Source organism: Mangifera indica, chromosome 15 (genome assembly GCF_011075055.1).
Source record: "Mangifera indica cultivar Alphonso chromosome 15, CATAS_Mindica_2.1, whole genome shotgun sequence".
Lineage (NCBI taxonomy): Eukaryota > Viridiplantae > Streptophyta > Magnoliopsida > Sapindales > Anacardiaceae > Mangifera > Mangifera indica.
In genome coordinates, this window is record NC_058151.1 from 11,924,185 (window position 1) to 12,207,929 (window position 283,745).

The 283,745-nt window shown below is 32.3% G+C and overlaps 31 protein-coding genes, 5 long non-coding RNA genes and 2 pseudogenes across 65 annotated transcripts; 16 read left to right on the top strand and 22 right to left on the bottom strand.

The window, feature by feature from the left end:
- The first annotated feature begins 311 nt into the window (after positions 1-311).
- Positions 312-3,559, top strand: LOC123197632 (transcription factor DICHOTOMA-like). 2 transcript variants are annotated; one of them, XM_044611964.1, is made up of 3 exons: positions 312-2,398; positions 2,498-2,556; positions 3,432-3,559. In XM_044611964.1, exons 1-2 carry the CDS (start codon positions 1,402-1,404, stop codon positions 2,551-2,553), a joined length of 1,053 nt encoding a protein of 350 aa, XP_044467899.1. In that variant the 5' UTR covers positions 312-1,401; the 3' UTR covers positions 2,554-2,556; positions 3,432-3,559. The 2 variants fall into 2 exon arrangements, with proteins under 2 accessions (XP_044467899.1, XP_044467898.1); XM_044611963.1 differs by lacking the exon at positions 3,432-3,559 and having other exon boundaries at positions 314-2,398; positions 2,498-2,770.
- Positions 3,560-18,347: 14,788 nt separating this feature from the next.
- On the top strand, positions 18,348-21,655 carry LOC123197969 (cyclin-B1-2-like). The gene is made up of 4 exons (XM_044612513.1): positions 18,348-18,595; positions 18,917-19,017; positions 19,854-19,951; positions 21,375-21,655. The coding sequence occupies exons 1-4, from the start codon at positions 18,470-18,472 to the stop codon at positions 21,473-21,475; spliced, it is 426 nt and encodes a 141-aa protein (XP_044468448.1). The 5' UTR covers positions 18,348-18,469; the 3' UTR covers positions 21,476-21,655.
- A 328-nt stretch (positions 21,656-21,983) lies between these two features.
- Positions 21,984-24,426, bottom strand: LOC123197968 (transmembrane ascorbate ferrireductase 2-like). Its single transcript, XM_044612512.1, has 4 exons — positions 24,106-24,426; positions 23,955-24,003; positions 22,563-22,762; positions 21,984-22,445 (listed from the first exon to the last, which is right to left on the bottom strand). Exons 1-4 carry the CDS (start codon positions 24,247-24,249, stop codon positions 22,143-22,145), a joined length of 696 nt encoding a protein of 231 aa, XP_044468447.1. The 5' UTR covers positions 24,250-24,426; the 3' UTR covers positions 21,984-22,142.
- Positions 24,427-25,643: 1,217 nt separating this feature from the next.
- LOC123197959 (protein decapping 5-like) lies at positions 25,644-32,504 on the bottom strand. Its single transcript, XM_044612499.1, has 8 exons — positions 32,202-32,504; positions 30,318-30,418; positions 29,230-29,301; positions 28,079-28,990; positions 27,031-27,099; positions 26,417-26,587; positions 26,189-26,299; positions 25,644-25,951 (listed from the first exon to the last, which is right to left on the bottom strand). Exons 1-8 carry the CDS (start codon positions 32,359-32,361, stop codon positions 25,802-25,804), a joined length of 1,746 nt encoding a protein of 581 aa, XP_044468434.1. The 5' UTR covers positions 32,362-32,504; the 3' UTR covers positions 25,644-25,801.
- Positions 32,505-39,852: 7,348 nt separating this feature from the next.
- On the bottom strand, positions 39,853-52,477 carry LOC123197460 (histone acetyltransferase HAC12-like). The gene is made up of 14 exons (XM_044611772.1): positions 52,319-52,477; positions 49,239-49,433; positions 47,710-49,126; positions 47,123-47,422; positions 46,763-47,041; positions 46,058-46,186; positions 45,528-45,728; positions 45,284-45,426; positions 44,797-45,100; positions 41,833-41,972; positions 41,169-41,247; positions 40,674-41,060; positions 40,335-40,570; positions 39,853-40,254 (listed from the first exon to the last, which is right to left on the bottom strand). Exons 3-14 carry the CDS (start codon positions 48,328-48,330, stop codon positions 40,209-40,211), a joined length of 2,865 nt encoding a protein of 954 aa, XP_044467707.1. The 5' UTR covers positions 48,331-49,126; positions 49,239-49,433; positions 52,319-52,477; the 3' UTR covers positions 39,853-40,208.
- Positions 52,478-53,306: 829 nt separating this feature from the next.
- LOC123198117 lies at positions 53,307-59,907 on the bottom strand. Of its 3 annotated transcripts, none has more exons than XM_044612728.1 (9): positions 59,817-59,907; positions 58,635-59,062; positions 58,358-58,439; positions 58,132-58,207; positions 57,288-57,368; positions 56,438-56,574; positions 55,947-56,199; positions 55,065-55,128; positions 53,307-54,116 (listed from the first exon to the last, which is right to left on the bottom strand). In XM_044612728.1, exons 2-9 carry the CDS (start codon positions 59,002-59,004, stop codon positions 53,488-53,490), a joined length of 1,692 nt encoding a protein of 563 aa, XP_044468663.1. In that variant the 5' UTR covers positions 59,005-59,062; positions 59,817-59,907; the 3' UTR covers positions 53,307-53,487. The 3 variants fall into 3 exon arrangements, with proteins under 3 accessions (XP_044468663.1, XP_044468662.1, XP_044468664.1); XM_044612727.1 differs by having other exon boundaries at positions 59,751-59,874; XM_044612729.1 differs by lacking the exon at positions 59,817-59,907 and having other exon boundaries at positions 58,642-58,803.
- Positions 59,908-60,310: 403 nt separating this feature from the next.
- On the bottom strand, positions 60,311-61,394 carry LOC123197502 (protein GAMETE EXPRESSED 3-like). Its single transcript, XM_044611824.1, has 3 exons — positions 61,301-61,394; positions 61,081-61,223; positions 60,311-60,999 (listed from the first exon to the last, which is right to left on the bottom strand). Exons 1-3 carry the CDS (start codon positions 61,392-61,394, stop codon positions 60,433-60,435), a joined length of 804 nt encoding a protein of 267 aa, XP_044467759.1. The 3' UTR covers positions 60,311-60,432.
- Positions 61,395-61,412: 18 nt separating this feature from the next.
- On the bottom strand, positions 61,413-63,518 carry LOC123197503 (protein GAMETE EXPRESSED 3-like). The gene is made up of 6 exons (XM_044611825.1): positions 63,336-63,518; positions 62,757-63,080; positions 62,351-62,597; positions 61,849-62,196; positions 61,616-61,707; positions 61,413-61,472 (listed from the first exon to the last, which is right to left on the bottom strand). The coding sequence occupies exons 1-6, from the start codon at positions 63,516-63,518 to the stop codon at positions 61,413-61,415; spliced, it is 1,254 nt and encodes a 417-aa protein (XP_044467760.1).
- A 2,447-nt stretch (positions 63,519-65,965) lies between these two features.
- Positions 65,966-75,050, bottom strand: LOC123198034 (isoprenylcysteine alpha-carbonyl methylesterase ICME-like). 9 transcript variants are annotated; one of them, XM_044612600.1, is made up of 16 exons: positions 74,879-75,050; positions 73,906-73,975; positions 73,642-73,805; positions 73,435-73,519; positions 70,921-71,136; positions 70,429-70,625; positions 70,186-70,257; positions 69,727-69,796; positions 69,205-69,285; positions 68,379-68,453; positions 68,006-68,107; positions 67,782-67,919; positions 67,280-67,345; positions 67,026-67,169; positions 66,760-66,850; positions 65,966-66,467 (listed from the first exon to the last, which is right to left on the bottom strand). In XM_044612600.1, the coding sequence occupies exons 5-16, from the start codon at positions 70,977-70,979 to the stop codon at positions 66,306-66,308; spliced, it is 1,257 nt and encodes a 418-aa protein (XP_044468535.1). In that variant the 5' UTR covers positions 70,980-71,136; positions 73,435-73,519; positions 73,642-73,805; positions 73,906-73,975; positions 74,879-75,050; the 3' UTR covers positions 65,966-66,305. The 9 variants fall into 9 exon arrangements, with proteins under 9 accessions (XP_044468535.1, XP_044468539.1, XP_044468537.1 ...); XM_044612604.1 differs by lacking the exon at positions 73,906-73,975 and having other exon boundaries at positions 73,642-73,759; XM_044612602.1 differs by lacking the exon at positions 73,906-73,975 and having other exon boundaries at positions 73,632-73,759.
- A 2,535-nt stretch (positions 75,051-77,585) lies between these two features.
- On the bottom strand, positions 77,586-79,258 carry LOC123198184 (cinnamoyl-CoA reductase-like SNL6). Its single transcript, XM_044612836.1, has 5 exons — positions 78,940-79,258; positions 78,526-78,698; positions 78,230-78,415; positions 77,988-78,141; positions 77,586-77,912 (listed from the first exon to the last, which is right to left on the bottom strand). Exons 1-5 carry the CDS (start codon positions 79,175-79,177, stop codon positions 77,620-77,622), a joined length of 1,044 nt encoding a protein of 347 aa, XP_044468771.1. The 5' UTR covers positions 79,178-79,258; the 3' UTR covers positions 77,586-77,619.
- Positions 79,259-79,593: 335 nt separating this feature from the next.
- Positions 79,594-85,321, bottom strand: LOC123198183 (proline-rich receptor-like protein kinase PERK8). 3 transcript variants are annotated; one of them, XM_044612834.1, is made up of 10 exons: positions 85,257-85,321; positions 85,000-85,065; positions 83,657-84,886; positions 82,566-82,976; positions 82,142-82,228; positions 81,694-81,764; positions 81,339-81,421; positions 80,855-81,002; positions 80,277-80,438; positions 79,594-80,188 (listed from the first exon to the last, which is right to left on the bottom strand). In XM_044612834.1, exons 3-10 carry the CDS (start codon positions 84,639-84,641, stop codon positions 79,958-79,960), a joined length of 2,178 nt encoding a protein of 725 aa, XP_044468769.1. In that variant the 5' UTR covers positions 84,642-84,886; positions 85,000-85,065; positions 85,257-85,321; the 3' UTR covers positions 79,594-79,957. The 3 variants fall into 3 exon arrangements, with proteins under 3 accessions (XP_044468769.1, XP_044468770.1, XP_044468768.1); XM_044612835.1 differs by having other exon boundaries at positions 85,235-85,260; XM_044612833.1 differs by lacking the exon at positions 85,257-85,321 and having other exon boundaries at positions 85,000-85,180.
- A 4,033-nt stretch (positions 85,322-89,354) lies between these two features.
- LOC123197653 lies at positions 89,355-91,213 on the top strand. Its single transcript, XR_006497896.1, has 2 exons — positions 89,355-89,467; positions 90,692-91,213. It is a non-coding gene; the product is annotated as an uncharacterized LOC123197653 (long non-coding RNA).
- A 1,145-nt stretch (positions 91,214-92,358) lies between these two features.
- On the bottom strand, positions 92,359-93,785 carry LOC123197504 (annotated as a pseudogene).
- Positions 93,786-94,009: 224 nt separating this feature from the next.
- LOC123198177 (probable endo-1,3(4)-beta-glucanase ARB_01444) lies at positions 94,010-96,699 on the bottom strand. Its single transcript, XM_044612824.1, has one exon. The coding sequence runs from the start codon at positions 96,387-96,389 to the stop codon at positions 94,155-94,157; it is 2,235 nt and encodes a 744-aa protein (XP_044468759.1). The 5' UTR covers positions 96,390-96,699; the 3' UTR covers positions 94,010-94,154.
- A 1,757-nt stretch (positions 96,700-98,456) lies between these two features.
- On the top strand, positions 98,457-104,376 carry LOC123197274. Of its 4 annotated transcripts, none has more exons than XR_006497861.1 (5): positions 98,458-98,806; positions 99,423-99,571; positions 99,858-100,046; positions 100,138-100,218; positions 101,110-101,564. It is a non-coding gene; the product is annotated as an uncharacterized LOC123197274 (long non-coding RNA). The 4 variants fall into 4 exon arrangements; XR_006497859.1 differs by having other exon boundaries at positions 98,461-98,806; positions 99,858-99,968; positions 100,119-100,218; positions 101,110-101,562; XR_006497860.1 differs by adding an exon at positions 104,241-104,376 and having other exon boundaries at positions 98,463-98,806; positions 99,858-100,218; positions 101,110-101,340.
- LOC123197273 (protein trichome birefringence-like 19) lies at positions 103,058-104,853 on the bottom strand. The gene is made up of 2 exons (XM_044611493.1): positions 104,194-104,853; positions 103,058-103,940 (listed from the first exon to the last, which is right to left on the bottom strand). The coding sequence occupies exons 1-2, from the start codon at positions 104,653-104,655 to the stop codon at positions 103,155-103,157; spliced, it is 1,248 nt and encodes a 415-aa protein (XP_044467428.1). The 5' UTR covers positions 104,656-104,853; the 3' UTR covers positions 103,058-103,154.
- A 1,231-nt stretch (positions 104,854-106,084) lies between these two features.
- On the bottom strand, positions 106,085-107,741 carry LOC123197561 (protein trichome birefringence-like 19). The gene is made up of 2 exons (XM_044611878.1): positions 107,064-107,741; positions 106,085-106,965 (listed from the first exon to the last, which is right to left on the bottom strand). Exons 1-2 carry the CDS (start codon positions 107,517-107,519, stop codon positions 106,201-106,203), a joined length of 1,221 nt encoding a protein of 406 aa, XP_044467813.1. The 5' UTR covers positions 107,520-107,741; the 3' UTR covers positions 106,085-106,200.
- Positions 107,742-108,501: 760 nt separating this feature from the next.
- LOC123197634 (protein trichome birefringence-like 19) lies at positions 108,502-114,121 on the bottom strand. The gene is made up of 2 exons (XM_044611966.1): positions 113,528-114,121; positions 108,502-109,470 (listed from the first exon to the last, which is right to left on the bottom strand). Exons 1-2 carry the CDS (start codon positions 114,044-114,046, stop codon positions 108,643-108,645), a joined length of 1,347 nt encoding a protein of 448 aa, XP_044467901.1. The 5' UTR covers positions 114,047-114,121; the 3' UTR covers positions 108,502-108,642.
- A 7,009-nt stretch (positions 114,122-121,130) lies between these two features.
- Positions 121,131-125,971, bottom strand: LOC123197693 (BRCT domain-containing protein At4g02110-like). Of its 3 annotated transcripts, none has more exons than XM_044612030.1 (9): positions 125,890-125,971; positions 125,650-125,789; positions 125,420-125,553; positions 124,874-125,042; positions 124,301-124,435; positions 122,984-123,544; positions 122,368-122,547; positions 121,706-121,901; positions 121,131-121,535 (listed from the first exon to the last, which is right to left on the bottom strand). In XM_044612030.1, exons 1-8 carry the CDS (start codon positions 125,936-125,938, stop codon positions 121,722-121,724), a joined length of 1,548 nt encoding a protein of 515 aa, XP_044467965.1. In that variant the 5' UTR covers positions 125,939-125,971; the 3' UTR covers positions 121,131-121,535; positions 121,706-121,721. The 3 variants fall into 3 exon arrangements, with proteins under 3 accessions (XP_044467965.1, XP_044467964.1, XP_044467963.1); XM_044612029.1 differs by having other exon boundaries at positions 121,706-121,898; positions 124,289-124,435; XM_044612028.1 differs by having other exon boundaries at positions 124,289-124,435.
- Positions 125,972-127,882: 1,911 nt separating this feature from the next.
- On the bottom strand, positions 127,883-137,522 carry LOC123197385 (protein FLX-like 2). 2 transcript variants are annotated; one of them, XM_044611656.1, is made up of 6 exons: positions 137,401-137,522; positions 136,070-136,645; positions 135,512-135,657; positions 135,332-135,429; positions 128,382-128,904; positions 127,883-128,338 (listed from the first exon to the last, which is right to left on the bottom strand). In XM_044611656.1, exons 2-6 carry the CDS (start codon positions 136,627-136,629, stop codon positions 128,310-128,312), a joined length of 1,356 nt encoding a protein of 451 aa, XP_044467591.1. In that variant the 5' UTR covers positions 136,630-136,645; positions 137,401-137,522; the 3' UTR covers positions 127,883-128,309. The 2 variants fall into 2 exon arrangements, with proteins under 2 accessions (XP_044467591.1, XP_044467590.1); XM_044611655.1 differs by having other exon boundaries at positions 127,883-128,904.
- A 1,302-nt stretch (positions 137,523-138,824) lies between these two features.
- Positions 138,825-140,877, bottom strand: LOC123197706. Its single transcript, XM_044612042.1, has 2 exons — positions 140,329-140,877; positions 138,825-140,249 (listed from the first exon to the last, which is right to left on the bottom strand). Exons 1-2 carry the CDS (start codon positions 140,643-140,645, stop codon positions 139,397-139,399), a joined length of 1,170 nt encoding a protein of 389 aa, XP_044467977.1. The 5' UTR covers positions 140,646-140,877; the 3' UTR covers positions 138,825-139,396.
- Positions 140,878-141,705: 828 nt separating this feature from the next.
- On the bottom strand, positions 141,706-146,186 carry LOC123198250 (probable 2,3-bisphosphoglycerate-independent phosphoglycerate mutase). 4 transcript variants are annotated; one of them, XM_044612923.1, is made up of 7 exons: positions 145,735-145,949; positions 145,055-145,151; positions 144,536-144,949; positions 144,019-144,164; positions 143,426-143,702; positions 142,990-143,262; positions 141,706-142,441 (listed from the first exon to the last, which is right to left on the bottom strand). In XM_044612923.1, exons 3-7 carry the CDS (start codon positions 144,842-144,844, stop codon positions 141,959-141,961), a joined length of 1,488 nt encoding a protein of 495 aa, XP_044468858.1. In that variant the 5' UTR covers positions 144,845-144,949; positions 145,055-145,151; positions 145,735-145,949; the 3' UTR covers positions 141,706-141,958. The 4 variants fall into 4 exon arrangements, with proteins under 4 accessions (XP_044468858.1, XP_044468856.1, XP_044468859.1 ...); XM_044612921.1 differs by lacking the exons at positions 145,055-145,151; positions 145,735-145,949 and adding an exon at positions 146,107-146,186 and having other exon boundaries at positions 144,536-144,875; XM_044612924.1 differs by lacking the exon at positions 145,055-145,151 and having other exon boundaries at positions 144,536-144,875.
- Positions 146,185-147,986, top strand: LOC123197505. Its single transcript, XM_044611826.1, has 3 exons — positions 146,185-146,766; positions 146,868-146,956; positions 147,551-147,986. Exons 1-3 carry the CDS (start codon positions 146,677-146,679, stop codon positions 147,984-147,986), a joined length of 615 nt encoding a protein of 204 aa, XP_044467761.1. The 5' UTR covers positions 146,185-146,676.
- A 2,907-nt stretch (positions 147,987-150,893) lies between these two features.
- LOC123197472 (proline dehydrogenase 2, mitochondrial-like) lies at positions 150,894-153,190 on the top strand. The gene is made up of 3 exons (XM_044611793.1): positions 150,894-151,541; positions 152,018-152,904; positions 153,022-153,190. Exons 1-3 carry the CDS (start codon positions 151,005-151,007, stop codon positions 153,059-153,061), a joined length of 1,464 nt encoding a protein of 487 aa, XP_044467728.1. The 5' UTR covers positions 150,894-151,004; the 3' UTR covers positions 153,062-153,190.
- A 5,702-nt stretch (positions 153,191-158,892) lies between these two features.
- On the bottom strand, positions 158,893-160,386 carry LOC123198287. The gene is made up of 3 exons (XR_006497995.1): positions 159,867-160,386; positions 159,519-159,572; positions 158,893-159,152 (listed from the first exon to the last, which is right to left on the bottom strand). It is a non-coding gene; the product is annotated as an uncharacterized LOC123198287 (long non-coding RNA).
- Positions 160,387-162,216: 1,830 nt separating this feature from the next.
- Positions 162,217-168,035, bottom strand: LOC123198159 (probable inactive ATP-dependent zinc metalloprotease FTSHI 3, chloroplastic). The gene is made up of 5 exons (XM_044612792.1): positions 167,977-168,035; positions 166,721-167,829; positions 163,704-164,027; positions 163,103-163,403; positions 162,217-162,949 (listed from the first exon to the last, which is right to left on the bottom strand). Exons 2-5 carry the CDS (start codon positions 167,822-167,824, stop codon positions 162,750-162,752), a joined length of 1,929 nt encoding a protein of 642 aa, XP_044468727.1. The 5' UTR covers positions 167,825-167,829; positions 167,977-168,035; the 3' UTR covers positions 162,217-162,749.
- Positions 168,036-170,695: 2,660 nt separating this feature from the next.
- LOC123197345 (EVI5-like protein) lies at positions 170,696-175,557 on the top strand. Of its 2 annotated transcripts, none has more exons than XM_044611595.1 (9): positions 170,696-171,013; positions 171,814-172,062; positions 172,198-172,393; positions 173,025-173,195; positions 173,282-173,398; positions 173,682-173,879; positions 174,006-174,065; positions 174,144-174,242; positions 175,166-175,557. In XM_044611595.1, the coding sequence occupies exons 2-9, from the start codon at positions 171,920-171,922 to the stop codon at positions 175,241-175,243; spliced, it is 1,062 nt and encodes a 353-aa protein (XP_044467530.1). In that variant the 5' UTR covers positions 170,696-171,013; positions 171,814-171,919; the 3' UTR covers positions 175,244-175,557. The 2 variants fall into 2 exon arrangements, with proteins under 2 accessions (XP_044467530.1, XP_044467531.1); XM_044611596.1 differs by having other exon boundaries at positions 170,900-171,013; positions 171,823-172,062.
- Positions 175,558-178,614: 3,057 nt separating this feature from the next.
- On the top strand, positions 178,615-181,300 carry LOC123197967 (S-adenosylmethionine decarboxylase proenzyme-like). The gene is made up of 3 exons (XM_044612511.1): positions 178,615-178,796; positions 179,544-179,700; positions 179,792-181,300. The coding sequence occupies exon 3, from the start codon at positions 179,990-179,992 to the stop codon at positions 181,079-181,081; it is 1,092 nt and encodes a 363-aa protein (XP_044468446.1). The 5' UTR covers positions 178,615-178,796; positions 179,544-179,700; positions 179,792-179,989; the 3' UTR covers positions 181,082-181,300.
- Positions 181,301-182,704: 1,404 nt separating this feature from the next.
- On the bottom strand, positions 182,705-187,254 carry LOC123197348 (eukaryotic translation initiation factor 5B-like). 2 transcript variants are annotated; one of them, XM_044611599.1, is made up of 7 exons: positions 187,035-187,254; positions 185,999-186,103; positions 185,767-185,901; positions 185,221-185,370; positions 184,517-184,614; positions 183,711-183,921; positions 182,705-183,093 (listed from the first exon to the last, which is right to left on the bottom strand). In XM_044611599.1, the coding sequence occupies exons 1-7, from the start codon at positions 187,105-187,107 to the stop codon at positions 183,008-183,010; spliced, it is 858 nt and encodes a 285-aa protein (XP_044467534.1). In that variant the 5' UTR covers positions 187,108-187,254; the 3' UTR covers positions 182,705-183,007. The 2 variants fall into 2 exon arrangements, with proteins under 2 accessions (XP_044467534.1, XP_044467535.1); XM_044611600.1 differs by having other exon boundaries at positions 185,221-185,367; positions 187,035-187,251.
- A 142-nt stretch (positions 187,255-187,396) lies between these two features.
- LOC123197577 (pentatricopeptide repeat-containing protein At5g38730-like) lies at positions 187,397-190,321 on the top strand. Its single transcript, XM_044611896.1, has one exon. The coding sequence runs from the start codon at positions 187,506-187,508 to the stop codon at positions 189,285-189,287; it is 1,782 nt and encodes a 593-aa protein (XP_044467831.1). The 5' UTR covers positions 187,397-187,505; the 3' UTR covers positions 189,288-190,321.
- A 465-nt stretch (positions 190,322-190,786) lies between these two features.
- Positions 190,787-191,492, top strand: LOC123197578 (stress-induced protein KIN2-like). The gene is made up of 2 exons (XM_044611897.1): positions 190,787-191,116; positions 191,196-191,492. The coding sequence occupies exons 1-2, from the start codon at positions 190,988-190,990 to the stop codon at positions 191,268-191,270; spliced, it is 204 nt and encodes a 67-aa protein (XP_044467832.1). The 5' UTR covers positions 190,787-190,987; the 3' UTR covers positions 191,271-191,492.
- Positions 191,493-192,338: 846 nt separating this feature from the next.
- Positions 192,339-194,634, top strand: LOC123197575 (annotated as a pseudogene).
- A 10,760-nt stretch (positions 194,635-205,394) lies between these two features.
- Positions 205,395-208,743, top strand: LOC123197151 (protein NSP-INTERACTING KINASE 1-like). The gene is made up of 11 exons (XM_044611310.1): positions 205,395-205,774; positions 205,874-206,006; positions 206,104-206,175; positions 206,272-206,415; positions 206,524-206,595; positions 206,679-206,738; positions 206,821-206,918; positions 207,034-207,183; positions 207,284-207,625; positions 207,716-208,095; positions 208,169-208,743. Exons 1-11 carry the CDS (start codon positions 205,672-205,674, stop codon positions 208,487-208,489), a joined length of 1,875 nt encoding a protein of 624 aa, XP_044467245.1. The 5' UTR covers positions 205,395-205,671; the 3' UTR covers positions 208,490-208,743.
- Positions 208,744-209,223: 480 nt separating this feature from the next.
- On the bottom strand, positions 209,224-212,116 carry LOC123197152 (F-box/FBD/LRR-repeat protein At1g13570-like). Of its 6 annotated transcripts, none has more exons than XR_006497819.1 (5): positions 212,034-212,116; positions 210,607-211,479; positions 210,279-210,437; positions 209,765-210,181; positions 209,224-209,646 (listed from the first exon to the last, which is right to left on the bottom strand). XR_006497819.1 is itself a non-coding variant. In XM_044611311.1 (3 exons), exons 1-3 carry the CDS (start codon positions 210,859-210,861, stop codon positions 209,951-209,953), a joined length of 645 nt encoding a protein of 214 aa, XP_044467246.1. In that variant the 5' UTR covers positions 210,862-211,991; the 3' UTR covers positions 209,764-209,950. The 6 variants fall into 6 exon arrangements, 1 of the variants encoding a protein (XP_044467246.1); XR_006497820.1 differs by having other exon boundaries at positions 212,021-212,114; XR_006497822.1 differs by lacking the exon at positions 212,034-212,116 and having other exon boundaries at positions 210,279-210,460; positions 210,607-210,719; positions 210,802-211,988.
- A 31,094-nt stretch (positions 212,117-243,210) lies between these two features.
- Positions 243,211-244,162, top strand: LOC123197179. Its single transcript, XR_006497840.1, has 2 exons — positions 243,211-243,331; positions 243,426-244,162. It is a non-coding gene; the product is annotated as an uncharacterized LOC123197179 (long non-coding RNA).
- Positions 244,163-260,075: 15,913 nt separating this feature from the next.
- On the top strand, positions 260,076-262,606 carry LOC123198188. The gene is made up of 2 exons (XR_006497983.1): positions 260,076-260,290; positions 261,451-262,606. It is a non-coding gene; the product is annotated as an uncharacterized LOC123198188 (long non-coding RNA).
- A 4,803-nt stretch (positions 262,607-267,409) lies between these two features.
- Positions 267,410-269,309, top strand: LOC123197669 (zinc finger protein CONSTANS-LIKE 2-like). Its single transcript, XM_044612012.1, has 2 exons — positions 267,410-268,270; positions 268,720-269,309. The coding sequence occupies exons 1-2, from the start codon at positions 267,521-267,523 to the stop codon at positions 269,077-269,079; spliced, it is 1,110 nt and encodes a 369-aa protein (XP_044467947.1). The 5' UTR covers positions 267,410-267,520; the 3' UTR covers positions 269,080-269,309.
- Positions 269,310-282,405: 13,096 nt separating this feature from the next.
- Positions 282,406-282,983, top strand: LOC123198320 (protein GLUTAMINE DUMPER 2-like). Its single transcript, XM_044613005.1, has one exon. It carries the CDS (start codon positions 282,432-282,434, stop codon positions 282,801-282,803), a length of 372 nt encoding a protein of 123 aa, XP_044468940.1. The 5' UTR covers positions 282,406-282,431; the 3' UTR covers positions 282,804-282,983.
- Positions 282,984-283,745: the final 762 nt, after the last annotated feature.

A 283,745-nucleotide genomic window follows, 5' to 3' on the forward strand; every position in this document is an offset into this window, starting at 1 on the left:
CGTAGCCCCAGTAAGACATGGTCAAGAAGGAATAATCAATGTGAAATTTGAAGGAAACCAAATAAAAACCTTTATGGTTTTAATTACTAGATGCGACTGGTGGGATGACCCGTGATTGCAGAGACAATAAGAGCTAAAATACTCCATTTTTAACACAAGTGAAATGCGAATATCTCACAGTTAAACACAATGTAACTTTAACTTTAATTAGTTGCCAACGAACATTTGCTCCTATGTTGTTGATACGCCGTTTAGATTTTGGTTGGTTAAATTTGTGTAAAGAGGGGAGAAATATCTTGTACCTTTCTGTTTCATTACATACTGAAAGGGACATTTAGAGACTGGGTTAGTTATTGTGAGCAGTCCTTGCATTAGGAAAACTAACTAATCCAAGCAGATTTCTAAATGGCCGCACAGCTCGGGCACAGAGATAAATAAAAGTTAGGGTTTCTTCGTTTTTTTGAAGGGCTTATGTGGGAAAATATCATAATTACTTTCCGCGGTTTGAAGAGAGAGATCATGCTCTTCGTTTTGAATTTGGGTTTGGGAAGGGAAAAAAGACAAGTAAAAGGGCACAAACACAGAGAGACTCTTCTTCTTTTGGGGTAAGCAGGCAAAAGTACAAGCTATCCCCCATCATTCATTTGTGTGGGTTTGAAGAGGTAAGTTTTTCAAGGATCCTCAGGGAGAAAATTTTTCCAAACTGAATCAATTAGAGAGATGAGAATAATGTTTTTTCTGTTTGGTTGGTTTGAAGGGCCACTGTCCTACTGCCCTCTAAACGCAGAAAAGAGAAGAAACCGTACAACTTGCTTTACTCAGATTGAGCCTGCTCATCATGCCATGGAAGAAAGCTATGGTTATATACTTGTTTCATATCAGTTGAAAGCTGAGAAATCTGGTTTTATATAGCCCACTCTTTCAATGGAAGCCTAAAACCCTACCTCAATCTAGCTAGACACTTGATTTCTTATCTAAATTGAGGAGTATATTGAAAAGATTGTCCATCAGTCCCTACCACTGTTGTTGTGCTTCCACGTTTAGTGGCATAGAGCCTGGGCTTTAACCACTCATTTAATCATTTTTGTATGTATTCATTTATATTTTATATACATCACCCACTTCTTTCTTTTCAGCTCTCTGTATCTTAATTTTGCCCTAAAATGGATGTAAAATGATACAAAACTATTTTGTCCCCAGCAAATGCCATCTAGCCACTGGCTTTAATATAAAAAATTTCTGTCTATCTAGCTATTCCTTCTCTCTCTCTCTGTCTAGATCCGTTGCTTCATTTAAGGCTTCCCTGAATCTTAGTATTGATACCTGATTTTGCTGATGGAGTTTTCTTCTTAAGGTTAGAGAAGCTAGCTAGGGCTTGTACTGTCTGTTTTCTCGGTAAAAATGTTCTCTTCCGATGCCAGCATCAACCATTTTACAAGCTTTTCTTCCTCTTACCACCATTTTCCTTCTTTATTTGCTGGCTATGACACCAACAACTACTGTTTGCTCAACTACCAACATGATCCACTCAGTGGTGCACTGTGCCCCTCAAATCCCCGGACGACTGAATCTTTCACTAACATGCCCTTTTCAGCCGATGCAACCATGGGAAGGCAAGATACTGATTGCCTGACCGAAGAATGTTTTGATCATTCAGATTTTATGGGAACCTGCAAGAGACCGGCTGCAAGGAAAGATCGGCACAGTAAGATTTACACAGCTCAAGGTTATAGAGATCGAAGAGTGAGACTCTCCATTGAGATTGCCCGCGAGTTCTTTGATCTTCAAGACATGCTAGGGTTTGACAAAGCGAGCAAAACGCTAGAGTGGCTGCTAATGAAATCAAGAAATGCCATCCAAGAATTAGAAATGATGAAGAAAAACAACAATGAAGATATGGAGAGGACCGTTTCGAAAAGTAAGACTCCTGTGGGTGTTTCTGAAGAGAACCAGACTGAAATGGCAACTCAGAAAGATGCATTTCATCAACTTATTCCAAAGGAAAGCAGGGACAAGAAGAGGGCAAGGGCGAGGCAAAGGACTAAAGAAAAGATGTGCACTACAAAGATCAACGAGGGGAAAGAAGGGTCCAACACAAGCTCCCAAATCTTAATCCAATCAAGGTCCTTCACCCAATTCAAAGCTTGTGAATCAAACATGGAGTCCTCCGAGGATGCACCAGAAAATCTTGCGACGGTTTTGGAGGACTCCATTGCACTGAAAACGAATATGAATTTATCTTCAATTATTGCTTCTCAACAAAGCCCTGGAATGTCAAAAGAATCTGCAAATTGCAGTACAAACAACTATAATCACAATCTAACTCAAAATTTGGATATCAGTAGTGCAATCCCCCACTCTACCTTTTGTGCTATCACCAACATGAATCTGTCTGCAGGTATATATGTTGATAGAATGAATGTTTATAAATCCTTCTCAAATTTCCGGATCAGATAATAACCCCTAGATATATATTCATTTCTATCTCAATTTTCAGGACTCTATCTTTATGGCAAAAACTGGGAGGCATACAGCAGAGAGAGTCAACACTGACCGGTACGCATGAACTTTTAAAGATGTAAGCTGCAGATTTTCCTGTTAGTTTGTCTAAATGTGCTATAGGGAAATCAGGGTATCCATGGATGCTAGCTGAAGTTTATCTTTTCATTTCTCTGAATTTGTTTTGTGTTGGAACAAGAATTCAGTACTTTCTCTATGTTTTCTAATATTAGTTTTTGTTTTGTCTTTCTTTGACAAATTGTTGGTATTATTGTTGATGGCAAGCAAATAGTTACTCAAGGTTTGCATTAAACAACATTAGACTAAAAGAAGATTTACTGACTATAAAAATCCTCATGTTTAAATTCAGAGCAAACTAGAGAATTTTCATGGAGCTTTACATCACCTCAACATATTATTTGTTAAAAAATGTGTGAAAAGGAAAATTTTTGACACTTCATTTGATAAGGACACTTTCAAAAACCCATACATATGTTTTCAAAAATTCATGAATGTGAAGTTAAGAATGAAACCTATAGTTAGGCCTCATTCTTAATACTCATTGATTTCAAGGATGTTTTATTTTCAAATTCTTGGATTCCATGCATGTTTTTTTTTCAAGAACAATATCAGATGCATCTAGTTTTGAGTATCCAAATGATTTTTTTTTATGTGATTGAATATTACTTTATCTTTATTTTAAAAATCACTCAATCATATAATAACATATCATTTGAGTTTCTAATTAGATATTCAAAACTAGATATACGTAATTTTATTGTTTTTTTAAACGTGATACTAGAGATTTAAGGATTTTTATGAATATGATCATATATAAACATATGTGTGGTTCCAGATTATCCTCTTTGCTATGTCTTTTTCATGACCATGATTTATTTCTTTCATTTACCTTAAACTTTGGGTCTCTGCAGTTTGTGGATATTCAGATGGTTGAGCTTGCTCATTGCAGTTTAGCTTATTCATCATCACCAGCAGAAAGTTATCCTGTACTAGTACAAATCTTTGACTATTGAATTCATTAGAAAATGAGATAAATATAATAAATTTAAAGTTTGAGGAATTTCACAATAAATCTTCTCTAGAAACCAGAGATCATATATAGTATTATATAGGAAGCACAAGCTAGTATTGCAATTCATTAAGTATGCATTTGCATAAACTTTGAATCCAAAATACAAACTTCATATATTTTGCTATCTTTATGAACTATTTCATTAGATTTTGGACGAAAGAAAAGAATGCAACTTATTATGCTATTTTTATCAGCATGGAGATAAACAAACAAAATTTATACATAAATATAAATGAGCCCCAAATAAACAGAAAAAGAAACCCACCTTTTTGAAATAAAAGAACAATTGTTGTAGCTCTCCATTTTTGTCGTACATGCAAGGACCTATATGCATTGAAATTTACATCTCCCAATTCTGATGGATGCTTATTAAACTGTTATTATGATAGCAATACAATTAAATAAAATATTACTAATAGATTAAAACATAAAAAATAAAATAACCTATCGTCAGGAACCTTACAAAGAAAGGTAACATTAGGGTAAAATACATAAATACAGAGTTTATATAAGTTTAAACCTCTAACAAAAGAAATAAGACCTATAACCCATAAAGTTATGTTAAAAACATAAAGGTGTTTATAGTCTTTGGATAGTTAGGGTTAGTGGAAGTCTTGCATTATTTTTTGTTGATATTTATTTATTGATTATGATTATATTGACATACTTATTTGTATATGGATATATGTGCATGTATATGATTATGGTATAACATGTATCTCAAGATAAGGTTTCTCTTGAGTATGATAATTATATATGTATGTTTCGTGAGTCTCAAGTAAGGTTAAAATATACAGGTTTTGTTGGAAGCAAATGAATTTCTCTTGTTTTTTTTGAAACATAAAAAATTAAAGAGCAATCATAAAGAAGACTGACAGAGACATAACACTTCTTATGATCGTCTTGTTGGGTGTTATTTCTATCATATTTTTTTATTTGATCTGTGTTGATTTAATTATTAGTAATTATAATCGTGAACGATCTTATGTCGATAGAAAACATAAGTAATGTTTTGGTTCGTTATTAGTGATTATATTAACTAGATTGATTATTAAAGTATAATTTATCTTTGAACTATTTTGTTTTCGAAAATAGTGACCACTTAAAGTTGAAATGTTGATTACTCGAGAGTCTGAAAATTGTTTTTTTCTTTCTCCTAAAATAAAAATAATTAATGTTGTCTAAGTGGAAAAATGTTAGAAATTTCATAATGTGAGTTAATAGTGATTATATTTTTGGTTTGATAAAACTAGCTGATTGAGTAATCCAGTGTCAATTTATAGATAGACTAAAATGATTAATAAAGATAAACTTAATACACTTAAAAATTATGATCAGGTGGACAACATTAGTGTAGGCTTTGAGGTTTATTTGACCTTGATTAGATCAATTAACTTACTATATATTGGCTAGGTCTCTACTCCAAAATCTAATACAATATAGTTGCAGTATTGCTTATTCCATTGAAAGCTTTTTAGAGTGAAAGATCAGTTATGTTGAGAGGTAACCTCGACAATTTTACAGATTCAAATTGCATAACGGTTCAAGTATTCCTATAACCTTAAAGTATCTAATTCAGAATTCTGTAACTTGTGCTTAGATTCAGTGGAGTTATGATTTATTTATTTTATACAATTTATACAAAATAAATCTTACTTATTAAACTTCATTCCAATGCAAATATCCCTAGCTTGTATCGGACAAAAAGTTTGGAAACAATAACATAATTCAACCAAGACCATAACATAATTCAATTTCGGATTCGACGGGTGATGGGGAAGCAATACTGAAATCTTTGGTTCAGTGGAAACCTTAAGTTTCGATAATTGAGTATTAAGAACCTTCAGTTTAAACAACCCAGTTCATCACATAGATAATCCAAATCAAACTTTTAGATCTAAAACATCTGCTCTTTTGAAAACTGAGATGATTTCTATTGTCAGAGGTTCAGATTTCTAACTCAAAAGATTACCATGTTATGAATGATAATCTTCTTTGCATATAAAAATTAGAACCCATTAATAATTTAATATGGGTGGCTAAGCAGAAAAGCGAAAAAATGGAAAAAAAAAATATCTATCACATGGCATTTTTAGAATGTTCCCGCATTAAAACTCCCATCATATTGACACATTTCATCTTGTTTATTGTTGGAGACCTGTAGTGCATCCATGAGGGCATAACTGCCCCTGGAACTGATCTAACCTATCCCAATGCGATGCCAACTAGAATCGTATAAGAATGGTGTGGTTCCCACCAAAATTATATCAAGACAATGTATTTTCAATTGGAATGGCACCCTAATGGTGTGATTTTAGTTGGAATCGCACCCTCCCGATGTCATTCTAACAAGAATGATACTAAGATGATATGATTCTAATTGGAATTGCTCACTCACATGTTGTTGTTATGATTTTGACCAAATTGTACCATCTTAAGTGTAATCTAACCAAAATCACACTTAACAATACTATATTAGTCATTTAGAATAGTGTTGGTTGGTGTTTTTATTTTTTTTTAATTGAAGATAGTAGGGATGACAATGGGGATGGGGGGGGGAGGGGGGGGGGGGGGGGGATCTCAATCCCCATCCGTGTCCTCGTAAGAGATATTAATCCTCGTCCCCATTACGGGGATGAAAATGATTCGCCGTTCTCTTCCTGTGAAAAAAATATCCTTTCTCCATCCCTTCCCTGTCCTCATCCTCATCCCTGTCCCTGTGGGAAAAATCTCCTCCCTATACTCGCAAGGAAAAATTTCTTTCTTATACCCTCAAAACATAATATAAATATATTAAATATAAAAATTAAGTAAAATTAAAATTAACCCACTATTTCAAATCTCATAAATGTAATATATTAACCACTTTAATATACAAAACAAAAACTTAAATAAATTTAAAAAACATAAATAATATAAAATTATAAAGATATATTTGTATTTTAAGTGAATATATTAATATAAAGAGACGGGAAGAAGGGCAGGGCGAGGAAGGGGGAGGGGACACATATATCCCTGTCCCCAACCGTCTCCTATTGCGGGAGTTTTTTTCATCCATTTCCTTGTTTCTAATTAGAATTGCTCACTCGCATTTGGAATTAAAAAACATCCACTTTTGGAATCGCACCATCACACCCTGCCGATGTCATTCCAACAAGAATGATACTAAGATGATATGATTCTAATTAGAATTGCTCACTCGCATATTGTTGTTGTGATTTTGACCAAATTGCACCATCTTAAATCTAATCTAGCAAAGATCACACTTAACAATACTATATCGGTCATCTAGAATAGTGTTGGTTGGTGTTTTTATTTTTTTCAATTGAAGATAGTAGGGATGACAATGGGGAGGGGCAGGGAGGGGATCTCAATCCCCGTCCCCTTAGGAGATATTAATCCTCGTCCCTGACTCGTCCCCATTACGAGAATGAAAATAATTCTTCGTTCCCTTCCTGTAAAGAAAAATCTCTTCCCTGTCCTCGTCCTTATCTCCGTCCCCCTGGGAAAAATTCTCCTCCCCATACCCTCAAGGAAAATTTTTTTTCTTATACCCTCTAAACACAATATAAATATATTAAATAATAAAATTAAGAAAAATTAAAATCAACCCACTATTTTAAATATCATAAATATAATATATTAATCACGTTAATATGCGCAACAAAAACTTAAATAAATTTGAAAAACATAAATAATATAAAATTATAAAAATATATTAGTATTTTTAGTAAATATATTAATATAAAGGGGTGGAAATGTGGGCGAGGCGGGGAGGGACACATATATCCTTGTCCCCAACCTGTCTCCGATTACAAGAGTTTTTTTCATCCTCTTTCCTATTTGTATCGGAGAATCTCCTTCTCGTTAGGATTGAACAAGTTCGAGGCCCTTAAGGTTAGACTGAAATTGCCATCTTTAGAAGCTAGGAGTCTAAGTGATGAATATTCAAGTTTGGTAAAGGAAAGTATTTGCTTGCATTTGATTGGTGTAAGTGATATCAATCTTATAATATATATTTTGTAGAATGACATAAACGACGGGAAAATGTCATCTAGACTCTTAAAGGGTCGAAAAGTGTCAACCAAGAAAACTTCAGGTGGGAGATAATCATTCTACCAGCGTTTGAACCTTCATCAAATAATAATGTATGAATTATACTACACTATATGGAAGTGAAGATATGTGAATCTAATAAAATAGATCACACGTTATATTATAAGAGAATCATTAATTTATCTTTCTTCTCTTTCATGATCTTCAAATTATTTTTATTGGTATCTTTTTCAATGTTTTGTGTCGAAAGAAATAATATATTAATACGAGTTTTAACTTGAATAAACAATCTTATTCTCTGCTCAAATTAGGGAAATAAAGGAGGGAGAGAAATGAATATCATTCTCGTTTCATCTTGTTATGTGAAAGTGGACATAAGAAGTATATGGATGAGAGTACCTTAGACTCATTCAAGTTATTTGGAGAAGAATTTCAAGAGAGACCCATGTACTATAATTGAAGTTATATTATATGTACATACTTTTAATTATATAATTTGGTATACAAATAATATAATTAAAAATTATTTTATCTTTAATTTAAAATTATTCAAAATTCTAAAAATATAATACATGGATTTATGTTTTCAGGAGGCTCATTCTAAGGCTCACTTGACTTTACTAACTACCAAAGTATTGTGGGTTGTGAGAATCTATTTCAGCAATATTTTTAAAATCGGATCAATGATTGAATCGATTATCTTATTAGTTTGTGGTTCAATCGGTTCAACCAAACAACCAACCAGTTTAACCTATTATCAAATTATTATATATATCTTGAATAATATCAAATATTTACTATATTTTTTAAACATAAAACATATAAAATATAATTTCAAATATGTTAATTAATCAATTAACACTATATTACATAGATAAAGAAAAATACCAATTATAAATTGTTAGTCTTAAATAGTTTTTTTTTGATTTAATAGATTTATTAGATTTAATTGAATTTTAAATAAATCAATATATATATATATATATATATATATATATATATATATATTAGATTATAAAATTAGTCTAAATTATAAATTAGATCATAATTTAACTTAAAACACTACATTTTAAGGGGGTAGGAAAAGGTACCTTTTGAAATTCGAATTCAAACACAATAACAATTTAAAACGTAATTTAATTTGTGGAGAAGAAAAAATAAACTACTGCTGATAGGACTCGTCCGTACAACTCCACCTCCATACTCAACCCACAAACAAAACTATCAGCATCGGTATCAGTACCAGTATCAGAGTGGCCATAATTTCTGATACCAGAATTTCTCTGAACAACGACAAATACTTTCAAAGCTAACAAAATCTCTCTCTCCTATGTCATATGTTAAAGATTTCATGTTACATGCATACATGGCAACAACATAATATCATCAATAATAAGAATTTATGGCTTTCCTGAAAGTCAAGATGGTAAAGTACCTGAGAAGAGAGCGAAAGGGAGCAAGAAAATGCAGACTTTTTTCCTACAAACCAAAGAGATTCGAGGCAATAAACCCAGTTAGATGCTACTGTATAAGAAAATACAAACAAAAATCCTTCAGTTTACAGAAGAAACTGACATTTGTTACCAGTGAAAATGGTATTGATGATTAGCATGAACCCAAGCAAGACTATTTGATGTTTAACAGCAGCCAAGCTTTCATGGGAGACCACAGGCCAAAGCAAAGCCATGCATAGCAGATACTAAAATGAAGTGAATACTTTGCAATGGAACTGATGGAGGTAAAGATTTGAATAAGCTATTGAGCTTGTCTTTTGTTTTTTGCCCGGGCGTCTTCGTTCTTCTTGAAGTAGAAGTGGCAGCAGTGGTTGCAGGATGAGTCAAAGTGGTAGCTAAGTGTCTAAGTCTGCACTTTGCAGTACAAGTTGTGCACAGGAACCACCCCTATAAAATCCTTTTTAAGTAATCATAATCTAATATAAAATTCCTTGTCAAATCTGTTCACAAAATATCTCCAATATCAGTACGGCATTAATTCCACTACCAGAATTTCACTATACAAATTACTTTCTTTAATGATAATTTATGGCTTTTTTTAACGTTATAAGATGGTAAAATTACAGGCGTACCTGAGAAAGATCATCTCAATTATATCCTCAGTCCTCACTTCAGCCTCAGGATTAAGGGTGTCCGTACTCTGGTTTGAAAGTTCTTTTTTAAAATAAAAATAAAAAAAAATTAAAAAATTTTTAAATGAAACTAAATTAAAAAAATATAATTTTCTCTAATTTAGATTATCATTTGAATCTATTAAAATTATTCATTTTAAAATATATATTATTTAATAAAATTAATTAAATTATACTTTTCTTAAATATAATATAAACATATAAAATAAATATGAAATATATAGATAATATACATATAAAGAAAATGACAAAACAAACATAAAAAAAAAAGTTTTACATTTGATTACTTATTCAAAAAATCTGTCAAGTATAGTTTTATAGATATATTTTAAAAAAATATAATTTACGGTTCATTTCAGTTTGAAAATCGCTTAAACTGTAACTTAAATTGAAAACTATTTTTCAAAAATTTATCAATTAAAATCAAATTATTTTATAAACCAAATAATAATTTTTTAGTTTAGTATAATTTTATAATTTAAACCAAACTAAGCATAACCTTACTTAGAATTAGACAGAATGCCTACAACCTTTTCTATAGAAACTAAAATGTTCAAGTGTGAACACACAACTAGGATTCAAGGCAATAAACCCAGTCAGAGGTGATGAAAATAAAATAAACAAAAACCTATAAGTTCACAGAAGAAACGAATATTATTAATTAAACGATGGTTATTATTGACGATGAACATGAACCGAAGTAAGAACATTGATGTTTAACCTCGTTTTTTACAACAACAGTAGCAACTGAGCTTTATCGGGGCAATATGCGAAAGCAAATTAAGCTATGGTTGAGATAGCTAGTATATAGACTGGCCATGCATAGTGATATGCAAGTGAAACTCACCTCAATAATTTTATTTTGGGTAGCACTTAGAGATGATAATTTTGATCTAAATTTAGAGCTCTCAATCTTTTGCAACACTAATGGGGAGGGGATTCCCCGATATAAATGAGAAATATGATTAAAAAAATCTCTGTAATTAGGGACAGACATACATGTGTCTATTTTCTGTCCCATCTCACCCTTATCCTCATCTACTTCTCCTTTCTCATTCCTCATCCTCTTATATTAATATTTTTACTTAAAATACTAACATATCTTTATAGTTTTAAATTATTTATGTTTTTCAAATTTATTTATGTTTTTCAAATTTATTTATGTTTTTACTATACATATTAAAGTGGTTAATAAATGATATTTTTTACTTTTGAAATAGTAAATTTGTCATAATTTTACTAAATTTTGTTATTTAATATATTTATATTGTATTTAAAGGTTACGAGAAAGAGATGGAGAGAAGATTTTTCTTTACAATAAAAGAATGAAAAATTCTTGTCATCCTTGTAATAAAAACAGGGGACGGGGAAAGGGATATCAATCCCCTCCCCGCCCCTCTTCGTTGTCATCCCTACTAGCACTAACTAGTTGTTGGGTGGCAAATATTTGGAGTGCATCCAACATCCATGCAACTTGGTGCTTTAGCCAAAATAGATAGATAATTCTTATTGAGAGTGTGTAGATAACTTGCACCACCTAGACATAACTAGTTGTACTATATGAATAGGTTGATTCTCACTCTAATGTAACCAAAATGACATATCTTTTCAACTAAGAAGAGATATGTATCATTCTTATTCACCATCAAAGCAGATATGCAAATTGTTGAGATAGGCAATCATGTGTAATTTAATTCAAAGTAATTATACTATTTTAATAATATATTAAATGCAAATTTACTAATCCAACTGGATAACTTGTATTACATTAAATGTAAAACAATGACATTCGGCCCAATTATTGATCTTGGTTATACATATATCTCCTTAATCACACAAATATTAAAACCAAAGAAAACCTTTAGACACCACGTGCCCTGGGTGACTATTCCATCCGAATGGACAAACTGAGAGAGAGACAAAGGTAGGAGATCCTCTCTGCCACACTTTTCTATTATTTTCCAAACAAGAAAAATATTCATCGAATTCTCTTCATAAAATTTCCAAAAGTCTCGAAAACTCATTTTAAGTAAATTCTTCTTAATCGTTTTATTGAACACATTGTAAAAAAGAATGATAACGTTACAACAGAGATAGGTTTTGCAAAAATCAACCGAACAAACTCTGAAAACTCTATCTTCCCTTATTGTTCAATTACTGCATCTTTGACATTCTTCGTGACAGTTTGATTGTAGTTTTCACGAAACATCTTGTATTGACACATATTGACACAATTTCCCACAACAGATAGCCCATACGAAACTGAAATTAAGACTTTGCTATATATAAAACTGATAGTGGCAACGATAACAAGCCTTCCCACAACAGATAGTCTTTAATTTTCACCCTGCAGGCTTCTTCTTCTTCTTGAAGCAGAAGTAGGAATAGAGGCAGCAGGATTAGTTAATAGAGTAGATGTACTAAGTGTCTGTCAAACTCTCCATATATCGTAAAACCCTTGTGGAGTTTCGATTATCTAATATAAAATCAAAAGGTTTTGCAGAAAATGTACGGTAAATCTAATATAATATTCCATCAAAATCTTCTTCAATCCCAGAAACAAACGGATCAAATTTTTCTGTTGCTTTTGCGTGGTTCAAGTAACAAGTTTACTTGTGAAAATAGTTCTGCTGTATGGTAGCTAGCTAGTCTGTCTGCTCTAATTAACTGCAAATATAAACGCAGGCGATTTGCTTGCTCAAGGGCCTGCACAGGGTAGATACGAACGACTCCGAACTTTTTTTTGTTTTTTTCGAATTTAGTTAATATAAAAAATAATTTAATTTAAATTTATTTAAATATATTAAACCAATATTAGATATAATTAGAGTTTAATATAAATAAATTTTTTTTTTTTTGAATTTAGTTCAAATTTGTTATTTAAATTCACAATTCATTTACAAAATAATATCATTTTATAATTATTTAATATAATTCAAATCGAATTATAAGCTAAATTCAAATTAAATTAAATCATCTATCCTAATCGAACTGAGCTCTCTCTAGCTCATGTTCGGTTCAGTTTTAAAACGAGCTAAATTTTTTAATTTGATCTTGATTCAAATTCAAAGTAAATAAATTTTAATCGAATCGAATTAAAAGAGATTAAATTCTTTGAAATTTTGTTGCATTTAAGAACTCCTAAAGAAAATTTGACCAAATAATCAAGAATGATTCATAGTGAAATTAAGGTGAAATAAAACAGTAACGTCTGGGTTCCAAGGTGAAGATCTGGATTTGAATCTCTGTTATATTTGTAAAATTTTAGCTTATTTAATATAGTAATTATAAGTTCAAAGCACTATACTTTAAATTTACTTGTCTAGCATCTCTAGTTATTAAAAAAAAAAAAACACCAACAACATCACGAAGCCATTGAAATGGAAGAAGTGGCTTGTAAAAAAAAGATTGATTGACATTTCCCCACCCAAGTATTTGAGTTAAAACACTATATCACTCACTAAATCTTACCTTTCACCCAAAATTTAATTTCATCGACAAGAAATGACATATCAACACAATAAAAAAAACTTAAATTATCGTATTACTCTTACATTAAACCTTTCTTACCTTCTTTGTAAAACATTTTTCTTTTCCGGCAATGAATTTGATTAAAATTGGTATGTAAACAGAATATGTGAGCATGATTCATGTACCACTAATTCGAATTTGAATTGAAAAAAATCCAATTTCATACAATTAATAGATTACACATAGTGAAAGCAAATAAACATTAGAAAAATAAAAGGAACAAAAAATTTGTACATAGTTTGGCTACAAATATTGTCTAAATCCGTGGGACTTAGTTTGGACATTTTAGATTCACTAAACTAAAATAAACGTTAAGTATAAATGTAAAATTAGCTCGAACAACCAAAATAACACAAATTGTCTCTTTTTGTAATAAAATCATATTGAGTTGTGTTACATGTATAATTTTATGTATAAATAATGATATATCATTATGTGATGGAATATTTTTAAATTAAATATAAAACAATATTCAATTATATGATGGTATGTCGTTATTTGTGCATACTATTTGTGCATATAATCTTATTTGATTATGTTAGTAGACATATGAAAAAATTGATAAATAGGATTAAAGATAATATCTAATATAAGATATGGTCAATATTCAGTAAATTAAAATAATATTATATCAAGATAATATCATATCAAAATAATATTACAAGAATAAAGTTGAGTTATTATTACAAATAGTGAGTATTTGGTACGTGCTGTCGTTGACACCCAAATTAAATCTTAAATTCCTGTAACAAAAATGTAATAAAATAAAGTAGGGATCGTTTCCTCGAAGAGCTTTGATTAGTATGTTGTCACAAATAAATCGAAACAAGGAAATAAAGAAGATTTTGAATTGAATGCAAATTCTAATTAAAAATAATAAATAAAAATTCAGCGAGATAATTTAAAACAATTAATCAATTAAACAAACCTTGTTCTACGGTCACATCCACCATTGGAACTACGATTGATCATCGAAACCAAAAATATCAAATTAATTATTCGAATAATCGTTATGGTATTAAATTTACCTATCCTTCCTTACGATTAGTTAACCAAAAATATGTATTTCAATTAACCCTTATTGATTAATAATTCAGATACGACCTCGAATTTAATTAAACAATAGCATTACGAATTAGAAAGACCAATGAAGTAAGACAACACAAACGTACAACGTTGCATTTAATCTAGTTGATTATTTTCCTAGGATTTACAGTTTCTAACGCAGTAAACAATAAACGTAGTTGCCATTTCAATTAGATGGATTGAACAATTACGGATTCAGCACCTAAACTAGCAGTAGATTATATTAATTGATAAAATAATTGTGCACCTTATAAATCAACCAACACAATCATAAAAAATAATTCAAAAAGATAATCAATACTCGAATAATTAAAAAGATATATTAAAGATCAAAAAAATAAATCTCACAATTATTGTAGTTCCATGGTTTCAGATCCCTTCAATCAAGAGAAAATATTCAGCCACTGTAAACCATATTTTGCTCTCTAATCTTCCAATTACAATTGATGAATCTCAGCAAAATAAAAATAAAAGTATATATATTTTCTCCCTATTAAAAATCTGGAAAGAAAAGTCAATCCTCATCTCCTAATTCAACCAATCAAAAGTAATACATATCTTCCAAAAAAAAAAAAGAAAAAGATATATATTATAATGTATATCCTTCCTCCAAAAATATTTTTTTTTATCTATCTCAATTAATCCTCTTTTCCAGCTAGTAATTATCTATTTTCTAAGAAGCAAATCTTGGTATTTTGTGGACCTTTGCAGCTGATTTGGACATCCATATTTAATTTTCGAATTCTGCTTTCGTCATTTCACATGCCCACGCCTAGTCAACATCACGGAATTTGCAGATTAACAGGTCTGCTCCAATTTTTCATCTTTTTAGCCCAACTTACTCTAAAAATGTTCAAAGCTTTCTAAATACAAAAAAATAAGTAATTTCATTAGATTGAATTAAATTTCCACACAACATAAGGAAATTAGAAATTAAAATAATAACAATTAATGACGTTATCAGTATTCATTAATTAACTAGTGACTCTCCTCTTAGGTTGCTTTTTCCTTGGAGGGTAGTCATCTTTTGGAAGGGGTTATAAGGTGACTATCTCTAGAACTTGAACTAGTTAAAGGGCCAAATATCTACCTTGAGGAAGGAGTTGGTGGAGATGGTTGAGAGATTTGAGGCATTTATAGGGTGTCTCAAGCCATGGGAGACGTCATTGATGGAAGACATGACCTTTCGTCATGAAAGCTTATAGAGGTGGAAAAGGAGCTAGATAACCTTTTGAACTTGGATGCACGAGTTGCATAGATTCCTTTGGTCAAAGAAGGAGAGCACTGGAGAACTTAAAGAGTGGATTGGTCGCTCGGAGGATGATTTCCTAAAATTTCTCTAATTGGACTCTAACATGAGGAGGAGGGTGGTGTTCGCTGATGTTAAGGTTGAGGACTAGACTAAGGATGTTGTTATTGAGGTCTTTCATGCTATTTGACTTTGGTTCCCAAATTATAACTCTTTCCTAGGGAGGAGTTATGAGGAGAAAGTAAGGGAATAGAGACAATTTAGGGTCGCAAATGAGGCTAGGCGCACTTAACAAGCCTAGATAGACAAACAACTAAGATTTAGGCCTGTGCTAGCTATCTCGAGGTATAAATAGTGTGAGACTAATCACATTCAAGGGGAAGTGGAACGATAATTAAGATGGATATGTGGTTTGAAACATACAAAATTATAATGATGTCAACTTGTATATCTCATTCTAAAGGATTTGATAAATCTCTACGTGGCAACATCTTTTTCAAAGCAAAAAGCTTCTAAAGTGCTGGAAGTCATTTTTGTATTTCAAGAACTAAGGGAAATTGTTATACAATATCCTCTAACCCATTAGATTTTTATTCAAGACTTATTTATGCATAGTTCAAGTTGTCAAAAAAGTGACCAAACACTAGTTAGTAACTAGGCAACATCTTACATGTTTCCTATTTGATATTCAACACGAAAACAAGAAAACCTTCTCAACTCGAGATAATTTATAGATGTCTTCTAAAACAAAATCTTTCCAAGCTCTTCTATAAATATTCACTTATTCTACATTCATAACAACGGAAAATATCACTACCTTCCTAATCTAGACATTTTCGATCCTATAAATATTCATATTTAATTTAATTGAAATAGAAACACATTAATTAGAATCTTACTAGGATTAGGAATCCTAATTCTCCTAATAATTTCTCCTCACTAATCCTACAAATATAAAGTATTATCTAAGAAGAAAGAGAGGGACAAAAACTAAGTTACCTTATAAATACTCTTATTATCTTTACAACACATATAAGTTAAGAACCATACTTTGAACATAGACATTTTGGTCATCGAGGCTAACCACATTTAAAAAAACTCGTCATCGTACTTCTTTTTCTTAATTTTATTTGTTTCATATAACATAATAGACACATTAAAATCTCTTTATATTTCAATCATTGCTATTTTAGTTTATCTTATACAATATTTAAAATTGCATATATCAATTGATAATGAAAAATCGTATCAACAAAATAGAATCCAAGGCAAATTAGACAAGATTTATGTGTTTTCACTAGTTTCGGTAGTATGCATAGTTCTTCCTTCTATGTGTACATTATGCATATCGATGAATTTGAGAGGGTGGGTCTTATTAAAATTTTACCGTGGTTGGGGCCAAATGATAATTACCAATGGATTTACACTCAAGTAAATACAATTAACTCTCAATCAAGGTGAAATTTCAATAAAATCCACAACCCATAAAAAATTGATGTTACTCCCTCACATGTTACTCATTTGGGCATAAACATAGTGAAAAAATATATTTAGCCCTTTATTTTCACACATATTAAGGAGAACTACTCATATTATCCAAAAAAAAAAAAAAAAAAGAAAAAAGTAGAAAATGCATTAAAACTTTGCTAAAAAAAATTATGGTAGTTGAATTGCGTATTATATCATATATCGAAAACCTAATTTTTCATATCATGTATCAAGTATCGTATTGTATAATACAATTTTTAAAAAGTAAAATAATAAAATTATAAAAATTATAAATGACACATCATTATTTTAAAAAATATCACAAACATCTTTGAAAATTTAAAATTTCTCTTATACATCTCTACTACATTATCATTTTATTTAAAAAAGTGTATCAATCCTTATCAGTAAAAAGTATCATAGCATAAGATATATATCATATTATATGTTACAATATGTTTACTATATCGTATTAATTTGTATTTCAAACATGTTGTAGTAATTAGCCTATACAATAAAAGGGCAAATTATTCGTGTTTTAAATACATCATTCCGAATTTTTGAACTCAAAACGTATTAAACATATGTTTTATCTATTTTCCATATTAAACATGTATTTTTGTCTTTTTTAATGTTTTTTTTCTTTTAAAAATTTTAAAGTACAAAAGATCTATTACATTTTTAATCAATTACTATATTGTCATAACTATATAAAATGAAAAACTCAATTTTTTATCATCCAAATCTCTAACATTTTCTAATATTTTTTTTTTGTAATAATTGAATCGTTATTATATATTATATTATATTAGTTTTAATAGTTAATTAAATATTTTATATTTAAATTATTAACTAGAATATTTATGAAAAATATTAAAATTATTATTATTATTATTATAATTTTAAAAACATATTATTGATAATGTACTTTATTAAACCCACATATATTCCATGCGTATTTATATTTTATAATTTTTTATAAAAATATTTTTTATTATACATCATATTATATCTATATATTTTTTGAATCTTTATTTTTTTTTTGTCAGATCTTATTTACTAACCACGGTAATTAGTTTCATAAATGTAATGATAATCATAAAGACACTAATGATGATACAAATTTTGGGGGAGTCTTACGACGTCGTTTCATTTTTAATTGTTGGACACGACGGCGTCTTAATCAAGGCCTTCTACACTCGATGATCAATATTTGATGACCAGTCTCCCTGCATAACTTGCTCACAAAGTTTCTGCAAAATCGCTCTCAACACTTACAAGAGCCACAGAGAACCCCAAGAGAAGAACAGAAAAGACCGAAATGGAAGCTCCAAAGAACATCCCACACGAAATCGGAGGAATCCAAAACAACGCGCTTCGATTCGGTCTCCATGGCGTCAAAAGTGACATCGTTGGATCTCACCCCCTCGAAATCTCCTATCAATCCGTAAATTTCCTTCTTTCTTATGTCTGTCTCTTTACTGATTTCATTTCTGAGTAAGTGTGAGAAAAGCTTTACAAAATATTATATTGTTCTTTACCTTTCCTCTAAGACATTAATTTAATCACTTAAAGTTGAAGTTTTGATTTTGGAGCTTCATTTTAACCAGTAAGTTTTTTTTTTTTTTTTTTAAGTGGAAATAATGAGAATTTGCATATGATTATATATTGCATGCTATGAAATAATTTATTAACCGAAATTTGAGAGAAGATTCTTAGGGTTTCTTTCTAAATTAATAGATTATCATTTATTTGTGGTGGTTTTCAGGCAAGGAAGACGCAAGAGGACATGAAGAGAAAAATCCTTGCGAACACATATGGGACGGCGTTCCCATTGAAGATGGATCTTGATAGGCAAATTCTTTCTCGGTATGAGTTTCTAGTGATTGAACTTATGCTTTGTTGATTGATGGCTGTATGCTTTGTTGTTCATGCATCAGCATGATTGTCTATACCATAGTTACCGTTTCCTTGAATAATTATAAGTGAGATGGCTATTATGATTGCAATCAGAACATGTTGTTCCTTTAAGTAAAGTAAAACTACTTGTATGTTAAGCAGTTGTCCCACAACTTGTAACTCCCACTTTTAAGTCTGTCAGTAATTCCCTACAATATCTTGTTTGCTTGACTGAGAATAGTTTGCAGCATAGATGTTCAGAGAGAATAAACTGCCTTTTTGGTTGGATCATGTAGTGGATCATCACCTGATTTATGCTATAAATGTTTGTTGTATGAGGGTTTTTTTTTTTTTTTTTTGTGAGTTCTTTTTGCTGATTTTTTAGTAATGTGAAGTGCAATGAGTTGGGGATTAAGTTTATAGATGTTAAGTTTTCTTGATATATAAAAATTACTGGTTGTGTGCCAAAGAAAGCAATATTTTTTTGTTTAAACTTTGCAGCTGTAGCAATGTGTGTATGGTATGGGCAGAATATAAAGTTTTGTCTTTGAAAAGAAAATAAAAGTGTTCTGTGTTGCAACTTTGTTCTGTAATGCTGTGAAGTGTGATTGCTCTAGCCAATATATAAAGTCTTTTGCAGGTTTTTCTTTAGAAATAATATTGGGTAGCAAATTGTGTTACAAATGATTAGTTTTACATTTTTGCATGTAATAGTGATTTTATATGATAGAAGTTAATACTTTTTGTATGTTTTATGAATATACTGAGGCAGTCATGTAATATGTGCTTTTTTTGAAAACGTGCAGATTTCAGAGGCCTCCAGGGCCAATTCCATCTTCAATGCTAGGTCTGGAGGCTTTGACAGGAAGCTTGGATGATTTTGGTTTTGAGGACTATCTGAATGGTAACTTTTCTACTTGTTGTCTTTTATAGTTTATTAGTCCCTTGTATTTTCTGAAAACACTCTCTCCCTCCACTGTTTGTTGCATATTAAGAATGGTCTTGGTTATCATGAAATTGTGCCACTGGAACTGAAGGCTTTATAAAAAGAATTTCTTACTTTAAGTCACCAAGTGTTTGTGACCTGCATTCCTCTGCCAAATTTGATGATAATATCCTTGATAAAAATAAATCTTGTCATGAGCCAAATTTGTTTTTCAATCTGTTGGATTGTTTTTCACCTCCATAGTCAGGAAAGACTTGATCTGGAGTTTTCTAGTTGCCTATCAACTCAGCCACCTCATGAATCACCAAATTAGAGATTGAGTTGTTACTCTTGCGTCTGTCCAACCTGTTCCATGAGAAGGACGTGGGAAGTTTGTTTCATTTCTGGTTGGTGCTTGAATTTCTGTCAATCATTCATTTCCTTTTTTTTTTTTTTTTATGTTTTAAGTCTTTAAACAAAGGCTATTGCCTTAAATTTAACTTTCTCTCTATTGAAAATATCAGATTTTCCATCACGTCATCACAACAATTAAAATCCTCATTGGGTTGTTCCTTTTGCTTTTCATTCCTTTTTAAGATCAATTTCAATTTTAATATTCAAAACTTTTATTTTACCTTTTTGCTAGACCATTATCATCCTTGCTACATGTTAGAGTAATTTGAACTTGTTTTGCACTTGCATCCAAACTAGCTTTCCTTTTTTCAATATACTGATAGCAGCTCCAAATTGGAAAGTCTTAGGCAGCTGCACCTATAATTGGACAATATACTTGCTAAGTAGGAATTTGAGAATTTACTATGTAGAAGAAGTGACTTAGGGTTGTGGGTTTGATTTTGTTGGTGAAACTCAAAATTTTAATAATGTATCATTTTGGTTGGCAATGAGATAAACAGTTGTCATAAACGGTTCTTATGAGATAGTACTGTGAATATTAACTTGAGATCAAGAAAATTAAAAGAATAAAAAGTGTGCAGTGCAAGAAAGCATACATACTTTGAATGGTAAAAAACAAACAACTCAAACGACAGTATTCCATTAATCAAACATCTGTCTTGTATATGTAGAGTTTTTTTATTTTTCGTTGGCTTGATATTTATGTGAATGATAAGGCAATGTAAACCTGCTTTTAGATTTATGAAGTTTTATTGTCGTAACTTGTCACTGATGTTTGATCCTTCTAACTTCTAATCAAACCTGTGCTTACCAATGAAGAAATCAGAAAATCCTGATATTTGGAAAGGGTCACACACTCACACACTTCAATAGCACAGACTATGAAGTTTATTTATAATATTTCCTAGGTAGTTGATTTGTCTAATCCATCGGTAATTAAATTAGATTTTCGTATTTAGGTATGTGCTTATATAAAACTTGTTTGCAGACCCCCGAGAATCAGAAAGTTTCCGGCCACTGGACATGCATCATGGTATGGAAGTGCATCTAGGACTATCCAAGGGACCAGTTGCCCCAAGCTTCATATGATGTGGCAGATATCTGCTCTTGAAGAATCTCAGAATGTGCTTGTACTAGTTGTTACCTTATTCTCAAAAAAACAAAAGGCTTTGACATTTTATTGGAGCCCTGACTTTATGCCATCTACTACTTGCATCTGAAACTTTTATCCTCTTGCTACTTGAATTTATTCTTTTCTTACCTTTCTCATTTCAGCCTTCTCATATTTCATAATAGTAAAACTGTTTGAACTAAAAATGGGTATTAATTTGTATATTAATGATGATGTATCATTATATAATTAAATGTTATTATGACTTTACACCTTCCATCCTAAATTTCTGAGTGATGGTGTCCATTAAAGCAAAGAATGAGGCCACAGAGCAGCCAAACGAAAAGATTAAATGAATCAGTCAAGTATGCTCATTAAACGTATTTGGTAATCCAACTTTATTATTCACCAAGGCAACAATAGGTTAAAAGATTTCTATTTTATGCGATGCGAGAAAATTCATGATAAATGACAAGGCTTTCCATATTCAATAAAGGATTTTAAGTTTAATTTCTTCTATTAATCAATCAATAAAACTATGTATACCCATTTTTGATACACATTAACTGAAAGTTTAGTTTTCCATATCCATCTTCAGACAATAAAACCCTGTAACTTTGTACAAATAAACCATAACTGCTGAGCCTACTCTGATGATCTGAGAATTTCTGTTTTGCTACTTGCAGGAGCAACAAGTGCCAGAATAACAAATCCACCCAGAACAGCGATACAAATACCCAGAGAGTTTACCAGCAATGCCTCAGTGGAATAACGTGCGATCACATGGTTGGTCTGAAGGAATGTTGCTTTCTCTAAGATGCCAGTAGTGGCAGTAACCACAGCGAGGGCGTATATGTAAATGCCAAAGAATACATGCCATGGCAGCAGAGTAGCTCTGCTATTTTTTGAGCCACCTGGGTACCAAAAGGTTACAAATCCAGCAGCCCACTGTTCATAACAATTCCAAATGACAAGTTATATAGATATAAATGTAAGTGAAATGGTAACTACTCAGAGGATAATGGTATGAAAATTATGAAGAGGAAGCAGAAGAATGAGGAAGACCTGGATGCCAAATAAGAAAAGGCAAGCGAGGCCCAACCATGAATGCAGGCTGTAGAAATTGTCAATGCCCTTATCGTTGTGGAATTTCAGAGCTGCCCAAACACCAATCAGGCTCAAAAGAAAGGCAAGAAGTTGTAGGGCCAGATGAACTAATTTTTTTAAGCTTTTTGTCCCTGGAACTGTCTTGTAAGCTAGAATGGCTGCATCAATCAACATCAAACTTTAAAACCAAGATTTCTTGTACACCAGCATGTTAGACAACAGGATTTCATCCAATCACAAAGACAAAATCCAAAAACATGTCACTCTACACTGCTCATTTTCAGAGGTCTAGGCTAGAGGACAGGACCAGGAGAGTATTGAATAATTATTAAGTTCATCCTATAAAATGCTTCCTGAAGATGCAACAGGAAAAAAATATCCAACTGCTCTCATGGAGAATGCCTATGGCAGAAAAGCATGTAACAGATGACTTGATAAGAGAATCATACAACTCCATAACAAGCCTTCAATGGACAATAAATCTCCATTTCAAGTAGACCCAGATCACATACACAGATCCAGTAATACTGCATCAACTGCTATGATGCTTGAGACAATGCAACAATCTTACTATTTCAAACGTCAAATTAGTAAGAATGAAGCCTGCGTTTCTCCATACACCAGTATCACAATAACATGATACAAATTTGTTATATGATATGACAATATCCAGAAACATATAACTAAAAGAGGTAAAAAGGCCAGACTTATGTAACATATTGAGAGATATCTACAAAGAGCTGGTTTCTCCCCTGTTTTAAGAACATTTTCCACCTGCTGAAATACGCTAAATTAAAAAAAAAAAAAAAGAGAACAACTGATTCCCTAGCATTGATGTAAAGTCCCCCCAAAGAACAATGAGCTAAATTACTTATACAAAGCTAAGAAATTTTCACCTTAGAGATTGCTAAAGATTGGCCTGGGAATGTTTTAGTGCAAAAGCACATCAGAATAAAACCAATTTCTCATAGGAACATAAAACTAAAAAGCAAAAATTAATTTCACCTCTCAAAAGCACTTTAAAATAAGCATAACAGCGCTTCTCATATTAGTACATTAAATGTATCTAAAAAGGAGATTTTAGATCACAAAACAAACATGGAAGAAGTTCAACTGCATTTATAACTCAAAAACCGCTTTCTATAAATGCATAATACATCATTCTTCAGAAAGCAATATATAGATGAATGCGCTTTTATCTCCAAAGAGCTTCTGCCCATTAGAAACCAAGACTACAAAGTCAACAGAGCAGCGTGTATTTGGTTATTTAACATTCAGCCACAAAACAAAACACGAATCCAAGCCACCAAACACAGCCTCAAAATCAAAGCACAAGAATAGAGTATTTACCTTCGCCATTCAAGAGTACAAGACTGATGACCATGAGAACAGGATGAACCTGCAATGCACCACGAAGCAACAAACACGAAATTCACAAATTACAAAATTCAAAAAAAAAAAAAAAAAAAGGAGGAGAGCCAAAACAATACCAACTACTTACATTGAATATGAGATCTTTGTTTTCGGAAACGAGAGCTAACCCTCCTCGGTAATGAACAGTCCAGGAGAGAACGAGAGTTGCAACGACGAACCCGATTGCTCTGATGACAAGGAAGATCGGAAACCTAACCACAGGTATCGCCATTTTGAAAAGGGCAGAGAAACGAAGAAGAGGATGCTTGTTTTTGCGAACAGGACAAGGGTTTTTATCAGTGATTAATGAAAGATAGAGTGAGAATCTGAGTACGAAAAATATGTGCAGTGAAGAAAAGAAAAGAAGTTTCAACTTTTCAAGTCTTCAATTAGAATAATTCTGTGGGCACGAATTGTTCATGTTAGATCGATTATTTTGACTTCTTTTAATCGACTGTAATTTTTTATCTTCTTGTTAAATTACCTTATTTTTGTAAGGCCAAATGGCTGCGTCCCACACAGGCTCGACACAAACCGAATTGTTTATTTGTTAATTATTAAAAATCTAAATTTTTATTTATGAATAATTAAATTAATAAAAATAATTAATTTTAGATGTAATATCGTCATTTAATTAGTAATATATTAAAAATAATAAAATATTATTTTTTCCTTATTTAAGATTAAAAAATTAATAATTTTCTCTTATAATGAAATCTTGAAATGTTATATTTTATCTCTAGAGTTTCCTTTTTTTTCTCTCCCCTTCTCCGGTGCTATCATCGGCCAGAAACTCTCTCCCTCCCCTTTTCATTCCCTTTCTTCAGCTTCTCTCATCCTTTTCTTCCCCTTTCTGGTGCTAGAAAGGGGAAGAGACACAGCCTTGCTTCATCTCGAATGAGACTACCTAGATGAAGATGCGGCTTCACCTCTTCCCTTTTTTAACACTGGAAAGGGGAAGAAAAGGAAGAGAAAAGCTAAAAAAAAAGGAAGAAAAGGGTAGAGAGAAAGTTTATGATTGGTGACGATGTTGGAGAAGAGGAAAGAAAAAGTAGAAAACCTTAGGAGAAAAATGTAATATTTTTAAATTTAATTTTAAGAAAAAACTATTAATTTTCTAAACCTAAGAGAGAAATAACTAACGTTTGATTATTTTTAATATATTACTAATTAAATAACAATTTTATTTTTAAAGTTAACTATTTTTGTTAATTTCAACAATTCATAAATCAGAGTTTAAGTTTTCAATAATTAACAGATGAGCCATTGAGTTTGCATCAACCTTTCGGTTGAAAATAGTCATTTGGCCTTTTTGTAATAAAAGTCTGATTTTTTCAGTCTTCCATTTTCGGAGGCAGATGCAGAGTAACATTGAAGGGTTGTGGAAAGTTTTGTTATTTGGAATACCATTATTCTACAATGTTCAATTCGATACGTCTTCTCAGGTAACAAGAACTGGAAAAAAATAATCATAAAGGAAGCCCATTTAAAACTGAAAAACCTTGACAAAATCTGATGGTCTCAAATAATCCAGACATACATTTCATATTTGCTCAATTCAACCAATAGACAAAATATCATGTTCATATATCCCTTGGTCTTGGGTCCTTTTTTTTTTTTTTTTTGGGTTTATGTTGAGCTCAGTCACAAAACTAGGAAACCACAACAGGAAAAATACAAACATAGCAGCCCCATTACCACTATTATCTCATATCTTGGTAGGCAAACTTAAAGCATCTCAAATTAAACCCTATTATTGGAATGGAAATGCTGAGAACTAACAACTAGGGGGTGCGGTTTGACATGCCATATCCCCGACCTCGGGCAGCATAGCCGTAGCCCCTTCCATGATAGGAACCGCGTGATCGCCCACCACCTCGATAAGGTCCACGACCACCTCGCCCACCATAATACCTATGAAAATCCCCAAATGTCTAGCAAAAAGAAACAGATTTTTTGAAGTGTGTATTAGAAATTCAGTGATTCAAATAATATGCAAACTGACAAACAAACAGAAAACTGCAAGAAAATATATCTTTTTAATTTGTTCATCATTGACTTTAGGGAATTTTAGTTCATAAAATCACGGAACAAAACTTTGCTAATAATACAGTTATTCTCTGAGATTGCACAAGTCCAGTAACATGGATACGGGAAATAGAAGACAATACCTCAGTATCTCTTCTAACTTGTTCAGAGAACCTAGTCCTCCCATTACGCGACCCAGCATCAAGAGCATCACATGATAAGGAATCAAAAAAGTCATCCTTAACATAAACAGGCTGCATAACAGAACAAATAGGAGTGAAAAACAGCCATCAATCAGACAACAAACTACTCTTTTTTGTTTGAAAAATTTATGTGTTTGTGAAAGAGAGAGAAATATGAAGAGCAATTACCTTGTTCTCATATTTTAAAGATCCGATATTGTCTTCATCTGGTAAATCATCCTCATCTTCTTGAGCTTTGTTATTTTTACCAAGATGGCCCCATACTTCATCTTTGTTGAATTTCTCATTCATTGCAGTAAAATCAAAATCCTCAGCGAATCTGGTTGCAGAGCGTGAGATCTGTAATACCAAATGTTCACAAGGTCAAATGCCAAATTCAATGTAGCCCATGAGATATTGAGATGCATAAATAATGCAAAATCACGATGCGGATTAACTGACAATAATAAAGATCCAATAAAACAAAACAAAACTAATTTGTTAGAGAAAGAAGGATTGGATTATGAGAAAGAGAAAATCCCTTATTAAATTCTATATTGATAAATTTGATTTTAAGTAGTAGCTCTAAGAAAAAGATAAAACCGCTAATAACATAACAATAGTAGAACGTTACAGACTACATATCAGATGTTAGTACAACTACAAGGTACTTTTGCAAACTTCCTATATAATGCATGTCTTTCATTATGGGAAGACCAATCAGCTCACGTAAGATACAGAATATTAAAATGGCTAATGCAAGCATCATTGACTAAATACACCAACAAAAAAGCAACAGATACCTCATTTCCTCTTCCTCTTCCGCGTCCTCCCCTATGACTATTTTGATGATACATAGGTGCTCCGCGCAGCTAATTTAAAAAATGAAGGCACAAATAAGAGAAACTAAGTCAGTGTGCAAGTCATTTTAACTCCACTATCAGTCTAGCCAAATTAAAGTGCACAACCAGAGTGCGAAGAAGAAAAAGGAAACAAGTAATGTTCAATCTTGTAACTTTGTCAGAAAGTGAAACTTCCAAATATGAGTAATGATTTGTAAAATGAAACATGTAACAAAATTAGGTCAATCACAACAATTTTACATTGTATAACAGACTCCCAAAATTCAATGAGACAATTTTTTTAACAATTCTATAATAATTTAGTGCATCAAACAAGGGAGTACACAACACACAAGTTTACCCATGTACAACATTCATATGTACAATTATAGGCAATAAATTATGGCTTGCGATATAACTCCCGTCTCTCCATGAATACAGGGAATTTGCTATCTTCATATAATTTTTTATTGGTGTTGCCTGATTAATACATGATAGCCAATAAATGCAAGACATAATCAATGATGATTACCAATATGGAACAGGTGTACACCTTACCATATACTTGGGACTTGAAATACTTGATTAAATAAAGCAATAGTTTCATGAGTGGATACAATAGAGAAGTTTGTTTTCAGATATTTTGACGCGGTAATGTGATCTTTGCAGATTGTTTATAATATATTATTCCAACTTCTATCCTCACATCTCAAAACCAGCAGTCGAAAATTCTCAAAGCAGAAGTAGCAATTTCCAAAAACAAATCAGACACCAGTGATTTCATGTAAAGAAAAAACAACTAAATAATTTCATCAATATATACCCAGCTCACTCTCCTCCGTAGACTATGCAACTGAGTGGAAGAGAAAACAGTGAAAAAAGTGTTGAAACAATAATGGCCCATTCAATAAAATTTTTTTGTTTTTGTTTTCATAAATGAATTCATAAGGGTGATTCCATATTATTAGGGGAAAAAAAAAAGAAAAAAAGCGAGATACTACTGGAATACCTTATGATCAGATGGTGAAGGCAAAGGCAATATAGGTTCCTGAGATTCTGATGCTGATGCTACTGCTGCTGGCGGTGTTTCTGTTGATGATAGATTCACTACCTCAACATCCTTCTGAGCTGTTTGGGAAGACTGGGATGACGATACTGTGGGTAGTCCAGGCTGCAAAAGCTGGTCAGGGGTTACCAAAGAAGGCTTTATCCCATCATGCAAAACAGAACTTGATGTCCCCACAACCGAAGAGGCAGATTCAGACATGCTTTGAAATGGCATAACAGGAATAGGGAACAGTGTAGGTTCGGAAACTGGTGGTGGTGCAATTGTCTTGTTATCTAAGCCAGCAGTTAATGGAGGTACCAAAGGCAAGCTATTACTTAGAGCTGCAGTAGGAAGAATCTGAGTAGAAGCCTTCTCAGGAATCAGATTCATTGATGAGTCAGAAACTGTAACAGAAGATTGTGCAGGAAGCATTGGAGAGAGCAAATTCAAGGTGCCTGTGCTAAAAGGTGGCAGCAAAGGAGGGCGTTGCTCTGACAACTGAGAGGCTGATAAGTTGGAAGCCACTGTAGGGAGCGATGCATTCATGGGGTATTGCATAGATTGCTGCATTGAAGGCATCATTGACAATCCCGGAGGTGGTTGAAGCAAAGGTTGTTGCTGTGCCTGAAGCGCATTTGAGGACCCATAGAATCCTTGCCAATACATTGGCATGGCGAGTCCACCACCATTAGTTGTCGGCAGAGATGATGAACCCCATGCCCCTAAACTCCCACCTGGTTGATACAAGGAAGGACTTCCTTGAAATGTTGGTCTGGTAAGTCCTAGCTGTGAAGTTTGGGAAGTCGGATCAGGTACAGATCCACTACCAGAAGGCACGCTTGTAGATGTAATTGCTGCTTGAGGATAGTGAGACTGCACAAGGAATTGAAATAAATATTAGTGAATCTGGCGCAACTCTTTAGTGAGATACACTTCAGCAAGAGAGATGATCAAATCCCAGCTGAACCAAACCCAGAAAAAAGCTGATCAGGTACAATCTTCAAATCATTAAACAGCTAAAGATAAAGTTCAAGAGATATCCGAATTCAAATTGGTTGGATACCCAGCACATTTAATAGTTCATTCACACAAGATTCATTGACTCCCTTTACCTGTATAATAGCTGGATCATTGTGTATATATGTTGTTGTCTGAACAGGTGGGGAAGATTTGACCTGCAAATCCTGCAACCAGATGCACATAGAAAACCTTTTTTTAAGGAATATGACAATTGTAATTAGCTTAAATAACAAATCCAATGAGAGGCAAAACAAATTAGAATTTTAATTCCTAAAGTGTAAACACAAACAGACTTTCAAGTGGCAGATGAAATATTCAATTTATAATGCCTTAAGAGTATTAGTTGAGTGTGATTCTGCCACCACTATCTTAGCTTTATAGAAACAGTAGTATTACTAATATTCTAAGCATAACCATCAAACAGTCATCTTACTCATGAGTCTTCACACAAACAGTCCTAATAAAAAAAACTGATCGTTATTGAGACATTTAAGAAGATATCACCATAAATCCTGATAAAACGGGGTCATGCTTGAATGCAGCAATCTGAACCAAACATACATTTTGGCTTAACACATTTGCCAGAGTAAAGCCAAAATATAATGAATCAGCATTCGAGCAGATGGCATTTCAAATACTAATGACTACCAGGATTATGTTCTAGCCAAGAAATCCCTTCTTGACCATGATACAATATGTGCCAAACAGTTTATATATCCATTAAGTCAATAGCTAGCATGTGACACAACAAATATTGAAACTCATACAAGAATGTCTACAAGTACATGTTTAGAACAGAGATGTAACAGGATGAGGTTCTGATATAAGCTAAAACTTACAAAAAGAAGCCTTCTAATAAGGAAGCAAAAGGGTAGATGCAAACTATACATAACTATGTTTTTGAGTTGCTAGCCTTATGGTCTTGGGGCCCAAGGCCGACAACGGAGTGCACAATTAAAAGCACCACAAATGATGATAACAGAATTATGTCTATGTTCAAAAAATGAGACAACACTCAATAACAACCAATACAGTTTATCCACTATAAGACCTAAAAGTCACACTTTAAGTTGATAGTAATAATTACTGGAATTAAATCAATGCTACTAAATTATAACAAGATAGCATTTGGATACCCAATTGCAAAGCATGCAAACCTCATAATGAATGTTTGCTATACCTTGATGTCACTTCCTCGGAAGAGTATGTACTCATAAATTTTATCGCTTGGTGGAACATGGGGGCCATCCTTTCTTCGCCCTTCTGTTCCAAATGATCTCACTGCAAAGTCAAAAACATAATTAGAACCAACAAACATCATCTACATCTTTATAAACAAATGGGAAAAAAAATCCACTGAATGAGGAAGAAAATTCTTCATTTCTCAAAAACAATCAGTTCATCGCCACATGCAACAGACACCTTATGCAGGAAACATTCACTACATTCTAGCTAAGGTACCTTATGATAGATGTTTACTTTTTCAGGTTAAGCATAATGGGAGTAGTATGCTGGCATCAGATATAAGAGAGTTGGCCTCCCTATAACAGCATATTGTGGTCTGAACAGAAAATTTTCCATTACTCATGAAACTAAGAAAAGATGGATGGGAAAATAGCCCTTCAAGTAAGACAAATGAAGCTAAATTCCCCAAGAAACAAGAAAGAGAAAGAAAGATGCTATCGGCAGCTTTTTCATAGAAAATTTTTACCTCTCCATGGGTGAAGGCTCCAGTTTCAGACACAAATTTATGAAGTGGATTGTGGAGATCTCTAGGTTATCAAATTAAAAGAAAAATGCAGTGAAATCTATGGAAAGATAAAGTCATGGACCCACGACAATAAAGAAGCCTGTTTGATCCAGATACCAGTTACATGGCAGTTGTTTGTTTCATTATTTACTAAGTCTATCCACTATAAGCCAACTTCTCATGCCCTCAGCTCGTGGGAGGGTTAACAGTAACCTTTCATTTTCAAGATAGTGGTCAACCAACAGTAACCTTCAGACTTGCAAATGGATCCACCAGAACAAATTTTTGGGTTTGGCAGCACTCAAAATACTTTTTCTTGCACTTGTGTTAGAATCACTCTTCTATTTTAACACATTTATTATAATCCATCAACATCATTCCACAATCACCAAACCAACCTATCATCGCAAAATGTCACACAAATTAGGAACAATATACAGCTCATTCTCCAAGAAGCGGACAGATGCTTTCCTTTAATGATACCACTTACCTCATCAGTGAAGATCGTCATTAGCTCATGTTTCTATGAATATATGAACGTGACATTCTGTGATTTCCTAGCATTTGAAGCTTTTAACTGCCCCAATAAATATCACACAACCTTGGGAACAATATACAGCTCATTCTCCAAGAATGCAGAAAGATGCTTTCCTTTACTGATATCAGTTACGTTCGTCCGTAAAGATTGGCGTAAGCTCATATTTCTATGAAGATAACATACACAACTACTCATATTATATGATCGTGTCACTCTGTGATTTCCTATCATTTGAAGCTTTTAACTGCCCCAATAAAGTCACAGCAAAATTGGCAATCTCGACAGCCTTAGTTTCCTCACCTTTCAAACAACGAAGTTTCATCTTCCAAATAACTAACATGACAATTTTCTCATCTACCGCTAATGTTTCTGTAGTACAAATTAATTTACAATTATCATCTTTTGATTATAAAATTCACAGGTCATACTATTTATCAATGCAATATATCATAGTTAATCTTCAACTCACCCATGGAGCTTGAATATTCCCCAAAATTTTTCATTATACACACAAATATTCGTCAAACTGACATCAAAGCTTTCATTTTCATCGAACAACAAGAGAATGCGTAAACACCGCACATTCGTCATACACAAATACACATCCCAAAATTCAAAAATCATAAAATCTGCATCAAAATAACACTAAAGCAAAAACCCACACATAATTTTCCAAGAATCGAAATTTCCAGCGTACCCATAAGTCAAAATCACATAACAAGCCAAAAGAACACCCTAAAATAGACATACGAAATTCAAAAAGAAAAACCCGTCACCGTTTCTCAAACCGATGCTCGATTCTTCAGTGTTGATGTTGAAAAGAACACCCTCGTAACGAATCTCGGACTTAGAAGTCAAGCTGATCAAGCTACCGATGTAGGAATCGGCAGAGCCAGTGGACGAAGATCTCGTTGCTTCAGTGGCAGCGGCTGCCATTTGACGATGTGGGTTATGTGTAATCTCTGCTAAAAGTGGGAGTAGAATGACAACGGAGGCCGATGTATGCAAGAAAGATGTGACTATTTAGGTGGGTTTTTACAAGGGTAGCGAGATTAACTGAACCACCCCTTTCTTTTTAATTTATACAAAAATGTGACGTGGAAGAAGATGTTGGGAAAATATTATATTTAAATTAAATAAGATTTTATATTTTATATGTTTTAAACCATTTTGAATTTGATTTTTGAAAAATATTATTTAAATTTAAATAATTTAGTGGGTATATGAATAATTGATAAAACAATTTGTATAACTTTATATATAAATAATTATTTGTTATTAGGTAATTAGATGTTGTTTTATTTATAACTCAAAATCATTTAATTATTTGACAATATATTATTATTTGTGTATAAAATTATACATATTATTTATAAATAATGGATACGTTTAAAAACTTTTTTTGATTTTATATATATATAGAGAGAGGGAGAGAGCATTTTAACACATATTTTAAATAGATAAATTTTAAGTCACATAATAATTAAGAAAATTATCAATTATTTTTTTAGCATTTTTTAATGGTATATAATTTTTTCAATATTTAACAAGTATGAAAGATGTTCAAACTCAAATATTTTATTTGAGAATTTTAATATTCTATCAGTTTTATTAATTTTTAATTTATTTTTTTAGTATTTTAACATGTATTTTTATTAGATAAAATAATTCTATGTATATACACTCATTTAAACAACTTGAATATAAAAAATTATAACATAAATTATTCATTTTTTAATTTATTAGCCAAAGAATTATAGTTCATTGATTTATAGTCTCTTTCACCTCATGTTCAAACTACAAAGGAAAAGTAACTTTTTGTCAGAATTGAGTTTATTTCGTCCAACAGTAAAATTATGTATACATATTTATGGTATATAATTTGGATACATAAATAATGTATCATCATGTGAGTGAATGATTTTGAATTAAAGATAAAATAACACATAATCACATAATAATATATTATCTGTGTATCAAAAATATACATATAGTATTTGTAACATCTCTCCCTGGAGATACTGCCCTTTGAATGAGAAATGTTACAAATTAATATCTGAAGTATCTATTTTTAAAAAAATTTAAAATGAACTCATCATTAAAAACGTTCAGAAATTATTCTAAGAAAATTGAAAATCTGAAAGCGAACAAAAAATGTATAGATCACATATGAAAACTCATATGAAAACATCTGAGATTATGGAGTAACCATGTACATACCCCTACATACAATTGTATAACTATCTAAATAAGGTCAAAAGTCAACAATATTATATGCATGTAACAAAAACCATAGATAACCTGCCCCAGTTCGGATCTATCCTAGTTGACCTGACCTTGTCTCGTAGCTATTCCGATCACCTGTACCTGCAATCATGAAAGGAAAGGAAGTGAGGGATGAGAACACCCAAAAAATGGAAAGAAATAAGTAAATTATCTCCCTTTGAGGGAATAATCTAGCTCATCATTTACTATTTGGGTCACATTTTGTTCCATTTGGTGTCTATCTGATACTTTTTGAAAGCTGACTATAGAGATTTGACACTTTTCTAAGCTCGAGCTCTCTTTCTTTTCTCTCACTACACCAATCATGAATATGAGTTATACTCTACTAAGAGCATAATCTACTGCGAGCAGACCCTACTATTGGTCTATGTCTTACTACAAACGTGTCCATCTGTAAACATACCATGCTACGGGCGGTGTAGTGTAAAGTGTCCTATCATAGTTTGTAGCATGCATGCATTATCTCTTACTAATCTTGCTTCCATCTAAACCTGAAACTGGTGCCCAAGCCATTTCTTTCTTTTTAGGCATGAAGGATACTACTGCATATCCATAACCTACTAGACCATTCTCTCGGGACGACCCCTAACTCCTAAGCCCCAAATTTCCTTTTTCTTCTTTTCTTTCTTTTCCTTCATTTTTTTTCTCTCCTTTCTTTCCTTTCCTTTCTTTCTTTTCTTTTTTCCTTCCTTTACTTCCATTCCAAAACTGTAATTACTGTTTATTTGATAGGACAATCTTTTTGTTTAAATAATTTAATAGTCCAAACAGTCTTCAATTCATACAAACTATATATCATTAAAAAGAAGATTCAAAGAGCTTTCTAACGAGCTATAAAAACACTCATGATTCATCTGATAACATAGTCAAAATATGGGACAAAATTAATGGCAAAAACCTATAATTACTATTTATTTGATAAAGCAGTCTTTTTTTTCAAATAATTTTACAGTCCAAACGGTTTCTAATTCATACAAACTATAAATTATTGAAAAAATGATTCAAAGAAATTTTTAACAAACTATAATAGCACTCATAATTCATCAGATATGACAGTCAAAATGTAGGATGAAATTAATGGCAAAAATGTAAATATTTTTCAACTATTTACCATGAATAAAATCACACACATAGTAAAATATAAAATATACTAAGAATGGTTTCACTTACCTTGCTTCAAGCCAACACTTGTCAAACTGGCTCCCTCCTCTTTGTCTTACTTCTTTGCTCACTAAAACCACCTTAAATCAACATTAAAACACACTAACATATTCATATAACATACATTCAATATATATAAACATAGGTAAAGGAAAAAAAATGAGATCTTTTAGTTACCAAAGCCTCCAAAGTGCTTCCTCTTCTTTTCTTTCCTTACTTTTTTCTTTCAAAACCCTTCAAATCATCCAATTTCTTTCCAAAAACAAAGAAAAAGCATGAAGAAAGCTGATTTTTTCTGGAAGAGATGAGATAAGATGATGGAAAAAGGCATAAAGTTCTCCTTTTTTTGCCTTTTCTCTCTGTATGTATGTATGTATGTATGTATGTATGTATGTATGTATTTAAAACTGATAATGTCTCAAAGTATAGCCAAAAGACATAAATGCCCCTGAAACATACCTGAGGATATTATAATATTGCTCCAATCAACCTTTTAAAATTTAAGTATTTTTTGTCCTTTTTTTTGTGTGCTAATCTTTAATCCATGACTTAGTGATGTGTTATAGGTTGAATGAAGATGAATACAATGTGAAAAATGGGTGTTAAATCCCAACCAAGCTTGAGCTTTTTGGTGGAGACTCATAGATTCAACTACATTTCAAGTTTTATCTAGATATATAGTAGAAGAGAAAGAAGAAAGTTGACTAATAGAGGGTGTTGGTCAAATCCATAAATTTCGACTAACTTGATTAGATAAAGTTTCCACATAAATTGTTAAGGCTAGATTAGATAAACTCCTGTTAGATATATTTGGCATAATTTGTTTGATTAGGATGTTTATTGTCACAACTTATTTTTGCAATGTTGTGACAAGAGTAATAAATATGATATATGCATCGGTTTGTGTGGTTTCTCAAGGTATTAAAGTGGAGTGTGACAATTGAGATGTGGAAGGTGTTTCTTTTTGCCACATATACTTTATGAGATTCTTTAGAAAAAATGTGCTCGATGAAAGAGAAGTCTAATCAAGAGGAGTTATTCATAATTGATAGTAACAAAAATATTAGGTAATTAATAGACAAACTCCAGGCCGATGACAAATTATATTAGAGAAAGAAAGAATACGTTAGCACTATAATGTTCCCTTTTAAACGATTTAGATTGCCAAAGAAATCTTTTGTGTAATTGTGATAATATATTGCTTGTCATAAAGCGAAAGTAGCTATAAGAGTGTTACAAGTTACAAAATGATAATAAATTTATGTATAACAACAATTGGATAGTATTTCTAAATTTTGCCCTCAAATTATACGTCATTAATACCCCTATTCATATTTGTATTTCTAAATTTTGTATTATTTTCGTTAAAATTAATATAAATTAGGGTATAAAATCATTTAATAAACTTTTTGGGATAAAGTGTTATTTAATTTGAATGATGTTTTTCTTTTTACTAATTTTATAAAAAATTTAATAGAATTTGTTAATAAATTTAACAAATGGGTGGGAAATTAGCTTTTTCAAACTTAAAAGATGAAAATTTGTTATTCCATTAACTCTTGAGTGGGGAATAGTGATTTTGGCCAAAATGAAATTATATTAATTTAAAAGGTTATTATTGGCAAAAGAAAATTATTATTAATTACTTCGTACTTGTATATAGATTAAAAATAATATTATATGTATATGCTTTGAATACATAAAATAGATATATAGATAATATATTATCATATGATTAGATATTATTTTATCGTAATTATAAGCTAGGTCAAGATCATGCCCATCTAACTTTACTAAAATTTACAAGTGGCAAATTGTTTGCCCCCTCTATTAAAAGTATTGAATTTTTTTTTATTAAAGAGTTTAAATTTAAAAAAAATCTTGAAAAGATAAACTTTCAGATTTTTCTGTTGAAGGAACTATATTTTGATTATTTCTTATTGAATACATCAACTAATCATCTTCCTTTCAAAACAAAATAATTTTAATTCTGTTTATTTGATACGTTTAATAAAAATTACTGATTAGTTTCATATAAAAATATAAAAGTTTAATTCATTTAATAGAAAGATGTGATAATTTAGTCATTTTCATATTTTTATGTTATTATCCCATTATCGAAACAAGTATTATTGGATCAACTAATGATGCATCGAACTTATCTATCAATTTTTTTTTTTTGTTATATGCATTATATTATGTGGCCCATTGGTTGGATGATTCCTCCTTATCATTTTAGCACAAAGTTTTCCCTTCCTTGTTTTAAACATGTTTTAATACCTTGCTTTGATTTATAGCTTATTTTAACCATGCATGCAATAAGAAATGTGTTAAAACAAAAATACATTCATAACCAAATGTATTTAGCATCAACATGCATTCTAATAGATACATTTAGAAAACTTTTGTGATTTCATATTCATATATATATATATATATATATATATATATGAATATCATGATATTTACATGTTTGTATTATGTTGAAATGATTAAAACAATTGAAAAATGTTAAAGAAAGCTAACCAGAGATTCACCCAATTCCCATAGGCCAAAAGACTTATTACCATCTAAGGTTTAATCTATTTCTAAACTCTCACATGCAAAGTTTCAAAAACTTAAATACTCATCTATAAATTGTTAAAATTAATAAAATCTATTAGGTTTAGAGGTAAAATTATCATTTAACCAGTAATATTGAAAAAAAAATAAAACTCATTTCATTTTTTCTTTTAAACTTTAAAAACTAACAATTTTTTTTTTTAAGATTAAACTTTGAAAAATTACATTTCTCCTGCCCCTTAGGGTTTCAATTTTCCAGGGATAATTTTTCAGCGAGCAACCGACTTCTCCAATGCTCTCTATCCCTCTTGACAATGTCCCTCTCTCTTTGGCAACTTCAAAGTCATCTCGATATGATTTGTCTGAATGAACACGATTTGTCTTCATCCAGATGAAGACTCATCTTCTCTAGCGAAAACGAGTTCGAAAGAAGGGAGGAAAAGGGTCAGAGGTATTGGTTGTTAGAGAGGGAGATATTTTATCAAAAAATTGAAACTAGGGGGAAAATGCAACTTTTCAAAACTTAACCTGAGAAAATTGTTAGTTTTTTAAACTAAGAGAGGAAAATAATATAAATTTTTATATTTTTTAGTATTACTAGTTAAATGATAATTTTATCTGGAACTATCGGATTTTGTTAATTTTAACAATCTATAGATAAGTATTTGAGTTTTTGAAATTTTGAGAGTAGGAGTTTGGGAATAGACTAAATTTTAAGTCGGAATAAGTCTTTTGGTCAATTCCCATATGTAAAATAATAAATCTAGGGCATACATATTTTTGGTATACAATTTAGATATATAGATGATATGTTATCATGCGATTAGATAATTTTAAATTAAAGATAAAATAACACCTAATCACAATACACATAATTTATGTATTTAAATTACATATAAAAAAATATATGCATGGTTGATTCGCTAAACAATTATAGTTAGTTGAATCTTACCCTGTTTCACCTCATCTTCAAACCATAAATGAGAAGCAACTTTATGTTAGAATTCAGCTTATTTTGTCGAAATCAATATATCATTTCTAACCACATTATCGTCCCTTGGGATTTAAGGTGTGTACTCCTAAATATTACCAATCAACCTTTTAAAAATCTGGGTATATTTTCCAATTTTTTTGTGGTAATGTTTAATTCATGACTTAAATTTTGTGCTATTGGGTGAATTGGGATGAGATAGAGTGTGAAATATGGGTATTAATACCCAACCAAGCTTGAGTTTTCTAGCTGAGACCCATGGATTCAACTGGATTTCCGGTTCCATCTATAAATACAGTAGAAGAGAAAGAGAAAGGTTTTCCAATTTTTTTGGGCTAATGTTTAATTCATGACTTAAATGTTGTGCTATTGGGTGAATCGGGATGAGATAGAATGTGAAATATGGGTATTAATGCCCAACCAAGCTTGAGTTTCCTAGTTGAGACCCATGGATTCAACTGGATTTCCAGTTCCACCTATAAATACAGTAGAAGAGAAAGAGAAAGGTTTTCCAATAAGAGGTGTTAGCTGAATTGTTTCCATGTAGGTTGTTTAGGCCGGATTCGATCAACTCTTGTTAGATAAAATTGGTCTAATTTGTTTGAACGGGGTGTCGAGTGTGAAGTCAATGTGGTGTGTACAATAGGTTGTGTGGTTTCTCGAGACATTAAAGTGGAGTGTGACAATTGAGTCGCAGGGGTGCTTCATCTCGTTGCATTGGCAATACTTCATGAGATTCTTTAGAAAGAAGATGTTCCATGAGAGAATGTAAGATCTAGCCAAAAGGAGTTCTTCATAATTGACGGTGCAGAATATATTAGGTCATTAATAGACAAACTCTAGGCTGATGACAAATTATATGAGCACAAAAAGATCGCATTAGCATTACAACGTACCCTTCTAAACAATTCTAACTGCCAACAAAGTCTCTAGTGTACTTACTATAATATATCATGTCACAAAATGAAAGTAGCGAGCAATACCATGCATACCTATTTGGGTATACAAATATGTACATACTTATATATGTTATCGTATGATTAAGTATTATTTTATCATTAATTTAAAATCACCTAATTATGTGATAACACATATAAATGTGTATACATTTATATACCCAAAGTGAATACACATAGTTTTATTATATAATAAAATAATAAAACTATGCGTAAACATTTTTTATACACAATTTAAACACGCAGATAATATATTATCATGTGATTAGATAATTTTAAAATCAAAATAAAGTATAATGCATTATCTATGCACACATAACATTACTCCTAATAAAAAAGTGAAGAATATATGACCTTCAATAGTCTAACCGTATTTTACTATTTTTATTTTCATTGTCTTTTATCTAAGACAACTAAAATATAAATGATTTCATGATTAGAATTATTTTTAAACTAAATCAACTCATCCTATACAGCAAAAATTCTCCATAAACTTGCAAGGAATATTCTGTGTTTACAATCTATAAAGTTGTCATAATTAACAGAGCAAGCAACAATGGAGATTGACAGGCTGACTCTTTCAAATAAGCAAGCTTCAGGCCATCTTATCACTAACTCTGCTAACTAAATTATCTATACCAGTTTAGAATCAGAGCTCCTTCCCATATTTAATTATGGAATATGTTATATACTCGGCTGCTGCTGCTACCACAACTACTGCTGTTGACTTTCCATACATTTGGAATTGTCAAATTGTTCTCAGCAATCTAATACCTGATTTCCGTTTGAGTAGCTCTGAAACTTCAGCTCCTCATGTCATTAAGCATCTAACATTTTTGTCGAGCAAGTTGCTTGGCATACTCCTTCAGATCCCTGAAAAATTTAATATGATTAAACAACATTAAGTTGATGTTTTCACAGTTATTGAACTTATATATTAGATTTTTACGCACTTGCAACGTGGAACACTGCAATTAGCTTCTTTACAGTTGATTGAATGCAACTTCATTGCCAACCAAGCCTTTTTACAAAACTGGCAACCTCCTGTAGCTCGAACTGTACACTTAGATGCGTGAATGAATAACAGTTTTATTTTGAGGCAGTTTGGGAAAGAGCAAGGCTGGCTTTTGGTTGCGTTACACTCAGATGCATGCTGGAGAACTTCCAATTGTTGTGTTAACTGTATTATCTGCAGAGATTAATGGACTTATAAGAGAAATGATATGGACACATTAAGAGAAGTTTATATTGAATTATGAGTTAAAAGATGCAAAATAAGGGTTTCTTCAAACCGGCTCTTTTCTTTGCGAAGTCTCTTCACTCTCGGTCCCATAATCAACTGCAGAACACTGGGTCAATTTATGAATATGCAAAGAAGCACCCTTTTCCTGATAGCATGCACCACAAACTTCCAACTGTGGGCAGCTTGCACATATCCAGCAGTTGTCCATAGCAGTATCCTTGTGGCAAAAGCTGCAGAAGCCATCACGAACTGGCCTATTTGGATTGTGGAGATGATATAAGAGCATCATTGAAGAATGCTTTGCACGGCGAAGTGTGTCAAACTGATAATAGTTTCTTTGACAGAAGCTCAAGAAATCACTTCTAATTTCAAATAAGCTATTATCTAGAACAATATCTCTGTCACTGGTATCAGGAGGCACATCATCTACCATAACCTGAAAAGAGAAAGGTCATAAAAATGGGAAGGACTTTATGGGAATCTATGTTAGAAATGCCAATTCACAATTATAAAGAGCATAACAAGATTTGGTACTTGAATTCACCTTAGAAAGTAAATGTCTTTCCCTGCTATTTAAAATGTGAACATCTTTCCCATACAGTTTTCGCTCAACATCATGGCATCTGCAATATAGACGAAAATAACATAAAAATGAATACTCACAGAACAACTCATATCCAGCCTTCTGCCAAAAGTCAAAAGCACAGCAGCACTATTCCACAAGTATATCATATAATGATATAAGAAAAAAAGTTCTACAGAAAAATGACAGAATATACCCTCGAGCTCTGTAACTTGTAATTACTTGTACCTATGTTTTATTTTTTCAAGTCAGAGCAAATAATATATGTCAAGTCATTATGTGAATAGTGATAGCATTGTTTGCAAATCTGTGTAAATCATGAGTCCCAAAAATGACTTCATGCTTTGTGTTGGACCTCCTCATCTTCTTATAAAAAAACTACCATTTGCATTTGATATGCATCACACTATCTAAACATTCTTAACATCTTGGAAAGACACTAGAATTTGAAAGAAATGTAATTAATTTAGGACATATGGTGGACTTTGTGTTCACTTTAGGGCGTCACAAGAACATAATAAAAGAGCAACATCTAGGTATTGTATGAAATAAGGTCAATAAAGAGATCAAATCTTGTGCAGACTGGTGAAAGTAATGAAAATCAATTTACAAAAAGAATCATTACCTTTCACATAAGTGAAAACTTTTACACTGATTGCAAGACCATCGGCATCCATGTAATATCACTTCATGACAGTGTGTACAAACATACCGCAAGTGGACAATGATGAAGTCCTCCTTCACTGGTAAGATGGCTTGCCCCAACTATCAAGAGAGAGCAACAACAAGAAAAGAACAAATATTTCAAAAAGATTACATAACATTACTTTTAAAGATTATTAGGTAGTGCTGACAAAAATATATAGATTTTATAAATTTATGGGATGCAATGTGCCGCAACAAACACATAAAAGGTATGTATTTCCACAAATATCTAAGCAATATTATTTATTTATTTGTCCTTCCCGTACAATAAACATTTAATGAAGAACGAATCTGTATATATAACATCCACCAACATCTTGTCAATTCTGTGTCAATCTAATTGGGAATCTGATGGGAACCTCTAAAACAGAACAAATACTTCAATATAAAACAATGCCAACAATAAGAACTGTCAACTCCCCTTTATATACTGCTCATACATACCATACATATTTCATAACTTCTCAATCCAATTTCATACATACCACACTCTTCAATCCCATTTATTTCACCTAAATATTAGTCCTATATAAATATTATCTTAATCTTCAAATTCAAATCTTAATTATTATCTTATCATTTAACATTATAATCGATATAAATTGATATCAATAAATTATTATTATTCTTATTATTAATCTTAGCACTATCAATATTAAACATTCTACTTTCCAAGGATTATTATAGTAAAAGCTTAAAAAGACAAATATATGTAAATAAACTAAGGTTTGCTAGCTGTTCTTCTTCCTCCCCTCTTTAAACTTCACAATGAGATAAAAAATAACTATTATACACAATGCCCTAGATACAAATTTAGTTGTTGGCCTGTATTTCATCATTCCAGAAAGATTGATGGGAACATTAGTGTTGGATTCAATACCAGTAGTTTTATTTAAATTCTTTGATACTTGCGGTTGATTTAACACCAAGTTGACACCAACTTGTTTATAGCTTTGGATGAACAAGCTCATCCTCTTCCTCCGAGGGAGAGGGAGAAAGAGTACCAAGCTCCTGCTCTTCTCTTTTAGCAGGAGTGGAGTGAGACCAACCTCTAGCTTTCCTCCCTTGGAAGGGGAGGGAGAGAGCTTGGCACAGAGCATGAGAAGGCAAACAATGCTAACAATAAGAGGTGTCAACTCCTTCCAAGGCTGCCCTAAAATCATTGATAATATTTTTCACCTCTTTTACATTCCTAGCTTCCTTTTATATACTATTCATACTAAAGGTGTCAATGGGTCGGGCCGGCTCCGGCTCGACCCATCAGACTAATGGGTCGGGCCCGAAGCCCAAACAAAAATGGGCTTTTAGGCCGGGCCGACCCATATAATAATGGGCTTTAATCGAGTTGGGTCAGATTTTAAATGGGACGGCCAGACATATTTAATCAATATTTTAAAAAATAATTTAAAATTTTTAAACACAAATTATTTTTCAATTATTAAAACCGAAAACAATACCTCGGATATTTTGTTTATAATCTTTCACTTATGGCAAAAGAATACCGTGGTTACATGATGAAAAATATTATAAATTGATAACATAATATAAATTAATTAATTTACATACTGTATAAATTACAAAACATAAATACATATATACTATGATAATATTCAAATGGATTGAATTCATTTGATACTTGATCCTTTTGTAATAATAAAATTAAAATAAAAAAAATTATAAACACAAAGAATTATTATTTGAAAGAGAGTTTATGAGAGAAAATGAGATTGAAAAAATAATGAAATAATTGAGATTGAGAGATCTGTAAATGAAAGTGAAAATGAAAAAAAATTGAATGGGTTTATATAGAGAAAAAATAAATTAATTAAAAAATTTTAAAAAAAATAATTATGGAGGCTAAGGCTTCTGCCACAAGGCAGAAGGAAGCACAGAAAGCAGAAGTAAGAAAAAAAATTTATTTTTATTTTTAAACAGTATCGGCCGAGCTTGGTCAACCCATGTGCTTAATATTAAAGCCCAAGACCCGCCTAATAGGATCATGGCCTAGCTCGACACACTACAGTACCTAGCCGGGCTTCTCATACCATGCTTTTTTTTTCGTGCTTCATGCTGGGCCTCCATTCGACCCGACCCAATTGACGTGTCTAGTTTATACCTACCACACATGTTTCATAACTTACCAATCCAATTTTGTACATACCATATATGTTTCACAACTCCTCACTCCCATTTATTTCACCTATATATTATTATCCTAATTAAATATGCTAATTATACATTATCCTAATTAAATAATATTATAATCTTTGAATTCAAATCTTAATTATAATCTTATCGTTTAATATCATAATCAATCTTCTCCTAATTATTATTATTATTATTATGACACATATAAGTGTGTATACATTTGTGTACTCAAAGTAGGTACGCATAATATTGCTCTAAAAACTTATTATGCATGATCTCTTAGCTAACAACAGATATGCATTGTTAATAATTATAGAAAGGCTTTGTTATAAAAAACCAACATACTGCAAACATCTTGACTGTTTTGTTATAAATAATCAACATATGGCATATGTCATTTTCATTCACAACACAGGAATATAGACATATCCCTGCCTTACCAATGTTCTGTAGAACTACTGTATTAACATCATACACATTTCTCTAGTTCTGCTTCTTTGATTCTAGTTGGACAAGACAGAAGTTCATTCCACCTAGGTGACAAGCTACTCCTTGATCTCATATAGAATTTAATTTGTAGGCTTAATGGATTCCTATCGGCTTTCAAGCTACTATCTTCCACCTCATTTGAGGCAAAAAAGCACACAGCTCAACAATTCAAAGTGTATATGATATGTTATTAATGTAATTGTACAAAGAACTTGCAAGAAAAGGTTTAAGCTGAGAGGAGACATACCTTTTGCATCAACAAAATATCTTTAGTGGCACCATTAGAAGGATTTGTATGTCCCATAGCTTTTAAAGTTCTCTTTGCCATTGGTTTCTTCACCTTAATATGAGGATCACCTCTACTTCCTATTTCGAAGCTCTTGATCACACCTTCAGCAGCCCCAGACCAATAGTCACCATCAAAATATGGCAAATGGGCTGCAGTCACTTTTGAGTTATATCTTCCAGTGGGAATGAAAAAATAATCATATAGATTAGTGGAATTGACCACAATTTTTTCTTCAGATGCTTTTCTCATCATTGACTTATACCTACATGTGGATAAGTCATTTATCAAAACATATGCAAAATTGCAGAGAAAATCATTTGCCATTAGAATGGGGCACATTGGCGTCCAATGTGGACAGAAAAGGTAATTGCGTGTGAAGCACCAGTGCAGCTAAACATCATGGTATGGAAAAATAAAATCATTAGAAAGAGAGAGAGAGGCCAACCATTGCCGCAGTTTATCTGACTTGGGAGATTTCTGAGTCTCTGGATGGCAGTATAAAATATAATCTTCTCCCTTAACAGGAGGGCAGGCCCATATGTAGCCCGCTGCAAAGCCTCGTTTTTTACAGTATTCAAGATATCCTATCTGATGATGGAAACATAAAAGAAGTGTAAGCAGAGAATTCTTTTAATTAAACTAGATAAATCGATATTTCAAGAAATCAAACAAGAAATAAAATAATATACCAATATTTCATGGTAAACAAAGGTACGAAGAGATTCTCCAGTTGATGTTTGTATCTCAGGTCTGAAGTACTTGACTGAATCAAGATATGAGATATAAACACAGCGTTGGTTTGGGTGGCCACATTCAGAGCCATACTCCTGGACATACATGCCAAAAAGGCAAATATCTACTCCCTCAATCGTCTGGAACAACAGAATCACCTGAAATGGAAGGACATAGCTCATTTTCTCAATCAACTATTACAGCAAACAAGAGGGGCATTTAACATAAATAACACAAAGTAAACTTCTACAGGTGTCTGGGCATCATGACTACCCTCCCTTGAGGTTTTGTTCCATTCAATGCACGAAACAAAGCCTGGAGGGAGAAGTCCATTTCAAAAAACTTGAGAAATTCAGTGCTATCTCATTGCTTCGTTGTGAGTCATAAAACTTCAAGGAAAAAAAAGGCAAATATAACAATGGAAAGTGACAATGACAGAAGCAAAAACATTCACATATAAAGGACTTAAACTGAAAATCCATCTCACCTTTGACCTGTATGGGAATTCAGTAGGATAATTCTCATCCTGAAAGATTTCTAAAAATTTCTGCTTCACTTTTAACTGCTTATCAACAGATAATACCACTCTCACAGTAAGATCTTCTGCTCTTGGAACCTAGTAACCAAACAGCATTATATATTATCAATCAGGCAGCTATACTGAAACCATTGAGACTACAAAGAGAGAATATATAACACGATAAACATAAATGAGAAACAACAAAGGGTAATTGCTGGGGTATTATTTGATTACTGGAAGAAATAAAGAACATTTCCAAGTAAATTAAACACATTATACTATGAAACTGAGCTATATCACCTCAAATTGCACAGAAATTTGATGATTGAGACAGAAGATACAGGTCCACTTTTTTTTTTAACTACAACTACTACTTAAATCACAAATAAATTTTACCCTTTTTCAGGGCTAAATGAATGGAATAGTGTAGCTGCTATTCCACTTGTAATCTTTTTCCTTCCATAATTTTCTTGTTTCCTATTAATTAAAAGAATGTACCTTTAGACACGGATCAGTTGTCATTCATCAATGACAATCAAGTCACTTTTTTTTTTTTTAATTTTAATTTTGTAATTCACGATGGATATATGAACGGAAAAATGTTGCCCATATTAATAATTACTACAACCAAGGCAAAAGATTTTTTACCCTCAAGCACAGTTGGCAACTTACCTCGTCAAGGTTCTTTCCAGTTAACTTTGCTTTCTTTTCTCTTTCCTGCTGGAGACACTTAAAGAGTCTCTGCTCTATGTGGTCACTGAGCATGGTACAAGGTAGATCTTTCGCACTAAAAAAGGTGCTCTTTGGCAAGGGTAAACAGTGATTAATTTCTATTTTTTCTAGGAAGCATTTTGGACAATTGTACTCAGCTTCTCCTTTCATATCTCTTTTGTTATTATACAGAGCACATATCTGGTGTTGCCAGCCTTGACAATTATCACACTGAACCCACTGCAGGAACACAAAAGGCACAGGGACTGAGTCAACCATAATTTCTTACCTGGCAAAATGAATGCATAAGACTTAGCTTACCGATTCTTCAGTTTCTTCATAATTCTGCTTTCTAACCATCTTTGTCTTGGCAACAGCAGTCCCATACAATGTGATACTCCCACCACGACACTCTCTATAGCATGCAGTGCAGAAACAATGCCGCATGCCATTTTCTTCCGATGTACTGTAGTAGATCACATTATGTTTAATACGAGCACTACAATATGAACAATAAATAGGTGTTGGAGCAAGAAAAAGCTTTTCTATTCCACACAGCTGGCAAGAGCTCTCATTGTCAAGGTGTATTATTTCGTTCTCCTTTCCCTCCTTTAATGTAGTCTATATGAAAAAAAACAGATGCAGAAACATATTAATGTTTGTTCAGTATTCATAAACAACTTTTGTTATGATAAAACATATTTGCCGCAACTAAATTTTAAGAAAAATCACAAAGGATAAACTCACTAAGGAATTAGTAAACATTACCAAAAACTAATCCAGTGACCCAGCACAACAGAAATCAACAAAATGCTAAGGCCAAATTCTAGTGCATGTACACATTCAGACAGAACTACAAAACAGTAATTTCAATTCATGATGACAGTAAATCAAGATGATGTAAAAACCTGATTATTCCACTGCCTAAGACTTGATATGTGCCCCCTTATCTGTTCTGCAGTGAAAAATTCAATTAAAGAAACACCCTTTATCCTGGGATTCTGTGACTTTAGCTGAATTCCAATATTATTTTTTGGTGCAACAAGTTCATCTTCAATCTTTGCCTTGTTCTGATCAAGAGACCAGATTGGTACATCCCCTTTACAATGAGAATTAAGCTCTTCTCTGAGAACAGGCTCAGTGCTGATGCTTACCCCGCTAGAATCAGTCTGTGTAATTTCATTAACAAGGTCCATCTGCTTCACTTTACTACCAACACTATGCTCCTGGGGAGTCAAAACACTCTGGGCATTCAACCTGCACCAATTGCCAGCAACATCTTTCCCATTCTCTCCATCAATAATAGAATCTTGTACAGTGTTCATCAACAGTTCCCTGTCCACCTCCCTGACCTCAGAATTAATAGATATAGGAGAATCAGGCCATTGCTGCAAGGGTGGAAGTGCTCCAGAATAAAAAGGTTGAACCTTCATTGGATCCCAAAAAGAAGAAAATTTGATTTCATGGGAACTGGGGCAAAATTTTTTTTCTGCTTTCAGACGCTTTGATGAAGGTTCTATGCAGTCCATTCTGAAGTTAGGCTCACCAAATCTCTATCATTGAAATTCCATTTTGTTTTATTAAATTCGTGGTAAAGTTTACCAGTACCACATAGATGTCGAACAGGTCCACAAACATGACACTCAACTGAGTGACAGTTATCAAAGTGAGATAGGAGTAGGTAGAAACGTTCACATCTACACATGTGAGCATTACATATTTTTGAATGCAGATAATTCACAAAAGAAACTTGACAATCCCCTATGGGCACCATGGAACTCTTGTAATTGATATATGCGCATAAAATCTTATGCTGAACAGAAAAACACAACAGATTACTTGATGGAGCATGTCCGTTGGAACTAGAAAAAGGCCCAGAATCCTCTGAAGCAGCACAAAATAAGTGTGATTTTCCTGATGGGGGAATAATCTTCCTACATTGAATCCCTGCTGCTGTTGAATTACAACATTCAACTTCTTCACTGATGTAACATTGTTCATTGGCCTCATCAGGCTTATCAGACTGCACATATGGTTGGTGATATTCCATGTCCAGGCTGGGTAGATTATTTGGGACTTTAGGAATCATCTCTAGAAGATGTGGGATCTGCAAAGTTGAATCCTGTACTTGTTCACCATCTAAAGATCCAACAAGAGAAAATCCATCTATACTAGAGCATTTGGTGACAGTTGAAGCAGAAGCCTGTTGAGGAGAATGAACCATCTCACCAATCTGCTTCATGTCCATGGGAGAACTAATGTTCTTCCCACGGACATCAGTGAATAAACTGGAAGCACCAGTTTCATATCCATTAAAAGCTTGTCCTACAGAAAAAGATTGACACTGGAATTATTAAACAAAGTAAAACCTTGTGAAACAAAAATACAAAAGATCGACTAGTTGAACCATATTGCATATGGAAACTAAATGGCTCACCTTTCAAGTGACTCAAAGGGTGGTTTGGTCTATCTAAGCTGCAATCATGTTTCAAACCAAAGGTTGACATTGTCAAGCGAAGGGGTACTGGTAAGAAAGTAGGATGGTTGGCAACTTGTTGAATGGGGTTTATATCATCCATGTTACTTTGCTTTTTACATGATAGTTCAGTGTTTCCTGGTTCATACATTCCTCCTGAGAAGAAATTAATAAAATAGAAGTTAACAGGGTTGTTGTTGTGAAGTCTCAAATATACAAGTAAAACTCAATGGTTCAGCAAGGATTTGAATGTTGATCTCATAATTCATTTTTTATTCTTTTTATCGCCCCCATCTAGCCTCCTAAAAGGGGGAGAAAAACTAAAAGCAAGACAGTGATGTTTCTCACATGATACATCCAAATGTTACAACCTTCCAGGCTCAACTGAATTCATGTTTTAATTCTAAGATGCATGAATTTAACAGTACATCCACCCGATTTTTGCAGCATAACAAAAAATTAGCTTTACTTAACAAGGTAAACCAAAAAAAAAAAAAACAAAAAGAAATATATAAATAAAAAAACTCAAACTAAAATTTCATCACAATAAATAAGACCTCCAAGGCAACTTCTCTAAATAGTTGGTTTTCCATGAATGTAACAATACCAGATTATTGCAGTTCACTCCCATGATCCATTATGAAAAAATGAAAATGACACAAAAAAAAAAGCAGAAGCATTTAACCCGATCAAGAACTTAAAATATTGTGTTCAGGATTTCAGTACTCTATCTCATAATTTTTCTTCATTGGATACGCTTTTGAATTTATTTTTTTCAATGAAACCATGGTGGGACAAGTAGATCATGCTTTTGAAACTTTGGATGAAATAAAAACTTCTGAAACACTGCAGTAAATCTAAAATTTGAAGCTTACAACTGTTTCTAATTAAATCATGAATATAGCTGATTCTAGGATCACTTCTGCAAATAAAAACCCATGGGATTTTGGGTAACAGTACACTTACAAATTTGAGATCTCAATTGTGTTTCCATGATATTGAAATGTGCCATTAATTATAATCACATGTGTTGGTGTTATGTTAGGAATCACATCTAAGCTTTTTACGTATAACATTTCTCAAGCATCTTCAAATTTTAGATACTTTGCTGAACTTTAACTTACTGATAAAAGTCCCTATAGTTAAAAAATTTATCAAGAAGTCCCCAATGTTAGGAACTAATAATTAAATATGTCATCTAATAAATGCAAAAACTGTAGTATTTCTTAATGTTCTTAGTCCATACCAAAGCTCATATTATGTAATGAAATTCACAACAGTGACAACAGTGAGAACTTTCTTCTCAGACTCAGCTGAAACATTACTCGCCCTCTAATACAATCTTGCATCATAAAATAAACTTCTTTTTATTTTTTTGTCCTCATGCCATTTAATAGTCAATATCTTAATGATATGAGGTAAATTTCAAGTTATGCATCAGTGAGATAACAGATTGAAGAGGTATTATCATTGGACTTCTATTTTTTATTCAAATATTTCATCGGAGTTACAAATCATTTAGAAACATTTAACAGTTAAATGTAAACATACTATTTGGAAAGACATAAATATCCATACATAGTGTTGACTTAGATAAAAATATTTGTCAAAAAAAAAAATTCAAGGAGTTAGCCCTAGCCGGTTTAGTGTTCAATTTTTTTCCATTGGCTAAAGGACTTATTCTCCCCCAAAGTTTATTGTATTCCCAAATTGATACATGTTAACTATTGAAACTCTAAATACTCACCCTTGATAGTTAAAATTAATAAAATCAATTAAATTTCAGGGGTAAAATCGTCATTTAACTAATAATATATTAAAAATAATAAAACATTATTTATTTCTCCCTAATAATGAGTAATATATTGAGTGACATTTCAAAATTTAATCATGAGAGAAATTTGTTAATTTTTTAAACCTTGAAGGGAAATAAATAATATTTTATTATTTTTAATATATTACTAATTAAAAAACAAAAACAATGTCTTCGTCTCTAGTGACAAGGACATTCTTCATCTGGATTTTGGCACCAGAAAATGGGAGAAAGAGAAACTAACTAGTAACAACGCCAACAAAGGAAAAGAGAAAGAGAAAAAACCCTAAAGAAGAATATGTAACATTTTAAATTAAATTATAAAGGTAATTGTTAGTTTTTTAAATTAAAGAAAAAATAAATAGTATTAACGAGTTTTGTTAATTTCAACTATCTACAAGCGGGCATTTAGGTTTTTAATAGTAAACATGTACTAATTTGACAATGTAATAAATTTTGGGTGGGAATAAGTCCTTTGGCCTTTTCCATTTAATTTTTCAAACAAAATTTTTCAAAAGAAAAAGTGTATTTATACAAAATTACTTAAATGTCTTTTTAAGACTAAATTATCCCTTGTATGAAGAATTAGTAACTTATTTCCTTCTTCAATGAATTTAAAATTTTTATAGCAAGTGGTAATTTAATTTTGTCTTAGTACCAAGCTCCATTCATGATGATTTTCTAAAATAATGGGACTTCCAAGTATGAGTGTTCAAAATTATCCAATAACCAAACCAAAACAGCATCCGAATCATAAACCGATTTGAAAAATAAGGTAACTGTGAAACCGGTTTGATAATCGGGCCGATTACTTGAACCGGTTCTGATAACTTAAAAAGCAGAAACCTCACCAAAATAAAACTAGGTTCTTCTCCTATTATTTAAGGTTTTTTACTACAGTAAAACGTCACCGTTTTCCTCAAAGCAAAAACCCTAGATCATTAAATAAAAAGGCGCAGCTTAAGAAAAGCCTAAACCCAACCATCAATGAAACAAAACCAGAGAACAAATTAATTATTTAAACGCTGATTGCAGAAACCTAGCAGATTCTTGACGCAAATATCTCACCCCTACTGCTAAAATTACGTAAACACAAAACTCCGCTAAAACAAGACATCCGTAGTGAAAATTGAACAGTATGAAGCGAATAGAGTAAAACAGTAAAGTTAAAAAGAAAAGAAAAAGCATAAAAAATCGAAAACCTAAACGGGAAGAAAAAGAGAGAGACCTGTGTTGCTTGTTGAATAAGTTACAGCAATTGTGGCTTTTTTTCTCTCTCTTTTTCCTCGGTTGTCGCGATCAATGGTGGTGGGCCAGATCGCTTCCTTACTTTTTAAATTTCAAAGAAAGGTTAAAAGGTCTTATGGAAAGGAGAATAAAAATTCCAGTTTCTGTACTCGTGAGATAACCCATCCTTATACTGATAGGATATGTATTTAACAGCTCTTTTTAACTGAAATTACTGTTTTACCCTTGATGTCGGTGCAATCGTATTTAAGTCAAATTAATCAACTTAGGGATGTCGTGTCGTAATTGAATGGATTACAACGAATTAATTCCCTTTAGTCCTTAAATTTTGGCCCAAGACAGGTTAGATCTAATAGAATCTGAAAATTAAAATCCTTCTCCAACTGTCAAATAGATTTAATTTATGATTCTATTCAACAAGATTTCGATTAATTTAGACAGGTTTAAATAGTGAATAGAACCGGATTCAAACCACGTTTATTTGAATTTAAACTCAATTCAAATAAATCTAAAACAAACTCAGATCAAGTAAACTTAAACCTAAAAATTCAATTATTTCGAACTCTAACTCTAACTTTAAAAGTGTTTAATCCATCAAACTTGTGAATTTGAAAATTTTAATATAAAACAACATTATTTTAGTACCCGATCAAGTTTAAAACTCAAACTCAAACTCGACTATTTTGAAACGAGTTAAACTAAGTTTGAACACCTTTTAACCAACTTTGGTTCCATGTAATAACACTCTAGCTTGGTTCGATGTAGATCAAACCGAACTCGAGCTTAAACTAACTCAAATCCAACCCTAATAATGGGTATAAAAATAATGTATCATTATATGATTAAATATTATTTTATCTCTTATTTAAAATCACCGAATCACGTCATCTATATATCCAATTATATTTTTAAAAGTGTGTGAATACAGTCTTATTGAAACAGTAGAAAACCAGTAGGGAACAAGCAGATTGAAGAAAATATTGAATATATAGAGAAATTATGCAGACGGTTCTGAAAACTAGATCTCCAACACCAAAATGAGAGTTGTTCTCTTCTATGTTTTAAATCTAATCTCATGTATAGATCTATCAGGAAAAGCATCTTTTTACAAGTTACTGCTACAATTATGTCCAATAATCATCTACTCTATCATCTACTTCGATGGTGATACCTGTCATAATCATCACGGCGATACCTGTCATAATCAACGATGCTACGAGAAGAATGACCCAGGTCGTAGTCATCGCGGTATCTATCAAGATCATTTTCATATCTACCTAAACGGTGTTCTCTTGGTGACTTTCGTCTGTAAGAACTATCAGTCATGTAATCATCGTATACCAATGGACTCCTCATACCTCTCTCAGAATGGGTCCTCCCCAGGGTGGGGCTTCTACTGTGAGAGTGATACCCAAAATCATGACCACCATAACGCGGAGGGTAACTTGACACTGGATCACAGCCAGGAGGGCCATCATCTCTGTAATCTCTTGACCACCTTTGATCATAATGATGTCCTCTGCTAAATGATTCTGTATGATGGCCCACTCTGTGGTGAGTTCGTTCTCTAGGTGGATCAGAATTTGAAGGAGCAGCTGCCCAGAGTCTTTCATCTGCATTTTCTGGGATTGGAGCATTTATTCCAGGAAATTTGACAGTCATTTTCTTTTGTGGTTCAAGAGTGTCTGCTTCGAGAATTTCACCATCTTCTTGCTCTTCCTTTATTTCCTCATCGGCAAAAATAGTAATTCCGGATGGCTGATCCTCCTCATCCGGGTCTAAAGACATCGAGAATGGTGTTATGAGCACAAATGAATTTACTAAAATATGGAACAAAAAAGATGCTACTATGGAGACAACAAAAATATGGTAGATAGCGATGGTGTGGATAATTCAACTTATTTAGATGAGTACCCGTCCCTAAAAGCAGCTAGAAGTTAGCAAACAATTTTAGTTCAGGTCTCTAATGCTCCCCCCACTCAATTATTTCCTATTGGTGTGTAGAAATTTTACACAACAGAATAAGAAATGCATAATGCACTAAAAAAGGAAAAAAACCTCACATTACCATATGAAATGACCCTAAACATCTTTAAAAGATTGGGAAGATATCCCAAACATCATGAGCATTAACCCGGATGATCTATACAAAATTAACTCTGACATTCTATCCACCACTAAACATTAACCATCGTTTATTCTTTTTCAAATAAACAAGGTGCAGTGGTAATTAAAGGCCTAGATTTCCCTAATAGATTGCAGTTACATTGCCTCCCTATAAAGCACAATTGACTTCAAGCCTTCTCTAGCTCTTAATGAGTGCTGCTTGTGATGGACCACTATCCCAAGGAAGCTCACATGACATCTATTTATCTTATTTGAGCTCCCTTCAACATGGAATGTCGAAAGTGTTGAAATCTGACAAATCCAAGGTTCATTACAGAGATCCCATTCAGATTAATATTTGCTTGGGGGAGGCATTAAAATTGCCAAAATATTCCCCAGCTCCTAGTTGCCAGACCCTGTAATGCGTCTGAACAAAAGAAGTAACAAAGCTATAGACCAAGCCAATCTCTCAGTGGCCTAAAGAGTAAACTATCAAACTGCATCATTGTATAGAGAATAAGAACAAGAACAACCATACAAGCATTTCACAATCTAAATAAGAAAAGATGTAATCAAAAGATTGAGAACAATATATAAGTGAGCATAGTTAATATACTCACCCAAATATCCTGGGGGGTACCCCAGTTCTCTCATTCTATTAAGCCAGGGGGGTGGATCAAGTTCCTGTGTAACAAATAAAACAATTTTAACACTTTTAACATTTATAAATACATGAGATAAAGCTTAATTCCCACAAGGGTGGTCTCAGTTTTGACAAGCAAAAAATTGGCGAGGGATGTCTACCACTACTTTGTAAATAAAATGAACAGAACTGACTTGATGAACTCAAACATAAAATAAATATACCAAGAGAAATTGAACAGTAAAACAAAATTCTGAGAAGGTTTATGCAATTTCAAACTGATAGATCGTATTATTTGTGGTTGAACAATATACAACCAACTGTAAGCAACAGCCTAGAGAAGAATAATATAAGCACATTATGTGAAATGTACCATATATCATCTCACACTTAAAAACACATCTAACATGATTAAAAATCATAAACAGCCAGTATGGAAGACCATGGTACCCTTAATCATAGTTTAAGTTCAATAAAGAACATCTATCAAAACACAGATCCTTACCATAGGTCAATTACAGCATTTCTACAAGTGTCAACAGTAGCTCAACTTAAAATATGAAACATCCTGGAGAATTACTACCCCTTCAGGTGATCATATACTTGGAAGTGCAATTAATAAAAGTGATAGTTAAAATATTAAAACCACTAATAAATTAGGATCAAATTTAACAATCATTTCAGTTGCTAAGGTGCCTTAAAACAGTTAGGAGATATTATGAAAGAAATTATGTTCTAAACACATGTACAAAGAGGCATTCAAACAAGCATGCATGTCAAGATTAATAAATAATACAGAAGCCACAAACTTGTGTCATGAAGAGTCAGAATAGCGGAAAGGAAAAAGCAACCAAATTACCCCAAGACCTAAAAGTCGCCGTGTTTCCACATCAAGGGCACCAGGCCTCAAGCCATCGTATTTTCCACCAGAAGATTTCTGATAATATCGAGTAGGATTGCGAGAAGCAGAGTTCTGATTACGTCTAGACTTCTGCTGTTGTCGAGCATTATTGACAGCAGCATTGTCACGAGGTTTTGGGCATTCCTTTAAAGAATGACTATAAGAACCACAGTTGAAACAACGGCTAGCATCATCTATTATCTTCAAGCCTCTGCAAGATAGATGAATATATTAGCACAATGTATGAGATTTCAACAAACATTAAAATACATAAAAGTGAAAACTATATAATGTCCACCTAGAAAAATTAGATGTGATAAGATTGCACATTTCAATTTATGCCAGTAAACCATTTGAACATTTCTATGCATTTACAAATTACATGATATAATTCCTACTCAGAAATCATAAAAAGCTCTATGAAAGGTACAAATATAGTGAACATTTACCCCTCCACATTATTTGAATCATCCTCTAAAGTCAAACCCAATGCATATCCACGATCATACAGCGGAGCATTGTTGCTAACCAAAGGAATGAATCCGTCATTCTGCTGATTCCTTGTTTCGTTGTCTATCCAAAAAGACTACACATAAAAGAACAGTTGAAAGAAACAAATATACGTAAAACATGAAACTACAGAACTCAGAAACATCTTAGCTGCTTTTGAAAGAAATTATGAATTTGAGAGAGCAGTTATGTCAAACATGCAAAAAAATGTTAATGTATCCTTGTCAGAACATTCTTACAACGTCAAGTATAAATGATGATATAGACAGTGCAGATATTTCATCTTCTCTGAGAAAGTTCTAACAATTCTATACCGTTGATTACATTTCCAAAGCACTTTATATTTTTGTAAGTTCTATTGAGATATTGAATAAGAAGAGCAAAGCTGCACTTTTGGTAGAAGAACTGGATCAGGGAAAACAAAGAATTTTAAAAAGTTCACATGTTAAGTCAAAATCATATTTCTTCATGCTTGGGTATGCTTTATGGAACCCCTCACCAATTATCAAGCACGCAATTATTGTTTAAGATAAACAAGTTTATTGAGTAATCTTGAAATTGAGGAATTCTTTTGATAATAAAAATCAATTCAGTCTAATCATGGTCCACAAAATGAAAAGGTTAACCCAACAGTAAAAAGTGATCTGCACTAAAATGTTCAATAGGGTTACAACAGAATAAAAATAGCCTTAATAATTTTTTTTTTTTACCAGGACAGGAACAATCTAAGCTTAATGATTGGCCAGTAAACTAAATAAGCTAAGGACATAGACACAAATGGAAACTCACCACTGCAGATCCCTCCTTTTTGCCAACATGAATAGCAGGAAAATATGTTGCATCACCAGATTCTAAACTTCCACTTGAATCCTATAAGAATTGGAAAAATTACACAGAGGTCAAGACTTAGGAAACAGCACAGAAAAATGAATTTGCTGGCACAACTACGAGTCCCACAAATGGGAAACAATAATTGCCACTAACGGTTTGCATTATGTAACATCTTCCTCCCAAATGGGAAACATGATTAAGAGAGCCAACAGATACTACAGATCATCTCAGCACAGGGAGCTTCATAAGACCCCTTGTCAATCTGCCACAAATGAATAAAAACCTGAGGCAAGCTCAACATTTTGCCTCTTTCTTTCTTTCTTCATTTTTTTTTTTTTTTTTTTTGGCATCTATGATGCATTGGACTAAGTTCCCATTTCTGCCTTTTGGGCACTTCATTCATATGACTTCTTTTGTCAACTACGACTACACTGCTCAGATTCATCAAGTAGATTAGGCAAAGTGTCTAAGATTTTTGAAGTCTTTAGGGTTTCCTTAAAACTTCAAAAGCTATAGACCATTCAGTATTTTTATGATGCACACATTATTTAGTCAAACCAGTATGTTATACAATATAGTTCATTAGATTGTCTGAGAAAAGAAATTGCCTGTTTTGTGATAGAATGCATGCTAATTAATCCAAGCCACTTTAGTTTACTAGTGAGAAAATAATAAGTAAAAAATAAAAGTTCACTTATCTCATCTTAGATAAGAGAGCATTTAACGTGCGAAGAAGCAGAATGCCAAACATGGAAAAACCAATAAAAAATAAAGGACTGCCATTTTTATCATACATACTTACATTTAATGATGAACCATGCTGGCCTTGCCATTCTGACCACTGCTGTAATAATTCCTCAAGTTTCTGCTTACCAGCTCTGCAAAATGGCCAAAGCTTACCAAGTATTAAACTAATTAGAATTATCTCCAAAATATATATATATATTAGCCAAGAAAATTGAAAAAAAATCAACTTTTCCTCATTATTCTTTTTTTTTTAAGTAACAATGACTATCCCCAACTCCAACCTTGTCAAGGAATTATAAGATACATGCACTGAAGGTTGATCTTCCTCAAATGTCATCCGGGCTCTTTTAACACCGGACATAGCTGCCATGTTATATTATGGAAATCATAAAATCAGGAGCTCACCATAAATTGCAAATAAAAAGTTGCATAAAGGAATTCACTTATTAAGATACTGTGTGGGAGCCAATTCCTTACATTAGTTAATGGTTAGTCTATGCAAAATCAGAGAAACACAAAAGAAAAAGAAGTTAGGATTTCAATGTAAAAGTAGGATACAACTAACATCCATCACATATTTGCGAATGGGATTTTCGTTAGGAGAATTGAGGAGGCCATTTTGAACATGCACCGTAGAGCCTGATTCAACAATTTTTTCAGCCAACTCGACAGCAGCAGTCAGCTCAACATTTACTTGCAAAATAGATGAATCATCAAGGAAATCCTTGTCTTGTTCTCTATACTCTATAAACTGACCCTCTTCAGTTCCAGCATTGCATTCATTTAGCTGCATGCTCTCAACCCTTGGTTCATCTTCTTTATCATCTGAATTATTAGGTTCAGAATCAACTTCAACAATATCATCATCAAAATCACGAATTTTATTATTCTCCTCTCCAGAAACTTTAAGCGTATCCCCTCTTTCCATACTTATACCAAAAACGTAATAAATTTACAAGCTCCAGTAATCAAACACCCAGATTATCCTGCAAAGGAAAAAGATTTTTGAACTTGCAAAACAACAAAACCTAGCATCTTAGATAACAATACCATATTTAGGAAAAGATACTGAACCATGATATGCAAATGAAATCTATCCAGAACAGAAAATCAAAACAAACAAATACTCAATGACTATTAAAATGGTATCAGGCTTATGGCTGCTAAGCTACTCATACTTTCATCTACTAAATTGTCACATTTCTCTACACTCCAAAAATTACCAATACAACTAACATTTTTATATAAATGAAAGAAAAAAAGTTATACGAGATAAAGGTTATATATCATTCCCACCTAGGACTTCTCCAAGGCTACTCTAAACGAAAGCAAAACCATCCATCACAGTATACACCACATTACTGATTTCAAACCAGAGTCACCAATACTACAATTAAATTGCAATTTCAAGCAGAGTTGCTTTAAAGGTTTTGGCTTTAACCTACAATACTATAATTCAAATTCCTCTCTTCTCATTCAAGATTTCCATGGTGATTAGGGTTTCATTTAAGGCATGTGAAGCTACGCAGATCACCGAAAGAAAAAAAATTTGAAGAAAAGCAAAAAGAAGAAAGGAATCTGGTATTAGCTTGAGTAGCGAGAAATGAACCGTCACACTAAATTAAGCTACAATTTTGCATCCATAACAAATAAAAGAAAAGATAAAATGGTTACTCATTGTTTTTCTCGAATTTCGCCGCAGCCAAACAGACAAGAGAAAGTTGAAATTAGGGTTTTTACCTTCTTTGAAAAACCATGTATGGCTCAAAGTAGTGTCTGAATCAACGATTATAGATCTTTGTCTCTCTCTCTCTCTCTCTTTCCATTCCCCTTTACCACTTATGATATTGGCCAGGGAAATATCGGCTGTGTCGCGGAACAGGGTGGACTTCAGTTGTCGTATTTTGACTTCTCTATACGATATGTCGTATACTTATGAACTATAAGACGACATGTCATAAAGTAGTTTAAATTTAAACGACATGTCGTTTAATTCCTTCCTTCAATAATTATTGCCAGGCACAGTCGCTAATGATTTTTGTAAAGATTCTGTTAGGATCCAAGAGCAGGTATGGAATTTGGATCTCATAGGAAAATATGGTATCTTGAGATTTATATGATTTTAAGTTTTCTAATCTTAATAACTTACTTTTTAAGATGTAATTTTTCTGATGTTTATATCAAATTCCAAACTATTGTATAAGTGAAATTGTTTTTTGTAATCACTATAATGGTGTCTATCAATACCAACATACATAAGCTCTCACAAATTATTCTTCTCCTTCTTCAACTTGGGTTATCAGTTTTGATGCTGATGATTAACATTACATGGTGTAATCAAATTTTTGTGTAGATTCTACTTTGTTGAAGACAAGGCTTTTCTCCTCTTTAAGACACTTGACATGGACATGGACTCCACCACCTCCCCCTCTTGCTCCACGAATAATGGACTAATGAATCGCCTGGAGCTTGAAGCTGGCTCTGATGGACTCATCCTGTGATGCATAAAGACCCCATCATCACTTGAACTCTCTGCTTCAATGGGAGCTTTTGCTTTAGCGTTTGTGTTAGCTGCAACCTGATTGTTATCTTCTTCAGAATCCCAACTGTTTTCTATTTCTGTGCTGCCTGAAGATGTGTCACTCAGAGTGTGAAAGATGGTAACACTCTCCTTCTTTGCCCCTTGAAATGAATAGCTTCTGGTTTTAGCATCATATACTGGCAGGAGAGACTTTGAATATGAACCTGCAGTATCCCTGCCTAAACTATAAGTTGTTGAGAGCTTTCTCTCAACGCCTTTCCTTTCTTGCACCAAACTGCTGAGCTTTTCAATCACTTCACCGGTTACTGCTTCCTCTGCAGCCTTCTGCTCAAGCTCGGTGATTGTTCTATCGAATGCTTTCTTCTTGAGTTGGAGCGAACGCTGAAAGGCCGAAAGAGTGAACAAAAAATTGCCAATGGAAGTGAATTGCTAGAATGAAAAGGAGGAAATTCCAGAGCTTACTCTCTTATCCAGAAAATTTCCAAAGTTTTGGCCTTGCAGCTTCTTTTTCCTCCAAAATGTGCAACAGAACCTCACTAGTACAGCTAAAACTAACAAGACCACTGACTCAAAAAACAGGAACAGCACAACTGCCCTTTCATTACCTGCAGGAAGTGTTTTCTTTCATAATTGTTTTCCCATATGTACTTTAAACTTTCTTGCTTAAATACCGCCTACTTACCTATGTAGATACCAGGCCTCTTAGGCCTTGTTTGAGAACAACTAGCTGCAACCTTCTGACCTGTAACAGATGAAGAATCAAACATAATGCACATTATCAAGTGAAGAAATTTTTATTTTGTCATTACATCAATGATTACCAATCGTTCGGCATTGCAGTGTGTTGCCTGTCTCTGCATTATTCAGAAGAACCCAGATGTAAGCTCAGCAATACGACAACATAAAATCAACAATTCCTTATTCTTCTAATAGTATGGCCAGATAATTTTCATTGCAAGTTAATATATGATTTTCAACATTTATGAATGTAGAAAACCTCACTTGCAGCAGTGACAAAAGCAAGAACAAGACTCTCATCCGGATCAAAACGCTGCAGGTCACTCTTGGATAACAAGGATGAGAATTCGCCTGCAATCATCAAACGCTGAGAGAATTTAGACTTAGGGTCTGTAAAGCAAAAACTACTAGTATGATGATAACATAGAAGGCAAATGAAATCAACCATATAAAACCAAACTTTGAACATCAAAAATCAAAAGCTGCAATTACCCGGATAGATTTCAGACCAGTAAACAGACCCCGTTGCTGGAGCCATCAAGGAGAAGACTACACTTTCAGGTTTCATAGTGGAGACATATGTATATTCACCATTTGTGTGGATAAATTTTCCACTCATCTTTGTCTGGGATATATATACGGCATATCCTGAACAATCAAGAAGTGGGCTAACCTGGATCACTGAATCCATTGTATCTGATTTTGAAAATTTGTGAAGACTTCCGGTTGGAGAAAATGAGTACAGGAAGCCATCCAATGAACCAACAGATATCCATCCTGTTACATCGATGAGTTTAAGGTCGAGTTGATGGTGAATAAGTTCACTATGTTCATTGAATACTGATGCATGTACATTGAGGAACCATTTATTGCCATTATGATGAAGAGTTAGAATAATAAAAGGAATCAATCAAGGTGGTGGAAAGCTTATTTAGTCATAAAAGGATGCATTAAGAGGAGACTGAGTTGAGGACATCATGGAACACAAATTTACCATTAGAGTCAACAACTGGTGCATATTCTGCAGAACTAATGGGGCCAATACTTCTCTGCCACAAAACATTTCCTGAAGAAGCATCAAGCGCAAATACTAAAGCCTTAACAGGTATAGTTACATACAAGCAACCGTTGTTTCCTGAGGTGATTGTTAACATTTTGCCGAAGGAACTAAAATCCTGGACCCAATTGTAATGAGGACTACGAAATGAAATTGAATAAAGTTCACCTTGAGTGTTTGATATCTGCAAATGCACAGAATCTATACATGCCATCAGCAAAGAATCAATGTCGAATACGCTCCTTATGTGCGAAGTAAATCATGATAAATTCTAACACATCTTATATTTAGAGGAAATTGCAAAAAAAATGGAAGATTAGGGATGAAATGGCCTTACATATACATTAGCTTCACATTCATCAATCACAGGATGTGAAGAAAAATAACAATCTGCAACACTTTTTCTACAACCTTGATGATAGTCTGACTGAAACTGCTTTGGCCCAGCACTCCAAAGTACTTCTCCACTAGTCATGAATGCATAAAGTCCCCTATTTTTAACATTGATAAAAACAGTTGAACCAAATGTGCTCACAGCAAGCCCACTAATTTCACCTGCTACCTCTTCTCCTGGTCCTCCACCAAAAAAAACTTGTGGCGCAGATTCAGAATTTCCCATTTTCATAAAATTAACCTTAATCACCCTGTCTTCTGCAACCAAATATATCTGCCAACAACTTCTGTAATCAATAATCATATAAGATTTCTAAAAAATTTTACATAAAGAAGTCTAGGAAATCATAAGGACCATAGATAGTAGACTAGATTTTGTGTGCCAAATGTCTCCAGTTTGAAAAAGCTCTTTCAAGATGCAATAAACAAGACAATCCTGTAGCTTCGTGGTGCTAACACAAAACACAGCAAGAAGCATTACAGTTGTAAGCAGGTTTGCCATTTGCCTGATTATAAATGAATTAATTACCTTTCCTTTTCCGCCATGAACTGGAGCCATACCAATGTTGCATTTAAAATCTAAATCCAAGGACCAAGCAACGGAGCCATTACTTTCAAATGCAAACAAAGTCTTCTCTGAACAAGCATAAATCTTCCCATCTTCTCCAATCAGAGGTTTTGAGAGCCTAAAAGCACTTCTTCCAGAAGCCATTTTAGCTGAAACCCAAAAACATTTTACTAAAGTCAGAACTATCTTCCGGATGCTAAGATGTTCATAAGTTCTCAACAATCAAGGGAAAATAACACTGAAACTTTCTAGGGAACCAAACAGAGCCATCAACAAAACAAAAAAAGAGAACCCTTTACATCAAACTTTAAAGGATTCAATTTTTGGTCAGATAAAAATAAAAGAAACCTGGAAACAAGCGTGGATAAGTGATTTTCTTCCATGGTTGATTCGGCTGAGAAAACACGGAAACTGTTGCAAGGATCAGAAGCAGGGGGAGAATAGATTGGATCTTCGGCATTGCAGAGGTTTTTACTCAGACTGAACTTCTAAAATCAGAGAAAGAGGAGGCTTTTGGTTCGTTCATGGCAGTTATCTTTGAAAGAGTAACCGTTGCTTTCAACTGCTGGGATTTGGAGGGAACATAGAAGATTAAAATAGGCACGCAATTTTAGCAATTACATAGGTATTATTATTTTTTTTCTTTTTTTCTTTTTCTTTTTATTTAAATTCTTCTCTTTTTGTTAAATAAAACAAAGATTATGGAATACTTGTCACCTCAATTAATATGATAGAGATAGATTCGAATCGAATTAATATAATTTAAAATGAATTCCAGTTAAAGTTTTGGTTTGAGTTTAGTTCGAATTCTCTTTCGATGATATTGATTATTTTATCATTTATCAATAATACTATTTATCTCGTTAATGATTCTATTTATTCTATCATATTACTATTTATTTGTTGACGACCTTCCAACAATGTATTTGACCAATTCTTTATTTATTTATTTATTTGTTTGTTTGTTTTTGAGAAACTTCTTTTATCTTGCAATTGAAATTGGAATTGAGTTCTAATTTGGGCTTAGAAATGTATATGGTCTCATTTGAGATATTTTTCAAACCAAGCTAAAAAAAATTATTTAAAAATTTTCAATCTAAACAAAATTAAAAAAATATGATTTACTCTAGTTTGAATAATGATTTCAACTATAATTATAAATATCATACGATATATGATACGTATCTTAAAATACGATATGATAAAGGTGAAAAATCATATATATCATAAGGTATATCGAATTAATAGATACAAATAATATGTTATATGAAAAATTAGGTCTTTTGATATGCGATTTGACTATCACGGTTTGAATGGTTTAGTTTGATTTGAACAATAACCCAAACTAAAAAAAACGGTTTAAAAAATTTTCAATCCAAACCGAATCATTTTACAAACCAAATTTTAATTTTTAAACAATTCAGTTTTTATTTTATAGTTTAAATCGAATTATGCGTACCCTTATTTGGCCTCGATAGTAGGATTAAATTCAAGTAAAACGATGAAGTTATTGACAAACTGAAATGGTATTAGACAATTAAAAATAATGTATGAGCAGCTAATGAGCAAGCATTAAAGATAGGTAGGGGAAGGAGAGATGGGAGGAAAATTGAGTCTTGTTTGGGCCACCTTCGGTTAATTGAGGAAGAAAGTCTAGCCACTTGAAAGCTAAAGAAATTAGGGAGAGTTTTGGCCTCTCGAATAGCCAAAATAATCCATTTGAGAATATATATAAAATATGATGAAGAGTTACTTCATTTTAGGCTTATAACAAATTGATTTCAAAGTAACTACAATTTCTAAGGATAAGAAGATCAATTTAGTGATAAATACGATTGAAGAATAGATATTTGTTCGACAATTTATGAAAAAAGAGGAATTTTTAACTTTTTCCACCGTGAGAATAAGGTGATTTTAAAAAAGACGAATAATGTTAGAACTAATATTTTATTAAATATGTATGTACATTCATGACATAGGATTAGACTATTATGAAAAATGTATGAGAAGTTATAAAGTGGGATAGCATAGTTATGAAATGAGCAAACATAAAAGAAATTTTGGGAAGGAGAGAGGGGGAGAACAATTAGGGTTTATCTAGACAACATTTGGTTAAACAGGAAAGAGAATCTAACACATCAAAAGTTTGACAAATTAAAAAAAAATTTGGTTTCTCCATAGCCAAAATAGAAAACATTAACCTCTCAAATAGTTGAAATTATTCATTTGTGTATATATAAAATACAATAAACACTACTTCATTTTTTGTTCTTAATAGTCGAGGGAAAAAAATAGAACTAAAAAAAGATATATCTCTGGTTAGGATCGACACAATTAATGTATAATTTTTCTCATTTTTACTAAAATGGCTTTTTCGATGGACAAGATAATGTTAGGACTAGTGTATAAGATCTAGGACGACACAAGTAGCATAAGCATAGAGCAACACTTTGAGAGCACAAATGTTACAAACAGACAAAGAAAGAGAGGACCACATTGAAGGGAAGATGAAAGTGGCAAGAATTGGTATAGTCAGAAAAATGAGCAAAATAAGAGTTAGACTAGGTTGGGTAAGATTAGAGATGGGAAAGAATTCATAAATGCAATAACTTTCATTTCCTGAAAATAAGTTAAGTAAGCCTGTAACAACATATGAAGAAATGGTTCATCCATAACATAAGGTTGAAGATGAAGTTTCCTCTAATTAAGAAGCCTATCTTGGCTTGTGGGTAGACCTAATAAAGTACAACTTTTCTTTTTCTCACCATGGTTTAAAGCACTTGGTAAGCTTGTATCTCTCAAAATGGTACCACCAAATGGAGTAAATTAATCAGCTAAGTAGTCGAAAATTGATGACTAAATGATAAAGGTGCTGGACAAGGGTGTAATACAACTGCCTGGCATGAGAGCTCTTGGAAACACTCCATGGCCCTAAAAGGGGCTGATATGGCCGGCCATTCTTAACAAAATTTCAGGGACAAGACGTTTTCTTGGTGGTGCCATAGCATCATTGGCAAGAGCTTCCTTATCATCAGCATGTATCACAGAAACAATATGGTCGAATAGATCATCCTTACCGCCTCTAAGAGGATCCTGCATTGCATCACCGAAAAAGTCAGGCAAACATGTTTCTCAACACCAGAAGGCAGGCAGTATCATAAAATATAGTGCATCATTGGGAACATAAGTACTTTGATGGTGGAACTCGGAAACCAGTTCTTAAAACCAGCCTTTGAGTTCCTTTCTGATTCATAGATTAGCAAATTTTGAGATAGGAAATCCCCAAAACCACAAGACAGCAATGACAAGTCACAAAATGCATTTTGACGGGAATAATAGTTAGGTAACTGATATGTATGAAATTCAACATCAAAACTGTACTCACTTGCAGAAACAAATCTGTATGAGTTTTCCCTTCGTATAAAATTAGCTCAGCTTTGGCACCCACCGCGCGAAGAGCATCCACAAAAGTTTTGCTGTGCACAATTCGGATGCGAGGAGCAAGATGGATTAGATTGTGTTCTAATTTCCTTTTTTTTCTGGTCTTCGAAAATTCATACATAAAAGTTTCTTTATGCACACTTTCCATATTGTTGATACATTCATTCTAAAAATTACATCCCATATGAATTTAAGGAAGACCATACTAACCTGGCATCTGATGGTATAGAGTAATCCGAGGTTCCATGAAAAAGTATAATAGGAGGCAAGAAAGAAACAGCATCTCTAATGCACGGATCCTTTATTCTAACTTCAGGCGAAAATTGTTCAAAGGATTCTTCTCCTTCCATGATGCTGTAATTACATATGAATATAAACCTTATATGAGGCAACAAATATGAAAGGGGAAAATATTGCAACAATATACTGTTCCATAATCCACAAAAATATCATTCATAGGATACCTTAAAAAGATGGAACGATAGAGGCCGCGATTGTGGAAGTGATCCACTAAATTAAATAAATTGTACCTGTTTGCAGAATTTGAAAGGGAAATATATAAGGTTCAACACAACAATCAACACATATAGAAGCAAATTACAGCTACTACTTGGTTGCACATTCGAAACACCATCAAGCCTAAAAACATGTTTCTCATTTTTTCACATTTAAAAAAAATTTCTCGTGTAAGAAGTGAATCTCCCTTTCAGGTGACACCATTGATGAAATTCGTCTGTCGGCCTTCAACTAACATTTGAAAGATTACTTTTCCAACTTGAGCCTAACACTGTCATTGTAAGTAATAGCAGCTAACTAGATGGGTCTCAACTAGGAAGTATTTTGTTAAACATTATTAACAATTATCATAGGATTTTTGATATCACAGAAGAAAAAAAATGATTTCCTTAAGTTCAGCAATCCTTAAGATTCACAGAATCACAACAAGGTAAAAGGTAAAAAGGTCACCCTCCAGATAAACCAAAATAAGCTTTTAACTGGGAAACACTCCATGAGGTGCTCTCTCCCCTAGATTCTTTGATTGTTTGTTCCAAAACAGCACAAGAAGATATATGTGCACCAGCTGATTGCCCCATTAGATAAATCCTACTCAAAAATATGCATGAAGAAATTAGTGCCATAATTTGAAGATCAGACTCTGAATGCTGGAAAAAGGGATGTCAGCATTTAACCTCTTAGGATCACCTCCATAATCAGCAATGTTGTTGCAGACAAATGAGATCCCCTCAGAAACATCGTTCACCATGTCACTAATAGTTCCCTGGGGAAAATTTCTGCAAGCACATATCGACTGAAGTAATTATTTGGATTGTAGAACGCCAGAATCTCTTGTAAATAATTATCCTATAAAATTTCAGTATGTTTATTAAGAAGAGTAACTGTTAAGACTGAACCAAGAATTTAAAGAGCTTCGGAAATTAATATTATTATCTGCACAAACATTATCAAATCCAATCACTTTCTTGAAATGTTTCCGTCATCTTTTTCGAAAATAAACATATCTGGATAATGTACTCCGAGTACAGCTTGAACTTAATGAACTACCTGTAATCAATGCATGCAACTATGATATTTCTTTCAGCCAACTGCCTTCCCAGTAGCGAACCCCAAGCTTTGTAGCTAAACCAGCAAGAAATTAGAAAATTTAATGTCAAAGGACTACATACATAGCTAGCTATATACAATGAAAATGGAACCAACATTAGTACATTGCCACTAAAAGCTTCGAATCAGCTAAAGACAAAAGGCTAAAATAGCAGACTAATTATAATGTAAACAAATAAATGTGGCTTTTAAGCATCTCAAAAATGCACAGATGCACATAAAAGAGAAAATATGTCCAATTCTTGTCAGAAAATAAAGGAGGAATAACTCAATTGCACCTCTTCTGAGTTCTGAGAATGTCATAAATGTCTTGGTTCAGACATTAATAGTAAATTCACCATCAAAGGACTCAAATTAATTAAAACTTGTTATCTGTCCTGTCATTGAACAAATGTCCACAGGCCGTCCTCATCCATAAGTTGCAATTGGTACCATGAAACAGATCCTATTGAAATGTAACTTTTGCAGTTATTTTAAGGAACAAAAATCATAGAAGTAATTCAAAAGGTTACAGTAGTCATAGTGCATCATGTCCTCGCTACCATCATTGCGATGCATTGACTTTGACATATTGTGTCTACCGAATTCAGAATGTAAGCCCGGCGAGCAATTTTCAAATCAGAACATAGGAATGGCTGAGTTTGTAGCATTTAAGTGCTGGCCCTTGGCAGGGTACATGATCCACTTAAATATGTGAATTAATGTTTGATACATCAATTTGATGAAGAACAATTGAGTAAAAGAGAAGCTAGTCCAAATTTCTCACCCAATGATCCATGCTCCTCCAGTTACAAACACCACAACTGGTACTTGTTCAGCGTTATTTGTTGGTAAAAATAGGTCCAATCTAGTATTTACTGGCAGAAGTAGCATTAGTAGGCGAGATATTGGCAAGTGTAATTTCATACATTATACGCAAAAAATAAAATTATGTGTATTCATTTTAAGTACATAAATATATACATATTTATATGTGTCATCATATGATTGAGTGATTTTGAATTGATGATAAAGTAACACTTAATCATATGATGATATATATAAGTGTGTACATAATTATGTATCCAAAATGGATACACAAGATATTGCTCATAAGCAAAATATATGCGTTATCTATTAATAAAACTATATGTACTTACTTTGTGTACATAAATAGGTACATACTTGATATGTAAACAATTAAGTGATTTTGAATTAAGGATAAAGTAATACTCAATTACATGATGATATATTATATATGTATTTATTTGTATACTAAAAAGTGGATACGCATAATATTATTTGTTACCTATTTCTTGGTTGATCTCCATAAACAATACTCCGCCGGACTTGACTTGAAAAGAAATAATAATATCCCACTGCAGAAGATTAAAGGCAGATGCTTCATAATTAATGTGAACTGATCTAATGGAATCCTAAAAGATAATTATTCCATCCCACATGTCAAATGACAAAAAGCTTGCTTAGATGCATATTTTTCTTAAAGGTTTAAGATTTCCACACAATCGTGCCAAAAGCAGAATAAATTCTAAAGACAGATACTCAGAAGAGGCCTTTCGGCAAGAAAGAAACTAATGTCAAAAGGCATCAAGAAAGCAAATGAGTAAAGTATAGGTGTAGGGAAAAGTCGATGTGAGCATAATTTCAAAATGTGCATGTCACTTATGGCTGGTAAAACAACAAAAGCTACAGATAAAGAAACGGTGTACCATACAATCAACAAGAAGTAGGCTCAAAGAAATCATACCTTGGAGAAAACCGGGCAAAAGTAGCATAGCATAACAAGCAAGGGCAAACAATCTATTCATCCACCGGTAACCTATCCTGAATCAAAATAAATAATTAAAGAGAAATTATGTGGCAAACAGAATTTCTACATCAACCCATCACAAGCAAAATGACATTAAAATTGAATGACTAGGAATAAACATCAACTTGATAGCCCATTTCATTAAGCATCAGTAAGTGACAACAATTACGAAAGAACTACCCGAGATATCGGAGAAGAGTGAAGCTAAGGCTAGTGATAAGATAAGTCTCAGAAGCAGCGTGGCCAATATCGCGGGTGAAAGAATTCTGGCGACTTGGCGGCTGTTTTCCGGCCTGTCGACGGCGCCTCTGGTGGTTGGTACTACCACCAACCCCACTGCTCGTACCATCCCAAATTCTTGAAAGCATGGTTTTACTCTGCATACCATTTATCCCATTCATTATATACATTCACTTTCAAGGAGAAACAAAGAGATTGGATTGGGAGATTGTTTTTGTATTAGTGGTTGGCTCTGATAAGACACATATCATGCGTATGTATATGTAAACAATGCATGTGCAGTGATACTTTAAATGAATAAATAATATGAAAATGCCTGATTTTGGTCTTCTTCAGAAAACCAAGGTGGAGAAATGGAGGATTGTGTTGTCAATTGCAGTAATAATATTTTTACACGACACAACAGAAACTAAACCCACAAGTGGCAGTTACCCAGTTGACAAACGTGCGGCTAAACAGAGATAGGGGACCCACCGTTCGATTGGGTTCATGCTTTGCTTGTATTACTCCTCCTCTGCTTCGCCAGATTCTTCTTCTCCGTGAATCATGACCTCATGTCACCGCTGATTGATAGGATGGCTTCAACTTCAACATTTTGAAAAGTCACCAAAGTCTTGAACTAGAGTCGTGGAAGCAAATCCATGAAGCCTGTAGATTGTAACAGTAGTTGTGTTGGAGACGTAATCAAATGTGAGTTAATATCATTTTGATGTAGTCGTTGTAAAGTTGGATGCATTAAAGTATATAAAACGTAGGTTTGAATTAAATATTCAAGATTAGATGGCGACTATGCCACCCAAATTCTGCTCGGAAGGTGTACATTTCTTTTAATTCTTTTCGAGAGGTGATTTGTATGGTCGAACCGAAAACTTTGTTTTCATGGTCAAATTTGCACGCATTCACTTGGTTTTTCCACAGCCGCCTGCATCAGCAGCATGCATTATGGTTTGGGTTGGTCATCTATCCCTTGTATTGCATCACTTAAAATGCCTCAATTCTGTTGGTGGGTTTGGTTTGGCGTTAAGCTAAATCAGTACAAATAGATCATGTTCAGTCCACATAATGCATTGGAATCATGGCTTTATTATCTAGATTTGTATCTGACAGTTGTTAAGTCATGATGATGTAGTCAAACCAATCCGATTGTCACGTCTATCCATATTCTAGCCTGTGTAGAAAGTTCTCTGCCCAAATTCATGAAATTGTGCTCACAAGTGAAGGGGAACACAGTAACCAAAGCTTTACACAAGCAGGAGATGCAGGAATATCTAATTCTGTTTGGGATATCAATATCATTGTTAAACTATGACCATAAAATAGTTGGGAAAGACATTTTCCAGGATTGAACCATATCAAAGGAAGAAAAGTTGCATCATTAGTTGAAGGATCCATCTAGACTCCGGATGGCAGATTCATGACATATGAAAATTCCAATATTGGGTTTTCTTCCAAAGAAAAAAACTAGGCAAATCCCATGTAAAATCTTCAACCTACTCAAATTCCAGGGAAATTCTATCTGAACAACCACTATTGAATACAGGAATTGGACTGCTCAAAAATGGTGCATAATGGTCTAGAAGTGGATTAACAGTCCTCCCGATCTTGGCCCACACACTTTGATGATAGACGACAGTCACAGGGGCATGATACATGAGCTTTAACAGCTGCGAGAAATTTTTAAAAGATAGAAAACAAGGTTAGATCAAATTATACTGTGATAGCCAAAATGGATACGGCTTTTTCAGCTCCAACCACAAATGTCTTCTGGCGAATTTAACCAAGGACTCATCCACATAACATAATTGGGTATAGGTCCAACACAAAAATTGAATAAAATGGACTTAAACGCTATGCCTAACCTGCCAAAACATAAAAGTTGGTATTATATTGCACTGCCACCTGGACAAATAATTATTAAGTATTAGAATATGTTGATTCTGCAAAGTCATGGACAAAGGGGCCATGGAGGTGGTGACATAAAGAGAAAAGATTTGAGTAAGTTTCAACAGCAAAGAGACGATTAGAAGAAAGCCAAGACCAATCTCAGCATTTGTGGAAAGAATGCTCAGGGTAGTTGAAATCAACTCTACCCATACACAAGCATCTTTGAAGTACTTACTGTCCATCAAAAGAAGAAACTACTAGAAAAAGTTCATGCACAGATACAACAAAATCAGATCATATAGTTTTAATTATTGCATCAAAAAAGGGAAGCTAGACACAAACGTGAAATGCTGTCTGCTTCATCTAGAAGGCCACCATGATGTATCAGGTTAATTTTTATAGAGATTCCCAAAATCAAGGTGAAGGATGTGTCCAGACGATTCAATTTGAAAAGTATATTAACAAATCATTTGAAACAGTTTCAGTTATTAAACCCTACTATCATAGAATGTTAAATAATTTTGAAAAATGAAGATTCATTAAAGCTACCATCTTCTACTGATTAGAAATTATTACATGCATGTTCATGTATGCATACTGAAGACTACATAATTTCAAGACAAGCACAATGAGCAACACGCATCTATGCAGATATTACCAAGAAACTAGACTACAAAAGTCCGTGCATAGATGCACTTATAAACAATTTGATGCTGAAGATATCGCCAAAAAAATTAGGAAACATCTGTGGATATTCAATACATTAGACAAGGTAGATATCTCTAATTTTCATAACAGTCAGAAATGTAGGATGGAAGACTCTACTTACTGTATATTTCAACTATTTGTTGTATAAAGGAAAAAAAAACAATAAAAAGTGGAATTTTAAATTCTACCTTAAAATTACCAAGTAATACAATAGTATACTTAAGTGAAGATTAAGAAGTTCTAAAACCATAACAGGTGGAAGATATACATAATAGCTAGAAAAAGGTATGCTGATGATAATTTAAACTTATGAACAGCTAATCTGTTGCAGAGGAGAATTCACATTAATTTCACCTGTACAAGGAGGAAAGACTTAAATTACATCTTAAGAACTCAGCCAAATATTCAACAGCATGGCATAATCTGGGAATCAAAGCAACTGCAGAAAAGGAGAACATCAATAATTCATCATATTAGGAAAATGACAACACCTATTACAGATTCAAGAGCGATCAAAGATTTAATGCAGTGAAAAAATTTTAGAGGCCAACCAGTGCTCACTGTTTAAGGCAAAGATGTTAAGTGACAAAAGGCAGTAAATGAAGTAAAGAAAATCTTTGGTCGCAATTCCTGATTGAAAGCACATTTGAAAAGCTTGCAAGTTCCATGCCCTGGTTCTCTGCAAACACTATAAGACTCCTCAATGTAAAGAAAGAACAGTGTACCTTAAAGTGAAGAATTAAAAAGTCAGATGGAGATAAGAATGTTATGCCATAAAGTGAATTCAATGACTATCGAGAGGAACAAGCAGTGCCCATAAATAACCGTCTATATGCTCTATTTGAGAGATGCCTTGGAAAAGAAGAAATATTGCAACCAATGTGAACACAAAAACCTGGAAGAAGAAAAGCATAGAATGAAGCTCAGCAAAACATACAATTAATGGCAAGTAAAATCATGAAGCAAAGGCCCTTTTAGACTGACATTGCATGAATGACTTTTCAAGGCATAACAATACTTCATTATTTGGCAGAGTCTGCAGTACTAACTCCATAACTCAATGAGTTACATATTCCTAATTCAACAACAACCTCCCTTTTTAAACATTCAACACTCATCATTCTGAATGCACATTGTTTCTATTCCAAAGAATGCTTAAAGAAAAACTAATTTATATTGCACAAGCTTTTATCCTAAACATCTACACCAAATGTTGCATTGTGCTTAAACTGCAAAACATTAATTTGAAGATTACTTTTGTTTTACAGGATCTAAATTGCTGGACTAAAAGCTTTGATCCAAGGGAATACATTATTAAAACAAAGATCGGAAGCATAATCATTTTATCCATGTGTTATTCTTTCTATTGATCACAGTAGTCTCTGAATTCGTAATACAAAACTTAAAAAAATATAGAAGCCAAAAGCTCATGAAAACTAACATACCTATACAAAAATTTAAACAAATGCAAGAACATATAAAAAAGAGATTGCATTTGCGAGAACAATGCCAATAAACTCACTAAATTTCCAAATTTTCTAAACAAAACCAAACATGTGTTCCGCAACTTCCATTGAAAATCACAAGTATAGAAATTAATTAGTAGGTAAGCTCAACTAAACTACATTTATAAACTTACTTCGCAGTACAAAGAGCCATAAAAATAATCAAACATAGATCATCAAAAGAAACTAATCACAAAGTTGACCAGGCGCGAGTCCCACAAAAACACAACTGATAAAAAAACCCCATATGCCAAAAAGGAAAAAAATCGAGACGAAAATTAACAAGTTCCAACCTTAAACTCCATGTAAGGAGGCATGAAGGCCTATCTGGGGTCGTTCTCGCAATCGTAATAAGCAATCTTCTCGCTCTTCCCACGTCCCTTTCTCCTTTAGAAACAACTCTGGATGACGACTTCCATCTGCAAACTGTCCACCGATTGGTTCATTTTATTTTTTTCCTATTTTACAATATATTTAAGGGCAAAGGAGTACCTTTCACTTAAATTTTAATACAAAAACAAAGACACATACTTAAGTTTTTAAAAAATTAAATATCTATTTATGAATTAATTAATATTAAAATTTTATATTAGAAGTAAACATAAAATCATCATTTTATTACTAAATTCTAAAATTTTAAAAATTTATTTTATTTTATTTTTAGTTTAAAAGACTAACAATTTCCTCTCAAAACTAAGTTTTAAAAAAATTATTTTTCCTCACGTTCTAAGGTTTCATACTTTTTTAAATTTTTTTCAATTGCAACCACCCTCACAAACTTTTTCAAACTTTGTGTCACCCCCCCCCCCCCCCCCCCCCCCCCAATTTCAATTTGTATCACCTTCGGTGATTTTACTTGCAATGTTTACGATGGGATGGTCACTGGACGACAAAGTGTTGTCCATATGTGTCAATAAAAGGACAATATCGAAACACTAGAGCATCAACGAAAGAATGATGTCAACCCTTTCGTCGTCCAATTATCATCCAAAAGCATCAAGAAATGACAAGTCGATGCTTCTGGATGACGTTTTGTTGTTCAATCGTCGTCTTGCTATCATATCGCCACTGTTGATCCACCATAGATGATATAAATTGAAATGAATGGTGAAACAAAGTCTTAAAAAGTTTGTAGGGGTAATTATAAAGAAAAAATTTGAAAAATATGAAATCCTAAAGTTGAGGGAAAAGTTATTTTTTTTTAAACTTAATCGTAAGAGAAATTATTAGCTTTTTAAACTAAAAGAAAAAAAATGATATAAATTTTAAGATTTAGTAGTAAAATAATAATTTTACTCTTATTTCTTAAAAAAAATTAATAATAGTTAATTTATAAATAAATATTTAAATTTTTAAAATTTAATAAATGTGTTTTTGTCTTAATAATAAAACTTACGTGGAAAATAATCCTTTGGGCTATATTTAATCTTAAATTAGGTTGGTAAGCATTAGGAAAGATTTATATGTTCAAAATTATCTGTTAAATGGTTATATTTTAATATATTTTTAATTTTAATTTTATAACTATAAATTAAATTTGTTTTATATTTTGAATTAGGTGCATTGAGTGCAAAATTTAGTGGAGGAATTTGATACCCCCATTGGGTAAGTTAGATTATAAAAACTCTTCGCTAATCAAATTTATAGAAACAACATTTATAAAAATAAATAATAATTAGTAGATAAATATTACACCAATTCGTAAGTTGAAAAACTACCTCCCCACTTGAAGGAGAAGCCTTTGACAAGACATAATCTCATTTTTAGATTACAAAAAATAACAGTTTACATTTATCATGGCTTAAATAATTTATTAGACTTTAAATAATCGTTTTTTATTATCGAAAAAATCACTCTTCTCAATCTTAATAATCATAATTAAAGTATAATTATTCTCCTATTATATCAAGAACATGACAACGTCTATCAAACGACCAACCTTTGCATCGCCTAAGACAACTGTACTAGTGCCCATAACTTTCGTTTCCATAAATCTCGAACAAAAGAAAGGACATGAGAACATAGATACGTATACACACAAAGACATATGTGAACATCCAATTATTGTTTTAACATTACAATCTCTTTTTATTAGCTAGTCATAGTATTCAAGTAAATTTCAAGAAGTTCGTAGATTCAAAAAGTATGACACATAAGGTATTACTACAACCCTAAACATATTTAATTTAATATTCCATAATATGTGTGATAATCTTTTAGATTTATTTTAATAAAAAAAAATTTAATCTAGATATGACAAAACGGTTGAGCTAGTGCATAATTTGCCCCAAACTCTCCTAGTCTATAGGGATATAACTCGCCAATGTAACGAGAAGTACTAGGCCAATGGCCTTTTGGGTCATGCCCAAACATAAAAATCGGATTCACAATATGATGTAATACGAAATTATTAACATTTTTTTTTAAAATAAAAATTAATAATATATTTATAGAAACGGAAAAGACAATATGTTAAAAATCCAACAAATATTAGAAAAAAAAGTATAAATTATACTTTTAGGAAAGCCAAAAGGCATTAATTTAATGCCTTTTGGGTTCTTATGAGATAATATCAATTAATTATTAAATCTTTTGGGCTTTAAAAAACAATTAAATATAAAAAAATAAAAACACATGGGCGGCCCGTTGATGGCTCCAAAGGCATGGCTGCCATGCCGTGAGCCACCTCTATTCTAAAAAAGGTCTTCGATTATCTTATCCAATAGCTACCGTTGAAAGAAACTTTTTGAAAGTGAAGATGCCACTTGAAGGAATTTCTCCATATTTCATAATCATATTCCTATCCTATGTGACTTTTATAGTAGAAATCATCTTTATATGAATGAATGGCTAAGCAACATTACTTCAAAGATAAGCTTTCCAGATCTTTGGACTGCTCTTGCTATCCTTTGCTTTTGAAATATGAGCTTTGGTTGTTCTTGGACCTTTCCTAGTCCTTTGTTTTTGTGTTAATATTTACTTTAATTAGTGAAAAAAAAGAAAAAAAACATTACTTCAAATTACAATTGGGATTTCATTGTTTACAGGATAAGCGTTGAGAGGTTTGATGTAACAATTTGGCTAGTCTTGAATTGCTAAGCTTATTGCTGTCTACTTCATCTGTGTGTGCTTCTGATAGCAAACCAGGCATGTTTAACTCACTTTCAAGTTTAACGGCTTCCTCCAAGCTCTGTATAATTCTCTCGAAGCAATGATATCGTCCACAAGCTCCAAAATCCATGGCTTCATACAAATGGACATGTGCCTCTGCTACCTTCTTCACATCTGAAGTTGCTAGCAACCCCTTTTGCAACATCAACTGCCCACCTGCATTTGCCTTTATAATTAACACATGAAGTTTAGAATATGTTATTATCAGTTGAAATGTCTCAATTTTTGTACCTTTAAGATAGGGAAGAGAGGTTTCTTTGTGAGCATTTGGGAATGATGGAGCCATGAGAAGTCCAGGGCACACAGTGACAAGCTTCACTTTCATTTCTCTTGACTTGCTCCAAGAAACCTTTTCTGCTTGTGTCTTTCCCAATGCAAGCCAAAGCTGTGAACATAACATATATATGAATGCAAAATTCTGAATATAATCCTTAGTAAATGTTTCGATATACTGCCCTGGACATATCTAGTACCTTGTTTTCTCTGCAGAAGTCCTCATTGCTCCAGCAACTCTCGTCGACAATGGCGTCTACTTTATCGATATTCCAGATGGAGGCAAGAAGAGAAGAAGTGAATATGCATCTCTTCACATAAGCTGTCTTGCCACAAGCTTCAATGACATTCCTTGCTCCTTCAGTTTCAAGAAATGCCATCTGTTCCTGCAAATGATTAAGCGCAGCGCAGGATCGGAGGCCAGTCAGTGTTAAATGGCTTTAGAGACTTTGGAATGTTGAACTAGATCGACAGGAAAATTGCATAGTAAACTTACTGAATAGCCAGAGACACCATGTGGGTCAATAAAGGAGGAGGTGTGAAAAACAGCATGGCAGCCTTTAAAAGCTTCACAAAGACCGACTAAATTTCCCATCTTTGCTACCACAACACTCTCCAGTTGGTTCATCTCTTCTTCTCTGAAAAGCCTCTTCACGTCCTCAAAATCCACTGCTCAATATCAAAAATCAAATGAAAAAACTGATCTATAAGTAAAAAGGATGCAGATTTTTTACCACTGCAACCATCATTGGCATCAGCAAAATGGCCTTATGATAGACGAATTAAGCATCAATCTCCAGTTAGAGGAATTCCCAAATAAAATATTATAAAAACAAGTCAAAACTCATTTACTTCCTCAAGCAAGTTTCCTGGTTATGATAGACGCCTCAGAGAAAAACTTGTACTCTACCTGGGTTTTGAATGATGACTCTAACAAGATAAGAATGAGCCAATAGTTCCTTCACAATACAAGACCCCAAGTAAGAATTCCCACCTGTCACACAAACCATAAGTTTTCCCTCTCTTCCTTTCAAACCTGCATGACTAGTAAAACCTTTCACATTTTTACAACTTTTCTGGCCTTCACTCAAAGCTGCAAAATGCAACTCTAGGAGTTCGGACCCAGCCACTACTGGTTCCATCACCATCTCTCTCAGTCTCCTCACTCTTCCAGAGCGTTCATGGGCTAATATTAATAGAGAGTGTGATATAGAACAGCAGAATTTTGGTAGTTGAAGAACATTAGATGGAATGGAATTTAATGCACGAGTGTGGTAAGTATAATGTCCCTAGCAGTCCAACTGTCCCATCGCAATCATCAAGTTTCTGTCATCTTTCTATCATAAGTTAAAACGTCAAAGATGGCCCCATTACATCCTGCTTAAAACAGATATTCTTCTCATCATGAGATCTTTATCCAAATGGGTTGCCCATGACGTTTTCAAGAATTGGTCAATCAACTGTGGCTCCAAATTTTAGAATCATTTGATGTGCCTTGAGCTGAGAATTTATTGAAGATCAATCATCCCTAAAGCTGGATACGTGAGTGAAAGACTTGAGAAAATTTAAAAGAATAAAAACATATATATTATACTAATAACCGTATTAACAAATACAGATATGAATGGAAACTGCACTATAACAAAGAATACAAAATCAGGCACATTCCTGCAACTCGATCGAATTAGGTCAGAACAAAAATTAGAAGAAAAATGCATAAATGAGATTGTACAAGAAACGAGCAGGGGGCCCTAGTGTCAAGATCTCAGTCTACCTGGGGCTCAAATCTCATTCTAAAATTGAGGAATATCAGAACCCTATTCCTGGAACAAGGTGTTTCTGATTTCCAATCATGTGTTGGGAATTTGTAACAGGGAGTCAAAGGGAAGCATTAAAGTTGCTTCTGTTGCTATATATTCTCGATGCATTTAAGGTATAAAGGTACTCTGGTTCCCGTAGTCTCGAGATTCTCGACTTCTCCAGCTACTCTGTGATTGGTTGTAAAAGTCTGAACTGTAGTCTTGACTACCAAATGCCAACATTTGAAACATTCTGATTTGTGCAGAATGTTGTGCTGAATTATAAATTTCACTTTGGCCCGGTTTCATTCCATTACTGAGATCGGATGACTCGTCTAATGAGTCTAAAGCCCTCACAACCTGAGGCGGTGAAGAAAGGAAATCTGTAAGATTATGCCTGATGTAGTTAAGAAAAGAGAACTTTCTGTTACTCATTAAACTTGAATACCTGACTCATTTTTGGTCTTTTTCCAGCTGAATGACGAACACAAGCAGCAGCTGCCTCAATCATCCGAAACATTTCACTAGCAACATAGTTCTTTTCCAGCCTCAGATCCACCAATTCTTCAAAATTCTCATGTTCAAGTGCTTCAGCAAGCAATGGTCGAGCCTGAAGCACACATGAATTATGTTAAACAGTAGAGTACAGAAACTTGCCAGACAATCTCTCCTACTCTTCTTCTGTCAACAAGTACTAAAGTTAGACTGGGTTGGGCTTGAGAAGTATCCAAAGTCTCTTTTTTTTTTTTTTTCGGTTACATTAAATCTAAAATATGAAAAAATATTACTTAAATGTTTACTTATAACAATAAATAAACAATGATTACATACAAGGAAATTTCTTCAATATATTTGTTTCAATCTTTCACTTAATTTGCGCCATTATTTAGTGATTATATTGAAGTTCTCTACACTAGTTAATTTAAATTATTGTGTTACAAAACAAAGAAAATAAGATATTATTTCTGTATATCTTCTTCTGTCTTTTTGGGTAGCATTCACAGGTTTGAGGGTCATATTACTTACCCATTCAACCAGGCTCTCATCACCTAATGGCTGAGAGGCATCAACAGGCTTGCGACCTGTAATTAGCTCCAAAAGCATAACCCCAAATGAATAAACATCAGACTTTTCAGTCAGCTTTCCACTTGTTGCATATTCAGGAGCCATGTATCTGGAAAACACAACTCCAATATCAGAAAAATTAAGATACAGTATATAAGCACAGTATATATAAGGATGTATGATACACACAACCTTTTTAACATTTCATGTGTCACTCTAAGCCTAATTGATGTGAAAAGCCTTTAGGCACACTGTTATAAACATTTATAACATAGACCGCTAAATATCGATTTTTATTAATTTACCCATCTAATACCACCAATCAGAATCTGATTATGCTCACATGATATGCGGATAAAAACAGAATCAAATATCTACATAACCATGAACATTGGCTAATGCTTTAAGAGGCACCAAGAATCATCCATCATATCAAATTACCCACCCAAAGGTTCCCATCACACGTGTAGATACATGTGTATTTGAATCCAGTTCCAATGCTATCTTTGCAAGCCCAAAATCTGCGACCTGTGACGGAAAAGAGAATGTTTAGAAACATGAATTGTTAACTACAAAGTTACATTGGTGAAGTTATAAATCTGCTGCAGTAGCCAAGTGCATTTAACAGGACACGCTAGTTTTCTTATTTTTCTAATACTGCCAAAATAAATTTTATCTAACAAAATACAGTTGACACTCCATCAACTCTGCAAGGCACGGTATAACTAATAATTAGGAGCAATAAACTAAATCCAGTTCAAAGCAGATTGTTTATCTTCAAGAGCAAATTAGGTTCATACCTTAGCTTCAAAATTGTTATTGAGAAGAATATTTGAGGACTTAATATCTCTGTGAATAATGCGAGGATGACCTGGTAAACCAAAAGGGAAATGTCTTAGAAAGCAACATTGGAAAAGCAGATGAGAGTAAGCCCAGAAGAAAACAAGAAAAACACACAAGGTTATGACCTCAACCTCAAGTATACATAATTCCTTAATGAGATTAGGACAGTACATATAATGATCCTTGATAAAGTCTTCTGTTTCATAAACATTTTTCATAATGTTAGCAATAGAACAAGGTTTCCATACTAATCTCATTCTTATTCCTATAATTTATGATGGTTTTGTTGCTAATACTGATCCTGGTAGCAGTGTCTCTGATTTACAAGTAAAAGTCCATAAGAAAAATCATAAATTTTATTTAAAAGCAAAATATATCCAGAAGAATGAGTAACTGGAAAATTACAGTCTTCATGTAGATAAGCTATCCCATGAGCTGAACCGGCAGCAACCTTGACTCTGGTTGCCCAATCCATCACTGGTATGCCTTCAGCTGCAAAATTCCATAGCAAAACAGAAAAAGGTTGACAGATTATTTTCATATGGGTGCTATTTTTGGCAAAAATAAAATAAAATAAAATTGTGCATGGATTCTTAGGTTTGTGTATGAAAAAGTATATTGCCATATGAAAATGCAAAAAGAATGAACTAAGCTAGGATGAACCATTTTTTCCGGTACAACATTAATGAATGAAGTGGTTTTGGGTGATACAGATATCTCTTGTGGAACCTTCTTTGACCCTGAACTTTATTTGCAAGTTCTACACATAAATTTGCGTTCTCATAGAGGAAAACATACTCAAAAAATTAAAATCAGAAGAATGCCTTACCATGGAGATGGTAGTAAAGAGTGTTGTTCGGGACATACTCATAGACAAGCAACCGTTGATGCTCAGATATACAGTAACCCACTAGTGAAACCAAATGACGATGATGTACTCGGCTAATGATCTCAACTTCTGCTTTGAATTCACGCTCTCCCTGACCACCACCTATCTTCAACTGTTTCACAGCTACTTCTCTTCCATCAGTCAGGACACCTTTGTATACACAACCAAATCCACCTTCACCCAAAACATTATGTGCTGCAAACCCATTTGTGGCCTGAGCTAATTCTTCATAAGTGAACCCAGACTTTGAATTGTTTACTCCACTCGACTCTGGTGGTGAATATATGAAACCACTTTGGGAACCAATTCCTCCAAGGGGAGTTGGAGAATATGGCCTCAGAAATGCTGCATCTGTAAAGTGCATGCAACTTAAATAATTAACTTCAATGATCTCATTTCACTATATTAAATTAAAGCCAGCTCAGTAACAACTTACAAAAAATGGATCCTATCATCCAAATAACAGTAGCGATTAAGCATGTCATTCCACGAAAAGACACGATCAGATATTGAATCCAAAACCAGAAACTGTATATGACTTGCCATTAAATGGACTTCAGCCTATTTATAACATTACAAAATTTAATTGCATATATCATACATAATGCATCCATTAAACATCTACAAATTACCCTCAAAAACCCATGTTCAAACACAATTTCCAGAATGATTAACAACAATGATTGCCTCATTTGACAAGTCATAAACTTTCTATAGGCAGTGACAATTAGCAAATATATTTTACAACTTTTTCAAATCCAAGTCCGGTAAAAGGAAACGTTAACACAATCCAATAGTAAACAAACTTTGATTTCTTGCTTTCAACCATAGTCATTGCACTTCAGTATTGAGATCAAAATTCTGTACCAAGTAAGTACAATTTCATACAATTAAAGACAGAATAATAAATTATAGAGTTTCTAGTGATATAGTAATAGGTATCAAAATAAAATTGCTTCAAGTTGTAAATTTAGAGTACACACAACCCCAAGGCTGTAATGAAAATGTTTGAGCAATGATCAAAACAAAACCTGAATTCTGTGAGGATGCAAAAGGAGAAGGCATATTGTAACCAATGTGTGATCCAGTTGTCTTTCTCTTCTGTTTCCGTGAAAACCACACAGCCATGACAAGAAGACTTAGTAACAAAAGCCCCACTGTGATGCCTATTGCTACAGCACCTGCAGGGCCTAAAGCCCCTGCATTGCTGGATGAAGTATTCGCTGCAGCACCAGTACGATTAGTTGATTCTGCTGTTGGTTTCTCCGTTGGTATGGCTGGTAAAGGTGAAGTACTAGGAGTTCCAGTTGTAGATGAATTACTCGGAGGAGCAGGAGGTGAAACTGCAGGCGGAGAAGAGGATGAGGGAACTGAAGGAGCTGGTGGCGACAATGTGGATGGAGGGGGTGATCTTGTAACTGGTGGAGGAGCAGATCCAGATGCAGGTGGTGGAGTTGAAACTGCAGGAGGTGAAGGAGCACTTTTAGGTGGGTTTGACACAGGTGGAGGTGGAGAATTGGAGGAAGGTGGTGATGGGTTATTAGCTGGAGGAGGCGGAGATGGTGCAATAGTCTGAGGAGGTGTAGGGGTTGGAGGTGCAGCGGCTGGAGGTGATGGGCTGGCTTGCGGAGGAGGAGCAGAAACAACCACCGGTGCTGGAGGGGGTGGACTTTTGGGGGGAGGGGAAGCAACAGCAGGAGGCGATGGTGGGGGTGTTGTTGGTGGCGAGGGAGGTGGAGCAATTGGTGGTGATGGCGGTGGTGATGGTGGTGGTGAAGTAGAAGGAGGAGGAGTTGTTGACGGTGGTGGCGATGCAGGTGGCGATGGGGGAGGGGCAGCAGGGACAGCTGGAGGAGGGGATTGAGGGGGTGGTGCTGAAGGGGTAGAAGGAGTCGCAGGCGTTGAAGGCGGTGGGGAGTCAGTGGTCTGGTTAGTTTTTGATGTTGTAGGTGGTGGTGAAGTGGTTGTTGGTGAATCGGGTGATGCTGCTGTCGAAGATGGCGAAACTGAACTCATTTTTTTCTGTGACTTAATATTTCAAAGAAAATGTACAGTGTAGCTACACATCCATATCTACTCAAGAAAATACCCAATCTTATCTCAAAATTCGACAACTATTCATAAACCTACAGCAAAATTCACCAGAAATGCCAAAATTCTCCAAGAATCTACAATCAAGAACCCTAAAAACACTGCTTCAAAATGTCACTCCAAGCTAATCGACCAACTCCTGAACACTGACTATCAACCTTCAAAGAAACCTACTCCAAAAAAGAAGAAGCAGAACCCAGTTCAAAAAACCCTTTTATGAACAAAAATCCAAATAAAAAAAATACAAATTCACAGCAACAAACAGATCAAAAAGAGTCCTAACCTGGTCTTCAACAGCCACCAAGACAAAAACTTGACGCCAAAGGGAAAATGCAGCACAACCCAGAAGCTGAAAACCAAAGCAAAGGTTAGCAATGCGGTCGTCTTACAGGTTGGAAAAATTATTTGAATTGGGGGAATGCAAGTTTTAGTTGTTTTTTTTTTATTTTAAATTATTTGGTAATGGGGAGATTGAAAAGGCAATTTTTTTCGTGGAAAAAGGAGAACAAGGGGGATACAGTGAAGCCATAAAATATGCACCGAAACGTGGGGGCGACTTGGGTTGAGTCTACTCATCACATGTACAGCAAATCATTCGCACCATGTTCAGACAGGACAATCACCAGTTAACTACCAAACCACCATCTCCAACTAAGTTGTCTCGTTCTTCTTTTTACAATAAAATTATTATTATATCAGAATTATTTTATTTTTAATTTTTAATTATTTAATTATATAATAATATATTATTATTTATATATATAAATTATATATAATATTATTTTTATATATAAAATTATTTATTTTTAATAAAAACAGAATTTTATTAAAAATAATATTATATATAATATTTTAAATATATAATTAAATATATAAATAATTTTGAATCATTAATAGATTATTATTTTATATTTAATTTAAAATTATTTAATTATATAATTATTTTTATAATATTTTATTAATATATATTTTATGATTAAATCATAAATAACTTATTAGAAATAGGGCTAGATCCGAGCCGAGCCAAGCTCAGCTCGAGCCAGAAATGAGCTTGGCTTAGTCGAGCTCGAGCTGGTTCGAATTGGCTAGATAGAATTTTTTTTAAAATTTTTTATACAAAACGGCGTCATTTTGATTAATATATATTAAAAACAACGTTATTTTGATAAGGAAAAACAAGCTGAGCCGAACGTGAGCCCGAAATGAGCCGAGCCGAGCTGAGTTCAAATCGAGCTCGAGTTGAACTCGAGCCGCTTATATATGAACCGAGTCGAGCTCGAGCTGGCTGCGAGCTCGGCTCGAATCCAGCCCTAATTAGAAAGATAATTAAGTTTCAAAGAGTTAATTAATTTTGGAAAAAATATTTTTTTAATTACCAAAAATTAGAAATGAAGGATTTTTATTCTTTCTAAAGATGATTAGGGAGTTGGAGTTATAGATGAGGTTTACATTAAATTGAAAAAAAAAACTATTAATTGGTCTTTGTGGTTAATAAAATTAGGATTATATTTTAATCAAATTTATTCGAGTTTAAAGTCAGTTTGAACAAATTTGAGTCAAAAAATTCAATAATTTTGAATTCAAACTTTAGAGTGTTTGGCTCATCAAGCTTGTGAGTTTAAAATTTTGATACAAAATGATATTGTTTTGATCAATATGTATTAAAATGACGTCGATTTAGTAACGACTTAAGCTAAAAGCTAGATTCGAGTTCAATTTCATACAAATCGAATCAAGTTAAGCTAAGGCAAGCTTGAGTTTGATTCGATTCAAATCTAACCTTAAATAAAACAATTTACACTAGTTTTAAATAATAGTATTACGTGTATGATTTTACACACAAACATTAATATGTCATCGTGTGATTAAATAGTTTTAAATTACAGATAAAATAATATTCAATCACATGTGAGACATCATTAATTGTACACATAATTTTATGGGGGTTTAAATATTTTATTTGATATTCAAATTATCTGTTGTTATGTGATTTGATATTACTTTATCTTTATTTAAAATTATTTAATAATATAACATCACATAATTTATATACCTAAGTAATTATTCAAAATTGAGTGTCTGTGATTTTTTTTGTAATGAGAAATCTCATTTTAATCGAATCATCACTTTTAAGATCAAACCAACTACACCGAATATAATAAACTCTTAGTCTAATGATAGACTGTATAACCACTAAACTAAGTCAAAAGTTTGATATTAAGATATCGTCAAAAGAGATTTAAACTCATACTATTTTATACATAAAATCTTATATTTTATCACTTAAACTAAACACCCCTCCCCCCAACAAAGGAGAGTGTCTATGACATTGCTCTTGATTGGATTTAGTAATGTGTAATCATATAAAACGATGAGTCAAAGGTAAATGCAAAAACATGGGAGTGCAAATACAGGCGCATTCCAAGCATAAATTTGTAATAGTTGGCATTGGCAATGGCAATGCCAATATCTTATTGTATTAACAAGTCAATTGTAATTATTTTTGTTTTATAATATCAACACCGCGTATGGGGTTCATATTCCGATTTAGTCAGCGCTGAATAGTAAATTTCAGCCAAAAGACTTATTCCCATGCCAATGTTTAAAAGTCTTGGAAGACAGTTTTAAAAGCTTAAAGTATTTATTTATTATCTAATTTATATTAGAATTAAAGATAAAAATATTATTTTATGAATTTAGGAATTTTATATCTTTTTATTTATAATTGTCTTCTAAGACTTTTAAAAACTATAATTTTACCCCCAATTGATCAAGTTAGTTTACAGATCGTCGAAAAGTTGTCCTCTATCTTTGTCTTCAGCCTCCTCATTTGCTTAAGACCAAGCTTACAATGTCACGACTTGTTATCTCTTCTCTCAAGTTCCTCATCAATGACATTTGTGTTTGAAAGCTTTGTTACCAGAAGCTTCAATTGTCATCTTCATCATTCTAGAAGCTTCAATCATTCCAAACCAGGACTCCATCGCTCAATCATTCAAGAACCAAAACGTCGTCGATGAGAAGATGAAACTTCATCTTCTATTTTGTCTTTTGTCTCTATTAGTTGATTTTTCGAGAGATAGAATGTCGCTTAGCACTGGGAGAGAGAGAGTCAGTTGAAGAAGGCAACCGAAGACAAATTTCGGTGGTGGGAAAACTAGTGACCAAAGAAAAATAAACCCTATAAGAAAAAATATAATTTTAGAAACTTAGGTTAAAAGAAAATTATGAGTTTTTAAAACTAAGGTGAAGAAATGAGATTTTATATATATATATATATATACATATATATTAATTGTTTGGTTAAATGACAATTATACTTTTAAATTTAATGAATTTTATTAACTTTAACAGTTAACGGATGCATATTTAAGTTTTTTAAACTTCACGTATAAAAGTTTGAAAATACACTAATATTGGGTGAGAATAAGTTTTTGGGACAATATAGAAATACCAATACTATATATTATACAATACGCCAAATAAAATTGTGGATCTAGGTTACATTAAATTCCAACCCACTAAAATTTCTTTGGTGAATGGTCTGTGGGAAACTTTCTTTGTGGTTGGTTGAGCTAATGTTTTTCTTGCTATGCCACAAGTGGCACGACTTGTCCTTTAACAGGTCTTAACGTAACATGGTTCATAGGTATGATGGGTTACATTAAATTTGGTGTAACATGACCATGGCCATGTCTAGTGATGGGAATGATAATGTCAAAATGTTCTTTTGTATGTAATAAGAAACTGTATTTAGATTCTGAGTAACATTTTTGTCCCTAAAGCATGTTCTAATCTCAGATATTGATAATGGATTCCAAAAAAGAGCGAGAGAGCAGACCAACATGATCAGACAAGACAAGTTCATCTGAAAATTGGCCGACTGGTTTTTGAAGTAAAATTGTCCCATAAGGGATAAGGCAGAAGCTTCATTCCAAGAACGTACAGTTTGGTTCCCCACCCACACCACCCCGGATTTCCAGTATTGGCGTCACGGATGTTCAAAACTGTAGTTGTAGTATGAAATTACGGTTTTAAAAATTGAATCAAATTAGTTGATTCGATTAGTTGAATCGTCAATTACTAATCAAACTAATTGAATTATATATAAAATCAGGTTTTATTCGATCAATATAAAAAATTAATTTTTTTTTTTTAAATTCATTATGAAAACTTGAATCAAAACTTTATTTATTATATTTGAATATATTTACTATCAAATTAAACTTATTTTAATATTAAATAAGTTAAATTATATATTTAATTATAAATTATATAAAAAATTTAATATTATTTTTAATAATTAACCAATTTGACTATCAATTGAATCAAGACACTCTTTTTATTGAATTGATATCTGATCTAATTTTAAAAATATTTATTCAAAGAAAATCCTGAGTCAAACCAAAATCAATTAAAAGAATAATTAACTTTAAATCAAATTGATAATACCAATTAACAAATTCTCTTTTTTTTCATTCAATAATTTTTAAAAAATAAGTTCAATTTTTTTAAGTTTTTATGAACACCCAAGTAGCTTTTCTAAATAATCTATTAAAAATATAAACATATAATTTTATTATAATTATATGTGTTTATATAAATAATATTATATATATATTTTCCTATTTATATTTATAATTTTGAGCCCCCAAATTTATATAATTTTCGGTCACTACTCTGTACCCACTGTCTCCGACTCTCTCGACCTTGAGGCCTCAAATTCACGCTATTTCGCTCCTGTCGTGCAGGTACGCGCCACCGCAACAAAATCCCACCTCAGGGAACCGTAATTTACGCTTATTTTATATAAAATAGAACTGCTGGTTTCTTCTGTTATATTTCGTGTGAGCCCTTGCTTGATTTCAGAGAAAATGGTAGAGAATAAAGTGGAGATAATTTACAGTTGAATCATCTGGTCTCAAGAGCTAACGAACTTAATTAAACATTGGACGAATTTGCTGAAAAGGGTTTTCACTTTTTTTTCTTGGAAAAGAGATTGTTTTGCCATTGTACCGGGAAACAAACAAGGGGTTGTACAATGTAGTATCAGGGTTAGTAATTGCTATGTATATATGGTGCGAATTATGGCAGTTCATGTACAGATAAATAAGTTCTTAGTCTACGGACCTCCTTGGAGAGTTGATGCATCGATTGCCTAGCTTGCTTTGCTCAATAGAAACTTTAGTGTGGTGCTGAACCTCTTTGAAAAAAAAGTGTTACTAGGTGATGTAAAAATAGAGCTCTGTGCATTGTTCTCTAGCCTTGAAATAATTTAGAAATGATCAAGCAGCTTTAAATTTTGGGTGGAAACGCATTCCTTTGCGGTGATGAGAGTATGAAAATAGTCTTTTGGGATACGTAGAAGTTCTCTTAGCTGATGAATTCACTGAGTTTGAAACCTTCACTTTATTTTATCCTGGTTGAAGCGGTTTTGAACCCTTAGCTCTACTGGAAGCTGTAGGTTTTTTGCATTCAACTTTTCTTTCTTTTTTCTTGAAAATAAATAAATCTACTCATCCAACTTATATGTAGCACTACATGCATGATATACGGCTAATGAGTGAATCAAAAAGCTGTAGAAAGTGCTAGTTATTAGAACTCTGCTTAGAATATTGGCACTGAATTTAGCATTGGGACATTTGAGTTGAGCGCCTATGATTTTTACTAGGTTGATTAGTCTAATTGGGTATTGTTACACAAATTTGTTTATATATGTATACAGAGAGGGTTGAGATCATGGATTCTTTTAGTATGGCATATAAAGGGACTTCAGATGTAATTATAACTATTTGATCTTAACTTCTTCTGCCTCGTTGGCCTCTATTTGATGGAAGTGGATAATGTACTGAGTTCTGTTTCCTTTGATGTTGAGCTACTTGATGCAATCTTTATTGCCATTGCTCCATTGAATTTCCAAGTTTTGTAGTATAAAACATGATATAATATGTTTGTGCATTGGTTTATTATTTTAGATGTACAAACTTCCATTTTTGTGAGCTTGCTTGGTAAAGTTCTTTACCTGTCCCCCTCTTGTGTGTTGTTGTGAAGACGTCACAATCAACCAAAATGTGCCGGTATCAGGTTTGGGACGACAACATACCTGGAAGTGAAATCTACGAGCAAAGCCTTGAAGAACATAGAAATGAGGCTACTGATTTTCTTCACCAGCTGGAGGAGTGCATGAATGAGTTGAGAGAAATGATAGATAGCATTAAAGAAATCAATAAACGTTTAAAAAGGATAAACTATTTTTTATGTGCATTCTTGTTTGTCTTATGTATTTTAGAGGGGCTAAAATATTTTCTCTATGTACGTTTAACATGAAGAAGTGCTGAAGATCGAGTTGAAAGAAATTGCGTGATGTCTGCTTGTACAGGTTTACTTACATTGAGTGGACTAAACACCTTATTACTGAATGTTGTTTTTGTGTTTGGATTTTGCTTTTCTTTCTGACTTTCATAGTTATATCAAATTTGTAATAGTTGTTTGGTTTTGTTTGCATACTTAAATGGTGTATCTTATCATGGTTTCATTCTCCACTGGCATCTCACTCCATTCTTGAAACTTGACAATGTTAATGTCTTTAATGATAGGTGAAGTCCCCCTGCTTGAATGAAAAGACAAAATAAAACATGAAGCCCTACATGTGTGTTATTTTTTAAACAATAGCAAGAGTTGTGGGGGCCAAATATGACAGTTTATAATGTGTAGTACCCTTGGCAAATCTCATATGAACAAAGTATAAGAGAGATGTAATATATTTGTGTATATGTCTTAACCCTTAATTACACATTCTAAATCTGTGAGGATCCAATCCGAAAGTAGACAATATCACTATTAGGTGGGTTGTCAGAAAAATGAGACAAATCTCTACAAGGACATTTGTTACGCTTTAGCAGGGGCATAGACTCATTCATATGGCTAGATAGGAGATGTTGAGCCGGTATAAATTGTGCTTGTTGATGTAGCACCTCTAGGAAATTCAAATTTAGTATTGTCTGATTTTCCAGGTGTTTACTCTCATGAATTAGCATGGAAATTCAACCTTATCATTGATTAAAGTGGCTCTCGAGTGAAGGAATAAGCCACTTTCTTGCGTCTTTGATGAATTTGGTGGCACTAGGAGTCAGTTCTGATCTTCTGTAGCACACTGTTTGATTTGAAGCTACAGATGCATCTTGATTTAACAATAGAGAAATGAATTTTTTTTCAAGTGAATGTCTTAAAATCTATCTGTCAGACAGGATAAAAGATTGATTGCCTCCAATACTGAAGATAATCTGACAGGAGAAAATTATTATCGAATTAAGCAAATGAAAAAAATAAACAACGCCCCCTAACCAATCACTGTAACTTATCAATAATATTCTCAAGCTTTGGAGTCATATGTGGCTCTGTACTAGAAAAGTCACAACAATCCTCAGTGATTGGCAATAGGGGGAGCAGGTGAATGCCAAGCCTACACTCTCCCAAGCGGGAGGACCAAAGCAGAGGCCACTAGCTCTTTTGTTTGCCGACCGAAAACCTAATTCTCCACATACACGGTATCTTGCTTTCTTACATTACACCATGTTGGTCCATCGATTTTCCTTCCTTCTGTTGCACTTCGCGTAAATGGCATCAAGCCGTCCGCAAGGACTCACTTGATCCTCTTCCCTAGAGATCCCATATGAGGGAACTCTAAGAGAGTTGTCGACCTATACTTCCCAAGCTGGATCAATCTTCGCAGGTAGTGCAATTGCGTGACAAAGTATCCCAAACGGTAATGGTGATCATTGTACACTCCAAATCCAAAATCTGCTACAGAATGTTTTAAGCCTTGTTTCTTCACAATTCTACCCCATTTCCATCATACAGAACCATTTTCCATGAAAGTCCCATCAAACCAGGGCTCAGTAGTATCTTTCAAACACTTCCTTATCATGGTATCACATCAAGAAAGCCCACCTCTTAGCTATCAAAGCCATCTTGCTGCTCTAGCAATCGGTTTCCCATAAAAATATGAACATCTTGGGGTTATAGTACTTGAATTCAAGGCATCAACATCCTTCCAAAGAGCTGAAACTATATCAGCTTATGATTCTTCTCTGATTCCATTGATTGAATGCCAGATTACTGAAACCGGATTCAGTTACCATATCCAAGAATCACCAACAGTACATAGAAGATCACCGTCTATACTTTTATACTTAAATCCTTTAAACAGTAACATCACAATAATCCCTGGATAAAACTTTAAGATGCAAAGGATGCACTAACACAAGTAAAATACCAACCTGTCTTTTCAAATTTATACTCTAAACAAAATGGCCTGGTGAAGACACAGTCACCTTACAGCGGATAACAAAAACTTAACTGATCAAGAATTGATTGATGTTAAGAAACAGAAACCAGCAACACTGCAATCCTAATAATGCCCCTAGCCCACGGGAAATGATTGAAGAAATACCATTTTGACTGCAATTGGTCAGGGAAGACGAATTCAAAACCCCAGTTTGGTTATTCTTAAGTTTAATGGTGTACTTAATGAGTGCATTATTGGCATCAAGTGAGAGAATAAAATGAACTGCTGATATCAAAATGGGAAGGTTAATTGTCACAGAACAAGCCATAAAGGGCTTCCTCTAACCAGAAAGAACCGAAGATGAGAAGAGAGGATATCAAGAGTGACACTGAGAAAGAGGAAATTATGTGATTTTCTTTCAAATTACCGTTGGCTTTTTTTGACTCTAAGATGATCAAATCAGCTTTGAAAACTTTGTATACGAAAGAAGAGTTGTAGAACCGAGATGGGTAAGAGACAGAAAGTGAAGAGAGAGATAATTTAATGAGATATGGGTGGACATATTCGTCCTGATCACCAGCTTTCAGAGTGAAGTTCTGGAAGAAAGAGTTTGCGTGGAGAGCGGATGTGATGAAGAGTCCGTCAGAAGAAACGTAGAGGATCAAGGAGCGCAGTTGAGTTTGTTTTAGGGAACAGAAACAATGAAGTCCGTAGCTTTTCAGAATGTCAAGGCTCCATAGCCGGTTTAACTTCACGTTCAGGCGCTGCTGATGTAGAAAATGGAACCGGAGGGTTTATAGGGTTTGTTGGGAATTTTAAAAGGCTTTTGTACTGTAAGTTCGATTTGCATTTATTTTCCCCTTTCAAATTTAAGAGGCTTTCCCTAAAAACAAGACAGATTCACTTCACTTCTAAACTAATCAAGAAAAAATTGAAGTCTAGCAAAAGCTCTGGATAATCTCATCGATATATCGTTAAATTGAAAGCTCAAAACCAGCACCAGAAATTTAGCAATGGGGCATGTATTGCTCTTATTTTAAAATGTATGCACAAGCATGTAAACCAAAGGCAACATATATCAATTATAAACACTAATCAAATCCTGATGACACCTAGATTAAATCCCCATGAACAAAGTTTCAGAAACAATGTTAGTGACTGTAGTGACGAAACCAGCAGAATTTCCCCACTCCACCGCATCCTTCTTCCTCTTCATCACCCCTACTGTGAATCCACCATAAGAGATTAGTAAGTGAGTTCCCATCATCATAACCGTTCAAGTTTCTAATCTTCTGCAACGCATTTTCTTTATCATAGATCCCTTCCAAAGCATAAACAAAACCCTTCCATCCTTCTCCAACTCCCTCTCTTCCTAAAGCCGGCAATGTCCACTTCACAAGTTCTCTTGCGAATCTGATATCAGAAAACAAAACCTCAGTGATCGGCAATAGTGGGAGCAGCTGAATGCCAAGTCTGCACTCTCTCCAATCAGGAGGAGCAAACCAAAGTCCACTATCTCTCTTGTTAGCCCAAAGAACACCTACAACTCTATTCTCTCGGGTGAAATCTTGGCTATACAGAGTATCTTGTTCTCTTACATGCCACCATGTCTGTGCTGCCTGAATCTCCATTGAAGCTAGCACTGATCCAGTGGCCACAAGGTGGGTATCTCCATATGCTAGCCCCATCAAGGCTGCTGAATAGTATGCATTCACAGCCTCACTCGTGCTCTCCTGATTCCTTCCATCCGCAAATTCAGTTAGCCCTCCAGCCCAAGAATGCAACTTATACAAGTCAAAGCATCTCAAACGAGGATAATTCGAATTTTCGTTTCGACCCAAGTTCATAAAATCAGCCATAAGTGAATAAGCTTGAGGCCTATACTTCCTCCCCCAAGCTGGATCGATCTTTGCAAGTACTGCAATTGCATAAACAAAGTATCCCAAGTGGTAATGGTGGTCATTGTACACTCCAAATCCAAAATCTGCTCCACTATCTACTGAACCTTGTTTTGTCACTATTCCACCCCATTTTCCATCATATAGAAAACCATTTGCATTAAAAGTCCCATCTAACCAGGGCTCAATTGTATCCTTCAAGAACTTCCTTATTACTGGTATCACATCAAGGTAACACACCTCTTCAGCAATCAAAGCCAATCTCGCTGCTCTAGCAATCAATTTCCCATAAAAATACGACGATGTCGTAGTTGTAGGACTTGAATTCAAGGCATCAACATCCTTAGAAAGAGCTGACACTATTTCAGCATATGATTCTTCAGCAATTCCATTAATCGAATGCCAAGTTACTGAAACTGAATCCGGTTTCAATACCCAAGAATCACCAACAATACCAACAAGATCACCATCTATACTATTATACTTAAAATCCTCTAAAACAGTGACATCACAATCATCCCTAGATAAAAGTTTAAGATGCAAAGGATGCGCTAACATAAGTAAATCACCCCAACCTTTCTTCTCAAATTTATACTCTAAACAAAATGGCTTAGTGAAAACAGCATGACCTGAAAGCGGATAGCACGAACTGAACCGATCAAGAAGTGACTGATATTGAATATTAGAATCTGGCAACACCGCAATCCGAATAATGCCTGTAAACCCTCCAGAAATGATTGAAGAAACACCATTTTGACTCAAATTGATCGGAGAGGACGAATATAAAACCCAGGTTTGGTTGTTGTTAAGTTTAATGGTGTACTTGTTGAGTGAAATACTGGCATCAAGTGAGAGAATGGCATGAATGGTTGATATCATGATAGGAATATTACTGGTCACACTGCAGGTCACATAAGGGCTTCCCCTTACAAGAAAGAAACGAAAATATGAAGAGGGGATATCAAGAGTGACACTGAGATCACAGTAAGAAGAAATTATATGACTTTGTAGCGAATCCAGGCAGGTTTTATTCGGTCCTGAGATGATCAAATCAGCATTGAAAACTTGGTATATGAAAGAAGAGTTGTGGAACTGAGATGGGTAGGAGATAGAAAGTGAAGACTGAGATGATTTAATAAGGTACGGGTGGATGTATTCGGGCTGATCGCCAGCTTTAAGCGTGAAGTTTTGGAAGAAAGAGTTTGTGGGGAGAGGGGATGACAGAAGACTCCGAGAGAAGAAAAGGGAAGGATCAGGGAGCACAGAGGATTCTGCCTTAGGGAACAGGAACGGTGAAGTTGGTCGCTTTCTGTAATGTTGAGACTCCATAGCCGGAGTTTCGGGTTCTGAATCTAGCTCTGGTTGGGGTTCAGATTCAATGGCAGGCGGTGAAGGAGAAATTAAAGAGGAGGGTCTAAAGGGTTTCTTGGGCTTCTTAAAGGGCTTTGTGAGTATCCTGGAAACTCTCCTTCTCAGCTTTTTCAACATGGTTGTTTTGTTGTAACTTGATTAAGTTTGTTGGGATTTGGTGGAGAAAAAGTAGGAGGAAGTGGGTACGGTTGAATATTTTTTATGTTGCAGGTTGATAAATTTGACTTGAATGACAGGTGGGGGGACTTGACTTGGGGGTTTTGTTGAAGAAACAGAAATGTGAAGAGGGAAAAGGGTTGGATTTGGAGTGAAGATGAGAAGAATGAGGAAGTGGGAATTTGAGGATTGCAAGATATGCCAAGTAACGTTGAATCAGAATGTGGAAACTCTGAAGGAAAGACAAGCACTTTCAAGTGGGTTTTTCAGAATGCTTAAGAGGTAAGAAAGGTTGCTTGATTTTGGGCTTGAAGATGATAAGAGTAACTCCATTAAGATTTAAATTAGAGTTCACCATATTAAGTAAGATAAACACTTAATCTAAGGTTTTCACTTATTTAATGTGATTAATTCAGACCCAATTAAATAAAAAAATGTTACTTCCAACTTAATTTTAAAAAGATTATTCAACTCAAGTAAATATTCGCGGTATAACTACAGAAGTAGTGATGATTTGACCATCATTAAAGACAAATTCATTTCAACCCAACTCCATTAAAATATAAATTAGAGTTTACATTATTAAACAAATTAAAAATCGAATCCATAGTTTTCACCTATTTAATATAATCAATTCAAAACCAAGTAAATAAAAAAGAGTAACTCACAACTTAATCTAAAAAGAATTATTCAACCCAAATTAAAATCTGTCCATATATAAATGGTTGGTAGGTATTTAGATAGAAAGGAAATATGATTGATGGTTTGCCCATGATTGATTGATGGCAAATTTGAATTTTGCCATTTGCAAAAGTATAAAATTTTCATAAGTTGGGCTAAAAGGCCATGCCAACAAGAGGAAGAGTATGACTTCGGCAGCAGAGGAATCAAAACAATGCTTGGATTCGTAGCCCATAGGCCCATTCCTTGCGACATTAAGACTACGTAAACTTTATGATGTTTGAATGAGACTTCTATAACATATTAAACAATTTAAATATATAAATAATATATTATTATATAATTATATATTATTTTATTTTTAATTTAAAATTATTTAATTATATAATAATATTCTATATACGTAATTTATATATTTAAAATATATACATATAATTTTATTATTAACTCATTCTATTTCAAAATTAATAAAACTATATCTTAAATTTAGATTTAAAATTGAGGGTTTATGTGTTAAACCTAGAAACCCATAAGTTTTGATGGATTCCAAGCTTCAGCCAAAGAATACAAGTGAGAAGAAGTTTGGCCCAAAGGGTGGTACTGGACGAACCATTAAGTTTAAACTAAGTTGGTTAAATACTACAATGGTCAAATCTTATTGATTTTGTTCACAACACCTTTCAACTAAAATTTTGATAATTTTATTGTTGTATTTTGGCCGAATTGGGACTAAATATAAAGTTTCTACCAATTGTATTTTAAAAAGTTTTCATAATTTTAAATAAAAAATGTCTTATATCTTAGATAGTGTCTACTCTGAAACTTCTTGATTGTCCCCTATTTTTAGAGTCGTTAACCATTTATTTTATATTAGGTAAATAGATCATGTTGGTCACATTATTGTATTCAAGATAAATTTGCACTTTGAAGTAATTGCATCACATGAAAACCATTTATACAAATCGGTTGATGCGTTAGGAGAAATGAGAAAGTCTTTAGAAGACTAAATGAAATTCAAGAACACTATTAAGTCTATCTAGTCATTTAACTAGTTATAAATGAAGTCACTTAATGGGATAAGTTCAGTGACATCAACACATGACGGTCTCATAGTTTATAAAACATAACCCAATTTGCATAAACAATATTTAACATTAAACAATTTCTCCAAAGTGCATTTTTGCCTTAAATGAAAGAACATGTCAACCATTATCTAATTTACTTTATATGCAAAAATGATTAATGAATATGAAAATAGGACAATAAAAACCGCCTCCGATTGCGAAATTTTTTTTTATCCCCATCTCTATCCCTTTTTCCTTTCTTATCGAGGAATCCCCTCTCTATCACGGCCAAAACCCTTAAAATCGAGCTCAAATTACTATCCCAATGCTCACTAAGGGCAAGACAGGGCCGGATGACTGGCACGGGCAGACGATATAGTGGGAGCCCACAAGGGCGATGAACCGCAACCGCTAATTACTCAATTCCTAATCTCCTCACACCAGAACAACAGAACTACGTTCAACAAATTGACCGAAAGGCCGCCTTTCTCAAACGTTCAATCCAAGATCTACGCCTCAGATTACCTCCTCCTGATATTGCCCAACGCCTCGCCTCACATTCCCGCTCACTCCATTGCCTCCAATGCCGCTCTTGCACTCCATCTCAACTCTCACTCTGCCACTCGTGAACAGGTTTTCTTTTAAAATTTTGTCAGTTGTTTTTGACTTTATTACCTGGATCTTTAGCTTTGGTTTCTTATTCTTGTGCCATTGCCCCCAATAAATTATATTTCATAAACTTGACCCTATTTCTCATGCGGGCTGTGATTTTCTTTTTGATTTTGAAAGAATTCTGCTTTGTTAATAAATTTGAAAAACGAAACCGGGTGCGCCGTTAAATTGCTTGTCGTGTAGATATATTGGATTGGGTTGTTTTTGTTGTTTGGTCTTTTTGTTTCATTGATCTTGTGAATGAATCTATGTGGATTACTTCAAGTGGTAAACGGTAATGCTGATCTCCTTGCGGTAACAATGGTGGGTGGGTGTACTTGGCTTACTTGATCGGGCTTATGAAAAAGCATGGTTTGTGTGAATCAACCTTGAGTTTTGGTTTGAGTTCAATGTTATGTGGTGCTAAGATTAAATATTCTGAGCCTGCCTCAACTACTCAACTAGGGCCGTTTATAGCCTTTTTCTGATTTTTATTATGTGTAAAACACATATCATCCTTTTGACTGTAGGAGAAAGAAAAGTTAGCAAATTACAACAGTGTTCTCTAATAGTATTAGTTTTGTCATTGAATGATTAGGTATTCAAAGAGATACTTGTGACCGGGCCCAATTGAGGGAGGCAGCATTAGAGGAAGAAAACGCTGCATATGAAAAGGCTATATCAAATTCCAAAAGCAAAATACAGGAGAAATTTCAGGAATCAAATTCACTTTGAAGAAAGTTAAAGGTCTGGACTGACTTTCCAAAGTTTAGCTTGACGTGACGCTCACATAAATGATGTTCATGATTCCATGGGCTTATCCCATTACTGTCATACCAATTCAGTTATAATTTTTCCTTTAACTCATGGAAATATATCAGCATTTTTCTTTTTGGGAAATCTATTTGGGTTATTTTGCTATTTTCTGAAATGATTTTGCTCACATTGCTGATGGTGTGGGTTAAAGAAAAAGTGAAAACCAAATTTATTACTTTTGACTTCATAAGTTTCAGTTGATTTATTGTGCTTATAGGGAATGGATGAAATTGAAAAAAAATTGGCAGCTGAGCTGGAAAGCAGGCAAACTGCATCACTTGCCAGCAAACCGGGAAGGCCAGTTGAATCTGCAGCAGAATCCAAAAAGGTAGATGAAACTGGAGAAGATGCAGAAGTTCAAAAGTCTTCTGTAACAAAAAAACTTGAAGAAAAGAAAATGGAATTAGTCAGTTTTCTAATTTAGTTTTCATTTCTGTCTCATTGAAATGGGTTGTTGTTGCTGCTTTTGATGCTTAAGAATTGTATGATGCCCTTAGAGTTTGATGGAAGAGGTAGTTCAAAAATTGGAGAAAAAGTGGGCTCAGTTCAGCATAACACACTGAAGCAGCCTTCCCCAGGTATTTTCTATTATTGATTTGTTTTAGAGCCCTTAATACTGAACTGTGATAATTTGGTTGTTTGCTGACATTCTAACTTGGTATATAGCATTTCTTCAATATTTCATGTCTCATTGATAACTATTGTTAGACTCAAGGAAAAGCTTATGCTTATTGATAGATTAACGTGGGTGTTTATGTCAAGGATTGGCAGTATGTGTTCAGTCAAAGTCTGCATGTGTTGATCGCTATTGCTTTTATGTGCAAAGTAGGTTTTGTAACTAATGTATGAAGCTGGTTGAATGCAGTTCTAGGGAAGATTTTTTGTTCTTCTAACCTCAGCAGGAAGTCAGGGACTGGAAAATATTGCACCAGTAAACATTTGTACGATCACTTTCCATTCCCAAAAATAAAATAGAAAATAAAAAAAATGTTCATACCATCACTTGTGACTTTGCATGTTGTTAGTACCTTCCTTTCCCTAATCTTTTGTTCAGCAACCTTATAAAAATTGATTACCTGGAAATTGTTTCTCACCTCGCTAGTCTTTTGGGACTTTTCCTTAGGTGCCGCTATACTTTTCATTTTTTTATTTGTTTGTTTAACTTCTTCCTAATGAATCAATTTTATTAATTTTCTTGCATATTGTGGAATTAAACAGACATTTTAGCTGTAATCGCTGTAAATTTTGCCACACAATTTTAGCTGTTATAACTTATGTATAGTATTTGGATTTTAAACAAATACTATTTGCAGCTCAGAGAGAAAAGATGTATATAAACAGCATCACAGCCTTATTCAACAACTGGCAGTGAAACAAGTCATTTAAATTTCTATATGGTTTTAAATTTTCTTTTGACGCTATTGTTATTTGTGAGAAGAAATATTTAAACTATACCATGTTATTCGTAGGCACAAGCAGAAGCTGGTCAGTGAAATTCATTTGAAAGAGATGGAACTAGATAGATTGAACGGTTTGTGGAGGAGAATTGAAAGCAGCAATGTAGAAGCATGAAACCAGTTTGGAAGGACCAACTCTGAGAGTGGATCTTCTTCTATAGATTTTACTGATGATGCTCATAACAAACTTCCTTATTACACCTGCAGCCAGAGTGAGAGCCAGCAGAAGCTCATGCTACTCAGGTCAGCTTTTGTACTCTACATTTTAGCTTTGCTCATTGCTACCTTCACCAAGATTTCCTTTTGAAGAACAGACCTAGTATACATGCTAAAAGATCTTAGCAATAATCTGTTAGTGTAAAAGTGATGCAATTTTTTTTTTCTAAATGTACTATACTCAAAATTGTTTAAAAAAGTTCTGTACATTATTGTAATTCCTAGAAGAAAAGAAAAGTAAATCATTCTTCTAGAATGTATTAATTTCTAACAATAATTTTGCAGTGTCTCTAGATAATGAAGAATTGATGCTAATTTATCTGATGATTATCAGAGTATAGGGAGAAATGACAAAACCGTTTGATTTATAATAAAATAATCCAATAATTATTTAAAAAAAAATACAAACTTATAACCTGCTGATCAAGTTTAGAGAAAGACAAATTCAAGTTTTAGAGCAAAACAAATTCTCCCTCATAAAAGAACAACAAAATTCATTCATTAATGATATTAAAAGTTTTTCTTTTGTAAATAATTATAAAATATTTTATAATTTAAAATTTTTACCATGAAAGTGTGACATATTCAAGTCTATCAATCTTAATACATATAGAAAATTTGTATTGAAGAGAGAGAGAGAGGAATCTCTCAATTACAGACAATTTGATGGTTGACCCATATGGGTTAGGTGCCCTGGCTCTTTCATATTAATTAAATTGGAGAAAAAGAACATCAACAACAATAATAATGGTAAATATATCAATTTTGGTTGTCATATGTTATGAATAATAATGGCCTTTCATGCTGTAGATAGGTTGCATTAATGTCCTCTATCTTATATTAAGATAATTTAAATATTAAGGATGGCCTCATATCATTTCATAACATCTTAGGGGTGCTCAAAACCGGTTAAACAAACTGGTTTGATAATTTTTCAAACTAAAGCAAATTTTCAGTTTGGAGAAAATTATAAATTGAAATCAAACTGATTTAAAAATTAATTGATTTTTAACTGAATTGAAAATACTAATTAACCGAACCAAATTTTTAGTTAACTGGTTTCGAACCAAATTTTAAAGGATTATCTTATCTTGTTATTTTTCCCATTTTTTTGGAAATAGGTTCCAAAATTTTATTAATTTTTTATTCAATTTTTTGAAAACTAGTTTAGTTTAGTTTGGTTAACCGGTCTTAAAAAATAGACAAGCCAAAAACCGAATCGAAAAGTCAGTTTTTTTATATTATTGAACTAGTTTTTTAAATAACCTATTTTTCAATTTAATTTTCGGTTTAAACAGTAGTTCAGTTCAATTATCAAATATTTTTGAACACCCCTTAAAAAAAAAAGTTGTCTTTCTCAGCCTGTATTAGGCTGAAATCTTACAAGTTTTAATTGGCTGTAAAGCAAAACCTCATTCCATGCATCAATGGGACTTGGCACATAGATAAATCAAGTGTAAGGTATCAGATTTAAATCTCACATTAGAAAATATGATTTCTTAGTGTGAGGGTTCTATAATTTTACACTCTCCAATTTCAATAACTAGTTTTTGAACTGTGATTTGATTAAAGTTTATATCATTGGTATCAGAATCATCACCATAGTTTAACATTCCAAATACAAGGTATGACACTATTGAAACACAATTATTTGCAATAACATTTCTAAGAGTTGATTCTCTATATTTCTTTTATAACTTTCTCTTTCTTCTTAATTACAAATTATAAACAAAAGGAGAAATGGTTTTAGAGGTAAAAAAATCCAAGCAGGGTTTCAAATATATATGCAAATAAATAAATCTGTATCAAATTTACATCAAGAATTTCTCATTAAGCTTCCCCTAAACCGACCTCTGACCTTCAGCCTTCATCATATAAAGCAAAAACTCATTCCAGGAGTCAACTGGGCCTGGCAAACACCAATGAACACAATCATTCACTGAAACATTCTTATGTGGGGATTGTCCATACTTATTTGGATGCCCATCCGGCCTCAGCAGCATAATTTCAGTAGCGTCGAGTAATAGAAATTTCAAGCCTCTACTTTTCCCTTGTTTCTCTGCGGCCCTTAGTTCTTCCACCTGTGTCAAGTAGAACTCCATTGCATACCCTTCTAACTTCATTTCTTGGCTTGTAAATGGCCTTGTTCTTGCACAATTTCCTCCCTTGTTCCAATCACCATTTTCGAAGTGAGAGGGAGAAAATGTCCTTAGAAATGTTATACCCTTGTAATTCTTCAGGCTCTGAAGAGTTCTAAAGGCAGTTCGAAAGGCCATTCTGTATCCGTAGTACTTGGGAATGGCTGTCATGTTCTTTATATAACATTTATGGCACCCAATAAGCTGACTGTTTTCATTGTATATCAAAGGCCGGAAGAACCACTGTCCAGCTGAAACAATCACATAGTCAAAATTTTCTACTTCATTTGCCCATGCCTCATCAGCTTCATCCAAGTAGAGGCTCATGAGGCTGTTGAGGGAATGACCATCAGGATCTGCATCACCTGATTTAACTAAGAACGGAGACCAGAGTGTTGCTACAGTAAATTTGTAATCAGCATAGAAATATCGTTTGAAATAATCCGTGTTTGACGAGTATTTGTCAGAAATATCCTCTGGATATGCCACCTGAAAAATTGCATGAAATATCATAAGCCTGCGAGGTATATGAATGGAAAATTGTGCTTGTTATCTGACAAAATAGTGATGAATATTTATCGTGTGGGCCATTTTAGTAGCATTCTTGCTATAAACCCCGGCCTGCAATAGGGTTAATTATGAGGAATTCAATGTTCTATTAAGTAGGCAGTATGCTATGGGGTTCATAATGAGATCATTCTATATACATATGTATGATGTAATGAGTAATGGAAGTTCTTACACTGGATAAGAGGCATAACAGTGATTGCATTTGGTTCCTCCCCACAGAATCCCCAACAAATGCCATTGACTTCCCTCTAACAATCTCAAGGAACTGAGTTGGATTGAACAGAGGTAACTCACATTCATCAGGCTTCCACCTCCAGTTCATGTACTCCTTGTCAGGTCTTCCAAGCTTCATACAGTTATGCTGGTCAATTATCAGATGGCAACTTTCATTTGAATAGTAAGGCCCTTCAGGATGAGGGACCCACCTTCCGCTGAAAATGTCACATTTCTTCTCCAGTGTGACGCCTCTGACATCTCTAGTTTTGAAGTAAAGAAATAGCAAAGGTGACTGACAATTATTTGCAAGGAGATGGATAATCGCGAAGAGAATCAAGATAAGAACCAGTACTAAAACTTTTCTCTGAGTGTTGTAAGGTGAGACCTTCCCACTGAGCTCAGTGGCACAAGCCTTCATGGTGTAGTGTCAAGTAAGAAACTTTGCATTTGGGGTTGAATTTATATTGATGCAGTTTCATCTGTTCTCTTGAACATGAAATCTGGGTTAGAAACTTATCTTTGAGGTAAATATTCTTGAGGTCAACCACCAACCACCATCATGAAACAACTTTATTTTAAATTGAGGCATCATAATACACAATTAAGATGCAACACAGTTCTTTATTATTCCCCTAAATGCTGATGTAATTATGTTAATTATTTAAGGCTTTATAGTGCTTCTTTGTTGTTGAAAACTATGCCATAATATTTTATTTTCAAGTTGAAGTTTCTTGATGGCTTCTTGAAAAAATCAGGTCCCATGTTCTTGTTCCTTGTTGCATAAGTGATCTGATTTGATTTAGTCTTGTGAGTGTGCAGGAGGGTTTTTCTAGAGAAGCTAGGACATTTCCCTTTTAATCTTGTCAACTATTTCTGGCTGGTAGCTAGTATAAGTTTGTTGAGTGAGACAAAAAATCACCTCATGGTTGTTAGTATTAAGCTGTCTTGAGATGAAAGGGCATAATATTGGCATTGATGATTAACTGTATGACAAAAAGTCACCTCATGGTTGTTAGTGTTAAGCTGTCTTGAGATGAAAGGATACAAATATTGGCATTGATGATTAATTGTATCACCGCCAAGTGACAATGGAGTGGATTAGCAGCGAAGTTATTTAACTTGAAAGCCTGTACTCCGATTGGATTTCCTCATGTTCATGTTTTACACGCTATCTTTTTTTCTAGAAAGAAGGAAGATTCTCTTTTGCTTTGATGTTGGTATTCTTTATCTTATCACTTACACTTGGTGAGCATTTCTAAGTCTCATCTGTACCTTTCACCAAGTTTGTTCAAGTGTGACAGCCAGGCAGATTAGCTTTTCAGATTAAACAATGAAATGGTGGATCTGGGTGTTCTTTTATGCCTCAAATTGTGTTTAATGTATACAAAAGAAGGTATAACTAAAACTTTACCATATTAAATGTATGTTCTTATCACCATTCAAGAGCTTTGTCCTATACAGGGCCACTTTTGAGAGCACTATGATGATGTGACTTTCATTTCCTTGTCCTTTAATACGACCAACGAGTTAATGGACAAAACATTATCTTGGCATCATTGTATTCCTTTTTCTCCTTCGCAACATTCTCGAGGAGTTGCAGTCTGTATTTCGGAGTGAGAAGATTCCACAATCAGAATTATAAGTAAAGGGTGTTTATAAAAATGATTGATGACACTTTTATACTAATGTCATGTTAAAAAAATATATGGGAAATATTAAATTTATATATATAGTTTATATTATTTGAAGATATTAAGATGAGTGATTAAATAATATATAAGTTCTTTAAGTTGTTAAGATATATTTTGTATTACAAAACTTACAAAACAAAATCATAATGAATTGTGTATTCAAAAGAGGAAATAACTTTCCTTAAATCAGGATGTTACATTATTTTTGTGTCAAATGGTTTTTGCATAAAAAGAAAGAACTTCAGCTTAACTAAGAAATGTTCTTGTTTACATTAACTATCATACATTCTTAACATCTGAAGCAAGAACTCATTCCATGTATCAACAGGACCAGGCATGCACCAGTGAACACAATCAGCAATGGTGACATTTTCATGTGGCCAATGTCCATAATGGTTGGGGTGTCCATCTGGCCTCATAAGCATGGCTGCAGTTGCATCTAGCAGCCAGAATTTCACTCCTTTCTTCCTCCCTTCCCTTTGAGCTATTCTCAGTTCATCTATTTGAGTCAAATACATCTCCAAATCTCCTCCATCTAGTCCCTTTACTTTCTTCAAAAAGGGTTTTGTTCTGTTGCAATTCCCCCCTTTGTTCCACTCTCCATTCTCGAAATGAGGCGGCGACAATGTGTTCAAAATTATCACACCCTTAAACCTTTCAAGCCTCATCAAAGTACTAAATGTAGTTCTGAACACCCTTCTGTATCCATAAAACATCGACAGCTTTTCGATGTTGCCTCTTTCGCATTCATGGCAGCCAATAACCTCATCATTTTCATAGAAAATCTGCGGTCCATAGAACCATCTTCCAGCTGAGAGGATCACATAATCAAATGTTTCAATCTCAGTTTCCCAACTGTCATCAGCCTTGTCCAAGTAAACCTTCATCAGGCGATTGTAGGTTGGGCCACTGGGGCCTGCATCGATGGTTTTAACCAGGTGAGGCGCCCAGAAGGATGCCAGAGTGAAGTTGTAGTCTCTAAACAGCCAGCTTATGAACTTATTTGTTTTGTGGAAAACATATTCAGGATTGCTCGCCTGGAAACAACCAATGCAGCGAAAAAAGTTTGAGAAACAAAGACAACTGTAAACAGAAATCATTGAAAATATTTCCAGGGTCATTGAATTCTTCTTACGCTTGACAAGAGACAGAACAATGACTCCATTTGGTTTCTTCCCAGTGAGTCTCCAACAAATGCCAGAGACTTCCCCCTCGCAATCTCCAAGAAACACTTCGCATCGAAGGAAGGCAGCTCACAGTTATCAGGTTTCCATCTCCATTTCAGAAACTCCCTGTCAGGTCTCCCAAACTTCATACAATTCTGCTGGTCATGAATTCCAAAGCAAGTTGCATTAGTGTAGTAAGGTTCCTGACGAGAAGGAATCCATTTTCCTTTAAACATGTTACATTTTTTCCCTTGATTGATGTTATCAACATAGAATTTAAAGTTCAGCCATGGCGTCGAGGAACTGTTGGCGAAGAATAGATAGATCACAGGAAGGAGAAAAACAATGAGACAAAGGAGAAGAACTTTGCTTGTGGTGCTCTGTGGCAGATTTTTTCCAGGATGAAACTCAGAGACATGAACCATAATTTCAGGGATACTCTCGAAGAAAATCTTGCATGAACAGTGAATCAAACACACAACTTTTGCAAAATTTAAAGAATTCTTTAACAGATTCGTGTCTCTTTTTTTAATCAGTTATTGATACTTTCTGTACAGCAAAACATGGTTTATCTTTCGTAATGAAAACATCAACAAAAGCAGAAAATAGTTAAGAAACCCAAAGGAATATTTAAAGGGCAATATCAGGAAACAAAAAGGGCAAAAGACTTACTCTCACCTAAGGTATACTGTATCCCCAAACACTCACTTATAAAATTTTAAAAACTTAAATGTTCACTGTTCTGTTAAAATTTTCAATTAATTTTAAAGGTAAAATTATCATTTAATTAAAAATATAAAAAAACTAAAATTTTATCATTTTTTTTAAGTTTAAAAATCTAATAAATTATTTTCATTCAAAGTTTAAAAAATGATTATTTTCTCCTAAAGTGTTTTTATCATCAGAGAAGGCGAAGTTTACCTTCTTTGACCGCGTTATCTCTCTCTCCAACTTTCCCTTCTCGATTGTCTTTGTTTGAGACGAAAATGACCAAAGAGAAAAAGCTGAGTGACTAGGAGAGAGAGAGAGATGCAATCGGAGACCATAAACTTCGTCATCTTTAGTGATGAAAAAAAATTTTAGCGAAAAATAATCACTTTTTAAATTTTAAGGGAGAAAAATTGTTAAATTTTTAAATTAAAGGGAGAAAATATGATAAAATTTAGTTTTTTAATTTTTTTGTTAAATAATATTTCTACCTTTTACCCTAATTAGGAATTTTAACAAAAGGGTGAGAATTTGAGTCTTTGAAACTTTGTGGATAAGAGAGATAAATACACTAAATCTTGGGTGGGAACAAGTATTTTGGCCAAAACATTATTGCAGCAGCCAGCTGGATGACAATAAAGCTTCATGGAGAAGAATCTTCTGACTTATTTTCAACTTGAGCCCTGGCAATGGATAATCTCTGTTGAATGTATATACACTATATTCTTCCACTGTATATCATATAATTAAGTATTTCTTAGATCAAATTTTAGACACAAATACACAACTCTAAAGTACAAGAACACAGAGCTGAAAAACAAAAAGGGAAATAAATTGAACCTATCTGAACTTCATTTTTCTGTCATTGGCAACAGGGTAAAGCTTCTCCTGGTATGATTCAATCCCCTCCATCTTCAACATCTCCAGAAAGAAATCATTCCACGTATCAATCGGTCCGGGCAGGCACCAGTGCACACAGTCATTGTACAATGTTACATTTTCATGAGGCCAGTGGCCATATCTACTAGGATGACCATCAGGTCTCAATAATGTAGCCTGTGTCGTGTCAAGTAACCTAAATTTTTTCCCAGTTTTTCTCCCTTCTCCCTCAGCAATCTTCAACTCCTCCAATTGAATCATATAGAGCTCCAAGTTCACATCTTCCAATCTAGTCTCACTGCTCCTAAATGGCCTTGTTCTCACACAATTTCCCCCTTCATTCCACAGTCCATTTTCAAAATGTGATGGGGCAAAAGTCCTGAGATAAGTGATGCCATTGTAATTTTTCAGGCTGTTGATGACCTTAAAGGCCGTCCTGAAGGCCTTTTTGTATCCGTAATACATTGGCATGTCTGTGACATTTTCCAGGAGGCAGTATTTGCAGCCGACTACTTGGCCGTCTTCATAGAAAACCATTGGGCGGAAGAACCAGTGGCCGGAGGAGAGGATGACATAGTCGAAATCGTCAATCTGGGTTGTCCATTCTTCATCGAATTCGTCAAGGTAGAGGTTGAAGAGGCCTGTGTTAGTTGGACCGTTGTGGTCTGCTTGCTTGGACCTCACCAAATGGGGTGTCCAAAACATGGCCAGTGTGAAGTTGTGGGATTTGTACAGCCAACGTTTGAAAATTTCATTTGATGTGTAGGAAACATCTTCAGGATATACAATCTAAAAATTGCAATGCAAATAATTAAATTACAAATCTAACTTCAATACTCATATAATATTCATTCACAACTCTTCAAATATTGTTTGAGCAATGCTACAACAACCTATTTTGAATATTTAATTAGATATTTAAATGATGTGTTATCATGTGATTGAGTGTTATTATATTCTCAATTTAAAATCACTCAATTACATAATTGTACTTATGTGAATACTAATTTGATACTTAAAGCTAGAGATAGATTTAAAATAAGTTTGTTTTGGGCTTGAATGAACCCTAGCCCAAACTTGAGCTTCACATATACGAACTCGAGTTCAAATTTGAGCTAAAAAATATTTGAAAACTGATCGCAAGCTCGAACCTAAGCTAAAATAGATTAAATTTTTTTTTTAAAAAACATTGCACAAGCAACAAGAAAACCCAAGTCAAGTGAATAAGTTCAATGAGCCTGAGCCAAGTTTGGCTCTTCAACACAAACCCAAATCTTATGTGAGTCGAACACAAACTCCTCATCTATGAAGTAAGTGAAACATGAATGAGTTATTCTTTAGGTTTAATAAGCCTGAGCTGAACCCCCTAAAGAACGAGAGTAGAAAATAAGTTTCACTCTATTCAAACTTAGTTCGATTCGAATTTAACCTTACTCCAAAACTAGTGCATATAGTTTATTTGATATCTTCTGTAGTAATAATTTAGACGTCAATTAATTAGAGTGATGTTATTTGTTCCCCACTTTTTGTTGAATTCAATTCCATATCTAAAACTTTTAAAATGAGTAAAATTATATACATTAACAATAAACACTAATTTATGTAATAATAATATGTTATTATATGATTAAATGATACTTCATCATTGATCCATAACCACATAAAGACGGTTAATGCACATAATTATATTGTTTTAATTTATATATATATATATATAAACCCTATGTATTTCTAAGATTTAATGCTTTTCAAATAAAATATTAACACTTATCTCATACTTTATTGATCTTTACTTTCTAAAGATTAATTTAAATTGCAATCACTTGTATTTGGTTTTATAAAATCTTGTTTTGACATAAAATTAAAAAAAAAAAACAAGTATCAGATTATTGAAAATAATTATAACTAATTTGATAAAAAAATTTGTTTTTTAGCCAACCAAAAATTTTTCAGTATACATATGAGGTGCATAAAATGATTTAAATTATTTATCAAAAAATACTAATATTAGGCATATTAATTAATTTTTTTAAATAATTAACTAGAAGTTTTTATAAATGCAATAAAAGTTTAAACTCAAAATTTTTTCTAAAAATTTTAATATTTTATTAATTTTGTTAACTTTCGTATTGAAACTTCTTAAAAACAACACATTTATTTTGTTTTAACAATTAAAAAATCAAATTGGACAAAATTAGGTAAAAAGTGCATTCAAAATTAATGTAAAATAAAGTTTTATAATATAGAATAAAAAAGAGAGCAATTGTAAAATATTTTATTATATGTAATTATTAATTAGTTTGTCCTATCTAAGTAATTTTAAGTCAATATAAAAAAATTGTTTTTAATAATGTTAGATACTAAACTTGGACAACCTAATATTAATTAATTAATTAATTTTTGATTAGTAATAATGAGAATGGTTAAGTGGGAAACTATTAACTAATCATGCTTAGCATTTTGCAAATTGGTTGGAATGTCAAATGAAAGTGTAACATAATCCGAATCTATCAATCTTAATTCTCTAATGGCTGAGGGACTTATTCCCACCCAAGTTTATTGCATTTTTAAATTAGTATCCATTAATGATTAAAAATTTAAATACCCACATATGGGTTCTTAAAATTAATAGACTCAATTAATGTTATCACCAAGTCTATAACAAAGATGTTATTTGTTTGGAGATGGCATCGAAAAAGGGGAGAGAGAGAAACGATCAGTAACGACGTCAAAAAAAGAGAGAGAAAAAAAACCTTAAGAGAGAAAAAAAAACCTTAGAAAAGAAAATATAATATTACAAAGTTTAATTTTAAAGAAAATTATTAATTTTATAAACATATAAGAAAAATATATAATGCTAATTTTAACAACTCATAAGTTAATATTTAAATTTTTAATAATTAACGAATACTAATTTGAAAAGACAAAAAACCTAAGGTGGGAGTAAGTCCTTTGGCCTTCGCTATTCAAGATAGATAGAGAAAGTGTGACCTATTTGGCCTTTAGGTAAGAGAAAAAAATTAGAAAATAAGAGAGGTTTTCTCCGCATATTTAAATTTTGATCAAATTTATAAACTTTACTGATTTATTTATACAAATTGATGTGATAATATTTAATTGAGTTAAATGATTATTTAATTTTTTCTTTTATTTCAAAATTATATAATTATATATTATCACGTCAATTTGTATGAATAAATTAATAAGATTTATTTGTTAAATAACTTGAAAACTATTTAAATTATAAAGATACATTTTGGATTATAAAATCTAAAATCAAAACCAAGAAATGTTTTGGATTATCAGGATGTTACATAATTAATAAAATGGCCAAATGACTATTTCCCACCCTAGGTTTGATACAAACCTAATTTCTCATCTGCTAACTATTAAAAATTTAAATATTCATCTGTTTATTAAATTTTATTGTTATTATCAGGGATAAAATTATTATTTAATAAAAATATTTTTAAAAATTATAAATTCATCACATTCCCCCGCTGGGTTTAAAAACTAATATTTTCCCCAACCCAAAGTTTATTTGGAAGGGAAATAATCATTTTTTAAACTTTGGTTTGAGAAAAAATTATTAATTTTTAAACCTAGAGGGAAATGTGATGAATTTATAGTTTTTTAAAAATATTTTTATTAAATAATAATTTTATCTCTTATAATAATAATAAGATTTAACAGATAGATGAATATTTAGATTTTTGATAATTAATAGATGATAAGTTGGGTTTGCCTTAAACTTTGGGTGGGAAACAGCTATTTGGGCTTAAATAAAAGTGTGAAAACTATGAATTTCATAGGAGTAAGTAAAGATTGATAGAGTGGCACTCCATTATTTCACCTAATCTATTAATCACTTTATGGTTTAGTTCAACTAACCTCCCCATACAAGTTATTGAGTTTATATATTTATTAAGGTAAAATACATGCACATCAATCAATTCTAAAATCTATAAAATTAAATAAAATAAAAGGCCTCAATATTCTTGTAATACCAACTTAATCTTATGAATAATCCCATAGTTACTAACTGTATTTTACCATAAATTATGATAAAAAAATATTGAAAACATAATATTATAATTTTTTGCAATTTTCATGACATCTATATTAAATGCAATAAAAAAATAAAATAAAATAAAATTATATGATTCTAATTTTGAGTACATAATATGGTATCTAGATGATGTGTCATCATATGAATGGATAATTTTGAATTTATGATAAAATAACACCAATTACATGAAGACTCGTCATCATCTAGAGACTTAATTACTTACTCCAAATTTAATGCCACTATATTAATTAAATATATGAATAAATTTCAATAAAATTAAGTATATCTATTTGAAGTACATAAATAAAAATATATTTTATGTGTGTCATCAACTAATTGGGTGATTTTGAATTAACATAACACTTGATCATATAATCACACATCATTTGTAAACTTATTTGTGTACCTAAAACTGGGTATGCATAGTATTATTCGAATAAAAATATGAGCAATATCATATGTACACATTTTGATATACAATTTAGATACACAAATAATGTGTTATCATATAATTGAGTGTTATCTCAAAATTATCTAATAATCTGTGTACCTAAATTATATATCAAAAGTCTGTACATATAATTTTTTTATAAAATTATATGTATAAATAAATTGTATAAAATCGTTTGTACAAACTAAGATGACATCTTATAATTGAGTATTGTAATTGTTTACTTCTCTAATTCAATTTGTATAAATAATTTTATATAATTTATTTATACCTTTAGTTTCAACTAGTATAATTTAGATAAAAGGTAGATGTAGGAGGAGGCTTACCCTGGAAATGAGGCAAATCAAAGACTGCATTTGATTTCTGGCGACGGAGTCTCCAACAAAGGCAAGAGATTTTCCTCTCATGATTTCCAGGAACTGAGCAGGATTGAAAACAGGAAGATCACAGCCATATGGCTTCCATTTCCATTTCAAGAACTCACTATCCGGCCGCCCATATTTCATGCAGTTCTGGTGTTCATGAATCGCCCAGCACGTTGTGTTTGTGTAATACGGCGCTTCAGGGTTCGGCACCCATTCGCCGGAAAATATATCGCAGGATTTACGAGCATTGAAAAAGTCTTTGATTTGATCAGGCACAGATTTCTGGTCATCGTCTTGATCGTTCGACGGAGAAATGTTGTTGCTGAAGGAGGAAGAAGAAGATTTGGATGGCAAAGAAATGTTTTTTGGATAAGGGCAATTTAGGGAAATGATGGAGAGGAGAAATAAGGTGAAGGATATGAGAAGGACTATTTTTGGAGTTCTTTGGGTTGTTTGGTTCCTGGGAAAATGAAGCTTCATGGAGAGAAATTGTTAGGGAAAAGAAAATTGAGAAGGAGAGGGGGGGAGAATATGTAGGCATGCAGCAAGGAAAAATAAATCACAGTCTATTTATGGAATACGTTGGAAGGGATATGAATATTTAATTTAGGCTGAAAGACCATTTCCCACTGAGGTTCGGTCATTTAAGTTTTAAAAAATTAAATTTTTATTTATCTTACTTTATTAATAAAGTCCATTAAATATGAGGATGGTAGATTATTTTCATAAATTTTTTCATTTTTTTTTTATTTTTTGCCCTTTTGAAAACTTTAGTGGGCAAATTATAATTTATAAATTATTAGAAGTGTTGATGAAATTTTTATGAGTTTTGTTTGAAAATTCAAGGAATGTTTTTGAAAATTTTATAATTTAGTATATCTATTAATAGTTTTAAAAATAATAGTTACACCTTTAAAAAAATAAAAATGTAACTTATATGAGATATTTTCGCATTCTTAATGTATTGTAACCACTCATCTTCTACGGTCATCACGAAAATGTACAAACCCTTGTTGGCTTTAATCTTTTACTCTCTTAATTCTTCAACATCTATGGTAATGTGATATTTCTGTCGCTCATTATATCTTATAAATCTTAACTTAACAAATAAAATTGAATATGTAAAGTTAGATTCGAGTCAAGTCAAGCTCAAACTCGACCCTATTTACATATAGTTGAACTCGAGTTCGAATTCGTTAAAGTCAAACTCAAACTTGGTTTGAATTTAATTTGATTCGTTTTTCGTTATTAAAACGATATCGTTTTAATATATATTAGTTAAAATAATGTCGTTTTATAACAAAAATTTTAATTAGAAAATTTGACAAGTAGCTCAAATTCGAGCTCGAGCTTGACCCGAGCTCATATAAGATTGACTCGTTTAGAGCTTATTCAAATTAAACTCAAACTCAAATGTAAACAGATTCAATTCGAATCTAACATTATGAATATGGGTATTCCAATAATTATGATTGGATCCTATGGATTGAGCTTGAAAATTCTGCTAAAATGATTGGGTAATAATGCCCATTTGCAGTCAAATCAATCATTTTAAGATATTAATAAAAGGTGGTGACACTATTGGATGTTTTATTCATTTCTTGTCCAATACTCAAAATTAGTTTTAATAATAAATTAAAAAGCAATTGTGTCGGTGTTTAAAGGTTAGTGGGTCTCTCAATTGTTGAAAAAATAATAATTATTATATCTTAAAAAATATAAAAATATAATATTTTAAAATTAATTATAATTTTAATAATTTTTAAGAATTTAGGTTACCAAAGCTTGGATGAAAATGAGTCGTTTGGCCTTGAAATTTTTAATGCCGATTTGGTTGGTAGTGGATTGACCGTTCATTCTACAACAAGAACAGAAGGATTATATTTCATAAACTATATGCAGTAAAAGTTTTAAATTAATTAAGAATCAAAATGGTCATGGCCATGAATATTGAAATTGTCAAGAATGATGTGATTAATTAGAGAAATTAATTGAAAATGCACGTAACCCTAGATAGCGTTTACCACATGAAATCATTGAGAGTTGCCTCTCAACAACTGCAACTCCGCAACATAATTTATTTTGGTAAAATCATGTATAATGTGTTATTATATGATTTAATGAATTTAAATTAAAGATAAAATAATACTCAATCACATGGTAACATATATAAGTGTGTATTTTAAATAGATATATATAATATTACTTAATTTATTTATGTTTGAGATTTCTTGATTTCGTTCATCTTTATTAGGGTTAGATTCGAACTAAGTTTATTCAAACTTAAAAAAAAGTTTGGCTTGAATAAACACAAAACAAGCTCAACTCAAATGAACTCAAGTTTGAGTTCGAATTTAAAAGTTAAATATTTTCAAGCTCAAGCTTAAACTTTAAGAGTGTTTAGATCGTCAAGTTTGAGAGCTTGAAAATTTTCAATAAAAATTTATTAAAATGAAGTTTTAAATAATACACATCCAAACAATATCATTTTAATCATTTTTTGTTTAGCTACAGTATCAAATTAAATTTAAAGTTTAATTCAAATTCAACCATAATAATCAAAAGACCTATAAATCATCTTGGGTATGATATTTAATCACAAGATCATATATTATTTTAATATTTAATTAGATATTCAAAATTGAGTATAAATTATCTTAATATACATCTTCAAATTAATTCATATGGTAAGAAACATGTGTCACAAATGAGAATACTTTAACAAGAGCAAATCAACTAATTAAATAAATAAATAAATAAATAAATATAAATATATATATATATATATATATATATATATATATATATATATATATATATATATATATATATATATATATATATATATATATTGCCTTGCACCGTTCTTCTATCATTTTCCAACCTTAATTACCTTTTTAACACATAATTCCATCAAATTTATTAACAATAAAATTATATATACCCAATTTTAAATATTTAATTGAATATTTAGATTATGTATTATCAAATAATTTGATAATTTTTAATTAACAACAAAATAACATATTTACATAATGATATATTATCTGAATATCTAATTGAATATTAAAAATTAAATGCACATAAGATTGTTCATTGATCAAACTTTCGTTTTGATTAGAATGAAAATAATAACCTAACTAAAATACATTTGTTTCTACTGTCTATCTAACATAAATATAAAGAGTAGCGTTATGTGCACAAACAATAACGTGTCACATGTGATTAGAAATTGAAAATTAAAAATAAAATAACATCTAATTATATGATAATACATCGTTATTTATGTATAAAATTATATTTAAAAATTATATACATAAAATTATTAATATATAAATATAATAAGTTGGTATTACGTTACAATCATACTTTATTAATTTAATATGGATTTAGCTCTAGAAATAGGCTGGCTTTTCATTGTCATAACCAGCAAATTCATTTTTCAAATATGATATGTCAATGATCATTTATGTTAACGATTGAGACATATAGTGACATTTATGTGTCTTATTATCTTATATTATATATGACCACAACATCATATAATATAACCTTTATTTCTGAATTTAGTTTAATTCAACTACCTTATACTAATATAAATATATAACATATTCCCCTTTAATAATTCAGTTTTATTGTAACATCGGAGACAATTAATGCATCTCAAGCCCCCTTCAATGTTTTCACTCTCTTGATGTGTTGTCTTCACTTATTTTCTATAATTATTATAATAATATATCTTTTATTTTTATTTTTTTAATATCTATAAATGATGTGATATCTCCGATATTTATTATATCTGATAAATTATGTCTAAATAAATAAAACTGAATATATATGCTCTAATAATTGTAATTAGAATTCTATTGTAGCATTTAAAAATTTGCCTAGAATGTCTTGGTTATAATGCCCATTTGCAATCACATCAATCATTTTAAGATATCAATAAAAGGTGGGGAAATTATTGGTGGTTATCTTTTGTTCGTTTCTTGTAGAATACTCCAAATTAATTTTATGATAAATAACTTAAAAAGCAGTTGTGTCGGTGCTTAGAGGTTGGCATGAAAAACATAGAACAATTTCAAAGGGTTGGAATTGGAGATCACAAAATAAGCATTATTAAGAGTTTTAGAAGGCAAACTAAACTACGCATTTCTTCACAAGAGAAGCACTTCTAATTTAATTTATAAAACATTTCTCTCACGCGTCTTTGCTATTTTTGTGTAATTTGTGAATTTAAGATATGTTACGTTACAACTTATATCATTTTTTTTTTATATCTTCACTAACATAATATATATATATATATATATATATATATATATATATAAAAGATTGGATTTAAAACTAACCAAATTTGAGTTTAACTCAATTTTTATAAAGTTAAATTTGAGCTTACTCTAGTTCAACTCATTCGAGAGAAACTAAACTTGAATTGAGTTTTAAATTAAATTCAATGCTAAAATGACACCGTTTTGATATATATTGATAAAAACAATATTATTTTAATCTATTTGTATCAATTTTTTCAAGCTTGTGAGTTTTATGAGCTCAAAAATATTGAACTTTCAAACTTGAGTTTGAGCTTGACCTCACTTAAGCTAAACTTGTTTCAAACTCATTTAAGCTTAAACTCAAATCTAGCCCTCTATACAAACACATAATTATTTAATTTAATTTAGAACATAAACTTATAACCATGACATTAATTGCAATATAACACATTTGATATACAAGTTGGAGACGGTTATTTTTAGTAATAATGTTATGTCTACCTAATTTTAAGTACTCATTTAAATACTCAAATAATATATCATCATACAATTAAATATTATTTTATTTTTAATTTAAAATTATCAAATCATATAACGATATATCATCAAAATATCTAATTATATATTCATAATGGAATACACAGTTTTTATTGTAGTTTTAGTGTAACCTCATCCTCTCTTAAATATTCTATTGTGAAGAATCCATGGTTAGATGAAAGAACAAATTCTCCATTGCTGATTGCTGCTCAAGATGGATTTGATAAAAGAACTCAGAGATGGGCTTATGAAAGTGGGTAATCAGGTTGCAATTGGGCTAAATGAATATAATAACTCAATAAGGTGAAACTACATATTCCTCCCCGGGATTCTGGATTTATGTGTCACACCTGGTCCATTAACTTCAAAGTTCAAAGTGATGATTAAACTGCAAACTGGGCTCCTATATCTTTAGACTTTCGAAAATCAGAAACCGGGCTCCTTTTATCACTCATACTTATTATTTTTTATATATGAAATATCTTTTTTTTTGTTATTTAAATTATCTTATTAAAATAAATATATATAATATTATTTATTATTAACATATTAATACCTAGATGATAAATTAATATAGTAAGAAACAATACCAAGAATATATAAAGTGATAGAAATATATATATATTTCTACCACTTTTTCAACCGACATATTCATTCATATTTTCTCTTTCACTTGTTCTTCTCCTCAAACCCTCCACTCTTTCTCCTAACTCTTCTCTCTTTAGTCCTTTCTCTCATATAACTCTCCACACTCCAATTAATCTCCTAAACTCTAAATCCCATTTCTCCGACTTTCAAGCTTCTTCCTTCAGTTTAATTCTAAACTTGGTTTACTTTCATTTTTCATCTCTATTAGAAAATCCTCACTAATTGTTAGTCTTTTAACAGGTTTAGCCATGGTGATGGTGGGCTTAGAGAGGTTGATGGTGAGCTTGAAGTCTAAACTAAGGTCTTTGAAGATGAAGAAAGTTTACGACAAGATTGAGAAGAGTGAAAGCATGAGAGTTGAAATCAGAAGCAGGAAGGCCAGGAAGCTCATAGAAAACACCCTCAAAATTGCTGACTCTCCCAAGACCAAAACTTTTGCTTAATTTTCACAGTTATTTGTGTTTAGATTTGATTCTTGCTCTCTGTTATCTCAAATGTCCATATCTACAATTGCCATATCACTAACATATGGTCCCTATCCTTCAACAAGTAATTGGCAGTTGTGAAATGTCACTACAGTCTAGGTGTTTTCTTTTATCTTGGTTTACGTGTACACAATTTGAATTTTGTTTTCTAAACCAATCCTTACTGGATTTGTATCAATCTATTAGGCTATGGTAGTGATTAGTAATAAATGAGTAGATATTTATAGAACTTCCCTTTTGCCATGTATGTTAACATCTAAGAATCAACAATTAGGAGGTTTCTCTTATTTCTAAAACCTTAAAAGAAAATTTTATTATGGGCAATAATTAAGGTTGAATACAAGCTAAACTTGTTTGAATTTAAAAATAAACTCAATTAGAATAAATTCGAAACGAGTTTGAACATTAAATATTTTTAAGCACAAGATTTAGGAATATTCAACTCGTTAAACTCACAACTCTAAAAAATTTTGATACGAATTAATTAAAACAATATTATTTTAATTAATAGGATCAAAGTAATATCATGTTAATCTTTTTGGATCAATTATAGTATTGAACCAAAGTTAAAATTCGATTCAAATTCAAACTTAACTTTACTCAAATCAAATTGAGTTCAAACTCAATTTGATTTAAATGCAAACCTACCACTCATAGTATTAACTACACATATTAAATTATTTTACTAAGATACTAGTTTTGTTGCACACTGTGGTACCAAAATGAAAGTGGTGGATAGAATTTTAAATGCTTCCAGAAGGACGAAATCGACTTGTCTCTCCCTATGTAATTACTTGATTAGGAGAGGAATAATATAACTATACATATCATTTTTGTGTATAAATAATATTTTTTTTATAATTAAATATTAATTTATTTTTAATTTTTATTTATTTAATTATAAAATAGTATGATATTATTTATATATAAAATTATATGTAAAAATCACGCACATAATATTAATCATGATAGAAATATAAAACAGCCAAATTCAGAGAAAAGGCTTCTATAAGTGCTTTGCATTATTCCTCAACCTAAAATCTAGGTACAAATCAAGTCAAAACCCAAAATTCCTTTACGTAATTAATAAAGCAAATGAAGTGCGCGCTTAATTTGCATATGAACACGGGGAAAACGGCAATAAATTCAGTCGGTTAATACGAATACCCATGGATCCACCCGTATTTATAAGACTGGATACAAGCTAGTAATTTGATTTCAATTCATATCCATTTGATCCAACCCATACCCACCTAGCCGTTCGTTTGCTAGACCTAATAGAGATGATACATTAACAACAAAAACAATAAATCAATTTGGAAACTAGTGAAAAAGGAAAACGACGCCCTGACGTAGGTACACCTAAAGGTAAAGCTTAAGTATAATGAAAGAACAGATAGACAATATGGGGCTGAAATTGAAGACACAAAAGAGGAAAAGGAAGTCCACTATATGTTTTGTAGCAAAGAATATTCACCGAGTTTCAAATGCGACAAGGGTGCTTTAGGATAATCTAAATAATATTCTAAAACAAAGGTGCGAATACAAATCAGAAATCTATATATAAGTGATGTGCTAATGGTTTTATCTATCTAGACGTCGGAATTAGATAAAAAGTGGAAACACGTCAAGCACAAAGATGGATTAGACTTGGATTACTTGTTCTACAGTCAGCAGAAGCTTTAAATTATATGGGTTTTACACATTTGGTTTGATGAAGAGATTCAAGAGAACTAAAGAGTTTCTGTCCTTGGTGATAGTGGTTTATTTGTATATTTGATGGGGCGGCCTAGATTTGCTTTATCTCAGTTTCAAATATTATATCAGAGCATACACTGGTTGTTTTATACTGATTCTACTATTTTAAATGATGGGACACAATTTAAACAAGTATGATCTAATATGAAAAGAAATTGAACTGTTTTTACCATTTGAGGCGCAAAAGACTGCTTTTACCATATGGGCCGTTTGGAGAGAAACGCCCAAATTTCCGTCGTCTTCAATAAATCCAAAGCTTCAGCAAGCCTACGGAAGAATTAAAACAAAAAAATGTGCAGGACTTTTTCAGAAAAAAAAATAAAAACTATTGAACATGCTCTCAATTCAACATATCCAATGAAATTGAGTGTAATTAAAAAGATGCAGACAGCTCAAAATTCACACAGTTTCTTGAAGTGAAAAGATAAAGGTTCAACCTTGAGTGAAAAGTTATTAGTAGCTGTGATGGTAAAGCATCTGGAGATCCTTGCAATGAATGCAGGTCCATGGAAACAAAGGGGGATCCAGACAGTAAGAATGAATGCAACGAATTTGGCATAGATGGCATCTGACGAGAAGCTCCTCTGGTTCCCGTGAACGGCATTCACTACATGATGGAAGTAAAGAGGGCTGCTAGACACATAAAGCAAAGAGAAGGATTAGCACAAAGATGAACTTTATACTAAAATTTATTCACACAAGGGCAATAATATGTACTACCACAACCGTGAGAAGCCATGTTATAGTTGAACAGCAGTACTTGTTGAACACAACATATTTGATATTTCATGTTCCCATTTCAACATGTTTTTGCCATCTATCAAGGAGAAAAAACTATGCTTTTCTTCTATTTCAATTGTGATAATACTAAAAGAAACAATGCAGTCAGTTAGTAAGAATTGTGACAAAGAAAGAAATCCATTTACGGTATTTCATTCAAGCTTACAATCTTGAGTTGAGGGGAAATCTGAACTTCTATTAAATAATGCAGTCAGACAGTAAGAATATATGTTCAAGTTTTCCCTTCACCAGAGGTATTCAGAATCAATAGAGATTAACTCAAGGGGAACAGGTTTACTATTATGTGTAAAAATATTACCTGAGCACCAATACTGGTTCTATCTTGATCTGTGACAAAGAAGATATCCATCCTAGGCTGTGCACATGGAACTGTTTGGGAATAAATTTTCTGATCACAAGTGTCTGCATCCTCCACCTTTGTGATGCTCACAAAACTGGCCTTGCACAAAGGACAAGTTGAAATTTTTCTCATTGAAGCCTGCATACATTCATCAGCAGCATGAGAATTTCAAACTGGAATCATTTCATGGGCAGAAATTGTACATATAAAAGAAAGAACCTTAAAATGTGCCATTTAAGTGCTCCTAACCAGAAAACTCTTACTAAATTGTTAAGAGGAACTTGTGACAAACTCATACATCTATTTTCTAAGACAATCTTTAAAATCAGGGGAAAGGAATAAGGATTGCAGTTGGAGGCCAAGTACAAAATATAAAAAATTAGAAGTTCAAACTAGGGGATAAAAAGAATGTACCATCTGAAGTTCAAAATGAGAATATAACTTTAGATTGTTTAAGCACACAATGAAAGTGTTTTACAAAAGTAATAAAAAGGATATAATTAATAAGTATAGAATGAAAATCAAATAACCAAGGGAAAAAATAGACTGAATTTTGGAGGACAAGAATGCACACCATATGATCGGCCCAGTTTTGGATACATGAATAACAAAATCGATGTCCACAAGGCAGAATTCCTCTGGTTGAACTAAATTCTGTCCAACATATAACACATGATAATTCCATTGAAGTAGGCAATCTATTAACGTGTTCAGTCTGATCGGCATCTTTGACATGTCCATTTAAGTTTTCAAAATCAGAGCACCCATTGCTTAAAATTCTGTCCAGACCATGTGAATGATTTCTCTCCAGTATGTCCTGAGAATCTTGAAAACCTTCATCTATTTCACCAAGCTGATGGAACCTATCATTAGATGTTCCTCCAGTTCTGATTATTAGATTCCCTTCTAGATCAGAATCTGAAAGTGTAGACTCCAAAAAATTCCCACCAATATTCTTCTTTAGAAGTCTCCGTCCTTTACCAGAAGGTTTAGCCAAAGTGGTGCTGATGTCCATGGATATCTTCCTTTTCTCTCTTTCTGAACGCAAACAGGAAGTACTTGGCTCATGATGCTTTGAAATCTTCCTTTTCCCCCTCGTAGAATGCATTGAAGAATCAGAACTTGACTCTCCATACTTCAAAAAATTTTACAATGTAAATTGAGAACAGAATACAGATGATGAGCAAAGTTATCATGCATCTGAATTGAAAGAAATAACAGCGCATATTGTTGGTAGACGAACTGATAGTTTCAGAGGATTGAGCAAATACAAAAATTAGCAATGCAGAATTTGGTTCATAAGTGAAAAGCTAAAGCATGATTTAGAATACCATACTCAATTGAGCAGTTTTAGATTCAGGAAGTTTCTGAAGTTTCCTAAATTATCAAATGACCTGCTAGATATCCCATAACTAGCAAGATATGCAAAGTTTTAAATGTTTTAAAGTTCATATGCCGCTGACCCCAAAAATGGAACAATGAACATCACGCTTAGCTAATCATTGGAGAACTGAGTTTTCTTAAATGAAAAGCTATCCCAAGTATCCAATCTCTTCAACTATTTTGTCCCAATAATGTCTATGGCTACTTCCAACACTGATTCCACAATTAGCAAATGTTAATGAACTACTCAAAATATACTTTCTTTTCGAGTTGCCAGAGAAAATTAAATCTCTGAAGCAGTGACTGACCCAGGTGCACTAAGCAGAAAAAAGAGAATAGCACAACACATTTAAAAGTTACAATATCATTATTATAAATATCATCTGGCAAAGTTTGTAGAAAGTAGAACATAATTAATATGCTAAAACTGTGAAGAGAAATAGGAACTATTTGACTAAGGTTTCAGAAATGCAAAGCAAATAAGGGTTAAACAGACCTCCATACTAACCGATCCTGATAAAGGAGGCTCTTGAAAACAATATCTGACACTTGACTGCTTTTCCTTCCTTGAAGTTCTTTTTAATGGTTTTGCCTTTGATTTCTGAGAGTTATCGTTTCTTTTTTCAAACTTCAGTAAAAAGTTCTGCAATAAAAATGACAGAAAAGACAAAGGATAAAAACATCAGTCATGCCATCAAATGCCAAACAGCTACTATGAAACTAGTGAAGCTGCAAACAATTGGAGCTTCAAAATCAGAGTTATTCAATAAGTGAAAAAATGAAACCATTGCACTTTATGTAGTGCCACAAGCTAAACTGATCAATAATGTGCTCCATAGCTCATCAGATTACATCAATTGCGGTCTGAATAACAAATTTATTCTTTTATGCTTAAAACAGACAGATATATCAATTTATTGATTATTGAGTGACGTTAGCATCCACTCATTTCCATTTAATCATCCATAATGCCACATCAACACTTGAAGTTCTTACAGATAACCAAAAGAAGATCAATTCAGTGTTTGAGTGACACTTGAAACAGAAAACTCACACATAGAGCATCTGAATATCTAGTTACCTCATCCAACAAAAAAGAATCAGTCCAAGCAGCCAGGTCAGCACCTTCGGAATCCATAACATCTTCTTTTTCATAGTCTCCCAGTCTATGGTAGGATTTGTCAGAAAATACTGAATGCTTCTTAATTACAATTGGTAATTCCAACGACAAAGGCCCTAGCTCTCGTCCACTGAAAAGATTCAATACCATAACTTTCAAATCATAATTTTTTTGGTTGAATGCAAGCGCCAAGCTTATTATAATACATCCAACAGTTACAAACGATCACTATCTCATAAAACTCCTACTAAACTGACCATGATAATTATAGATACTAGAGTAAAATAGCATTGCCAAGAAAATAAACACAACCAAAAAATTAAGATACAATGAATAAATATGAGACATACGACAATACTATCCTCGATATATTAACCAAACACATTTCGTTAAATTTCTTTTATCTCCCCTTTACTAGAGAACAAAAAATCCCATTTAAAGTCCTAACTCTTCAGAAGAAGCATCAAATTTATCTCAATTCAATTGAATTTCAAACACTAATCTCACCATTGCAACATATAAGGAGCTTCAGGGACACGTTTTCTTTGCTTTATACAATCTTCAACCCAACGATGATTAACTATTATCGTTTTAAACTTCTTCGCAAGATCGAATTTCTTTCCTTCAAATTTCCAGCACACCTAATCACCAAACCCTAATCATTGTCAGAACTCAAAAAAAAAAAAAAAAATTAAACACATACAGACACAATTTGCTCTCTCGGAATCAAATCATACCAAATGCGTGGTTGATCTTGACATGGCACCAACATAACTAGCACCAGTTTCAGAGATCAGCTTGATGAGGTTGAACCGCTCCGAGCCGTTGTAACCACTGACCGTCGCCACCACCGAATCCATTCCTCGGATGAACCGAACTGCTCTTGAATCCAATTGAAAATTTAAAAAAAATAATAATAACCGATTGTTTGCCTGCGTGAAAGGTACTATAAGTGAGTGAAAGACACTAGAAATTACCTTCAGATTGGCTGTGGCCAGAGAATTGAGAATCGGAACAGAGTTCCATTATTGAAGAAAATGCCGGGAATTCGAAAATTTTGAATTTGTTTTGGGGAAAAGGTTAGGGCCGCGCTTATAAATCATCTCCCCGAAACCACTAATGACCAGTTGTATGACCGTTTGGACGAATTTGCCCCAATATAAAGAAAATTTTGACTCAAGTTGACCACATCTTGTTTAACATTGTATCCATTAAAAATGTTCGAAACCGATTAACCAAATCAGTTTATCAATTTTTTTAACGGAACCAAATTTTTAGTTTGAAAAAAATTATAAACCAAAACTGAACCGATTTAAAAATTAATCAATTTTAAATTAAATGAAAAGTACCAACTAAACTAATCGAATTTTTGATTTATCGGTTTTTGAATCAAATTTTAAAAAATTATCATATTTTACAAATTTTCTAATTTTTTAAAAATATTTTTACTATTTTATTAATTTTTTATTTAACTTTTTAAAAATTAATTCATTTCTATTAACTGGTGTTGAAAATTAGATAAACTGATAATCGAATCAAAAAATTGATTTTTTTATATTTTTAAATTAATATCTGAATCAATTTTTTAAATAAACTATCTCTTAGTTATATTTTTTTATTTAAAAATCGATTCAATTTAATTATTAGATAATTTTAAACGTTTTTAGTATTTGTTGTAAATGTTTTTGAAAAACTAAAAATTGAAAAGAGAAACATGAAATATAAATATGTGAAATGAGAAATAGAAGACCAAGGGTAGAATAGGAGAAGGTAAGGCCCGCGTGAGGTTTTATGAAAACAAATGAGGGAATATTAAATGTCATAGAAGCAATCAATGTTTTGTCTTTAATGTCATAGAAGCTCATATATTTTCTATTCTCAAGCGTCACCAAATATTAAATGTTTTTGTATGGTTAAAAAAACCCATCGGATATATAACAATATTATAATATAATTAAAAATACACCCAACATATCAAAAACCCTAATTAGATAATTTTATTTAATTTCTTATAATTTTAAATATCTAAAAACCTTTTATGATAAAACATTATTTAATTTTTAATATATAAAATATTATATATCAGATATCATGCCAAGTATCAAAGAGCCCTAATTTTTCTTAGTGTTGAAGGGTTAAATATGAGAGTAACCATGTTGACTAAATAAAATTGTACAAACCCTTAAAACGGTTAATTTAATTATTTTTTATTAAATTAAGTGAATATTAAAATATTTTAATCAATTATAATACATCCTAAACAATAATTAAAAAAATTATAATACATCTTGAAAATGTGACTAGCTCTGACAATGTGTTGTGTTGTATAGGGTTAGATTCGAGCCGAGCCAAGCTCGGGCTCGGCTCAGTTTATTTATAGGCGACTCGAGTTCTATTCGAGCTTGACTCGGTTTGGCTCGAGTTCGACTCGTTTTCTGTTCGGTTTGACTCATTTTTCATTATCAAAAAGACATCGTTTTTAATATATATAGATCAAAACGATGTCGTTTTATATAAAAAAATTTTTAAAAAAATCTACTGAGCCAACCCAAGCCAGCTCAAGCTCGATCCAACCGAGCTGAGCTCGAGCTCGAGCTCGACCTGGCTTGACTCGAGTCCAGCCCTAGTGTTGTGTTGTGCCCGCCCATATGATCCACTTTTTTTTGGCACAACTTGCAAACAAAACAAGTGGGGCTAAAATTTCATAAAAAAGTTTATGAGATAACCTTACAAACAAAAATAATAAAATAAATAAATTTTTTTTCCACAAGATATCATAATGTGCCTTGTTCCGGACTTTCAAATTTTTGTAGGTTGACACAATCTAACCAAATTTGCTTTTATATGAGCTTTAAAATAGTACAACCCATTTTCGGCTCTTAATATGACTTTAAAAGTTATGATGAATATCATTATATGATTAAATAATTTTAAATTAAAAATAAAATAATATTCAATCATATGATAACATACAGAAATATATAATCAATTATATTTAAAATTGATATATATAGTATTACTTTGTCCATTGCACCAAAACCATCCTATAATATTTAACTTAAAAGAGTACAATAACAAAACATCTGATCCCATCCAAACGGTAGATTTGAAATTATTACAATTAAGAACGTATACCATTTTATGTGCATTCATATTTCAGATACATCCACTACAATGATGGAAACCATTGCCGGCTGCCTGTAAATTTCTACTCAATCATAAAAGTTAAAAATAAAGTAAAACATCACAAAAATGGCTCGGAAGTCAGCAGTCTGCCTCAAATATTCTCCAAATATGGCAATATAATCAGCACTATGCCGCAGATTGTGAATGTGATGGTTGTACTATATAAGAAATGATAATGCACAATATTTATATTGATACGAGTGCAGGTATCTCATGCCCATCTCTGAGAAGGATGTCCACCTCGAGGTGGTATGTCATGCCCATCTCTGAGAAGGATGTCCACCTCGAGGTGGTATGTCATGCCCACTTCCAGATCGGGCAGGTGGTGTTGCAGAACCGTAAGGTGCATTATTCAGAGCTACTTGTCCATTTGGAGCAGTGGCACCTCTTGCTGGTCCACCATAGCTAGCACCCCTAGACGAATCATATCCAGGTCCCCTTTGCATATCATAAGCTTGTCCTCTTTGCGCATCATAACCATGCGCTCTTTGCAGATCATAACCAACTACTCTTTGTGGATCATACCCAGCTACTCTTTGTGGGTCGTAGCCAGGTCCTCTCTCTGCATCATAACCAGGACCTCTATGAATATCATACCCATGCCCCCTCTGTGCATCGTAATTAGATCCCGTGTGTGCATCATAACCGGGTCCTTTTGACGGCTCATAACCAGGTGCTCTAGGTGCATCATAACCAGCCCTTGGAGGAGGATGCCCAGATTGAGATCCAACAAAAGCAGGAGCACTAACACTCGCATTGACACCAGTACTAGTACCTGCACTAGCAGGAAGGAGAGAGCCATGCCCCTATAAGACAAAATTTGAAGGGTGACATCAGTCTTTAAGTTCCATCCAAAATCAACAATAAACCTTATAATACCAAGACTTCCCATCCAGCAGGTTCAGCCAAGTTACGAATTGGCCTCCTGTTTTAGTCATAAAATGCCACCTACCAATTTCAAGTTCAAATACTCCTGTTCAACATATATTATGTACGTCAATATGTAAAATCGGTCTAGCTTCACGTTCTATGCACACAATTTTATGCAAAGTAACTTTGATATTTTTCGTGCTTGTGAGCAGAGTTGTCAATAGGTCAGGTCCGAGACCCAAACAGTGATTGGCCTATTGATATATAAAGATCCAAGGGTTGACCCATATAATAATAAGTCGGGCTTTAATTAGGTCGGGTCAGCTTTAATTGGGTCAGATTGGTCCATTTAATCAATATTTTTAATTAAAATTTTTAAACATAAATTATTTTTTAATTATTAAAATTGAGGATAATACCCTAAAATATTTTATTTATAATCTCTCACTTGTAACGGAAGAATACTGTGATTACATAATAAAAAAATTATAAATTGATAATATAGTATAAATAAATTAATTTACATACTGTTTACATTACCAAACATAAATAAAAATATCTACTATATAACATTTATCTACTCATCTTCTATATCAAAATCTCTAAATTCTTTAAAAACATCTTTTGTAACACGATTCTGTAATTTGAAATCAGTTGTGACTCAATCTTTTATGCGTATTATCGCTTCGATCATATTTGGATGTAAATTGGATCTTTTATCATCTAGCACGCATCCACCTGTACTAAAAGCGGATTTTGATGCTACAATTGACACCGAAGGTATTAGTTGATCTCGGGTATAGCCGTAAACACAAGAAAAGTTTTTGTGTTGTCTTTCCACCATGCTAAAACATCTAGTTTTTCAGCATTATATCTTCGAACAATTTTTGGATAATGGTCAATATTGATATAATTATAAAATTGACTATAATTTATACTTTGACTAGCAATTTGTTTACCTTTGCGCAACAGAGATCATATGCGTGACTTTTTTTTACTTGAACTACTATATCTTCATTTGTTTATCTGGTGCAGAACTTTGTCCAGTTTTTTTATATTTTTGTTCATATATATATCAAGTAAAAAATCTTGAACATATTCAACAGAAATAACATTGCTATTAATTGATAAATTTTTATTAATAACATTAAATAAATTTTGTAATCCATTAGTTTTTACCCTAAGATCTAAAACAGAAATTTTAAAGAATTTTACTGTAATATTTTTAAAATTTTTGTTTTATTTGCATACATATATTCTAAAAAACATGATGAGAATGATGATACTTATGTTCTTTAAAAATATCATTTATTTCTATCATACTATATATTATAAAATAAGTTGTTGAATAATGCACACTTGAGCAATGATCTGTGAGTGTTTTCAATAGCTCTAACAAGTTCATTAAAACAATAACTATTTCTCAATCTTGATTTGTCAAAAAAATATGATCCGTCGAATCTTTTGGTTAGGTATTAAATTGTCGTGTTATAGGAACTTCATACCATTCGCACGCTTTCAATATGAGATATGTTGAATTTTACAAAGTTTTAACATTTATTTTTAATTTTTTTCTTTTCAACCTCATTGATCTACATAATTGATGATATATTTGTACCTGTGATAGGGATGATTAAATGTATGCAATGACATGTCTGATTACTTCTAAAGGTTTTTTAGCCAAGTTCAAGCCTTTTTAAGCAATTAAATTAATAATATAACATATACATCTAATATGAAATAATTGTTCATTAAATAGAGAAGATAAACAATTATACATATATTCAATAACTTTATCATTATCAGAAGAAATTGAAAAAATAGAATTATTAATTTTATATTCTTCAAAAATGTTTGTTAATATACGATAAATTGTAACCATCATGCGAATATTCTAAATTTCTAAATGCAATAATTTTTTTACATAGTTGTCAATTAGAATAAATATAATGATGTTTGCACAAAGATACTTTATATCCTAATTTATAACACTCCATAAATCAGAAATTATTGAAATAACACCATTAGAATTATTTAATTCTCCAATAATTTTTATTTTTATTAATTTATAATTTCTCAATATATCTGATCTAAGAGTTGCGTAGGAATTTTTCTAAATACTGGTTGAATATTATTTTACATCATTCATTCTAAATTTTATCTTCTGCAACTACGTACTTGTCATATAATCTCGCATCTTTATTTGATTGTATGTAAAAGTTGACATTTCTCTCATATGTTCGAAACTACTCGAAACTCCTGCTGAAATGGCACCTAGACCGACGGATCTCAATCTGGTAAATACAATTTGTTTTGTCTTCTGAGGTCACGTGAAATTTTTTTACAGTAATCAGTAACATATCGACGAAGATGTCCCGTCTCATTTATACTTGCGTATGTTAAACAAAAACCACAATGTTTACATGCTATTAGAGGAATTAATTTTTCATTTATTGTTTCCTCTATTCTATTTAAATATTCTTATATCATTGACATTTGTTTTCTTTTTTTCTCTGTCAAATAATATGAATTTGTACATGTACCACTTTCCCCCGTTAGTGCTCCCTTATTCCACTTTGTGTATCATCAACACCAACATAATAATATTTAAATAGATTGAATTCATTTGACATTAAATACATTTGTAATAATAAAATAAAAATAAAAATAAAATTATAAACATAAATTATTATTACTTATGAATTCAGATATTTTTTCAAAGAGAGTTAATGAAAGAAAATGAGATTGAAAATATGATGAAATAATTGAGATTAAGAGATTTGTAGCTACAAATGAAAGTGAAAATAAAAAATTGAATAAGTTTTTATAGAAAAAAATAAATTTTTTTTTTTTTTAAAATTAAGCAACTGCTACTGGTTGGTGCCAGTAGTCGTTGAAGAGCGAACGACTTCTGCTACAAGACAAAAGTCGTTGCTTCTACCACTAGGCAGATTCTGCTTTTACCACTTGGCAGAAATATCTTCTGTGAAATGGCAAAATAAGATTTGTTAGAAGTTGAAAAAAAAATATTTTTTAAATTTTATTTTATATACAATGTTGGGTTAAATTGAGGCAACCTATGAGTTTAATATTAAAACCGAACCCTGCTCTAACTAGACACGTCAATTCGGTCAGACCGAATGCAGGGCATACCCAAAACATGAAAAAAGAATCCGACACCATAAGACCTTGTTCGACACTGTTGAGTGTCGAACTAACCTATGCCCGTTGGATCCAGCTTCAAGGTTTAGTATTAGCCCGATGGACCGACCTGCCCAATATTGTTTACAAAATAAAATTTAAAAATATATTTTTTTCTACTTCTATCAAATCTTCTTTTGCCAATTGACAGAAGATGTTTCTCCCAAATGATAAAAACAACAACTTCTGCGTTGCGACAGAAGTCATTGGCTCTTCAATGGCTACTGACCAACCGTTGCTTTTTTTTTTTAATTTATTTATTTTTTTCTATAAAAAACTATTCAATTTTTTATTTTCACTTTCATTTACAAATACAAATTTCTCAAACTTTCAATCTCAATTATTTTTTTATATTTTCAATCTCATTTTCTTTCATTAACTCTCTTTCAAAAAATATCTGAATTCACAAATAATAATAATTTGTGTTTATAATTTTATAATTATTTTTATTTTTATTTTATCATTACAAATAAATTCGTAGGTCAATAGTACAGGAGCATTTAAATAGAATAGAGAAAACAATAGATGAAAAATTAATTCGTCTAACAGTATGTAAATATTATGGTTCTTGTTTAACATATGTAAGTACAAGTGGTATAGAAGATCTTAATCGATATGTTACTGATTACTGTAAAAAAATTTCATATGAACTCAAAACACAAAAACAAATTGCATTCCCCATATCACGATTCGTTGGTCTAAGTGCCACTTCAACAAGAGGCCGAAAAATTTCGAATATATGAGAGAAATGTCAACTTTTACATACGATCAAATAAAAATGTAAGAGTATATAAGCAGGTACATAGTTACTTCTGATTAACCTTTTAGTTATGCAGAAGATGAAATTTTAGAATAGATGATGCAAAATAATATTCAACCAACATTTAGAATAATTCCTAGATCAACTTTTTGATCAGAGATATTGAAAAATTATTAATTAATGAAAATAAAAATTATTAAAAAATTAAGTAATTTTAATAGTGTTATTTCAATAACTTTTGATTTATGGACAGCTACAAATCAAAATATAAGATATCTTTGTGCAACTGTCAATTATATTAATTCTGATTGACAATTATGTAAAAAAATTATTACATTTAAAAATTTAGAATATCTGCATAATACTCTTACAATTTATCGTGCATTAGCAAATATTTTTTAAGAATATAAAATTAATAATTCTATTTTTTCAATTACTTTCGATAATGAAAAGTTATTGAATATATGTATAATCATTTATTTCCTCCATTTAAAGAAAAATTATTTCATACTAGATGTGCATATCGCATTATTAATTTAAACGCTCAAGAATACTTGAGCTTGGTTAAAAAATATTTAGAAGTAATTACACATGTCATTGCATACATTTTATCATCCCCGTCACGGGTACAAACATATCATTAATTATATAGATTAATGGGTTGAGAAGAAACAAAATTTAAAATAGATATTAAAACTAGATAGAATTCAACATATATCATATTGAAAGCGTGTGAAGGGTATGAGGTTCCTATAATACGATACTTTAATACTCAATCAAAAGATTCGACGAATCCTATTTTTTTGACAAATCAATATTGAAAAATAGCTACGGGTTTAATAAACTTGTTAAAGTCATTGAAGACAACCGCAGATCATTGTTCAAGTGTGTATTATCTAACTTATTCTATAATATATAGTATGGTAAAAATAAATGATATTTTTAAAAAATATAAGTCTCATCACTCTCATCATACTTTTCAAAATATGTATGCAAATGGAACAAAAATTTTAAAAATATTGGAGTAAAATTCTTTTACTTAATTCTGTAGCTACTGTTTTAGATCTTAGGACAAAAACTAATGGATTACAAAATTTATTTGATGTTATTAATGAAAAATTATCAATTAATAGTAATATTAATTCTGTTGAATATGTTCAAAATTTTTTACTTGATATATATAATATTTATAAATAAAAAAATGAAAAAATTGAACAAAATTCTACACCAAAGGTAAGTTTTAGTAGTTCAGATAAAAAAAAGTCACGTATATAGTCTCTGTTGCGCAACGGTAAACAAACTGCTAGCTAAAATACAAATTATAGTCAATTTTATAATTATATAAATATTGACCATTATCCAGAAATTGTTCGAAAATATAATGCTGAAAAACTAGATATTTTAGCATAGTGAAAAGACAAGGTAGAAACTTTTTTTGTTCTTGCAACTATGGGTGGAGATCTACTAATATCTCCGATGTCAATTGTAACATCGAAATCCGTTTTTAATACCGATGGATGCGTGTTAGATGATAGAAAATCCAATTTACATCCAAATACGATTGAAGCAATAATATACATGAAAGATTAGGTCAAAATTGATTTCAAATTACGGAATCGTGTGAAAAAAGATATCTTTGAAGAATTGAGAGATTTGGATGTAAAAGATGAATAAATAAATGTTATATAGTAGATATATTTTATTTATATTTTGTAATTTATACAATATGTAAATTAATTTATTTTTACTATGTTATCAAATTTATAATATTTTTCATCATATAACTATGATATTCCTCCGCCACAAGTGAGGGATTATAAATAAAATATTCGAGATACTGTCTTCGATTTTAATAATTAAAAAATAATTTGTGTTTAAAATTTTTTTAAAAATATTGATTAAATGGGTCGGTACGACCGAACCCCGACAGGACCCAATTAAAACCTAATTCAGCCACATTAAAACTCGATCCGACCTAACCTATTATTATATGGGTCGGACCTTAGAGCTTTATATTTCAATAGGTCAGCTCAACCTGACAACCTATTATTGTTTGGGCTTCAAGTTTGATCAGGCTTATTGACACCTCTGGGCCCAACAGGCTCATAGGTCTAGCCTGACACTCTATAGTGTCAAACCAAATCTTATCATGTCAAGTTCTTTTTTCGTGTTTTCGGCCAAACCTCCATTCAATTCGACCTAATTAACATATCTATTTGTGATACATTATTTCAATTGTTTCCTCTACTCAGAAGTGACAACTAAAAAAATGCCCTAAAAAAAGTGATAATAAAAAAAATCTAATCAAATAGAGATAAAAAGGAACTATCTTTTCAAATAGCTTAATCACCATTCCTTTCAATAACAGCGAAAGTAAACCAAAACTAAGGAAAGTAGCATACCTGGGGAACACCATAACCATCTTCATAAGCATTTTGTCCCACAGGACGACCAGAGGCACCATTCTCACTGTTTCCAGTTTCAGTGCCATAAGGCCCACCTATGTTTGTTCAATAAAATACATGACCAAGAAACAAAAAAGTTAATCCAAAAGGGAAGAAGTAAAGAAACAATAAAAATACCAGCTCTTCTATCAACATTAGAGGCATTTGTCAACTCTGCCCGAAGCTTTTCCACTTCCCTTGCCATTGTAATATAGTTCTTGTCCATCACCTGAAGTGACTCAAGGTGATCATTGTAAAATTTCTTTTCATATTCATAAGTAGCCCTGCATGATCATATGATAAAAGGTCGTTGGATGTCCATAACTAGAGGCTAATTAAGAGGAAAATATAACAATAGGCATCTGTAAAAATGACTCCAAGAAGGAATGATACATTATTAAATGTTACAGAACCAGGGATGTTCAGAAATTAATTACTTGGATCCAATTTTCTCCAAATAAAATCATTGGTGCAAATAAAAATACCTTTGAATTCCAGGTTTACAACTTCAAGCAAGAAATACAGGCACACAATTATCAAGAAATAGTTATAGAATGTGTGAAAAATGAAATTTGTGTAAAAGATATGCACCTAAGCTGCTAAAATTAATATTTATTTTCAAAATGTCAAAAATCTCGAGATAATTTCTACCGAAGTTACACCTGGGACAATCAGAAATAAGATATCAAAAGAAACCTGCAATGATGATATTCTTGTCTAAGGCTATCAAGTTCTGACATCAGAGCTGGCATCTTCTGTACATCTGCATGGGCCCTCTGAAGATCCTGAGTCAGTTGACGAACTTTAGTGATAAGTTCCTCCCTTGCTACAACCAAATTCTGAGCATCTGTCTTTGCCTGCTGTAACTCCAACTTAGCAGGTTCTGCAGCTTGTAGATCAGCTTCCATCTTGGCAATCTTGTCAGTAAGGCTTCTCATTTGCTGCTCTCTCTCAGAATTCATAGCTCCTATCTGAGCATGCAATATTTGCAACTCATGCTGTGCTGCAGCAAGTTCTTGTCTCAATGTTCCATAAGTAGCAGCAAGCCGCTGGTTCTCTGTTACAAGCTTCTGCATCTCCACATGTTGCGCAACAATTTTCTGTTCCATAACTTCTAGAGGTGGCAACATGTCAAAAGGAGGGAAGGCACCTGGCATTGGACATTTTCCAGGGCCAAATGAGTCAGGATGCATTATGCCAGGGCCTGGAAGAGGCCGCCTTAGATGAGGGGGTGGCACCCGACCTTTACTTCCCATGTCAAGAAGTTATAACCTGAAATAAGATATATAACCTATGAGAATACAGAATCACAGTTAATGTGGTACATGCACAGCATCAAAGTCAAAACTAGCTGCTAAGAGCTTAAAAAGTAAATGCTGGCGTAAACTGTACACAGTAACAAGCAATAATTTAATACAGAGAAAAAGGATACAAAATTTGAGATAATATCAATGTAAAAGTAATGCATTTAACTCTTTAGGATGAAGCTCATTGAGAAAAAATATTTAAAAATATACAAACAGTTAGACAAATATTCCTTCAACCAATCATAAAATAGTTCATTCACACACATTGCCTCAATATTACAGTAGAATTTGACGGCACAACATTTGAAAACTAAAATTTTAATCATGACATCTCTAATCTATATAATACAGAAACACCCTAAAGCAGAACAAAACCCTGAGTGAGAAATTTATCATAGACCAAAATGGGTCACATTATGTATATCGACATGACTCAGCCAGAATGTGAAATTACAAACTCATATTCTTTATTACACAAGCAAGCAAAAGAAATTAAAAAAAAAAAATCAGCTACAGGTGAAATTTATTAAAATTTACAAACCCAGAAAATAAAATTTGAAAAAATTTCAGAAACAACATGATGGCAATCAAATGGTGTGAAAGACATTATACAAGAAACATAACAAAGATAAGATGAGCATATCGATGTTTCCATGATAACCCTAATTCAGGAGGAAAGTGAAAAGGAGAAAAAGATGAAATGACGCCGTTTTCGCTTACCTCGGCGGAGATAGAGGAGGAAAATCGTCAAGAGAATGACCAGAGTTGAGAGAGAGAAGAAGAAGCAAGCTAAACTCACCGTGAAAAACTAAAATATCAGTAAAACCCTACAAAAGGCAATTGGAATTGGCATACACAAAAAAAAGGTGGACCAAAATGAAAAAACTAAAACTATGATTAAAAAGTTCCAATACGACGCCGTATTGGAGACTGGGATTTTCCCACTTTTTTGTCCACAATTAAAGAGTTCAATCATTTGTCATTGAAGTTTGTTTTGAGCTAGAGAAAAGTGATTTTACCATTTCTATTCATATTGCCTACTAATTTAGTTAGATGTTTTATGCTTATGAATTGTCGAAACATATATTAGATTATAAGCGTAGAGACTGAAATTTATATTTTATAAAATTAATTATTTATGTTAAAGTTTAATCTCTTACACTTATATATCACTCACTTATATTATATTTATTAGATGTGAGACTTTAGTTTTCAATATGAATAAATAAAATGACATTTCTTTATCTTTGTTTCACATATGTATTTATAAAAATAATAAAATTATATATATATACGTATTTTGAGTATGTAAATGAATATTTATTTTAATTGTGTTATTATGTGATTAGATAATTTTGAATTAAGAAAAATTAACATTTATTCATATGATGACACATATAAGTGTATATCTATTTATATATTCGAAGTAAATATGTATAATATTATTCTTATTACAAACTCTCTCTCACTTCATTGGACTATTAACACTTACCAAGTACTCGCACCCTTTCTCTATAGTTATTAATGATAACCCAGGTGTTTCGTGGATGAGTAGAGATGTTTTTACCCTTAAAAAGATTGTTGAAGCATTTTACCAAAGAATCACAAAGATAAGGAATCAACAATGTTGATTTGTAATTGTTCATTCTTTAAGTTTTGTTTTTGCATCGATTCATACCACTGGTCTTCAGGTTAGTATTTTGTGCAATATTTAATAAAATTTTAAACATATGCTATAAACACCTTGATGTTTTTAAGCAAAAACCCTAATATACAAAAGAGTTTTTTTGAGTTATTAGCTCGTCTCTCTTTTCAGGAGTTTCTTGAACCAAAAAGATTGTGAAATGGTTTTTGAAGAAGATCCAAAGATATACCCTAGATCAAAAGATCCCTCCTTGCCCCTCCTCTCTTTGTTTTATCGCCAAAAGGTGAGGGCACTGTGATGGTTTGGAGACACGTGGAGCCTGGATGCTTTTAGAAGTTTGCGTGTTCATATAATTTGGGTGACATGTATGGTCAATTGATGCACATTAAAGGTTGCTGAGTGTGATATCACTATTTACGTTTAATATGATTCATGTCACTTGATCGACTCAATCATTTTATATTTAATGTGTTGTTAAAATAATACAATCACCTTCTATTATATATGATATAAACCGCTTAATTAGTATAATGATGATTATATCTAATTACATATTCTAACAATTTGATGTTAAACATGTGTTCTCGATCCATTGGCTTATATTTCTTATTTGAGGGAGATTTTCCCTCCACGTTGCTTCAAGGTAGGAGCTTGCACATTCGCGTTTTGTGACAACATGCATCTAGGTGGCCTGCGACTTCTTGACACTTTTGGCATGAGTTATTTACACAGTGAAAGTGTTATGTTGATGGGATGGTAGGAAATTGTCGATTGAGAAGCAGGGCTTCCATCAATCAAAGCAAGTTTTGCTTCCGAGAAGATAGATTTTCTGGTTTATAGTTTTTCTCTTAGCCGATGCCTCATCTTAGCATCCTGCAGCTGAATTTACAGAGGTATCAGTGACTTTTAGTCAGACTGTACACCATGCCAATGGAGTTCAGCACCATTTGATACAACTGAAAATTCTAACAGAAAACAATTACAGCAGCATTATAAGCACTTTTCTAAACAGCTCAACAGAAATTCAAGCTTCACAGTCTTTGCCACGGATGTTGAGGATGGTGTAAAACCTCATTCCCATTTGCATTTGATGTGCTGGGTATGTATAAATTTACACCTTAATACCAAAGTTTCATCCATTCTCCTCAAAGCAAAGCTCTCCACCAACACATAGCAGCCAAATCTCTGCCAGCCAATTTCACTTGTATTCTCTTCAACTCTCTGCACTCTCACTTCCTTTTCTCTGCCACCACCAACCCACCCTCCTTCCTCTTCCACCCATCTCATTTTCTCAACAATGGCTACACTCAATCCCACACTTGCCCTTTTCACTCTATTTCTGTCATAGACTATAAACCACACAAATCCAGCATGGTTTTCTCTATTATCCCTTAAAGCTTCCATACCAAACACTGAACTCGCTTCCCTTTTCACCATTGTATTCACATTCACAACATTGCTTCCATTATTCTGGCATGAAACGATCTCTTCCCACCGTTGCTCAAGAGTCATTTTATAGAACACTGACCTCTTCATTTGGTGTCTAAGTCTGGCTTTCTCTCTTACAAATATGAAGGGGCAGTACCATGTGCCTACAACATTTGAATTCGAACGCTTGCTACTTATAGAGAAGTCGAAGCTTGGAAGCAGTGCTCTGAGAGAATTATCAAGGCCTAGAGCTTCACTTAGTCGAGAACGAACTAATCTTGAGTTGCGAACTTCCCAGCCTTTCTTTCTCAGGAATCTTGGAGGAAGGCCATCAGTAGCAGCGGACTTGGCAAAGAAATTGTGCCATTGATAACGGTGGATCTTGAATTGCTGGTATATGTTTCTATGATCAAATGGCTTTGGTTTCTCATCATTTATGATATTGTTGAAGCAGCAAATCCCCATGTCATTCTCCCTTGAACTTTTGCAAGCTTGCCTGCAAATTAAAAAAAAAAAAATTTAGCTTTCTGAATAAAAAACCATATGAACAGAAGTTCAGTAAAGAGCATAAGTACCCTTTGTATTTGCCTTTAGCTCTGATAACATAGTAGCGATTAGACGAGAGAGGTTGGTCGAGAACTGGGATAAACAAAACTTTAGTCTTGCTAATCTCTTGGTAATCTGATGAATGAACAACTGTTAGTAACTTGTCTTGAGGAAATGGTAACCTTTTAACACTTCTGAATTTACAGGCACCCCAGCAAAAAGAATCTTCTGCTTCTGCTTCTTCATCTGTAATTACTAGAAAACCTGAATATGGGACCTCCCGTGGCTCTACCGAAAGAGCACTTGGGAAATTTCTGTACATGGATAAAGGCCTTGTAACATACATGGCTGCTCAGCTTATCCTTTCTGTGTGTGCGTGGATGCAGGGGAGAAGAGGGGGAAAGTGGGTTTATGCGATAATTTTGCTTAAGAATTAAGAAAGGGAATCCTGGGTGCGGTGACATGATCTGTATACTTTATGTAAATGATCGTATGAATGATTGAATTTGAATGCTCAAAGCGGGCCTGATTTTTCAACCTTTCAGCAGAGAGAGAGAGAGAGAGTAAGATATGAAATCGTCGAGTTAAACAATTGGCAACCGAAGATTCAATTTAGAAGAAAATTAAAGTAGAGCACATAGGACAGACAAATTTGTTATGGTGCTTCCACTTTTTCTACCACTATGTAATATTCTTTTGCGTTGCTTTTATCCATTTCTAGTTAGAGTTAGATCCAAACTGAATTGACTCGATTTTAAAAACCGATTCAATTTAATTGATTTAATTCAAATTTATTTAATTTAAATTCAAATCAAATTCATTTACTTCAAATTCAAACCGAATTTAAACTAGAAGATTCGATTCATTTAAACCAAATCAAACTTGAGTTAAGAAATGTTCAATTTGATCTAACTCAAATTCAACTTAAATTTATTATTCAAATCAATAATTCAAATTCATGGTTCAATTCAGCTTGAATTTATAACTTGAATCAAGGTTCAATTTTATAACTTAATTCAACTTAAATTTATTGTTCGAATCGATAGTTTTGTCTATTATTTAAATAAAACAAAACAATATCATTTGTCAATGCACCACATTGAACCATGAATTCAAACCAAACCAAATCACAAATTTGAACTATAAATTTAAATCAAACCAAATCATTTTTTATTCAAACCGAACTCTAATCACCTGTAATTTTGACTCGACAAACTCAAATCGAACTAAAACCAAACTACATTTTATTTAAATTGAACTCGAACAAAGGGTGTTTAAGTTCAATTTAGTTCGTATCCACCCCATTTCTAGCTTTATATTCCATTCCGCAATCAGGAAAATTTTTCCTTCTCATAAATTTTCTTTTGCAATTCTATACTAAGCAGGTTCTTAGAATTTGAAAACAATTCTGTAAAGCACATTTGATGCCAGATAAATTCACCAAAGCAGTTCTATACATCTTTATGACAAAAAACTGAAAGATCCGGTTATCCTACAATGTCAGAAAATGATGCCAAAATTTTGATGACAATGACTAACAAGATCACAGTTATTTTCAGTTTCAAATCATCTTTATTTTTAAGAGAGATAACTTAAGAGCCAGCATAGGCATTGATTGATGTGTCATCAGGAGGTATCTCTGAGTTCCAGATAAGAAGTTTATGCGCTTAGTTTAAGATAGTTCTTTATAATTCCCATCATCTCACCTCCCGGAAAACGTCCAAGACAACCCCTTGCTGCCGCTATCTCATTGAACTCACATACTGAATCACCACTGAAAGCTTGAAGCTGATGGCTACTTCTATCTTTCTCTGTTTCTGTATCTTCTGTTAGGTCCTCACCAGCCTTTATGGCTGGAAGAGGAAATGGGTCAAGGGAAGTTTTCATGACAGTAGACTCCCCTCCTACTGCCCCCACAAAGTCTTTTAACCGGCTCATTGTGAAGGGAACTGATTCAAAGCTGTGGTCTCCATATTCAACTGGGGTTGAGTGGTCTCCAGTGACACAAAGGAAGTATTGGAAATCCCTGGTTCCCTCTGCCTGCCAGAGGAGTCTGGCCAGCTGACCTATTGCTTGATCGATAGCTTCCAATGCTTTGACTTTGAAAACACTGGCCTTATCATGGCCTGCATCATCAACTGCCTGAAATACAAATTGTGAAAAAAATCTTTAACATCATGACATGGTAATTCTCTGATCCAAGCTTTAAGCTCATAAGCATAATAACTATATGATTTCCATTATCTGATGCCATAAAAGAAAGGGGAAAAAAGGAAATGGTAAGGTAAAATGACATCTTAAGCATCTGAGAAGAAACAAATCAGCATCGAAAATCAAGAAAATGAAATGATTTTTGACTGTCAATACAGCTTGTTATGAAAGACAATGAGATAATGCCCAAAGGTCTTCAGTTCAGAGGTTCCAAAATCAATAACATATGACATTTGGCATCATTGCAGGTGTTGTTGCAAAAGAGTTCATCTTTGGTAAGACACAAATCCAATTTAGGTTTCTCACAAGATTTTTGGCTAGCAATGATTACAGAAGCTCATAGAAAGGGAAGAAACTAAAAAAAATAAATAACAAAAATGACACCCTGGTATAAAATGCAAGTGTTTGAAGTGGTAAAGCAAAGGGCACATGGAAACACAAAAAGACAAAATTATACCCAGCAGTCAGAATGTTAAGACCTTAATGTGGAGAAATCCAAAATCATAGCCGTCTGGTCGCCCTGGTTTGTGCTCATCCTCCCCTGGTACAAATACATTAGGGCATGTATTCAAAGGAGCTGAGAGTGCCTTAGCTATAGCATTGGTTTTGGAAGTTAAAAGTGTTCGATAATCTCCAGTGGCACCAGGAGCCTCCAGGATATCAATATCAAGTGATAGGCCCAAACCAGCAATTATTTTAGTAGGAGCTACCATGCATGGCGACAGCCCATGTTTCTTTTGAAACGGAGGAACCTGTTGAAAAGATATATGTATAATTAAACAGATTCTTCCCAAGATATAGACTATAAACAATACCATTCCTTAGCCCTTTCCCCTCCGACCCAATGGAAAAAAGGAAGAAAGAAAGAGATGTAGATTATAACATGATGACAGATTATTCAAGATTAGAGCACACCTCAATTCGAATACCACAGCCCCGCAAAAGAACAACATTGGCAATGTTCTTCCCTTCTGCTGCTCGTTTTGCATTCAATGGGTGAGAAACAAGAATTTTTGAAATCTCCTTGGATAACTCATTAACAACTGCTGCTGTGTGCTTTGCTTCATCAGTATCATCTAGTGGCTCAGCTTGCAGTAGTAGGCGATTGTCTTTCAAAGGATCAGTTCCTGATATATTTCCACTTAATTTTGGTCCCTTTACAACCACCCCACACCTGTGTTCTGTTGCATACCTACAAAAGACAACCATGTGCTAAATTTGTCTATAAATGAAATCTGAAATTTAGAAGCATACGGCATCAAGCCAGAAACTAAGGTATTTGATGTACCTTAAAATTTGAGAATTTTATCCAACTTGATTAATAGGAGAGACATTATGATTAATTCTGAATCATAGGAACTTTTAAATAAATAATTATGTTCAAAGACCAGAATATATTTTAAAGTTTCTAGAATTTTTTTGTTGAGTACGATAAATTTCTTAAATCATCCGTCTGCACTGCAAAACACATGCATATAAATTGATAATCATAGTGGAAACATAAGCACCTGACTCTAACTTCATACTGCGGAAAAGATGGTAGCTTCATTCTATCCAATGCAGCACAGAGGACTGGTCCTTCCTCTTCAAAATGCCGGTCGGCCCTCCTACTGGTAACTATTCCAGTCTTCTCATCCAATGTAGCAAAATTTGACTGGAGGTTGAACAATTGTGATGGAATTTCAACACCAATATATTACCAAATTATACAAAAAAAATGGACCAAATGATAAAAACGACAATAGAAGAGACTGTAAGAATAAAGAAATTTTAAAAGAAAATATATCAACATTTATGTTTGTCACTTCAAAATGACTGATCTAACTTGGTATGGTGCAAAGCATGGTGAATGTTTAGGGGAAAACCCAGAAAGGAGGTTCCATATAAAAATGAAAACATCAGAAAAGTGAAAATCTAGATACTGCCATGCTATTAAAAAACAGTTGCTTGCTGAATTACAGAAAAATTTACTAATTAAAATCATGCGAGATCTATCAGAACTACATGCTTTCATTTTATGCCCACCTTGAATGCAATATCCCCAGGTGACATGGCCAATCCAGCTCCCATGGACTCAAAAGCGCCTCGTCCCCTGTAGTATACTCGTGGGTCATAACCTAATAAAGAAAGGTGTGCTGTGTCACTTCCACAACCCAAGCCTACTTCAACAGGATCCATGAGACCATTAACTCCTGCAGATGCAATGGCATCTAGATTGGGCACATTGGCTGCTTGCAACGGAGTCTTATATCCAAATCTTGGTAGAGATACATCCCCCAACCCATCAATCAACACAAGTGCCACTCTTCTCTTGGGCTGCTGGTGACCACTCATGGTTATATAGGTATCTTTCTTCAGCGTAGTACTGAAAATGAATAGAAAATCGAAGTGTCTAGAATTACCAACTTCAATAATTACAGCTATTACCAGATACAGCAGCTACAGCCAAGGAAAAGAAAACCTAAGAATACAAAAAAGTAACTAAAGAAATTCTGCCCTACACTTGGAGAATTGGAATTTATACATAGTTACAAGTAAAAATACCTAAACTGTAACTCAGATCACAATAACATGGGTGTCATATATAGTTTCAAAATTTGATAATTTATCTTGACTGGTCTGTGAAATTCATTTCAGCGACCTAAACACCAAGAGACACATACAAGTGAAATTCAGGCACAAAATAAAAGATGCAAAAGAACTTTTCCTAGATTTTAACTATCCAATTCATTTGATTAGAAGTTTAGACAAAAACTCAGAGTATTAAAATCAATTGGGCATGCAACATAGCCATCAAAACTAACAGAGAACCAAGCCAAAGAACCCCACACAAGCTTTAGATTAATATTAAACAAAATGAAATAAAAGCTGGCATTCACTTAACCTACAGAATACATCCAATTACAAGAATAAAGCATCCATTTTTCTTCTTTTAACCACTAAATATAAAGAAAGCAAAGAAAAAATTCTGAATAAATTTAATGAAGATAAGATGAAAAGGATGATATTCTCAATATTAACAGCAAAATCCAAATGGGTAATCGCATTATCAGGTAAAATTGGATGAATGAACAACTAAAACTATATATCAACATGAAACCCTCATCAACATCAACTCAAAGAAATCAAGCAAAGGCTCTAAAAAAGAAAAATGGAAATCTCGATCCAGACTAAGAAATGAACAAAAAGCGTGAAGTTATAAGGTGATTAATAAGAAAACTCACCTCAAAAAATAAAGAATAGATTCAAGTTTAAATATTTGAAGCTTGTTTAGAGTCGAAAAGAGAAGAGAAAACCGTGTTTAAGCTGGTTACAGTTTCTGGGTTCTGATTATTCTTAAAAAAGAATCTTTAAACCTCACCGTTCACTTTTTTCTTATTAATTGAAGACCAAAAAGAGGTTGGAAATAGAAAAAAAAAGTTTTTGTTTTTCACAGAATAAACTTTTAATATTAAACAGAATCAATTCAGTTTCTTAATTTATATGAGGAGATGAGTATTTTTACTAATTTACATTGGAGTTATAAAAAGTAAATACTTTCAGAAAATATTTTTGTAAAACAAACGGAAATTTGGAAGTAGCAAAAACAAAACAACCTAGATGGACTTAAACCAAACATCTGATCGAACACTTGTCCGGTCTCTGCTCTGTTACGCGCCATGTGTTGTCTCTCTGCTCCGTTACGTTGCAAGTTTAGAAGCTGCTCCGTTACAAAAGCACTACAGCTAATAAATTCTTTGCTTAAAAACGCAATTCTATACCAAGAAACAACAAAGAGAGTAAATCCCACAATATGAAATCGATTCTCAGTTCACGTTTGATTGATTCACACTCTTCGCTTCCTAGAATCTTGTTGTAAATGCTCTTATGCTACTTGTTTTAACTGTTTTTTTGGTTCTTTTCTAAATAACTTGGCCGAGTTTTGTGTTTGTCTTTTTGTGAATTTGCTTTTGTTTTCTTTAGTGTACGCTTGTTTGTCATCTGGGTTTTTATATATTTTTTCTTTTCTTTAACTGTTTGGCTTCTTTTCGTAACGCTAGATGAAAATGTGCTTGAAATATCCGGTTTTAGGTTGTGAAATTATCTTTAAAGAGTGTGATATTGACCCCATTAGATTAGAGCGTGGAAAAAAGAATGTGATCTTCTCAATAATTTGAGACAGTAAAATGGCTGCGTCTAAAAACGGGAGATTGTTGTCAACCGGTTCAAACAAGGTAGATGGGGCACTAGGGGACCAGCAGCCTTCAATGGACAAGGTAATCTGTACTGAAGGGCTTTCTTGAATTTTGTTTCTCCGTTTGAGCCATACTACAAATGCTTCTCCTTCTAACTATAACTGGCCGTTCTTTTTGTTTAGATACTTGTATTTGGTGGAAATGGCTTTGTTGGCTCACATACATGTATAGAAGTGACTGAGCGTGGTCTGACTGTACATAGTCTTAGCAGGTATTCTATTCTTGTAACTGGTAATCTGTATAATCCGTAAAGCCTTTGAATTCACACCTCATGAAAGTGTTTGTTTCAAGAAATATTTCTACCTGAAATCTGGACAGTTGTGTAAACTTAGCTAGTAATGTTTGATACGTTTGCACTTTTGTACAAGAGCAATGTTGTGCATACCCATTTTTGTGTATAGTTGAGTACATATATAATATGTCATCATTTGATTGGGTATTATTTTATCTTTAATTTAAAATCACCAAATCATTTAATAACATATATCAAATGTGTAGCCATTTGTGTATTCTAAGTGGACAGCATAATTTTATTATTTGTACAAAGATAAGATTTCCACCCAGAGCAAAAATACTAACCAGTAGTATTTAGAAGGACACTCCCTTGTAGCTACACTTGTATATTTATTAAAAAATGTTGAACAGTTTGTGCACTTTGTTGCTGCTATTGTTCATAGGTCTGGGAGGCCATCTTATCAAGATTCTTGGACTAACAGTGTTATCTGGCATCAAGGCCGGAGTTTATTAGGAATTTTTTTTACAACTTGTTGATCAGGTCTAACACTGTCTTGCTTTTGAACTGCAGGAGATCCGCCTTCACCTGGTTCTCTAAAGAGTGCAATGGCTGGAGTGACTGCAATGGTATAAGATTTTTTGCTTGTAGTTCTATGAGTTTAGGACAGTATAAGAACTATAATCGTAAAAGGAAATCCGAGGGAAGTTATCAAATTCTCTACCTCAAATTGCCTGTGGCCAGATTGTGTATGGTCTTTTATGATGTAATTTCATTGCTATCAGGCTTAGACATGTTTTCTATCTTTGCCCAACAATATATATTGATCAACACGATGTGTATGCATAAAAATAATCTCTCTTTTGCTAACACAACTTCTTATCTATATTCATTGTCACTGCAATCCTCTTTAAGGCAAAGCAACCAAATTGCCTCCCCTGCTGCTCTTCTGTACTCTTTTCTTTGTTGGACTTGGAAAAAGATGGGCACCTGTCAAGATGTAAATTAAGACATCTCCATTTCCTGCCACACATGTTTGGCAATTTTGTTTATCTGATTTCTTTTGGCTGATGAGACATGGTCTGTCCGATTGTTGCCTGCATCACTTGTCAAATGATTCTTATTTTTGCCACAATATTTAGTTATCCATGGTGCAAGATGCCTAATGTATATTAAAACCCCAAATTAAATTGTGGCAATAAAAGCAAATCACAGATGATTATAAAGAAATCCCTTTTAATTATATAGTGGGTGGATATGTTAAAGTCTTCTTGTTGTTCTTCTTCCATGGAGGTTTACTCTGAGTCTAGCCAATTCAAACTTGAGTAAAACCTATCATCTCTAGTTTGAATTCGTTTAAGTCGATATATAATATCATTAGAGGGTTGACAATATAATGTATAGTATCAGTGAAGGGATAAAAATATCATCGATAAAATAAATAGTATTATAGAATAAAACAATAAATTAATCTTGAATCTAACTATTAAACTAAAACTTTAGTTCGAAATTGATTTGTTTGAGCATATATGAATATATATTGTACTCTTCATTTGCAAATATACGAGATTATGTCGTTCCCATCGGCCAAATGAATTTGTATATGATTAATGGAGCTTTCTGAAATGAAAACGAAATCATTCAATCCCAACAACCAAGTGCCCCCAACTGCCATACTTGAATCTTGTTATCGAAAACCTTATCTTCAATTTATTATCAAAATAAAAAGATGAATCCAGAAGAGGCAACGTTGAACATGGGGTGGTTCAGCAAGCCCACCATCTACTTGTCTTTGTCTAGAATTTACCCCATTCCAGAGCTTACAATTAATAAAATTTAATTTAGGGCAAGTTAGTAAATTATCAATTTGGGAAAAAAAACAGAAACTAAATTCTAATTTTAATCTCAAAGTTATCAAATGATGTAACTCCACCAAGGCATGAGTCAGCAACAACCATTTTTAAGATAAGTGGTGTTATGTGCACAAACAGTGACACATCATAATGTGATTGGATAATTTTAAATTACAAATAAAATAATATCAAGTCTTAGTTAGTAAATACAGAGAAAAATAGTATGAAAATTATACAGGTATAATACAATAAATGGTCAAAAATAGTTTGCTGAAAAAGGTCATAAAATTCGGATAAAAAAAGATACAAAACGCATATATACGGGTTTAATATATTTAAAAAATACAATAATATCAATTATAATTTTAACATTTTTTATAGATATTTTAGTTTACAATTCAAATGTAAAATATATAATTAACTATTAAACTTAATATATTGACAAGATTCAATTATCACAAAAAAAAAATGATTTGAATGACGAAAAATTGAATTTTTTATATAATTATGATATTATAGTAATTAATTGAAAACGTAAGAAATATTTTCATACTTTAAAAAATTTATAAAAACGAAAAACATAAAAAGAGAAAAAAATACTCGTTTAATATAAGAAACATATAAAATACTCATTTAATATATTTTAGATTTAAAAATTCAGAACGGTGTATATAAATGTAAATTAAACAAAAATACGAATAATTTCTGTTTTTATTAATTAAATATTTAATCCTATGATAATATATTATTGTTTATATATAAAATTATATATATTATTTGTTTACATAATTTTAATAATTTTTTAAGATACACACGTCAACTGAATTTCAAGTATCTTTTTAAATTTTTTTAAGGAAATATATTAAAAATATTAATCTTAAAATGGAAATGTTGGGCAATTAAGGTCTCATTATTTAAGGAAGTCACATTAATTAATAACATATGAATACTTAATGAAAAACATAATATTATTAAGTATCATATTAATTAACTTTAAATATTTAATTAAATATATGTATTATTATATAATTAAATATTTAAAAATATTATCATTATTATATTTTATGAAGTCTAATAAATGAGTTTTCAATTTGGAACAAAAATCCCAAACCGTAATTTATAATTTTCCAAATATTGCTTTTATTTTTAAAATTATTTTATAATTTTATTATTTGTGAAAAAGAGGGAAAGTAGTTCTATTTTGTCCTTTAACAAGAAGAAATAGGCGCGAACCTCCAACAGAAAAAACAAAAATAGAAACAACAATAAAATAAAATTACACGACTCTATATAATGATAAGGGATCTTTTGGGTCCTTAAAGTTTGACTTAGGTTTTCCGGTCCAGTATAATCTAATAATTATATTTAGATCCCTCTTAATTAGGATATACTCAAATTTAACTTTGCTCAAACTTGGCTTGGCAAAGGGGGAGTTGGGCTTGAGTCTAAGCTAAATTTTGAAAAGTTTTGAAGGATATAAATTGAGCACGATACAACAAGTAATGTTCAAACTTGACTCTATATATTTAGAACAAAAATATAATAAATAATATCATTTTGTGTTGCTTATATAATGTAACATTAATACAGAAACAACATCATTTTGAATTTGTTAAATAACTTCGTTTTTTCTACATTCGTAAGTTATTTACGAGTCTATCGAATTGTACACTCACATGGCTCAAGCTTAATAATATTGTATTGAACCTGAATTTAATTTATGGTTTGAGTTCAAATGAATCGAGTTAACAATTGACCTCAAGATAAGTTGATTCAAATTCATCCCTATTATTAATATGAGATAATTTTGTAAAAGATTGAAATAACGATTTTCCGAGAATTTTTGGCTAGCATCTATATATTTATATTTTGATTTGATAAATGCTATTTCAAATCTATTGGACCTAATGTACTTAAGTCAAACCTTAAGGACCCAAAGGAAATCAATAAGCCAGCATATTTTTATTTTATTTTTACTATAAATATATATCAATTTACACGTCAGCAAACCTTTAATTTCCCTATATAAACCCTCCGTCTGCGAACGTTTAACTCATTCTGCTTTTTTTTCACATTTAGAAAAAGAGAAGCAGAATCGGACGGAGAAATTCCAGTTTCCAAAAGCTAAAGAGACCCCCAAAGCAGAGGAGGAAAAGGCTTGATCTCAAACGTCTATGGCCATTCGTTTTCTCCAACCAAAGCTCCTCCACAACGCCCGCTCCTTTACAAGGCCGCTCAGCTCTGCTTCTTCCTCCCTAACCTCCGTCTCCCCACTGAATTTTGCGGAGAAACCCGACCCGACCATCGAAAAACACGACCCATGTTCCTCAACGCTTAACACTCACGACCATCAGAAGCTTTTCCGAACGATTTCCTCGGCCAAGTTGCTACGTTCCTTGTTGAACCTCAACATCGCAGCCGTCGGGCCCGTCGTTGATCTCGGCTTGTGGGTTATGAATTCCAGGCTAATGGACATTGATATCTCCCGCGAAATCATCACTGGCCTCGTTAGACACACCTTTTACGAACATTTCTGCGCCGGCGAATCCGCCGCTGAGGCTGAACGTTGCATCGAGAAAATAAACGAGACCGGTTTGAGAGGGATGCTGTTTTATTCAGTGGAACATACGGATGATAAAAATGAATGCGATAAAAATTTGCGGGGGTTTCTACAGACAGCTGAATCCGCAAAGTCTCTTGATCCATCTGCGGTAAGATTCTCATTTTTCTTTCAATTTCAGTATATATATATATATATATATATATATATATATATATATATATATATATATATATATATATATATTGTTATAATCTTTAGTTTTTTTGAGTTCTTAATTATCAATGATTATCCAATTAATCCAAGAAAAATTTCTGGAAACTTGAGTCAATTAGGCTATTTGCTCCGCCGGCAGACGGCGGTTAGAGAGCTGAAAAAGCAAACAGATTTCTTCCTGTCATCTCCAGCTAAGAAAAGTAAAGAAATAGCCCGCCATTAACGCCGTCAACAAGATTTTTCAAAATGACTTGTACAATTTAAGACTGAATATTTTGAGGCCGACATGGCAGGATAAGACCAGCATTTTTAAAATAATGGCAGAAATTTCTGTACATCTGTTAGTCAAAGCTTTAATCGCGACGAAATCTTTGAATTGTCATGTCTGAAATTGAATTTTCAATTTAACAGGTGAGCTTTGTGGTACTGAAAGTCTCGGCGATTTGCCGAATGAGTTTATTGAAGCGAGTCAGCGATTTATTGAGATGGCAACAGAAGGATTCTTCTTTCAATCTCCCATGGAAGCTCCACGATTTTCCCATTTTCGCGGACAACAGCCCGTTATATCACACGCTTGAAAAACCAGAGCCGTTGACGCAAGAAGAAGAAAACGAACTCCAACAGAGTTATGAAAGAATAATAAAACTCTGTCGAGCGTGCGAGGAAGGGAATATTCCGTTGGTGGTGGACGCGGAGGACACGGCGGTGCAACCCGCCATTGATTATTTAACATACGCGTCGGCGCTTACGTATAATAAAGGTGATAATTTGATTGTATCTAACACAATTCAAACGTATTTGAAGGATGCGAAAGAAAGACTGTTTCTTGCGACGGAAGCCGCCAGGAAAATGGGAATTCCGATGGGGTATAAGCTGGTGAGAGGAGCCTACATGTCAAGCGAAAGTAAGATCGCGTCTTCTTTAGGGTTTGAATCGCCGATTCACAACAGCATAGAGGAGACTCATGCGTGTTTCAATGACTGTGCTTCCTTCATGCTTGATAAGATCGCCGATGGCTCCGGCGGTGTTGTTCTTGCAACCCACAATGTTAAATCAGGGCAAATGGCGGTGGCGAAGGCGAGGGATCTGGGAATCGATAAGAGAAACTCGAGAGTTGAATTCGCTCAGCTGTATGGAATGTCGGATGCGTTGTCGTTTGGACTGAGAAATGCAGGGTTTAAAGTGAGCAAATATATGCCTTATGGACCAATTGACACGGTGATGCCTTATCTTCTGAGAAGAGCTGAAGAGAACAGAGGATTTTTGCCAGCTTCAAGCCTTGATAGGCAACTAATGAGGTAACGGAAAAACTTTCGTATTATCTGAATATTCAATTAAATACTTTTCAAAAATATTTCTAATGCATATGAAATGATGTTGATGTAGTATTGTGTTGTTTTTGAATGTGATTGCAGCAAGGAGTTGAAGAGAAGACTGACTGCTTCAATATTCTAAGTTGAAGATGGAGGTGGTGGTGGAGTAATTTAAGAAGCTTAGGAAAATGGAAATCTTTGTAAATGAATAAGTTAGAAAAGACTTTGTAGAAATTTGCTATTTTTAATAATATTTTCTTATTTTATTTTATGGTTATTAGTCTAAAAATTGACCATTAAATATAATATAATATAAAATATAATCAAAATTTAATCATTATTAAAATAATATTATTTTATGAACTTTTTTATAAAATATAAAATATTTAAATAAGTATTAAATAAATTTTGAATTATTATTTTATAAATTTTTTATCAAATCATCATTAAAATATTATGATTTATTAATATTTAAATTAAAAAATTAACGTATATAAGAGATCCATTGAATGCGTATACATTCTTAGAACCATTGAAAATATAAAATACGCATTAATGATTTAAATAACAAAAAATTAAGTTTTTTATTTTATATAATCATAATATTATAGTAATTAATTAAAAATATAAGAGATATTTTTGTACTTTAAAAATTTATAAAAAAAGAAAAACATTTAAAACAGCAAAAATATTTGTTTTATACAAAAAAACGTTTTAAATATGTGTTTAATATATTTTAAGTTTAAAAATTTAAAATAATATATTTAATACATAAATAATATATATTTTTACTAACTAGAGTTGACACAATAGTTAGAGGTTCATTTTTGTCTGGGCTCAAATTTATGTTAGGTTTTAAGTAAGTTGAATTTGAATTTGAAAACTCAACATAAACTAAGCTTGATAGTCTTTTTGAAAATACCGTTTATCTCATCAATTACGTGATTTTATTTTTGGATGGCCAGTGGCCGCTGCATATAATTAACAGAATTGTATGTGGCGGAAGAATGGGCACGCCTTGTAGAACTGTACATTGGTATTGCCATCCTCCTAGAAGGATGGAATGCCGAATGAGACATGATGTGGAGGCCAAATCCTATAAATTAAAATAAAAGAAATGGAGAACAGCCACCCATGTGCCATATATTTTATATATATAAAATAAGCCAAAAGTCTTATTCCCACCCAAGGTTTGACAAACACGCCACTCACATATGTAAAATTTTAAAAATTTAAATACATACCCTTCTATTAAAATTCTCTATTATAGTTAATAATAAATTCGTTATTTAAAAATTAAAATTTTATCTTATTTCTCTTCTTTAATTTAAAAAATCAATAATTTTTCTTTACCAAAAAATTTGAAAAGTTCATTTTTTCCTCTAGAATTTTTTTTCTTCTTTTTCCGATGATCAGAATTCGTTCCCTCTGTTAGCCAATCTTTCCACCATCTTCTTTTCTTATCATCGACCTTTCCAACATCTCATTTTCTTTAACAAAGACAAGTCGTTTTTATTCGACGAAAACGATTCATCTCCTTCATCCGATGAAGAGACAAAGACGATTTGTCATCTTCGCTCTTTAGCCAAACAAAAATAATTCATCTTCGTCTAGTTAAAAAACGACATCAGACAATTATAGAGATGTTGATCTTCAACCGAAGAAAGATAATTAATCAAACGAAGATGGTTCATCTTCGTCTGATGAAAATGAGATGGTGGGAAGTTTGATGATTATAGTTTGACAGTATTAATAACATATCCTATTATTATTATTATTATTATTAAGTATAATTTTATTTTAGTCTAAATTAAATCCTATTATTTTAATTTGATATAATAAATTTAATAATATATATATAATAATTATCAGAATCATTTATATAATAATAATTATTTATAGGTTGAATATGATTGTATTTATTAAAAAAGCTTTTATTCATATAATTGTAAAATTATTTTTTTAGATGAAATTACTTATATTAAATAAATAAAATTGTAAATCTAATAACTAGCTCCACGACAGTGGGAGTCGGAATCAGCCAGTGGAATCCTAACCAGCTGGGAGTGTAAGATGACTGGTTTTGTCAGGATAGAATCTGTAAGTATGCTGACAAGACCTGCAACTTTATGTCCATGAAAATGACAAGCAGACGAAGAATCATCCACCCATTTTAAAGCATGAAATCAAAGTGTTGCCCACTTGCTTGAATGATATTAACTTTGTCAGGCGTGGAAGAAATAATATAAAGGGCAAAAGGGAGATGAAGAGGAAATGCAGCCAACCAGATATCGAAGTGGAGATAGATTCAGCATGAAACAAGATTCCATGATATTGATTTGATGTAACATCATTATATGCAGTAACTGCACATCTATTAGCTTTGGAGTCAACAGCATATTTCAAAATTATTTAAGTGTGTATTCTTAAAAGTAATTTAAGCGGTAAAAGAAAAAAATATAAATAAAAATACATATAAAAATTAAACTTTTGAGCGTAAAATTGATGACTCCTAAAATTTTATTTATTTAGTATAATCGGTTCAACTATAGGAAAGTGATCTAACTCAAATAAGAGTTATTCATTGTCAAAACAAAAGTTATTAGAGTCATACTCAAAGTAGAGATATATCATAATTTCGAGCAAAGAAAGATCATAATTCCTGCAGCTAAATGTGAAAGAATAGATTGGTTTCACTTGTTTCAATGGGTATATCTCTTGAGCAAAAGAATGTAATGATAAATCAAAATTGTTTAAACATACCTATACTTTTTTATACATGGATTCTTTTATTGTCACTCAAACTATCTCTCGGAGGTAATTGCTTAAGCCTTTTGATCTAAGAAAAACTTTAAGAATAGTGAAATTAATGAATCACAGTAAAATCACTGAGAAAGCATATATACATACCGGCCAGCTTAGAGCCTGATAGCCTAAAGGCCCTGGCAAACCATTCTGTTTTGGGTCATTTTTTCCCATGAGAGATGGCTTCCATGGGAAAAATTTCCCAAGCTTTTTGCTTTTTGTATTAGGCTTTAGCTTTCCGTCATCAATCCCAAACTTTGCTTTCTCTATTGACTCCTTTTAATTAAGTTACACTCAAACAAACTTAAATTTAAACTCAAACCCGACTCAAATCCACCCTTATTTTCATAATAGCTATATATTTATTATTCCTATTATTAACCTCATTCATTCACATAAAATAATGTTAGGGAAAATAACTTTTAAAAATTTTAATAAAATTTCTTTATTATAGGGGTCATTGTCGAACCTGATTGTACTTATGTCAAACCGCATTCATCCAAGCCAACAAACTTGAATCGAATAATTTTCTATTTTAACTAAACTCAAGTCAAAGGATGTTTAGACTCGATCTAATCTATATTTATTTCTAATCATGTGATAATATTTTATTTACATACCTAATTAGATACTCAAAATTAAATACACAATAATTTTATTGCTTGAATTGATGCTTATGTAGTATTGTATTGTTTTTGAATGGTAAGAGCAACATGGAGTTGAAGAGACTGACTACGTGCAACAATATTCGAAGTTGATTATGATGGGGTGGAGTAATATGCAAATTAATAAAATTACGTATACACAAAATAAATATACAGATGATTTATCACATACAATTGAGTATTACTTTATCTTTAATTTAATATATGAAAACTTAAGATAAAAAAATACTTTAGATGGAAGGAAAGTGGTCATTTGGTCTTAAAAAATTTATTATTTTATATATATATATATATATTATTTTATTTTTTATAATTATTATATAACCAAAAATTAAAAATAATATTTTAAATATCTAAATTATATTAAAAATTATTTTGTTAACTCTTCTCTTTTATTTCTCCCTTTTTTTTATACATAGAGATATTTTTTTTTATAATCGCATATTAAGTATAAATTATGATTTTTGAAATATCATATCTTTATAAAATTTTAAAACACGTACTTAGTAGATCAGATAAACTTATATCATAGACAAATTAGGGTCTAAGTTTTAGATCAATTAATAAAATCAAAGTTTATATTAATTAATTATATTTATCGGTTTAAAGAGATTATTATCGATATCGCTAACCACTATAAAATTGATATTTCATATTCACAGATTTGACAAACAAGAAATTCAGTATTACATACATTGAGCAACTCATCGGAAGAGTCATTTATGCTATTACTCAATTATTACTATAATTTAAAATATGTTAGGTTGGAAACTGTTATAGTTGTAGAATCAAACGATGAACATTATTTTATGTATTTTTCATATCAGTAAATTGTTTCGTTTGTGTATTTAAATAATATCTTTAACTTGTTATTTGTATTGACTTTGTTTTTTTTTAAGTTTGATATCTAAAACATTTATTTTTAGCAGTGACCTTTAACGATAATAATTGGATTTATTCAATTACTTTCTACGTCGATGAAAAGAAAGATAAAAAAAACATAATGTTGGTTTCTAACAAAACTTATAAATTGTATAATTTAAATATCATAGTTGACAATAATCATAAATCGGCATTATGTTATATACTCTTCAATAGATGAAGTCTTTTCAGATAGACATCATGAATGTTTTTATCATCTCCTTTTCTGTAATTTGCAATCAAAGTACAAGTACAATTCATAAGTAATATGTTAATACATTTATAAAATTTTTATACTTATGAAAATTTTATAAATTTTGATAATGAAGTTTTTATATTATTTACAAATTCACAAATTACATATATATATTGCAAAGCCTCCAAGTCCTATATAGAGACAAATTTTGCATCTATGATAAACTCTATTGATGAGGTGCATCTTCAAATTGGGACTTACCTAAGTGAGGTGAGGTTTCACTGATGAAGCAGGATAAATTTTTTAAAGTATATGTATAATATAATGACAATTAATAATGCATAATCATTTAATGCGCTCATTAGACATGCACAAGGTTTGCCAATTATAATGCTTGTTAAGTTCATTTGACACACATTGCAATGATAATTTTATAAGAGAAAAAGCCATATAAATATGTATAAAGTTAATACCGATGATCTAATTAACAATGACTTTTTACCCTTATATTTATTTATTAACAAATGTATCAATGTTTTTCAAGTTACAGATGAATACCAATGTTATGTTACCCCATGAACAAAAAAGAGAAACTCAGTCACCATGTGTTTAAAATTATGTGTATGAACATTTATCTAATTACAAATGTTCGATATCAAATTATAAGTAATGGTGAATATATACGCATTGTAAACTTTCATGAAATGGTTTATACGTGTAAAAAGATATAATTTTCACGTATTCCGCACTAATGTATTGTTACTATTGTAAAACATAAGACTCACAAATGTCTATACATAAGTTCATCTTTTCTACACCACCGATTACTACCGTGTAATATACACAATACTTGTTAATCTACTAAAAAACCGATCTGAATGGTTACCAACAACTAAAAAAAAATTATCCTACCCCTTGCTCTCAATCCTTGTCGACTAGGTCTCCTTCAAATAAAAATCGATGTTCTTTATAAGATGAGATCGTTACACCCAAAGTTTGTAATCGATATAATCAATTAAGATATATCCAAACATAATGCAAAAATCAAACACCATCTCATCAGAGTCATCTAGAAGAAATAAAAGATAAAGATCTTTACAATCTTCTATTTATTTTGATAAATATATTTTTTATGTATTTATTAAAATAAAATATAATTAATATAATTTGATTAATGATTTATTTAAATACTTATTCATATACAATGTAATCTATTTAATGTAAATAATTTTTACTTACCGCAATTATTAGAATGAATATTATTTATGTTTCAAATATATGTTCACATCATTTAAATATAGCTTTATATTTTATCAAATAAGTTATAATAAAATTGATAAAAATGTTCAAAAAAATATAACTTATAATCCATCGTAAATAAATATATACGTAACTCATAAATCATATAAATACCTTATAATAAATACAAACATACATTCATAATCTACTCAATACAGTAAAATTACAATTTAAGACCGAATGCTAATACATCGAAGTGGATGACTTGCAAAGAAAATCCAAACTTTGTGAAAACGTCATACTTTATAAAACATAACATAAAAATACTGCAATCGTCAAAACTCTCGCGTAATTAGGTGACACCGTCTGCTTGACACAATACCAAATGCTCCATTTGTGATGTACACCTAATGATGAGATACAATATAATGTAAATCCATCATATTTACCTATGTAAATTATATTGAAATTATATACTATGATAAATCAATCACAACGACTTTGACAATCGAAATTTATTGAAATAAAAACTTATAAATATTAAACAATTTTAATGAATACAGGTATTGTATATAAGCAAATAATAATAAATCCTAAAACTTAGTTGCAAAACCTCTTTTGAAATACCCAAATTCTTGTTGAAGGAAAAAATGAAAATTCTTTCAAGAAGAGACCTTCATTATGCAGATCCATTTGATATACCATTTGCAGTTTCTAGACTGTTATACAAGAAGGGAATAAATAAACATAATTCAAAATTAGCATCATATTACCTGAATTCTTGCCAACTCCTCCCATTCCAAAATTAATTGTTCGAACAAGCATATCTGAAATTATTGTATTCAAGGTTAGTTATCTCCTTAGCCACAGAGGACAAGATGTCATGCAGCAGCTAATGCCTGTAAATCATTCAAACTTCCTCAAAGTTTTCATATTTATAATTTCATGTGCATGATTAGCCTTACTGATTTTGTTAGATGCTTAAAGAACTAAGTACAATACATACAAGTATGCATGCAGCCCATACATAAAAAATTTGAAGGGTAACCCAGAACCAGATAACCATTACAGTTCTTCCAGACATCTATTTATGTAAAAAAAAAAGAACGAGTTAGAAGTACCTGAAAAAGATTGAAGGATAACTCAGAACCAGATAACCATTACAGTTCTTCCAGACATCAACAAATGAATAAGTTTAGGAGACACAGAGAAACGAGAGGAAAGCCAATGATTCTAGACAAAGATGGAGTGCAAAGACAGCTAGTGAATATCAATTATGTAAAAAGTTGGCTCCAGCTGTTCCTATAGAACAATTATTACTGTAAAATAAACTTCGTCAACGTAATATGCTGATGAAATTCATTGTTCGGATTTCTGACTATGAACAATGAATTCATGTGAACGATATTCAGCTGGGTGCGTGGAGGGATCTGTTTGGCAATGTTCCCCAAGTTTCCCCAGCTGGCTGCTGAAAGTCTCCGAGCAATTGTCTTTGTCAAAGCTGAAAAAGTACTCCACTACAGCTGCTATCACTTTAAACAGCTGGAACCCACACATTCATCTTCAAAGTCACGTTCACAATTGTATGTTTCCTGGAATTGCGGTTGTTTACGTAATCCTTTGAATCAAGGGGAGCAGTTCTTCATGTAATTGTTGTACAAGCTTTTGCGGGAGGCACTTTGTTTGTTTGTAATTTTTATTGTTTTATAAGAGAGTGAATGACATTTTCTTAGACAAGGTTTAGCCTTATAATTTTTTTTTTTCATCTTTAATTAATAGAAATAATTTTTTTTTTTCAAAATTTTTTATTTAGAATTAAGATTGTTTAATAAAATAATAGTTTTAAAAAATAAAATTATTATTTTATTTATATTATTTTATTTTGTTAAAATTATTATATATTTAAAAATTAAAAATAATATTTTAAATACCTAAATTATATAATAAATTATTTATTTATTTTTTTCATTCTCATTTTTCATTTATCTTTTTTTAGATAAAAATATTTTTATCTTTATAATTTTTGAAATATCATGTTTTTATGAAAATTTTTAAGAGTAATTAAAAATTTTTAAAAAGTCTCGGGTCTTCAAAACTTTTTGACATATTATTTTTACTATAATAATTTTAAAAATAATAATTATATTTTAATAAATTTGAAGCCAATATAATTATATTTTTAAAGATTACATTATTATATTTAAAACGGATACATTTTACAAAAATTTCTTATTTTTTAATTAATAATATAAAAATTATTATTTTATTTTTACACAATTAAATTTTTAATATCACTGGTTTTTTTAGAAACAAAATATATATATACATAATAAGGTGAAAGTGTTACAGATGCAGGTGGCTTTCCACCAAAGCAAGTCAAGAAAAGTGGTAGGAAATCATTTATTGTTGCAAGAAGAAATTAGTAAAGCTGACGCAGGAGACGAAATTTTGGGCAGGAGAAGAAATTTTGGCCAGAAGAGTGTGAATGCATTGACGGCCTTGGAAATTTGGTTTGAAAATTGGCAATTTGCTTGTCTGGAGGGGCGGCCAAGATTTGTAAAAATAGCCCCCCTCCTCACTTCATATATATATATATATATATATATATATATATATATATATATATATTTCTTCATCCAGAAATCATTTTTCTTCAATTGTTTTTGCTCTTCCTCTCTTTCCTTCTCAATTCTTCTTTAATCATTTATCTTTTTATACTTGTATATTAAATTCATAACATAAAGAAATTTCTTTTAACATTTTCCCAGTCAAGCTCTGGTCTAAAATGACTACAGCTGGGAGTGTAAGATGACTGGTTTTGTCAGGATAGAATCTCTATGTCTGTTGACAAGAAAAGTAGCATTATGTTCCAGAAAATGACAACCCGCAGAGGCATCAAGCACCCATATTAAAGCATGGAATCAAAGTGTTCATTTAATGAACCAACCAGCTTTCAAGGAATGATTAACTTTTTCAAATGTGGAAAAAATATTATACAGGGAAAACGGAAGAGGATGAAGAAAAGCAGCCAATCAGATATAGAATAGAAGTGGAGATAGATTCAGCAGGAAACAAAACATTCCGTGATATTGCCTTATGGAAACCTTTTCCAGAATAAAATGGAAGAGGGTAATAAAGTATGTGAAAATGGACTAAGAGAGTAGTAGCATTTGTGCACTGCTTTCCAGTATTGCTGTCAAAGTCTGATTCCATTGCCAATATATTTTAACAAACTTAAGGAAAAACAAAATGAAGAAACCAGCCAAGCTCCAATCGTATTCAGCAAGATGTATTTTTGAAAGTTGGAATTGGTGAACTCATGTTGTTATAACATACCTCAATATCAGAAACACATTCTACATCCAGAAGAGGGAATTTACTGAGCAACCTACTGGTATATAATGATAAGCTAATTTTATGAATTTTTATTTGCAAGTCAAACAATCTTATATGTATAACTACGCTAATATATATGATCAAACTCAAATCATCTATGATATGCTTAAACAGTAACAATGGAACAGTTGGATCTTCTATGGGAAATATCCTTGACACATTCACAGGCTTATATTATATCGATCTAATCTACCAGGTAGCACTAATTCAGTATTGATCTAAAATGCTATATATAATTTATGACCCTAATGTTAGAGATGGGTATAAGCACAGGATAATAAACCACAGGCCACCCATTTCTCCGTCATTATGGTAGCAACCTCTGTCATCCATATGATGACCTTCTCAATCTACAAATGGCCATTGGATATCTGGACATCAATTAGGTTGGGGACCAATAGCCCATTTCAAATTACTGATGCCCTACTCAGAACGAAAGATCATAATTCCTACAACTAAAAGCGAAAGAACACAACTTGCTGATTTCAATGGGTACATCTCTTGAGCAAAAGATTGTAAAGAGTAATCAAAATTGCTTCTTAGAAAAACCTCGTGAATAGTGAAACTGATGAATCACAGTAAAATCACTGAGAAAGCACACATACTGATCAGCTTAGAGTTTGATAGCCTAAAGGCCCTCGCAAATTATCCGGTTTTGTGTCATTTCTTCCCACGAGAGATGGCATCCATGGGAAAATTTTCCCAAGCTCTTTGCTTATTGTACTAGGCTTTAGCTGTCTATCATTGATCCCAAACTTTGCTCGCTCTATAGCTTCCATTATATCTTCCCTTGTGACAGTTTCACTGCCTGCAAACCCAAAATCAAGATGTAATATTCCACTTAACTGGTCAGAAACTCAAAATAGTAATCTTCATAAAGTAATCTTAATTTAAAAAATTTCCTTTGTTGGCCACAAAATGAAAAAAAAAAAACTTCAACAAAAACAAGCTTCAACCTTACCTCTACGAGCAGCAAGTAAAGCAGCTTCATTCACAATGTTTGCTAGATCAGCACCGACAAAGCCTGGGGTAAGAGAAGCAACAAGATCACCAATAAGATGCGTATCTTCTTCGAGAGGAACACCCCTTAAATGCACAGACAAGATCTTTCTTCTTCCTTCCTGGTCGGGTTCTCCCACAAGAATTTTTCTGGAGAAGCGACCAGGGCGACAAAGGGCTGGATCCAATGCCTCTGGCCTATTAGTTGCTGCAATGACAACCACTTTCATGTCTGACTCAAATCCATCCATTTCTGTCAGCAACTGTAAGGGAAAATTGGTCAAAAGCCATTTCAAAGTAGGAAATTGATTTTGAGGACATAAAGTTTGACTTGGAAAACAAGGTTAAATAAGTTTTTATTATAATTCTGAAGCACAAAATATAACTCAGTAAGAAATTTTTGAAATAACTCAATGAACTTACTAGTTAATGCTCTTCTGGATTAGGTTAGTACTTGTAAAGAAAAGTATTACTCAACAGAATTAAATTGAAATATCAGTAGTATTAATTCAAATAAATAAGAAAATTACAATAAAGATGGACAGACTTCAACGTTAGCTTGCCTGATTCAGTGTTTGGTCACGTTCATCATTGAAACTTCTACCACGCTTTCCTCCAACTGCATCAAGTTCATCAATAAATATGATTGCTGGTGCACATTTCCTTGCTGCACTAAAGAGGTCTCTAATGCGAGCTGCCCCCCTTCCAACAAACAACTCCACGAATTCACTGGCAGAAACAGTGAAAAATGGCACTCCTGCTTCACCAGCCACTGCACGAGCAAGCAATGTTTTCCCAGTTCCAGGAGGGCCCACCAACAACACACCTCTAGGTAACTTTGCCCCTAGTTTTTGGTAGTTTATTGCTCCTTGAAGGCATGAAACTATCTATATACAAGTATGTCAATAAAGATAAATAGAAGAAAATAACTTTACTTGGCTAACCACAAAGGAGATCAGTTAACATGTTATGTAAACATGAACACAAGTAAACACTACATCTTCAACGACTTTACACAAAAATGTTAAAAAGAAACAAGTCTTAGCAGAAAAAAGATCAAAAACAGATCAGTCACAGGCCCAGCAGCCTGTTTAAGGAGACTGCTACATGCTCTAGGAAACAAGGGTAACTGGAAAAATTCAAACTTAGAAATACTAACACTACCACATAAAAATTTTGAAAATAGTTACAATATTTACTAATACAAAAGGGGACACTTGTCCTTATCTTATAGGTTAAATTTTTATTATAAAAAGGGATAGTTAGGATTATTAAAAGGCAGAAAAAGGAAGAAAAAAATTAGGGTTGTGGGCAGCCTTAGGGCTGATTTTGGAAGGTCTTTGATGCCTCGAATGGCTGAAAATAAGAGGCCCCAGACTGCTTGAATTGTTACGTTATCCATGTAAAAATCTATTTAATGAATAAAAAGTTTTTTTTTTTTTATTTCTGGGTTGTTGGCTGTTTTGGGTGAAAATAAGGCTAGATTCCCAACAAAATGGTATGAGAGCGGTTTGATCAGGGTTCCTGTTGCGATTACGGCGAAAGAAGAGATCAGAACTGGTGAGGAAGTCGTATAGTCTATGGTTAAAGGTGAGCAAATGCTGGAATGTGCTGTCAGAATGAAATCAGCTCAGGATAGTGATGGTACGCTGAATCACAAAAGAAAGGCCAATCGTTGTTGAAAAAGAGTAGTGGAAGGTGAAAAATGATCAGAAGATGGAGGAAAAGTTAAAGTCTGGCGAGATTGATGTGTAACAGCGGAATCAAGCAGAGTATGGGCAAATCTGGTGGGATTCATGGCGAAGGTGAGTGCAGTGTTGACAGGTTTGGTGGAAATCAGGCCAAACATAGAAAAAGCCAAAAAAAGAACTAAAAGAATAAGAAGAAGAGAACGTGGGGAGGAAGAAACATGAGAAGAGAAGTGAGGAAAAAATTTTAAAAGAAAAAAAGGGATTATCCAAATAAATTAAAAAAAAAAAAAAAAAAAACCTCATCTGGATAGGTTGATGCAAGTGATCATCAGAAGTGCAAAAAATAGGAAGTCAAGTTAAGCACAGAAGAAGAAAGAGAGGAAACAGTCGGAGTCAAAAGAGAGAGTCACATAAGTTTGGCATTCGAAAATTCAAATTTCAATACGCCCTTCATGCATTTAACTACATGCCTCTCCAACAGCCAATCACAGTTTATTTGTAAAAACAGAGAATGACACTGTATTAAACAAAACAAAATTAACAAAGTAACTATCAAACGACACCATATGATTTTAACACTAACAACACCATATTAATTCTTTATCAAATTGCCTCAACGTTGTTTTTCTTCTTCTGCGTCAACAAAGTTTCCCACCAGTTTAGACTCTGTAACATAGGTGACGAAAGGGAAAGAAAAAAACAAAAAATAAGGAAATATTTTATTCCAAAATAAATCCAGCAAAAAAAAAATAATAAAAAAAGAGAGAAAAAAATTGATATATATATATATGTAAGAAAAAATCCAAATTTTACCACCTTTAGGACAAAGCGGTTTTTAAAAGAGTGGATAATGATAGGATAGGGGACACTTGTCCCTATCTTATAGGTTAGGTTTATTATAAAAAAGGATAATTAGGGTTATCTAAAGGAGAGAAAAAGGAAGAAAAAATTAGGGTTTTGGAAAATAGTTGTTGTGGGCAGCTTTAGAGATGATAATGGGAGGACTTCAGGGCCTCTCAAATAGTCGAAAATGGGAGGCCCTAGATTCCTCAAAGTGTCTAATTTATCCATGTAAATATTCTTTTACTGAATAAGATGTTTTCTTTTGTTTATTTATGAGTTGTTGCCTGTTTTGGGTGAAGACAGGCTTGATTCCTAACATGTACAAAAGAAAATACATCCTGAACAAGAAGAATTTGGCAGTAAACAAAATCAGGTTCCTTGTTGTCTTTTCAAACCCAGAATAAATCAAATTTATCATTTGCAAGCAGCAAAAGTGGCTACCATTACGCTTAATACATGCTTCATGACTATATTTATGACATTTTCATTTTATGAAACCACTGATGCTCCTATAGGCTTACATTGTTGTCATAAACTTCTATTTCTTACAAAGGATCTTCACGTAGATACCAGCTCATATTCATGATTATATTCTTTAGAAGAATACAACTACGCGTCCCAAATTTATATCCCAACTTTTGCATCTCAAGCAATATCAACATGTAATTCAAAAGTAAAGCCACATCACTGTTTGGATATATACATAGGAAGTATAACAGTATATGAGAGTACTAGATAACTGTAAGACCAATACTAAAGCATTTGATGCTTTTGAGATTTTATTTTCAAAACATCTGGCACTCTTGCAGTGCACAACTGGTCCACCATTGTAAACTTTATATATCTACATACTAGTTGCTTAACTATCAAAAAATAAAAATATCAATGGCTTTCCGGCATGCATAGAACTCATAATCATTTGAACTAGACCAAAATATCTCAATTTCATTAAGGAAAAATGAAAGAACATGATAAATCTATTCCTCAACATAGCCAGTGAACATAAGCTTATCTATCCAATGCTATTTCAAAGGAAGAGATCATACCTCCATAAGCTCTACTTTAGCAGTGTCAACACCCTCCACATCATCAAAGTTAACCATGTTTTTATTGGGTCGCCGACGTTTTGCCGGGCTATTAGCAGCAGAAAGTTGACGATAAAGAAGCCACATCAAAGGGGTTAAGGGAATCCACAAAGATATCACTGTAATTAAAATATTTCTCATTGACATTAATGGTGACTGAGGAGCTGAGGTATAAGTTGTTCCCTTTTCTCTCATCAAACTAAGAAGAAATTTCTCATCATGATCTATTTTTCTAGCGGAAAACTCCCACTCAGGAGTAGAAGATTGATTCCCTAAAAACTTTTTCAAAATGTTAAAATTCACTGGCAGTTCCACTCTCACACCGTCATTTCTGGCAGTTGTATGATCCACATTCTCAGCTGAATCATTTACTACTGGTAATTTTTCTTCTGTAATCTCAATATTTTCAGAAGTCTTAATGTCTGTGTTATAATATATCCGACGAGACCCCTCTTCAAGTAATACTTTTGTAACAGACCCGTTTTGAAGGCTTGTTATCAAGTCCGAATATGGAACAATCTTTGGTGATGGCAATGTCGTTAATTTGACAAGCAAATAGCACAGCCCAAGAGCGAGAGGTATCAAAGTAAACAAAGTCACCCTCCTAATATTCTTCCTCAAAAACAGCCCAATATCATTCAACACCAACCTAAGGGAAACCCTCTTCAATCTCACTGTCAACAAACGCAACCTTGGACGCAATCTTAACGACAGTCTCCTTCTCAATTTCCCATTTCCTCTATTCTCCACATGGGTTCCGTTATCTTCAATGCTTCCTTTCACTAATGGCCTAATTCCATTGCTACAACATACCCCATGTTGAGACTTACAACAATCATAAAATCCCAACAAAGAAACTCCACCTTTGCCAATGTTAAGAAACCTAAACCTATCGTTACGAAGCAACAAATGTGAAGATTTCCAGTAACAATTATAAAATCCCACAGAAGAATTATAACAGGCACTAGTATATCTCCTCAAAGACTTTGTCTTTCCACCATAAAGTCCAAAGTTATCTTGAGTAGACAGAAACCCATTATTGCAAACAACAGAAAAACAAGCCATCTCTTCTGTACAACAACACCAATTACTATACAGTCATACTACTCATCAACAAAACAAAATTTAAGCAATAGCCAGAAACAAAAAGAACGTCATTAAATGATTGGAACAAAGTAATATTGTTAAAGAAATGAAACGAACATGAAAATGATTACCAGGCGGGTGGTTGCCTTGTTGGCTTTGGTGGAAACAGAGAAATGAGTTTGCGAAGAGAAGGAAGATAGATAGAAGACACGGTTGGGGGAAAGCGTAAAAGATCTTATCAAAGTCAGTCCAATGGAGTTTGTCTACGTGGCACGCTGTCAATGGGTTAATCAGATTCTCAACTCTGTTCCTGGTTGCACACGAATACATTTAATAGTAAAATAAACTTAGGAATATGGAGTTTTTATTAAAAAAAAAAAAACAAAAAAAAGAGGTAGTTTCTAAACTCTATAAGGTATAGCCAAAAATCAGATAAACCCCCTCAAGAATCACTTACAGCAAGGGACCCCCTACCCCCTGCTGTTAGTCCTAGATCGTTAATTTTAACTGGCAATAAGGGCAAAAAAATAATAAATGTTGTAATTATTAATAAATATGTTAAAATCCACCACACGACTAGCGCAAACCCCACCCCATTCCCCAACGTGAGGGTGTTTAATTAATTCGAAGTTTGATAGTTCAAGGTGACTGTAAAGGTATTTGATTGGAGATAAAAAGAAAAAAGATTGATTTAGGTTGAACTAATTTGGTCTTCGGTGAGACTTTCACAATGGTCGAGCAAAGAGAAAAGTTAGGGCTACTAGACTTGGACAGAGAGGGTATTAAAGTCATTTAACTCTCTTATGTTACTACCACTAATAAAAAAGTCCATCATCAATTCACATATAATATTTCAACATTCCTAAAAACCTAATAGTGAATATTCAATAAAAATAAATTTACTATATAATTTATTTGCAAGAGCAAAATAAAAAAATTTTTATCTTTGGCTTGAGATTTTATTAGATTGATCCTAATAAAAAGAAAATCTCCATTTATCAGATATATCTCCCTTATTTGAACATTTTTTCCTCAGCTCTAGCCCATAAATTACTTGAAGCAATTTCGAAATTAGAATTATCTCGATTGCTAATGAAGGTGAGTGAAACAAGCAATGTGGTAATAGTTACCAATGAAAACAGTGACACTACCTCTGATTGTCATGTTAGGGTTGCGAATGAAAGCTTACTTGTCGACCTCCACCGAGCATAGACAAGAATGATGATGCGGCGAAGACGAAGAAGAAGGGTGGTTGAGAGTAAACAATTGGAGGAGCAGGAGCTAAATGAAAGGAATTTATGTTCAGGATTACTATTAAATTAATCAATACAATAAAATGGGGCTGATTGATAATTCTTTTATATATTATTTTATTTAATTTATAAGTAATAATACATTTCCGTAATCTTTTATTATCGATAGTGATGTGATAAATAATATATGAACTAATTTGATTACCATATTCATTTTAAATATTAAAATATTATTAAAATAATCTTAATTTTTATTATAATTAAATTTTTATTTATTAATTTTTTTAGAGTAAAAATACTTTTATTTTTAATTAATATAACAAATAATATAAAAATATTTTATAATAATTAAACTCAAGATAATTTAAGTCAAATATTATACGGTGTTAGTTTATTACCTCTAATAAAATATAATAGTTATTTATATATACTTAATTTTATCAAATATAGTAATAATTTATATTTATAAATGTTCAAAGTAATCCACTTTCAAAGTAATCTTCAAATTTTGGTAATAAAACATTCCTCTAACTAAACGTCCCCTAAAGCGTCGTGCTTGAATAAAGACTGTTAGTCAAAACTCAAAAATAATTTTGAACATCTACAATTTGATTCAAACTTTAATTTTGTTTACTTCATAATTACCAGTATCTTATAATATACGATACGATATGATACAATACAAGTATAAAACAATACATATCATGAGGTGGATTAAATTAATACAATATAATAGACATATCATACATATGTATCTTACAATACGATAGATATTATAAATAAAAATTGATATACTTTTTAAAAAAAATGATGATGTAAAAAAAACGTATATAAAAATGTTTAAATTTTTAATGGTAATAGTGATATTTTTCAAAATGATGATGTGTTAATTAAAGTATTTATTTTTTTATTGATATTTTATTTTTTAAAAACCATATTATATGATACAATATTTGATATACGACATAAAAAATTAATTTTTTGATACATGATCCAATGCACAATTTGACTACCCTCGTTTAACCCCCTTTTTTTTTGTCAGCTTCAACTCTGCCAGCTTGATTAATAGACCAACTAATTACAACTTGGGGTGATTTATGGTAATTGAATCATTCTCATTAGAAATTATGATAATAATTTGAACAAAAGCTTAAACATTCCTCATGGAAAGAAAGACAAAAAACTTGTAATCATTTTCAGTTTCCTAATATGAAATTACAATATTAGGAAATAAAATCTGAAAAATCCAAGTACATTATACTTCAGGTTTTCTCTTCTTCATGCATGGCGTTTATGAAGAAAGAAATATTGACTCTGGCAGGCACTCTCCGAAAGTTATTTTCTTGGGTGCAACATTCTTTTATATTCTTGAGACTCATGGGGTTCTCTGTTTTCCCCGTTGGCGCCTGTTGTTGAGGAAGGCCAGTAAGGTTGTGTTGTTAAGTCTGAGCTCGCTGAAGCCATTGCAGACCCTGATTCAGTTACATGTCTTACCGGGATTTAACTTCAATTTCATTAGTGGAAAATATTTATTTGTTGAAAAAAGAAAAAAAGAGAAAATTTTGGGGCTAAGAAAGCTTAGCTGCCCCAATAATTTGTTATGCTTTTCCAATTTTATAACTTTTAACTGTAATTCGATTTGATCGCAAGAACACATAAACGACGTCGCATCGGTTGCTTTGTTAGTGCTCTGTTAAATACGCACGCATTTTCTCGAGAACGTTTCAGTCTGGTCAAATCGTTCGCTTTCACATGGCGTCGCTTCGGTCTTTTATTTGCTTGGTTATATTACATCAAAACTACCATTTTTAGAGGCTTTATTTTTTTTTTAAGTATGATATTTATGACAAACCAAAGAAGAGCAGGGATCAATCATTCATAGGGTCAGATAAACCCGAAGATAATACTTACCCAGGTTGTTTATTTTTAAATTTTTTTTTGGCAATTCAATGTTTAGGCCATACAGATTTGATGTTCATGGAGATCATTTCTGGGTTCAAGTTTTGGCTCGTTGTTTCCATGGTTTCTTCGTGTTTTTGCTGCTTTGTTTTGTTTGAATTTTTTTTGATATTGGTGCTGTTTGTTTGATTTCTCACTTGGTTTATTTCTATAAGATAGGCCTGCAATAACGTCGTTTACTGGTTTCTTATTCGTGTTTTTGCTTGCAATATCTGTGTTGAAGATATATGATTATTCATTTTGTTGTAAGAGATTTGCTTGAAGGTTGTATTTGGGTATCTTAAAGAATGATATTCATTTTCTTGTCTTGTAGTAAATTGACATTTCCTTTTCAGTATTGAAATTTTCTCCTGTTTGTTGTTTTTTGTTCTTGGATTTTACTTCCCTAGTTGTTTACTATAATTTGAGGGATTTGAGGTATTGGATTGTTGCTAGTTGTTTCTGGTAATCTTTATTATGCTACAGGTTTATTATATAATGAGTTAACAGTAACATTGTTGGTCTCGAAATTCTCTGACTAATATAAGTTGTCATTGATGTACTTCGGTTTTTCTTTGTACTTGGTACTTTCATCTCAGAAGGAAGTACTCCTGGTGATTTATCAATATTATGTTGTGGTTGCAGATTATAGTTTATTTTTCATCACAACAACTAATTGGTTATTTCAATATCTATAGCATTTGCAATTGATAAATTTACTAACCCAGTTGTGTGACTTCAGAAATAATATCATATACTTTATTCACTCTCTGTCAGATATTGCAGTTTTTGATACAACATCGGTTAGGGAATCACCATGTCAAGTAAAGTAAAGCATAGTTATTTGCCTGGTCACATGCTATAGCTTGTTGGGGATAGTGGAATGGAAAGGAGAAGAATAGATGATTATGAGCCGGGTCCAGTTCCTTCACCTCGAGCAGTAGATAGATTTGGTTTTGTGAAGCAGGAACAAACTAGTTATCCTGAGATTGCAATTAAGAGCAGGTCAGCCATTGAATTTGAGAGGTATGTACTCTGTTTAGTGCTAAAATTTGAAACTTTTTTGGTTAGAATGATTGTAAAGAGCGGCAGTTAAGTGTTTCTGCTGAGTTGATTAACTTTTACTATTTCTTGTTTGCTGTGGATATTAACAATTTTCAGGGAGGAAAGACGAGTTAGAAAATGGAGAAAAATGATTGGGGTTGGAGGGAGTGATTGGAAGCATTATGTTAGGCGTAAACCTCCTGTGGTCAAAAGGCGTGTAAGGAAAGGAATTCCTGATTGTTTAAGGGGTCTTGTTTGGCAGTTGATCTCTGGAAGTCGGGATCTTTTGCTGATGAACCCTGGTGTTTATGAGGTACATGTATTCTTCTTTTTGATATATGACATTGAAAATTGTCCTTACTTTTCGATAAATACTTTTTTATTTCTTATATGCCATGGAATTTGCTTGCCATATCTTTTTGTTCTTGAATCTGCATATAACTTGCTAGTAGTCATAGGCAAAGTTACCTGCTTTCTTTCTTCAGTTGCTATTTCATCCCCCTCCATAAATTTGAAGTAATAGTGACGATCTTGCTCTGCTTCCTTAATAATTACACCTGATTCCTTGTATGATCATTCTTTTATCTATCTGTCTTATTGGATTACCAAATGGGTTTTGTTGAGAATTTATATCAATTTCATTCCTAATCCTTAAAAAGCTTAGTGTTTATTCATAATCTGGGGACAACCTTTCTGCTGTTGTTTTATGATCCTGAATAAACTTATATTAACATATTATGCAATCAAATGGCCATTGTCTGCTTTTTGTTTGTATTTTGTGTTGATGTTATGGGTCTCATATATGGAAATGTTTTTTTTTTTTCACATATACACAATTTTCTCTTTCTTTGATCCTCAAATATTTTGTCAATTGATATTTTTCTTCCTTTGTTTCTCGCAATTTGATTGATATTATGCAGCTGATGAAATCTTTTTTGTGGCAGCAACTAGTTATATATGAGACATCAGCTTCAGAACTGGATATAATTCGGGATATTTCACGTACATTCCCTTCTCATGTTTTCTTCCGCCAGAGACATGGACCTGGTCAAAGGTCTCTTTATAATGTTTTGAAGGCATATTCTGTATATGACAGAGATGTTGGATATGTTCAGGTTTGACTGAGATACTCTAATGCTTTAATGAATTTTGCATTCACTTTGACAAGATACCAATTGATAATTCAGATTTTGACTTGCAGGGAATGGGGTTTCTAGCTGGTCTTTTACTTCTTTACATGAGTGAAGAGGATGCGTTTTGGTTAATGGTTGCATTATTGAAAGGAGCTGTACATGCCCCTATGGAAGGATTGTATCAGGTAATTCCTTACTATTAAGTGCTTCTTTGAATTATTCTGAGGTTTTGCATTCAGATAAAACCATCAATTAGCTGATAACTGAAGATTTGAGGGAGTTGAACTTAAATCTTACAAGTTGATAATCTGAAAAAGAATCTTGGAAGAAACTGACTTCTTGTTATTATTGTTTAACTTAGTAAGATTCATTTCTATCTGGGGTTAGCTTATATATATATTTAAACACAAAAGTGGGATGAAGTATTCTACAGTTTCCTGAGAGCTTTATGTTATGCCCATGAAATAGGCGGGGTTACCTCTTGTGCAACAGTACTTGTATCAGTTTGACCACTTGGTGCAGGAGCACTTACCAAAGCTTGGAGAGCATTTTACTAAAGAAATGATAAATCCTAGTATGTATGCAAGTCAGTGGTTCATAACTGTTTTCTCATACTCTTTTCCATTCCATTTGGCTCTCCGAATTTGGGATGTCTTCCTTTTTGAGGTCAGTGATCATTATTATAGTATTTTATGAATTGTTTAGAAGCTCATTTTGTTTGTTTTTTTTTTTAATAATGTTATATTAGCATATATTAATACCTTTTCTTACTTTTTTTTTTCCTCCCCACAGGGTGTTAAGATTGTTTTCAAAGTTGGTTTGGCCCTCTTAAAATACTGCCATGATGACTTGGTGAATAACTAATTACCTAAAGTCTACTTCAGATCTGAAAAAAGGGGTATTCTGCTTATAGATATTTTTTTATTTCAGGTAAAATTACCCTTTGAGAAACTCATACATGCTTTGCGTAACTTCCCCGAGCACTCCATGGATCCAGATACACTATTGCCAATGGCTTACTCGATTAAGGTTCTCTATCTTGTTCTTGTGTTTGTGAGAATCCTTAAATGCCAAATCACATTATGTTCCATTGTTAGATGTGTATTTTGAGAACTTTCAACATGATAGGAAAGGTTAAAACATAGTATTAATTTGCTATGCCTTTCAATGAATACCTTTCAGTGCTTTACCCCTGTGAGAATAAAGAGTTAATTCAAGCTAATTCTGCTTGCTGTCTGAAACTCACAATTTACCATCTCTTTAACATGTGCTTTTTGAACGGCAATTGCAAACACATTTATGACCCTTCAAATTTATGTTCAGAAGCTACACTTCCGGTTGCTTTCAAAGAGTTCTTCTCATCGCATCTGCAACTAAGCATATTTTATGAATGCAAATCATCTATATTAACTTGATCCACTAATGGATAAACCTTCTTTTTTTTTTTTTTTTTCTTATAAAAGTTATTAATCCCCTTCAGGTAGAATCCTTGACCATCTTTTATGGACACTAGAAATGGATGTGTAGGGCTTTTCATAGGTATGATTAATTCATAGATAAGATTTCCTTGTTTGTTTGAAGTTTTATGCTTCTTTGATCTGTTTTCTCCTGTCGTCATAGACAGATCACAACTGATGCATTAAGTTTTGGCGATGATTAACTTGTTTATGCAATCCCAATATATTTGTAGTGCAATGGTAGTATTGTACCCTTGTGGTTAAGATTCCAGTCCACCTCTATCTTAAGGTGAAAATCATAAGAGCAGTTCAAATATTGTGCCAAAATTTTCCTTTTCTCCCTGTAACCCATGTTAGTAGAATTTTAGACATGAATCTTGACAAGTAAGGCAGACTCTCCTGATAACAAGATTGTTTCTTCATCTTTCTTCTTCGACTGATAGTCGTTTATGTTAGATTTTGTGCTTGACTTATGTATGTGTTGTGGAACATTAGGTCTCGAGACGGTTGGAGGAACTGAAGCATGAGTATGATAAGAAGAATGAAAAAATTAGCTCAATCTGCAGAAACTAATGGAAAAGAGCTGCAATGAAGGATCATCTCTCAGATTAAGCTCACAACAATCGATCTGATCAATCTGCACAATCTAACTTTTACACCATCATTATTTTCAATTAGCATTTGTTGAGTTGATCCTGTATATAAATTTATTTATTCACTTTTTATCAGGTCAATTTGTATGGAAAAGGTTCTGTATCCGGTATTGTTCATATGAAAAAGAATTTCTTTTCCTGGGTTGAAAGGAGCTGATAAAAGAGAATAATTCCGAATTAAGTTGTTCAGTTTCCAAAGTTAATTCTATTTGGTTTAAATTTGTTTTGTTTCAATTCCAAGCAAATTCTTATCAAAAAGTTGAATTATTTTTTAAATCAAATTAAACTAAAGTTAGAAGTAGATTAGATATAAGTTAAACCGGGCTCGAATAAAGTAAAACTTGTTTTCATAAGGGCTTAGTTTGGGCTCACTAAGCCTAGAGAATATTTATTTGTATTCGACTTGTTTCATGGATCAGGAGTTTGTATTCGACTTAGATTTGTGTAGACAAGATGAATTTGGCTTGGGCTTATTGAATTCATTTACTTGATTTTGGTTTTCTTGTGTGGTATCATTTAAATTATCTTTTAATATATTTAAGTTTGGGTTGTATATGTCAAGCTTGGATTTGGGCTTGTGATTGATTTTCAAAAATATTTTAGCTCAAGTTTGCTCTTGAGTTTATATATGTCAGACTCAGGTTTGGATTTGTTCGAATAAAACTTGAATCGAATTTGAACAAGCCTGCTTTGAATCAACCCCAATTAGAAGACATTCAAATTTGATCGACCAAAGTACTTATTCACACCCAAAAAATATTTTTTTTTCAAGCTTACTCTCTTTAACTTTAAAAAATCTAAACACTTACTTATCTATTAAATTTTAGAGTTATTATCAGGGGTAAAATTATTATTTAGTAAAAAATTTATCACATTTTTCTTTTTAGATTTAAAAATTTAACAATTTCGTCTCACCCAAGGGTTGAAAAAATTATCATTTCCCTCTAGGTTTTTTTTCTCTCTCCGGTGAACCGTTCCTTTCTAGTCATTGACGTTCTCTCTTCTAGTTAGCTTCTCTCGCCCTCTTGGTCTTGTTGCCACCCTCCCTTAATTTGACAAAAATGCAATCTTCTTTTTCTCACAAAGATAAAATTGTTTTCATCTTCGTCTCTTATAAAGTCAATAGGAAGAGAGAAAATATTGACGATTGAAAAAGAGATTGTTATCAAAACCTTAGAAGAGAGGGGAGAAAAATTATAAGTTTTTAAATTAAAAAAATATATAATTAAATTTTTATTTTTTAAATATTTTTATTAATTAAAGATTTGACCACTAAGACTAATTTTAAGAGTTAATGGACAAGTAAATAGTTAAATTTTTCAAAATTGATGAGCAAAAACTTAAAAAAGCACAAATCGTTTGACGGGAATAAATCCGTCGGCCAGTTTGATTCGGCTAAACCCTTCTCAGAAACTCACGCGAATGTCATTTTTTAAAGTGGGGTTTGTTTGATGTTGTGGACCCATGCGAGGGATTAAAGAGAAAAGAAGATTGATGAAAAGACAAAAATAACCCCAGATCACATATTTGCGTCATTATTTATTCCATCCACACCGCCATCTTATCCTCTGATCCTCATCTCCAAAATCATTATAATCTCTTCTCACTTTTATTCTTATTCACTGTCCCATATTATTATTTAAATATTTATATAAAAATCTTTGATTAAATAGTAATTTTTTATTCAAATTTTAATGTAAATATAAATATATATTCATAAAATTTTAAATATTTATTTTTAAGTTAATTATTAATATTAAAGATAAAATTATTATTTTATTAATAATATTAAAAAATATAATTTTATTGTATTTTCTCTTTTAAGTTTTAAAAACTCATATTTTATCCCTTCTAAATTTTTAGAGTTTTCTCCTTTCTTTGGCGATGATCACTATCTCTACCTTTAGCTTAATAATCTCCTTCTTTGATAGGTGACATCGATAGAGATAAGACGAAGTTGTTTAGTCTCTTGTCTTCATTGACAAAGATAAACTTTTTTCTCCTTTATCGACATTATCTGTCTAAGAGAGATAATTTGACTAAAGGTGGAGACTGTGGTAGCTATCATTGCCATCGCTAGAGAAAGGAGAAAATCCTAAGAATTTAGGAGAGAAAAAGTAACTTTTCAAAGTTAATACTACAGTTAAATTTATGTTTTTAAAACCCAATGGAGAAAATAAGATAAAATATATATATTTTAATATTATTAATAAAATAATAATTTTACCTTTATTTTTAACCAAAACACTTGATTTATAAATAAATATTTGAATTTTTAAAATTTTGTAAATATATATTTATTTTTCTATTAAAATGTGGGTGGAAAATAGTCCTTTGGCTTTACACTTTTTAAAATTTTATAATTTGATTTAAAAAACCAGGCTGTCACAAAGTCACCATCACACAAAACGATTTTGGTTTGTACTAAAATAATTTTCGTAATTAAAAAAATCATCTTTAAGCTAATTTGTATTAAAAATTAACTATTTTAAAAATTTATTATTAAAACTTAAATCTCAAATTTTATTTATTAATTTTGAATATATATTAGGTGATAAAATAAAATTATATCTTTAATATTAAATTATATAAAATTATTTTAAATATTATTTATAAATAATTAATTTTTTTAATTATTGATTAAACAAGTCAACCATGAGTTGAACAAGAACATCTCTTTCACTAGATTGATTTAGTTTTAAAAATATTAAATTTATATATTTTTAAAAAATAATTTAAATGATAAAAAATAAAATTTTATGTATAAAAAAATATGTGTTTAAGTTTATAAAGATATATTAATAGTAAATTTTTAATTTAAATAATTTATTAAATTTAGAATCTATTTTATTTGATATAATCCAACGAAAGTTATAATAAATTTTGGCTAGAATCAAAAAAAAAAAAAGCATAAACAAAATTATTAGGATGTGTGCTTGATTGGCCTAAATCATTGTTTGCTTGCCTCTTTGCTTTTCAACCGCTATTCTCCCTCCACGTGTCCGACCTTTCACAAAGATTCTTCTCTTGTCCGGTCTCCCTAAAAGACCTAACATTCCCATAGAAGTGTGGCTGTCGATACTATCTAGGAAGGGTAAAAATGTCTTTTCACAATTCCACAACAAATCGTAACGTATTGAAGACTTCGAGGAAATTCAGGTACAGCTAAAAATTTAAAATTTAATTTTCAAAATAATAATAAAAAATAATAAAAGCTGGCCGTAATAATCTCGAAAATCGGTGGCAATTATTGACAAGTCCTTATATAAAGGATCTCGTCTCCTCAAGCCGGAAGGAGAAGAAATTGTTGTTAAACTCAGCCTCCGTATCTCAACAAATCTCTCTCTCTCAATATAAAATTAAACCGCTCCGGCTTTATTGCTTTTAGTTGAAATCCCCTCTTTCTTCTGATATTTTGTTGGGGTTTTTTTTAGTCGCTTCACGGGTTTCTTCTGCGGCTTCTTTTTAATATTGTGAGTTCCTGAAAGTTTTTTGCTTTTGCGTGTTTTTGCCTTTGGTGTGGTTTTTGCTGTTTATGATTTGGCCTGTTAGCGGATTTCATGTAATGGTTTTTTATTTTGGGGGGTTTGTTGGGTTTTTTTCATAGATCTTTGTGTGGGTTTATGTGGTGATGAAAAGAACGGTTTGTGTTTGAGAGAGATTTGTTTTGGTGAATTGTTTTTAACGTTTCTGGACGAAAGATGATAGTTTTTGGACTTTTTGGATGAACGATTCAGTCTTTTCAAATTTCTGAAGATCCAATTGAGCGATTGTATATTTTCGCACGTATTTGTTTCCTATATCTTCCTTTTTATTATGTTTACAAATTTTCTGTTAAATTCTTGTATAAACGTTTTTATTCTGAGTTTTCGATTTTGATGTTTGCTTTCTCTTAGCCGACATGTTTTCATGCGAATCTTTCAAACGTTTCAGTTTTTTAAATCTGAAACTGGGTTATCGAATATTAAGTTTTTGTTCGAAATATATTATTCTTCAATTTATTTTGGGGATCTGATTTAGTTGATTTGTTGTTGCTGTTGTTGTGTAGGTGTTGACTCTTTTTCTGTTCATCATGTTTTTTCGGTTTTATTCTTTTAGAAAAAATATTTTCTTTTTTGTTTTGATGTTATTGACATGGGCTTAACCATTCTGTGGATGTTTTTCAATATATTTACTGTGTTGGATATCGTGCTAATTTATATTGTGATGGTTTACCACAGGAGTTTGAATGAGCTAATGGAAACCAAAGGTGGTAAAAAGAAGTCTAGTAGTAGTAGTAGTAAATCCTTGATTTATGAAGCTCCCCTCGGTTACAGCATTGAAGACGTTAGGCCTCACGGTGGAATCAAGAAATTCAGATCTGCTGCATACTCCAACGTAAGTTTCATCCCATGATTTTGTTCATTCTACACATTTAACATGAAGGGATTGTGAAGTTGACACTATTTCTTGTATTTTCTTTATGCAGTGCGTCCGAAAGCCATCCTGAGATTCCCGAAGTTTTGACATAATCCCATTAGGCTTTTTCATTCTGTGCAATTTAATTTTTTGTTTTTCTCATCAATTCTGCAATTTACAAGGCCTGTTTCTTTTCTGCTTCCCTCGTTCTCTTGTTCTCGCTCTTTCTTTGCAATTGTTGTTCGTTTGCTGCTCTCTGTAAAGGAAGATGGAATTGCCAGTCTCTGCAATTGGATTTGAAGGTTTTGAAAAGAGGCTTGAGGTTTCATTTTTCGAGCCTGGTGTCTTTGCTGATCCTGAAGGTGCCGGTTTCCGCTCATTCTCCAGAGATCAATTGGATGAGATACTGAAATCAGCTGCATGCACTATTGTTTCCTCATTGTCTAATGAGTTTCTTGATTCATATGTGCTTTCGGAATCTAGCCTCTTTGTGTACCCTTACAAAGTTATCATCAAAACTTGTGGTACAACAAAGTTGCTTCTCTCAATCCCTGCCATACTTAAATTGGCTGATTCACTCTCCCTCAAGGTTCAATCTGTGAGGTACACTCGCGGAAGCTTCATATTTCCTGGAGCTCAGCCATTTCCACATCGTAGCTTCTCTGAAGAAGTAGCTGTCCTGGATGGTTACTTCAGCAAGTTTGGTTTGGACAGCACAGCTTATGTGATGGGTAAACCTGATCCTGATAACACCAAGAAATGGCATGTTTACTCTGCTTCTGCTGAAGTGGGGAAACGCTTAGACCCAGTTTACACTCTTGAAATGTGCATGACTAGCTTAGACAAGAAGAGGGCATCTGTCTTCTATAAAACTGAGGCAAGCTCAGCTGCTCTGATGACTGATGATTCTGGTATCAGGAAGATTTTTCCGAAATCTGAGATATGTGATTTTGAGTTTGATCCTTGTGGCTACTCCATGAATAGTATTGAAGGGGATGCTATATCCACCATACATGTCACACCTGAAGATGGTTTCAGTTATGCCAGTTTCGAGTCTGTTGGATATGATTTTGAGGTTGTCAAATTGGTACCCATGCTGGAGAGGGTCCTGGCCTGCTTCGAGCCAGCTGAGTTGTCCATCTCTTTGCATTCTAACATTGTTGGTGAAGAACTTGCAGCAAAGTTCCCTGTGGACTTGAAGGGATATGCTATTGGAGAACAGAGTTTTGAAGTGCTTGGTAATGGTGGCTCGCTGGTCTACTACAGCTTTATCAGAGCTCACGATTCGTCGTCTCCCAGGTCCATTCTGAAATGCTGCTGGAGTGAGGACGAGAAGGACGAGGAAGTTGAAGGGAAATAGTCCCTGATTTGATATTGTTGTCTCTATTTTTCTTTTATTGCTTTCAATAAAATAAAATGATGTTTTCTGGGGTTATGTAGTAATTGTAGGGTTTTAGCAACTTTGCTTGCCAATTGGCGACTGTTTTAGACATTCTGAAAAGGATTTCTGTTCTTAGATTTGCAGACATAGTGCTGTTAAATCATTACCTATCTAAATAAAAGATTTCTGTTGCTTACACTTTTCTGGTTTCTTGATGACCTCCATTGCGGCTGTTTTTATCATGTTCAAAAGTTTTTTCTTAATGTCAAAAGCTGCATGATATACTAGGAAAATTTGAAGTCAAGTTTACCTTGTTAGAGCATACTTTCATCGCCAAAAATGTAACTACGTACTCACTTAAAAGCCTTTACAATAGTATATCAAATGCAAAAGAAAATAGTTTTCAAATAAATAGAGATGACAATTCGGTTTGATATTCAGTGTGAGGATTTTTCAATAGGATTAACAAAAATGATGAGAAGGAAACGACTAAAATTTTTGCAATTGGTGATAATCCTTTCGTATATATTCTTTAAATTCTTAAATATTGAAATTTTGAATTATTATAAATTAGTTATAACATATAAATTTTTCCTGTGAGGATGACACAAGTAAAAAGAGATAACTTGTTCTTGTGAAGAAGGAACAAGATTCTTCATTATTTACACATTGGGAATGAGACAGAAATAGAGATTAAAGTATTTGTTTCCTTTTCCGCTCCGATGCCATCTCCATCAAATTCACTAAATCGTTCTATATGAATAGAATCTTTGAGCGTATTTTTACTTTTTTAAGGAAAAAACTTGTGGTGAGGAGAGCCATCCTTTTTGGTGGGCTCATGTTTACCGCTAACTAAGTCCATCCTGAAATGGTTGACGGAAGAGGGAATAGTAATGCTGAAAAATAAATAAAAGCAAGTCGACCCAGCTACCAATCTTGACCATAAAGAAGGAAGAAAACTTAATTTAGCTAAAAGACAGGAGCGTGTGCTGGAAGAAAAGAACCAGTGGTGGGCCAGAGCTTTCACAGCTTGCAATGGGGTATGAAGAATAAATACCATTCAGCACTTAATGGAAAAACAAAATTCTGAATGACCAACTTCACCAGGAAAGGATAGGTTCTTGTGAATGGTTGATGAGCAATGTTGTTATTGCTTATCTAATTTTGAGTAATTAATTTATATATTATCATATAGTTAAATATTATTTTATTTTTAATTTAAAATAATTTAAAAATTATTGAATTACATAATAATACATTATTTAAATATCCAATTAGATATCTAAAATTGAATGCATACAATTTTATTGACTGTATTTACATATTCAACTTGGTTTGGAAACTCTGCCCAATATTTTGTTGCCGACTGCAGGAAAGTTGTGCAATAAAGTAAAATAAATCCTGCCACTTTACACTTTTTTCTTTGGGGTCAATTTCCTTCCAGCATGTGATATTCTCAATGACTTTTGAGAAGCATATCAGATTTCTGACTCATGGCAGCAAGAAATGGGCATAATATGTGAATCTGGAAATGGCAATCAATAAGAGTTGTGCCAACATCCATGAAGAATCCGAAAATGCGCTCAGAAGTCAGAAGAGCTGTGAATCTTAAATGGCTTGATTATATATTCATTCTCAAAACCAACATACAACTATGCATAAGAGAATCATGGATTCCTCTGCAATAGCACAAAATTTCTAATTCTGATTGTGCAGAGGTTGTACATTTCATGAATAATTAGTATATATTGATACACTTATAATATCTTAACAAACTTAAGCAGCACAAAAAATTGATCAGGGCAGGTCCCTCTGCAGTTGTGCCCTCTGATTCCGACATTGTAATGTTGAGGAAATTGTAAGAGTTGTTTCAAGTCCGATGCCTTGTTGATGATACAGAAAAATTCAGTAAGGTCGAAACTTTCTAGCAGCTCTTAATTGTTGTATTCGCTTTCTGTCCTGCTCAAATTTGCTCTGAAGCATCATAATTTCTGCAAGAAAACAAAGTACCAAAATTTTGCATTATGCATCAATATCAGTGATTCAATAATACAGAGATCAAATCACAATACAAATCATCCAATATATCTTAATTACAAAAATATGAAGAGAAAATCCATAGGCAGTAAGCCACAGCAATTTCATATGTGAATAAAACGGACATGGGCATTTGCAACTTTTATTTTCATGTCCTGGCCAATCAGCTGGGCCACACAACTGGAAAAAGAACTCTAATTATTCCATCCTTCACAGTATATGTGAGATTTTATTCGTAACTTAGACTAAAAGCTAAATTAGCTTGCATCACTGAAACACGTGATTGTGTACATCCCCCTTCCCTGTTCTTTTTCTTTTTGTTTAAAAAGAACATACTTAGGTTTGCTTTACACTTGGTAGTTGGTATTAGGTGTTACAAATGACTCATTTGCTTTTAGACCAAACACCCTCAGCAGTTCAGTTAGCCCAGGAGGGTATGGACCTGAAACTTTTTACTTAAAACCAAGGGTTGAAACCAAAATATATTTCCAAGCAACATGGCTAGCATATAATGCTAGTGGCGATTTGGGGAAAGAAAACGATATAAATTATAAATAAGATTTTGTCATACCATTCCTCTGGGCCTCTCTTCTTTGGAAACGATAGAAATCTAGCCCAACCTCTTTTTTCTTCTTCTTGGCAAGCTTATCCTCCACAGCAGCTTGTGCTACAGAACCCACAGTAGTTCCACTTTCAGAATCTGTGGTTTTTTTCCTTCCTTTATGATGTACAACAACTGTCCATCCCCCCTCTGCAGCAAGAGCTTCTCTTTCTTTTCTTTCCTGCAAGTACCATAACTGAATAAGAAACTATGGGCTAGATGCAGACAACACGCCTGCATGTTTGCTAACCAAAAAAGAAGAATAAAGATCTGGAAAGATAAATGGAAATGTGGAAATGCTTTTTTTAATTACAAAAATAAAAATAGACTTAGTTGATGAATATAGGATTTTACATAAACATTTAATTTTCATGTGCAACAAACCAAAATATGCGCTCATGAAGACATCATATTCAATGTACATGACTGAACATTTGACAAGACAAACAAAAAGCAGATGCTGAAATATGTATGTCAATCAGTTTAACTTCAGATAAACACATTTACCTATGTTCAAAGAAACTTTGCATGCATAATGAAGAAACATAGTTGTCTCCAAAATTTAAGTTTTGATACAAGGGAAAAATTATCAAAAAGTCCTTATTTCTACATGAAAACATGATCCCTTGTCTTTCTTAACATATACAGTTTGCGTGTCAATACAAGACCATCTCAAGGGGAAAGGTACAAGGATTGCAGAGACAAAAAATTTCAAAAAAACTTCCGCTTGAAAGTCAGTGAACAGTCATGATAACTAAACAAAATGGAAAATATACCTGTTCAAGTTTTGCTTCATGAGCAGTAATAAATTCATCAATTCTTTGTTGTAAGACCTTCAAACCTGGTCTACTTTGATGGTATTCTGTAAGCCATTCTGCAGTTTAAGAAGTCACCAGTAAGAAAACTAAATAATAAAGCACACCCATCACATTGTGACACACATCATCATTGGTACTCATTATAAGTGCACATAGTTTTATTGTAAAAGCAAAGCCAAAAATAAATGTTAACCTTTTCCTAAAACAGAACTAAGAACTTTATTACTAAGAACTCAGGAAGGAGAATAGGGGGTTAGAGCAGCTGATATAGTATGACCTCTTGGCTAAGTTAATAGAAAGTGGTACAAATTAATTAAAGCTCTTTCAGGCAACTTGCAAGTCATATATAACTCATGGATGACCGAGCTAACTACTCCAAAACCCCACCAAGAAAACAGATACTGAAAAAATGAGGGATAGATATTGGAGGATTATATACATGCACAAATTGGGTTTAACAGCCACAAATAGAGAGTTTGTTATATATACATATAAGAGAGAAAGGCATAATCAGATGTTATACAAACTCCTAATGGTTTGGACTATTTACCATCTAACACAACATTTTGCCCATCTAACAATCTACGACAGTCAACAAGTTTAGCAGTAGATCACAGGCACTTAAAAAAACAAATAAATATCGCCAGTTCAATGGTTCATACTTTTCATTCCTTTTGAGCTGTCATCATCCCCTGAAGAAATAAAATAAACTTCATTCTGATCAGCTTCTTTACTCTTTTCCATTAAAACTTCATCATTCTTCAATGCATCATGATCCTTCTCCTTCTTCTTAGCTTTCTTAGAGTTACCTACTTCAACCAAAAGAATAAGCCTCAATTAAATTATATTTTGTGTATCAATAACCAGATGATTATTAAAATCCATTTGTTAAAATTTTCAATAGAGAAAAGAGTAGTATCACTTACACCTAACTACATTTACAAATTTCCTTATTTCTTTAGACAGAGTAAGTAAAGGAGAGTAGCAAGCTCCATTTCAAGAAAAAGGCAATTACTCCACCAAATTAAATAATGGATAACAAGATAAGATCACCAAAGGGAATTTGGCACTCTTAATTGAAATCTATCCACCAGGACCACAAGCTGTCCCCAGGCATGCATGCAAGAAGAACAATAGATGGAAGACGGCATAAATAATAATAATAAAAACAATAAAATAACCAGATGACTGGGCTTACTTTCACACACCATTTAATTTATTGATACCATCTTCATCCTCCGCACCAAGCTGACCAAATTTGTAGTTTGAAGCATTGCCACTTTTTGGAATCTTCTTCTTTGTTTTGTACCTCTTTTCCCCTCCAATCTCTTTGACTGAATGATCTGCACAACCAATAGAAGCAGAATAACAATAAGAGAAATATATTTCAAATCTAAGGCAATTCTAATGTAAATTCAAGTAGATTTACTCAATTACAACCTTGCATTTTAACATCAACAGTGTTTCCTTTATCCCTTTTCCTTTTCTTCTTTATAGAAGGTATACTCTTCTCAGTCTCTTCTTCCACTGGATTTATCATTTCTTCTGCAGAAAAAAAAAAAAAAAAACAGAAAAGGCATTTTCTATCAGAGGTGATAAACTTCAAACAGTCAATAATCATACATATGACACCAACAATATCTCACTAGAACAATTATTGAACCACAAAGATAAAAATAAAAAAAGTAGAAGTTTTGTATTAAGTATTACACACGTGGTTTACTATATAATAAACTATCAGGACAGAAAATAAATGTTAATTCTACTTTACCAAACAGTCCTTGCAAATAGTTCAAACAAAACAAAATTTTCCTACTACTCAATTCCTCAATGAAAAATTCCAGAACATCACACAGACTATACTAAAAATTCCGAACAGTCATTGCAAATAGTTGAAACAAGATGAAATTGTCCTACTACACAATTCTTCAATGAAAAATTCCAAAACACTACTCAAATTATGCTGAGACTTTTGAACATTGCATATTAATTGAATTTTCAAGAAAATCAATTGAAAATCCCACATAAATACAACCTATAATTTGTTTTATTAGTGAAAATCTAATTAAACTAATAAGGAAAAAAAAAAAAAAAAGAAGAAGAACAAAGTTACTTACCATGTCCTCTTTAGATTACATGAACTTAATTAGGCTATGTTCCAAACTTCACTTACCATAGATAAATTTCGTTTTTTTTTGGTCATATAATTTTTTTTCCTCTTTCAAATTATAATCTAACATATTTTTCAGTTTTGTCTTTGCTTTTTTCACGGAAGCTAGTAGCCTTTATACAACTAACAATAGAATAATACCAAGCAAAGAAAATAAAAAGGTTCAATTTTTACTTAAAAAGAGTCCAAACACAACAAACCCAGATGGAATTTATTGATTTTTCAACGATAGAATAGACAAGATTAAGTTATAGCCCGTCCAGAAAAATAAATCAATAAGAAAAAAAAAAGAGAAAAACAACTTGCCGTTTTCAGAGAGTTCAAGTTTGCTTTTCTTCTTAGGCTTAACCTTCTTCTGCTTCCTCTCGTTGCTTCCCATGCTTTTACACTGTGAACAGTTGCCGCGAAGAAGTTTTGGAGCAGTTAAGAGCCCTGAGCTAATACGAGAGAGCAAGCAGCTTAGGGCGCCACGCCGACGCCTCTTTTGATGAATCCAACCCGGTCCAATTTTTTCCTTTGACCCGGTTCAAGCTTTTCTCTTCTATTTTTTTTTAAATTACTTGATGATATCAAACTACATAGTGGAGGTTATAATTGTCATGATATATATATTTTTTTATTAACCCCTTGTACACTCAAACTGACTTTGGCCCGGTTATATATTTTCGTCTACTGCTGGACAGTGACAGAGTTCCACATGAACGAAGAATGACGGAGCTCTTTTGAACCGTGAAATATAATATTATGTGATTCGATTCCCTCGAACAATCTCTGCAAATGGCTAACTCAGTCTCTTTAAATACTGACACCAAGTTCATTCAAACCATTTCTGCAATTGTACTCAAGGGTCACTGGGCTAAACTCTTGAAACCCAATATCGTTTCATCTCTCTCTACACCAGCCATTCACAAGGTCCTTCTAGATCTCTCTCTGTACACTAACGCTCCTTCCATCTCGTGGTCATTCTTCAAATGGATTGAATCAACATTGCCCAATTACAAACACTCTTTGCAGTCTTCTTGGATTATGATTCATTTATTAACAAAACATAAATACTTCAAGACTGCACAGAACCTGCTTGAGAAAATTGCTCATAGAGACTTTTTATCCAGTCCGTCGGTTTTGAATGCTTTAGTGAAAGTTCGTGATGACCCAGACGGGAATTCCCATGTTTTGAGTTGGTTGGTGATAATTTATGCTAATAAGAAGATGACTACTGAGGCTGTACAGGTGTTTGACCAAATGAGGGTTCATGGTTTAAGGCCTCATTTGCATGCTTGTACTGTGTTGTTGAGTTCTCTGGTGAAAGATAGGTTGACTGATAAGGTATGGAAAGTGTATAAGAAGATGGTTAAACTTGGAGTTGTTGCTAATATTCATGTGTATAATGTTTTGGTTCATGCTTGTTGCAAGTCAGGTGATGTTGAGAAAATGGAGAAGTTGTTGAGTGAGATGGAATTTAAGTGTGTGAAACCTGATTTGTTTACGTATAATACGTTGATTGCTTTGTATTGTAAAAAGAGTATGCATTATGAGGCTTTGTGTGTTCAAGATAGGATGGAAAGAGAAGGGGTGACTCCGGATATTGTCACGTATAATTCTCTTATTCATGGGTTTTCTAGAGAGGGTAGAATGAGAGAGGCTGTGAGGCTGTTTAGGGATATTAAAGGTGCTACTCCTAACCAGGTCACTTATACTACTTTGATTGATGGTTATTGCAGAGTGAATGATCTTGAAGAAGCTTTGAAACTACAGGAGGAAATGGTGGTTAAGGGATTGTATCCTGGCGTTGTTACTTATAATTCTATTTTGCGCAAGTTGTGTGAAGAAGGTAGGATAAGAGATGCAAACAGACTCTTAAATGAGATGAGTGATAAGAATGTTGAACCAGATAATGTCACATGTAACACTCTTATTAATGCTTATTGTAAGATAGGTGATATGGGGTCTGCATTGAAAGTGAAGAACAAGATGCTTGAGGCTGGATTGAAGCTAGACCAATTTACTTACAAGGCATTGATCCATGGATTCTGCAAGGCTCAGGATATGGACAGTGCTAAGGAACTCTTATTTGGCATGCTTGATGCTGGGTTTGCTCCTAGTTATTGCACCTACAGTTGGCTTGTTGATGGTTATTGCAAAAAGTGCAATGATGGGGCAGTAATTGAACTTCTGGATGAATTTGTGGGAAGAGGTGTTTGTGTTGACATCTCCGTGTATAGAGCACTAATAAGGAGGTTTTGTAAGATAGAAAAGCTTGATTGTGCTCAACATGTATTCAGTCTTATGCAAAAAAATGGTATAGCTGGGGATAGTGTTATTTATATTAGTTTGGCATATGCGTACTGGAGAGCTGGAAAAGCTAATGCCACTTTAGATATGTTAGAGGAAATGTATAGGAGAAGGTTAATGATAACTCTGAAACTTTACAAGTGTTTCAATGCTTCTTATGCTAATGACAACAATATTTTGGGTCTCTTTTGGAATCATGTTGTTGAAAGAGGCCTAATGTCAAAAAATATTGTAAAGGAAATGCAGCAGATGAATTTATACACATGAAGGAAATCTGGGAATGTCAACAAAGTTGGAGTCTTATAATTTCAATGCATTGAAAAGGTGATCAAGCGTGCACAGCCTCTTTGTTACAATAAGTCATTAGTTAGCATGGATTGGAACCAGCAGATGGTGGAATGTTCCAATTGCAGTTCTTTTCTGTCCAAAATCAAGTGATATGCAAGTTCTGATAAGGTGAATTGTAATCTGGCAAATGTGGATTGATTTATAGTTGATATTTGGGGGTCAATATTTAAGAGTATGGATTTTTCAATGGGTCATGGAATCATCTTAACAAGTGATGAGGAACAGGCAGTGAAAAGGTGACTGTATATTGTAAGGTACTGACTGATCCATGGGTTCTGTAAGGTGTGGAAGATGGACAGTGCTAAAGAGCTTGCATTTGACCTGTTTGTGCCAGTTTTCCCAGAGTTGATGGTTGCTGCAACAAATGCAGTGAAGAAGCAGTAATAAACTCTGGCCCAATTAGTTTTAGATAAATATATTTGTTGTGACATCCTCTGGTTCTGAATTGTACACCTTAAAATACTTATAACAGAGTCAGCAATTAGCTATCTCACGATGTTAAAGATAAGACAATAATGGAACTAGAGAAGGCAGCATAGCCTAAAAGGCAAAGCTCCAGGAATGTGGCTGTTTAGCTTTGAACCTTAAACTTCGTTGGAGCCTTGGCCTTCCTGCTTGTATGTACTAGTGTTCTGCAAGATACTTTCCCAGCAATGTCATTGCTGCAATTGGAATCAGATGGAAGTTCAACCTAGTAATTGTCTGGTCTAGACTTGAGAATCTTAGATGTGATTCTCTAATTATTTCTTAAAAATAAATGTTATTCAAAGAAATGGAGAGATTGACATCAGGGGATGGTATTACAGAATATGCTAAGATGTTGAGAGGACTAATTCAGAGTGACGAGTTTTTTTTTATTTTTTAAATTTACCATTGTTCCATTGAAGTGACAGAATATGCCAGAGGGAAGTTTATTTAAGGGAAATTAATTTAAATGGCCTTTCCTTTTTGCATTTTTCAATGAGTTACTGGTGTTGTTTGAGAATATATGCAGCCTGTTATGGACTGGATTCTCTTTAATGAGAGCCTGTTTCATGGAATTTGATTGTCCAGTTCTGAATATGGTTTGATGGGTATAAAGAAGAAGATGATCTTCAGCTTATACAGTAGAAAAGAGTTTCAAACAACTTGAATAATTATTAACTGCTTCATTTCTTCCTTATCTTCTGCTAAATTTATACATATTATGAATTGCCATTAGATATGAAACAATTTGGAGAAAATGTTATTTAAGTCCCATTAAATTTCTTTTTAAGCTGAAAATATCTGTTGACAACTTCAAAATTTATAAATTAATTTTTTAAAATAAAAAATTGTAATTATTATAAAAATTTAAAAGAAGTCTTCAAAAGCCCTGAATTCCATAACTGTCTATGCATTGCATGGAACAGCTCAAAAAACTCCTAGTCAAAAGGATCCCAAGAAGAGAGGTAAATCACACACCTGTCAAGCTTGGTTTCCACAAAGCATTACACATTTCAAGCATAGGACTGGCTCCAGAGCCTATAAATGTTGCCTACTTTCATCACTCCATCATCACCAAGCTTTAAACACTTCATTCATCATCCTCAGCAAAAGCTTTATCTGGGTATTTTACAACTTCCCAAAACAACCCAAAAATGGCAGACAACTCCCAGAAGATGAGCTACCACGCCGGTGAGGCCAAGGGCCAAGCTCAGGAGAAGGCCAGCGGCATGATGGACAGGGCAAACAATGCTGCTCAATCAGCAAAAGAATCAATGCAAGAGGTTCAAATCTTTACTCTTAACTCATCTGCCTGTTTGATTGATGATGTTTCATTGATGTATTTGTTGCATACATTTGCAGGCTGGTAGCCAAATGAAGGCCACCGCACAGGGCGCAGCTGATGCTGTGAAGAATGCCACTGGCATGAACAAATGAAGCTGCAGCTGAAGCTTCAGTTCAAGGGAATAAATTAGAAGCCTGAATGGAAGATAATTTTGTTTAGGCCATAATTATATTAGTCTATAATTAAGTAACAAAGAAGAGAGCTCTAATGGTGTAGTGCTCTGTCTCACTTTCTGTTTTTAGTCAGTGAGTTCCTTCCAGAGAGTATGACTTTTGTTTTGTACTTTGTTTAATGCAATTCTGCAGCTTTTAATATTTCTTGCTTTCTAATATTTTCTTGTTGCCATGAGAAATGGAGTGGTTAAGATTTGCAGATTCAAGGCATGAACATAATTATGGTAACATGTTTTTTTTTTTTTAACTCTAACAGAATTTGAAAGGCCAAAAGACTTATTCCCACCCTGTTTAGTTCACGAACAAAGTTTTACATATTAATTTTAAAAAATTCAAATGCTCATTCATTAATTATTACTGTTTGTAAAATCCATTGAAAATAAATGTTAGATTGTCATTGTACTCAGTAATATTGATAAAATAAAATTTTATCCCTTCCTAAGTTTAGTTATACTTAAAAGTTAAAACAAAAACAATACAATCACCCAATTTTCTTTGATTTTATTTTACTCTCATTTTCTTTTGTTTTCATGGAAAGAAAGAACCAACACTACCAACCCGTAGAAAACTTACCTCTTTTTGTCTAGTCTTCATCCTTTCATTATTTCCTACCCTCTCTACTTCTCTTCATTTTCTTATCATCTTACATTATTTGAAAAAAAAAACAAGAAATGAGAGAAAGTATGAGTCTTAGTTGAGAAAGACTGTGGTGATGATGTTGGCACGCTGGATATGTGTTTTTTTTATTTCAAGAGCCTGAATAATTAAATACAAATAACATCTCACAAATTAATACAACAAATAATTGTTGAAACAAACCGAGTGGTCATATTGTTGCATTGTGGCGACAATTGTTGGTTGTAAGGGTTCTACTTGTGGTGTTGTTGTGATAGAAACATGTAGTTGGATGGTGAAAAAATAAAAAATGACATGATGACTCATTTTTGGTTGTCGACAACAAGTCACAAACCCTAATCATATAGGCCACTAGTATAAGCTAGTAACGTCTGACCACCTCTCTTTTCAACCATCCTTATCAAGTGGCTTTTCTCTCCAATGAAGGAGGAAGGTCGACAACCACTTATCATGGATCAACAACATTGGTTAACAAAAAAACGAAACCCTAACAACATCGAGTCTCTTGCTAAGTCACAATCAAAAACCAAAAAAAAAGATATCCAAATTATCACTGGAGAGAGAGAGCATGCCAACAATAGATTAAACCTTCAACTGGAGACAAAGGAAAAAGGTTGTCAAAGTCTGTAAATCGTGAAAGATAAAGGTAAAAATAAAACATTTTAAAATTTTGTAATAAACTAAAGAGGACAAATATGAAACCCTAGGTAAAATGAGAAGTTAGTTTTATGAATAATACATTTCTTCATTAAGTTTTATGAATATGAAACCCTACTACAAATATGATACTGATGTTAAAGATATTAGCAAAGAATTCGAATCGAGTGGTGTTCTTTTTACTCATGAACTGGGGTTGAAAGTGTTGAATAATCTGGAATCAAGCCCAGACGTGGCTCGGAGGTTTTTTGATTGGGTTTTGAAGAGAGAGACTGTGATATTGAGCTCGAAATCATATAATTTGATGTTAAAAAATTCTGGGTGCCAATGGGCTTATTGACGAGTTTTGGGTTCTGATTGATTCTATGAAGAAAAAGGGTTATGGTGTATCTGGTCATGTGCGTAATAAAATGACTGCAAAGTTTGAGAAAGAGGGTTTAGATAGTGATTTAGAAAAGTTAAAAGGGGTCTTTGCTACAGGGTCGATTGATAATTCAATAGAGAAGATTAGCTCTAGGGTGTGCAAGATTGTCAAAAGTGAGGTTTGGGGTGATGATGTTGAGATGCGGTTACGATACGAGAATTGAATGTTACATTTTCCAGTGATTTGGTTAAATTTGCAGTGGAAAATCTTGGTGATGATCCGATGAAAGCATTGATATATTTCAGATGGGCTGAGGGGAGTGGTTTGGCGAAGCACGATGAGAAGAGTTACAATGCCATGGCAAGAGTTTTGGGGAGGGAGGATTGCATTGATAGGTTCTGGAAGGTTGTTGATGAGCTGAGGAGTAGAGGGTATGAGATGGAGGAGCAGACATATATTAAGGTTTTAGGGAGGCTTTCTAAGAGGAAGATGGTTAAGGATGCCATGGACTTGTATGAGATTGCGATGGCTGGTAAGAATTAGCCTTCTGTACAATGCTGCACGTTTTTATTGCGGAAAATAGTGGTCGGTTAGCAGTTAGATATGGGTCTTTTCTCAAAGTTTGTGAGCATTTTTACAGAAAATGGGAATATGTTGACAGACTCAATGCTCAATGCAGTTTTAAAGGCTTTGACTAGTGTTTGTAGGTTGGGAGAGCAAAAAGATCTTCCAGGCTATGGAAAGAGGTGGGTTTGTAGCTAATGGTACTATGAAAAACAAAATTGTGTTTGGACTTAGCAGTGGTGGTAAAAAGGACGAGGTGAATGAGTTTATGGATCATGTAGAAACTTCTGGGAGTGATTCAGGCCACAAGATGTGGGTGTCTTTGATTGAAGGTTATTGTGTAGCTGGGGATCTTGAAAGGGCATCAGATTGTTTCCAGAAAATGGTTGGAAAAGAGGGTGCCTCTTGCACTGGTCATGCATTTGAATTGTTGGTAAATGCTTATTGCAGGAAGAACAGAGCAACAGATGCTTGCAAGCTTGTGTGTGACCATGTCAATGAAAATCATTTACAGCCTTCACATACAACATACAGAGAATTGATAAAGAAGTTATTGGTTCAGTGCCGGTTTGAAGATGCTTTAAGTCTTGTGGGTTTGATGAAGAGTCATGGTTTCCCACCTTTTGTTGACCCATTTATTGATTATGTATCAAAGTCTGGAACTGGTGATGATGCTATTGCTTTCCTAAAAGTATGACCTCGAAGACGTTTCCTTCTACATCTGTGGTTCTTCGCATGTTTGAAGCCTTTTTCCAGGCCAGAAGGCATGGTGAAGCACAAGATTTCCTGTATAAGTGCCCAGGTTACATCCGCAACCATGCTGATGTTTTAAATCTCTTCTACATCGGCAAATCTGGTGGAGGTTCTGCTGCTGCTGTGGCTGCTTAGGCTTTTGTGTATTTCTTTTTACTTTGTGAGGTTGATGTAGTATGGCATTTATTCAAAATTTTTTGGGTATGAAAATTTAGACACTCCATAGCACATCTGTTTCCTGCTTGGCACATCATCCGCATTTTTTTTTTTAAGTGGCAAAATTTTAAGGTGTTCAAGTTTCATGTTTTATTCTGCTTTTTAGATATTTATCTTACAGTTCCTTTACTCCCATATAGTATCTGAACTCCGCAATGATCTATGAATGACTAAATTGAATCAAGAGCCCAATACTTACAATTTTATTCAATAGTTTAATGGAAGTTAAATTGTCAAATTCATCTGTAATATGGATGTGAAGTTTTTATTTTTTTGTGTAACTGTAATGTTTCCTCAAGTTTTAACTTACATGAACCATCTTTGAAATTTCTATGTTATTGCAAGGTTTATATTCAGCATTTAACTTCTGAGCCTATGTTCTTAAGTGACAATCCCTGACATGTTCTCTTTGTTTAAATTTAGTTAAATAATTTATTTATTTTCTAGATTATGTTGTACTTCATCAGTAGGTTTATTTGGTGCTTTTGATATTGAACCATAATAACATTTGGACGAGGTAAAATGATTGTATTTAACAAGTTGAACTAGTCAACTCAGTTTGTTTGCACCTGCATTAGACATGATAAGGGTTAGATCTTTCCAGGTCAGTTCTAGGGTGACTAGTTTTAATTTATGTTTTTCTTTGACCATATTTCCCCGAAGTGCATTAGAAATGTATTTATACATGTCTGGTGTCTGCTCTATAACCAAAAACTGGTCTTAATCATTAATCGCCTTGAAACCCTTTGGATAGAGTCAGTTACAACTTACAAGGGCACATGGCTGAAAGGTCCTTACAAAATAGAGTATAATATTAGATGGATTGGGACAATGCTGGAACAATTACCATTAGATTATTGTTATTTGGAGAGAGATCGGTATCAACAAGGGCTCAAGGTGGTGGATCATCATAACAATTATTGTTCCTTGTATTCATTTTGTTTTGCTGGTTGTTTTGTTCACTCTTTTGACAGTTTTTGAAGGTCTTCATCTGAGGTTAGGGCCGAATTCAAGCTTTGCTAAGCCCAAACATGAGCTAGTCTGAGTTCAGCTCGAATTCTAAACGACTAGTTCAAGTTTGTGCTCTTTCGAACTGACTGGAGATGTCATTGGAGGTCCCCGGCAGAATGGATAGTGTCACTGGGTGGGATATATAGTCTCTGGCAGGATAAACAATATTGTTAAGGGGAATTTGAGCTGAGCTACCAAACTGAAGCTTTACCTTGAATTTGGCTTAAATTAAATTGAACGCTGAACTGAGCCAAGCAAGCTCGGTTCGAATCTAGCCCCATCTAAGATTGAGTTGTTCTTAGGGATATTTAAGTGGGAGATACTGTCAAATTTATAAGACATTTGGGAGATAGAAACAAAAAGTTTATGGAACCACAGTAGGGAATTGTGTGGTTATTGCAGAACTTTTAGGACCTCATGAATCTTTTTATTTTGGTTTGATGATCTTTGTTGGGTGGTCTTTTCTATTTGCCGTCTACTTGTAGTTAACTTGTGCATATGAATGTGTAATACTTTATCAGTAAGGAAATCCAAACTTACCTTTTCAAATTTGTTGCTTAGATCTACTATCTGCGGAGTAATTGATATAAACATTGTCATCTAAAACTTAAGATTGTACTTTAAACGTTACTCATTCTTTTAATTTTTTAAGAAAATTCCTGGTGTTATTACTAATCAATATAGGAATGTAAATTTTTACCAACCTATTTCTCTGTTACACCAAACTGATCTGAAAATGTGGACTTCCTGGCTACTCAGCATTGTTGACACTAAGCCAGTGTTTAATACGTTGACATGAGATGGTCTATCAGATGATCTAGTTTCCTTTGCAGCAGGATAATTTTCTAAACTCATCAGACTTTATAAATGGGTTTGTGTGAGGCCTAAAAAGCTTTGAGCTTTCTGGTACTATAAGACTTCCACCTTCCTTGGATCTATTCTTGGGTGTGTATCCAAAGCTGGACCAGAATGGATGGGCCTGCAATCATAAAGAGGTTTCAACTTAGTCCTCTGGTCTGCATTTCTTGGAAATATAATCCAAGGTGGAAGAGCACTGGGACATTAATTTTATTGACCAGGTTATATTTGTAACCTTGCTTTTCATTCCGGTTGATGAATAGTAGCTCTGCCACTCTGTTTTGTCTCTATATATATATTTACTAAAACTTGTATAAAAAACTGAGGGTTGTTGCAACATTAACTCTATTTTGATATTTGCCCTCTGCATAGGATGTCTTACATTGTTCAAGTTCCAAGCATTTATTATAAGGCTTGTGTTGTCTCAGTGAAGTACGGCTGTACTGCCCTTGCTTGAAGGACTTCCTAGGCTTCCTTAATGTTTTATTATGTGAGTTTTGTGAGGAAGAAGAAAATTTATTAAGAAAGAAAATTGTTGAGTACCATGTCATCTGGAAGTAGAAAGTGTCTTTACAGTACAATGTTATTTTCACAGTAGGGCAAATGATAGGGAAAAAAAATGCATGTATGTGATGAATTGATAAGTTTTTGTACTTTTCTCCTATTCCAAACATTTTGCTTGAAAAGTGGATCAGTGTGTGTATTCATAGGAAAATTCATCGGTATATGATCTTGGATGTTCTTGTTAAGTAGGTACAGAACTATTCTTTTTACCCATACTTTTAAGTTTTGATTTAACAAATATCAGGCCTGGTATATTACAGTTTTATTCCGGGCTGTTTATGTGGGTACTAATGCCTTTCCTTGCTTTGAAGCTAAGTTATGAATTTGATTAGTTGGAGCAAGTTCTCTGATCTTTTTTAGTTGGGAGTTGGGGGAACAAGATACATGTTTTTAGTGAGTTAACAGTGGAATGACCTATAGAATTTGCTTGTTTAACCAGCAAAGAATCTCCTGGCTGTTATTTGATTGGTTTGTCAAACTATTGGTTGATGATTTGATTGGCTTTCATCTCATTGAATATGTCTTTGAGAAGTCTGTATTGTACTGGTAAACTCATTTGATTAAAAAAACAAAAAAAGTTTTTTTTTTATATGCCAATGAAAGCAAGATGTAACATTCTAATAGATTAGTTTGCCCGTGTATGATATTGTTCATTTTGGACATACATTGATCACAATTTTATTTTCATATTTTATAACTCAAACGTGTTTCAATCATTACAGAACTTATAGATTATTTAAGCAATATTCTGTTATCATCTTCAAGCAACATGCGTTATCTATACGTATTTAACATTTCTCATATATTTTATCAATGTGAGAATTATTCGGAGATCTTACATTCACCTCCTTTATGGGCTCAACATTCTCGTTGAAGTTTACCTTACCATCTTTCAAAATGATATACATAATTGCTCTAATATCATTTATAACATTTTGTCTAATAGTTCAATCAATTGTTAAGATATTATTCATTTTAGACATATAATTCACTACGGTCTTGCTTTTAAGTTTATAAGTCAAACACACCTTCACAATTTAGAAACTCATAAGCTATACATATCCAACTTGTTGAGATTTATCTTACCATTATTTAAGAAGACACATAAAAATTGTTTATAACATTTAGTACAACAATCTGATCTACTGTTAAGATATTATTTATTTTAAACACATTTTATTACGATTTTGTTTTTAAACTTTATAATTCAAAACTCATTTCGAAAATTTAGCAGCTCACAAACTATACATACCAAACACGTTGAGGTTTGTGTCACTATTGTTCAAAAGGACACACAATCACTTTGTCACCATTTCTAACATCTAGTCCAACAACTTGACTTACTAGTAAGATATTATTAACAATAAACATATAATTCGTTATAAATCTGTTTTGGGGCTTTAGAACTCAAAACTCAAAATATGTCTTGACAATCTAAGAATTTATAAGTTATGCATATCCAACATCTCTTTTAAATTTTATCAATACGATATTTGTCTAAGGGTTTACATTTACTCTTCCTCTTATGAGACTCAACATTCTTATTAAAATTTGTCTCATTATTGAAGTGACTTTGATACCATTTATAACATTGATGTGAGATTGCTTAAAGATGTTATATTCACTCTATTACAGAGTTCAACATCTTTATTAAGGTTTGTCCCCCCATCAAAGTGGCTTTGATACTATTTGTTATATTTTGTCTATGTGATATTTGTCTAAAAGTATTACATTCACTCTCACTTAAGAGACTCAATGTCATGTTTAAGTTTGCCCCACTATCTGTCCAGAGAACATACAAAGTGAGTTTGATATCATATGTAACACTTATACTATTTGTTATATCCTAAATAAATAGAGTACTTCATTGTTAAAATATTCGTTTAAGACACAGTTTGTTATGATTTTGTAACCTAAAATAGGTTTTAATAATTTAAGAACTCATAAACTATATAACCAATATTCTATTATTATCCCAAATGATATGAGATATCCATACATATATAACATCTCTCTCATACTTTATCGAGCTGAGATTTGTTAAAGAGTGTTACACAATAAAACCAAATTTGACATGCCATGTTCTGATTTATTTCTTTCTGAATAATTGCGGTGGGGGACCAAAGCTACGTCTAGAGCTTTGTCTTGTCCATACATGCATGGTCCTGATGAAAATTGAATGTAGCATAGATGCTTCTTGGGTGATTGAAACAGTGCAGGCTTTCTGCCTCCAAAAAAGACTAGCATTTCTTCTTTTCATGAAAGCATGTGAATTAGAATTGCAGCTCAGCAAAGGCTTGGTTCTTTTTCCATTGTTCAGAACAGTCTGGTTTAATTGATTGATCAAGGGTTCAATTCATACAATTTTTGCATGTTTGTTAACTCACTATGAAAAATTCTGGCTGCTTTTAGGGTTCTTAGCCTTCCTGGTTGTCTTCAAGAGAATTGTAAAAAATGGTGACACACACTAATCTGTCTGTGCTTGGCCTGGAAAATGATATATCATTGTTTGTTTTAATTTTTTCTTTCTCAAAAACTGTTAATTCTATTATGTTCTTCTCATTGTTATCTCTGTAGCCTCAGCATTTCCCTGATTCTGCATTGGAATGGTATGCAGATGGATTGAATGAGAATGAGACTTGTCGATGAGCAAAACGCGATGAACGCGACAGAACAACTCATGCATATTTGTTATCACTCTCCAGACTGCATTAATTCTCCAAGAAATTTCTCAGGGAAAACAACAAAAGTTGTTGGAGTCTTGTGCTTAACATTTACAACTTGCAGTGATATGTATTTATCTCTCTCTGGAACAAGGGGAAGAAACAGATGACAACTAATGCTGGTACAAGGAGTGGGACAAAAGGGGCATCATGGTGAGATGATTAGTAGCTATATTGCTTTCACACACACAGGGTCACTGTTGAAGTAGTCAGTCAGAGTGGGCAGGGAGGCCTCGAGGGGACCAAAACTAGATTCGACCAAGTAAATATTGTTTATATTGCGAGAAAACTTTCCCACCGAAAAAATAGAGAGGGAGGGAGATTATTGTTTCAAGTGAAAAGGAAGTTGGGGATGGAGCATGGACCAAATAATAATTAAAGTGGGAGTTAAAACATCATCAATTCATACATTATAAGTGAACAAATTCCGGACCCAATTGTCCCCTCAACCAAACTTTGATCAGCCATGGCTGTCTTTCATATTATGAACACTTTAATCACTTCCACTTTCCTGTCAATTAAACCTCGCTTTCACTTTATAAAATTGCAACTCACACCACATTTGTTTTTGGCCAAAAACTTATTTCCACCCGAGGTTTGGTGTACCACCCCCCACCTAAACTCTCATATGTGAAGATTTAAAAATCTAAAAATCTATTATTTTATTAAAAAACTTAATTAGTGTTAAAGGTAAAAATGTTATTTAATAAAAAAAATTAAAAAAACTAAAATTTTATCTCATTTTCTTTAATTTAGAAAACAAATAATTTCCCTTCATTCAAAAGTTTGAAAAGTTTACTTTTCCCCCAAGTGTTTTTTTTTCCTCTTTCATCATATGATTAAATAATTTAAATTGAAGATAAAATAATATTTAATCATATAATAATATTATCTAAATATCCAATTAGGTATTTAAATTGGATGAACATACCATTGTTTTTCTATTTTCTACTAACTAGTAAAAAAAATAATAGGTTAAAGATAAATAATTTAAACCCAGAATGGCCCCTAATGTCTCAAATAAAGAACAAGAAAAGATGGGTATAAAGGGAGGGCCTCCCCACCAACACTAGATGTATAATTTTTTATAAAGTATGCTCTTGTTCAAGTCAAGAAATAGATTAATGTAAATATTCCCTTAAATTGATCAGAAAAGTTTAAAGTAATAAGGGGAATCAAAATTAAGAAACTAAATTTATTCACAAGCCACACAATTTCATTATCACATCTAATCTTTTATGAAAAAAAATATAAAAAATGAATTTGACATTCTTTCACTCTAACAAAAGAAAATCACAAGAGCAAACTAATGGGGCTAAATTTAGTAGCCCTAAATTGACTTAAAGTTGGAATTTGAAAGTGGATTATCAATACTTAAAAAGATATTAAACTATCACTTTTTCCTAATTGAACGAATCAAACCCCTAAATTTTTTTATTAAATAAACCAAAATTTTAAATTTTTTTGTAAAAAGATCCAAACTTTTACTATTTCTTATTAAAAATACTGAAAAACATAATTAAAATTATTTATTTTGTAAATTTAAACCCTTCAATAAGAAAATCTAAAATTTTATTCTTTTAAATAGTAATTTGAGCATTTCAATTGAATAAAATAAAATTTGGTCTCTTTAATATAAAAGATAAGATTATTCAAAATTTCTAAAGGTTATTATCCCATTCAAAAGAGTAATAAGGTGTGTACAAAATAAGACCCACCTTTTTTTCTTTTCTTTTTATCTTTTACTCTCTTTTCACAAAGAGCTAAATAATAATGCTTTTGTGGCCACTTCCCCCTTGCCAAAATCATTTCAAAAAGCATCACCACCATGATCACAATTATAATGAAGAATCGACAAAGATTATTAACATGTTTGAAGCACTTTCAACATTCCCAGTTGAACACAATTCAGACTTCTAATGAACCTTGTGATCATCACCATTTACAGGATTACACGGTGTGGCATGATTAATCTGTTCAGTTGCAATTGATGAAGAGGAAGATGAAGAGACAACCCCACTACCCAGAACCCAGAAAAGAAATGAAGCATACATACAAAAGAGAGTTTGATTTATCAGTGCACACATCTTCATTGCTTTGCATTTGAGTATTCTGGCATGCTTTAACAATTATGTGAACAGCGAAAGATGGTGAAATATGAAAATGGGTTGTGAGTTATGGAGACAAATGAGGGCCTCATGGTGCTTGAATCAAGTTCCAGTGCTCTGTGATGTCTTATTTTTGGTGTGATGTCTTATTTTTGGGTGAAGTACTGCCAATACAACTATCATGTGTCTGCACCTAAACTGGTGACAATATTAATGCAACTTCAACTGCTACATAGTTACATTTCGGCTACGGGCAATGTTACGTATATGTATTTTTGAGTACATAATTTGGTATTCAGAAGATATATTATCATGTAATGAGACATTACAAAAAAAAAAACAATATTTTGTGTATACACAAATGGATACACATATATATTATCATATAATTAGGTGATTTTGAATTAAAAATAAAATAACACTCAATTATATGATGACATACATTAGTGTGTATCTATTTGTATACTCAAAGTAGATATGCATAGCTTTATTATATTCAAAATTACCTAATCATATGATAACACAATATTTGAGTATTTAATTTTATACTCAAAAGTCTGTACACATAGTTTTATTGAGTCACTATAAAATTCACCTCAATCTTCTTACCAAAAGAGATTAGATTTGTTAAGAAAATATATAAGGAGAATGAAGAACTATTTCTGGGTTCTGTTTTGATAGTTCATTCTTCTGCAGATGACACAACACTCTATCCTCCATTATTGATTGGGTGAAAGTGTCTTTTAATTCTGCTACCCCTAGTAGACCCATTGCCATTAGATCATTATACATGAGAATTTTGTGTGTATATATATATGTCCATATGCAGTTTACTGCATTATTCTCATTGCTTGTCCTTACTGAGCATAATATTATAGCTCATATCCATTATTCTTTCCCCTTAATGGAACCTGAAGTGACATGGCTGTATAGATCCAATCAGAACAATCCAATTATTCGCAGCCACGTGTCATAGCCGGAACCTTGAGCAGAGATCTCTTGCCATTACAGTCACACAGCCTTGGCAGGCTATCATTGTTGCATGTTGTAAAGACAAAAAGTAATTCAGACAAATGGAAGGTAAAAATTTAAATCTCTAGGTAAATCTTTGGTGCAAAATCTTAGGCTTATGGTCCTAATTTTAAATAAGAGTGACAAAGATGATAGGAGGAAAGAGACAATTAAATCTAGCTGTTCTCACCGTTTTTGGGCCTTAATCTGTGGACATTTTTGTCATTTTCCTCAATATTAAAGTTGTCTGTTCTTTTCTTGTGTTTGGTCAATTCTTGCTTGCTTTAACTTAGGGTTTATGATTATTCCCACTATGCCCTACTTTTGAGGAGCGAATCCTTTAGAGATTTTACCAAACATATTTTTATTTGGATATTTAAGTTTAATCCAATCCAATCCAAAATAGTGTTCTTAAAAGAATTAATAATTATGAAAATTTTGCCCATAAATCTAAAATGGATTGGATGTATTGGGGTCAAGAGAGACTTGTTTACATGCCTCCTTGAATGTGTTTGAAGTGAAAAAGGAGTGTTATTTCCTTCTCTAAAGTTGTTAGTACTAACCCAAATTTACCTCATTTTCGAAAGTATAAATTTGAAAGATAAATTTTTAAGTAAGAGTTTCATTTTTACAATACGAACCTTTTCAAATGTATTTAAGTAAATATATTTGTTTACACATTATCCATTAATTAGTCTAATTGACTAAAACAAGTAACACCTATAGACTATAACAACCTGTTGTAGTGTAGCTTATTGTGTGGAAATACAACCATAAGTGTCAAAAGTATTCATCAACCATAAGTATCTGTATTAGAATTCCAAATACAAAATACAAGATTTGAATTCTACATCAAAAAATATCAACTTCTAATATGAGATTTATATAATTTTAAATTATCCAATCACAATAACTAATTTTTGAGTGTGATTTTCGCGTGGCTTTGAGCTCTAAGCTTATGTAATAACTTGAATTCCTATATTGAATGTTTGCTCATTTTCACTGTTTGTTTTCTTTGGATTTCATAACATTCAATTAGGTGAAAATTATTTTACTAGTTCTGGGTCTAGATTTGCATAAGTTTGTTTTTGAACTTTATAAAAGCATCAAAGACTCAAATCTTATGAACTTAAATCTCCAAAGCTTCGTTGATGATGTAAGACATGAAAGATACCAGGAGTAATTATGCAAATACAGAGAGAGAAGGAACAGCAGCTTTCGCTTTTAAAAGTTTCACTCTTTTTGAACAGTGCTTGTGGAATGGCTGTCTGCTACTGCCGATGAGGCCTCAAAAGAAAGTTTTTCAGATATGGAGTGTGTGTGACCGTTGGCTGTTAGTGGGTTCCTGGAATCTACAAAAGGAAAAAGCAGACCCATTTACAGCAGAAAAGTAACTCAATATGCCCTTGTATTATTTTTTTTAAAGGAACTCCATCCGAATCTGAATAGGTAAAACCTTAAGTTCAGTAGCCAATCTTACAATAAGGTAAATCAAAACTTTAATCTTAAAATAATGTTATAGGAGATTTTAATTTATATACTTCTATGCATAAAACTTTTTTATTGTAATTCAAACTACTCTTAACGTTTATGTAAAATTATTAAAAAGGATTTAAATCTTGAAATATTATCATAAGAAATTTAAATCTATGTAATCTTATGCATAAAATCTCTTTATCGTCTCTCAAACTACCTTTGATGTCCTTATATTATTTTGCCATTTTCATAAAATACACGCACACACACACACGTATGAAAGCAAAGCAAAGGCAACAAAGATACTCAATCAGGCAGGCTCAGGAAATGGTGGGTGGGTGGCCAAATCCACCTTCATCAATCTCGAGCTCACCTCGAGATTCTCACATTCTCTGTTTATTATGTTAGAAATATGTAAAGAATTGAAAGAAAGTATGGTTTCTGGGAATTTACTGTATGGCCAAACTCAGGGAATGTTGGATTCTCTTCTTTGTTACAAGCACTGCCCTCTGCCTTCTGTCTTCTCACAACCCTTCTCTGCCCCATTTGTGGATTTTTGTTCGTATAATCCAATCACTAAATACAAAACACTCACAGTAAAATATTTTCTTCGCTCTTCTCTAGGCAATATAGGCTGACTCACCTCTCTGTATGCCTTTGTCATTGAGAAAAATTTTTTGGGTTGAATGATTCCTTAAAATGCAGATGCATGAGAAACTACATTTTCTAGTTTTAATGGTTGAAAATGAGATGCAACAAAAAATGATAAAAACATGCAAATCCATCTAAGAAATGAAAGAAAACAAGCTTTTCAAAACATAAGTTTGAATATCTGATAAGATTTACACTAAAAGAATGCTAAACTTGTCATTTACTAAGGTTTATATGATACTTGAAAATAATAACCAAAACGGTATTTTACTTTTTTTCATTTTTTACATCAAGAACATTGAACTTTGGTTAAAAAAGAAATGAAAATGCTAAGAAATGAATGATTAACCCAGCAAGTGAATTCCCCAATGTATCCTCTTGATTTGAATATTGGTCCTAGATTTTGTTGTATTTTTTGTTATATAAAATCATGGGCATTATATATTCTTTTCTTTACAAGCGCCTGACTCAATGACAGGCATGCTAGTTCACTTTACAGTACCACTAAAGCTTGGTTTTTTTCTTGGGTTCTGACACAGGATTTAGCCGATGGATTTCAGGCATAGAAAGCAGCAAGTGGTTGTTTTGATCTAAGGATTATGTTCATCAAACTGAACTTAGTTCCAAGTTGATTTTTTTCCTTGTAGTACTTATCAGTTTTCTAAATTTTGAGCAAGCTTTCTGCTTCTGCAACTGTGAGTGTTCTAGTTCTTTTGTAACTCAATTCAATGGGGAAGGTCAGAAGAGGAGTTGCTCTTTGTTTTGTGGCTTTCTTGTGGTTTTGGACCACTGTAAACGGATTATTATCTGCTAAAGGTGTAAACTATGAAGGTAAGACTGGTTTTCTCTTCTTCTATTGTTTTGTGTTACTTGTTTGGCTCTGTAAGGCTTGGAACTGAAGATTCCTTCATCTGGGTGGTTTTGTTTCAGTGCAAGCTTTAATGGGTATAAAGAATTCTTTGCATGATCCTCATGGCGTTCTTGATAATTGGGATGGGGATGCTGTTGATCCATGTAGCTGGACAATGGTAACTTGTTCTTCTGAGAGTCTAGTCATTGGCCTGTAAGTCCTTATTCAGCTGGCTTAAAATTTGAATATCCTCTAGCAAATTGATCAAATGAATATGTTTTGAATTGGGGTTGCACTTTTTCGGCTGCAGAGGAATTCCAAGCCAGAATTTGTCTGGTACTCTTTCTCCAAGCATTGGCAACCTAACAAACCTTCAGATTGTGTAAGTGCTAAAGATAATTAGACAATTTCTGGTATTCAATGGAATGCTTGATCTCGTTCCTGGATTGACATTTCAGTGGTTTTTTACTGTTTACAGGCTCTTACAGAACAACAACATAACCGGACCAATTCCTGCAGAGATTGGTAGGTTATCAGAGCTTCACACACTTGATCTTTCAAATAATTTCTTCACTGGGGAAATTCCTTTCTCTCTAGGCAACTTAAGGAGTCTCCAATACATGTAAGCATGAAAAATTATAATGTGAAACTTGATAATTGTGTGTATTACCTATGTAAGTATCTATCTTCTGGGTCTAAATTAGGCTTTAATTCTCTAAACTGCATATAGGAGGTTTAATAATAACAGTCTCTCCGGAGCAGCTCCAATGTCGTTGGCTAACATGACCCAGCTTATCTTTCTGTAAGTGTCCTGACCATTAAACCTTTCATGTTTCTGATTGAGATGTGCTTGTTGATGAGGTTTTGATTTTCTTTGCTTTTCAGTGATTTGTCCTTCAATAATTTGAGTGGCCCTGTTCCAAGGTTTCATGCCAAAACATTCAGGTGAATTTCTCTTTCTTTCTCGCATTCACTCAGGTGGAGACTTGTGATACAAAATCGCTTATATTAACTTTTGTTGTTGCAGCATTGTTGGAAACTCTCTGATCTGTGCAACTGGTTCTGAACCAGACTGCTATGGGACTCAACTAATGCCCATGTCCATGGAGTTGAATAGCTCACAAAGTATGAATACTATAATGCTTGGTCCACTTAAAGTTCAATTCAGTTAACCATTTCTAACTGATCTTCTTTACTTGGTTGATCTTGAGTCATGACGTCAATTCCTTTGCTTCTGCAGCTGCACTACCTTCTGGCAGACATAGAAGTCACAAATTGTCCCTTGTGTTTGGCTTGAGTGTGGGATGCGTCTCCACCATTATTCTTGCATTTGGACTCTTTATGTGGTGGAGGCAAAGGCGAAATGAACAGATGTTCTTTGATGTCAAGGGTAAGTGATTTTGATGTAATACTTGACTGGTACCAAGTATGTAATCATGTAACGGCAGTTTGATTACTTGAATTCATTCTGTATTTATTTGAAATCTCAGAGCGGCATCATGAGGAAGTTTCCCTTGGAAACTTGAGAAGGTTTCAATTCAGAGAACTTCAGATTGCAACACATAACTTCAGCAGCAAGAACATACTCGGGAAGGGAGGTTTTGGAAATGTGTACAAAGGGACTCTATCAGACGGGACTGTTGTTGCAGTCAAGAGGCTTAAAGATGGAAACGCCATTGGCGGAGAGATCCAATTCCAGACTGAAGTTGAGATGATCAGCTTAGCAGTCCATCGGAATCTCCTTAGACTTTATGGATTTTGTATCACATCCACAGAAAGGCTTCTGGTTTACCCGTACATGTCTAATGGCAGCGTTGCTTCTCGTCTCAAAGGTAAAATAACTTGAAAAACAAGAATTACATATAACTGTCCTAAAACACAAATTCTACGCTACTAAACTAATCCTTCATTTTCTTTGACAGGGAAACCGGTCTTGGATTGGGGAACCAGGAAGAGAATTGCCTTAGGAGCTGGTAGAGGACTATTATACCTCCATGAGCAATGTGACCCAAAAATAATACACAGGGATGTAAAGGCAGCAAATATATTGCTTGATGACTATTGTGAGGCAGTTGTAGGAGATTTTGGGTTGGCAAAGCTTTTAGATCATCAAGATTCTCATGTCACAACAGCCGTGAGAGGAACCGTTGGGCACATAGCCCCCGAATATCTTTCCACTGGCCAGTCCTCTGAGAAAACAGATGTTTTTGGATTTGGTATTCTTTTACTAGAATTAATAACCGGCCAAAGAGCGATAGAATTTGGCAAGACAGCTAACCAGAAAGGGGCAATGCTTGATTGGGTGAGTTCAAACTTCTTTATCCACTTGCTGCTTCTTAAATTCAAGCTTGGGTAACATTTGTTAATGATTTTAGGTAAGGAAAATTCACCAGGAGAAGAAACTTGAAATGCTTGTAGACAAGGATTTGAAAAGCAACTATGACAGGATTGAGCTTGAAGAGATAGTTCAAGTGGCTCTATTGTGCACCCAATACCTTCCAGGACACAGACCAAAAATGTCTGAAGTAGTTCGTATGCTTGAAGGTGATGGACTTGCAGAGCGATGGGAAGCTTCCCAAAGAGCAGAAGCAACCAAATGCAAACCCCATGAATTTTCCTCATCTGATCGATACTCCGATCTCACAGATGATTCATCATTACTAGTTCAAGCAATGGAGCTCTCAGGCCCAAGGTGAACTTCATAAAAGATATTTTTCTCTTTGAAAGAGAGTAAACAATGAATTATAGTTAAGCCTACTGTGCAGAAGTTCCTGTCTTGATTCAAAGTTAATGTTGTATAATAGTGGTACATCAGAGCTCCAAACTGGCTTTTATTCTTTTTATTTTCCCACCAAATTGTATAGTTTTTTTAGTTTGAGAAAATTATAGCTTTAGAATGAAATTTTCATGTACTTGATGTTCTTTTTGAGTGAAAATTTTTTAAAGAGAAGCCCTTCTAAAATTTTGAGCCTGTAAATCATTTTTTCCATACTTGTGTGCAAGGAAGTGCAGAAAAAATGTGCAAAGCCAGAAAATTGTGCTTGACTAGACATCAATCAATTTCAACGAACATACAACCTGCAAAGCAAGAGATGTTGCTTTTTCCAGGCTAATTTTCATGAAACTTAGCAGAAGCTCAAAAAATTTTTACTATTCAGAACATAATTCTCATCTCCTCGTCTTCTGTGGGAGAAACATAGAAAATTCTACCATTCAAACTCCAAGTTTAGAATAATGCTGATAGCTACCTTTATTGCTCTCCTTACAACCAGACTCTTCCCAGCTTCTACTGCTGTTCAAAAAACCTCAACATGCAGAAAGTTTTACAACAACACAACAACTGCACCACCACTCCCAGCAAAGCAAATACTTCTACCACAAGTCAAATCAATCTCACAATAATTTATCCAGTCACAAAGCAATAGAAGAGTTTAGAAAGTAAAGACAGATTCTGGAATTGTAACTTTGGATTGAATCTACATGAAAGCAAACAATATTGATTTCAATAAAAGTGGATTCTGTTTCTGGAAATTGGAAAATGTCTCACAACTCCTATTACATAAACAAAGAAGATAACCACAAATTCTTATTACATAGACTATGAAAATAGCCACTATGCAAGGCATTGGAGAGGCCTGCTCTCTCCCTCAAATTCCCTCACCTTTCGCTGAATTCTGAATATCCTTTTCTGCTGTTGTCCTCTCCTTTTTATCCTCCTTAACCACCTTGCAGTGCAGCTGCTGTCTGTTGTGCCACAATTATTTATCATTTCTGGTGGTCCTAGCCTCTGCTGAATTGCCATCTGTCCAAGCTTGCTGCTGCCAAGTGTCCTTCTCCCCCAAGTTCTTTTTTCCTGCAGGAGATACATAAATTAGTCCGAACAAATGCACAAGCCAATGCAAATTAAACCATCTATGGTCATCAAGCAGCCATTAAAACATTAAAAGGACTTCTTCCTGAGCAATACTCACCGGTCTTCAGAACCTGACACACAAAACCAAAAGCCTCAAGATCTTGCAACCCCAACTTACAAAATGAAGAGCATAGACTCATCATCGATTGATTGTATTGTAGCATGGCAGTGAGGACACTGGACAATATGTAATTTTTGCTTCTGGTGAAATCCTTTTAAAAAACAGCATTTCTTCCATAAACTGTCAGTTAAATTTATCTCTATGCTCATCATTTAAAATCACCATTTTGTCGAGTACTGGAGAATGATTAAGTAGGAACTTGATAAATTCCAATTCAGGATGCCGGTTGCTGAAAATTGTAACACAATCTCTTAGATGAATCTTCACATTTTGAAGTTGGCCAAAACAGTAGCTTGATTGATTTTGTGCTTGCAGAAATTCGAATGATTGTCTTGAATATTCTCCGCTTCGAATCTAAATACAACAACAGAATTCATGCTGGAGATCAGCATACAAGATGGAATGGTATCGAAGATGGGAAAATTTATGAACATCGATGGCACAAACTTACTAAGATCTGGAGTTCCCGTAAGTTTGAGAAGAGTTTAAGAAGTTTGACAGTAGCCTTTGTCTGATCATGATCGTTGAAACTCATTTCAACAAGATAAAGAATCTTCAAATGGTTGGATGCAATATAGGCAATGTCTGAAACATTCCGCATCAGCCAATTCTAAGATCAAATGCATAAAGAATCTGAAGAGTAAGATAATGTACATTATGTTCAATAAAAGATAAAGCAGTTGTATATAAGAGGAAATACAGCATACTGCAATTGTTTAGGAATTGTTTTTTTTTTTTTTGGGCAAAATTCCAAAGTTTGAGATTCAGGTCTTGGTTACCTTAAGGAAAAAACCAGAAACTTTAACTCTTTTCAGACTGTATAGCTGACTGAGATAATGTAGCAAATGGTAAATCCTTCCTTGATCTTGATATTCAACGCTGGTAGACCCATCTGAAGTGATGATTAAGGTTATCTCTGCTAGGACCGTACAATTTTTAAGAATGATAGCTCTCAATTTTCCTTGAAGACCTACCTGTTTTAGCTTTGCGGCCTGAATACCAAAACAAGCGAAATTTTGAAGACTATTGAGCATCAATCTGTAGAACAAGGCAGTTGCAGATCAAGTTTTCAAGCAACTGAATATCACTAAGCTTCCCATAAAGTTGGAGACCGACAAGATTTCTGAAACCTTTAGAAGCACAAGGAGGTTGTGGTAATTTATATCAACAGAGCTGCAAATGGGTCAGATGTTCAAAAGACCATATGCAAGCTGGTAACTTATACACGTTTGCAAAATCAATTGCTGTGCTAACATACTCAAGAGTGAATTCCCTGATACTGTTTCTTGCAAGATAATGTATCCAGGCGTGAAGATCGGAGAACTTTTCTGGGAAGGTGTTGCAAAGCTTAAAAGTGTGTATATTGCCACAATGAGACAGCAGAACATTAAAAATGTAGTATTGGAGGCCTCTTGAATTTGGAGAATTCCAAAGGGCACGGTTTGAGACCACATCAAAGAGAAGCTTCAAAAGGTTAACCCATTTCTATCTCTATTGTCTAGACAGGATGCTTGTTCTCACAGCCTCCTTCATCTGTAGACAACCAAGGATGTTGTCCAAAATACCCCATGGCAGTTTGCTAAGTCTATCAATTGTTGTAAGCTTGCCTTTGAGCTGATCATGCTCGATTTTCAATCGAGCACTCATAGTATCTACACATTGTAACTGGTAGAGATAAGGCCACATTTGACATAATCAAAGGGAAAATTTTTCAATAGCATTCCAAAGGCAATATCATTCTTAAAAACTATTATCTGTCCAATCTTTCTTTTTTTGCAAGATATGAAAAGCAACCAACACAAAGGGAAAATCGCCAGGAACAATGGATGAAATCCTAACAATTAGCAAAATATAATTTAGCTAAACAAAACTAAATTTAGAAACCACATCATATTTAGAAAAGAACTATCTCTCAGTACTCATGATACAAACCGGTCAAACAGCAGAATCAACCTAAAATATTACTAGTTTCAGTAGAAAATTGAACCAACAGTCATCTTCACAATAGTCCTTGAAATCAATCAGTCTAACATCAAAGTGGTAAAGGGTTTTTGTTAAAAATAATAACCCTAGAGAAGATAACAATCAAAATTTTAAAAAAAAAAAAGTTATCATATATAAGGTGAAAAGGAAGTCTGGAGACACAAACAATAAATCACAAAGAAAGTAGAAAAAGTTTCAGTAGAAAGTTACAAGCTTTAGGCACCTTGGGGAAGAACCTTTGAAGTGGATGATGCCACAGCCCACACAGAAGCCTTGCTGCAGATTCCCTGAAAAGACTGCTCCATGTAACGCTCAAATATGAGTATGTAAACGGTTGAGGAATATTAAATACTTATTGGCCAAAGGACTTGGTCGCACCCGAAGTATCTTATTTTGGCAAGTTCCCATTCCTTTTTTTTTTTAAATCCAAACACCCACCTATAAGATGTTAAAGTTAACAGTTTTAAGGATAAAATCGTCATTTAATCTATAATATTAAAAATAAACTAAAATTTAATCTCTTCCCCCTTCCCCCCCTAAACTTTAAAAATTAAAAATTTCCTCCTAAATCAAATTTTAAAAATGACATTTTCTTCCTAAGTTTTAAATCAAGCTTCTTTGATTTAGAAGCTTGAACAACATCGATTGACATTGGAGAAAAATCTCAACTTTGTTGAGAAGACAAAGTTATTCATCTTTCCCAACGAAATATCGTCTTCCTGTTAAGTTTAGGATTGTTGGTCAGAGGGAGAGATGGTGAGGGAGCGACTGTCAGAGGAAAAGAAAGGAGATGCTGTTGGAGAATAAAAAAAAACCTTAGAGAAAAAGTTGCTACTTTTCAAAACTTAGCTTAAGAGGGGAGATTGTTATTTTTTAAGGTTTAGGGGGTTTTAAAAGATAAAATTTTAAGAAATTAAAATTTTGTTAACTTTAACCACTCATGGGTGAGTGTTTCAGATTTTCAAAGATAAAATGTGGAAACTTGTAAAAACAAGATACTTTGGGCGGGAATAAGTCCTTTGGCCTTAGTTATTAAATATGTTTTTCTCTTTGTTAAGACCACTACTAACTTTCAAAACCTCAAATACCCACTCATCTGTTAGTTTTAGCTATTACAGTTAGGAGTAAAATCGTCATTTAAAAATTTTTTATTTAGACAAAGAAAAGTTATTCTTTTTCCCCCTTAATATTAAAAATTAACAATTCCCTCTAACTCAAACTTTGAAACATTATATTTACACCCCCAAAAACTTTATTCAATCTTTTTTATGACTGTTTTTTCTGGCATTTCTCTCCAGCAACATCCCCCCTCCCTCCATGGTGGTTTTTCGATGCAAAAAACATTGAAAATCTGATCAAAATGGTAAGTTATTCTTGCATTGATTTGTGCAAAAATTGCACTAATCCATACGATGATCTGTGTTGTAGCAACACACAGATCATTCGGATGATGTTGAACACACAACCCCTATGTCTATGCGATACCGTTTTATAGATCTGTACATCACTAACACATAGATCATTGCACGGATGTGTGCGATTTTTGTACAGATTCATGTGAGAAAATCCAACTATGTCAATTAGATTTTTGGTGGTTTTTACACCAAAAAACCACCATAGAAGGAGGGGAGATGCCATTAGAGAGGAATGCTAGGAAGAATGACCTCTGAAAAAATGAAATAAAGTTTTTTGGGTGTAAATACAATGTTTCAAAATTTGAAGAGAATGATTGTTCATTCTAAAATATAAAACCCTAAAAATATATATATAGTGGGAGTGAAAGATTAATTTTTTAAAATTAAGTTAGAGTAAAAATAGCTAGTTTTTAAAACTAAAGGGGAAAAAAGTAATTCATTTTTGTTTGTTTAAATAAACTAAGGAAAAAATTATTCGTTTCTAAAATTAAAGGGTTAAAAAGAAATTAATTTTTTTATTAAAATAAAAATTAATTTTACCTTTAATAATCACAATTGCTAAAACTAATAAATTGGTAAATATTACCTAATACCTTAGGTGGGAAAAGTCTTTTGGTCTTGCTAATAAATCAAATTTTCATATCAAATAATGGTCAACATCAAATAAAATAGAGAAACGGAACGGCAGTCCTATGTCCAAATCACATGAGAAAGTTGTTAGGTCATCATCAGACGAGGAAGGATAAAGAGGGATGCATCGACATTAAAAGCTAGAGAAGGAGAGAAGAAGACACAAGGAGAATCAAAGAGATTTGGATTGAGGGAAAATCTTTAAAAATTATAGTTTAATTTAGTTAGGATTGTAAAATAATTTAGTTTTAATTAAAAATTTTAAATTATTTCTTTTAGTTTAAGTTACGGTTTAAATGATTTTTAAATTGAACGAAATTATAAACTTTATTTTTTTACGTATACGCATACACATATACATATATAAATATATAAAAAATTAAGTTTGACCAAATTTTTTAATAAATAATTAGGTGTATAATTTATTTTTTTCATATTTATTTCGATTTTCTTTAAATGTATATTGTATATTTATTTTACATATTTATATTATATTTTAGAAAACTAATATTCAATTAATTTTATTATATATATATATATATATATATATATATATATATATATATATATATATATATATATGAATGAATGATTTTAGGAGGTTCAAATCATAGTTATTGAATGGTGTATCGAAAAATTTATTTTTTTATCATATATAATGTATCATATCATATTATATAATACATTTTTTTAAAAATAAAATAATAAAAAATTATAATTGATATGTCATCATGTTAGAAAATGTCACAAACACTTTTAATATTTGAAAATTTTTCATAAACACTTTTATTGCACCATCATTTTCTCCAAAAAAATGGTATCATTATGTATCATATCATACGATACGTTTACTATATCGTATTAATTCGATATATCTTATGATACGTATGAATTTCTATCTATATTATATTTTATTATAAGATATATATTGTGTACTATAGGGTATTGATAATTATGGTTCAATCCATACTCCAAACCAAACCAAACCATATTTTTTCAGTTTAGTTTGAAACCTAAAATAGTTTTATTTGATTTGAAAATTTTTTAAACTATTTTTTTCAATTTAATTTAAAATAACTCTTAAATCGCATTAAACTGAATTATACACACTCTCATGAGGAACTAAAACCTCTTATTGTGAGATTACAATGTTTTGTTTTCTTGCAGTCTGTTTGGTTTTAATTGAGAGATTAAACTAATTGTATAATCTTTTATTTTCTTCTGAGTAATGCTATATACATAATTTTATACACTAATAATGATATATCATCAAGTGATTAGATAATTAAAAATTACAGATAAAATAACACTTAATTATATGATAATACATTATTATTTATATATAAAAATTATGTACATAATTTTATGGTTTTCTTCTTCTATTATTGAGTTTTGATTGTTTGTTTGCAAGTGTTAGCTTGTGAACCAAATCATTGGAGGAATTGGAAATATGGCAGCTAAGCACAAGTTTTTAGCGGTGTATATGGTCCGGGTTGATGTGGTTTGAGTGTTTTAAAACTAAACTGAAAAAAATAATTTGAAAGTTTTTAAAATAAGTCAAACTATTTTTTATTTCAAACCAAACTAAAAATTATGGTTTAAATTGATTAAAATTATTCACTTCTAAATTATATTATTTAATAAAATTAATTAAAGTATAATTTTAGAACATGATAAAAATATAAAATATATATACAATATAAGTGTATAAAAAATAAAATAAATAAATATAACAAAAAATAAATTGTATACTTAATTGCTTATTAAAAAATTCTTTCAAATATAGTTATATGTATGTATTTTAAAAAATCTGGTTTAAAAATAAGTTGTACAGTTTGGTTTAGTTTAAAATTGACCAAACTGAAATCCAAATTAAAAAAAGCTTTGAAAATTTTTTAATATAACCTAAACTATTTTATAAACTAAATTAAACCAATTTTTAAATAATTTAATTTAATTTTACGATTTAAATCACACATACCCTTTCAAATTTCTTAGAAAAGCCCTTGCATGGAGTATCATTTACATTCACAAGGGCGTATGCATGATGTATCTACTCAAATTCCTTAGAAAAAGAGGCCCAACAAGCTCTCCATCGGGCTATAGATTGATGTCATGAAAGTCTATTGGGCTACAAACCAACAGCATGGACTTGGAGAAATTTTGAAAGAGAAGAATCGATAATCCACGGATAATAGAATTGTATGCACATATTTTATAGTGTATAAATTATGTTTAATAATAAAATAAATAATTTTGAATTAAAGATAAAATCATATTTAATTATATGAGAATATATCATCTATATATCCAATTATATACTTAAAAGTGTATAAATATATCATTACCCATTTACAAAGAATTTTTTTTACTTCTATCATTTTAGTTTTCAAGCAATATAAAAAACCTGAAAGAATCATATGATCACATATGCAAATAGAGGTGTATATGATTTGATTCAAATCTTAAAAATTAGGCTGAACAACTTAAAATTACAGTTTGGTTTGATTTAGTTTGATTTGTAAAATAGTTTAGTTTTAGTTGATAAATTTTTAAAACATAGTTTCAATTTGGATAATTTTCAAATCAAACCAAATCGTTTTATTCCTATTTGGTTTGAAAAAATTCAAACCACACCAAATCAGATTGTGCAAACCTCTTTTTGCAAACTCATGACTGCACATTTCAATCAATTTCATAGAAGATATAAACTGTATCCCTCCCTCTCCAACTATTTTTGTAAGCTAGAAAATACCTCTCTTGTTAGAAGATATTAAAATATATTTTAAATATATATTTTTTCATATTAAAATATATCTTAAATATATATTTTTTCAAGTTAACAGATGTAATAAATATATGTTTTTTTCTTTTTTGCATTATATGTTGATTATATTTATTTGCATTTTTTTATATATATAAATTTATGTATTATTCAGATAATTCAACATACCAAAAATACAATTTATTTATATTTTATGTAAACAAAAACTTTTTGAAGCTAATTTTCCTTGCCGATCAAGCTTTCAAGCAGTTGAATGTCACTAAAGCTTTCCATGAATGCCATTGAAAAAAATTTCATGGAGGAGGTTCCTAGTCCAAGAGATGGACAAAGAAACATGACAAAGGAAATTCCGCTGGCACAGTTCAGGTTACATTAGCCATAATCACAGTATAAAGTTACAGAAAAGACCAAAAAAAAAAAAAAAGACCATGAGATATCATGAATTTTTCAATGGAATTCGAACCTTCCAAAGGCGATAATATTCTTCAAAACTGTTATATCTGTCCATCGTCTTCTCGAAGAAGGAATGCATAAATTTAGGTGTCAGAGTACAATATAAGAAAGGCATCCACTACTACAAGGAAATCACCAGGAACAACCGATGAGATAGACTCCTTTTTTAAAGAATTTCATTTCATAGAGTTGGATGACTTTTTTTTTTAAGGAATCTCATTTACTGAATTGGGAAACCCTAATAAGAGCACTTTAGCACTCTATCATTAAAGTTCTTACTTTAATACAAACATATCAGAAAATACTAATATATATATTTAAATTCATTTGTAAAAGTGTATAATTGAATCTGAGTCAATTGACATTAAACTTTCAAAGCGTAACATAGAGGTGTGTATAATTTTATTTAAACAATAAAATTGAATCAAATCACTTAAAAATTATAGTTTAATTTTTAAAATAATTTGGATTAGATTAAAAATTTTTAAATCATTTTTTTTAATTCTAGTTACGGTTTAAACAATTTTCATCAAAGCCAGTAGAAGTGACCAAAATTTGACAATTACATATACTGAAAGTACTAATTGAGGCACTTGAAAATAATTTTTGCAAAAGAAATTTTTAAAAAAATATTTGACGAAGGAAGAGGGTAATGCCTTCTTTATAACATTTGAAATGATTCCAAAGAACCCTTTGATTTGAAACGGAGGAAAAGTAAAAGTACAGGCCGATTAAACTTCCTTAATAACTTTGGAAATGATTCAAATTAAGGTTACACCTTTTCTTACTAGACCTGGCCCCACCTCGAGACTCAACCAACCACAAGATGACGTAACGCCCTTTTCTGGCCACTAAAAAATATTTTGGCCTATTATCCAAAGGATCATGAGATCAATATTACTTCTTTTATTTATTTTTATTTTTATTTTTTATACTTAGCAAAAATAAATAAATTATAGACAACAAGAAATTGATTTGTCATAATAAAACAATGAAAAAAAAATTAAATTTAACTGAAATAATTTAATCCTAAAATATAGTAAAAATTAAGAAAAATGATTGAATTAAAAAAAAAAAAATTGAATAGAAATTTGAAAACTAAGTTATACCTATGTAATTAGATTTTGACTCCAAATCTTGGTTTTATTAAGAGTGGGGAAGTGTTCGTTTTTGTTGTTAAGATTGCTAATGATTTTACTTTTGTGTTCAATAATTTCTTAATACAATGAGAGCAGGTGCCGACACACAAGAAAATGTTATTCCAAATTAAAGCATGTAGACAAATTTACTGTTCATCTTTTTATAATGAGCTTGATTTAATAATAAAATATGATTAAATAATTTTTAATTAAATATAAAATAATATTTATTATTTAATAATATATTATCTATGTATTTAAATTGTTTATCAAAAGTGAAAAACATGTCACTAGAAACCAAATATTTTATTACAATGATGCATATAAGTATGTTGAAAGAGTGAAATTCCTTTATTTTTTTTGGGTTAGAGAATTTATATTAAACAAAAAAAAAAACTAATAAGACTACAACGAGATCGTGAAAATAAAATAAACTCATTCTATCTATTGGACAAAGATAGCAAACCAAAACTAAAGGATGATATAAATAATCTAACATCGATCTCTCTTGAATACTTATCAAAGATCATATAATGATAGAGTTTAAGAGGAGGATAACAATCATTAATCGTATGTACAAGAAAATGAGTATTCCAAACCCCATTGTAAAGGCCATATAGATAATTCTTTACACCAATGGTAAAAAGTTTAGGAATTTCAGTCCAAGAGCCGAAGGAGAAGCAATCAGCTATAAAAAGTTGCATTGACTCCAATTCCATGCCAAGAAGAACCTGATGGCAGTATCTGGGAAGTGACCTAGGGAACGCTATCAACCAGCAAGCGAGACAGAGGGAAATTCTATTATTTATTCTCATATAAACTTCTTTAATGAGCCAATACTTGTGTTATATATATATATATATATATATATATATATATATATATATATATATATATATATATATATATATATATATATATCGAAGGCTGTTTGGTTTAAAGAGGCAGTGAATTTCCATCTGCAGTAGCATAATATCATTTCTCATGCCTTCAAATGTTTTGAATAGAATATTTCAGGCATATTTAAAAGTGTGGTATATTTGTTATATACATAGTCTATTTCGTATGAAAATGATGGAGAAAATGACATCGTGTGAAAGAGGAAGGTGACGGACAAGAGAAAAGTGACATCGATTCTAGTTAAGTGGAGTTAGGGACAAGCAATTATCCTAGCCCAAAATAGTGTTGATTTAACCAAAAGGCAGACAATGAAGGTACTCATCTCAAAATATTTTGGCCGATTTATACACACGGTTCACGAACTACCAAGAATAATAAGTCCCGCAACACCTGGCAATTTTCACATATCTTCTTTATCAAAACTGCTCTCCCTTCCTCTTCTTCTCAGCCCCAAAGATCCTTCGCACCCGCAGCCAAGTTTGTCAGTGATGGCAGAGCAAACGGCACCACCTCCCGCTCCGATTAGAGCGACCCCACCAGCACCAAGTCTCCTCGCTCCACCACAGCCTCAGACTTTTGCAAGTTTGTCTGACGAAGCTCCAATAGTAGTTGCCCCACCTGCACAACCTCCCCCTGGTTGTTGGGATAGATGGTACTTTTTATTTCTTTTCTGCCATGCCCATAATGTATTTCTGAGATTTATATTAATTTTGTTCTTGTCTTGAATTAGCATGGAACGCTTGACGTGTCTGCTTCGTATTGAGAATTGCTTCTATCACTTCTGGGACTACTGCACTACTTGCCTGGAATGTGATATATAATGAGACTGGGACTTTCCTATGAAGTTGTATCAATTTTATTAATATAAATAAAAGTGTATCCATTTATGTAGTAAATTAATCTCCTTTGATAGATTAGGTTCACTTATTTTGGATATTTGTCTAACGTGACAGGAAGATGCTGTTTGGAGATGAGAGTAGAGTACGATTAGAAGATTTCAGAATTTCTTTCTATTGTTGCAAAGAAGTAGAATTATGTATCAGGTGAGGTGTGGCCAAGGCGGCGAGGTACACCATCTTTCAATGTATCAGCCCACTGGTGCTCTTTCTTCCCAGTACTGGCCAACTTGTAATGTTGTGTACGTATATTGTATCTGCTAATAATCATGCGTAATATGTCGCTGGGTGATGATGTTTCTGAAGAACTAAAATTTATATAAGTGCTAGCGTTGATTTTATATATATATTCAAATGAAAATGCATGCCCTTATGATGATGATGATGATGATGATGATCGGCGGTTATGGATGTCGGGAGGCCAGGATTTTGTGTTGGCGCTTGGCTGGGTCACCACCGATACTTTCATCTTCTCTTTTCTGCATCTTCGTCGCCTCCATCTTTGTTGCTGAAGATGATTTTTTTTTTTTTCATTTTTCCTCTATCCTGTCAGGTTTTTTTTTTTTTTTTGTGTGTTTTTGATGTTGTAGATTGAGTGACAAGGGTAAAGAGGGATAAACTTATTTAATATAACCTATTTGAATCCAAAATTGGAAAGCAAACATATTTAATCTAATCACATGACAAAAGGTATGTTTCCAGTTCAGTCACTGTTGAACAAAGCTCAAACTTTGAAGGAAAGTGATGGCCAAAAGACTTTGTCCCACCCAAGGTAGAGGGAAATCTCAAAGAACTGGTCAAATGACTTAGTCTCATTCAAAGAACTGTCTTACCATATATTTAATAAAATAACTAAAATATCCTTCAATTAAAATAATTATTTTATCTTTATTCTATAAAATAACTAAAATACCTTCCAACTTAAATTTCCAAATTTATTTAGGTCACGTGTACAAATCACATCCACCCCATATACTTACTTCTTTAGACAAAACCCCCAGTTTCCAAGACATTACATTTTCAATAAATCCTCTCAAAGCTTTACTTGCATAAACCCCAACAAGCAACGGGATCCTCACTTTTTTTTCATGTCTCTCCACAAAAACTTCACCAATTCTGCTACAACTCTCGTCAACATCTGCAAAACCAAGCGGTAAGCTCGGTCCAGTCACAAACCTGAGTCCGTTAAATTACAAAGGAAAATTGATAAAATAAAATCTTCAATTCCACCTTCAAAAGTGAAAGATTTCCAAGATTCAGAGCCAAGCAAAAAGAAAAAACATAAAGAAAACTGATTCTCATTAACTTTACAAAGTAAAACAAGACTATTTTCACTGAACAATTCCTCGAAACTGATTCTCAGTAACTTTTTGAGTTTACACAATATATGCAAAGATTAAAATCTGCCAGCAGGCTACAGCTATGGAAAATAAATCCTATCAGGATTCTAAATCATACCTTTCGTGCACCGTTAGAGCATCCAGCAAGATTAAATCTTGGATTTTTCTTGCTTACAAAGTGCAGAGAAATATAAGAGAAAGAGAGAGAAGGAGAGGAGATATTTTGACCAAATGCCGTGGAGAAACAAACAAAGAATCTCCGCCGCATTTATTATTCAACAGAATTTTGATTTAATAAACGAATATTTCAATTCGTTTATAACTTTTATAATATAAGAAACAAATTTACCTATATACCTTTTTCTCTAACCAAAAGTGTTAAAATTAACCTTTTGTAGGTGGCTCTTTAGGTCTTTTCAGACTGGATAGCTGACTGAGATAGTTAGGAAACGGTAAATCCTTCCATGATCTTGATATTCAACGCTGGTAAATTCATCGGAAGTGATGACCAAGGTGACCTCTGCTAGGTCTGTACAATTTTTAAGAATGATAGCCCCCAATTTTCCTTGGAGACCTACCTGTTTTAGCTTTGGGGCCTGGATACTAAAACAAGCTAAATTTTGAAGACTATTGAGCATCAATCTCTGTAGAACAGGGCAGTAGCAGATCAAGTGTTTGAGCAATTTAATCTGTGTAGAACAGGCCACATTTGACATAATCAAAGGGAAAATTTTTCAATGGCATTCCAAAGTCAATATCATTTTTAAAAACTAATATCTGTCCAATTTTTCTTTTTTGCAAGATATGAAAAGCAACCAACACAAGGGGAAAATCACCAGGAACAATGGATGAAATCCTAACAATTAGCAAAATATAAATTAGCTAATTTTAGAAACCACATCACCTTTAGAAATGAACTATCTCTCAGTTCTTATGATACAAACCAGTAAAACAGCAGAATCAACCTAAAATATTGCAAGTTTCAATAGAAAATTGAACTAACAGTCATCTTAATAATAGTCCTTGAAATCAATCAGTCTAACATCAAAGTGGTAAAAGGGTTTTTGTTAAAAATAATAACCCTAGAGAAGATAACAATCAAAATTTTAAAAAAAAAAAAAAGTTATCCTATATAAGGTGAAAAGTAAGTCTAGAGACAGAAACAATAAATCACAAAGAAAGTAGAAATAGGTTCAGTAAAAAGTTACAAGCTTTAGGCTCCTTGGGGAATAACATTTGAAGTAGATGATGCCACAGCCCACACAGAAGCCTTGCTGCAAATTCCCTAAAAAGACTGCTCCATGTAACTCTCAAATATGGGTATGTTAACAGTTGAGGAATATTAATTTCTTATTAAATGTGTTTTCCTCTTTGCTAATAAATCAAATTTTCTTATCAAATAATGATCAACATCAAATAAAATAGACTGACGAAAGAGCAATGCTATGTCCAAATCAACTGAGTAAGTTGTTAGGTCATCATCACACGGGAATACATAAGAAAACATAAGGATGTTGGTAGAAGATAAAGAGAGATGCATCGAGATTAAAAACTAAAAAATAAGAGAAAAAGACATAAAAAAAAATCGAAAAAATTTGGACAAGAATTGAAACCTCTTGTTCTGAGAGTACGATTATTTGTTTTCTTGGAGTCTGTTTAAGCTTGATTTAGAGTCTAGATTGATTGTGTAACCTTTCATTTCCTTTTTTGCCGAAAGATGATTAAATAGGTAAAAATTAAAGGTGGGATAATATTTAATTATATAGGATATATTATTATTTGTACATAAAATCTTATGATTTTTTTTTTTTTGGTTATTATTGAGTTTTGATTATTTGTTTGCAAGTGCTAGTTGGTGCACCGAAGCATTGGAGGAGTTGAGCATCTTCAAACTAAATTAAAAGAAATTTTTTAAAACAAATCAAATTACTTTAGATTTTAAACCAAATCAATTTAAATGAAAAATGATTTGATTTGATTTAAATTATAGTTTGAATCGATTAAAATCATTCAATTTTAAATATATATTATTTAATAAAATTAATTAAACTATAGTTTTTTAAATCATAATAAAAATATAATAAATATAAAATATATCCATACAATATAATAAAGAAAATAAAAAATAAATATGAAAAAAAAGTTATACATCTAATTATTTATTAAAAAATTTTATCAAATATAGTTATATATATTTGTTTTAAACAATACAATTTGTAATTTGATTTGGTTTAAAAATTACTCAAATCGTAATCCAAATTGAAAAAAACAATTTAAAAAAAATTTAATTCAAGCCAAATCATTTTACAAACTAAATCAAACTAAATCAATTTTTAAATAATTTAGTCCTAGATAAAACATTCTGCTGGCGCCAGGGAACAATGGATGAGATCCTAGCAATTAGCATTATAATTTAGCTAGACAAAACATTCTCTTCTTCAAAATGCTGAAGTTGGAGGTAGGGTCGATGACTGAATCTAAAATTTATTCTAGTCAGTATAAGTGATATTTGAGTCAAATAGTATTTCTTGTTAATAAAAATAAACAAAGTTAGAGGTGGGGTGATGTTTAGAATTTTTTACGATAGTCCTTAAAATCCAATGCTTTTACATCAAAGTGATGTTTAGAAATTCAGCTTAGTTTGGGTGTTTTAAAACTAAGCTGAAAAAAATAAATTAAAATTTTTTTAAAAATAAGTTAAATTATTTTTTATTTCAAACCAAACTGAAAATTACGGTTTAAACTGATTAAAATCATTCACTTCTAAATTATATTATTTAATAAAATTAATTAAAATATAATTTTTGAACATAATAAAAATATAAAATATATATACAATATACATATATAAAAAAATAAAATAAATAAATATAACAAAAAATAAATTGTATACTTAATTGCTTATTAAAAAATTCTTTCAAATATAGTTATATATATATTTTAGAAAAGTACAGTTTTAAAATAAATTGTATAGTTTGGTTAGGTTTAGAATTGAACAAATTAAAAAAAGTTTGAAAAATTTTTAATCTAAATTAAACTATTTTATAAATTAAATTAAATTAATTTTTAAATAATTTAATTTAATTTTATGATTTAAACTAAATCACTCGTAGAAAAGCCCTTGCATGAAGTATTATGTACATTCACAGGGGCGTTGGCATAATGTATCTACTCAAATTCCTTAGAAAAAGAGGCCCAACAAGCTCTCCATCAGGCTACAGGTTGATGTCATGAAAGTCTATTGGGTTACAAACCAGTAGCATGGACTTGGAGAAATTTTGAAAGAGAAGACTTGATAATCCAGGATAATAGAATTGTATGCACATATTTTTATAGCGTATAAATTATGTTTAATAATAAAGTAAATAATTTTGAATTAAAGATAAAATAATATTTAATTATATGATAATATATTATTTATATATCTAATTATATACTTAAAAATATATAAATATATCATTGTCCATTTACAAAGAAGTTTCTTTTACTTCTATCATTTTAGTTTTCAAGCAATACAAAAAATCTGAAAGAATCATGTGATCGTATTTACAAATAAAGGTGTGCATGACTTGATTCAAATCTTAAAAACCAGATCCAACAGTTAAAAAATTACAGTTTGATTTGATTTATAAAATAATTTAATTTTAGTTGATAAATTTTTAAAATATAGTTTCAATTTGGATGATTTTCAAACCGAACCAAAGTAGTGGAGGGTTTTGTCAAAAATATAAACCATTGAGAAAAAAATATTTTTTTAACAATGTGTCCACGTCCAAGGACCCAAATGAGGCCCATAAGGGCTAGATTGATTTTTAACTTTTTACAAGTAACGTCATTTTTATTTTATTTACTTAAACAAGCCATGGCAAACAGTATCTTTTTTTTTTATTCCTTATATTCCAAAGAAAGCACACTGTAGAAGAATCTTCTATAGTGCTTTTCATCTTCACTGTTCTGCAGCATCGTCGCCTCCATGTTTGTTGCTGGCAATGATTTCCTTTTTAACTGTTCTTCTCTCTTGTCTTTTTTCTTTTTGGTATTTTGGATGCTTTAGAATGACCGATGGCAATAGTAAAAAGGGTTAAAGTCTCTTTTCTGCAGCATTGTTGCCTACGGACCGGACACAAACAAAAGCTTGAAAAGGAGGGACACAAACAAAAGCTAGAAGAGAAGGGACACAAACAAAAGCAGTTTTAAAGTTGGCCAAATCGTTATTTTTCATCCAAGATTTAGTATAAATTAAACTTTTCATCTTATAATTTTTAAAAATTTTAAAATTTATTCTTCTTATAAATTTCATATAAAATTATTATTTAATAAAAATATTTAAATAATATTTTCTTAAGTTAATAATATTCTAAATATATGTTTTTCGCTTTTACATTATATATTGATTATGTTTATTTTTATTTCTTTATAAGTATAAATTAATGTATTATTAAGATAATTCAACATTCCAAAAATATATTTTATCAATATTTTATGTAAACAAAAACTTTTTGAAGTTTATTTTCGTTGCCGATGAAGCTTTCAAGCAATTGAATGTCACTAAAGCTTTCCGTGAATGCCATTGAAAAAATTTTCATGGAGGAGGTTCCTAGTCCTTGATATGGACAAAGAAACATGATAAAGGAAATTCTGCCGTCATAGGTAAGGTTACATTAGTCATAACCACAGTATGAAGTTACAGAAAAGACTAAAAAAAGACCATGGGAAATCATGAATTTTTCAATGGAATTCCAAACTTCCAAAAGGCAATATTATTCTTCAGAGCTGTTATCGGTCCATTGTCTTTTTGAAGAAGAAATGCATAAATTTAGGTGCCAGAGTACAATGGATGAGATCCTAGCAATTAGCATTATAAGTTAGCTAGACAAAACAGTAAAATAACACAATTAATGATTTCTTCTTCAAAATGCTGAAGTTGAAGGTAAGGTGGATCACTGAATCTGAAATTTATTCTAATCGGTATAATTGATATTTGACTCAAATAGTATTTCTTATTAATAAAAATAAACAAAGTTAGAGATGGGGTGATGTTTAGAATTTTTTACATCAATGAGGTGGAGGGTTTTTGTCAAAAAAATAAACCACTGAGAAATTTTTTTTTTTTTTAACAATGTGTCCAAGTCCAAGTACCCAAATGAGGGCCATAAAGGATGGATAGATTTTTATTTTTTACAAAGTAACGTCATTTAATATAATATAAGTATCGAACTGGTAAACTCTAAGAAAATTTGCTTAACAATTTATCATTAAAATTTCTTATTTCAATACAAATATATCAAAATATATTATTAATGTGTATATTCAAATTCATTTATAGAAATATAAAGTCCAACCTGAGTCAATTGACGCTGAGATTTCTTAGCTTAACTAATTTTTCTACCCATGATGGGTGGTTTGTTGAAATTTTGAAAGAGAATGATGAACATTTAGGCTTTAACTGTAAAGTTTGAGCAAAAAGTATAGGAGTTTTCATTAATTAAACAAGTCTTTTTCTTAGTTAAGTAAGTGATGGCAGCCAATAGAAGTGACAAAGCCACATTTTGGCGATTACATATACTGAAAATGCTGATTTAGGCACTTGAAAATAATTTTTTTTAAAAATAATGGATATTTTTAAAGGAATTTAAATAATTTCTTGAAACAAATTAGAAAAAGAAATAATAATTTAAAAATAAATATCTTTCATCTTTTATCATTAGTGGCTAAAATAAGGTCAAAAGATGATGAGTCAACAATAATTTAGATTAAAATAATATTATATATATTTATATATATTATCATATAATTAAATATTATTTTATTATTAATTTAAAATTATTTAATTATATAATATCACATATAAGTACAAATATATTTATATATTAAAATATTTATAATTTTATTATTTAAATTAATCACCCGTAAAGTAGAAACGTAACGGTGATTTCAAATGATGAGAACACGCTGAAAAAAATTTTATAAACTGGCTTTGATTCTTTCTATTTGTCCCACACCTAATTGTATGGCTGGTGTTCTTATTGAGTGAAAATTTTTTAAGGAGAATCCCTTTTAATATTTTGAGTCTGTAATTTAATTTGTCCGTACTTAATTTTCATAGTTCTACATCATTTAATGCTTCGTATAAATTTCTTTAATAAGTCAATAATTATGTTAAAATAGGGATAGATAAAATAGATATATATAATAAAATTATATATTTTTTAATATATAGATAATATATTATTATATTAATATATAATTTTAAATTAAAAATAAATTAATAACATATTTTCTACTTATATGAAGTTAGTATTGCCCATTTACAAAAAACGTTTTTTACTTCCATCATTTTAGTTTTCAAGCAATGTGAACCCTGACTCCACCTTAAGAGAAGACAAATACCCCTCGTACTGCTGAATCGACCTGGCCCCAGCTGGAAACTCTACCAACCATTACAGGTGGAAATAATAGGAATTTTATTAAAAATAATATATTATTATATAATTTAATAATTTTAAATTAAAAATAAAATAATACATAATTATAATACTTTACGATAAAATTTAGTTTTGATTTTATAGTTACGACATTAAACCGCAAACTCTCAAAGTGTATAAACAGGTACGGGGATCCATTTTAGTGACACTTCTTTATCAAGACTACCGTCACTTCCTCTTCTTCTCAGTTCCAAAGATCCTTGTGACCCACAGCCAAATTTGTCTGTGATGGCAGCTGGGCAAACAACACCACCTCCCTCCATTCCACCACTGCCTCAACAGCCTCCAAGTTTCTCTGTGCAAGCTCCGATGGCAGCGACCTCATCAGCACCATCTCTCCTCACTCCACCACCGCCTCAGAACCATCCAAGTTCGTCTGTTGAACCTACCCCACCTGCACCTCCTCCCCCCAGTTTTTGGGATAAATGGTACTTTTTATTTCTTTTCTGCCATGGCCATAATGTATTTCTGAGTTTTATTTTAATTTTGTTCTTGTTTTGAATTAGCATGGAACGCTTGAAGTGTCTGCTTCGCATTGAGAATTGCTTGTATCACTTCTGGGACTACAGCACTACTTGCCTGGAATGTGATATATAGTGAGACTGGGACTTTCTTATGAAGTGGTATCAATTCTATTACTATAAATAAAATTGTGTATGTAATGTTGTGTGTGTGTATTGTATCTGCTAATAATCATGCGTAATATGTGGCTGGGAGATAATGTTTCTGAAGAATTAAAATTTATATAAGTGCTAGCGTTAATTTTATATATTTATTCATATACTTATTGTTGGAAGTAACAAATCAAAAAAAATCATGGGTGCACGTGTTAAAGAAGAAGTCTTCAAGTAACAATAAACCTGGTCTTGAGTATGACCGATTCCTATGCCACCTCTCTAGTCTTAGGCCTGATCTCTAGGTGAAATTTGTTTTTTGAGATTTTGTTTGTTTTGACAGCTGTTTGCAAGCTCTGTATTTCCCTATAAAAGCAGATCATGAGATTCAAATAAATATGTATTATTTTGCCTGAATAATAAATTCATTGATTTCACATTTCGTGCAACTCTTTCTCTGTTTGTCCTGTTTCTTTTATAAACACCATCTTAGTGGTATCAGAGCCTATTTGCTTTACAGCCTCACAATTTTTTTTTTTTTTTGCTTGTTCACGACCATGTCATCAAACTTGGTCCAGCTTCAAGTTCTTAAGTTAACAAAAGAAAATTTTGAAAAATGGTGCATCCAGTTCAAAGCACTGTTTGGTTCACAAGATTTGTGGGAGATAGTCAGTAATGGCTATACTGAACCAAGTTCAGAGGAAGAAGCACTCTACACTACTGAACAGAAGACCGTTCTCAAAGATCACCGGAAAAAGGATAAGAAGGCTCTCTTTCTACTGTATCAAGGATTGGAGGATGATACGTTCGAGAAAATCTCAGAAGCATCAACAAGCAAGGAGGTCTGGGACAAATTGAGCACAATATTCAAAGGAGTTGACAGAGTAAAGAAGGTACGATTACAAGCTTTAAGAGGTGAATTTGAAGCAACTCGCATGACTGAAGGAGAGACAATCTCAGATTATTACTCACGGTTGATTGCGATTGTCAATCAAATGAAGAGGAATGGTGAAAAACTTGATGACGCTCCTGTGATGGAGAAGATACTGAGATCTCTCACTCACAACTTTGAGCATGTGGTAACAGCAATAGAGGAGTCCAAGAACTTGGAAACTATCAGTACAGAAGAAATTTTAGGTTCTCTACAAGTTCATGAGCAGCGTATTCTAAAGAATACTCAGAGCATTATCACTACAACAGAGCAAGCATTGGAATCAAAGCTCACACTGGAGAATTTAGGTGGTGAACGTGAACATGGTCAGGGTTCTTCACAACGTGGTGGCACATCCTATCGCGGACGAGGTAAAGGTCGCGGTAATTATTCTCAAACTGGAAATGGCAGAGGTAGATCAAATGTTCGATGCTTTCAATGTAGAAAAATTGGACATTATTCATCTGAATGTCCAAATAAGCCTGAAAACTATGCCAACCTAGCTGAAGCTTCTAATGATATTACTGAGGAGCCTACTCTTCTTTTAGTCCACAATGACTCTGTTGAACAAAATAATGTTTGGTATCTTGACTTTGGTGCGTCCAACCATATGTGTGGGAGGAAGGAATATTTTGTGAATCTCAAAGAAAAAACTGGTGGATCAGTAAGTCTAGGTGATGGCTCTAAATTACAAGTCGCAGGGAGGGGACAAATCCAAATTTATCAGAAGGATGGCCAAGTCAGGTACATTTCTGATGTCTATTATATTCCTAGTATGAAAAATAATATTCTCAGTCTTGGCCAGCTACTTGAAAAAGGAGATATTATTCACATGGAAGATAATCAGCTCTATCTAAGAAATGCAAATGGACAACTCATTGCTTGAGTTCAAATGTCGAAGAATCGCATGTTTCCTTTGCACTTGCACACCACAAATGAATCATGTCTTCTTGGACTGATTGAAAGCATGGTACATGGCTTACCAAATATTGAACTATCCAACAGTGTATGTGAAGGATGTGTGATTGGTAAGCAATCTCGCCTTTCTTTTCCTAGTATTTCTTCTTGGAGAGTAAAATTACCCTTACAATTAGTACATACAGACATTTGTGGACCAATTGAACCTTATTCTTTTGGGGGAAATAAATACTACATAACCTTTATTGATGATTTTAGTAGAAAGGTGTGGGTATTTTTTCTTAAAGAAAAAAGTGTTGCATTGACTGTATTCAAACAGTTTAAAGCTCGGGTAGAGACTGAAAGCAACTGTAAGCTTTGCACATTAAGGTCTGATAGAGGTGGGGAGTATACCTCCAATGCCTTTCAAGTGTTTTGCAGGGATAATGGTATAAGACATCAACTGACAACTGCATACACTCCACAGCAAAATGGGATTGCTGAAAGGAAGAATCATACCATACTTGACATAAGAAGAACACTGCTTAAAGATAAGAACTTACCAAAACGATTCTGGGCTGAAGCTGTTGCATGTTCGGTATATCTTCTCAATAGGTGTCCTATGAAAAGTGTCAAATACATGACACCACAAGAAGCATGGAGTGGACACAAGCCTAGTGTGGGTCATTTGAAAATTTTTGGGTGTCTTGCATATGCCCAAATATCTGAAAGCAAAAGGAAGAAACTGGATGATCGTGGTCAGAAATGCATTTTTGTGGGTTATAGTGAAGAATCAAAAGCCTACAAACTCTACAATCCACTCACCCAGAAATTAGTGGTAAGTAGAGATGTAGTCTTTGATGAAGCAGCAACTTGGGACTGGAGCAATGACAGAGACATGAGTGAAAGCAGTATTTTTCATGAGGATGTAGCAGCTCAATCTCCTACTACTGCAGTTATAGCAAATCAAACACCTCCTGCAACCACAACTACCACAGAGTTATCATCTACAACACAATCTTCTCCACAATCAGTCCCACCCTCTCACAATGCAAGCAGCAACAATTCATCATCAAGTACTGAAAGCAACATCAGTTCGCCTCCACCCAAGATGAGAAGTCTTCAAGATATCTACAGCTCTATTGAAGAAGTAGAAGAAGAGGCAATAAACTTATTTTGTTTGTATGCAGATCATGAGCCTATCAATTTTGAACAAGCTATCACAGAAGATTGTTGGAAAATTGCTATGAAGGAAGAAATGATGGCCATCAACAAGAATGACACATGGGAATTATCCGAACTTCCACCAAACCAGCAAGCAATTGGAGTAAAATGGGTATACAAAATCAAGCGCAATGCAGATGGTAGTATTGCCCGCTACAAAGCAAGACTTGTAGCCAAAGGTTATAAGCAAAAATATGGGATTGATTATGAAGAAGTATTTGCTCCAGTGGTTCGATTCGATACAGTAAGATTACTCATCTCTATTGCTGCATCTCATAGTTGGAAAATCTACCAACTTGATGTCAAGTCAGCCTTTCTTAATGGAGTTCTTGAGGAAGAAGTATATGTCCACCAACCAGAAGGTTTTGAAGTAAAAGGAGAAGAATACAAGGTTTACAGGTTGAAAAAGCTTTGTACGGCCTCAAGCAAGCCCCACGAGCTTGGAATGCACGTATAGATGGTTATCTTCATCAAAGTGGTTTTGTTCAGTGCCCGTATGAACCTTGTGTGTATACTAAAAGTAACACTCATGGTGAAATTTTAGTACTTTGTTTATATGTGGATGATCTTTTGTTTACAGGCAATAATGAAAGGTTTTTCATGGAATTCAAGCAAACCATGTTTGATGAATTTGAAATGACAGATAATGGACTTATGTCCTTCTTTCTTGGCATAGAGATTCAACAAGATCAGAATGGGATCTTTGTATATCAACAAAAATTCACAGAAGAGCTTCTGGAGAAATTCAAGATGAAAGATTGTAACATTGTCACAACTCCTGTTGCTGCAGATCTTCATTTAACAAAGGAGGGTGATGGTAAGCTTATTGAATCAACACTATACAAAAGTCTGATTGGGAGCCTCAGATATCTAACGATGACAAGGCCAGATATAGTTTATGGAGTTGGTCTTCTCAGCCGTTATATGGAAATACCAAGAGAATCCCACTGGCAAGCAGCTAAAAGGGTTTTGAGATATGTTAAAGGCACACTTAACTTTGGTCTTTTTTATGCTTATGGAGAAAACTCAAAGCTAATGGGGTATTCAGATAGTGATTGGGGACGAGATCCAGAAGAAAGAAAAAACACAACAGGTTATGTGTTTTATGTTGGTTCTACAGCTTTTACTTGGACATCGAAGAAACAACCGATTGTGGCCCTATCTTCGTGTGAAGCTGAATATGTAGCTGTTTCTTTTACTGTATGTGAAGCTATTTGGCTTAGGAATTTACTTGCAGGACTGAACCATACACAAGAAGGGCCTACTGTGATATATGTAGATAACAAATCAACAATTAAATTGTCCAAGAATCCTATCCAGCATGGAAGAAGCAAGCATATTGACACAAGATTTCATTTTCTCAGGGATCATGTGAAGCAAAAGACAATTGAACTACTTTACTGCCACACAACGGATCAAGTAGCAGATATTTTTACTAAGCCATTGTCTTTTGAAGTCTTTAACAGATTAAGAGCTATGCTTGGAATGAAGCCATTTTGATTTGAAGGGGGATGTTGGAAGTAACAAATCAAAAAAAATCATGGGTGCACGTGTTAAAGAAGAAGTCTTCAAGTAACAATAAAGCCTGGTCTTGAGTATGACCGATTCCTATGCCACCTCTCTAGTCTTAGGCCTGATCTCTAGGTGAAATTTGTTTTTTGAGATTTTGTTTGTTTTGACAGCTGTTTGCAAGCTCTGTATTTCCCTATAAAAGCAGATCATGAGATTCAAATAAATATGTATTATTTTGCCTGAGTAATAAATTCATTGATTTCACATTTCGTACAACTCTTTCTCTGTTTGTCCTGTTTCTTTTATAAACACCATCACTTATTCGGAAAGAATAAAAATTTATGCTATGATGATGATGATGATCGGCGGTTATGGGAGGCCAGGATTTTGTGTTGCCGCTTGGCTGGGTCACCATCGGCGCGGCCAAGGGCTGGCCTTGCGGCTAACAAAGCCGGATGGGCAGCACGTAAGGCGAATCCTCGCTGCCGGCATGCAGCAAGCACGCCGAACGTGCAACACGTCTAGCGAAGTTCTTGCTGCCGGCGTGCTGCGCGTTCACCTGAAGTGCCGCACTCTCCCCGGCGTGCCGCGTTCTCGCCGGCGCACACCTCGCTGCCCAGCGACATGCATGATCGTCAGCTGAGAAGCTGCCTGTTATGTTATGTTAATTGCTGAAAATTGTGATCAAGTAGGTTAAACGTAAGGGACTTCCGTTAGTTTTTTATTATTAACGAAAATAATAATCTCTCTCATCTTCTATAATACTTTCATCTTCTCTTTTCTGCATCTTCGTCGCCCTCATCTTTGTTGCTGAAGATGATTTTTTTAATTTCATTTTTCCTCTATCCTGTCTTTTTTTTTTTTTTTTTTGTGTTTTTGATGTTGCAGATTGAGTGACAAGGGTAAGGTGGGATAAACTTGTTTAATATAACCTATTTTAATCCAAAATTGGGAAGCAGACATATGTAATCCAATCACATGACAAAAGGTATGTTTCCACTCCAGTCACTCTTAAACACAGCTCAAACTTTGAAGGAAAGTGATTGACCGGCTCGCCAGTCCAGTGCCCATAATATTTACACACACTTTCTTCTCGCTACCACCTTATCAAACATCTCTTTTGCCTGCTTCGGACCACTGCTGCAGACAACTAACTCATCCATGTGCCTATTTTATACTCACACCATTCAGTTCCAATCATGCAAGGACACGGGCTCATTGATGTGTGGGCACAGGAGACTGCGTAAATTTCTACTTTCACAACTCTGAAGTTGGAGTTCGGGTCATGTGATAGTATGTTTACCTTGAAATCCATGTCATTCACGCGATGAGTCGCGAAGGGTCCCTTTCGAGAATATATATATATATATTATTCTTTATAAAGAATCTCATTCATCATAAAGATTCTCATTCACCATAAAGATAAACCACTAAATCAGTAGACCTTAAAAAAACATATATATATATATATATAAAGATTCTCATTCACCATAAAGATAAACCACTAAATCAGTAGACCTTAAAAAAACATATATATATTTTAATTGGTCAAATGACTTGGTCTCATTCAAAGGTAAAATAACTAAAATACCTTCCAACTTAAATTACCAAATTTGTTAAGGTCACGTGTACAAATCACATCCACCCCATATACTTACTTCTTTGGGCAAAACCCCCGGTTTCCGACAAAAATTACATTTTCAATAAATCCTCTCAAAGCTTTACTTGCATAAACCCCAACAAGCAACGGGATCCTCCCTGTTTTTTCATGTCTCTCCCCAAAAACTTCACCAATTCTGCTACAACTCCGGTCAACATCTGCAAAACCAAGCGGTAAGCTCGGTCCAGTCACAAACCTGAGTCTGCTAAATTACAAAGAAAAATTGATAAAATAAAATCTTTCAATTCCACCTTCAAAAATGAAAGATTTCCAAGATTCAGAGCAAAGCGAAAAGAAAAAAATAAAGAAAACTATAGAAGTAAATCAAGACTATTTTCACTGAACAATTCCTCAAAACTGAATTGCATTAACTTTTCAGTTGAGTTTACACAATATATACAAAGATTAAAATCTGCCAGCAGGCTACAGTTATTGAAAATACATCCTATCAGGATTATAAATCATGCCTGCCGTACACCATTAGATCATCCAGCAAGATTAAATCTTGGATTTTTCTTGCTTACAAAGTGCAGAGAAATATAAGAGAAAGAGAGAGAAGGGGAAGAGATATTTTGACCAAATGCCGTGGAGAGAGAATTCGTGAAGCCCTTTCCATCATCCTGCCGAAAAGCTGCGTTTTGATATAAAATTTTAATACTAAAACGCACCGTTTAGTCAAGTCTTACAAAAAGAGTCGCTGATAGTTCGTTACAGTGAATCAGTTGCAAGTGATCATTCTCCGGATTCCTCTGCTGGCTCGCTTGCGCCCCTTTGATTGCCGCCGCCAGTGAGTTCGAAATCGGCGGCCGCTCCAGTGAGTTCGAAATCTGCGGCCGGTCGAGAGAGACCCCGACGCTGAGCTCCAGCGCACGAAACTGCAAGCGCGAGTTTTACGGGATGCTCATGGCACGCGCACAAGCGTCGCATAGAATGGACAAAGGTGGAGCTAGTAAAGCGGAGGCCACATGGGGCGAAGTAGTCTGAGCATGACTGCATCGACGAGCCACCGCCGCCACAGCTTCGTCCAAAACAAGCGCCGCTGCCACCATCAAGCATTGCCTCACCAAGTCTACCGGCGTGGGCATGGCCAGCCAACTTGAACAAGCCAAAAAAAGAATCATTGCCGCATTTATTATTCAACAGAATTTTGATTTAATAAACGAATTTTTCAATTCCTTTATAACTTTTGTAATATAAGAAACAAATTTACCTATATACCTTTTTCACTAACCAAAAGTGTTAAAATTAACCTTTTGTGGGTGGGTCTTTAGGTCTTTTCAGACTGGATAGCTGACTGAGATAGTGTAGGAAACGATAAATTCTTCCATGATCTTGATATTCAACACTGGTAAATTCATCTGAAGTGATGACCAAGGTTATCTCTGCTAGGTCTGTACAATTTTTAAGAATGATAGCCCCCAATTTTCCTTGGAGACCTACCTGTTTTAGCTTTGGGGCCTGAATACTAAAACAAGCTAAATTTTGAAGACTATTGAGCATCAATCTCTGTAGAACAGGGCAGTAGCAGATCAAGTGTTTGAGCAATTTAATCTGTGTAGAACAGGCCACATTTGACATAATCAAAGGGAAAATTTTTCAATGGCATTCCAAAAAGTCAATATCATTTTTAAAAACTAATATCTGTCCAATTTTTCTTTTTTGCAAGATATGAAAAGCAACCAACACAAGGGGAAAATCACCAGGAACAATGGATGAAAACCTAACAATTAGCAAAATATAATTTAGCTAATTTTAGAAACCACATCGCCTTTAGAAATGAACTATCTCTTAGTTCTTATGATACAAACCAGTAAAACAGCAGAATCAACCTAAAATATTGCAAGTTTCAATAGAAAATTGAACTAACAGTCATCTTCACAATAGTCCTTTGAATCAATCAGTCTAACATCAAAGTGGTAAAGGGTTTTTGTTAAAAATAATAACCCTAGAGAAGATAACAATCAAAATTTTTTTTTTTTAAAGAAAAAGGTTATCCTATATAAGGTGAAAAGTAAGTCTAGAGACAGAAACAATAAATCACAAAGAAAGTAGAAATAGGTTCAGTAAAAAGTTACAAGCTTTAGGCTCCTTGGGGAATAACATTTGAAGTAGATGATGCCACAGCCCACACAGAAGAAGCCTTGCTGCAAATTCCCTAAAAAGACTGCTCCATGTAACGCTCAAATATGGGTAAGTTAACAGTTAAGGAATATTAATTTCTTATTAAATGTGTTTTCCTCTTTGCTAATAAATCAAATTTTCATATCAAATAATGATCAACATCAAATAAAATAGACTAACGAAAGAGCAATGCTATGTCCAAATCAAATGAGTAAGCTGTTAGGTCATCATCACGCGGGAATACATAAGGAAGCATAAGGATGTTGGTAGAAGATAAAGAGGGATGCATCGAGATTAAAAGCTAAAAAAAGAGAGAAAAAGACATAAGAAAAATCGAAGAGATTTGGACAGGAATTGAAACCTCTTGTTTTGAGAGTATAATTATTTGTTTTCTTGGAGTCTGTTTGGGCTAGATTCACAGTCTAAATTGATTCTATAATCTTTCATTTCCTTTTTCGCAGAAAGATGATTAAATAGGTAAAAATTAAAAGTGAGATAATATCTAATTATATAGGATATATTATTATTTGTACATAAAATCTTACGATTTTTTTTTGGTTATTATTGAGTTTTGATTGCTTGTTTGCAAGTGCTAGTTGGTGCACCGAAGCATTGGAGGAGTTGAGCATCTTCAAACTAAATTAAAAGAAATTTTTTAAAACAAATCAAATTATTTTAGATTTTAAAGCAAATCAATTTAATCAATTTAAAATGAAAAATGATTTGATTTGATTTAAATTATAGTTTGAATCGATTAAAATAATTCAATTTTAAATATATATTATTTAATAAAATTAATTAAATTATAATTTTTTAAATCATAATAATATATAATAAATATAAAATATATCCATAAAATATAATAAAGAAAATAAAAAATAAATATGAAAAAAAAGTTATACATCTAATTGTTTATTGAAAAATTATATCAAATATAGTTATATGTATTTATTTTAAAAAATACAATTTATAATTTGATTTGGTTTAAAAATTGCTCAAATCGTAATCCAAGCTGAAAAAAACAATTTAAAAATTTTTTAATTCAAACCAAACCATTTTACAAACTAAATCAAACCAAATTAATTTTTAAATAATTTAGTTTGATTTTATAATTTAACTTGAATTATGCACACTCAACAAGTTTATAATAGAAGCCCTTGCATGTAGTGCTCTTTTCATTCACAGAGACTAATGCAAAATGTATATACTCAAATTCCTTAGAAAACGAGGCCCAACAAACTCTCCATCGGGCTATTGATTGATGTCATGAAAGTCTTTTGGGCTACAAACCAATCATATGGACTTGGTGAAAATTTGAAAGAGAAAGAATTGATAATTCCGTATAATAAAATTATACATATATATTTTTTAATATATAAATTATATATAATAATGCAAATAAATAATTTTAAATTAAAGAAAAAATAACACATAATCACATAATCACATATCATCTATATACTTAATTATATACTCAAAAGTGTATAAATATATCATTGCCCATTTACAAAAAAAGTTTTTTACCTCTATCATTTTAGTTTTCAAGCTAGATAAAAATCCTGAGAGAATCATGTGATTGTATTTGCAAATACAGGTATACATAATTTAGTTCAAATCTTAAAAACCAGACTGAATTACTTAAAAATTATATTTTGGTTTTGATTTGTAAATGGTTTAATTTTGATTGATACATTTTTGAAACACAGTTTCAGTTTAGCGATTTTTGAACAGAATCAAATCATTTTTTTTCCAAACCTTTTTTTTTGGCTATTTGGCTTGAAAAATCTTTCAAACCACACTAAACCAGAGCGTGCACATCCTTTTCTATAAACTTATGACTGCACATTTCAATCAAATTCATAGAAAATACAAATTGTATCCCTCCTTCTCCGACTAATTTAATAATCCAGAAAGTACCTTCTCTTATGAGAAGATATTAAAATATATTTCAAATATATATTTTTTTTCATATTAGAGTATATTTTAAATATATGTTTTTCTAGGTTAATAAATATTCTAAATATATACTTTTTGTTTTTACATTATATATTGATTATATTTATTCAATAAAACTATGTATACTTATTTTTAGTACACAGATGAGGTGTTATCATGTGATTAGATGTTTCTTTATCATATGATGATATATATTTTAAAATCACCTAATTACATGACGACACATCACTGTACATTGCTCATATTTATTTATATATTTTTATAGATATAAATTCATGTGTTATTTAGATAATTCAATATACTAAAAATATATTTCATTTATATAGATTTTTATTTTTTTACAAGTAAAGTCATTTAGTATAATATACGCATCAAACTAATAAACTCTAAGAAAATTTGCTTAACAATTTATCATTAAAATTTCTTATTTCAATACAAATATATCAAAACACATTATTAATGTATATATTCAAATTCATTTATAGAAATATAAAGTCCAACCTGAGTCAATTGACGTTGAGATTCCTTAGCTTAACTAATTTTTCTACCCATAATAGGTGGTTTGATGAAATTTTGAAAGAGAATGACGAACATTTAGGTTTTAACTATAAAGTTTGAGCAAAAAGTATAGGAGTTTTCATTAATTAAACAAGTCATGACAAACTATTATTTTTCATCCAAGATTTAGCATAAATTAAACTTTTTATCTTATAATTTTTAAAAATTTAGATATTTATCCTTTTTATAAATTTTATGTGAAATTATTATTTAATAAAAATATTTAAAAAAATTACCTGACTTTGTTTCCCCAAACTCATCACCATCGGGGGATGGAGATTTTGTCTCTTAGTATCAGCTTCAGGTGCCTTGCACATGCATTGAATTATGCATTTTTATCAACCGTTTACAGGGCGACATTTGTCACCATCACTTTGGACAAGTTTAAAAAAAAATATCAATCTGAACACGTGCAATATTTATGCTTCCAAATTAAAGAAATTACAACTTAAAATTAGTTATGGGACCATTAATCACGTTACAGCCAGCTGACACATAATTAATTACAGCAAGAGATGGTCAAAATTATGGTTGTACATGATACATCAATTGCAAGTGATAATTTATAGTAGGCGACCAAAAAGTAATTTTCATGAATCCGGTGTTCTTATTAAGTGAAATTTTTTTAAGGAGAATCCCTTTTAGTATTTTGAGTCTATGATTCAATTTTTCCATACTTGATTTTTATAATTTCACATTAGTTAAAAATAAAATAATATTTAATTATATAATAATATATTATTTATGTATTTAAATTATGTATAAAAAATATTTAAATTAAAAATAAAATAAAACCTTAAAAAAATTAGTTTAATAATGTGAAAGAGAATGATGGACATTTAGTTTTCATTAGTGGAGTTTTCATTAGAGCCACATATTTGAAACTTGAAAGTAGAACTGATAATTTTTAATATAATTCATTAACTAGATACAAAAAATAACAAGTTAGAATTGAGTTTTTTGACAATAAATTAAATTGGATAGTGTTATGTTTCATACGAAGGTAACTCAACATAATCCAAATCAATTATAATATTTTGAAGAAATATTATTTTAATAGAATTTATTAGAGATAAATTATATAAATGTTAAAAAATAATATCAATAACAGTTAAAATCTTTATAGATTGTATATAGTTAATTATAATTACTCTTATTATTGTTTATTTTTATTTTATTTTTAAGTAGTAAGAGTTTAATTTGGCTAGTCAAATTATAAATCATTAAAGTTCTTACTCTTATAATTATATGTTGTATCTTTATAGTAAGAATTTAAAATATTTATAGAGTGTATATAATTATATCTTTGTATAATTATAATTATTTATATTATTTTTATTTAAATATTTTATTTTATTACTGACGTATTTGGTTATTAATGTGTTTTAAAACTCTTAATATATAAATTTTTAAATTATTTATTTATAAAATTAAATATTATATTAAATATTTTATTAATAATATATTAAGATAATTTAAAAAAAAATTTAATACAATGAAAACATTTTAAAATATAAAATAACAGATAATTTCCTTTTGACATAGATTAGAGACGAAGGAAAGGAAGGTCCTTTCGGACTGTACCCTTTAAGAGAAAAATTTATAGTTTAGTATTGACAATGGCACTTCCAACTGTACCTAAAGAATAGCTTAGTAGTATGACCAAAGGACACGTACTCATAGATCGGTACACTTCCTACTGTACCTTACTGTATGCACGCGCTTCTATCAACAACTAAAGTAATATTAAGATAATCATAATAGTTAATTAATTTCCTCAACGAGAAAATCGTTTCTTCACAAATCATAATCCTCCAAATTACTTGTCATGGGGCCCCACCTCACACCATTCATTTCCAATCAAAAAAGGACACGTACTCATTGACCTGTGGGCACAAGATTCTCAAGCGCGTGAAGGGTGTTTGTCGGCCTAGCCTAAGAGAAAGAAAAAAATGTTTATCTCCCTTTTAATTATAGTAAAGGTTATTGTACAAAAATTCTTGCATTACAGATGGGGTTTAATTATAGTTAAGGTATAATTAATTGAAGAGACAGAGCTTATCCTTTATTTAAATATATTAATTGAATCATAATTTACGCAACCAACGTCTACCATATTAATGCAAGTTGATGACATCTCTTGTGTGAAAATGTTTTGTTATTTTTTCCCTGGATTAAAAAAAAATTTTCTACAATAAATTCAAAAAATATTGGAAAAATCAAATAAATATACTAACCATGAACTTGACTTATTTTATAAAAATGAGTTCAATCGTCGCTTTTAACTTGATTTATTCTATTTGAAATCAAATTCAATCTCAAATAACTCGATCCAGACTTATAAACATGAATTTTTGTTAAAGGATAGAGGTGGATTGTTGTTAAAGTGTTTTTGAAATCTATTTTTCCCTTGAGGATAGAGACGATAATCAACCGTCATTAAAAATATATAATAAATAGAATAATATTTTATATATATACTTTTGATATCTATCTATTCTTAACATTTTATTTAAAGCGTTCTTATAATGTTTAATATCAAAATACCTCATATTTTTTAAACTTTTTTTAGGCCCCCATACTTATCTAATGTTTTATTTAATACCCTCGTATGTTTCCTATTATCAAAATACATCTATTCATTTTTAATACATTTTTAAATCCTTCATAATATTATAAAATATCAAAATACTCTCATATTTTTCTTAACATTTCATATAACCCCTTATAATTATCCAAACTTTCATTCAACACCATTTTATGTTCTATTGTATCAAAAAATATCTATCTACTTTTAACCTATTATTTTAATCTTTCATGTATTTTGTAATTTCAAAATACCTATTTTATTTTTTAAACATTTTTTTACCCCCTATAATTACCAAATATTGCATTTACCACCCTTTTACGTTGTCTCATATCAAAATACATCTATCTATTCCTAAAATTTTATTTATAATGCTCTTACAATGTTTAATATCAAAATATCCCCCCATATTTAAATAACATTTCATTTGACCCCTCATAATTATCTCTTTTTTTATTTAACACCTTTGTATGTTGTCTTGCATCAAAGCATATCTATCTATTCTTAACATGTTATTTAAATCCTTTATATATTGTATAATATCAAAATACCCCTCATATTTATCTAACTTTGCATTTAACCCTCCATATTTATCTAACATTCATTTAACCCCTATATTATGACATATAAACTAGATTTAACAAATAAAATTAAGTTTTTACGCTAAAATTGGTATAAATATCTTTTTCTGATGAATAGTCTTTTTTTGAATCGAATTCAAAAATACAAACTTCTTTCGTCTGAACGAAACCCTGCTAATTGATCTTGAATAAAAATGAGAGTGAGAGTGAGTGTTTGAGTGATATGAGAAACGTGTGTAATGAGAGTGAGTGAGAAGAGTTTATATAAATGAGGAGAAATGAAATTTTGACATTTTAGAAAAAGCTACGGACATTTTTGTTTAGGAATAGTGAATTTGGCATTTTTGCTTGAAAATAGTGAATTTAGTCATTTTTGCTTAATGGGGGGGTATTTTGGCTATTTTTTATAATTTCCCCACTTCTTCTCTATAAAAACTGCTCTCACTTCCTCTTCTTCTCAGTCCCAAAGATCCTTCTCACCCACAGCCAAGTTTGTCTGTGATGGCAGCTGGGCAAGAAACACCACCTCTCCACATTCCACCACTGTCTAAACAGCCTCCAAGTTTGTCTGAGGAAGCTCCAACAGTAGTTGCCCCACCTGCAACACCTCGCCGCAGTTTTTGCGATAAATGGTACTTTTTATTTCTTTTCTGCCCTGCCTATAATTTATTTCTGAGTTCTATTTTAATTTTGTTCTTGTCTTGAGTTAGCATCGCTCGCTGGATGTGTGTGGCAAGTACCGTGAATTGCTTCTATCATTTGTGGAAATGCTGCACTACTTGCTCAGAATGCTATGGATAGTGAGACTGAGACTTTCTTATGAAAGCCGGATTGCTAGTAATATAATTAAAATTGTATCCATTTATGTAGTAAATTAATCTCCTTTGATCGATTAGGTTCACTTATTTTGGATGTTTGTCTAACGTGACAGGAAGATGCCGTTTTCAGATGAGAGTAGAGTATGATTAGAAGATTTCAGACTTTTCTGCCTATTGTGATGTACTTCTGCAGGTTTAAGTTTTAAGCCAGTACCAGACAGAGGAGTCCTGAGAAATAGTCCTACTGATTACCAACTAAGTGAAACACATAAGGGCCGGGTTTTTATGTTAATTGCTGAAAATTGTGATCAAGTAGGTTAAATGTAAGGGACTTCCGTTAGTTTTTTATTATAAACGAAAATAAAAAATCTATCTCATCTTCTATAAAATACTTTAATCTTCTCTTTTCTGCATCTCTATAACCCTAGATTTCTTTTGACCGTCTGTTGGTTAGTTATCTACTGTTATTCTTGTGAAAGTAGTTGTGTTTTGTTGTTTGATTTTGTCTCCTTTTACTCTTTAGTTTAGATCGGACTTTATATGTGTAGATCTGAAGTGTATATGATCTGTTGGTGCTTTATTCTGATAATTGTCTACAGATCTGCTGTTTTACATAATGTTTGTATAGCCTTATGTTGTTTTGATCATTACATAAAAAATCTGAACAGTCCCAACGTTCACGTCAAGTCGGGTACAGATAGTCGAGCTTACGAGAAGATGTTGTTAATTGCCGAAAATTGTAATCAAGTAGGTTAAATGTAAGGGACTTCCATTAGTTTTCTATTATGAACAAAAATAAAAATCTGTCTCATCTTCTATATAATACTTTCATCTTCTCTTTTCTGCATCTCTATAACCCTAGATTTCTCCTTTTTTTTTTTTTGTTTTTGATGTTGTAGATTGACTGATGGCAATGGTAAAAAGAGATAAAATCGTTTAACGCAACATATTTCAATCCAAAATTCCAAACCAACATATGTCTATTGGTTCAATTTGAAATATTCATTCATTCCCCTCCCATTTTTTTTGTATAAAACAACTGAAGTAATAAGATAATCATAATAATTATCATTAATACTAATTAATTTCCTCAACGAGAAAATCGTTTTCTCCTAAACTTTCTTCATGAATCACAATTCTCCAAATTAACTGTGAAACTGGCCCCAACTCAATCACGCAAGGACACGTGCTCATTGACGGTGGGCATAGCTGTACCAACAATTAATCCACTGAGGTCTGGAGCTCCTGTAAGTTTGAGAAGAGTTTAAGAAGTAACCTTGGTCTGGTCATGATCGTTGAAACACAATTCAACGAGATAAAGAATCTTCAAACGGTTGGATGCAGTATAAGCAATGTCTGAAACAGCCCGCATCAGCCAATTCTAGGACCAAATGCATAAAGAACCTGAAAAGTAAGATAATGTACAATATGTTTAATAAAAGATAAAGCAGTTTAATATAAGAGGAAATACAGAATACTGCAATTGTTTAGGAATTGGATTTTTTTTGCAAAATTCCAAAGTTTGAGATTCAGGTCTTGGTTGCCTTAAGGAAAAAACCAGAAACTTTAAGTCTTTTCAGATTGGATAGCTGACTGAGATAGTGTAGCAAATGGTAAATCCTTCCTTGATCTTGATATTCAACGCTGGTAAACTCATCTGAAGTGATGACCAAGGTTATCTCTGCTAGGTCCGTACAATTTTTAAGCATGAAAGCCCCCAATTTTCCTCGGAAACCTGCCTGTTTTAGCTTTGGGGCCTGAATACTAAAACAAGCTAAATTTTGAAGACTAAATTCATTCGTAGAAGAGTATAGTCAAACCTGACTCAATTGATGTTTAAATTCCATTTTTTGACAAACGTTTCTACAAGTCAGTGGTTCGACGAAATTTTGAAAGAGAAGGATGAACATTTAGGTTTCAGTGGCAAAGTTTGAAAGTACGACTTTTCATCAGAGCCACATATTATTGACCGAGTGATGGCAAGAATTAAGAATTTGGTGGTCCCATTTCCAGACACGTGTCCCTAACTGAAGACTGCTGCCAGTCTCTCCATTTGCGTTTGCTTATTAGAAAAGAAAAGTTAAATTTTAACGGTAGCGATAAAACTGGTAAATCATATTTAATTTGCTTTAACTTGCCACACAAGTTACCAAAAAAGTCAAAGCGGAAACCCCGTCTCTTATTTTTCAGTCAGAATAATTATCCGTTAAAGGACAAAATATCAAATAATAGAAATAAATTAAGAAAATTAAAACATACCTCTCCAAGATTTTTTTATCAATAAAATTATATATTGTATTTAATTTATATAAATATAAATAATATATTTTTATATAATTAAATAATTTTAAATTAAAAATAAAACAATATCTAATCACATAATAATATATTTTTTATATACTTAAATTGTATATCAAATATGTTCACACGTAACATTGTCAAATTCCTTCTCATAATGACGAAAAACTTTTTTTCGCTAATTGAATGAAGCCAATGATTTTATTACAATGATGCATATATGTATGTCAAAAGAGCAAAATTATCTTATTTATTCTACACATTCACATATAACACTGCCAGTTTCTTAATCATAATGATGAAAAACTTTTCGTTGATTGAATGGAAGTCCATGATTTCATAGATCAAAGGTATAATGCAAGCAAAAAAAGTTAAGAATAGGCGAAAGAAATGAAATTGAAAAGAGAAAAGAAGGATAATGAAAGTGACGAGCCATGAGCCCACACAACCACTACGCTAGAGGCCAACATCCTAACCCCACATGAATGAATGAGAACTTGGATTGACACGGACGTGAACGAAAAAGCTTCCATTGTGTTTGACCCACATAGAACAATTTACAATGAAGCATATATGTATGAAAGAGTGAAATTGTATTATTTGTTCTCATATAAACTTCTTTAATAAGCCAATACTTGTGTTATATATATATATATATAGATCTCGAAGGATGTTTGGTTTAAAAGTTATTCAAGGTAAATTAAAAAATAAATAAAAGAAAGAAACACAATAGAATCATTGTGTTACTGATAGAATAGATAAAATTTCATAATAGATTCCTATCAAAATGGGTATAGTACATCGAAGTTAATTCTTTGTCAAACGGGACTTTTCTCATCGCACAGTTAATGAGACCTAACCTTTGGGGGGTATTTGGTCAAGAGAGAAAGTATTAAGAGATTAGAAAGAGAGAGAGAAGCACTTTAAAATATTCATTCATTCCCTTCCACCACATAGAGAGAGAGAGAGAGAAGGACTTAGGGAGAAAGTTATCAACAAATAGTAATTAATTTCCTTAACAAGAAAATCTTTTCTCTTAAGCTTTCTTCACAAATCACAATGCTCCCTCCCAATCACCTTTGAATGGGGCCCCACCTCACACCATTCCATTCCAATCATGCAAGGATACGTGCTCATTGACGCGTGTGCAAAAGATTCTGTCTTCTTTTAGAACATGTCCGTAAAAGCCGTACCAACAACTAATTCAGCCCAGAACAAATTCCGCCCGCAGTCTCCCGACCATTCAGCCTGCTCCCTGCTGCCGCCCACCAAACCGCCCTTGCCCGCCTGCAATTAATTAAATAGCTGCCAAATGGATTTAGTTACTAACTATATTTAACATTTAAAGGAAAAACGAGGAAGGGAAAGTTTTGAGAGATTAAAAGGGAGAGAGGCACTTTGAAATATTCATTCATTCCCTTCCTTTTTTTTTTTTCCACCTTGGGCACACTTGTATCAATAATGAAGTAATAAGATGATCATAATAATTATCATTAACACTAATTAACTTCCTTAACAAGAAAATCGTTTCTCTTAATCTTTAATTGTGAATGGGGCCCCAACTCACAACATTCAGCTCCCATCATGCAAGTTCACGGCACATGTACATTTTCCTGTGACAATTAATGCTCTTAGATATGCTAATTAGATCACATCAAATAGAGGCTCAATCTAAAATACAAATTTAAAATCTAATTTAATAAAACCTATCTTGACACTATAGTGTGTTGGGCTTGATCTATAAACCTTTCAGATCAAGCCGTACATTTTAATATTAAACTCATGAACCAACTTGATATGGTTGTCACTATTTAAAAAAAAAAATTAAAAAAAAAAATCAAAGAGCAGGTGGCAGAAGGGTTTCTGCCCTTCTACCAAAGCAAAAGTCTTCAAGTTTATTTTTTAAAATTTTTTATTTATTTATTTTTCTCTGGATAACCCAATTAAACTCTTATTCAATTTCAATTTCTCTCAATCTTAATTCTTTTATTATATTCTCGATCTCATTTTCTCTCATAAACTTTCTTTTGAAAACTATCTGAATTCATAAATAATAATTTTTTGTGTTTATGATTTTATTTTCATTTTAATTTTATCATTACAAAATATTACAAATGAATCTAATATCAAAAGAATTCAGAGATTTGTATGTTAAAAATGAGTTGATAAATCGCTTAGTATAATATTTTATTTATGTTTCTCATTTATACAATATGCAAATTAATTTATTTGTACTATATTATAAATTTATAATATTTTTTATCATATAACCACAATATTCCTCTGCCACAAATGAGAAATTATAAATAAAATATTGGAGATATTGTCCTCTATTTTAATAATTAAAAAATAATTTTTATTTAAAAATTTTAATTAAAATTTTTATAAAAAAAATTGTTTAAATGAGTTGGTCTAACCCTATATGTAAATGAGCTTTCGACCTTTAAAAATATATGAGCTGACCTGGCCTAAAGGCCCATTACTATATGGGCCTTGGGCCTGACCTGACCCACTGTCATGTCTGAATGTTCTACTTCACAATTATGAAGTTGAAGTTGGGGTGATGTGATGTTTTGAATGCTTACCAGAGTGCTAGAAATCACTGATTTTAAAATTGGATCAAATTAGCTAGTTCAATCAGTTGAATCGGGAATCGATTTTAAATCTAGTCAGGTTAACATTAAAAAATGGTTTTGTAACATCCCATTTTGGAAATGGACCCCTTAGCGGTAATTAAAAAAAATTTTTAATTTAAATAATGATAACCATCAAATACAATTTGATGTTTATGAAAAATCATCACATAGTACTTATTGGAATACAAAAGAAAATTATGTCAAAATGTCTCAAAGTAAAATTTAGTGAATATAAATAAATTGATAGTTCCAGAATGCATGGATTCCATAAAATAAATTATTGTGAAAATGATCAGAATAGAAATAAAATAAATATAGCCAAAGTGCAGTTCAACGTGCTGATCTACTCGCCTCCCCGCCTGCCTCATTATTTTTTTCTACCTACAACACCCCAAAATAAATATATAAATTGTAACACTCAGTAGACTTTTTAATAAATTTGATATTTCATATGGATATTTTCGACGGAGTCTCACCGTCACATCCATCCCGGATGTACTCGACTGGACACCCATCTTAGGTGTCTCTTATGTCATCATATTTAAGGGCATTTGTTTTAGTTTCATTATATATCCATTTTCACCAAATCCGAATACACGTCTCAAGTGCCGCTCATGTTAACACCCTATATCAAAATAATTTTGGCTTTATCTTCATTCGAAACCGAGACATCTCATCTATCGGTTTGACATTGCCTTCCCAAGATTTGAACTTGAACATAAAAATAAGAAATAAAATAAATAAATAAAAACTTGGCATGAATGCATTGAAGGCTGTTTGGTGCGGATTTTTACTTGGTGCAGGTGCACCACAATATGTGTGGCTAAGCACATGGCATCCCAACCCAAAAAGAAATAGCTTAAATGGTGCAAGTACATCCTAATTTCTGTGGGCGTGCACAAAGCATATCAGCCCAATGCATGGCTGGCATGCAAAGCAGACTTCAATTTCCATCCAAAAATTTCACTATCCCATAACACTCCAGTTTCTGGAGATTTTATTCTGCCTGGCGTGCGCAACACTACTCGGTATCCTTGTTGCATGTCCGACCGGTGCAAAGCCCATCCGACGAGTGCGCAGCACAGTGACAGCGAGAACATCACCGGAGGCTCTACACGTTCGGCGTACGTGCTGTACGCTGGTGGCGTAATTTCTATATCTATATATATATATATAAGCACACATGCAAACCAACACCAGCACCCATATAATTATTAAATCCTTCAGAAATATCATCACACAGCCACGTACTACGTACGACCATCAGCAAATACATATACGCTTATAGCAATAAGAAAAATCAGTATCACCAAAACTGAAAGTGCAGAAAAGGAACAACTAAGCGCCTACGTTTCTTTCTGACATTCTTTCTCAGATTTTCTTTCTTTACATGCCTAAGCACCGAATCAGACTCCATCAATTTAAACAAGATTATTTCAACTATTATATTTCAACCCATCATCACCGCTTAAATAATTCTGAATTCTCGTATGCATTCGTACACTTAATCTTCTTATATATATACGTAAAGAATACACATATATAACCATAATAACTAAACATCTGGAAACACTTATATATATATAAACACACATAAAAATATCAACTGCTTTCATAGATTATAGATGCAGTAGGGAAGGGTGGTTCAAAAGCCTACCTCTCCTCCGGCGATCACGTCCATCTTCGCGTGGCAGTAGTCTCCTCGATGACCTCTTTCTCTGACCGGCGAACGGAAGATTCTTCTTTCTCTTTGGCTGCGTAAGAAAAGGTTGCTGGCAATGTAACAACTATGTAGTGAAGATGAGAATACTTTTCTTTGTGCAAAAGAAACAAATATAAAAACCCAGCAGAGAGCCCTTTAGAAAACTCTTTCTTTTCTTTTATGCCGTTATCCCTCCAAAACGGCTTCCAGGAGAGTTATGTCTAGCAAGCATTACTCAGACAAATATAAATGGCAGGAAGAATGCGTTACGCCTGCGCACAAGTGGTGGGAAGTAGACTCTGTGTTTCTCATAATCTTTTACCTAAACAAGTGGCTTATAAATATATACATACATACATATTTTTATTCAAATAATTAACAAAATGGCCAAATTACCTTTTTATTAATTTAGAAATATTATAGGTTTATTCATTGACTCGATCAAACCAATGAATCGATCAAAATCGGTAGAATAGAGTTTGACCCAAATTTAGGATATTTTTTGAAAATTTAATTATTTTTGAGTAATTTGATTATTTTTTACTAGATTGGATGAATTTTTAAAGGTTTGCAAGGAAAAATAAATTCAAAAATAAAATAAAATAAAATTAAAAAAAAAGTATCTCATATCCATTAAAATGTCTTCTATAGGTAATAACTTACAGAATTATGTTTTTTTTCTATATCATGAGATTGAGACATTTTTTTATTTTACTTATTTCATTAAAATCAAATGAGTAATTGTTACTTTTTAAAAATGATATGTTCTAATTTCATAGGTGTGGGTATCTTGATTGATTTTATTTTTTATAAATTTTTAAGTAAAAATTAATCATTATAATTTGATAATAAGTTGAACCGACTGGTACTCGATCAAACTGATTGAATCATAAACTAGTAATACAATCAATTTCATCACTGATCCGATTTTAAAAACATTGTTTGAAATCCATATCTTTCACATGAGAGCTCAGAGGGTTTTTGTTAAAAACGTTAACCCTAGAGATAAAAACATTTTTATAATATTGAGTCCTCACTTAGAGTCGAAGGGGTCATATAAAATTAATTTTATTTTTTTTATTTTGACGTTAAATAAAGTTGATATAGATACTATAAGTCACAAATTTTCATTTTTATCACTTGTTATGATTGATAGTTATAAACAAAGTAGCACACCTTCATGAACGAGTTTGTTCAAAATGATAGTATAACCATTAACAAGCATAGATATGAAATGTTCTTTCACATTCACAAAAGTATATGCAAGCACTCAAATGGGTACCTGAAAGGTTTGAAGAAATTTTTTTGTCTCAAGGAATCTCATTTGGTAGAGTTCGATCATCCTTTTAGAACAAAGTTCAACTATCAAACCAATAAATCTTGAGAAAACAAATGTTTTTAGATTTGATATTCTTCTGCTAGAATTAATAACCGGCTACAGAGCGATAGAATTTGGGAAGGCAACTAATCAAAAAGGAGAAATGCTTGATTGGGTGAGTTCAAACTTCTTTATCCACTTGCTTCTTCTTAAATTCTTAAGATGCTTATATTTATCAGTATCTTGGGTGACACTTGTTAATGATTTTAGCTAAGGAAAATTCATCAGGAAAAGAAACTTGAAATACTTGTAGACAAGGATTTGAAAAGCAACTATGACAAAATTGAGCTTGAAGAGGTAGTTCAAGTGGCTCTATCGTGCATCCAATACCTTTCAAGACGTAGACCAAAAATGTCTGAAGTAATTCAAATGCTTGAAGGCGATGGACTTGCAGAGCAATGGGAAGCTTTCCATAGAGCGAAAGCAACCAAATGCAAACCCTATGAATTTTCCTCGGCAGATTGATACTCCGCTCTCATGCCCAAGGTGAACCATATAAAAGACTAAGATAATTTTCCAGAGTTGGAGAAGCCCTTCTAAAATTTGAGCATGTAATTCAATTTTTCCAGACTTGAATTTCCTCAGTTAAGCATCTATGTGCAAGTACAGAGAAAAAGTGCAAAGCCAGAAAAATGTGCTCGACTACACATCATTCAATTTCACTGAACATACAAACTACACATCAATCAATTTTAATCTCCTCATCTTCTGTTGAAGAAACATAGACTATTCTACTATTCAAACTCCAAGTTTAGAATAATGTTCAAGCCAATGCAAACTAAACCACCTATGGTTGTCCTCAAGCGGCCATTATAACATTAAAAGACGTCTTGCTGAGTAATACTCACCACTCTTCAAAACCTGACACCCTAAATCAAAAGCCTCAAAACCTTGCAGCCCCAACTGACTAAATGAAGAACATCGAGTCATCATCGATTGATTGTACTGTACCATGGCAGTGAGGACACTGGACAATATGTAATTTTCACTTCTGGGGAACTCCTTTTAAATAACAATATTTCTTTCTTAAACCTTAAATTAAATTTATCTCTATGCTCTTCTTCATTTAAAATTACCATTTTGTCAAGTATTGGAGAATGGTTAAGTAGGAACTTGATAAATTCCAATTCAGGACGCCGGTTACTGAGAATTGAAACAGAATCTCTTGGATGAATCTTCACAATTTGAAGTTGTCTAAAACAGTAGCTTGATTGATTTTGTGCTTGCAGAAATTTGGAAGATTGTCTTGAATATTCTCCTCTTCGAATCTAAATACAGCAACAGGATTCATTTTGGAGATCAGCATACAAGATGGAATGGCATGAAAGACAAGAGGATATTTGAACATTGATGTCACAAACTTACAAAGATCTGGAGCTCCTGTAAGTTTGCGAAGTGTTTAAGAAGTTTGAAAGTAGCCTTGGTCTGATCACGATCGTTGAAACATATATCAATGAGATAAAGAAGCTTCAAATGGTTGGATGCAGTATAAGCAACGTCTGAAACATCCCGCATCAGCCAATTCTATGATCAAAAGCATTAAGAATCTGAAGAGTCAGTTAATGTACAATATGTTTAATAAAATATAAAGCAGTTGAATATAAGAGGAAAAACAGAGTACTGCAAATGTTTAGGAATTGTATTTTCATTTTGGCAAAATTTCAAAGTTTCAGATTCAGGTCCTGATTACCTTAAGGTAAAAACCAGAAACTTCAAGTCTTTTTAGACTGGATAATTGACTGAGATAGTGTACCAAATGGTAAATCCTTCCTTCATCTTGATATTCGACGCTGGTAAACTCATCTGAAGTGATGACTAAGGTGATCTCTGCAAGGACTGAACAACTTTTAAGAATGAGAGGAGAGCCCCCAATTTTCCTTGGAGATCTACCTGTTTTAGCTTTGGAACCTGAATACTTAAACAAGCTAAATTTTGAAGACCATTAAGCATCAATATCTGTAGAACAGGGCAGTTGCAGATCAAGTTTTCGAGCAACTGCATATCATTAAGCTTCCCATAAAGATTGAGACTGACAAGATTTCCGAAACGACCTTTAGAAGCACAAGGAGGTTGTGGTAATTCATATTGACGGAGTTGCAAACGGGTCAGATGTTCACAAGACCATATGCAAGCTGGTAACTTAAACAAGTTTGCAAAATCAATTGCCGCACAAGCATACTCGAGTGAATTTTCTGATACCGTTTCTTGCAAGATAACATATCCAGGTCTGAAGATTGGACAATTTTTCTGGGAAGGTGTTGCAAAGCTTAAAGGTGTGTATATTGCCACAATGAGATAGCAGAACATTGAAAATGTGGTACTCGACGCATCTTGGTTTTGGAAAATTCCAAACAGCGCGGTTAGAGACCACGCCAAAGAGCAGCTTTGAAAGGTTAACCCATTTATATCTCCATTGTCTAGACAGGATGCTTGTTCTCACAGCCTCCTTCATCTGTAGACGACCAAGGATGTTGTCCAAAATACCCCAAGGCAGTTCGCTGACTCTATCGATTGCCGTAAGCTCACCTTTGAGCTGATCATGCTCGGTTTTCGCTCGAGTACTCATAGTATCTACACATTGTAACTGGTAGAGATGAGGCCACATTTGACATAATCAAAGGGAAAAAATTTTCAATGGCATTCCAAAGGCAATATCATTCTTAAAATCGATTATCTGTCTGGTTGTCTTTTTTGCAAGATTTGAAAAGCATCCACCACAAAGGGAAAATCAACAGGAACAATGGATGAAATCCTAGCAATTAGAAAAATATAATTTAGCTAAACAAAACTAAATTTAGAAACTACATCACATTTACATAGGAATTATCTCTCAGTTCTCATGATACAAACCAGTAAAACAGCAGAGTCAACCTAAAACATTACAAGTTTGAATAGAAAATTGAACTAACAGTCATCTTCATAACTGTCCCTGAAATCAATGACTCTAACATCAAGAAGGTAAAGGGTTCTCGTTAAAAATAATAACCCTAGAGACAATAACAATTAATATTAAAAAAAAAAATCGTATAAAAGCTGAAAATTAAGTCTAGAGACAGAAACTATAAATCACAGAAGCCTGGCGGCAAATTCCCTAAAAACAGTTGCCCCATGTAACGCTCAAATTTGGGTAAGCTAACAGTAGGGAATATTAATTATTAAATATGTTTTTCTCTTCGTTAATTAATCAATTTTTTATACCAAATAATGGGTAACAAAGAAATAAAATAGATTAACGCAACAATTAAAAAAGAGTTTATTCCTTAAATCAATGGTAAGCATCTATTCATTTTGGTCACAACCTTTGGCTTGTACCACTTCATTTTGTATTATATGATCAACATGAACACTTGTACCTCTTTTATTTCATTTATTATGATTATTTCTTTTCTATTAGGCACATAATTTATTTTTAATATTAATCTATTAATAAAATTATGTATATTTAATTTTGAATATCTAACTGGATACTTAAAATTGGACTCACATAATATTAAGTAAACTGTTATGTCATTCATCATGTAGGTATATAAAACGAAACGTAAGGATGTTGGCAGAAAATTATTAATAGATGGTGTAACGGCTAGATTAGTTACGGCAACATAAAAAGAGAGACGTGGAAATTAAAGGTGATTTAAAGTAAAGTGGGCTAAAAATTTAAAGCTAAAAAAGAAAGGGGTGACAAACGCATAAGGAAAACATTGTGAGAAGGAAGTGATTCCTCTTGTTGTGAAGTCAATTTGGTTTTGACTGAGATACTCGAAATATTATGTACCCTTTTATATACGTTGAATCTATGGTTTGTGCAAGGAATCATTGCAGGAATTTGAATCTGGTAACATGGCTGGCAGGTAGGGCTAGATTTGAGCCGAGCCGAGCTCAAACTCAATTCAAATTTAGTTCAACTCGTTTTTTATTACTGAAACGATGTTCTTTTAATACATATTGATTAAAACGATATCGTTTTTGTATCAAAATTTTTAATTAAAAAATCTAGCGAATAACTTGAGTTCGAGCTCAGCTAAGGCCAGTCCATTTCAGGCTTGACCGAGTTGAGTTTGAACTCGGTTTTGAACTCTAACTTACTTAATTCAAATCCAACCATACTAGCAAGTTTCTAACACATGCTCTTGGCATACATGTGTACCCAAATCCCTTATAAAAAGAGGCTAAGCAAACTCTCCATTGGGCTATAGATTCATGTCATGAAAGTCCACTGGGCTAAAGAATCATGTGATCATATTTGCAAACTCATGACTGCATATTTCAATCAATTTCACAGGAGATACAAATTATATCCCCCCATGATGCTTTAAAATAATCCAGAAGGTAGAGATATGCATGGTCTGATTTAGTGTGGTTTGAGAGTTTTTTTTTTAAATTAAACTGAAATGAAAAATGGTTTAAAAATTGTTCAAACCAAACTAAATTATTCTAAGTTTTGAACCAAACAAAATTTTTAAAAAAATAGTTTTGTCTAGTTTATATTACGATTTAAATTTATTAAAATTATTTATTTTTAAATATATATTATTTAATAAAATTAATTGAATTAGAGTTTTTTTAGAACATAATATAAATATATAAAATAAATACAAAGCCAAATGACTTGTTCCCACCCAAGGTTAAGTGTAATTCTAAACTCATATCCTTCAACTTTTAAAAACTCAAAGTCTCACTCTTGAGTAAAAATTTATTAAAAAATTTAATTAAAGTATATGACAAAACCGTCATTTAATAACAAAATTTAAAAAACTAATGTTTTATTACATTCCCCCCCCCCCCCCCTCCCCCGAATCATATGATAATATATTAATGTATTTATATATTTGTGTATAAAAAATGTGTACATGCTCAAGGAAATATTATGTGTGTGCATGTGTGTATGTATGTCTCTCCGTGTGTGTGTATATATAACTATTAAATTTTTGTCAAACTTAATTGTTTATTGAAAAATTTTATTAAATATGATCTCATATGTATATATCAAAAAAAAATTTACGGTTTGGTTCGATTTAAAAATTGTTTAAACTAAATTCAAGTAGAAGACTGTTTTTTAAAAGTTTATCAATTTAATTCTAAATAAATTATAATTTTTAAATAATTTAATTTAATTTTATGATTTAAATTAAATTACACTTTTTTTTTTTTATATGTAGCATAATATTTGATGCAGAAGCTAAAAACATTCCAAGTCTCAACTCCTGAAGAAGAAACAGGGGATATTCTTAGTATTCAAGCTCCACTGTTAGATTGTGCACAAGCCAATGCAAACTGAACCACCTATGACTGCCAAGTGGCCATTAAGATGCTGCAAATGATTTTAAATCTTTTAATAGAAAATTGATGTTTGGATAATAAACTAATTCAATTTTATACTAAGGTTGGACTTTTATTAAAGTACAGGCTGTCATTGACCGACAGCCTCTGAGAAAGAGCAAAAACATTCGTACAAAATTAATCTCGATCTGATCGCCCACCAAATTCACACACATATGTACATATATATGTACGTATATATATATATATATATATATATATATATGTATGATGCGAAATAACATACCGGTAAAAAATTATATATATTATAAAATATATTAAATTAATATAATATAATAAATATATTATATGATATAATATATTTTTTATAATATATATTAATATATTTTAAAAACAAAATAATCATATAATAAAAAATATGAAAAATTTTAAAATTTTAATATAATTTATCTATTTTTTAAAATAATAATGTGTTAATTAGATTTTTTTAATTAGAATAATATTATATATATATTTTGAATACATAAATAAATACACATTTATATATATTATCACATAAATTGAGTTTTATTTTATTTTTAATTTAATATTCCTCAATTATATGATGACACATATAAATATATATTTAAAATTGATATATATAGTTTTATTAAAACTGATTTTAAGTACACAAATAAATACATACTTATGTATATTATTATATGATTAAATTTTATTTTATTTTTAATTTAAAATTATTTAATCACATTATAATATGTATAAATATATATCTATTTATGTATTTAAAATAAATACATATAATTTTATTAAAAACAAAATTGTATATATATTTTGATTAAATATCTAACTATATAAGCAAAAGTATATAAAGATAGGATTGCCCATTTACAAAGAAGTTTTTTGACCACTATAGTTTTAGTTTTCTGGCAATGTGAACAAACTGAAGATCCAAACCAAATTGTATGTATCGCAGGGTGGGAATTTGAGTGGGATTGTCTTTTTGACCAATATTATCCAAAGAGTCATGGGATCATATTAAATTTATTTAGAAAAAAATTTCTACACTAGGTGAATATATAATTACTTAAATAATATTTGATGATCCAGTGATCTTTGTTCTCTTAACTGAATGCCTAATGGGCATCGAATCAAGCTGAGAAGATGAAGATGAAGATCTCATATTCGTTTGGAAAGATGATCGTTTTTCTAGATATCTTCTTATAAGAAGATAAAGAGTTTTATTTTTTCGATAAAACTGTTTGCCTCCTTAGCTTGATTTGACATCAATCGAGAGTCTAATTGAGAAGAGAGAGATCGTTGAAGGAAAAAGAAGTTTTGGGAGGGAAAGGATGCCAGCAATGACGTCGGAGTTTGAAAACTAAACCTTAAGGAGAAAATGTCATTTTTTTTTAAACATGACTTATAGAGAAAATAATTAGTTTTTAAGGTTTTGGGAGGATAGAAATGAGATTAAATTTAATTTATTTTTAATATTATAGATAAAATGATGATTTTATCTTTAAAACTAATAGATTTAAACCCTCATAAGTGAGTGTTTAAAATTTTTATAATTAAAGGGTGAAAACTTGAGTTTAGAGGATACTTTAGGTGAGAATAAGTCCTTTGGCCTTTTGTTTAACCCTAAATTATTATTAAATTTTTAAATATCTCTTTGAAATAACATACGAACTAGATTTAACAAATAAAATTAAATTTTGAGTTAAGATTTGTATAAATATCTTTTTCTCATAAATTGATTTTTTTTATTTGAATTTAAAAATATGAATTTTTTTTAAACAAATTTATAATATCAAATATTGAATAAAAATAAAAATGAGAATGAGTGTTTAAATAATATAAAAAATATATGAAAATGAGAGTTTATATAAAATAATAAAAAATAGTTTTAATATTTTAAAAAATGTTTGATTTAATTTTACTTAAAAGTTTAAAAAGTAGATGTTTTTACTTAGAAAAAAGAAAAGAGGACTTTTTGCTTAATGCTTGCCAGTGAAAATGGGGGGAAGGAGAGGAAGGAGCAAAATGGGATTTCCAAGTTCCACGCCGCACCCACAGGCGTCTTCCTCTTATGCGGGGGCCACGCTTTCAGCTAGTTTATATGACCTTAGAAATATTACAAGAATGACGTCTTCCTCTTATGCGGGGGTCCAACTTGTATCTATTTAACCAAGCTCTTCGCCCTCTTCACCAAAGCCTCAACAGCCTCAAAGTTGGTCACTCCAAGCTCCGATGGCAGCGACCTCATCGCCACCAAATGTCCTCACTCCACCACCGACTCAGAACCCTCCAAGTGGGTCTGGTGAAGCTACCTCAACTGCCTCACCTCGACGCAGTTGTTGCGATAAATGGTACGTCATATTTCTTTTCTTCCCTGCCCACAATGTATTTCTGAGTTTTATTCTAATTTTGGTCCTGTTTTGAATTAGCATGGAATGCTGGAGACTTCTGCTTCGTACCGGGGCTTGCTTCATTCGCTTTTGGGACAATTGCACTACTTGCTTGGAATTTTGGGACGATTGCACTACTTGCTTGGAATGCGATATATAGTGAGACTGAGACTTTCTTAAGAAAGCCGGATTGCTATTAATATAAATAAAATTGTATCCATTTATGTAGCAAATTAATCTCCTTTGATCGATTAAGTTCACTTATTTTGGATATTTATCTAACGTGACAGGAAGATGCTGTTTTCAGATGAGAGTAGAGTCTGATTAGAAGATTTCAAAATTTCTTTCTATTGTTGCAAAGTAGCAGAGTTATGTATCATGTGAGCTGTCGCCAAGGCGCCTACGTGGTCACCGTCTTTCAGTCTATCATCCCGCTTGTGCCAAGGGTCCCAACATTCACTTTAAGTAGGGTACAGGCAGAAACAAAACCAAAAGAAGTGAAATACATGAGGGCCGGGCTTTTATGTTAATTGCTGAAAATTGTAATAAAGTAGGTTAAATGTAAGGACTTCCGTTAGTTTTTTATTATGAACGAAAATAAAAATCTCTCTCATCTTCTGTTTAATATTTTCATCTTCTCTTTTCTGCATCTCTATAACCCTAGATTTCTTTTTTTCATTTTTCTTCTATCTTTTGAGGTTTTTTTTTTTTTCTGTGTTTTTGATCTTGTAGCTTGACTGATGGCGATGGAAAAAACTAACAAGGGTTAAACTTGTTTAAGACAACATATTTCAATTCAAAATTGGAAAGAAAACATATGTCTATTGATTCAAGCCAAATGACTAATTCCCACCCAAGGCATAGTGAAAGCCATCACTCCCGCTAACTTTTGAAAACTTAAATATTTATATTTAATTTTGGGTATTATGGTAAGGGTGAAAGTGCTATTTTTGTAATGTGCCTGCGTCTGGCTGTCAACTTGTAATATTTCTGTGCTGCCCTGTTGTTTTGTAAATTTCCAAGCCCCTTGCCTATAAAAACCTTTAAAACGCCTTCTCCTTCACGCCTCTAGGAGTCTCTGACCTTTTCGTGTAGTCTCTCTCATCTGTGGATCAGGCTTATAACCTAGGATTTAGTTTTTTCTTTTTTTTTCGTTTTCTTTAACAAAATCTTAGCAATAGGAAAGTCTCAGCATAGTATCAGAGCACCGGACCAACGTCATGTGTCCTGGCGATGAAAGGTAACGCTGATTCGAAAGCCAATCTTGTGGAAGCTCGTGGTCAGTATCTCTCTCACCGTCTGTTCCTTAGTTATCTTGAAAGTAGTTGTGTTCTGTTGTTTGATTTTGTCTCCTTTTACTGTTTAGTTTAGATCGGATTCTATATGTGTAGATCTGTAGTGTATATGATCTGTTGGTGCTTTTTCCTGATATTTTGTTTACAGATCTGCTATTTTTGAGTTAGAAACTGCAATCTTGTCACTGTTCATCATATGTTGGTTTAGATAATGTTTGTATAGCCTTATGTTGTTTTGATCTAACCTTGATGTGGACTTTTATTAAGAGTTCTTGTTATAACTTCATAGATCTGTACGTTACTTGAGTTGATCTACAACTTTTTTTTTTTTATCAATTGTGATGTATCGTTGTTCCATGATCTTGGATGATTTGTTCACAATGTTTAGTCTACGGTTTTGACTTTCAATATGTAGATCTAGTAGTCTATGTTACTGCTCATCCTGATTTGTTCAAAATATTGCATGTATAATTTGTTTTTCGCGTAGATCTGATTTGTTGTAACCTGCTACTGAGAGTTCTTGTGATAATATTTCAATCCTGTTTACTACGTGCTCAAGCTTACTGTGGTTGTTATGTTCTGTCATGCATCATTGAAGATCTACTGTAAACTGGTGTACTCTATTTAGGTCTATGTACTAAAGTCTTTCCGTTTGAAAAGAAATCTTAATCATTTCACTGTCTGTGGAGGTTAAATTCATGCTGTAGTTTTTGTAAGTTGTGTCACATTTTTTTGCATTCTTTTGTGCATGTTAAATTGATTGAGCCGTGAAAGTGTAATTTTGCCCCTTGCCTATAAAAACCTGTGAAAACATCTGTATTTTGGTTGAGCTGTTCATTTTTAATAAAACGCCGTTTTCTTTACTCTTCTAAAATTCTCTTCCCTTTTCGTGCATTCTCTCTCACATCTCCGGCTCAAGCTCTTAACCAAGGGTTTATCTTTTTTTTCGTTTTCTTTAACTAAATCTTAGCAATAGGAAAGCCTCAGCACTCCTGAACACGGCTCAAACTTATTATGAAATTGATTGACCGTATTTCTTTCATAAACCTTAAATTAAATTTATCTCTATGCTCATCATTCAAAATCACGATTTTGTCAAGGATGGGAGAATGGTTAAGTAGGAACTTAATAAATTCCAATTCAGGACCCTGGTTACTGGGAATTGAAAGAGAATCTCCTAGATGAATCATCACAATCTGAAGTTGGCCAAAACAGTAGCTTGATTGATTTTGTGCTTGCGGAAATTCAAAAACTTGCCTTGAATATTCTCCGCTTCAAATCTAAATACAGCAATAGGATTCGTGTGGATATCAGCAAACAAGATGGAAAGACATGAAAGACAAGAAAATATATGGACAATGATGTCACAAACTTACTGAGATCTGGATGCAGCATAAGCAATGTCTGAAAAATCCCGCATTAGCCATTTCTAAGATCAAATTCATAAAGAATCTGGAGAGTAAGATAATGTGCAATATGATTAATAAAAGATGAAGCAGTTGTCTAGGAATCATATTTTTACCTTGAGGGAAAAATCAGAAACTTAGAAGTATTTTCAGACCGGATAGTTGACTGAGATAGTGTACCAAATTGTAAATCCTTCCTTGGTCCTGATATTCAATGTTGGCAAACTCATCGGAAGTGATAACTAAAGCGACCTCTGCAAGGACTGAACAATTTTTTAGAATGATAGCCCCAATTTTCCTTGGATGGCAACCTGTTTTAGCTTTGGGGCTGGAATACTAAAACAAGCTAAAATTTGGAGACCATATGCAAATGGGTCAGATGTTCACAAGACCATATGCAAGCTGGTAACTTATACGAGTTTGCAAAATCAATTGCGGTGCAAACATACTAAAGAGTGAATTCCCTGATACTGTTTCTTGCAAGATAATATATCCAGGTCTGAAGATCAGAGAACTTTTCTGGGAAGGTGTTGCAAAGCTGTATATTGCCACAATGAGATAGCAGAACATTAAAAATGTAGTATTAGAGACCTCTTGTATTTGGAGAATTCCAAAGGGCACGGTTTGAGACCACATCAAAGAGCAGCTTTGAAAGGTTAACCCATTTATGTCTCCATTGTCTAGATTGGACGCTTGTTCTCACAGCCTCTTTTATCTGTGGACGACCAGGGATGTTGTCCAAAATAGCCCATGGTAGTTCACTAAGTCTATCGATTACTGTAAGCTCACCTTTGAGCTGATCATGCCCGATTTTCGCTTGAGTACTCGTATCTACACATTGTAACTGGTAGAGATAAGGCCACATTCGACATAATCAAAGGGAAAATTTTTCAATATCATTCTTAAAAGCTATTATCTGTCCAATTTTTAAATTTTTGCAAGACATGAAAAGCAACCAACATAAAGGGAAAATCACCAGAGAACAATGGATGAAATCCTAACAATTGGCAATATATTTTAGCTAAACAAAAACTAAATTTAGAAGCTACATCACATTTAGAGAAAAACTATCTCTCAGTTCTTGACACAAACCAGAAAAACAGCAGAATCAACCTAAACATTACAAGTTTCAATAAAAAATTGAAATGACATTCACCTTCACAATAGTCCTTGAAATCAATCAGTCAAACATCAAAGTGGTAAAGGGTTTTTGTTAAAATTAATAAACCTAGAGAAGATAACAATAAAAAAAAAATAAAAAAAAAGGTATATAAGGTAAAAAAGTCTAGAGACGGAAACAATAAAACACAAAGAAAGTAAAAACAGTTTCAGTAGAAAGTTACAGGCTTTAGGCTCCTTGCGGAAGAACCTCTGAAGTGGCTGATGCCACGGCCCACACAGAAGCCTGACGGCAAATTCCCTGAAAATGCTCGCCCCAAGTAACTCTCAAATTTGGGGAGGTTAACAGTTCAGGAATAGTAATGATTAAATATGTTTTTCTCTTTGCTAATAAATCAGATTTTTATATCAAATAATGATTAACGCAACAATTAAAAAGGAGTTCATAACTTAAATCAATTGTCAGCACTTATTCATCTTGGTCACAACCTTTGGCTTATACTATTTCATTTTGTATAGGCCAAAAGACTTAATCTCACCTAAGGTTTATAGTATTCTTAAACTCTCAAAGAAGAGATTTTAAAAACTCAAATACTCTTCATTTTGTTAAAATTCTTAGTTAAGATTAATGGTAAAAATGTCATTCAATTAAAAATATTAAAAAACTAAAATTTAATTATATTTCTCTTTCTTAGTTTAAAAACCTAATAATTTTTTTATTACTATTTTGAAAAGTTGTATTTCTCCTCCCTAGGGTTTTATTTTTCCTATCATCACTTTCCAATGAACCTCGTTGTCTTTGGTCATATTCTCTCTCCCCCTCTCCCTCTTGGTCTCTCTCATCTCCCTCCTTTGCCATCAATGAAGACGAATGATTTTTGTCTTAAATAGAGATTCGATAGGAGAAGGTGAGAAGACAAAGAGAGAAGGGGAATGAAGATGGTGGAAAGCAGACCATTGACAATAGAAAAAGAGATTTAGGAAGGTTGATCACCGATCGAAAAGGAGATGGTCATCAGAGAGAATGAGAGAAAAACTCTAAGGAAGAAATGGTCACTTTTCAAACTTTGGATGGGAGAAAATTGTTAGTTTTGTAAACTAAAGAAGAAAAATGTGATAAAATTTTAGTTTTTAAAAATATTTTTAATTAAATGATATTTTTACCCTTAACCTTAACACAAAAATTTAATTAAAGTGTAGTATTTAAGTTTTTAAAACTTCACAAGTGGGAGTTTAAGAATACATTGAACCTTGGGTGAGAATAAGCCTTTTGGCCTTTTGTAAAATATGATCAACATGAACATTCGTATCTCTTTTATTTTATTTATGATTATTTTTTTTATGAGGGACATAATTTATTTTTAACAGTAACCTATCAAAGAAATTATTTACACCAAGTTTTGAGTGTTTAATTGAGTACCTAAATGATATATCAACTCATAATGTAATTTAATAATTTTGAATTAAAAATAAAGTAACACCTAATCACATAATGATATATCATATACACCTAATTAAATATTCAAAATTAGGTCCATATAAATCAAAATCACATGGGCAAACTATTATGTCATTTATCACGTGGGTACATAGGACGAAAAATGAGAATTTCGATAGAAGGTTATGATAAGATGGTGCAATGACTAGATTAGTTAAGACAACACAAAAAGAGGGATTGGTGTGGGTGAGGGAAGGAAGAGACACCTTGATTGCCGGCTGATCATTTTATGTTTTCTTGGAGTCGCTTTGGTTTTGATCGAGATACTTGAACAAATATGTACTTTTTTATATACATTGAATCTATTATTGAGTTTAGTCTCTTTTGTTTTGATTGAGATATTTGAATAATCATGTACTCTTTTATGTATCTTGAATCTATTATTGTGTTTTGATTTTATGTGTGGAAGTTTTGGCTGCTGTGGCTGGTTTGTGCAAGGAATCATTGCAGGAATTGGAATTTGGAAATATGGCTGGCAGGTTTCTAAGACAAGCCCTGGGCATATTGCACCCAAATTCCTTAGGAAAAGAGGCCCAATAAACTCTCCATTGGGCTATAGAGTGATCTCATGAAAGTCTTTTGAGCTACAAACCAATAAGATGGACTTCGACAAAATTTGAAAAACAATGTGATATATGTCCATTCCGAGAATATAAATAGATATATATCTATATATGTATTCATATGATTGAATATTATTTTATTTTAATCATATAATAATATATATAAGATTATTATTTTATTTTAATTATATAATAATATATATAAGTGTATACTTATTTATATATTTAAAGTGAGATCATATAGTTTTATTAAAATTTGAAAAAGAATAATACAATTCCTGTAGAATAAAAGAACAAAACTATGTGTACTCATTTTAAATACATAAATAGATATATACTTATATGTGTTATCATATGATTGAGTGTTACTTTATTTTTAATAAAAAATCACTCAATCACATATTGATACACATTAGTGTACTTATCTAAGTATTTAAAATAGATACATAAAATAGGTACATATAATTTTATTGAGAATGAAATTATTCTTCAGAAAGTGTTATCTGTCCATTGTCCTTTTGAAGAAGAAATGCATAAAATTAGATGGCAGAGTGCAATATCTGGAAGGCATCCACTAAAAAGAGGAAATCACCAGGGAGCAATGGATGAAATCCTAGCAAATAGCATTATAATTTGGCTGGACAAAACAAATTAGAAACACCTCTCATTTGGAGAAGTACTCTCTTAGCTAGGTTTGGAAATTTTTAAACCAAACCAAAACATTTTAGGTTTCAAATCAAACTGAAAAATACAATTTTCTCTTATTTGTATTACGATTTAAACCTATTAAAATATTTTATTCTTAAATATATATTATTCAATAAAATTAATTAAATTATAGTTTTCTAAAATATAATATAAATAAATATAATATATATATATTATATACATGTAAAGAAAATAACAAAATAAATATGACAAAAAAAGCTATATACCTAATAGCTTATTAAAAAATTATGTCATATATATATAATGCAGTTTATAATTTATTTCGATTTGAAAATTACTAAAACTACAACCTAAAATAAAAACTGTTTTTCTAAAATATATTAATTTAAACCAAACCAAATAAGATTGTAACTTTTAAATAGTTTAATTTGATTTTATGATTTAAACCAAATTATGCTCACTTTTATTTTTTACAATAGTCCTTGAAATCAATGTCTTTCACATCAAAGTGGTGGAGGGTTTTTGTTAAAAAAATATTAACTATAGGGACAAAACCATTTTTGTAACCATCCAAGCACCCAAATGAGGCCATAAAAGTTTGATAAATTTTTATTTTTTAACAAAGAATCTCATTTGACAGAGTTTAACCTTAACAATATGTTGTTAGAATCTCTCACTTTAGTATAACCATATTACAAGATGTTAACATGTGTATTCAAGTTTATTTGTAGGAGTATATAATTGAACTTGAGTCAATAAATATTGAGATTCCATAGCTTAACTTGCTGTTCTACCCATGATGGGTGGTTTGGTGAAAATCTGAAAGACAAGGATGAACATCTAGGTTTTGATTGTAAAGTTTTAGCAAAAAGTGTAGGAGTTTTCATGAGAGCCACACATTTGAAAGAGCAGATAAGAAATGGGTCATTAATTAAGCAAGTGATGGCAACCGGTTGAAGTGAGTGACCAAACGACATTTTGACAATTACATGTACTGAAAATGCTAACTGAGGCACTTGAAAATAATTTTTGTTTGTAACAAAAAATTTTATTTGAGTTCGATCATTATTTTTGAGATCAAGCAAAGTACATCAAATAGGACAATTATTAGATTTAATAATCGATCTTGTAATCATTGAATCAAATAAATTAAAAGTTTGATTTTGATATATTGTTAAAAAAAATTTGAATTTATATATTTTTATACATAAAATCTCTTTTTTTTTGTTCAACTTAAACTAATATTTGGGAATTTTTTAATGATATTTTTAAAGGAATTTGAATAATTTTCGAGCGAAACAAATAAGAAGATGAAATAATAATTAATATGTAACGAAATAATAATTTAAAAATAAATATCTTTCATTATTTATTATTAGTGACTGGGGTTGGGCCGGGCTGGGCCCGTGTCAGGAGATGATGAGTTAATCGTAATTTAGATTAAGCCCATAAGCTTGTGGAGGAGATGCATCCTCATCTTGTCAATTCCTACGTGGATATTTCTCATTGGCTGGTAAAATTTCATCTACTGTGACATGTCTCATGGTAAAGAGATCTGATAGATTGCCACGTGTAGACGTCTTATACACGTGGTTTCAGTATTCAACAAGTCCACGTGGACGAAATGGAGAGAGTACAAGTACACGCCAAAATTTTTTTTTACAACATTTAAAATGATTCCAAAAGCCATCGGTGTGGGACCCATTAGAACCACTAACTTGACCTAGCCCCACCTTGAAACTCAGCCAACCACAAGATAACGTAGTACCTTTTCTGACCACTAAATTACCGCCATGTGTACACCTCTAGAATCTCTTCCCCTCCTACATCCCACCCCTCCTTCCTGTTCACTCTTCAGTCTTCACTCTCCAAACCTTCAAGCTCAACACTCGAAGAAGAAAAAAATCAAATAAAATAAAATAAAAATAAATATCCAAACTTTCTCAGTCATAGAAGGAAATGATGAAAGAAGAGAGTAACAACGATGGTGGCGGGAACAGTTGGGCACGTGTGTGTGACACGTGCAGGGCGGCGGCTAGCACGGTGTACTGCAAGGCGGACATGGCGTACTTGTGTGCAGGGTGCGACGCGCAAGTTCACACGGCGAACCGCGTGGCATCGAGGCACGAGCGTGTTTTTGTGTGCGAGGCGTGTGAGCAGGCCCCGGCTGCGTTTCTATGCAAGGCTGATGCGGCGTTGCTTTGCACTTCGTGTGATGCTGATATCCACTCGGCTAACCCGCTGGCGCGCCGTCACCAGCGTGTTCCTATTCTCTCCATCTCAGGCTCGCCCTACGGGTCACGGGCCAATGGACCCACCGAGCAAGAACGGATTTTTGGAGCGGCTGGAGATAAATATGAGGATGAGGAAGAGGAAGAGGAAGAGGCGGCTTCTTGGTTGTTGCTGAATAATCCTGCAACTACAAAAAATAGTGGCAATAATAACGGGTTCTTGTTTGGTGGAGAAGTTGATGAGTATTTGGATCTTGTGGACTACAATGACGAAACTCAGCATGTTGATCAGTATAATAACAATCATCAACGACAATTTGGTTTTGCTCAGAAGGGTTTTGTGGGAGATAGTGTTGTGCCTCATGTTCAATGTGAAATCAAAGATCAGCAGCAACATCAGAACAATAATTTTCAACTGGGTTTGGACTATGAATCTTCAAAAGCTGCTTACAGTTACAATGGTTCAATTAGTCACAGTGTAAGATCTTCTCTGCATTCACATAATTTTCTGTTCAATTCCTAACTTTCTGAATTCTTATTTCTGTTTCTGAAATTAGGCTAGAAACTTTGGTCCAAAGCTAGTAATTAAGCTTATTTAATTATAGTTAAGGATACTTAATTGTATTCTTTACAGGAAACAATATATATCTAGATAGTATCTTCTGATATTTCTTTTCTGCACTTTAGTTGCAACTTTTTGCCCTTTCAATGCTTTTTTTATCTTTAAAGGGTGGAATCCATCGACATATTGTTCTACTCTTTTGTTTTGCTTTCCCTTTTGCTCCGTGCCATGTGTCTGAGTCAATCCATTTATTCTATTGGCTTGTATTTCCCCAAGATATTGCAGTTTTAATGAAGCTAATTAGAAACTAATTAAGCTATACTTTGCAATGCACTAATTATGTTTTGTGTGATCATGTAATTTAGGTCTCAATTTCATCCACAAATATTGGTGTGGTACCAGAGTCAGCAACAAGTGATATCTCGATCTCGCATTCGAGACCTCCAAAAAGGACTATAGACCTCTTATCTAGACCTCCAATTCAAATGTCACCCCTACTTACTATAATGGACAGAGAGGCCAAAGTGCTTAGATATAGAGAGAAAAAGAAGACAAGGAAGTTTGTAAAGACAATCAGGTATGCCTCGAGGAAGGCCTATGCTGAAACTAGACCCCGAATCAAAGGTCAATTTGCCAAGAGGGCATATGTTGAAGTTGAAGCAGACCAGATTTTCTCCAATACATTAATGACAAAAACTAGATATGGCATTGTTCCTTCATTCTGAACCTAGATCATTAGAGCTATATGCAAACTACTATTATAGTTGTAGTACTGATAAATTGTAGGTTTCGACTTTATAATCTAGTTGCTATCAAGTCATGAGATATATGTTCTATAGTTTTAATAGCTTTGTTAAACATGTCTCAGTAGTCTTCTTATCTTTGTCATTGTGGATGACATTCTTGTATAAAGACAAGTATATTTATGGTTTTGGAATTAGTTTCTTTGCAATTACAGGCTTTAAGACTTGCAATATCTTTTATTTTTTCCATTTGTAGAACCTCAAAATGTTGTGTTTGATGGAAAAGGATCAAGAACTCAGAAGATGTAACCAAAAGAAGTGAATGATCTATATGTTGTGATTTTGAAGAAAAAGACTATTGACCTTATTTTCTTTTTAGGAGAGGAAAAAAATTGAGATTTCAACCACAAGTTGAAGAATGATAAGAGGTTCCAATCTTACATAATATCTACAGATCCAAAGCTCAATAATGTGCCAATTCTCGCATTAGCTTGAATTATCCTTTGCTAATTCTAGCTTGTACCTTTCTCATTTCTTGACTAGTATCTTTTTGAAGATTCCTTCTCACTACACACCACTAGGAAGATGTCCAAATCTGCTAAAGGAAAAGGGAACATGAACAACCATTTTTTGATGATGATTTCATAGATAAAATTATACCATAAAAATGGAAGCATCAAATTCTAAAAGTGTAAGGGTATAATTCTTCAATAATACCAAATGTAGATAAAAATTATCAGTGCAAAGTAACTGCTTCAGTGATCTATTATTAACCAACAGATTAAAGAGGGCTTGTATTATTATTTCATAAATAAAAGTATACACTCTCATAGGCCTTTTTTTTTTCTCTTTTTCAAGTAAAGCCATGTAGAAACATGTGCAGGTTCACCTACCCATATGAAAAAACAATGAATTGAAACAAGAAACATGCCAGTGATAATAATTCCATCTTATACAATATGCAGAACTTGAAAAAATAGACTTGCAACAGAGCGAAACCCATCGATTATTAGTAACTATTGAACCCTTATTCGTAAGTTACAATAAGAGTTAAATATGTGAAAAAGCAGATGCAAATTGCACTTTTTGCTATGATGGACCAAAATGGAAAAGCAAGGATAAAGTGCAAAGTAAATTAAAGGTATGAAAGGTAAGAATTATTCCAATTCAATGACTATCATGAGGGTAGGCTGACTAAGCTTTTTCACTTTATAATTGAGGTCCTTAATGATCACAAACTACTTTACGTATCCAAATCTGCAAGGCCATTTGTCAAGCATCAGTGGTTCTTGTCCACCTAGTTTTGAGTATATAATGAGATACCCAGATAATGTGTCATTATGTAATTGAGTTATTTTAAATTAAGGATAAAATAACATCCAATTAAACAATGACACATCATTTAAGTATCCAATTGTATACTCAAAACTATATGCATATACATTACTCTTACAACATTTGTTATCAACTAGCAAAATTACCATAAGAGTGTGACATTATTCAACAATAGCAAAAACATAAATTGTGATTTTGGAGATGATGATGGGGATAAAGTGTAAATGGCAAAAGTGGGAAAGGTTTATTCAGATAAGTTTAAGGATAAAAGTGAAGAAAGAGTGAAGTGATGACAGTACATGATCTTTAAGAAAAAAGGACACCACTTTGCACTTTTTTAAAAAGGATAGCAAAGAATAAAGTGTAGTAGTAGCCACAGAAAGTGGCAACAGTCATGGAAGATAGAGTGAGTTGGATAGTTTATAAAAAAGGAGATGCTAAATATAAGTCTGTCAAGTACTACTTTTGCAAAAACAACCAAAGGATCCTTGGGGCCTTAAAATATTAGTTTCTACAAGCTCATACACTCAAGATCATCATTCGTGAGGATCCCTATTTCTCTTCACTCGTTTTATATGAAAGATTCTTACCTTTTTCATTCCAAGGTAATGTCCAAGTGGGGAAAAAAAATGTTTTTTTAATCAAGAGATTCGTTAAACTACAACCTCTATTTCTCTTCTTCAACATGGAACACTCATTTCTCTTCTTACCTTCTATACATTCATAATTTGCATATAATCTATTGATGCTGATGTTGGACTTTTTAAACAAACATGTCAATTTTGTAACACAATAAACATAAGGCATACCCAGATTTGCAATTCAATTTGTGTTGATGATGAATGTAATCCTCAAGTGATCTGAGGTTTGAGTAAGTTATTTCCACAACTCCATTTGCACTCATGCACTACCATTCCATTTTGCATATTTGAGAGACTATATATTCTATGTTTTTGGTTCTTAGGAAATAAAGAATCACTTTTCTCTATAAACATGTGTTCTTCATAATCTGGAGGAGACGGTTTTTGGACATATTTATAAGTGTCCAATTGCCCTCTCAATTGCTTCTTAACTACCCTTTAATAGTTTATGCATCCAGATTGGGTCGACTTCATGGGTGAACCTAAACCCAATAGCTAAAAATGATCAACACGAAGTATTTCAAATTGTGAGAGCTATTCAAAGCAAAAAAGTTTTCAAAGACGTTTAATCTATTACTTAGAAGTATACATTCATCTTTATGTTATTAGTATTTGAGTTTACAATTCGGCGCATAATAGTATGAATATCAAAAGTGTTGTATACTTTAGTACAATTCTTAATTTGTAAGACAAAAGACAAAGTTACAAGTGTGATAACATGATTGGATGCCAAAATTCTATTGTTATGAAAAGTGGAAGATCTTGTGTTGTGTTCCCAATTTAGTAGGAAATGCTAGTTATCTTGTAATGACACAAAATAAAAAACATATGTTGATGAGATTATAGGGAAATGTTGTTATTGCCAAGAGTTTCTCTTCCCACACTTAAAGGATCCTCTACTTGCATCGTGTTGTCATTTTGCATATAGATAACGTGGTTGAACATTGCATATCATTTGTGTAACTAGTCATTGCAAACCTAAATGCCTCTTTATAAAGTTGTGACTTAAAAATCTGGAATGGTAGTCTTATAATTAGGAGAATAAGCTGAGGCAAAGTTTGGTCTGTAGTTATTAACTAAAGACAATTTAGTCTTTGCATGGCCAGATTATTATCTAATGGGTATAAACCATTCATTGTTTTTTTAAAAGAAAAAGAGAAAAGGCATGTGTTGGCCTCTTTAAATGAAAAGGAAAACCTTATAAGACTTTGAGGTCTTGAGTTTTCTCTAGCTTTTTATATTCTTTGTGTTAGGATTTTCAATCCTAAAAGAAATCCACTTGTTTCTCTATCGATTTGGCCTTCTCGTCGTCGAGTCAGCGTTGTGCTTGTTGTGGTTCTCGATTTCGAGTGTGATTGTGGTCTGTTTGGTTGAGTAGAAGTGAGTTAGGTTTTGTAAGTGTACTTTTTCCATTTAAAGAGAATTTTGCTAGAGAATTCCTCTGCCTTGGATGTAAAGTTCTAACCTTTGGACCTGAACCAAATATATTGTTGTGTTGATTCTTTGTCCATTGTGATTTTATACTGTTCTTGTGCAATTCTTGGGCAATTAATAATCTGAAACTTGTTTAATATTCGAACTTAGTAAATACAAATCGACAACAAGTGGTATCAAAGCCCTATTGAGTTAAATATTGCTATTCTTGTTTGAAATCATTTGTATGGAGTGTTTCTTGATTAATGATTGGTTATCATGTTGTTCATTATATTCTGTTACTATCGCTTGAAAGAGTTGATAAATATTTAGCTTGTTATTTGATTCTTGTTTGCTACTGTGACCGTGTTGTCCATGTGTTTGGTATATTGTCACTGTGGCTAAAAGAAATAATAACTATTTTGATATGTTCTCTTATTGTTTATTGTGGCTTGTAAAGAATTGGGTTAGAAACACTTGAATAATAACAATGGCTCAAACAAAAATAGACGTTGAAAGATTTGATGGGAAAGGTAATTTTAATATGTGGAGAAAGAAAATGCATGTCGTTCTTGTTCACCAAAAGTGTGCAAAAGTATTTAATGGTGAATCTACTCTCCCTAAAAATATGGATCCTTATGTGAAATCTAAAATTGTAGAAACTACATATAGTCTTTTTATCTTGCATTTTATCTGATAACATCTTAAGACAAATTGATAATAAAAATACAACTGCAAGGATTTGGTTGAAATTAGAGTCATTATATATGACTAAGTCATTGACTAATAAAATGTACTTGAAAGAACAATTGTTTGGTTTCAAAATGGATTATGCTAAATCTCTTGATAAAAACCTTGATGAATTTATAAAATTGTTATTAGTTTGGCTAATATAGAAAAGAAGATATCTGATGAAAACCAAACAATAATTATTTTGAACTATTTACCTAATTCTTTTAAAGATGTTAAAACTGCTATAAAATATGGTAGATAGTCTTTGTCTTTAGATGATCTATTAGGTGTTTTAAAATCAAAAGATTTAGAAATTAAATTTGAAAGAAAGACAATCAATAAAGGATTTTAGGTTAGAGGTAGGATTGAAAAAAGGAATAATTAGAAAAATAGGAAAACCTCTAAATCCAAATCTAAAAGTAAGAAAACTTGTTGACAGTGTCACAAAAAGGGTTATTTAAGAAGAATTGCCCAAAGAAAAATAAAATGTATAATAGTAGTAATAACAATTTTGAAACCAAGACATAGCAAATTTCCTAAAGGGGTATGAGAGTGTTAAAGTTCTTATGCCAACAAAGAGAACATTTAGTGATGAATGAGTTATAGATTCAGGCTACACCTTTCACATGACATCTAAAAAAGATTGGCTAACTGATATTAAATACTTGAATAGAGATAAAATATTAATTGGAAACGACAAGTCAAATGGATATATTTTTATCAGATATTAAATACTTGAATAGAGACTAAACTAAGGAGGAGTTTAATCTCTTTAGGTTTGTTAGACTCAAATGGATATGCTTTTAAATCTAAAAATTGTGTTCTTAAAGTAATGAGAGGGTCCTTAGTGATTATGAAAAGGAAATTGAAACATGGGTTGTATATTTTGGAAGGTTCTGTTATGTCAGATTCTATGAATTTTACTTCTAAATATGATAAAACTGTTTTGTGGCATAAAAGACTTGGGCACATAAGTGTTGTTGGATTGCATGAGCTCTGTAAACAAAAATTGGTTAATCCTGATAAGATTGGTAATTTAGATTTTTATGAAAATTGTATCTTAGGTAAATCACATAGACTTAGATTTGCCTTTGCTATTCAAAGAACTAAGGATGTTTTAGAGTATATACATTCTGATTTGTGGGGATCTGCTTTATTTAATTCTTATTACTTTATAACTTTTATTGATGATTACTTTAGGAAGGTATGGGTGTATTTTTTAAAACATAAAGATTAAGTCGTTGATTGTTTTAAAGAATGGAAAACACTTGTTAAAAATCAAATTAACAAAAAAATAAAGGTCTTAAGAACTGATAATAGGTTAGAATTCTACAATAAACTCTTTTAGATTTTTGTAAGAAAACATAAATTCTTAGGCACAAAACATGTATTGAAACACCCTAACAGAATAGGTTAATTGAAAGAATGAATAGAACAATTATACATGGAGTTAAGTGTATAATGATAGATTCAGGTTTAAGGAAAAGATTTTGGACAAATGTAGTTTCCACTGCATGTTATCAGATTAACAGATTACCTTCATCTGTATTGAATTTTGAAACATCTATGAAACTTTGGAATAAAAAACCACCATCATTAAGTCATTTGAGACCTTTTCGATGTCTTGCATATGTTAATGTTAACCAGGGAAAATTAAATCTTAGGGATATTTTTTTTAGTTATCCTACAGACACAAAAGGATATAAATTATGGTTGATTGATGATAAGAAATATGTGACAAGTAGGGATATAGTCTTTAATGAATTAAAATTTTATAAAGATTTGTTTGCTAATAATCAGTCAGGACAAGTTTAAATTGAGGTGGAGACACCACAATCTAGTTTTCAAGTCAGTCTCAAGAGTCCAATGGTGGACTTGAATTGGGTTTGGATTCAATTCATACTTCAAAGTATGAAATCTCATACTTGAATTAGCAACCACAACTACAGAGTCAAAAAGAAAGTTCTCAATTTAATAGTAGTCCTAATCTATCTAATCATTAGCTTGCTAGAGATAGGGTTAGAAGAGAAACTAGATTATCTTTTAGGTATGCACATGTAGATCTTATTTCATATGCATTGTAGATAGGTGATGCAATAGGAATGGATGAACCCATTAATTTCAAGCAATTATGTAAAAGTCAATACAAGGATGATTGGATGAAATCTATAGAGAGTGAGATGGTTTTGCTACAGAAAAATCACATATGGTTACTTGTTGATAAAACCAAAAGTCAAAAGATAATTGAATGCAAATGGATTTTCAAAAGAAAATCCGGTATACCTAGTGTTGAGTAAGCAAAATTTAAAGTAAGAGTTGTTGTAAAAGACTTCTCACAAAGAGAAAACATTGATTATAATGAGGTATTCTCTCCTGTTATAAAGCATACTTCTATTAAACTAATGTTGTCTGTTATTGTTCTTTTTTATTTAGAATTAGAACAAATGGATGTTATTACTGCTTTTTTGCATGGAAAATTGGAAGAACAAATATACATGGAACAACCTAAGGGGTTTGTGAAACCTGGTAATGAGAATAAGGTTTATTTACTTGATAAATTTTTTTATGGTCTTAAATAGTCTCTTAGACAATGTTACAAATGATTTGATGACTTTGTTCTATCAATTGGATTTTCCAGATATAGTTATAATCATTGTGTTTATTTTAAGAAAATTGAAAATGATAGTTTTGTATACTTATTGATTTATATGAATGACATGGTTATAGCTTTTAAGAATATGGATACTTTACTTGATTTGAAAGATATATTGAATTCTGAATTTGAGATGAAGGACTTAGGTCCTGCAAAGAATATTAGGTATGGATATAAGCAGGAATAGATTGAAAATAATGTTTGACTTTATCTCAATCTACTTATATTAGGAAAGTACTTGAATTATATCATATGATCAATGCAAAATGTGTGAATGTTCCTATGGGTGCTTATTTTAAATTAAAATATGTTGGATTATCATTTTCTGATGAATCTAAATTCATGAAGAATATACTATATTCTAATGTGGTAAGGAGTCTAATGTATGCAATGATAGTTGCCAATCTGCTTATATTAGGACTTAGGTCTTAATATGGATACTCTACTTGATTTGAAAAATATATTGAATTTTGAATTTGAGATGAAGGACTTAGGTTCTGCAAAGAATATTAGGTATAGATATAAGTAGGAATAAATTGAAAATAATGTTTGACTTTATCTCAATCTGCTTATATTAGGAAAGTATTTAAATTATATCATATGATTAATGCAAAATGTGTGAATGTTCCTATGAGTGTTTATTTTAAATTAAAATCTGTTGGATTATTATCCTTTGATGAATCTGAATTCATGAAGAATATACCATATTCTAATATGGTAGGGAGTCTAATGTATACAATGATAGGTGCCAAATATAACATATGCAATTAGTATTGTTAATAGGTTTATGAGTAATCTGTGTAAAGAATATTGGAATGCAACAAATGGTTATTGAGATATTTAAAAGGTATATCTGATTATGGCTTGTCTTATACTGTTGATGCTACTAATATGTTTTATGTGAAAGGATTTTATGATTTATATTTTACAACTGATCTTGATAAAAGGAGATCCCTCACTAGTTATGTTTTCACCTTTGGTGAAAATGTTGTGAGCTGGAAGTGTAATTTGTAATACATTGTGACACTTTCGACAATTGAGACTGAATATATAACATTGACTGAAGCTGTTAAGGAAGCACTGTGGCTAAAGGGAATTATTTCTAAGTTAGGACTAAATGTTAGTGTTACAGAGATCTTCAATGATTCACAAAGTGTTTAAATGGAAAGGAAAAACACATAAGGCTTTGAGGTTTTGAGTTCTCTCTAGCTTTCTATATTCTCGGTGTTAGGGTTTTCAATTCTAAGAGAAATACACTTGTTTCTCTATCGATTTGGCCTTCTCGTCTTCAAGTCAACATTGTGCTTGTTGTGGTTCTCAGTTTTGAGTGTGATTGTGGTCTGTTTGGTTGAGTTGAAGCGAGTTAGGTTCTGTAAATGTACTCTTTCGATTTGTAGTGGAATTTGCTAGAGGATTTATCTGCCTTGGATGTGGGGTTCTAATCTTTGAACTCGAATAAAGTATATTGTTGTGTTGATTCTTTGTGGATTGTGATTTTATACTGTTCTTGTGCGATTTTTGGACGATTAATAATCTGGAACTTGATTAATATTCAAACTCGGTAAATACAAATTGATAACACTCTTTAATGTCATTTATGTGAGTTTGACTAAACAGAAATCTGATTGTATAACAATTGCCTAATTTCTAAACTATAAGTAGTACTTATGAAATTATTCACTTTTTTACACAAATGAATGATATGTGATCAATTGAGATATTTGCTATGCTAAGCATGGGTGCTTTGATAAGTAAATGCACACTCTTCTTAAAGGTGGATATAAACAGAGTCAATCTTGAATACTCTTAGTTCAAGTTTAATTAGAATAAAGAAGGTCCAGTTTGAGTTTGATTCGAGTTTGTTAAACAAAAAAAAAAAAAGGTTCAAATTCTATTTCAATAAAAAATTATTCGGTTTGGTTTAAAAAACGAGTTAACTCTTTAACTCGAACTTATCTCAAATTAAACTAAATAAATTTGAATTGAGTTAAATTCAACCAAGTTGACTTCTAAGACTAAGTCAAACTGACTTTTGAAACTGAATCAACTTAGTTTGGGTTCAACTCTAACCCTTATCATGATTGATATCAACCTATCATTAGAGAGACACTAAGTTAATTTTCATATAAAGAACAATTCTTAACTATTCAACGCATGCTCCTTATTATGTTCAATATTGTCACTAATTGATTTAACTCACTATGATTTTAGAGGCTTATTATCCTGAGTTAGACACTTCTAAATTACCTAAAGAAGTACTCTACTAAAAGCCTAACCCGTAGGCTCGTAATATTACTAAAGCTCGTGACTTGAAGGCAACCAAATAGCTGAAAAGCATGAAATTTATCAGCTCTGCGGCTCACTCTTTAATTGGAACGTTACAAATTTCAGTGGACAAAGTGGTTGGCCCATTGCTTATCTATTAGCTGGGCTTGGACTGGTAATATCGAATTGAAATTTAAGTGAACTAGGCTTGACCAAAGCTGCCTTTTCACCATTGCCTTGTGAAGATTAAAACGTTTGGGTATATCTGATTTCAGATAAATTTTTATTACTAAAAATAAAAAAATAATATTATAAATATATATTTTTAAATACATAAATAATATATTATATATAATTAAATATTATTTTATCTTAAATTTAAAATCATTTAATTATATTTTAACATATAATTTTTATACTTAATTGTGTATTAAAAAACATGTGCATATAATTTGATTGAAGGTGAAATATTACTATCAAGATAGATTACTTAAAAGATTACTGAGTATAATTAATACTCTATTTGGTAATATTAACATATATCTATAATTAATGTGTTTGGTTAGTAGAAATAAAAAAAAATATTGAGATATTGTTTTACTTAAATACCCTTAAAAAATTATTAGTTTTAAATTGGTATTGTATTTAGTTAAATTAACATGTTTTAGGTTTTTTTTTTTGGTATGTTGTAAATTATTCTCTATGTTAGTCATATTTTAGTTTTTTTATGTTGTCAAATAATAAAATTAATTAATTTAATTATTTTTTAATTTACCATATTGTCAAATAATGAAATTAACTAAATTTGCAAGTTATGTTGTTTATTGTTTTAACTGAAATTGAGAGTAGTTTTGTTATAAAATTTTAGTAAGTGAGGGCAAATTTGTAACGAAATTAATATTACTTCAATAATTTTTTAAGAGTAGCACTATGCTTGTTCATAAATAATGAATACAAATTTAAATACAAACAATGATGTATTATCATATGATTAGATATTATTTTATCTTTAATTTAAAATTACTTAATTACAAGACGACATGTTATCATTTGTACATATAATTTTATTGATCTTCTAATACCTAAAGTAAATATGACAATTTGCCTGACTATTACATCACTTTAGTAATTACAAGAGGATCAAAATTGTTTATTACATGATAAACAAAATAAGGTAATACCTGTTTTAAAAAAATAGATTACTAAGATAATCAAATATTACCCCAAACTCAACTCCCCGTCATAGTAAGTCATGAATTATTATATTTAAGGTTGGATCTAATTTAAGATGAATCTAAACAAGACCCAACTCAAGATGAATTTAAATCTATAGAGCCAATTCGAAATTGATTCAACTCAAACTTAACTAAAAAACAATTTTACTTTAAATTTGGTTTGAATAAATTCAAATTTGAATATTTGAATATGCTCGTTTATGAAAATGAATCAAATCATTAGTTCAAACTTGATTCGTTTAACCTAAATTTGAATAGCTTAGATTAAATCTAATCTTAATCGTAATGATGTACCTGTCATGCATATTAATGTGAAAACATTCAATAATTTAATTTCATGGGTTTCATAGAAGTTTTTAGGATCAGCAATCAGGTGTGTGATAGTTAGATAAATGTCAATATCTTATCCCACTTGATTGCTTCCAATATTCAAAATATTCGTTCCTTCATTTATCTTTATATTCCTTTGAACATTCACATTCATCTAATTAAAATTTCCTTTTATATACTTCCACTAATATTATAGAAAAAAAATCAAAACAAATCTCCAATGCAAAGATACTACTTTTGATTATTTCATAGCCAGGGATATATTATCAATAAAATTATATGCATAAATAATATATACGATTTTGTACACAAATAATGATATATCTCTATGTAATTGAATATTATTTTATCTCTAATTTAAAATTATCAAATCATATGATGATATATTATTGTTTATATATATAACACTACTCATATATTGTCACAGGGCTAATTCCCTCAACTAGCCTGTGTGGCATCCTCGATGGACCGTCTCGAGGATCAGCCTTGCATGCGCCCATATTATGGCATCAAATCACTGGTTTCGTCCTGCCTCAGACTCATCAGGGAAGCGACTCCAGCTCCTGATCAGTTTGTGCAGGGTTGGCCTAGTCCCCTCTTCAATGCTGGAGGAGCAGCATTGTGCACGCCCCGTGGCTGGAGCACTCCCAATAGCAGATATTGCCTTTCGAACCCAATGACCGCGCATACTCACTTTCAAGATCGCCACCATCTCCTAACTGCCCAAAGCCTTGCCACGACTCCCAACCTGAGCCCGTGACAAACTCTCCCCCACTAAAAATGGAGCACGCCCTCGTGCTCTGCTCGCTCGCAAAATACCCCCAGTCCCCACTCATGTATTGCAGAAGTGAAGACCAGATAGCTGATATTTTTACCAAGTCCCTCAAGTTATCAGCATTTCAGAAGCTACGGAAGCTACTTGGTGTCTCTGCACTTATAATTGTTGTTGATTTCTCTGTCAGAAAACTTTGGGCTTAAGGGAGGAATTGTTGAATAAGTCTATTTTGTAATCCCAAGTTTTTCAGATAAGTTTGTTGCTGCACGATCACACTTCACATCCCAGTCCTTGTCTTTAGGCACTTACATTAGTTTGTTGTTGCACGTTCATGTTCCGCTCCTTGTCTTTAGGCACTTATATTTAGTTGCTATTTTTCAGCTTGTTTCTGTTCATGTCTTTTGGCTATTTAAGAGAACCATTAGTTATTGAATAAAATGGAGTGTTGTTTTAAAATATTCCAACATATATCATACTACAAAAAAAAAAAGTCACACTTCTCAATTAAAAGAATGCTCTAAAATATATGCTTGAGTAATATTACATGTATAAATAAATTATACAAATTTATTTATACAACTTGATCTGTTAGTATTTAAATAGGGGATTTTGAAGTAAGAAAAAAAGTGAATAATTGCATCACTCAATCACAAACTGTCACTAGAATTTGTACATACATGTTATACAATTTGTTTGTATACATAGTTTTATTCTATATATCTATGTTTCATAATATAATAAAACAATGGGTACCGAGTTTTGAATACTCAATTGACTATTCAAATGATGTATTATATATAATTAATTTATTTTGATTATGAAAAAAATAATATTCAATTATATAATGACGTGTCATTTAAATACTCAAAATTGACTCTACATAACATTCTCTTCATAATATTTGGGAGTGTATGACTATCTTTCAAATTTTAATCCATAAGATGAGTTGTTTAATTAGATGCCTTAAAATGGATTCAATTTCATCGTTATGTATCACAGTCAACTTAATTAATGCGGTATCTCTTTTCAGGGCTTAAATCGTGTGCAAAGTTGCCAGACAATTCCGAAACAACTCCCTCAAGTTAAATTATATTTGGGTTTTGCTTAAAAAATACGGCAAATCATGTTTCAGAGAAATCTGGTGGTGTATGAAGAAGAAAAAATGAGGAATACTTGAACCAGAAGGACACGTTTTGTGGGGTCTTATAATTTGGATAAAGAAAAATCCTTTTATAAAATATAAGGTTATGAGAAATTGCATGACTCACATTTAATACTCTTTCTACGGTTGGTTGCTTCATCCATGGCACATGAATTTCCACCCTATCAAATTTACCATACTACCCATTTCCACCTTTAATGTCTTTCATTTGTAAGATAATTGAATGTGGCATATATTATTTTCAAATGATGTTAAGTGGATTCCAGCTAAACAACACAAATACAATTATTCATATATACTTTTGATTATATAATTACATATATAGATAATGTGTTATTATATAATTATGTGATTTTAAATTAAAGATAAACTATATGTATGATATATAATCTATGTATTCAAAAATATGTATATATAATATTGCTCAAATAACATATATGTTTACAATTGAATAATAATAAGTAATGTTATATGTATTCAGTTTTAAATACTCAATTTAATACATGATTAAATTTTTTTTTTTATAACTAAAGAATCTTGTTCAACAAAGTGGAATAAATATACTCTGATACATGATTAGATATTACTTTATACTATCTGTATACGTCAAAAGTGGGTGCACAAAATTATGTTGTTATCCAAAACAAAGGACAATTTGGTATCTTTAATAAAATTTTCATTACGCAATAACTTTTTGATTTTTGTCTTAATAATCTTCAATTTTCTGGTATAAATATTAATGATATCAATCTCCTAAACTTGCACTTCCAACTTCATTAAACGTTGTGGAATCATGGGGACTGCAAGCAACTCAACTTCAGGTGGTGTTAATGGCGGATTGGGGCATTGGAACTCTCCGGTTCCTTACCTGTTTGGTGGGTTGGGAGCCATGCTGGGGCTCATTGCCATAGCTTTGATAATTCTAGCTTGTTCTTATCGAAGATCTTCCATGAATTCGTCAGGCAGTGATCATCATGATCAGGGTGAATCAGTGAAGCAAGTAGTTGACATGCAGTTGGAGATGGAGCCGAAGATTGTTGTCATCATGGCCGGCGATGACAATCCAACCTACCTGGCCAAGCCTGCATCAGCCTCAGCCTCAGTCTGCACTTGCCACCAAACTCGATTCAACTCGACCCATTTGACATCTCTACCAATAGCTTAATTTGGAGTTACTCATAACACTAGCAGTTTGCGAGAATCTGTAAATTGTTGCTGAGTGTGAAAAGTTTTCTTCATTTTTTCATTATAAGTGATCCCATTTTCTTTATTATTTACTTGTGCACCTCATGAAGACTCAGTTGATAATAAATAACAAAGATCTGCTTGCAGAGAATTTAGAGAAGGTGACAGTGACTAATTAATATTCATAGTTATCATCTTTACACCAATGTCCAGTAAGTTTGTATTAACAACAGAAACAAAGCCAGAGACTCGGAACAAGAAAACCCAGAAAACAGCCCATGCTCATCTTTGCCAAAAAAAGCAAAGACATCAAAGCTCTATGCAAAAAGTAAACTCTGATTGTACCGTAGGACACTTCTCTAGGATTAGACCAATCCAATTCAACAAAAGCAAAAAGTTACCCTCTGTCTAAAAGACTTGTAAAAAGTTTATCTCAATACAACAATAAGACAATACCATGGCTCAAAAAATTACAGCTAGGTTGTCTCCTTGGAAAGTCTATGAACACAGAGGCATGTACAAAAGTTGATTAATAATCAGAAGAAAATCCATTAGCATATCACAGATTTTCCAGCCTCAATCACTGCTTAAATCCCAGTAAAATGGTCATACAAGGTAACATGGCAGTTATAAATGGATATATATAATAAAGGAAATTATTTCAAGAAATGGAAAGAGAAAATCGTTTCAATAAGGAGGACCTCATAGGTCAAAGCCTTCTTGACTTGATGAACAATTCTCCTTTTCTGTTGGTTGTCTGCCAATTTCAATATGTTATATCAGATTATCATCAATATATACTTGGTTTGTGGCTATAATTAGTCTTCATTCTTCTCTCTTGATTTTATATTTTCTTGCAGCTAATTATAGCAATTAACCAAGCATCAAAATGACTTGGTGGGTCAGGATGTCACCTTATTCA

Bases quoted from the DNA above. Each gene is read 5' to 3' on its own strand.
- LOC123198184 (XM_044612836.1), bottom strand. From the start codon at position 79,177: ATGGTGATGGAACCAGTAGTGGCTGGGTCCGAACTCCTAGAGTTGCAT. The intron at 78,142-78,229 runs GTACTAGATATG...TTATGTTCACAG, and splicing joins ACTTCTGCAGAGAAAACAAG to CTTTGGCTTGCATTGGGAAA. The intron at 77,913-77,987 runs GTACAAAAATTG...AGGCAAATGCAG, and splicing joins CTCTCTTCCCTATCTTAAAG to GTGGGCAGTTGATGTTGCAA.
- LOC123197345 (XM_044611595.1), top strand. From the start codon at position 171,920: ATGGAAAGGAGAAGAATAGATGATTATGAGCCGGGTCCAGTTCCTTCA. The intron at 173,399-173,681 runs GTAATTCCTTAC...CCCATGAAATAG, and splicing joins CTATGGAAGGATTGTATCAG to GCGGGGTTACCTCTTGTGCA. The intron at 174,243-175,165 runs GTTCTCTATCTT...GTGGAACATTAG, and splicing joins CAATGGCTTACTCGATTAAG to GTCTCGAGACGGTTGGAGGA.
- LOC123198034 (XM_044612604.1), bottom strand. From the start codon at position 70,979: ATGAACCCAATCGAACGGTGGGTCCCCTATCTCTGTTTAGCCGCACGT. The intron at 67,920-68,005 runs GTTAAATGCTGA...ATTTTTGAGTAG, and splicing joins TATGGAGGTGATCCTAAGAG to GATTTATCTAATGGGGCAAT. The intron at 66,468-66,759 runs GTGAGTACAGTT...GATGCAATGCAG, and splicing joins ATACAGATTTGTTTCTGCAA to GATCCTCTTAGAGGCGGTAA.
- LOC123197561 (XM_044611878.1), bottom strand. From the start codon at position 107,519: ATGGTTCATGTCTCTGAGTTTCATCCTGGAAAAAATCTGCCACAGAGC. The intron at 106,966-107,063 runs GTAAGAAGAATT...GGTTGTTTCCAG, and splicing joins TGTTCTGTCTCTTGTCAAGC to GCGAGCAATCCTGAATATGT.
- LOC123197967 (XM_044612511.1), top strand. From the start codon at position 179,990: ATGGAATTGCCAGTCTCTGCAATTGGATTTGAAGGTTTTGAAAAGAGG.
- LOC123197578 (XM_044611897.1), top strand. From the start codon at position 190,988: ATGGCAGACAACTCCCAGAAGATGAGCTACCACGCCGGTGAGGCCAAG. The intron at 191,117-191,195 runs GTTCAAATCTTT...ATACATTTGCAG, and splicing joins CAAAAGAATCAATGCAAGAG to GCTGGTAGCCAAATGAAGGC.
- LOC123197151 (XM_044611310.1), top strand. From the start codon at position 205,672: ATGGGGAAGGTCAGAAGAGGAGTTGCTCTTTGTTTTGTGGCTTTCTTG. The intron at 205,775-205,873 runs GTAAGACTGGTT...GTTTTGTTTCAG, and splicing joins TAAAGGTGTAAACTATGAAG to TGCAAGCTTTAATGGGTATA. The intron at 206,416-206,523 runs GTAAGCATGAAA...AACTGCATATAG, and splicing joins TTAAGGAGTCTCCAATACAT to GAGGTTTAATAATAACAGTC.
- LOC123198177 (XM_044612824.1), bottom strand. From the start codon at position 96,389: ATGTTGAAAAAGCTGAGAAGGAGAGTTTCCAGGATACTCACAAAGCCC.
- LOC123197634 (XM_044611966.1), bottom strand. From the start codon at position 114,046: ATGAAGCTTCATTTTCCCAGGAACCAAACAACCCAAAGAACTCCAAAA. The intron at 109,471-113,527 runs GTAAGCCTCCTC...TGCAATTTTTAG, and splicing joins TGATTTGCCTCATTTCCAGG to ATTGTATATCCTGAAGATGT.
- LOC123197505 (XM_044611826.1), top strand. From the start codon at position 146,677: ATGGCTGCGTCTAAAAACGGGAGATTGTTGTCAACCGGTTCAAACAAG. The intron at 146,767-146,867 runs GTAATCTGTACT...CTTTTTGTTTAG, and splicing joins AGCAGCCTTCAATGGACAAG to ATACTTGTATTTGGTGGAAA. The intron at 146,957-147,550 runs GTATTCTATTCT...TTTGAACTGCAG, and splicing joins ACTGTACATAGTCTTAGCAG to GAGATCCGCCTTCACCTGGT.
- LOC123197385 (XM_044611656.1), bottom strand. From the start codon at position 136,629: ATGGGAAGTAAAGGTCGGGTGCCACCCCCTCATCTAAGGCGGCCTCTT. The intron at 135,430-135,511 runs GTATTTTTATTG...GAACAAACATAG, and splicing joins TAATGTTGATAGAAGAGCTG to GTGGGCCTTATGGCACTGAA. The intron at 128,339-128,381 runs GTGGACATCCTT...TACCACCTCGAG, and splicing joins GCATGACATACCACCTCGAG to GTGGACATCCTTCTCAGAGA.
- LOC123198320 (XM_044613005.1), top strand. From the start codon at position 282,432: ATGGGGACTGCAAGCAACTCAACTTCAGGTGGTGTTAATGGCGGATTG.
- LOC123198117 (XM_044612728.1), bottom strand. From the start codon at position 59,004: ATGGAAAGAGGGGATACGCTTAAAGTTTCTGGAGAGGAGAATAATAAA. The intron at 57,369-58,131 runs GTAAGTATGTAT...CAATTCTTATAG, and splicing joins AGCATGGTTCATCATTAAAT to GATTCAAGTGGAAGTTTAGA. The intron at 56,200-56,437 runs GTAAATGTTCAC...TCTATCTTGCAG, and splicing joins GATTCAAATAATGTGGAGGG to AGGCTTGAAGATAATAGATG.
- LOC123198183 (XM_044612834.1), bottom strand. From the start codon at position 84,641: ATGAGTTCAGTTTCGCCATCTTCGACAGCAGCATCACCCGATTCACCA. The intron at 81,765-82,141 runs GTAATTTTCCAG...TTGGTTTACCAG, and splicing joins AGCTTATCTACATGAAGACT to GTCATCCTCGCATTATTCAC. The intron at 81,003-81,338 runs GTGGGTAATTTG...TGTGTTTTCCAG, and splicing joins CGTGTGATGGGAACCTTTGG to ATACATGGCTCCTGAATATG.
- LOC123197706 (XM_044612042.1), bottom strand. From the start codon at position 140,645: ATGTATGTTACAAGGCCTTTATCCATGTACAGAAATTTCCCAAGTGCT. The intron at 140,250-140,328 runs GTACTTATGCTC...TTTAATTTGCAG, and splicing joins GCTAAAGGCAAATACAAAGG to GCAAGCTTGCAAAAGTTCAA.
- LOC123197273 (XM_044611493.1), bottom strand. From the start codon at position 104,655: ATGAAGGCTTGTGCCACTGAGCTCAGTGGGAAGGTCTCACCTTACAAC. The intron at 103,941-104,193 runs GTAAGAACTTCC...GCAATTTTTCAG, and splicing joins TGTTATGCCTCTTATCCAGT to GTGGCATATCCAGAGGATAT.
- LOC123197968 (XM_044612512.1), bottom strand. From the start codon at position 24,249: ATGGCGATACCTGTGGTTAGGTTTCCGATCTTCCTTGTCATCAGAGCA. The intron at 22,763-23,954 runs GTAAATACTCTA...TGATTGATGCAG, and splicing joins TGTACTCTTGAATGGCGAAG to CCATTCTAGCTTACAAGACA. The intron at 22,446-22,562 runs GTCTTCCTCATT...TGTTATGAACAG, and splicing joins TTTTCTTATTTGGCATCCAG to TGGGCTGCTGGATTTGTAAC.
- LOC123197152 (XM_044611311.1), bottom strand. From the start codon at position 210,861: ATGCTCAATAGTCTTCAAAATTTCGCTTGTTTTGGTATTCAGGCCGCA. The intron at 210,438-210,606 runs GTAACCAAGACC...ATTTGATCTTAG, and splicing joins TTTCTGGTTTTTTCCTTAAG to AATTGGCTGATGCGGAATGT. The intron at 210,182-210,278 runs GTAAGTTTGTGC...TGTTGTATTTAG, and splicing joins TACGGGAACTCCAGATCTTA to ATTCGAAGCGGAGAATATTC.
- LOC123197502 (XM_044611824.1), bottom strand. From the start codon at position 61,394: ATGTGCATTATGTTTGATTCTTCATCTGTTACAGGTCAGAAGGTTGCA. The intron at 61,224-61,300 runs GTAAGTAGGCGG...CACTTCCTGCAG, and splicing joins GAGGCCTGGTATCTACATAG to GTAATGAAAGGGCAGTTGTG. The intron at 61,000-61,080 runs GTAAGCTCTGGA...TCGGCCTTTCAG, and splicing joins GAAATTTTCTGGATAAGAGA to CGTTCGCTCCAACTCAAGAA.
- LOC123198159 (XM_044612792.1), bottom strand. From the start codon at position 167,824: ATGGCTTGTTTTTCTGTTGTTTGCAATAATGGGTTTCTGTCTACTCAA. The intron at 164,028-166,720 runs GTATGATCTCTT...ACTTGTATATAG, and splicing joins CTAAAGTAGAGCTTATGGAG to ATAGTTTCATGCCTTCAAGG. The intron at 162,950-163,102 runs GTAAGGTTGAAG...TTGGGTTTGCAG, and splicing joins TTTACTTGCTGCTCGTAGAG to GCAGTGAAACTGTCACAAGG.
- LOC123197472 (XM_044611793.1), top strand. From the start codon at position 151,005: ATGGCCATTCGTTTTCTCCAACCAAAGCTCCTCCACAACGCCCGCTCC. The intron at 151,542-152,017 runs GTAAGATTCTCA...TCAATTTAACAG, and splicing joins AGTCTCTTGATCCATCTGCG to GTGAGCTTTGTGGTACTGAA. The intron at 152,905-153,021 runs GTAACGGAAAAA...ATGTGATTGCAG, and splicing joins CTTGATAGGCAACTAATGAG to CAAGGAGTTGAAGAGAAGAC.
- LOC123197632 (XM_044611964.1), top strand. From the start codon at position 1,402: ATGTTCTCTTCCGATGCCAGCATCAACCATTTTACAAGCTTTTCTTCC. The intron at 2,399-2,497 runs GTATATATGTTG...CTCAATTTTCAG, and splicing joins CAACATGAATCTGTCTGCAG to GACTCTATCTTTATGGCAAA.
- LOC123197460 (XM_044611772.1), bottom strand. From the start codon at position 48,330: ATGGACTGCATAGAACCTTCATCAAAGCGTCTGAAAGCAGAAAAAAAA. The intron at 47,423-47,709 runs GTTTTTACATCA...TTTTTCATATAG, and splicing joins TTAGGCAGTGGAATAATCAG to ACTACATTAAAGGAGGGAAA. The intron at 41,973-44,796 runs GTATGTCTCCTC...CTCTCTTGATAG, and splicing joins ATATTTTGTTGATGCAAAAG to TTGGGGCAAGCCATCTTACC.
- LOC123197503 (XM_044611825.1), bottom strand. From the start codon at position 63,518: ATGGCTTCTGGAAGAAGTGCTTTTAGGCTCTCAAAACCTCTGATTGGA. The intron at 62,598-62,756 runs GTATATGTAAGG...GTGCATTTGCAG, and splicing joins TTGATGAATGTGAAGCTAAT to ATATCAAACACTCAAGGTGA. The intron at 61,708-61,848 runs GTAATTGCAGCT...TGATGATTGCAG, and splicing joins CTGGTCTGAAATCTATCCGG to GCGAATTCTCATCCTTGTTA.
- LOC123198250 (XM_044612921.1), bottom strand. From the start codon at position 146,171: ATGGCGCGTAACAGAGCAGAGACCGGACAAGTGTTCGATCAGATGTTT. The intron at 144,876-146,106 runs GTTGTTTTGTTT...ATTCATTTTCAG, and splicing joins TTTGGTTTAAGTCCATCTAG to TACTACGCTGAAGAAAGATA. The intron at 142,442-142,989 runs GTCTTAACATTC...TTTGTATTTCAG, and splicing joins TTGGATTTCTCCACATTAAG to GCAGTTGATGATGCAGGCCA.
- LOC123197577 (XM_044611896.1), top strand. From the start codon at position 187,506: ATGGCTAACTCAGTCTCTTTAAATACTGACACCAAGTTCATTCAAACC.
- LOC123197969 (XM_044612513.1), top strand. From the start codon at position 18,470: ATGGAAGCTCCAAAGAACATCCCACACGAAATCGGAGGAATCCAAAAC. The intron at 18,596-18,916 runs GTAAATTTCCTT...GGTGGTTTTCAG, and splicing joins TCGAAATCTCCTATCAATCC to GCAAGGAAGACGCAAGAGGA. The intron at 19,018-19,853 runs GTATGAGTTTCT...GAAAACGTGCAG, and splicing joins GATAGGCAAATTCTTTCTCG to ATTTCAGAGGCCTCCAGGGC.
- LOC123197959 (XM_044612499.1), bottom strand. From the start codon at position 32,361: ATGGCAGCCGCTGCCACTGAAGCAACGAGATCTTCGTCCACTGGCTCT. The intron at 29,302-30,317 runs GTATAGCAAACA...ATCTGGTTGCAG, and splicing joins TCCGAGGAAGTGACATCAAG to GATTTGCAGGTCAAATCTTC. The intron at 27,100-28,078 runs GTATTCCAGTAG...TTTTTAAATTAG, and splicing joins CTTCACCATCTGATCATAAG to CTGCGCGGAGCACCTATGTA.
- LOC123197693 (XM_044612028.1), bottom strand. From the start codon at position 125,938: ATGGAACTCTGTTCCGATTCTCAATTCTCTGGCCACAGCCAATCTGAA. The intron at 125,790-125,889 runs GTAATTTCTAGT...ATTCAAGAGCAG, and splicing joins TGGCCACAGCCAATCTGAAG to TTCGGTTCATCCGAGGAATG. The intron at 124,436-124,873 runs GTAACTAGATAT...TTTTTATTGCAG, and splicing joins ATTCTTTTTTGTTGGATGAG to AACTTTTTACTGAAGTTTGA.
- LOC123197669 (XM_044612012.1), top strand. From the start codon at position 267,521: ATGATGAAAGAAGAGAGTAACAACGATGGTGGCGGGAACAGTTGGGCA. The intron at 268,271-268,719 runs GTAAGATCTTCT...CATGTAATTTAG, and splicing joins ATGGTTCAATTAGTCACAGT to GTCTCAATTTCATCCACAAA.
- LOC123197348 (XM_044611599.1), bottom strand. From the start codon at position 187,107: ATGGGAAGCAACGAGAGGAAGCAGAAGAAGGTTAAGCCTAAGAAGAAA. The intron at 185,371-185,766 runs GTGTGTGAAAGT...TTTTGGTTGAAG, and splicing joins TGGTATCAATAAATTAAATG to TAGGTAACTCTAAGAAAGCT. The intron at 183,094-183,710 runs GTATGACAAAAT...GTTTTCTTGCAG, and splicing joins AAGAGAGGCCCAGAGGAATG to AAATTATGATGCTTCAGAGC.